This window comes from Liolophura sinensis, chromosome 6 (genome assembly GCF_032854445.1).
Source record: "Liolophura sinensis isolate JHLJ2023 chromosome 6, CUHK_Ljap_v2, whole genome shotgun sequence".
In the NCBI taxonomy this organism is placed as follows: domain Eukaryota; kingdom Metazoa; phylum Mollusca; class Polyplacophora; order Chitonida; family Chitonidae; genus Liolophura; species Liolophura sinensis.
The window spans coordinates 11,332,432-11,609,179 of record NC_088300.1 but is presented as its reverse complement, the minus strand read 5'-3'; the positions used below and the strand labels follow the sequence as shown (position 1 = coordinate 11,609,179).

At 40.6% G+C, this 276,748-nt stretch overlaps 12 protein-coding genes, 2 long non-coding RNA genes and 1 pseudogene across 27 annotated transcripts; 6 read left to right on the top strand and 9 right to left on the bottom strand.

Moving 5' to 3' along the window:
- The first annotated feature begins 16,361 nt into the window (after positions 1–16,361).
- On the top strand, positions 16,362–26,664 carry LOC135468135 (paired box protein Pax-1-like). 3 transcript variants are annotated; one of them, XM_064746217.1, is made up of 3 exons: positions 16,362–16,608; positions 19,291–20,627; positions 25,947–26,664. In XM_064746217.1, the coding sequence occupies exons 1-2, from the start codon at positions 16,605–16,607 to the stop codon at positions 20,082–20,084; spliced, it is 798 nt and encodes a 265-aa protein (XP_064602287.1). In that variant the 5' UTR covers positions 16,362–16,604; the 3' UTR covers positions 20,085–20,627; positions 25,947–26,664. The 3 variants fall into 3 exon arrangements, with proteins under 3 accessions (XP_064602287.1, XP_064602286.1, XP_064602285.1); XM_064746216.1 differs by having other exon boundaries at positions 19,264–20,586; XM_064746215.1 differs by having other exon boundaries at positions 19,264–20,627.
- A 20,178-nt stretch (positions 26,665–46,842) lies between these two features.
- LOC135469097 (uncharacterized) lies at positions 46,843–49,650 on the top strand. Its single transcript, XR_010444284.1, has 3 exons — positions 46,843–47,051; positions 48,748–48,845; positions 49,352–49,650. It is a non-coding gene; the product is annotated as an uncharacterized LOC135469097 (long non-coding RNA).
- Positions 49,651–52,763: 3,113 nt separating this feature from the next.
- Positions 52,764–73,649, bottom strand: LOC135466432 (uncharacterized). Its single transcript, XR_010444115.1, has 3 exons — positions 73,589–73,649; positions 55,691–55,817; positions 52,764–52,840 (listed from the first exon to the last, which is right to left on the bottom strand). It is a non-coding gene; the product is annotated as an uncharacterized LOC135466432 (long non-coding RNA).
- A 3,425-nt stretch (positions 73,650–77,074) lies between these two features.
- Positions 77,075–98,794, top strand: LOC135467875 (serine palmitoyltransferase 2-like). 4 transcript variants are annotated; one of them, XM_064745778.1, is made up of 13 exons: positions 77,075–77,094; positions 77,348–77,701; positions 82,068–82,238; positions 84,505–84,659; positions 85,076–85,221; positions 88,782–88,906; positions 89,603–89,696; positions 91,776–91,881; positions 93,290–93,509; positions 95,124–95,250; positions 95,743–95,878; positions 96,334–96,463; positions 97,319–98,794. In XM_064745778.1, exons 2-13 carry the CDS (start codon positions 77,627–77,629, stop codon positions 97,409–97,411), a joined length of 1,578 nt encoding a protein of 525 aa, XP_064601848.1. In that variant the 5' UTR covers positions 77,075–77,094; positions 77,348–77,626; the 3' UTR covers positions 97,412–98,794. The 4 variants fall into 4 exon arrangements, with proteins under 4 accessions (XP_064601848.1, XP_064601850.1, XP_064601849.1 ...); XM_064745779.1 differs by lacking the exon at positions 77,075–77,094 and adding an exon at positions 77,166–77,181; XM_064745781.1 differs by lacking the exon at positions 77,075–77,094 and adding an exon at positions 78,666–78,731 and having other exon boundaries at positions 77,664–77,701.
- A 5,905-nt stretch (positions 98,795–104,699) lies between these two features.
- Positions 104,700–130,798, bottom strand: LOC135468898 (endoribonuclease Dicer-like). 2 transcript variants are annotated; one of them, XM_064747362.1, is made up of 14 exons: positions 130,656–130,798; positions 129,432–129,533; positions 128,231–128,382; positions 126,507–126,648; positions 125,898–125,973; positions 125,021–125,160; positions 119,093–119,272; positions 116,864–117,080; positions 113,104–116,387; positions 111,459–111,667; positions 110,828–111,083; positions 109,775–109,931; positions 108,120–108,195; positions 104,700–107,985 (listed from the first exon to the last, which is right to left on the bottom strand). In XM_064747362.1, the coding sequence occupies exons 1-14, from the start codon at positions 130,776–130,778 to the stop codon at positions 107,823–107,825; spliced, it is 5,277 nt and encodes a 1,758-aa protein (XP_064603432.1). In that variant the 5' UTR covers positions 130,779–130,798; the 3' UTR covers positions 104,700–107,822. The 2 variants fall into 2 exon arrangements, with proteins under 2 accessions (XP_064603432.1, XP_064603433.1); XM_064747363.1 differs by lacking the exon at positions 130,656–130,798 and adding an exon at positions 130,414–130,505.
- Positions 130,799–131,017: 219 nt separating this feature from the next.
- LOC135466895 (endoribonuclease Dicer-like) lies at positions 131,018–132,000 on the bottom strand (annotated as a pseudogene).
- LOC135468901 (endoribonuclease Dicer-like) lies at positions 131,936–137,591 on the bottom strand. Its single transcript, XM_064747367.1, has 4 exons — positions 137,454–137,591; positions 133,250–133,348; positions 132,899–133,061; positions 131,936–132,063 (listed from the first exon to the last, which is right to left on the bottom strand). The coding sequence occupies exons 2-4, from the start codon at positions 133,346–133,348 to the stop codon at positions 132,008–132,010; spliced, it is 318 nt and encodes a 105-aa protein (XP_064603437.1). The 5' UTR covers positions 137,454–137,591; the 3' UTR covers positions 131,936–132,007.
- Positions 137,592–137,730: 139 nt separating this feature from the next.
- Positions 137,731–144,515, top strand: LOC135468900 (E3 ubiquitin-protein ligase RNF34-like). Of its 2 annotated transcripts, XM_064747365.1 has the most exons (3): positions 137,731–138,240; positions 139,842–139,958; positions 143,375–144,515. In XM_064747365.1, the coding sequence occupies exons 1-2, from the start codon at positions 138,006–138,008 to the stop codon at positions 139,931–139,933; spliced, it is 327 nt and encodes a 108-aa protein (XP_064603435.1). In that variant the 5' UTR covers positions 137,731–138,005; the 3' UTR covers positions 139,934–139,958; positions 143,375–144,515. The 2 variants fall into 2 exon arrangements, with proteins under 2 accessions (XP_064603435.1, XP_064603434.1); XM_064747364.1 differs by lacking the exon at positions 143,375–144,515 and having other exon boundaries at positions 139,842–140,377.
- A 161-nt stretch (positions 144,516–144,676) lies between these two features.
- LOC135468897 (solute carrier organic anion transporter family member 4A1-like) lies at positions 144,677–164,889 on the top strand. Its single transcript, XM_064747361.1, has 12 exons — positions 144,677–144,756; positions 147,480–147,802; positions 148,808–149,053; positions 150,140–150,242; positions 151,316–151,440; positions 152,668–152,825; positions 154,319–154,457; positions 155,386–155,584; positions 157,140–157,296; positions 160,283–160,470; positions 161,483–161,547; positions 163,142–164,889. The coding sequence occupies exons 1-12, from the start codon at positions 144,677–144,679 to the stop codon at positions 163,534–163,536; spliced, it is 2,178 nt and encodes a 725-aa protein (XP_064603431.1). The 3' UTR covers positions 163,537–164,889.
- Positions 164,890–164,998: 109 nt separating this feature from the next.
- Positions 164,999–183,489, bottom strand: LOC135466894 (solute carrier organic anion transporter family member 4A1-like). The gene is made up of 12 exons (XM_064744648.1): positions 183,433–183,489; positions 179,295–179,614; positions 176,229–176,429; positions 175,861–175,963; positions 173,074–173,198; positions 172,331–172,434; positions 170,116–170,254; positions 169,465–169,663; positions 168,772–168,910; positions 167,352–167,536; positions 166,929–166,993; positions 164,999–166,120 (listed from the first exon to the last, which is right to left on the bottom strand). Exons 1-12 carry the CDS (start codon positions 183,456–183,458, stop codon positions 165,891–165,893), a joined length of 1,836 nt encoding a protein of 611 aa, XP_064600718.1. The 5' UTR covers positions 183,459–183,489; the 3' UTR covers positions 164,999–165,890.
- A 9,224-nt stretch (positions 183,490–192,713) lies between these two features.
- LOC135469231 (echinoderm microtubule-associated protein-like 2) lies at positions 192,714–225,021 on the bottom strand. Of its 4 annotated transcripts, none has more exons than XM_064747821.1 (20): positions 224,697–225,021; positions 217,110–217,135; positions 214,028–214,154; positions 211,845–211,994; positions 210,577–210,649; positions 209,623–209,670; positions 208,741–208,797; positions 206,829–206,930; positions 206,125–206,226; positions 205,499–205,633; positions 204,722–204,821; positions 204,150–204,307; positions 202,881–203,006; positions 202,503–202,634; positions 200,121–200,277; positions 198,591–198,688; positions 196,671–196,758; positions 196,093–196,188; positions 195,343–195,473; positions 192,714–194,777 (listed from the first exon to the last, which is right to left on the bottom strand). In XM_064747821.1, the coding sequence occupies exons 1-20, from the start codon at positions 224,735–224,737 to the stop codon at positions 194,652–194,654; spliced, it is 2,073 nt and encodes a 690-aa protein (XP_064603891.1). In that variant the 5' UTR covers positions 224,738–225,021; the 3' UTR covers positions 192,714–194,651. The 4 variants fall into 4 exon arrangements, with proteins under 4 accessions (XP_064603891.1, XP_064603890.1, XP_064603893.1 ...); XM_064747820.1 differs by lacking the exon at positions 224,697–225,021 and adding an exon at positions 220,388–220,582; XM_064747823.1 differs by lacking the exons at positions 208,741–208,797; positions 224,697–225,021 and adding an exon at positions 220,388–220,581.
- A 2,562-nt stretch (positions 225,022–227,583) lies between these two features.
- LOC135466893 (uncharacterized) lies at positions 227,584–228,237 on the bottom strand. Its single transcript, XM_064744647.1, has one exon. It carries the CDS (start codon positions 228,235–228,237, stop codon positions 227,584–227,586), a length of 654 nt encoding a protein of 217 aa, XP_064600717.1.
- A 116-nt stretch (positions 228,238–228,353) lies between these two features.
- Positions 228,354–228,959, bottom strand: LOC135466892 (uncharacterized). The gene has a single exon (XM_064744646.1). The coding sequence runs from the start codon at positions 228,957–228,959 to the stop codon at positions 228,354–228,356; it is 606 nt and encodes a 201-aa protein (XP_064600716.1).
- A 43-nt stretch (positions 228,960–229,002) lies between these two features.
- LOC135466891 (uncharacterized) lies at positions 229,003–235,394 on the bottom strand. Its single transcript, XM_064744645.1, has 4 exons — positions 235,261–235,394; positions 232,440–232,589; positions 231,285–231,522; positions 229,003–229,216 (listed from the first exon to the last, which is right to left on the bottom strand). The coding sequence occupies exons 1-4, from the start codon at positions 235,325–235,327 to the stop codon at positions 229,003–229,005; spliced, it is 669 nt and encodes a 222-aa protein (XP_064600715.1). The 5' UTR covers positions 235,328–235,394.
- A 9,797-nt stretch (positions 235,395–245,191) lies between these two features.
- Positions 245,192–265,769, top strand: LOC135468350 (uncharacterized). Of its 4 annotated transcripts, XM_064746551.1 has the most exons (15): positions 245,245–245,259; positions 245,433–245,534; positions 245,939–246,279; positions 247,915–248,099; positions 248,676–248,760; positions 250,921–251,053; positions 251,532–251,653; positions 252,234–252,504; positions 253,871–253,944; positions 256,080–256,232; positions 258,099–258,258; positions 259,443–259,575; positions 259,810–259,911; positions 263,724–263,813; positions 264,373–265,769. In XM_064746551.1, the coding sequence occupies exons 3-15, from the start codon at positions 245,968–245,970 to the stop codon at positions 264,815–264,817; spliced, it is 2,265 nt and encodes a 754-aa protein (XP_064602621.1). In that variant the 5' UTR covers positions 245,245–245,259; positions 245,433–245,534; positions 245,939–245,967; the 3' UTR covers positions 264,818–265,769. The 4 variants fall into 4 exon arrangements, with proteins under 4 accessions (XP_064602623.1, XP_064602620.1, XP_064602621.1 ...); XM_064746553.1 differs by lacking the exon at positions 245,433–245,534 and having other exon boundaries at positions 245,192–245,259; positions 259,813–259,911; XM_064746550.1 differs by lacking the exon at positions 245,433–245,534 and having other exon boundaries at positions 245,192–245,259.
- The last annotated feature ends 10,979 nt before the right edge of the window (positions 265,770–276,748 follow it).

Genomic DNA, 276,748 nt, shown 5'->3' with positions numbered 1-276,748 from the left:
GAGGGCATTAGCACCACTTCTCAAATGACGTAAACATACATGCATAAATCAGGCTGGTTTATACCCCAAGACTTGAGTAACGTTCGCACAGTTACGTGGTAATGCCTCAATTTCTTTATTATTAACTTACCAACAGTACGCTGAGAGAAAGTTTGGGTCATCTGACTAAAAAATCAGTACACAATTGAGCTAATTCAACTGTGAAAATCTATCTTACACAACTGAGCTAATTTAACTCATCATATGACTCAGTTTTCCGAGATAAATTAGCTCTGTTGTATAACTCAGATTTCTGAGTCAGTTGAACCAAACTCTTCTCTCAGTGCATGTTCTTCACCGTGCTGACTTATAAGTGAAAATCTGTCAAACTTTCAAAGACTGTATACCTAAAGTATTGCAAACCATTAAAGTCAAGTCTTTAACCAGGACAACCGGAAGAATAACTTGTCAAGGTCGTTTTTTTCTTAATGTCTTTGTATGAATGAAATAATCCTGATTACGGCATCAAACTCAAATCACATTAACGAACAAATAGAGATGTGAATAAACGAAACACTGAGTCAAATATATGATGGAAATGCGCACTATTTGTCCAATCATGTGCGGCTGAGTTCCATTTGTCACATATAGACACCAGACAGGTTTAACTGACTTTTTTCTCTCTCCCAGCTATGTGTCCATTCAGAAATGAACTATACCTCGTGGTTTAATGACATACCCAAATATTTGGTTAAAACTTACTTTCCTTTAGCCTTCATTCTTATTTTGTTTTTCAGTCGCATTCAAAATTACAACCATTGACAGTGAAACTGTATCCGTACACCAACAACAGCCTATTAATCATAAAAGCGAGTCAATGCTAATAAATAAAAGGGTTCCACAAATAAACTGTATACTAAAACATAATTATACCGAAGTTCTGTGTTTTTTGTTAAAGGGATGCTGAGAACGGAGGTCACGAGATTGTCATGGTGATAATTACAGCAGCCAATCATATCTCATCAGAAGTGGATGATTTCGCTAGATATGGGCGGCATTTTTACGGTTCATATGAGTTTCAATAACTGGCGCTGCTTGAATTTTACAAAATCTTCCGCGTTTATTTTGTTTCTTTACGGAGCATGCCGAGTTCAAACAAACTGCCGTGAAACAGCAAGTCGCTCCGCTCTCCACTTTGGTTTCCCTGATGGATTTTCCAGCCTCATCGTCTGCGAGATTGGGAATCTTGGAAGCCTCCTCGTCCCTTTGCCACCAATCTTTTCTTCACGTTTCACGATTACACTTTTCCGAGGTCCACTGAAATGATGTGTTTTGATATGGATTTGATTCTAACATCCTTTGATCTTGGCTCTTTTTTCTCCGCTGCCGCCTGAATGTGCTTCAGCAAAGAAATTATATGATATTACCTTTTCATGGGGATATGTAGTTTTAATAGCTTCTGCGTCTACTAATTTTTATTTAATGTTTCGCTGATACCTATATGGGTACTTTATTTCAGACAGGAGGTCGAGTTCTACAACAGCTGTTATAGTCTGTCCGGCAAGTTTTGGATCCTACTCATATGCCAGAATAATAATATTCCATCGACTGAGGGTAGGGTATGCTTCTTAAAGAGGACCACGCCCTCCCCCCCCCCTCCCCCGTCGCTCATATGCAACAGATACATGTTAGTGTTTAAAATTCTGCAGTACATTGATGTGGAGATCAAATAAGACTTCTTAAGTTGAGGATCAACATAGTGTTTTCAATTTTTGTCAGAATTTTTTGCGAATGAATTTGATGGCGAAAAACATGTGTGTTTGCAACTTGATGACTTGATTGGTCTACATAAAGATTGTTGAACCTGTCGTGAAATTTATACATCACTAATATATTGATCTTATTTACTTATCATATCGTATATATATCGATATACGGCCGTAAACACCAACGCAACAAAATAGCCAAACCATAAGTACCAAAAACGTCTTATGTTAGCTTATTAAAAAGTATCGATTTGGAAGAATTTTCTTTGTGACCTCTGTAAATTGTTGGAAATCATCCACACAGCTGAGGAGCTTTCTACAATCTAATTCCGTAAAATATATGTTATTTGCAAACGACTTACAATTCTGCATGTATTCAAAACATGTTTCAGGATTTGACCATTTTTTACTATCTTCTGCATGGCCTCGGGTATTCTTCCATAATTGTTTATTAACGTATTACAGAATAATCTAAAAGAAACACTTATCCGGTAATTTCGTTCATGCTGGACTTAATTGTACACTTAACAGCTACGTATACATAGGTTTAGCAGTTCTGCTGAGAAAAATATGTCTTTTTTTAGCCTGTACATTACGAATTCGCAACCGTTATAAACTAGATGCAGCTGATCGTAAAATTCATTCTAAAACCCAATTTAATGATTGTCAGTAAGTTTGTTCATTGTCTTTTTCGATGTATCTACTAAATGTCATATACAAAAGGAGTTGGACAAACAACGCTCCTGCCATTCTTGATCATCTCAACCTCAGAGACAGTTGCTTGTTCGCTGCTTTCAACAATATTTCACGGTGGTGTGTTCATGTAGAAGGCCGGTCCTAATGCAAAACAACAACAGGTAGGTCTGCGTCTCTCATTATGTTTATAAATGTTATTTTATACTTCGTGAAAATGTGATGAACTTTTTAATTAGCGGTGAACGAAAAACAAGTACACTGCGTGAATCCAACTCGACATGGTCGACGCCTCATGAAAAACACGAAAAGAAACTGGCTCCTCAAGACAAAATAATAGTCCATCAGTTTTATTTTCTTTACAAGTAGGAGTATTTAAAAACATTCCAAAATCTTAAATTTAGCCTAAACAGAATTCAATGTCTTGAAGAAAAGTCTTGGCAGAAATGTATATCTCAGTCAGGGAACAGTTCAAGATGATTTTGTTCGACACAACTAAGTTTTGTCTTAAGAAAGAAAAACATTTAGACCTACATAAAAAAACATTATCCTACAAAATAAGGTTTTGTCTTACAAAAGAAAGCAATAGACTTTTTAACAACAAAAGAAAAAGTTTTGTCCTAGGAAAGACATACAAATTTTATCCTACAATTAAAAGAAATACAAATTTTGTCATAAACACAACTTTACCATACATACAATAATTGTAAATAAAAGTTCTGTAAATTACTTCCCTCGCCTTAACCAACACTCACCATTTTAATCTCCAGTAGATAACATCATTGTACGAAATTATAGCTCAAATTGGCCATATTTACAGAGAATATCTCCTTATACGGGTCTTTATGAAGACAACACATGGTTGCAAGGCCTACTTTTTGTTTATATTCATATATTATCACCTTCGTCAGATTGTTGAAAGACAAAATAAAATCTTTAGTTCGAAAAAGGTTTGTTAGCACATGCAGTGTGTACGATTACTCTTTTTAGATGAAACTTCCTCTTTATACAAATATATAGTCTATTCCAGGTGTGTAGATGCACCCATAAACAGGCTTACCTTTCGCGACAACGCCAATTATCATAAAACTCAATTTCTTTTGTTTGTATGGTTTGTTTCGCTTGTATGACAAGAATATTGCACTCAAATGAAGAAGTGGTGATAATGGATTAAGAACACCACCACACATTGCAGGTAGAGCATAAACTCCTGAACGGTATTAGTAATGTCGTCAAATTTGAACTCTTGGGGTAAAATTACATCATTTATTACAGTCGCCCTCCAGACAATACCACGATATAGCACCGAGTGTTAAATGCAAAATGTCACGGAGTACTAGTTTACGAGTTCAATATTTGATTCGGATATCTTGTCTATTGAAAATCGAATATGTCTTGCCTGCGTCATTGAAAACTGATGTCTGCTTTTGTGTTACACATTACCAGTTTCACTTCCGAATTATATAATTATTTCTTACACATTCCTTTGTGAACTTGCGTTTTAGTTTGTTTTAGAAATGGATCTTGTGGTTATCGAACACCATTTCGTGCATGGTGTATGTGCGCCTTGATTCTGAAGCTAACCCGTTTTATACACAATTTTCCTGTTAAAACTGTTCAAAAAGGTGAGGTGAAGCAAACTGATTTTATACATTCTGAAATAAGAATTTCAGTAAACATAGTTTAATAATGTAGATTCAAATACTGATAGAGCTATATATCCGTCATTTTTTCGTTCCTTTCAGAAATCTGAGAACATAACAACTAGAAATAAACGACTTGCAAAGATGCCCGAATCTGATTTTTATGTTGGGTAATTCAGTGCAAAAAATTACTTGTTTCTGATATGAAAGTACGATCAAGGCACTAAGAGCATGCTACTTGCATGTGAGGCATTTAGCATTATTAAATGATGAGGCAGAAAATCAGTAGGTGGACCATGTAACAGCCAAGCGTATCCCCATCTGTCAGCTTGCCATCCTGCAGGTCGTCTTGACTGAAAAGCCAATGATTCTGCTACATACTGTTTGTACTTAGGAGATGGAAAATGATTTTAGTCCTCACCAACGTTCTTTGCCGCAGAAAAAATGTCTACGAAGTCAGCCAGAGCCCTTTTCTTCACAAAGAAAACTTGTGGAGTCATCCTGTGACATATATTGCCGTTTACATGTCAGATCGATGTAGCTAACCGATGCGTTGGACAAAAAACCCTGCTATACATACGTTTAATCAGTCAGTGATATTCGACACAAAATGCTGCAAAAACAATACAATGTATTTGAGAAGATTGTTTAATTGAGCTACGTATTCGTGTAGTAATGCTTACATAAAGTATATTAAAAAAAACAAAAAAACAAAAACAAAAAAGAAACACGTTACACAAGTCGAAAATTACGATCTAAGACACAGATGTCGTTATTTATAATGCATGGCCTCGAAAAATTTCAAGAGTTCCATATTTAACTGACATTGCCCTATATTGTTCTTCATAAATTTTCTGCCAAACTTTTGGTCTAGATTTTGACACAAACAATATTCTTGCAACATATTGCAAAGTACATTTAATAAATCTACAATTACGTTGCACAAAAATGTTGCACAAAATGGTGCGAAAGAAAAGCGTCAGCATAACACAAAATGCGATGTACCATGGCAACTGTACGTCTCTAACACATTTGCTTTGTGAAAGAATCGCCGGATCGATAAAAATTGTCCTTAGTCTTGGGCTACTGGCCACAGCATAGGACCACAAATTTTTGTATGATTGTTTGAATGTCAATGTTAATATTGTTAACTGCATAAAACTGACTGCTATCGTATCAGTGAAAAATTCTTCAGCATTTCTTAATTGCGTACTTATCCTTGCGGAATAAAAGTGAAATACATGTAGTGCTACGAGCGTGAAATCTGCATGAAAACATGTCACAGATAAACAACGTCTTAGTGATTTTTGCCCGTGAAATGTTTTATCAAGTACAAAGAAGTGTTCTTTAAGATCCCAGAAGTTGTCAAGAAATGCCATAACTTGTCGACCAAAAGGCGACAGAGAACCCTTGTGTTGGAACACACTGTGCATCTGTGGAGAGTATGGCGTCGAAGCGATTTATGTTTGGTCATATTCCTTTAGACAGTAAAGTGGGCAGAACTGAAAACATGTAGATTTTCGGCCAACACGCCACCACTTTTAACATTTCAACCTTAAACAAGTAGCGCAAACAAAGCTCCACTCCAGGACATAGGTGTACATTGTCTGTGCGGTCTGTCGAGGAGGTAAACATACTTACTGGCGTAGTAGGCACACGGTGCTTCGTGACAGCCGCTGACATAGATAGCTTTTGATCTAGGCGGATTTAGCGGACTTACCTGGAGGAGACCTGTCCAGCCCCGATGACTAACTCGATCAGGAACTCACTAACCCACGACATTGGGGACAGGAGAACAAAGGAGGGTAGACATGGCGTGCAGCTGCTTTTTAGAAAAACACAGACATATTAACGGAACTACGGATTTTGTCCGTTATGTGTCGAAAAGCTTGAAATATTCAAAGGGAGTCAACATTTTGATTATGTAATTTTAAAACGTTAATAAGATTATGTAATCTATAGCTTTTTGATATCATATGGTTTAACATTTGGCTTCTAATAAAAGAATGTTTTCCTTTATAAGACACATTCTGACCATCATGGTTTGATTCACGAAGAAGAACTATGTGTAAACTGGTCATTTCAGATTTGGTATCTAAGTAAAAACCAAGTGTATGTTTGATGCCGGACCTATGTATATGGTTGCAGAAAGATACATAAGAAAGACAGTTATTGTCTTGAAAAATGGTATCAAAGAGTTGTTTGCTTTCTTCTTTATGTGGCTGTTAATATTGCTTCGATTATTCCGTTACGCTGATGTCCAATACCTCAATAGCGTTATGTCCATGCTACCTACTGGAAGGAAGGTCTAGTTTGTAATGGTACTTACTGGAGGGTCTAGTTTGTAATGCTACTTACTGGAAGGTCTAGTTTGTAATGCTATTATCACACTGTCATCGCAGCACTGCCTTTACTCTTCATTCTGTATACTCTAGAGTGCTAAAGACACACGACACGACACCAGTGTGCTGACGGCGGACTGGCCACTCTGCGTCTCAAAGAGGAACCTAACTTGCTAATTTAAATCTGTGAATAAACTCACAAGTAATTTTTCACTTCAAATGGTCTATGATAACAAGAGATAGCTTCTTCAAATGTATATATACTTTGCAGAAAGCTAATTCAAAAGTACTTTGTCCATATAGGTGAAAATAAATCAGAAAAGGTGGTCACTTCTCGTTACACGATCGATATGGCGCATGGCGTCCACCATAGTTGGCTACAATAAATTGTGTGACAAAATACTTTCTAACGAAATGAGGATATCTTTAGATAACGTTTTCAGGTGGTTTGCCTAGTGAAGCTTACTTCTGAGATAAAGAATATTTCAGCACAGGCCTTGCTGGAATTTCGCATTTAATTTTTACAAAGCTTAAAGTTCAATTTTATAGGCTATAATACGCAGTAATGTTGAATGTACACGTCTTTCTGCTTCATGTGATTATCTGTCAATTATCACACTATGGCCATTACTCTGGTTTTTCTTTAAGGATATTTTCCTACATGAATCGGGATTCTGCTGAGAACAAGCACCCTTTTGAAATATGTGAGTTTAGCATAAATTTTATCAGAATAAACGTACGAAATAGGTCTTTATTTCTGCATAAACCAGGATTTTCCTGGTGGACTAAACATGCGGTTGGCCTGCTCCATTTTCATTGTTTTCATATATGAATGTTAAATATGAAGACACTACAGTATTTTGAGTAATTCTACACCAGTGACGTCTAATGGATTCCAATTAACATTGGTGCCATTTCTCTTTACATATTTATGTTTAAGTCAAGGTGATAGTTGGCGTGTAAATAGCTTCTGTTTATGCATTATTTATAAACAGTAAGAATTCAACTATAATTGTGGTATACTGGCAAGTGGCCGGAATTCACTTGTGACCAATTGCCAACTACCACAGTATCTGGTTTTATTTATTATATTGTAGTCTTTTATATAGTTTTAGATCCAATTGCAATGACTTTCATGAGAGAGTGGGATCATTATTATAATATTTAGTACTTGTTTTTACATAATTTAGTCATGTGTGACTTTAGTTAACGAATCGGGTCATACCAAAGACTTTAACAATGTTACTTGTTGCTACCTAGCTTGGCGCTCAGCACTGAGAGGTAAAAGCAAGGAAAAAGAACTGGTTGGCCAGGTTTCAGTATAATGTGACTTGGTGACGTGTCATGTCTGGTATCTTCGGCATGATACTCCAATGGTGCCAGCACCTTGATGGCATGGACACATTATATGTGCACACACCTAATAACTCCTCGTCGCCATATGACTGAAAAATTAAGTACCAGATAAAACCCCAAGCACACCTGCACACACGCATACATACGTAGATACATACATACATACAAACATGTAGACACATTCTAGTTGACGGCATAAATTGTGATTTGAAGTTTTCGAAATGACATACTCAAGATACCAACACTCCTTTATGCAGTTAACAATTGCTACTGTCTAGATCAGGTCTAACATAACACCATGCTTGACCAGTAGTCATGTCGTATACATCACGGTAGGTTCATAGTTTGACACCAGAAGATGAATCATTAATTGTTGATAGCTCTTATTCTTCAGCGTGATTAATTAAGACGTACACTCACTTGAGGGATTCTTATCGTAACACCTGTACCCGCCATGTCGATTTCCCCTCACCTAAGAGCGCCTCTGATAAGGTGGGTTAATCAGGTGAGATGACTGACACGTCCCTGGTTTACCCGGTGTGGTGATGTCAATTCACCTCAGGTGTTCTCGCCGTAATGGCAAGGTTGCTTAGGTGTTATCACATCCAGCCGGCACAACTGTTGACATAGCCATGTCGCGTGCGACTTTTAACGCGTTTTCAAAAATAAAGATCTATAGAAATGTGAGATTTCGCCGTCAAATCTGTCGATAATTTCCCCTCCTTGAACTAAGAATTTAAATGGCTTGTTTGACACGAGACAAGATTTTCCAATTTCACTCTCGAGTTGTGAGAACAGGCTAAGGTTGAGTGTGTATACTGACGGTTTTGTGGCTGCACTTGTGGGCAGTGAAATAGACAGCGTGGATGAAGTCTTGTTTGCTGTTGATTAAAACCTTGGTCGGCCCGCCCCACAAATTATTCCCCGTTTGGAACATTCCGTGCGCCGGTGGGCACATCCTTGCCCTTCAGACAGCCTTGCAAAAACTTTTGTAAGTCAATGATTTTATTATTAGTAACGAATGAACTTACACAACTTTTATAAAATAAAATACACAAAAGTGATTGAAGGGCTCGTAGTCAGAAAAACACCATTTAGATACAGGAAGCTGTTTGTACATCAATGCAGGTTATTCTGTTATTATATAGGCTTAAATGGTAAGATATTAACGCAATCCAGACATCGTACAAAACTTCACTGTGGGATTCGATCTTTGGTTCTTCCTGTAGCAACCCGGGATTGGAACACTTTCCATAATTTTCTAGTAAAAACTGTGCGAGTGTGTCAGAATGATAAACTTTTCTTTCCATTTTGCTCGCATGGACCACCACTTCATTTCCCACTTTTTTGCACACCCAACTATTGTTCTTGCATCCCATTTGTTGCAGGTCACTAAATTATAGGGAATAACTCTAATATATGTAGTTCGTAATGTACAGTATTTTTCTTCTCAATATAATTTTATTGAGTCAGATACACCAATAACTGGTTAATTATGTGCTTACCCAAAACACCGGTTAAATATTTTTGTTTTTAAATTTTAGCTACGTGAAATGATTCAGGGTTTGCCAAGATCAATGAAGCTCATATCAATACATGAGGCAGACCATAAAAAATGATTTCTAGAAAATACTCTTACTCACGAAGCAGTGGACAGTATTGGATAATGCATGACTATCATAGCTATTTTTTGAAGTGAAAATATTTTCAATAAATGCATTGTATACTACCCATTTTAACAAGAGAAATATTTACGGTTTTTAAACATCCATGTCAAATGTTTTATTTATTATTCATTTTAAACAGACATTATCAATGATCGATGATTTTGTCGTCTCAGTGTAAACTAAAGCGTAGATTAAATCCTGATATTATGACAAAACGTATTTCATACTATTTTGTACAATATGACAAAATGTTCCGGGTGAAGGCGACTTATGAAATAAAGCCTGTCTAATTACCCATAGTCTGCATAATCAGTGTATACTAAAATCCTACGCTGTGAAAGTATTTTAACAAAGATGCTGGATTATAAATTATACTTTCTACGGTTTCTATTTATATGTATTTTTTTTAAAATTTTGAATATACAATGAATATACAGTCTATGTATGGTATCTATAACTTTGCTTACCCAAAATACAAAGCTGAGATTCTGTATGTCCTTGTGATTAAAACATTTACAGACACCTAGCCTAACACCGCTTCGAGGATGTGTCAATTTTAATGATTCAACGTGTCAGTAAAATGAGAACAAAACAGACATTTTATTAAGCATATTTACCTTTGACCATAAATATTAAGCGGAATATAATATGCAATTCCTTAATAACCTAAGAACCACTTTGATGTTGAATCTACTTTTTAGCAGTCGTCGATAAAATTTTAAGACATTCTAGGCAAGAAATTATTAAAGGAGTCCATATTTATTCACTAGATATTAGTGATTTAAAGAGCACTGAGCACAATGTAACACAGTATTTGTATATCCGCTTTATTTTTTATGGAATTTTCCTAAAAAATATTTCGTTTATACAGATGATCAGTATCAGGAGGAAAACTACACAAATCCAGGAGAGAAACCGACGCACAGCTTGCCAGGTATAAAAAAACAAAACTTAAGCAATGATGAAGAAATAGCTGTCATAGATTTTGTTTCAAAGTTCCTCGGTTGATGTAAGCCTTCATCTCTGGCGTGAATTTCAGAATCTAGATGACACAATGCTTCTCTGTTTCTAGACGTTTTTCATTTTATTTCTGTTTTAAAATGAATTGTTGTCAGAATTGTGAACTGTGAAGACGCTGTCTAAACATCACCGATCCAGATCACAAATATCCCCCAACCACGACTATTTGTCTTTGTGCGTTCCTTGCAACGTCTTTGTTTCATATTTGTCACTGTCGTATTTACGAAGCTGTTTGGGGCATTGCTACAGACAACTGTTACGTTATATAATTACCAGATAACTAGGCAGTATTATACTTTTGCACACCAGTCTAATGGCTATCGCACCATGTTTCCTGACAGCTGAATGACGGAGTTTCTGTTCACCAAAATCTTTTCCCTGCTCGGACCACACCTCATCACGCCAAGGCGCCATATGCAATGAGAATTATGAGTCAGAATAATGGTAAAGACAACAAAATCCGAATATGACCGATTCATCATAAGCCGTGAAGTGAATACAGAAACAGGCTCACATATATTGTAGACGGTTTTGTAGGGTTGCACATGTAGTTTGAGAGGACTTGGTGCGCCGACCAGATAAGACCAATCTTTTCATGGATTTCATTTTGGCGGGTGTGAGAAGCCAAGCATGTCAACTGGCTTCATTATTCCGCCATAACTTTGGTATACATCATCTTTTAGTATCGATGAGACATTTATCGTCTTTGACAAAAGCTGATTCGACAAATATTAAATGCTGGCAATTGAAGAGCGTTACACTTTGGTCATATCGTAACAATGTTGAAGGGAATGTTACGTTATTAAATTCAATAAAGAGATTGTTAAGAAAACCTAAACACATAGGCTTTGAACTCAATGAAAGATCAAAACCTGTTTATTCGAACTATTGATGTAAAACATAGTTTTCATTAGTTTAGTGTGATGGTGTATTAAGTGTGAGGACAACAGAGTAATTGTAGATTAATGACGTCTAATGAATTGCTACTATCACCGCATTTTTTAACCTAATTATGCTTTAGCCATGGTACGGGTGTGGGGTGGGGGTGGGGGTTGGGTTTGGGGGTGCTTATACGTTGTAATAGTTGAAGCATATACACATCGGCATAAAACTTCGACAAAGGTAAATTGACAGGAGGCACATTTCACCGTTTACGTGTAACCATTTGTCAACTACCACAGTGTCATCACTGCTCTGGTTTTACTCTCTATGCTGTGATGAATCTTATTTCATGTACTATAAACTGTTCTGTACAAGCAAACAAAACGATGCTTCACATATCTTGTATGAACTTCTCAATACCAGTCAATGGCGATGACAGGTGTGTCCTTCATATTGTTGTTGAATGAATTGTTATTGTTAATATACAAAATTGGCTGACGTGTACCTTAACAAAGAAAAATTCAACTTTGGTAACAACACACGGCGATGACGATGCTGAAATATTGACGTGTGTACGACAACTCTAAAGTGACTGACCTGCAACACAGCTATACACGAGGACCTATTATAACATGATTCCCAATATGACCTTACTTGTCCTGCAATTTAAATAAAGCAGTTGAAAGAATTAATGAGAGAGAGAATCGTGAATGCCAGAATATGTTAAGTGGCGGTATAGGTTGAAACAGATCTGGTACAAGAGAACATATGGATAACTGTCGACAACTGCATACATGTGGTCATTGATAGGTGTTGGCTGCTTTCCTTTACATCCCTCCGTGATAATTTCTAACGTTAAATCCTTCCTCAGTCCTTCGGAGGTTTATGCTGATCTCTGTTTAGAATACAGGCTTGTCGATTATTGACCTTAAACGTCCATTTTGGTTGACGACTCGTATACGAATCTTTGTTACAACCTACCTAGCTTTATTCAGAATAATTCATCAGGTTCAATAATAAAACGTGAGGTGGAAACATCTTTTCATATTTCTAAGGCCGTTTGGAATAATCTTTTTTGACCTTGAAAGTGCAATTTCTAAAAAAGAAACTAGTAATATATTAAAACCACCTCGTAACTGACCTTAAGTAACCCATGTACATATAAACTGTCTTCACTGACTGACATCTAATGAATCTTAGATGAAGGGCGCGAATTAAAGCGCTGCTCACATTGAAATAATGAACAACGCTAAAATTCCCAGCCCAGTGTACTACAAATATTATTTCTTATAACAAAGTAATAAGTACTGCAGTGACCAGTTGGTTGTTAATCCAAAAATTTACACGCATTAAATATGTAGAATTGTGGATATAGGTATAAAAATGGATCTTGCAGATATTCGACTAAATGGCGGTTTTATGGCAAGTCTGATGCTTTCAATATTTGTTAACTTTATAATCAATATTGCACTTACTATGTCTCTTCTTTCAAATCTTTCGAGACTTTTCGGAAAACTTCTAAAATTTATAAGTTATTAAATCGGAATTTAGTTTTGTGATGTTAATGTTAAAGTAAGCGATGGTTAATTATTTCGCGTCTTCAATCACATTGATATTTCTTGGTTTGAAACAAAGTATTTTGTATTATATTAATAATTATTGTCTATATAATAAATATTAAGGCAGGTACAAAAGTGGACAAAATAGAAAAAAACTTTTTTATTCAGAATTCATGTAACTTGTTAAATATGTTTTATATCTGTTATCAGTTATTCTGAGTACCACTCGAAGACGACTAAAAGTGTGTTCTTCATATTGTTGCTGTTATGTGAATTATTATTATTATTGTTTAAGATTATCTGATGTATACAAATACTATATATATATATATATGTATATATATATATATATATATTGGGCAAATATATATATATATATATATATATATATATATATATATATATATATATATATATATATATATATATATATATATATATATTGGGCAAATATATATATATATATATATATATATATATATATATACAATTCAACTTTGTTAAACACATAATGATGATCATCTTGGAATATTGACCGATCTACTCACAGCTATATTCGAGCACCCAGAATAATAACATTACTTCATTCAGGCTATTCTGAGGAAGCAAACTTTGGAGTGAAACATGTCTCACACCATGTACGTTGGGCGGATGCCAGTGTCGGCAACGTAAACAGGGGTTGTATAAATTTATTACGTCATCTGTGTAAAAGAGACCCATAGATTTGTTCACATTTGTGATACTCTCAGCTTTTCTCAATAATGGCCCCTTGAGAGGGGTGCAAATGTGCAGTGCACCATGGTTAATTTTATACATCCAATGGATATACAAATTAAGACGAGTGCTCTTAGAAATAATACAAATACATGGAATTTTCTGACAAAAGTATAAAAGTTTGCTAGAATAAAAGTAATACCTCAAGTATGTGGTAATGTAAGGCTGATACCAACTGATGTGCTTTGTACTAACATTAATCTATTTGGAGTATATATGCCTACATAGCCGTCAGTATTTAGAAGAACTTATAACATGACAAATTGAATGTATAATTTTGTAAAAGATTTTTTAAGGATCTGGTTTGTGAGTCCTGTGTTTATAACTACTTATGGAGGGTGTGAAGGGCATATGTTATAAGGCGCTAATACATCACAGAACCCATACTCTACACGTGTGGTATGTCGCTTTCGATACGGTACTTTGGATTTGCATGATGATGAAATATAGCGCCTAAATGTGTGTTGTGCTCTTTTTATACATTACTTTGGGAAAAAGTTCTTCCAGAGAGTTATAACCGTCTGGAGATCACTTGATTATTGTGAGATGAATGTATCCCCCGATTCTAGAAGACTATATGTATGCTTATATCTTCACCGAAGTGCACAAGGCCGAAGTTGGAGTTATACATGTATGTATAAATACATTTAAATAGTATCTGCTGTTGATTTCAACTTTTTTGAAAATGTCATTTTTTCCAGAAACTAAAAACATGTCAAAAAAAACTCCAAACTAATGGTGTTTATTAATTATAAGTATTCGAAATATGGCAATAAAAGCGTTGCTACATCCTTAATGTGTATCCCTCTCATAACTACCTGTGTAATGTTGTTGAATGTAATACATAATAATTCGATATAAATATAGTCATACATTTATTTCATCTGAGGCTTGCCATCAAAAAGCTATATGGTCGTTGGTTTCCCCCGGGTTTCCTCCCACCATAATGCAAGCCGCCGTCGTATAAGTGAAATATTCTTGAGTACGATATAAAATACCAATCTAAACCAATAAAAAAAATATTGATTAGCTATATTATTTTGTTACTTTTATATAGATAACCTTACCTTTCCAGGTTATACTGCCATAAAAGATTGTGGAGCGGCATATTAAGATATCTATTTTTGTTCGAGAAAGTCAGATAGGGTGATAATGATGTATTTATATGGCAAACAATAGTAGCAGTAATTGTAATAACATGTTTTGATTGGAGTTTTACACCAAAAATAATAATAAAAAGAACGGTTTTATTTTCAGAGGATTACATTTCACATGCACAAACATGGTGATTTTTAAATGGTCCTCTGATGGGATCCATATTTACAGATTGGTGAGGCGTATTGAACAGACCCTTGCATATGTAGACTGACTCGCCCAACAGTAAAACCAGAATCTTTGGAATTAAAGTGACACATATGACAGGCAACCTATAAATACGTATATTTACATATTCCCGATTCCTCCAGCTGAAAAAGTCCAGTCACTGCCTGTAGGATTTTACCTCGGGCTTTCTCTAGAGCACGGTGCCCATGAGCGCAGATTGGGGTTACGCACGTTCCTGCAATCTCTCTCCGGGTTTTAGTCTCCAACTTAATTACACTTTATTACAAACTGATACATAGGTGTGTCTCCTTGGCAGTAATCACAAAATCTTACATCACGCAGATTAATTCTGTGCAGACGTGCAGTTAAAGGCACATCCCAGAAAGATTCCTAAAAAGCACCGCGAAAGCTTAACATTTACACAACTGCATAAAATGAGGCTTCATCATTTGAGTATCCTGTGGAAATCGAAGGGCAGATAGGAAACCGATAATTGCGAAGAAATGTAAAAATAATTATACTACCGGAATCATAAATGGGTTTTCCACATTCTTACTAGAATACTGAAATAATTGACACTATTAGTTTATTATTTTCCCCTAATATGACAACGTTTGGTCTTCCATGCATTTGCTGAAGAGTGGATGTTATATAATGTAGTGATTGGGATTTTACAAGACATGGGCTCAGATCAGGTTTTATATGCACACTTACGGTTATTCAACGGAATTATCGAATACAGAAAGTTTACAGGAGAGCGAGAGGGTTCGGTTATAGGTATTAAAAATCAGGGCATTAAGACCCATGAAGGGAAAATTTGAAAATCAGAACACAGAAAACGACCAAAATATGTCACCTAAAATCCAGCAGTTCGCGAGCGATTTATGAACTAGGTATATGGCTTTGCTATATTTTCCTGAACACAAATTGTATTTGTGTATATTATATCATGGAAGATTTACGTAAAGTCTCAACTTGTTTCTTATCATGTTCCCTGTTGTGGATAATGGCGCTTGGAAGGCGGTTCCTGGTGTTAGCCCAGTCTGCATCCTTATCCAATAGGATGTCCGTAATGGCAGCCTTTCTTAGGTACCGTGAATCAGTAGAACCTGCAAAACGGTTGGAAGTTGGCAAAGGAACTGCTGTGTTTACTGACGATATTCTGCTCATTTGCATTTTCTCTGACTTGCAACGAGCTGCTACGAACTGTGGCTTGCTAAGCACTCACCTACCCCTGGAGTTTAGGGGTGCCAGCCAATGGGCTGTCGGTGAGGTCTATCAGTGGTTCTCCCTGTCCCGGGCCATGTCACCTAACGTTGGGGGTACATGGGCAGAGTCACCGCGGATCGTAGTAGAAGCTCAGAGCGAGGCCCCGGCTTACACGTGGTGCGGAAAAGGGAGCAATAGTGGGCAATTCTCTACCCCGGGGGCGAACCAACTACCCACGTTTGTTTATCAATGGGCGGTCAATAGAGTGCTTAGTCATCGGTAGTATCACACTTCAATTAACTTCCAATACCTGAACCTGGAAGACCATAAGTTCGCATCTAATCTCCCAGAAAAGTAAACAGAGCGTTATCAACCAAGACAAAACGCTGATATGGGTAAGTGATATAAAGATACATATTTCTACCAGGAAGGCTATCGCCTTAGTAATAGGATGTGTCAATATAATTTTCTTAAATTTAATAACTTTATTTAAACTGTGAAAATATTTTAGTACATATATCTTTCTAGACCACCGTAAGCGTAGACATATCAGGTGTTAGGCTTTGAAAGAATAATCGGTCTTTGTTGGCAGAATTTCATAGCCGACTTTGAAGTCAATGAGTGTTGAAATGACATGAGGACCTTCCTCCAATCGGTCATCCATAAAGCAAACAAAGCTCTGACAAATGAGAAGCCGTCATTTGCAAACCTTCCTACACGCTTTCGCGGAAGAAGAAAACTTAAAGCTTTGAGAGCTTAAGGTACTAAGGTGGTATACTGTGAAGCAATGGCGGTTTAGAAAAGCGGAATCGTCCAAAACAAATGTTTACACAGAACACCGTGTACGCTAGGCTACACTTTACAAGGATAAAGATATGTACATGTACAAACGAATAAGTCAAAGAGTGGTAAAACCCTTTCATTGTTATATGAGAACATTAATACTGAATTAAATCACAGAATAATAAACTGAATCATAGGAATACAGTTTCATACAGTTAACATAAGTATTGAAACCTTTACATCTCCAGGAAAAGCGTCTGATGTAATTCGATTTTATCCTTCATCGGAACAACATCAAGTAAATATTACTGGGTCATTGTTTAGAAAGTCTGGATATTAAGCTTGTATATAAATAAATATATATATCTTTTATTTTATTTAATCATTGGTGATCTGTGTATTCAAGAATATTTTACTTCTTTTTTGGCGGTAAGGCATATTGTTTTGTTTTTTTTTTTAACTTTGAGGAAAAAATACATATAAATATATTTGTTCATTCTTAAAAGAATCTATTGAAAAGAAATAAAACATACACCCGCATTTTCTGGGACGTTACGTCCCTAGGAATGGTTTTAAATGTCTTAAATTTGGCTCAAGTTAAATGTATAACCGTAGAACGTAATCCAAAAGCAGTAAAACTCTGTTAACCATATGCGATAAAATTTTATTGTCCGTTTTTTCTCCTCACAAGGAAAAAATTCCCATGATGCAAAATTTGATCATACTGAATCTCAATAATATACGTAGCAACACTGTCCGATCTCAGAATGCATCGCTGACTACCCATGCTCTACCTTTATGTATACACCTGTACACAATAGTGCTGGAGTTTTAACAGCCTTAGAACGTTTTAATTAGTTAATACAAAGATTAATCGGAGTGGCCAAGGCAGCGTGATCTATCCAGCTTAGGTGACCCTATTGGGACTGTCACTCAGCGAAGGGTCAAAATAATCTGGATAGAATTACACTTGTCGATTTACATTATAGCAATGCTTCGTTTGTCCACTCAGATCGACATACCATTATACTTATAGAGGCAGCTATGTAAAACAAACAATTGGACAGACTATGAGTGGCGTTTTAAATACCTGAAATATGCTCAAAAACTTACATTTATACTTAATCGCAAAACACATGACAAGAAGAATACATCGTTTGTATTAACGTATAGGACAAAGATTTTGTTTTTGTTTGATGTTTTTGTTGGGCTGTTTTTAATGTAGGGATTTTGACATCTTAGTGATGATTCGTAAATGTGAAGTAAACATATAGTGTTGGATTAGAAAACTTTCCTCACTTTATCGTCTATGTTAAAAATGTCAGGAAATATTAAGAAATCTCAGTATAAACACGTTTACACAGTGACAAAACTATCATGATAGTCTTGAATACTCCAGCTTTATATGTTGGGCTCAAACACAAGACCAGCCTGTTCTGACCATGTGCTCTAGCCCGTCCCTAACGGCATGTCAGTCCGTTGTTTACCCAGCTTACACAGCGACCCGCGATTAACGAATAACTATACATGCAAGTGTACGTGGGACCTGATATCAGCTGGGTTAACCAGTTTAATGTATTAGGTTACCCAGTATGGGAAGAGATAAGCGAATGAAAGCGACACCTGTCCCGAGAGCTCCATACCTGGGTACCGATGTTTAGTCCGGGTTATTTGTGCATGGGCCGCTATACACACCCCGGGAACATTTATCTACACTCGCTCAGCTGCGGATAAGGGTAGGGTAGGAATAATTGACTGAGCAAAATTGATCTTCCCAAAGATACCCCCCAAATTGGTTCAATTTGAATAGGTGGAATCAGTATGGTTATTAACGTGTAACCTAGCTTGAAGAATTAATTAGCAAATGTTTATTTAAAATTATATTTTTTGTACAATTTCTTTGGTGTAAATATGGCTGCATATTATCACATGACAACTGCAAAGCTGGCACTGTTAATAGTGTAAAACGTAAACACATTTACTCGTAAGTTAAACTCTTTTCACGAAAAGAAAGCTATGATAATGCCTGTACAATCTGATCATTTCTAATATAAGTATGCATTGCCTTATTATTAACAATAATATGTTCACATGCAAATTTTACTATGAGCATGTAAAGCATATAAATTAAACGTTATATGTTGACTTTAGTATTGTTAAATTTAATGTATTGTATTTCGGACTTCGTTACATACAACTGGACTTTCCAGTACGGACTTCCCATACAACTGTTTAACCATGTTTTTTGTTTTTTCCATTCTTTTAAGATTTTTGCAACGTTTTCCCTGTTCCAGAGCAAACTTTTGGAGAAGTGAATCAGTTAGGTGGTGTATTTGTGAATGGACGGCCTTTACCTAACCCCATACGTCTGAAGATAGTGGAACTAGCTCAGTTAGGGGTGCGTCCATGTGACATCAGTAGGCAGTTACGGGTCTCCCATGGATGTGTCAGTAAGATACTGGCCCGTTACAAGGAGACGGGATCGATCCTTCCTGGGGCAATTGGCGGAAGTAAACCCAGGGTGACCACGCCAAATGTCGTGAAGCACATTAAACTGTACAAAGAAAAAGATCCCGGGATTTTCGCCTGGGAGATTCGAGAGAAACTTCTAGCCGATGGCGTCTGTGACAAATACAATGTCCCTTCTGTCAGTTCCATCAGCAGGATTCTCAGGAATAAAATCGGGAGCGCACCTTTGGGACATTGCCTAGCTAGTCCGCCATACCATGACGCTAAAGGCAATGCCGTATCGGCCGCTGCCGCTGTCGCTGCCGCTTCAGCCCCAATGTTTAACTCTATCTATCCGTATTCCTGTGCCGCTCAATTTCCCGCTGTTCCGACCCCACATCAGATGCAGTCCGCCCAGACCGGGGCACTTCCCCTGGGAGCCAAACCACCCATGTCCTCCATGTCCCCGTGCATGATGAGGGCCTGGTCTTCCCCTCATACCATGAACAATATTCTGACTTTCCACCAAAACTTACAGCAAAACTCCGGAGTTGGACCGGACGTCATGACAAGCGTGGCTCAAAACTATGGTCATTGTAACTACGGTGTTCAACCGCCCATGTTGTATTTACAGAGCTGAGACTCACTTTACAATGTATCACACGGAATAATATATGTGAAGAATTATAGAAAACATGTGCTGAGTTTGACTTTCAATTCAAAAGTATGAACGACAACCAACAAAGGATAGTTTTGTTGGACATAAACCCTGTGTGTAACGTCAAGGACGGGCAGAAGTCCAGAAATATTTCAAAAACACAAAAAGAAACACATTTCTTCGTCGTGAACAAATAAGGTACCAAGGTTTCGAAATGGTGCTGTTATCGGGGAATATTATACATCACATTCCTGGAAACAAACGTTTTAGTGCTTATTTCCGCGACCGCCGTCCTTCCCTGCCAAAACAGTGCCACAAGGATTCTGTTCAGTGTGGATATGTTTCAGACTTCACCACCAGCTTTGTTGCTAGAAGCGGAAATGTTGAAGATTCAAGTGGCATATACTTCACAGCTTGCTGAGATGACAACAAGCATAAGATGATGGAAACATTGATAATAATTGCTCCTGCGTGTAACAGCACGGTAACTTGGTATTTTTAAGGAAAAGACCTCTAAATATCGAAGTAGGTATCACTAAATTCACAACTTAAAACTATGCATATACCAATATACTTTCACTTAATGTTTAAAATGTGAATGAAAAGACTTAAAGACATTTGAATTCTAAGATGGACTTATGGACCATACTATCAGAGTTTTGGAACTCTGACGTCACATGAAGTTTTTTCAACTCCAATCACGACACTGAATGTTGGAATAACTCTTTTTACCCATGAATAAAAGATTGCTGATACATCAGGAAAAAAAGGTGATGTGACGTCAGTGTTCCTAGATACCGTCAGTATGGATCATAAAGCCCACCATAGTATTCAAATGTTTGAAGGCCTTTCAACACTCTTAAACAATCTGAAAAAATAAATGAAAGTATTTTTACGCATAGCTTTCACTTATCCTTGTGATGAACCTTACTTCACATTTTAGCTTTCTTTTACTTTAATATTTGTTATGATATTGGATATAAAAGTGATTTTTAAAATAGTAAGAGAGAAGAACAAAAATGTTATTTAGATATAATTAAAGACGCACAGCATAGAGAGTAAAATCAGAGCAGCAACGACAGTGTGAGAGCTGGCACATGGTCACACATAACCGGTGAAATACGGTCTCTTGTCAGGGTACTTCAGTCAGGGTTTTATTCTAACTGTTCATGTAAATGTATAAATAGTAGCAAATTTCACGCCATGCAATTTATTGAACGTCACTGGTCTAGAATTACTCAAAATGCTGCGTTGTCATCGCATTTAATACATACAATAAACTTAAAATAATATTAGTAATATATTATACTTAAATATTAGACTACCTTAAGTATGAATCTGCATGTTCATGCATATATATTTTAGTAAATAACAAAGCCTATTTCAGAACGTTATCACATATAGGCCACCTGAGGACTCGGAGACTAGTAACTTGAGACAAATTATGAAAAATAAATTTGTTTTTAAAGTTGTCTACCAGCAAATGATTTAAATAAATAAGTAATTTTTTAATTGCTACTTTTACGGGGGACATTTGGTGTCTAGCTTAAGAACATTGGGATTTGTACTTTTGCAAGCATATAAACATCCTGGGAAACGGCACTAAATGTTTAATGCCTGTATACGGCTAAGAAAATATGTTAGACTTCGGCAAACTGTAACAATATGAGACACTGGGGTCCAAAACCACACAGCCGGTAAGTTAGTCAAAGTATGTGGATAGATGTCCACACAGGCAAACATACAGTGGCCACTTATACCAATGTTGACTGCTTCAGTTTCACCTAAACCATATCTGTCGCCGGCTAGATGAATAAAACAGAAGCTTGAAGCTCGATCGTATATCTCACTAGATGCTCCAGCATCGTTTACCCACCAGACCGCCGTACAGAGACCGGATAATTCTATTAGGTTCAAATATTCCAGCCCCAGTCGTTCACTAAATCCAAGCCACTTGACATGGATATTCTATAGGCCTGTTTTATCACCGTGGGTGTCTCTTATAGTTATAAAACCTATACAGATTAAGATAAATATACAGGACAAAGCAGACACCCCTGCCACACTCCCTATCCTGCCACACTCCCCATCGCGTAAATTGAGACTATATCTATAATACAGTAAAATAAGGGATTAGAATAGAGAAGTCTTAGGGCCTTGCAAGATAGTACTAGTGTGTCAGAGCTAGTCTATCAAACGTATTCACTAAAAGTTTCTTAAATTTTACAATCAGCTTAATTTTCTTGTAAATTGTATGTGTGGAGTGTCTAGAATCACCGGTCAATTAACTCCCTTCTTCCTAACTGTGTCCATAATTCCGATCTACCCAGGGCTACGTTCCGTATATGCATATTGTTGAATAAGATTGCCCATTCGGATATACGAACAGTTGCGATCAAATCCCATTTGCAAATGAGATATATAATATTTATGTGTTTTTGACAACACCTTACATACTTGCATGACTACCAGTAGCCATACTTGGATACAAGATACTCATGAAATTTACAAGCTTAGTATATTCCTTTCGTCTTTTAATCACCACTGCTGCGGATGATCGTGGTTTTGTGCTGGCCTCCCTCCTCTCCACCCCATCATAACGTTGGCCATCGTGTAAGCGAAATATTCTTAAGTACGGTATAAAATACCACTGAAATAAATATACAACTCAGTCAAATATACAAATACGGTACTAAATTAGGAAGGAATCATTCAAAGAGAAGCATTCAACAGTTTTGTTGGAAAGACGTAAGGAATGTTTTACGGTAATGAATGAAATCAGCAACCAGATCGTGTACCATGCTAACTTGAGTTGTCGACAATCCAAATATGTATTTCTGTTGCGCTTTTATTTCAACTATTTTTGTATCCAACGTGGCGATCTAATTCAACACGATGAAAAGATTGCCCCTAACCCGAGTTGAGCGAAACTGGACACAATTATGAAGCAGAGTGTTTTCGTATGCTCAAGTTAAAACACATATTGACAACACTTTACCTGTAAACTCCTAGTTTTACTAGTTTACTCAGTTGACTATTTTATGGTAGAGTGTGGAATATCACCAAAACAGTTTGACAAAAGAAATAGTGCTGTGGCATACACATAACACAGGACGAAAATCAGGAATTTCGATACAGGCGATAAGAAATTCTACACCAAAGCAAGAACAGATATTACTGAGGTATAGATGAATGTTTTTGAGAGGTATACGCACAAATTTGACCAAGTACATGTATATAGACATACCATGTGGAGTACGATGTATATCAGTGAGTTCTTCTCTGAGAATTTTTCAGTTTTGATATCAGTGACAAGTAACGTGAAGTGTTCGATTTTATCCACATCATCTCTATAATAGTGAGAGAAAAGTTTGGGTCAACCGACTCAAAAATCTGAGTTATACAATAGAGTAAATTCAACTCAGAAAACTGAGTCATATGACCAGATCAGCTGTCATAAAACTTGTCATGAAACCCATCTGGCTATACTGTTGACTAGCTTGATTAGTCGGAGAACTCACTGGAGTCTGTCATGACTGGTCATATGACTGAGTTTTCTGAGTTGAACTAGCTAATATGTATATTTTTGAGTCAGTTGATCCAAACTTTTCTCTCAGTGTACATGTTCTCATACACGATTTGGATACTGATTAAATTCATTGGCCTAGATAAGTCCTTTCGTCTTTCCATCATCACTAAAACTGTTGACTTCTCTTTGCATGACTAATTTCATACTTTATATTCTATCTTTGCCTTTGGTGGTGGTGGTGGGGGGGGGCTTTGTTGAACGTTGTTTTGGGAATTGGGTTTGCGGTTATTGACAGTTATTGACAATTGATATATCAGCTGTAATACGCAAACGATAATGAGCCATTATATCGACGATGTTATGTAAACAGTGATAAACAATTGTGTAGGTCATCCATTAAATCAGTGGGACTATGTTAATGATAATGAAGCATCATACTGACGAAATTAAGCAAACGGGTATGTGAACCATGGATATATCGGTTGTAATAAGTACACAATAAAGAACCATCATATCGACAATACTAAGTAAACAGTGGTGAACAGTTACATGTATTTGTATAGGCGCTGATAAGTAGGCATAAACGGTGATGAACAGTTACATGTATTTGTATAGGCGCTGATAAGTAGGCCTAAACGGTGATGAACAGTTACATGTATTTGTATAGGCGCTGATAAGTAGGCCTAAACGGTGATGAACAGTTACATGTATTTGTATAGGCGCTGATAAGTAGGCCTAAACGGTGATGATCAGTTACATGTATTTGTATATTTGATGAGAAGTTGGCCTAAAAGGTGGTGAATCGTTAGATCGATTATATTTATGCAAACAAAGCATTGAACATTGAAGTTATTAAGTAAAGAGCGCGAATGAATTGAGCACGGCATAATTTTATCAGTGTATGCTTTTTCTTAATAATGTGCCTATATAGGTGAAGGACCTGAATAACTATACATCATCAGTGGAGCAATATGTTATAAATGAACAAAACTCACACACAAATATCCAGTGCATTATATAATAATTGTCTGGGGTAAACATGTGCCTATTAGTTTGTGTCAACAGGATTCACAAAAATCAATGTATTGTTTATAATCTGATTAACAACTACTCATAACAAATATGTCTGCCAGACATTGTGTCAGATATGTTAATGTTATTTTGATGTGACAGGTATAAAAGGCGAATATAAACATTTTCGTTGCTGCATTCGGCTATAAGTTTGGTTGAGATATATTTAGATCCGCAGAATGTTTTAGTCACATACCTTTTCATATCCCAAAGCGACGTATAGCACAAACCACCAAGGAATTAAGAAAGTATATAATGTACTAAAATAGGACGGAATCATGCAAAGATAAGCAGTCAACAGTTTTCGTTGATGTTGGAAAGGCGCAAGCTATGTTCTAGGCGACTGAGTGAAATCAGTATTCAATCGTGAACGATCCTAGAATCAGTTGTCGATAAAAAAAGATGTATCTCAGCTGCGCTTTGATTGCAACTGTTCATGTGTCCAACGTGGCCATCTAATTCACCACTATGAATATACTGCCCCTAACTCCTGGGTTAAGCGGAATTAGACACAATCATGAAACGAAGAACGAAGATACCTTTCAATGTAGACACCTCTCAGTGAAGACACCTTTCAATGTAAACAACATCAAATATAAATGTGTATGTTTTAAAATTCACACAGTTCAACAATCAGGCGTCTCGAATGCGTTGTTCTTGTGCCTGACGGCCTTTTCAAGTGAAAAGTACTGCATGTCTCATCCATAATGCTGACATTTTCATGAAATGTGTGTAATATCCATTAAATGATATGTTTTAAATATTCAGTTTAAAATATTCCGTTTAGCCCTTTTGAATATTGCGAATTTAAGAAAATCAGTTTTTCCTTACCCATCCAATATAACAACTTAGCTAAATTTTGCGCCATGCCAAGTGAATGTATCTAAGATATTGACTAATATATATGGAGTCCAAGTAACTCCAACTACAGTGGGGTTAAAAAAAAGGTTGACAGTTCATATATATATATATACCTACGAACAAGTTCACTGGCATACCTTATCAAACATGTATAGCTAATGATATAATAAAATGTTCCTAACATGTATGAGTAAGGCATATACATATTAAACACTAGGAACAGAGCTTCCATTCCAAAAGCAGAGCAGATTTTTGTAGGGTATTTCAATCCATGGGCCGTTTCACTTCATTGCAGCCTCCAAATAAACACATTTCATCAATCTAAATAGTAAACACTAAATGGTATGTCTGTCATATAGCTTATGCTTTTCCCTCTTTTACAGTTATCGGAATGCACGGGACAGACGGGCATCGGATCTTGGCCTGAAGCATTGCAAATATAAGCTTTGATGAAATCTGCTATTCCCACACAAAGACGGACATTGTTTTGCGGAAGGCTTACTAAATGTGTACGAACTCAACACTCGTCTGCCATGAGGTTCCTACAGGGAATGTGTTTAACTTGTTTCTTGCGCAGCCCATGGTATGCCCAAGCTGACGTAACAGAAACTACAGTGTTCACAAATACAACCATCGGGGAATAACGTCATGACCATGGCCATGTTCCCGTATAGCATTACAATCATGGAAGGACTTGAGCATAAACACTAATTGCGTTTATACAAAATTGGTGTTTTCTGAGTGATTCAAATACAAAGTCAGTGAAACATCGTGCAGAATGACAAGTTTCGTTTCACATCTATAAATATAAATGGAAAGTTTCCGTCCTTGTAAAATAGTGGGCTTACATAAAATGCATAATGTGTCCAGCATTTACAAAATCATCAAAGATCAATTTATATACACTTAATTTTTAATATGTTAAATATACTGCTAATTGTTGAATAAAATTTGTCATAGAATTCGCGGGAAAGTCATTGGGACGTGCACCTTAGTACCACCATGGACCCATGTGTTTCGGCGAAGTGATCGGTGCAATGCGGTCTGCTCTGCTCTGTCCACTTTCATGATTTGATTGTATAATAGATATTTATAAAACTGACCCATGTATGAAAACTTGTTCTTGTCTGTGAATGTTTCCTGCAGAAATCAGAGAAATGGTTTCTTTAGGGCAAACCGGCTGTTTAACCGTGTATGGAGAATGCAAACGAAGTAGCTTTGATCTACAATTCTATAAAAGGTGTTATCTCTAAAAATTCTAACAAATTTGTAGGTTCTTTGCGGAATCGCACATGTGGCCATCTGAGAAAGCCTGGATATTCGGCTTGTGAAATAGTTTTCTTGACGAAACAGGAAATGGTCCCTCGCCATCTCAAGGCTGTGGTATACTTCAGCCAATGTATGTCAGTTTTACTCCAAAACGTGTGCTTATAAAATAAATTATTATTATTATTATAAAACACAAATTAACGTCGATCCATCTGGGATATATTTCGCCTATATAATTCAACACCATCATTAAAAAAACAATTATATAAGATCAACACGTTTAAAAACTGGACAATCCTTGCCATTTCTAAAATATATGGGGTTCCACCCTCTGTTCTTGCATGTCCCCTACACTTTCATTTGATCGGATATCATAAAGGTTATACTGTTGTCACTAAAGAAAATTATGATGCTGTTTTCGTCACATTTCTTAGGTTTCTCCTAAAATGGAACATCCGTTATGCCATAGAAGAAATTTTAGATAACCGTAAAATAACAGGATGCAGTAATACATCACAAAAATATTTAATTCTTAATTTAATCCCAACAAATTTAAATACAAATCATTTGAAGCAAAAGAGAACAAGTGGAAAAGTGTTAAGGAAAAATTCATTCAAAACGTTCAAATTCATAAATTTACACAATTTATTTAGAACAGCCGAATTATTTAAATTCATTTATAATTTCTTTAATACCTAATACCCAAATATACCTTTTGAAATATTGCAGAAACATATGTTACAACAAATTATATAATCCGATTCTTCTTGTCTGTGTAAAGTCGTTCAGGTTACACGGTTAGAATCACTGCCGCTCAAGTGAAAATTTTTTGGGAATGTAATATTTCGCACTGTTCTACACACTACTGAACAAAACACAACAGTTATGACTATATATAAAAAATGGATGAAACATCAAAGTCTAGGTTATTGGGGAGTTGCCACATTGTTCTTAAACCATCTTAATATAAAACTGATACGTTTTGAAATTCAGTTTTTTTTAGATAGTTTTTACATCAAAGGAGTAACAATAACTCTAGACTAGAGCTTAATCAAATCGAAGTCTTTTTGAAGGTCACTATAGCTTTAAAGAAAAGAGAAAGATCATAACTAAACGTTGATTAACTATATAGCTACATGTATAGGATGTAAAGCGGAAGATATTCGTGACGATCTCTGAACGATTGCACGCTCCTTCTTGGTGGATAAAATTTGTTACTCGTGACAGAAGAATTGCTTTATTAACTGGACTGCCTTAAACGGATTTGTTTTCCGATGCTTTTGCACTAGTAAGTTCTGAGAAACAAAATGACTTCTAAATAATGTATGTATGGGTTTTTAAAAAATTCAATGGATGCATGGCTTTATCCTTTCGGAAAATCATCTCTTCTGTATGGTGTATGTGGTTTGGCTTTACAACAATAACTGATTTGGTCTTTAGTTACGTCAATGTTTGTAGATATATTGTGACATTTTAAGCTCAAAATGCCATCTGTGATTATATATTTTTATATTTCGGTTGAGACATACGACATTTTTGTTCAGTGCCTTTGGACGGAATGTTTAACATCGCTTATTCATCGAAATCATTTATAAGAATTATATTAGTTGATTTTGTTAGCGTGCCAGGGGAGCATGCCCCACCCGAGCAGATGTGGAGGGTCCTGTGCCAGGGTATGGTAGATGGTTTCTGCCCGAGAGACAGGCTGTAGCCATAGCTCAGGACGGCTCTGATTACAGACACCTTCACGCAGGCTGCCTCCAAATGACGCATAGTAATAACTGACATTGGCTTTTCGCGCCTTTCAGCAATCAAAAAGACCATGACAGATTCTAGATCATCTGAGGAATCCCTTTATGTGTAGCAAATCCGTAAAGCTTTAAACCCTCTCGTTTTAACATAATGTATCGCAGAGTGAGTTTTGACTATTATAATATATTCGGGCCTACTCCTATATGTTAAAGTGCTGTTCTCAATCACAGTTAATCGCACTCTGACCAGGACGTCAGAGACTCGAATCCAGCTCTCGCTTGTTCTGCTACGGCCTGAAATCAAGGGGTTGTCAAGTGCATGGCGAAGGACTGACGTTTACGCCGGTATCCTGGTTTCTTTGAAATAAATACATGTATACATAGTATAAAGGACAATATTGTGGCAGGAGAGGTGTTAGTACTTGCAGAATGAGGCGGATGATATAGACCTACGAGAAACACGGGAAATGATATCTTAAGATCGATTTATTTACTTATTTATTTGATTGGTGCTTTACGCCATACTCAAGAATATTTCACTTATACGATGGCGGCCAGTTGTATGGTGGGAGGAAACCACGGAGGGCGCGGAGGAAACCGACGACCATCCGGAAGTTGCTGTGAGACCTTCCCACGTACGACAGGAAAGGGAACCAGCTTAAGCTGGACTTGAACTCACGGCGACCATCTTAAGATCGAAGATCGTGCTTTATTCCCATGACAATGTTATAGCTCTACATTTTTACTGCTGTTAACATATACTTCATATGTAGAATTCTAAAGTGTTCATAATGATTTTTGTTCATTCATTTTTATTGGGGTTTTACGCCGTACTCAAGAACATTTCACTTATAGTACGGCTGTCAATCTTGTGTTGGAAGGAAATAGGACGCAACCCAGGGGTAACCCACGACCACACTCAGGCTTCCGCAGAACGTCCCAAGCACCACCAGAGAGGAAGCTAACATCAGCTGAACTTGAACTCACGGCGGTCGCATTGGTGAGAGGTTTCTAGGTCTTTTTGCCGTGCTAGCTGTTCATAATGATTGTGGAATAAATTAATGTACACGTATGTCAATTTGTCAATATGTCAAGTTTATTTGACGATTTGAATGGTGTAGAACATAAAGGTACATCAGGCAAGACATCCCAATTCTATAATTGCCTGAGCTACTGACGTCAAGAAGACAAGTACCACATTAGAGATTTGCAAGTCCCAATCAGCCACCCATACACTGACGGGAAACTGAAGTCAAGCTAGCTTCTCATTTTCCTTCATGTCTTGAATAATTCGGAGTTGAGCGGCATCACATTCAGCGACTTTCTCGACTTTGGACACGTTCCCAGTCTTCTCCGGATCAACTATCCTTGTTGCCAGTTGCTGAGGAGGTCATTATCTCGTGGGATGGATACATCTGAGCCTTTGTTTACCAGAACTGTTAAGACTGTTTGTTTACTCTTGTTTCGGAGACCCTTGAATCAGCTGACCCGGCGATGATTGCCGAAAAGATTCCGACGCCACGAGCCGTGGATGTTCGTGTCAGGATCACTGTATACTGTCATTGGATATCTCTACGCTGTTTGTTTGCATCGTAAAGAGAAATGGTAGAGAAACGTCTGCTAAGTCATATGTTACAAGAGAAACAAGCAAAGTAATTAAGCCAATAAGTATATTCCAGTATCGCGCTCAGATATTCACAAGTTCGGAAAGATCTGGCAAAGAGATCTCTCTATGCTTGACAGCAACGGGAGTTTCTTTCTCACTTAACATCTTGACTTAAGTATTTCTTTTATGCCAGGCTTAAAGATTCGTATGTATTTTATGTTGAGCATTACTTGTTATATATTCTTATAAAGACTTGGTGGTGTTTTATTTCATCAGTGCAGCAGTTTATAGCGAGTGAGCGAAACAGCAATAGACCCTTGTATTTAACTCGTGTTCAACTTGTATATCATTCTTGATACTTCGTCTAATTATTTTGCATTGATCTTTACAAGTTTGACAGCATTGAAAGAAAAGGCAAAAAAAAAGTGAATCCTCACTGGGAATGCCACTACACGAGTAAGCAATACAACAGCCAAAGGCTAAACTATAAAAGTGGTAAAAACCATAGTCACATTACTGACACCCGACACTGTCGATACTGTTGAATGGTCCTTACACTCACTATGGAATTCAAGGATTTGAATGCATTTCATTTCAATGAAAAAAATTGTCAGAGATATAAAGTTAGTTTCAGATGTATTATTAATTTACTTTTTTATTTTGTGTTTTACTTTGATTCACAGCATATCTCAGATGTACTAATTATAGACACGTGTATCCTTCTGTCTCTGTAAGAGTAGATCTTCACAGTGTATATCTTTGAGATTTTTGATAAATTTCATTTATTGGATCATGTCGTTAGCTATACTTTTTTGTCAGTAAATATCGGTCTGTTTGACAACGGTATATGTGATATCTTCCGCATTAAATTATTTTTATTCTATTGTTTGTTTCAAATGTTTGTTGAGTCAGCAGGTTTTACCATATGTAACATCTACCTTGTAATAAATAGTAACAATGGTATGTTTTAGGTAAAATCTGATAAAAACCTACTTTAAACAAGGCTGTTGTGCATGGAAATATGTATGTTGGAGAATTCATTTATTTGATTGGTATTTTACGCCAAAATCAGGAATATTTCACTACGACGGCAGCCAGCATTATACTGGGAGGAAACCGGTATGGTGGAGAATATACGAAGAAAGCGAAAAGGTAAAAAAACTGTCACCCAGTTACAAGTCTCGCATATTCACGGAATGCATCGAGACTAAGCAAATTACAGGTTATATATGGTGATGCTGACAGAAGACTTAACCGTCGGGAACGAAATTGGACTTGGCAAGAAAAAAGTGTAAAAGAACTTTTTGCGCCTACTTCACGAGAGTTGAAGGATAGGATTGTTAGACGAGAAATTGTGATGTGGGCGATGGACAAGTGAGTGAATTCTCCACGATGTGTTGTTAGTAGGGTGACAGGTGTGGAAAGCTCACTTCGTGTTCCTTTCCAGCCCCGCGTCAAAAGCTGCCACCAGATATTATAAGAAAACCGAGTAATTATTCCTTTGCTTTGATTTAAACGTTTGAAGTGTCCTGTGGCAAACTCATTACAGGGCTCTGCTTCACATGTGGGTCTACATGACGAGAGATACAGAATAAACTCTACGAGGCAGAGACCGATAAAGTTACCACAACAACCCTATGTGTGCTGTGGCGAGTCAGGCCCAAGCGGTACCTTGCTGTAATATGTGATAGATCTCACATATTTGGCACACATTTTTATCTTCCAGGCGATAAACTTCAGTAAAATTATTGTTAATAGACCGAACAAATCCATTACCCTTGCACACGTTTGCCACTTCTGTAAAGGTATACGAAAATGCCATGACACACCAGATGGGTAAATAACAGCGTGAAATAAATTCTTTCAGGCATCTTTTGTCCCTTTAAACTGTAAACTTATTTTTTGTGTACAAGAATCACCACAAAAGCAACGTGTACATAAACAACCTGGTTCAGAATGCATACTTTTTGATGAATGGTTATGTATTGGTGTTTATATTTAACATGCATATCTGAGAGGCATACGAACATAAAATTTATGCATTTGTAGGTCATCGAATTATGCTACCCCATCGTTATTGGCTAGATGGACAATAAATCACAACAAGCATACAAACAATATGGCAAGGAAGTTTAATGAGAAACTTTTTGAGACTGGCAAACTAGACAATAACAAGGAAATATATTATAAAGGTGGTTATCTTTTGGCATATAATCTCAGTTCTGAATAATATGTATTTTGCTATCAATTGTCGAAATAGTCTCGGCTGTATGAAAGTGTTTTAGCAAGTGCAGACGTTTGTGTCTGGACAACTTGGCGCACAAGGAAATAAATGAAAATTCGCCTGTAAATTGATAATGTATGAAATCTTAATGACTGACGTTCATGTAAATTAAAGCCTAATGTTATATAACATTTTTCGTCAGTCAAAAGGCAATTTTGAAATATTCTATTAGCTTACGATAGTATTGAGACATTTATTAACTCGCACAGCAGTGTCAAAATATACTTATTTGATTGTTAAACGCTATACTCAAGAATATGTCACTCATTCTACCATTATGGTGGGAGGAAAACGAGTCAGAGTAATTCGGGACTAAGTTTTGTAGTCTGTAGTCCTTTCCTGCCTTATCTGATGACGATTTATGAGCAACTAGTGAAGAATTATATACCGCAGGAGAACAATGGTGAACAGAGCTTGGACCGAGCGGCCTGTCTTTTTTGCTATCCACACAGCATTTTGAATAATTCTAGACCAGTGGACGTCTAATAAATTGCATTTAACATTACTGCATTTCCCCCCATAATTCTACTTAAGCCCATGGTGCTAGAGGGCGCGTAGCTTGCTACTGTTTATGCATTTACATGAACAGTTGGAAGTAAACCCTGACTAAGGTAAATTGACAAGAGCCATATTTCACCGGTTACGTGTGACTAGCTATCACACAGTCGCAGCTGCTCTGGTTTTACTCCATATGCTGTACCTCTTTAATGATATCGTATCGTTTCTTGAAATTTATAAATGCCAAGTGCTTGTTAATAAATGACCATTAAATTATACAGAGAAAGTGACTGGCAAAGGGAGAGGTGCTATGTGTTCAAACTCATTTTCGGACAGTCATTTTCCAGTTTTGTTTTACTTCCAATTTTTGCACGGTGTGGTGGCGTGGTAAGAAGCAGTCGTCGTCCCTCTATTGTGTGATCCTATAAGAGATGCTGGAGACGAATATGACGTGGAAAAGTCTGTCATTAATCTTCCCAAGGTTCACAATGTGTTAGTAGTAGGTTGTTGGTCACACTACAGAAAGATAATATAGTTACTTGACAGTTTTATCTTAGTCGGTGTAAGGATTTAACATTTAATGTTAAAATGTATTTTTTGAACGTGTGACATAAAAGGCTTGTGTAAGAGTGAGGAAGCGGTCCCACGAACGCGTTGTTACCAACGTGCAATGTAGGCGGAGAAAGATATACAATTCTTTGAACTCATGTGGAATCGAACAGTCTAAGGAAGTGGGGCACAAAAGCAATACCATTAGACTCTGAGACGTTAAGCAATTTGAACAATCCTATATAATTACGGAAAGTGTCCATGTACCGTGGAGGAGACTGTGTCGGAGAGTGGTGAGGTTGTACCGCCGTCCACACTTGAGTTAATCAGATACTGTATTAGACTGGGCTAAAAGCAGCCCTTGTACAACTTGGCCTAACCACTTCTCCATGGCACGGACCGACCTCAAATTTATTACATTGCACCAAAACTTCAAAGGGTCTATAAACTTATAAAACAATGTTCCATCAATTCGGCTAATTAGAAAAGGTTTGGGGTGAAATTGAGGGTGACCCCTTCGTCATAAATCTCTATTTCTGAACACCAGGAACCCTGGGAGTAAATGGCTCTATGTATGCTTGCCTTATTTTCTCAAGTGTTTAACTGTCAGCCGGAAGTACCACGGTTTCAGGTAAATCGCTTTATACACTGTAAAAACACGTGTGTTTAAACGAATGGTGCCCTCATGGAAGATAAGTTTATCCAAGCACTGCGTACCTGGAATACATTCCGGGCTATTGCTTTTCGGTGTGTAGATCGGAATCTTTAAGGACGGTCACCCATAATGGCGAGGGGGTATTAAACAATAGATGATACTGTCACTTTTAAAGTGGACATTTGTTCGAACATAGCTTTTCTATTGTATTCTATTTGTTTGACATGCTTGTTTTTTTTTCAGCTTTCGACAATATATAACTCCTATAACGACAGTCTATCCATTGAGGTATTCCAGCATACCAATGCCGAAAAATGTTCGTCACTTGAACGTCATGCTGAATGCATCATGCAGACACATAACACTTCATTCATTCATTCATTTTCAAGACACTGCTCTGACACTGGATCAATAAGCACTGTCCCCGTATAATGAGCGCATATCGAACACGCACAAAGATTGCCAATTATAAAATTTCGCCACAGTCCAACCCGGACTGAAATCATTGTTTTCTTTGCAAGAGGGAGGTTTAAACACAGTAGTGGGAAAGGCCGTGGCCGAGTGATTACGATGTTAGTTTTTCCTTAGTTCGGTCACACGAGACAATTTTCGATACCCTACTGCCTCCATTGTTCTCGTATCGGTGTTGTCTTGTGAAGCCTTGCAAACAGTTCTTTGAAGATCAATTGTTTCCATCAATGCGTCATCTAGGAGAGTTCACTAGTTACTGGCCAAAGGTTGAGGGTTCATTTCAGGAACTCCGGTTTCCTCTACTGACTTCGTGTAAAAATACGTACGACGTTACAGAACACTCAAACAGTTCCGCTCTGAGGAAATCAGCTCCATACTGTTCAGTAATTGTGTTTTCATTACTACGTCACATGATTGATTCATTTATTTGCCATTTTATTTTACTTGTTTGTTTGTTTATGTCCCTTAGTACCATTGTCAAATAATATTCAAGAATGATTCCGGAAAACAATGCGGTGATGTTAACTGCATTGTATTTCTGTACCCTGACAAACTGAATGCAGTTTCTATTTTGGCACATCCTATCTCATACTTTACTTTTATCTGTGTGTTTTCTATAGAAATAATATTATTTACTTGTACCATCTTTAGTTGATACCTATACAAAGGAAAGAAGCATATTACAGTTTAGTTATGTGGTATAACATTTTGGTGACGAAAGCGGTTCATCAAGACTGATCATTTTACATTTGTTCGTGAGATAGGGTAAACATGTGTGCAGGGAAAGACAACTTGTTATGGACAGCTCTGAAAGTTCTCGTACTGGCTTCTTTTCTCTCGTGTCCAGGTTTCGACAACTCAGTTTTATCCGCCTGGCTCCTATGCTCCCCACATGCTGTACAGGTTCGAAAACTGCAATTTTCTAAAACTCTTCCATACTCCGCACAGTCACGCATTTCACATTACAAGCCAGTGTCCTTTTTGTGGACATACCTTCTAGTGGCTTGCTTTTTCTTTCCTCCTCTATTTTTTCTGAACAGGTTCAGATAGAAAATTTTCGAACAAACTTTCTTTCTCCTTACAGTAGGAGCACAAAATACACTCTCTGAGACTATCACTTATTTTTCTTGTCAAGGATTCAACAAATATTCGTCCACTCCTCCACATCCCCATACTCCTCTCAGTGCAGGCACCATTATCGTTGTGATGTACTGTTCTCCCAGACGGCACAGACGAATCAACGACGGCGTGGTTAAATGATTGAAAGGGTATGGCTTTATGCCACGTCAGCAATATCATCCAAATCATGGCGAAGTAAGGTGTGAAACAGTAGGAGAGTAAACGTGGAGCAGGGGATTCGTGAAACCAGGCCTCTTGTCACTCTACCTCTGTTTAAATAATAGTGTCGGACTTTCCATCCATCTTTGGGCAGCATATTTTTCTGACTCTCCCTGCTGAGTGCTCATAAAGCCTTAGTGAAGAATATCTGGCGACAGTGATGGTAAGCAGGCTATGTTTGAATCTGTAGTTTAAGAATGTTGTCACGGTAAGTATTGTGGAATCACATCACAAAGTCAAATATCTAGGATGAGGATCAATAAATGATCATTATAAAACACCCAAAGCGGGAATTACAGTGTGATGGCTAGCAAATGGTAACTACTAACCGCTGTAAATTTTGTCAGTATACCTCAGTAATGGTTTAATTCTAAGTGTTCATGTAAATGCTTAAATAATAGCAGCGTTACACCCATTACTAATATGGCTTAGGCAGAATTAGGGAAAAAAGATAAATAAATAAAATACAAGGATTTACAATTTATTAGACGTCTTGCACGGATCTAAAATTACTCAAAATGCTGTTTTGTCATCACATTAACAACATAATCAATCACATAGATGCAAATAATGCAAATCTATGCGTGGAAACAGACATTCGTATACAAGCCGTCAACCAATAAGGACGTTACGGGTCTATAATCCCAAGGTTAATTCACAAAAACAACGTATAACCACCAAAGAACTAAGAAAATATGTAAAGTACGAAAATAGGACGCAATCATGCAAAGAGAAGCAGTCAGCAGTTTTCAATGATGTTAGAAAGACGCAGGACATGTAATCGCTCACCATGCTAGAATATAAGTTGTCGATAACAAAATATGTATCTCAGTTGCGCCTCGATTGCGGCTGTTCATCCAACGTGGCCATCTAATTCAACACGATGAATATACAGTCTCCAGCCCGGAATAAGCGGAATTAGACACAATCATGAAGCCGAGCGCCACAGATTCATGACGCTTTGCACATAATGACATGAGTATTATACTCATTGTAAAACTGAAGAAATTTAGAGTGAAGACGTTTGATGGAACAACCTTGACACACTAGTTTTTGCGGTAATAAATCGTGACGTTGGTTGAAATCGTCACACAACTCGCAGGATCTGACAAATGTTGCAAGGCGAGATATGTACGCACCATGAAGGACCTTTCGGTATATTATTGTCCAAGTAAAGATAATTTACAACAACAAAATTGAAACTATCCCTATTGTCATAAAGTCTGTGGTGTTTGTGCAAATATAGGTCCAGATAAGTTTACCTTCGGGAGAGTCTGTGGTTTCCTTTAAAGCGAAGGTGGCTAAAGGCACAAGGCATCAGGGATTGCATTTAGTTGAAAAGTTAGTGGAGTTAACACTAGATTAACAGGCAAGGCATTCAAAATATAGAAATTTTACGTGGCGAGCGCGGAAATTTTCATGCAACCAAATAATTATGAAAATTCATTTCAATCTTGAAATGTGTGATAACAGAAGAAATTAAATATTTTGTGAACAGAAAGGATAAGTTGGAGTCATCTGTCAACAAATCCTTTGCATGAAAATACGTAAAAGACTAAATTACATTTAATTGTTAAAAGTTGGGGCAAGTTATACTTTTTTAATCAACATCAAAATACCTCATAGAACTATCAAATTTGAGTCTATACCTTTTTTATTTTATTTTTCAATCTTCTCACAATATTAATTGGTGCATTATTTTTGGCTTAATGTGAAAAAAAAACTTTACAGGCGAGTGTATGGCGAATGTCGGTGGTTTACTCCGGACACTGTGGTTTACTCCGGACATTGTGGTTTACGCTGGACACTGTGGTTTACTCGGGACACTGTGGTTTACATTGGACACTGTGGTTTACTCCAGACACTGTGGTTTACTCCGGACACTATGGCTAATCATCATGTATATAAGCATTTTGAAAATTACAAAAATCTCATTATCTATTTATTTTTTAATATACAGCATGTTCTTTTGTTTTGTTGTAATAAAAAAATATGGAATTCGATGCAGTTTGTTGGTCAGTTTGCTGTTTATAGTTTCAAAGCAGATTCCATTCCTTGGAGCAGTCAATCCACTGCAGTGTGTATTTGACAATAATTAACCTCATTTCTATATGTTTTCTTAAATTGGGTGTACCATTTTTTAAAATTAGCGGTGTGGAAGTAAGTGATAATATAAAGCTTTGTGTAAACAGGTTTGTGATGTCCCGGATTATATAGCATCAATAAAGCATTCAGTGTTCCATATTTCTTGCTGAAAAGCCAGTTTTGTTCTGAAAGCTCAACTAATAAATTTATTATCGGGGCATTCCAAGCTGTTCGAAACTACCGTTATAAACTGCTGCCTGGCTTGGCACAGGCCGTTATATTTTGTCCCCATAAATATAGCAGAGAAAGAGCTCAATTTGTCGAGGGCCTTGGGTGGTCGGTAACCTGAACTGGACTTCCGCGCTCATATCTAAAATTAATTTCTTTCCAGAGTTTTTTCCCTTGGAAATATGAACGTGCTAAACTACTTATAAAATGGCGCAAACGTCAAGAAGTACAATCCAATGCAAAACATATGTGGCTGATATGTATCACAAAGCCAGCATTCTCCTGCGTTTCGCATACACGAGAGGTAGTGAAGGCTCTCGGCGGCTCCATTTCGCTTTTCAGAATTTCACGGGTCTATGATTTTTAATTTCTTTGCTTGAATTGATATTGCTGATTTAAAACTTAAAAGAATTTTTCAAAATGATGAATGGAGAGGGTGAAGACCTCGGGTGGGATTATAATCTAACCAGTAAGCTAATTGACATATCTTTTACAGAGCATTTTATTAGACAGTAACAGAATATGTAGACGTATATTAATAGAGTCAGTGGTTTCATTGTTTTCGTCATTTGCATAGAAGTACTGATTGGTTTTAAATGATATCACAATAAATGGCATAAACAATTTATATTTCTTTCTTAATTTGGTGTATGTTTCAACAGGCCTTATTCAATGATTTAAAGGGATGAGTGGTTAACAAGATATAGTTTATAAGGTAATTGATCGGAGCCTTATCATGCGTGATATAGAGGAAGAACGTCAATTAGAGCACAAATAACCCAATACACTATTGTAAATAAGACATCTATTCGTTTTAACAAAATATTCTCGACTTTATCATTTCCTCCAGAGTAACACACTGGACAGACGTTGTATAACCATACATACCTGAGATCTGTTCCATTCTCCCCAGATTTCGCTTTCAGAAATACAGATCTGTACACTTCTCTTCACTACAACCTGGCACTCGGTCATTCTGTATGCGCTGTCCTGGATGTCAAAGCCCTACCCACCAAAACGTGTTTCTTTTAATCCTACATTAATTCTGACTTCATACAAACAAGTTATTTGTGAATTATAAAAACCATAATGTTGCTATTTACACAAAATGTATCTGTTGTATCGAAAACAAGCCAAACTTCGTTAAACACCATTTTCGACTACGAGTTGGCCGCACGCGGCAACGGCCGCAAGAAGATAAACTTCTGACACGTTTGGATTGAAGCTAAGAAGATCACATTATTAAAAAGGCGATTTCCAACTTGTTCGTGGGTTGTGACATTAATTCTGCTTTAATAAAGTACAGAAAAGAACAGCAAGTGACTATTGAGAAGAAGGAACATAATTGTAATTTTGGGAAGAGCGTATCAGTCCATCCTATAGTAACGGGAATACCTGATTCGATGATGGCGGTTTACGAAGTTCCGATGGTGTCCGAGAAGACCTGTGGGTTATATTTGAGTTTATCGCCTTTACTATTCTCACTTAAAGAGATAATATGAAATCAGAAGTACTTCAATTTCCGTCGAGTACAGCTCTGACATTTTCGGGACAACGTAGGCGACAGGACCGAGTTACATACAGAATAGTGAATGTAACCATTCGCAACAGTTAATGTGGAAGCAAAGCTAGGATCATGGCTAACCCATCCCGTAGCTAAACAATATATTGCTTAATTTACGAGGCACCATTTAAACTGAAAAACGGTAAACATGTAACTAATGCGAACTTTTTTCTGTCCACAGCGATGTGCCAGGACTTTGAATAGTGTAACTTGCATGGGTCATGGAAAACCAAGACAACAGAATGGGCACCTTTTCGAAGTTTGTATAGTGATCGGTAGCAATGAAGAAATTCCGACATCTACACATCTAACACATACAAGAGAAATTAGCAGATAAGTATAAGGTGTTTTCTCCTTGAAAAATAAAACATGAATAAGCTTACATTTACTTAGCTTTCAAACGAAATACAATCTATATGGCACAGTGCAATAAATGAGTAACTAATGTGCGATATGTTGTGAGAACAGACTGAAAAGACTTGAAAAGACATTGACAGCCAAATAGATTCACGTAACCGAATCACAGCCCCAAAATCGAATAAAGGTAAAGGAATCGGTTTTGTTACAGCTTCGAACCAAATCTGGATCCGGTAAATGAGGCGGGGAGCTATATCTCGTCCAGGTAGATGAGGCGGGGAGCCACATCTCGTCCAGGTAAATGAGGCGGGGAGCCACATCTCGTCCGGGTAAATGATTGGGAATATTAAACACAGCCTGAAGTAGCGTTAGTCCTAATTGTAGGCAATGTCTTGGTTATGGCATGCAGAAATGAACATATAAACTTGTATATCTCTAACATCAAGGTCCCGGTTTACAAAACCGTCGCAGCGCTACGCCAATAACATTTACCATGGTGATGTATTTCTACACTATAATTTGCCATGAAAAATACGCCAGGCGCAATTTGCGACTGCTTCGTAAAACGGACTGCAAAAGTGCATTACCAGAAGTATGCAACTTCCCTATAGCTAGTCTCCACTGCACACATGTTACGTCATCTGTAGAAGCTCGCGCCGCCTGGTGGAGAAATATGCCAACCTCTTGGAGGGAAATTGTGAACTTAATCATGGGAAATCTTATTGTGAACGGCTGCTACAAGAACGGGCCACACCCTGGAACCGAAATTCCGTACTTAAAAACTACGAGTCGGTGATCATTGTTGCTATGCAGTTAAGAACCCATTTTCATATTTATATATTTCATCATTATTTTCATATTTCCAACCAACTATAAAACAATTACTATCAAAGACATTTTTGTTCTTTTATCAAACATTCCGTTGACGTAATTTTAAGTCTATTTCAACACAAGCGTTTCTCAAACGTTTGTTGCGCAATAGAGAGAAAGAAAAAAACATGGCTGCGCAGATACCTCACATAATGTGTTAGAGATCGAAGAAAAGTGTTCTGCCGTGGAGACTAGCTATAGTGAAGTTACATATTTCTAGGTAATGGACTTCTGGTAACATTTATATACCAGATTGTTTAAACTGTTCCTCAGCTAGAATCACGTGCATTTGAATAACAGCCTGGTGATATTTCTTGCCGGAACTCTCTCACATTTATACAGCCGCATTTTCGAGAAATTTGAACATAAAGAGGAATATCCTCTACCTGTTTAATACTATAAATTAATGCCTCAAGTGCATGGATTCATTTCGGGTGATATATCTTTATTTCCATACTTAAATCACTCTCAGTTCGTCAGTAGCTTTGTACACGCTTGTATGGTGCAATAAATTCCTGTGATGTGATAATTATTTTACGATGGGTGGCACTTGCCACCCGAAATGAAAAATTATTTCATTATGGGTAGCGGTTGCTACACTGTTACATATATCGGGGAGCAATTGCTACTTATTGTAATAATTATTACATTAAGGGTAACATTCACCGAGTGCATTATGCCCATTATGTAATATATTACAATACATTATTAAGCCTGACTCAAGCGTGTTTTCAACCTGCAGATAGTCTTCCTCCCACCATAATTCTGGTCCCCGTCATGTAAAGGAAATATTCTTGAGTACGGCGTAAAACATCAATGAAATAAATAAATAAATCAAGCATTGTATCCAGATCCCCATAAGGTAACACATCCGAATTCACACAAAACTTTTTTTTGCTTAATTCCCTTGATTTTATTAGGGTTGGCTCACTGAGAAGTTTTCGAAAAAACATTTGTTACTAACAACTGGCGTTTTTTCTTTCATTAAGCTTTATTTTATTACGTACACCTGAATGAACGTTTATCACATTGAACCAATCTAGACTATACAAATTTACGGTATAGTAGTTTTCAGTTTCAAGATTTTGTGTCAACTGAAACCATGGATAGGTACGGGGGTATCTATAGTCAGATATTTCCTGTCATTCCTGTGCAAATATGTATGGTTGGGGATAAGTTCGCATAGCCTGGGGAAAACCACTGCCCTTCGTAAGGTATCAGACAAACTGATGCAGAGCCGCAGTGGACTCACCCGCAGCTGGGTTCGAGCACAAGACCTCACTCAATCAACAAGATTTTTTGAAGTACATCGACGACTAAATCCTTAAATCGCTGCCGAATCCGGTCTATAGCTAACGTCATTTCATGTCACTCCAGCAGCAAATTATACCTTGCATATTTAAATACGGAATTCTATTGATACACGTATATTTCTGTAATAAATTTTATTATTTAATTAGCACTGAAAGGGTAATTACTACTCATAGTGTTATATAATAGCGTGATTACACTATGGATAACATTTGCTACCCATAATGTAAAAACGTTATAGCATGGGTAACAAGTACTATCTATATTGTGTAATCACGCTATAGCATGGGTAACAAGTACTATCCATGTAGTGTAATCACGCTATAGCATGGGTAACAAGTACTATCCATATAGTGTAATCACGCTATAGCATGGGTATCAAGTAGTACCCATATAGTGTAATCACGCTATAGCATGAGTAGCAGGTAGTATCCATATACTGTAATAACGTTATAGCATGAGTAACAAGCACTATCCATATAGTGTAATCACACTATAGCATGAGTAACAAGTACTATCCATATAGTGTAATCACGCTATAGCATGAGTAACAAGTACTATCCATATAGTGTAATCACGCTATAGCACGGGTATCAAGTAGTACCCATATACTGTAATCACGCTATAGCATGAGTAGCAGGTAGTATCCATATACTGTAATAACGTTATAGCATGAGTAACAAGCACTATCCATATAGTGTAATCACACTATAGCATGAGTAACAAGTACTATCCATATAGTGTAATCACGCTATAGCATGAGTAACAAGTACTATCCATATAGTGTAATCACGCTATAGCACGGGTATCAAGTAGTACCCATATACTGTAATCACGCTCTAGCATGGGTATCAAGTATTACCCATATAGTGTAATCACGCTATAGCATGAGTAGCAGGTAGTATCCATATACTGTAATAACGTTATAGCATGAGTAACAAGCACTATCCATATACTGTAATCACGCTATAGCATGAGTAACAAGTACTATCCATATAGTGTAATCACGCTATAGCACGGGTATCAAGTAGTACCCATATACTTTAATCACGCTCTAGCATGGGTATCAAGTATTACCCATATAGTGTAATCACGCTATAGCATGGGTATCAAGTAGTACCCATAGTGTAATCACGCTATAATCACGCTATACCATGATAACAAGTAGTACCCATATACTGTAATAAGGTTATAACATGATTAACAAGTAGAACCCATATAGTGTAATCACGCTCTAGCATGGGTAGCAAGTAGTACCCATAAAGTGTAATCACGCTCTAGCATGGGTAGCAAGTAGTACCCATAAAATGTAATCACGCTCTAGCATGGGTGGCAAGTAGTACCCATAAAGTGTAATCACGCTATAGCATGGGTAGCAAGTAGTACCCATAGTGTAATAATGACTTCATTACGGGAGTTCATTACTCTACGGTCGTCTACAATGCCAAAAGTCGAGATGAACTTATTTTTGTTACACCTATATTGCAGTACATACTGCCACACAAGATTGTTCTATTTAAGGTTGTTTTTAATTATTTTGTCAGTGAATTGTGGAGGTAACTTAAACCCTCTTCATTCATTCATTCATTCTCGTGGAGACACAGACGTGTACAACCTTAGCCTGTATCACTCAGTGGAAAAAGAACAACATGTTTACATTATAGGACGGTGCCTGTCATCGGTCCATCCTCGTGTGGCTTGTTGCTAGCGTAACCATACACCGTATCAGGGGCAAGGGATGCTGCTTACGTATGTCTGGATACATATACATGCAGCCTTCCCTCCCTGAAGGCGTGTGTTAAGGCCATTTAGTCCGGGGCGATTTGATTCGATAAAGGATAAGCCTTCTTTGAACATGCGCATCGAGAAGGTTGTAAGGCAAAAAAGAAAGAACGCATGACCCTTTGATACCGGCAAATCTGGGATTTCCGTTAATATTTGACGTCGTATCAAATGGTTTACTCCTTATTATGCTATGCTGCATACGACTTCAGTGGGTCAATGCGATTTCACGTTATATAGGTTGAGGACAAATTGGATGCCGGTCCACCCTCCAGTTGGCGAGAGGTTTTATCACCGTCATCAGATTGAGCTATCAGCATCGTTTCCACATTTGAAAATATACGGCAGCTCGGTTTGGCAAGGTTTCCTTACAAAATTATCATCCAGTTGCGATCTCGCATGGTCGTCAGCCGATGAAAATCATTTCAACTTATCACCTCAGTATATCACAATTTTCTTAGTCACCTGTTTCTTTTTATCAGCCATAAGCTCCCTGGCGGCCGCTGAGTTCAAAGCACCTGTCTCCCTGATGGGATCTGTTAAAAGTATAACTAAAGCAACAGTGTGGAAGACATATCATTTCCACAGAAATGTACAATATTTGGATTGGAAACAACTTTCTTCTGTAAAAATCGTGGTGTAAAATGTACATTTGTTTCAAGAATAAAATGCTAAAAATGCTTTCCTAAAAATTGCAATATGTCTTCCAAAGAGTTCTGCTCAGATTTGTTCATACTGAATAGACAGTTTACATTTACTTAGTTTATGACAATCATTTTCGGTAAAGCACTTATTTATCAGCAAAGAAATATGTCCGCTAATTTGACTAAATCTAATCCTATTAGCAGTACGCTCATAAAAAATGTAAGAAAGATATTTTGGATATTATCCAATGTCAAGATATAATAGCACATTTGTCCATGTTAAGCTATCATTCTGGTTTTAATTGTTGTTTTGGAGAATACAGAATATATTGTCTTGTGTGCAAGAAAGTGTGTATGTGTTCGCCATCATTTATTAACATGTTGCATGGCTGTCTACACAGGGTTAATTACTGAAGTTCAAATACAGTGTAAAACAGTTTACAAGTACTAAGAAAGCATGACACAAAATGTAATCATTATTTTTTTTATAGTCATCAATATCTGAATCAACCAAAGCTCACTATACGCCTTCGTGTGTAGGTGGAGTCTCAGAAGTTAAAACTATGTTGTTGATGCTGTTGAAAATACTTCCCTGAGACAATAAATCAAAAGTCTGTACGGCAGTGCGGATAATGGGACGTTCTGGATAGCACAGTTAACTGGATACATGTACATATGAGTTACATTTAGACCTGAGGGCATATTAAACGTTAATCAATCCTTGTCCCATCCTCTCCATCTATGTGTTGAATTTGTCCCTTTGTGTGTAGCAAATTCTTTTGCCATTACGAGTGTTTTCAGTGATAGTACATAATTCAATAAATTGTCTTAAAATGTACTGCCTTCATGTTTCTGTGTACACAATGCATTTTACTGAACTTAAAAACTGAATCTTTAGGTACCTAGTGTAAGTTATTTCACGCAATATGATTATCCTTAGAAAATAGGAAAGTTACCTCCCTTGGCTTGCCCGTTATTATTACTTTGTCCAATTAACACACGTGGTCATGAGACTACATCTACGTTCTCTTAAGAGAGCATATACAAATATGTGAAGGACAGAGAAAGTGTGTGTAAATCTCTGCAGGACTATCTTAACACCAGACGACTATATGGGGAGAGTGAACGGTAAAAAAAAAAAAAAGACTCGTCCGTTGACAAGGTCTCAATAGATTTGTAGTCTCTCGCTGGGGCTTGGAAAGTAATCGACGAAATCCTGTAAATTAGTTTCCTTTGCCGGGTCCATTTTTGACAGGTTTTTCACGGTGTAAATTTGTAAGAGGGCGATAGTTCTATCTGGATACTACATTTGGCTAATTAGAAAATAGCTCCACTTTTTTTTCGCCTACTTCTCGCGCCAGCTGTGCGTCCCTTCCGATTGAGTGACGTTTTCTCACATTGGTACGACCCTACAAGTTCTGCAACAAGGTTAAATAGTTAGAAGTTTTCGAAGGTTTTGCGAAATCAAGATTTATCTATTGAAACCTTCCACATAAATAATTTACTATTTTTTACTCAAAAGGTCGTTTGAATCTTTTTTCTTATATCCCAAGTCTAATGATTTTCCTGAGGACGATAGATTTGGAAACATAAGCTTTCTTTTTGAGATCTAAGAGATTTTCGAAATTCCGTTTGCGTTTCGCCCCCCATTCGTCATGAAAATCAGACAGCAAAAAAATTAGCTTTTTTTCTGTCCAGTTCAGTCGCCTTTTTTACTTTGTGTTTTGTTTCGTATAGGCCCGAATGCAAAGTCCCTTGTACTGGAAGTGTGGCTGGAATAGTCATTAACTCGTGAAGACCACCGCCTCGCTTCATCGCCTATTTACCTAACATCAGTGCTGGCGCCGGAAGTAATCCCTCTTACAAAGTATATGGACACAGACCCCCATTACAACTTCCGTTTTTCGGTAGGGACGATTGTAGTTCTGTGTATTTTAGGGTGTAAAGTCTTTTTTTGCTGCCAGCCTGCCGTTTTTGGTGTACAGGTGCATGCTTGGTATCAAAATGATGGAAATTGTCTAAGCTTTGGGCAGGTATGAGTTTTAATGGTGAAAGTTTGAAATTCTGAGCGAGAGGACACAAGGAGACAGGTGGTGATGAGGCTGCGAGTGACGTCCCCTTGGCGTTGCTAGGCACCCCTCCCAGCTGCCGGCATGGAAAGGTCCAGATTTTGACGGTCAACCTATGTCAAGATTTTTACAGCTTCTTTCTCACAGGCTGGGCCAGGTATGCACCAAAGCTTATTGGCCTCGGAATGTTTGGGACTGAGCTACAGCGCTAAACGTTAACATTGTCGCTTATGGAAAACTAATGGGGGTCTGTGGCCTGATCTGTCCACTTGTGCCAAAACATGTAATATGTCACTGTGTGCTCAGATTTCGCAGCAGCCTGATAATATTTGGTGGGTACATCTGCGATGTGGTTTGCATTGACATGGAACTTGATTGAGCAGTTTTAAAGCTTTTTAATTCTATATTTTCCCCACATATCCATTTTGTCTAAAAATCGGCTAAAACGCTCTGTGGTCAAGGGTAGTACAGGAGTATAAACAGACTGGAACAAACACAGACAACGTTTCATTGTTCCTGGTTTTTAAAATGTCTCTTTTGGGGCTGACATTTGATAAATAATGCAAAATTTGAGTGCTGCGAGTGAAATTGGAGTATGTGGCTGATAGATAGGGTGGTGTGATTAAGGATGGTCAATAAGGCCTTGCATCACATATAAGGGCCCAGCCTCACACAGGTGGATAAAAACACATCAGCAGATTAATTTACTTGGCTAGAGTAGTAGAGAGGGCCAGTGTGCATTTAATTTACAAACCAAGTCAGGTTCCTCCCATGTGTGCCACCACACACTAGGTAAATGTGCTTCAAATCATCCTGCAGGTCACAAAACATTAAAAACAGGCATCTCTGCTGCAACACTGTCTGCTGTTTTGGGCATAGATTTGAAGTGGACAGGGTAAATTTTCCTCTTTAAACTTAAAAATAAACCACTGTATGCATGTAGTTTTCATTGCATGTGTATATTCATTCCTCTGACAAGTTACATGTGCACTCACACAGTATGTATGGCGTTGGAACAAAAATGATCAATTTCAAGTTTCTAGCATACATGTAAGTGTGATCTGTTGGAATATTGCCCTTGTGAAAATGAGTCTCTGCCCCACCAGGTGTCTGTTTCTCCACCAGGACATAGTACGCTGTTCCTGCGACATCTCAAGGAGTTTTTGTTTTAGTATCTGGCCCAGTGTGGCATCCACCTCCCTGGGCAACTGGGATTTTTTTTATGTTTCCAATGTCCTCACACACAAGTTAGAAATTAGACAGCTACATATGGCTTTCACATCCTAGTTTAATACCTACTGAGCTTTCGTCTTGGTTTCCCTCTTTAGATCTTGTCTCCCAAACATGGCGTCAGTGAACTTTGCCTGGTTTATGCATATATTGAACTGGGATCTACCTAGGTGAGTGGGGTCTGCTAGCCGTTCAGCTTCCTCAAAGGCCTGACCATTCGGATGCAGTCTTCCACTCCCTTGGCCGACCTAGAATCCCCGTCATTGGTCCGGTACTACACCATGACACATACCCCTCCAGCCCCCCAGCCCCCCCCCCCCCCAACCGGGGAAACGTCACAGGTTTCTCATATTTACGGACAGTTTGAATGTCCATTCCTCATGCCCACCCAGGAACACCCAGTGTGGAACCTGATTACGGATGTAATTTCTCACTGATTATTTGAGGATTTCTGTGTTGTTACAGGTTAAAAAGTATAGCTTTTCCCCTCTTCTTGAGTCCCTTCAACATGTCTTGGGAGGGTTGCCTTGCTGACTGTCTGAATGACCAATGTGGATGTACTGTGTGGCTTTATTTTTGTAAGTGGCAAATTCATATTTCTCCCCTCTACTTATCTCTTGTAGATGCCAGTGTCACACTTTGGTGTTTGTTATGTGGAAAGTACTAATTTAGTCTGAGGCAACAACACAGGTGGTGGGATTCTTTTGCACTGTGAGTTGAGGTAAGCCAGCCAACCAATGGCAGCCATGGGGGAGACGGAAAAGGGGGGTAGTGGGGGGTGGGGGGGGGGAGGGGTAGTGGGTGATCTTTTAAAGGGTTTTATCATTTGAATCACTATGTGAAAGGGATACTAGTCTTTTCTTTAGCCCTATCCATGGAAACTGTGCCTATGAGCCTTTCTATATCAATTTGGATGCATATGTTTACTTTGATGGTGATCAAAATGTACTTTTCTGGAATTTTGAAACTCCGCTTTGCTACCCACCTGTATCACTTTAAGTCAAATTTTGCACAAAGTTGCTAAAAGGTATGTCCTATATTTTGTAAGTGAATTGTCAGATAAATTACCTGTCTTTTGATATATATTTTGACACTTTTGGCTTTTAAGTATTTTCTTAACACTGCTGTAAACAAGAAAATCTACTTGAAAATCCATAATTTTCTAAATGTTTGTCAGTGGAAAATGTAAAATACTTTGTCATTGGAATTTTTTCATTTTTCTTGCAGATGTACATACCAGCTTTCCAAAACATTTGACCTGGTTGAGATATTTTGAACGGTATGTGCACTACAGAGCTTTGAACTTCGTGCTTGAGGACGGACAAACAGACACATTTCCAAGATAGGGGTACCCCAAGTCAAATCCCTCCTACTCAAAAGTTTTTGCATGTATCAAGCTGTAACTTTATGTGTGAGGTTTAGAGGTAGTAAGCATTATGTGGTGCAAAAATTATTGATTTTGAAAAAAGTTGGCTGGTGTGATAGGACACAGACCCCCATTACAACTTCCGTTTTTCGGTAGGGACGATTGTAGTTCTGTGTATTTTAGGGTGTAAAGTCTTTTTTTGCTGCCAGCCTGCCGTTTTTGGTGTACAGGTGCATGCTTGGTATCAAAATGATGGAAATTGTCTAAGCTTTGGGCAGGTATGAGTTTTAATGGTGAAAGTTTGAAATTCTGAGCGAGAGGACACAAGGAGACAGGTGGTGATGAGGCTGCGAGTGACGTCCCCTTGGCGTTGCTAGGCACCCCTCCCAGCTGCCGGCATGGAAAGGTCCAGATTTTGACGGTCAACCTATGTCAAGATTTTTACAGCTTCTTTCTCACAGGCTGGGCCAGGTATGCACCAAAGCTTATTGGCCTCGGAATGTTTGGGACTGAGCTACAGCGCTAAACGTTAACATTGTCGCTTATGGAAAACTAATGGGGGTCTGTGGCCATATATATGTGGGGGGAAAGATTCCAACTGAAAACTCACTTTTTTATACCTTCATGCTAAATAAAACGAATGTTTTCCGCGATGCAAACTGTTCCAACCCCAGCAGTATCAATATCCAAGACGGTGATTTCTAGCGTATGCGAAGCTGACTTAGCACTCGTTTTCTGCTCAGTCTAACACCGTCACAGGCAATCTTTAACCGTATCAACCATGGCCGCGGGTGAAGATTGTAAATAAACATTGGAGGACTTCTGTAAAACCTCCGTCTTACGTTGTACACATGCGGTGACTGGGCATTCCACGTTGTTGTTGTCAATGTAGGGACACGGAAAATCACGGACAACTGCAAGATATAAAAGAAAAAATATACAGTCGTTTTTGCATTGCCTTTGTTAATAAGAATTTTTTATCTAAGTCGTAATATGTTACACCGTTCACACAAAACAGAACAATTCAGTAAAAAGGGGCAAATGTGCATATGAGAAGAAAGGTTATATAGGAGTTTGACACCATGCACTCCTCCAAGCGCTTGGAAAACGTTTTTAGATGAAACAACATTAACTTGTCGATAGTAAATTCAGTTCGAGAGTTACAATATCAAAATTCATAAGATTTAACATTGCATACTTTTTGTTTTAGTTTGCGCAGGTAGCAAGTTAAAAATGTAAAACTGTGTTGTACATCCATATGATCCACAATCCATGCTCTAGTATATAGATATACCTTAAAGGTTATACCATATAAGAACGTTTGAAAACGTTGGGTACTTTTTTGTAGATTGCGTTTCTAACATGTGCCAACTATGCATGTGTATACAGACCAACTTACAGATCGCAATTTTATTGATTATGGGAGACAAAATTTCGTCTATTAAACTGAATTACGTCACATTTGGTGGTAAATCTGTATAAAATGTGTCTTCGTGGTTTACTTAAAACTGCATATTTTTTATATTGGCAGTTTTGAAAGTTGAAAGTTTTTAAAAAATTTCCAAATCATCATGTATCTATATCAGCTCGTGTAGCGGACAAGATATCAAGGTATACTTATTTGTTCAATGCTTTAACATCAAATCCAACTTCCAACCCCTCACTGGTTTATTGGGTTTATGTGTGTTTCTCTCCACAGCCTATTAACCTCTGATTCCAACGCACAGAATCAAATCAACCGTTCGCTGGTTTGGCTGTGGTTTTATATCAGGAAGTGAGCTAGGTTTACTCCCGGCGAGCAGTCGGCTTTCCTCCATTTACTGATCTGACGGCGAACTATAAGCGAGTGTGGCGTTAATACCTGCTGAAAAAGTGATCAAATTATGCCTCGGTTTTAACTCTCAGTCAGCTATAGGACACCTGTGTACTGTGGCGTGTACTATAGGGTGATGTCTGATGCTTTGTGAATATGTCGGCATTTCCCCGGTTTACTACAAGGAGATAGCTTCATGATCTTGAAGTCACAATTAAATCCCTCCGCAAAGTAAGAAGTAAATGGCCGGATTATGGCATTTTCATTATTTCACTTCATTTTCATAAGATTTGTGTTTGTCTTTCAAAAGATTTTTTGGGGGATTTGTTGAAGATGTGTAGCACAACTCAACATTTTAGCTGCACATACATAAATATTTATCATTTGCTCAAAAATCAAATCACCTGTGAATCACAAGATTCCACAGTACGCGTGATAAATAGGAAGTGGATAGGAAAGCTTTGCAACATTTCATATCACTGTATATATAGATGCTTGCCACCGATCAGCACATTCCAAAACATTCGACGTCGTGATTATATCATGGTAGCTTTAACGGGCAAAAAATCACCTCATTTTGAAAATGAAACATTAAAATGAATTCACTTGCATAATTTACGTACTATACATGAAGGTAAGTGACATACAATAAGAGATTAAGCGAACGGATAGAGACAATTATATAATGCCGTAAGCATTATTGAGCACTTGAATCAGATAACTGGCAAATACTTTTGTTACTTACATTCGATTATATGCCGTAAAAATGAAATACCACGAAAAGATCGTGCTGAGGGATTAGTCGCACATGCAGTACTAATAGCGTGTCCGTATTAGATATCTTGCAGCGACAACCATTTCAGAATTTTCATTTTTCATTCTATTTAATTTTTTGTATAGTATCAAAAAGATAATATCGAAAGATCCTATATAAATGTGACAAAATCTGTCCACATTTACAGCTCCTCTATGATACAACGTTTCACAAACTAAAACATTCGATTTCTTACTCATGAAGATAACATTTGGTACATTTGCATATTGAATGTTTTTGTGGGACGGATTTAATACATTTCAATACATACAAATATATTCATATTCGTGACAGCGTTTTTTCTTACTGTATAATTATTAATTTCCTCGTCTTAACTGCTATTCCTAATCCCCGTGATGAACCTATACAAAAACTGAAAACTGAGCAGTCAGTATTCCATGAACAGTTGGTGGTTTGTTGTGGATTCTCAGACTCCCGACCTCTTTAAGCCTGAAATGAGCTGCGCCGAGTTGCAACGACACCGAACAAGCTGTAGGCCCTAACCAAACCGTACATCGCTTTCGGAGATAGGCGTGGTATATGTCTAGGAGGCGGGGTTTGCCCATATATGGCATGGCAGTGGAGACCTCTGCTAACATGAACTTACGTAACAGTGACCTCTAAAGAGGATGCGCTTATGAAGCTTCCTGTGTCACACATCATGCTGATAACTTCTCTACCCCTGCTCGCCAGTCATAAAACGAAGAAGACGCTCGATTAGATCTGTAAAGAATGATGAAGTTTTTCGTAATTAGAGCATGAGAATAATCAAGTATACGAATAAATTGCCCAAAATTTTCAGAGCTACGAAATATGATTTAAATCGATAGAAGTCTAATAATGTTCTAAAATCTATGATATAAATGAAGCAACTCCAAGTTTCAGTGAACGGAGGGAATATATTGTTCTCCTGACAAAAATAGCGATGATCAATATCCAAAACAGGGTGAAGACTGTAATAGATACCTTTTGACGTCTAAGTACCCTGAGATTGTCAAGTCTGGGTATAATTCTAGACAGATCTCACAACAGTCTGAGCTATACACCGAGAGACACCAATCCATGCGCTGAAAATTCGATATAGAATTTACTGACATGTACATAGACGCGGTCCTGAAAGAGAGTCCATCCAAAATGTGGAAACCCTTTCAAATAAGCAAAATAAACAAAATCAAGGCATTGCAAGACATGTCACTGGTCTCATAATTTGCTTTGAACAATGTCTAGAGATATCTGGAGATGTTGGTGACTGAAGACATGCTATCTAGATAACATAAGATGTGTGGTGGCAGTGAATCTTTTTGAAAGTTACTTGACAGTAAAACTTTTTGAAAGCTACTTCACAGTAAAACCTTTTGAAAGCTCCTTGACAGTAAATTTTAAAAGTAAATCTGTTTGAATGCTACATGAAAGCAAATCTTTCCGAAAGTTGCTTAAAAGTAAATCTTTAGAAAACCTGCTTGAAAATAAATCTTTTTGAAAGCCGCTTGAAAGTATAAGTTATCAACGTACTGAGATAAAACTGAAAAAAAAATGGCATCCTTTTTCCTGGCTTCGCTATCGGATGATATGGCCGTCTTTGTAACTTTGTAAACAAGTGAAGTTAGCTGTCAATGTCAAGTCAATAAATTTTAGTATTCAACACCCGGTATATAAGAACGTTGAAAATATAACGATACACACCAGGGCACATTCGTAGATGTACGAATGCATCTAAAGAGATGTACAGACCCTGCTTACTGCTACAAGTACCTTGTAGTCCTTAATGAAGAACCTTTGCCCCCTAAAGTGACAAGGGCCTAAACTGAGCAGTGTATTGTTCATTCATGATTTGTGATGAACACATGTAGACAAACCTCTACTACAAGTATTGTACAAGAACAATAGTCAGTCCAGCTCGGGCTTGTGTCGCAGGTGAACAGGAAAAAGTTATCTCATTTACTAAAATAAAGTCATGCCTTCTTTGCTTGCTTAAGGTATATCGTATCCCCGACAAGTGAAACACTAAATTCTCCACTAAAATTATATAAATGTTCGTGATGTTTTATCCATTTCAATTCTGAAGTTTCTGAGAAGTAAAAGACAACTTCTCCACACTCAGTATTCCCGTTCTTGCAGCTGATAAGATTAACTTTTTCAAATTCGCAGGTGTGGAACCTAAAAGGAAACAGCATATCATAATTTAAAAACGCGCCAATGTACATCAATTGTTTTCTATTAAATCAGAACAAAGGATCGATGTTGTGGATTGATTTTATTCAACCTAAAAGCTGACAAGGCAAAATAATCTGTAATATGTTAATACACCGGCCCCGATATCTCAATCGGTAGAGCGTCCCGCTTCGGTGTGGTAGATCCAAGTTCAATTCTGAGTCGGGACACACCTAAGAGGAAGTGGTAACTGCCTCGCTTGGCGTTCAGCATTAAGGGCATAGTGCAACGACTGGTTCACCCGTATCAGTATAATGGTTTTGGCGGGGCAGCTTACTTGCATTCGGTGAGTCGCCTCAGTAAAGCAGCACTAGATAAAAGAGCGGTGGAAATCCGTCCTGCAACAAGGATGTACACTATATTCACTCTAAAGACTATTTCGTCGTCATATGACTGAAAAATTGTTAAGTATGACGTTAAACCCCCAACTCATTCACTCACTCACTAATATGTTAATACATATATTTTACACGTACATTAAACAAAGGCTTTCGTATGTTGTCCTTGAAGTTTAATGACCAGACAATATCGAGAAAACTTTTTTTTCGTTACGACTACCAAGAAAACATCAGCCGGACTGGAAATCTTTGGCGACATCTGGTTTTCAGTTTTCGTTGGACAGATAATATCCCATATACTATTAGATGATGTATTTGTGATCAAAAACCTTCAAATGTAAGGAAATGGGATTATAAAACTTTATTATGTTACCAGCATGTGCGGATAGATTTATTGATTTATTTGATTGGTGTTCTATGCCGTGTATTCTGGATAGAAGACAAACGGTAAAAAGTGTTTAAGTTGACAAGCCAACAGAATATTCCCATTCTATAAATACCCATCATATACATAACTATTGTTTCGGGTTTTCTGTCTGTAGGTGTCAGCTAATTAAAATATGAGGACCATTATTTGCACATCCTCACATTGTCATGCAATGATAACGTACAAAACAGGTCTTCATATATTCTAGAACAATTTTATTATTTCGATCTAATTTAATAAAATCGTCATATTATTTCTTTTACCGCGTGAAAGCTAGTTTCCAGAGAATTGAAACCTAAATGTAGGGTAAAGACATTATTTTGTCAGTAATTATTATTAGACGCAGTGGTCTGATTTTTTTTGGTTATGTTATTCTATCGATTTATGAAAGCTACTCGGGGGCAGGTATTTTGTCAGTGGTGTTCTATGGCATAAACTCTCTTCCACTTTATGTATTGTGCTGAGCTTTTCAGTTCTATAGGTAGGCACCGCAAAGTCTGAATGTTAAAACATTGCATTACACGGTATCAGGGATATGGATCAAGGATATGGTACACCACATAAATGTTTTGGTTAAGCAACAAAACAAAAAATCACCTTGGAGTTTTCTTGAAACCGTGGCCAGGTGTTTGCTAAAGAGACATGCTCATCCTTCTCTTCATACAGTGGGTCGATCAGATCTGCTCGCAGTAGAACACTCTAACCCAAGAAAAACCGCCATAATCTAAAAATGTGGTAAAGAAAAATAATAAAGGAATAGTTTTTAAAGGTAAATCTGGTCATGACGATAGCGATATAAGAGAGTATGTGCTAACAGTGCATGTTCTTCATTACTTATTCTTTGAGATATAATGCCCATAAGATACGAATCTGTGCGTTGAGGCATTTGTAAACCAACCAACACAAACCTTCAAGATCAATAATCACAAGGTTTATTCCCAAAGCAGCGTTTTGCGCTAACCACCAAAAAAATATTAAAAGAAAGTATATAAAGAACGAAATTAAGACGGTATCATGCAAAGAGAAGCAGTCAACAGTATACAATGATGTTGGAAAGACACAAGCAATGCTTTAGGCGAATGAGTGAAATCAGTATTCAAACCATGTACCATGCTAGTATATAAGTTGTCGATAATGAAATATGAATCTCAGTTGCGCTTTGATTGCAACTGTTCTTATATCCAACGTGGTGATCTAATTCAGCACGAATACCGACGGACAAAAAACGGACAGACGCAAATCGACATGCCCCACTGCCGTCACAAAGAGGGCATACACCCTGGATAATTGGCGTGTCATATATGGAAATTTAGGTATATGCACATTGTTACCTTTGTGGTTGAAAATTGGCTGATAAGCCCACACTGGTCCATTGATTAATAGAAAGGACTTAACTTGACTGATTATCTAATGAGTTTCGAACGTTTTTAATATACACAAACAATAAAAAAAACCCACATGCGTCATGGCAAGATTCACGTGACAAATTCAATTCCATCTATAAGTGCAGTACATGTGGGATGGATAGTTTTACGCAGCCGTGTTATACCTACATTGTAATAGGCAAAAGTTTTATAGCAGTACGACGATAAGCTAGTTACAGAATAAAGACGAACACAGGTTTCTAGTGAATTTTCACACTGGACTGAGCTGGCACCCGAAGAAATACACCCGTGTTATGCTTCATTTTATTTTGAATGCTTACGACAAGTTTTTTTCACAGTATGTCGAGCCTTTCTTAAAGCTTTTATTTTTTTCTGCTAGTATTAAAGTTTCTGGCAGGCTCTCGCGTTGCTAACTGAGGTCTTCTGCTTTTTTTAAAAATAGTATAAGCAAAAAATCCAATTATAGAGTTACAAAGTTGGGATATAAGGGGAGATAATCGGATGAAAAGTAAAGGTTTTAACAGATTCCACTCGTTGAGTTATCTCCCCGATATTATGTGTTTTACAGTATTATGATCGGCTTTGGAATATGTGTTGTACGTCTACATTTCCCTTGAAGCCATTCATGCAGATAAGCGTGTAAGGATGCCCTGTCTTCATAAGCTGGCGTAAATACTCGGAATAATTAAAGAAACTAGATAAATATCTAATCTAAATAATGACAGAAAATCAAAGAATACTGAATAATAAAACATACATTTCAGTAAATTTTGTTCTTTATCACTTGTCGCTCTGTTGGAACTTAAGTTATTGACGAAATAACCTGGGGTTAACATTGTGTCTTTATCCTCGCATATTAGTCCCAGAAATAACACACTGATCCCCCAATGTTCAGGCTTTAACGTCATATTCATAATTCCTTTTATTGCCCTTGGGTGTAATACCGCAGTACAGTGAGGGATGATGAATAAGATATATAATCCCATGTCTCATAGTTGCTTAGCCGTTTGTTTACGAATGTGATGTATATGTCTGACATTCTAGCTGTATTTTAAAGTGTTTTGCTATCAAACTTTCTGTACTGGAGCATACTTTTAAAGAGAATGAAACTGCAAAAGTGAAATAAAGATCAATGGAAAGACGATTGGAAACATTGTCTGAAAGTCCTTATACTTATTGTTTTTAAATATGTGTTTTCATGGAGTAAACTAGAAAATATTTCGACTGTGCGACTAGCTTTATGGGCCATATTCATCATGTATATGTGGTCAATGACGTCACAGCAACTTTTAACATGAAACAAGTATTTAAGATAAGATTTGCTTTTGAAAGCACTGGCACACACTGCGCGAGTCGAGGAATGTTATTCGGAAATGAACATAAAGTGTAAAAAGAAATACATTACGCTCCATAGAGTCCACCATATAATCAAAACATTTGACTGTATTTAAGGTAAAATGATCTATTTTCAGGCACAGTCCAGTAGTCTTTCTACTGTTGCTCATTTCGTTTTTACAGTTCTTCCTCATTTAAAACACCTAAACGTTTTAGCCAATGGTATTTATGTTGTATATGTCATATTTCTGAAGGTCTGCGTTCGAGACAAGACTTACCCAATCCACTTCTTCCTCATTCAGATGTGGACATTATCCACACTAAACAATGGCAGTGATTACTGCAATGATTACTGAGTTCATATCATAGAGATACACTGTTTCTCTACGTCCTTTCTATTTATGAAAATAAGTATGCAAGTAAGACTAATGTTTCCATATCACTATTAATTAATGTAATTAATCGAGGCTTCTAATCTTATGAAACCCTAGAATTTCCTCTAAGATACCAAGTCACAGGTCAAAGATTCTAGAAAATCCTTGCTGATTGATTACTTGATGGTAATCACGCTCATAAAACTGAAATTCTGTATATACAGATTAATACTTTTAAATTAATATTTATTTTTAGTGTTATTGAAGTTGACATCTAATAATCTTACTGTCAGATTAACACTTTTAAGAATTATGTTCCAGACACTTCACATCATAAATGTTAAGGCATCTTCTAATCTAGCAATATTTTACAACTTGCAAAAAATCACTAAGCAAAGTAAAATTTTAAGATGATGGGATCACATTGTACAGTATTTTAAATATTACATTATTTCAATACATTAAAAAACCTGCGGATGGTCGGGGGTTTCCCCCGGCCTCTACCCGGTTTCCACTCATCATAATGCTGGCCGCCGTCGTATAAGTGAAATATTCTTGAGTACGGCGTAAAACAGCAATCAAATAAATAAATCAATACATTAAAAATGATTAACATATGCCTCTTAACATCTCGATTCGCATGGGAAAAGCCGCCATTACTGGAATACAAAATAGTTCGACTGAACTGTCAAATGAAGAGACAATTCTCTCATTGTACAGTATTTTAAATATTACATTATTTCAATACATTAAAAAACCTGCGGATGGTCGGGGGTTTCCCCCGGCCTCTACCCGGTTTCCACTCATCATAATGCTGGCCGCCGTCGTATAAGTGAAATATTCTTGAGTACGGCGTAAAACAGCAATCAAATAAATAAATCAATACATTAAAAATGATTAACATATGCCTCTTAACATCTCGATTCGCATGGGAAAAGCCGCCATTACTGGAATACAAAATAGTTCGACTGAACTGTCAAATGAAGAGACAATTCTCTCATTTACAAATTTAAAAAAAAAAAACAAAACAGAATAAATCCCATATACAGGTCTCTGAGTCAATGGTTCCGCACAGAAGTTCTAGTCGAGCTGATTTTCCCAGTCACACGTCATTTCATAATAACTGTAGTCTGTTGTGACAGATGAAATGTAATCAGTGAAAAAGGTGTGTTAGACAAACTACAATTGACTCTACATTTATCTGTCTCGATAATATCTGAAAGTTCCTCGAAAGAATCGCTATGGTTCAAATAAACTGAACTGAATTTTGAACTGAGTTTGGCAATGCTGGAAACGTGCAAATCAGCAGTCCGGGGCTGGCTAACATTCAGGGCAAGATGATAAAAGGCCAAACGCTGTTCGGGTCGGTGGCAGTGCTCTAGTGTCATGTCTAGTGTCTTTAAGATGGGGTTAGATGTAGTGATACCAAAGTATAGCAAATCTGCCTTGACACAGGCCTGTTAGAAACCTGTGATACAACGATGCAAATTTCTACCCATTCTGCATTCTCCACTACAAGGATACCTTACACTACATGGACATTCTACCTTATACAGGTATTCTGCACAATAAGGACATCTGCACAACATGGAGATTCTACCCTATTCTCGCTTGCTGCACAATAAGGACATCCTACACTACATGGACATTCTACCCTGTTCTGGCATGCTGCACTGTAAGGACATCTTACACAACATGGACATTCTACCCCATTCTGGCATTCTTCACTACCAGGGCATTCTACACTACATGGACATTTTACCCTGTTCTGGCATGCTGCACTGTAAGGACATCCGACACAACATGGACATTCTACCCTATTCTGGCATTCCTCACTACTATGGACATTCTACCCTGTTCTGGCATGCTGCACTGTAAGGACATCCGACACTACATGGACATTCTACCTTATACAGGCATTCTGCACAGTAAGGACATCTGCACAACATGGACATTCTACCCCATTCTCTCTTGCTGCACTGTAAGGACATCCTACACAACATGGACATTCTACCCCATTCTGGCATTCCTCACTACCAGGGCATTCTACACTACATGGACATTCTACCCTGTTCTGGCATGCTGCACTGTAAGGACATCCGACACAACATGGAGATTCTACCCTATTCTGGCATTCCTCACTACCAGGGCATTCTACACTACATGGGCATTCTACCCTGTTCTGGCATGCTGCACTGTAAGGACATCCGACACTACATGGACATTCTACCTTATACAGGCATTCTGCACAATAAGGACATCTGCACAACATGGACATTCTACCCTATTCTGGCATTCCTCACTACCAGGGCATTCTACACTACATGGACATTCTACCCTGTTCTGGCATGCTGCACTGTAAGGACATCCTACACAACATGGACATTCTACCCTATTCTGGCATTCCTCACTACTATGGGCATTCTACCCTGTTCTGGCATGCTGCACTGTAAGGACATCCGACACTACATGGACATTCTACCCTATTCTGGCATTCCTCACTACTATGGGCATTCTACACTACATGGACATTCTACCCTGTTCTGGCATTCTGCACAATAAGGACATCTGCACAACATGGACATTCTACCCTGTTCTGGCATCCTGCACAATAAGGACATCTGCACAACATGGACATTCTACCCCATTCTGGCATTCCTCACTACTATGGGCATTCTACCCTGTTCTGGCATCCTGCACAATAAGGACATCTGCACAACATGGACATTCTACCCCATTCTGGCATTCCTCACTACTATGGGCATTCTACCCTGTTCTGGCATCCTGCACAATAAGGACATCTACACTACATGGACATTCTACCCTATTCTGGCATTCCTCACTACTATGGGCATTCTACCCTGTTCTGGCATTCTGCACAATAAGGACATCTGCACAACATGGACATTCTACCCTATTCTCGCTTGCTGCACAATAAGGACATTCTACACTACATTGACATTCTACCCTGTTCTGGCATTCTGCACAATAAGGACATCTGCACAACATGGACATTCTACCCTATTCTCGCTTGCTGCACAATAAGGACATTCTACACTACATGGACATTCTACCCTGTTCTGGCATGCTCCACTGTAAGGACATCTTACACAACATGGACATTCTACCCCATTCTGGCATTCTTCACTACCAGGGCATTCTACACTACATGGATATTCTACCCTGTTCTGGCATGCTGCACTGTAAGGACATCCCACACAACATGGACATTCTACCCCATTCTGGCATTTTTCACTACAATGACATCATACACTACATGACCATTTTGTCCTATTCTGGTATTTTTCACTACAAGAACATCCTTCACTACATGGACATTCTACCCTATTCTTGCATTCTGTACTATAGAGACATCCCGCACAACATGGACATTCTACCCTGTTCTGGCATGCTGCATCGTAAGGACATCCTACACTACATGGACATTCTACCCTATTCTGGCATTCCTCACTACCAGGGCATTCTACACTAAATGGACATTCTACCCTATTCTGGCATTCTGCACCACAAGGACATCCTTCACTACATGGACATTCTATCCTATTCTAGCATGCTGCACCATAAGGACATCCTACAATATGTGGACATTCTACCCTATTCTGGCATCCTGCACAACAAGAACATCATGCACAACACGGACATTCTACCCTATTCTTGCATCCTGCACAACACGGACGCTCTACCCTATTCTGACATTCTTCACTAGAAGGACATCCTGCACAACATGGACATTCCACCCTATTCTGAAATTCTTTAACATAAGGACATCATACACAACATGGACATTCTACATATTATGACATTCTTCACTAGAAGGACATCCTACAATATATTGACATTCTACCCTATGGAAAGATCGAGGCCTGCCATTTGGCATAAAAGTATCCCATTTTGTGTTTTTAGGCGATAGTACGTTGTTAATTTTCCGTATTAACGTGGTTATATGGGTTTGAGGACATTAACTAGTTCAGAATATCTCACCTACAAATTACAAGCTTTGCTTTGAATAGCTAATTGAACCCTTTATAACCCATCATAATCTCATTAGTTATGACTGTGAAACAACGGCGTAATAACCGCGCATCGCTCGCGAGTTGAAATGATGGGGTTGTAGTATGACAAAATCACTTTTATCAATGAAGTAAATCCTTCACCATTTTGTTTATGATAAATAAATTAATCGCAGTGGCTGGGTGAATTTAATGGGGTTTTGAATTGGCGGTCGCACAAGCAGTCGTGGATAATTGCGGATGGATCATCATGATTGGTCGTGCAACTGGCGTAGGCCTACCACTGGATGATTTCAGGTGCCATCTGTTGGAAGATTCCACGATCGATCGAGTGCCTTCGCAATGATCGATCCTACACGCGGGCGCCTTTGCAGCGATCGATCGTACAAGCTGACATCTTCGCAACGATCGATCGTACAAGCGGACGCCTTCGCAATGATCGATCGTACAAGCGGACGCCTTCGCAACGATCGATCGTAGATCGCCATCATTGGAGAAAATGGTACTTTCGAGTGATTTTGCCATCCGTCTCCTTCAGCATGTAGAACGTGTAGAATGTCTCCGTATTTTAGAACTTTCTTTTTGACAATCTCAAGCCAATCGTTAAGTACCGAAGAATCCTTTTTCTCACGTTTTGACCATTTTTAACATACTCCTCAAGGGCCGGGATGATATTTTTTTTTTTGATCGAATGTTGACATTACTCTTTTCTCTATACTTAGGACCCCTCACAAAGAGATTCCTTAGATCATGATTCTTAATAATATTAAGGTCACCAGTCATGACATGTTTATATTTGTCGTAGGTAAAAACTGAGGACTCAATCACAGTTATAGCCACCAGAAGTATACGTCGCCAAATCGAACTCCTTGATGGCCTGGGAATAATTGAAATTTTGGAAGCGATAGGCTTTGTATACTCATAGGATATGCAAGGTGGCTCTTGGATATTAAAATAATTAGGCACAGCACTACGAACATCAGGTTCATTAAAGATGCGTGGTAGGCTAATTAAATCAAGGCCACTGTCTAAATACTTTATCTTCAGAAAGAGTCGATCGTGTTGAGTTTCAATTGTAGTTACAGGGCGATACAATCGAAAATACGATATGTCTTGACACAGACGTACAAGGTGAGGTGGAACATTAAAATTGTGTATGTTATTGGATACGTCTTGAACGACCTGTTTTAGCACGTTCAATGGCAGTGCATACAATACTGTGCGTAGAGCATGCATGCTATTGGTGTCATACGACAATCCTACTAAATAGCTAACTGTAACGTGTTTGTGAATCATGTTTCTGTTGAACTTTCTCTTACCATGACTGCGAGGTCTAAGTTTATGGTATTTGAATAAATTTGTTACGATGGAGTCATATGGTTGGCTAGATGTTACATTGCCGATTCCCATAACGTTATCGTTCAACCCATATGGGGAGACTGAACCAATCTCTACCATCCAGAAAAGCTCACGGTTACGGATTTTACGTTCAAATTCGACATCAGTCTCATTTGTTGATGGATAAACCGATTCTATTATTTGAATGCTGAAATGGTCCCAGTCATGGTCGGAGGCAGAGAAATGCTTGCCTATTAGCAAGTGTTTCTTGCGCACGGACTTACGGTGCCCGTTCACCCGTAAGTATAGTTTCTGGGTGGTCTTCCCAACATACTGCTGACCACACTTCTTGCATGTTACCAAGTAAATACAGTTGGACGCAATACGACTTAAGTTAACGTAGGAATTAACAGAATAACATTTACCAGTCAGTGAGGAAATAAAAGTGGCGGATGTATCAAATGATGGACATGTAAGACAATTGGTATGTCCGCATTTGGAAATAGTTAAATGTTTGCTTTGGGAATTCAATGTCAAACAATCGTTCAGTTGGATAGAACACGGTTTGGTGGGAATACCATGTTTAATTCTCTCAAATATATCCGGTATTTGGATAGAAATGGGTCTTAGTGCAAACGATTCATTTATTGACTCGCCCTGGGAACATGCACCACTATTCCCAGCGTTAGTCCTATGCATGTTTTTGTAGTTCATAGCTATTGGTATAATTGTGCAGAGGCCTCGCCTCGGGGTCAAAAACCACCAGCAGAATCGGGGCATGCACAGGTTATAAATATAAGCGTCAAATCCGACATTCCTATACCATTCGCAGTCCTTATTTTAAAGTTGTCTTTCCAATTAATAAGAAAGATTTATGTAAAGTACACAGATAGGACCGAATCATTAACATAGAAGCAGTCAACAGATTTCAGTGATGTTGGAAACAAGCAACGTATACTCTAGTGGAATGAGTGAAGTCAGTATTCAAACTGTTGTCGATAATAATATATGTGTATCCCAGTTGCGCTTCGACTGCAGCTATTTGTGTATGGCGAGCTAATTCAACACGCGGATGAATATACAGCCCTATAGCCCCGGATTAAACACCATCATGAAGAGATACAGAGATACTGGACGCTTTGTCAATATTTACCTGCGAGAGATTTATTCTCATTGTAAAGTTAACTTAGAGTGAAAGTGTTTGATGAAAATCCTGGACGCACTATTTTTGGGGTAATCACTTGTGACGTTGATTGAAATCCTCAGAATGCCACAAATTAGACCCATCAGTTCACCTTAATACAAAGTTTGTGTTTGCTGTTCATATTTGTGCCTAAGGGAATTGATGACGCCACTCTGCTTTTTCTCACACTGGCAACATTTGGTGCATTTGAAATGAAGGCGAATAACGAAACTGTTAGAAAATAAATTTCACATTGATCAGAAACAAATAGTACATTGATCAGAAACAAATAGACCCTTCAAATATAACATTCTTATGATCGGGTGGGGGCCTCCGTGGCTCAGTTGGTTAGCGCGCTAGCACAGCGTAATGACCCAGGAGTCTCTCACCAATACGGTCGTTCAAGTCAAGCTCATGCTGGCTTCCTCTCCGGCCGTACGTGGAAAGGTCTGGCAGCAACCTGCGGATGGTCGTGGGTTTCCCCTCGGCTCTGCCAGGTTTCCACCCACCGTAATGCTGACCGCCGTCGTATAAGTGAATTGGTACGGTGTAAAACACCAATCAAATAAATAAATGAATAAATCTTATGATCAGGTAGACAAAGGATTGACGTCACAACAAATGTTTACAAATCCCATCATCCACAAGTGGCAAGAGTGGATTCTTGAGAAATAATGAACTGCGCAGACAACAGAGCAAACGTCAGAGCAAACGTTTAAGTGGACAGATATTACGGAGGTACTAAATCTAAGTGAAGTACCAAATCCTACATCAAAAAGCGCACTAAACGTGTCCACTGTGTGTAGGAATTCGTGATTCTAAAAGAAGAAAATCATATTTGCAGTCTTTCCTGCAACTTATTTAAGTTTCTAAGAATTCGACAATGTGAAACCTGTATTTTTAAACATCACCTAATCAAAATAAACTATATTCCTGCAAATATTTAAACATATCGACACCTAACCAACTTACAGGACAAGGCAGACTTAGTTTTTAGAAAGTTTTATATCATTTTTGTCATATATATTATGACTTTCTCGTGGTGCGATACTTACATGAACGTTACTCGGACGTTCCCAGTGAAACACTAGTGCGTTATTTATAAACGTGGGTGTGTGTAGTTCCACAATATACAAGTAACGCGTTTATTGAAAACATGCCTGTGTTCAAGTAAAAACAGTAAGACATTTGCATATTAATGTGTGTGTTTTTATAAATACATTTCAGGCGTCGTTAATATTTGCAGTGTAGGAAATGCATGGGACTCTCGTATGTTGATATAATTCGGCACAGCACTGTGATCTTCTGGATCATTTAAATTCCGTGGTATATTGATTAAATCAAGATACCGCTCAAGATGCTTTAATTTTAGGAACAGTCCTGACATACACGGATCACATGGGGTGGTACAAAGTGTAGAAGTGGACGGTACATCTGTAACCACAAACCTTACAGTTAGCTGACAGTTTTGTCGCTGTGAATCGGCACCTCATTAAACGTATCAAACCGTGGCTATGTTGACTTCTTTGATGGCATTTGAGCAGTTGTGTTGTGTTAGAATGGTGTGGTTGACAGAATGTTACGTTGCAAATCCCCAAAACATTGTAATTTAAGCCGTAAGGAAACACTGAACCAAGCTCCAGCATTCAAAATAGTTCCCAATTCACGTTAGACACTGAAAAATATACCACTTTTTTAAGTCCATGTTTCTGTCAGGATAATAACATTGTTCCCTTATAGAAAGTCGCATACTTCATTTTGAAATCATTAGACAGTTCTTGAACATCCCAGGCAATAGTATTTAGGTTATTTCCATCTACGCCATCCTGTTCAGTTTACGTTTCCTGAAATGTTCACCCCACCGCCGTTTACGCTTCCTGAAATCTTCACCTCACCGCCGTTTACCCTTCCCGAAATCTTCACCCCACAGCCTTCTCCTCGATGTTGTTTACCAACTCAGGGTCTGCAGGGGGGCATCTTCAATCTCACGCCTATACCATCTTGGTAAAGGTTTTCTCCGCGCCAGTAAACTGGCTTCACATGTACGTAGGCCGCACATAGTGACCAGTCAGTTTTCTCCCAGAAAGATTAACATTTCAAGGAAGTTAATCAATTACCTCAAATCCAGTATCCTTCAGTTTAAATTCCGCAGGGCGGACGTTTCAACCAATTTAATGTTGCACTTGCATTAAGTATATCCAATTTATTCTGAATAAATTTGAGGTTCTGAATTTTCTTCGGTAGATTTCGGAAAGCCAAAAAAAAAAAAAGACAATCTTAACTTCTACTGATCGCATTAACCATCGATATCAGCATTACGTTCTCAGTTTTATAGATGAATCATTCACAATAGTCAAATTATGGCATATTTCACTCGATAGCAGGACATTCTTCACGCGGTCTTTCGTCAAAAGTTTTTGGAAAATAACTCTGACATTGTGAGCATTCGATTCAGCCCCTCTACTATTCAGTTTTCGGTGTAACAAAATCGAAACAGTTTGTGCCGGACCAACTCTGCCGCCTGGTGTGCTTATGGTAGAAAAATCCCTAGAAGTGGAGTGGAATCCTTATTATGGTATTGTAACTGACATATGGTTGGGGTGGTGGGAAGGGGCGGAGGGAAATTGTGACAATCCGCGAGAGGTAAATCATCTGAAGGTCATATTAAATATTTCTGGGAAACCTACGTTTGCATTTGCAACACTTGCTATGCAGCACACATTATTCAGAGATCCAGAAAAATTACTTATGCCTAATCTGAGTGAGCCAGGCGACGGAAACATATCATAAACCATAATCAAGTTTCCGCTCGTCCGGAAACCATTTAACACTATGAATTGAGACATGATGTATGCAGAGTTGAAGACTTAATTGGACTCATCCATATAAGACAAAAAAAATGCTTGTTTACTATTTTTGTTACTAGCCCTTCAAAATCTTTGGCAATACCAAAAACAAGCTATTTCTACTAAAAATCTGACTTTTCTGTACATCGACTAATTTACATCGTCCTTGAACAGAGAATATGCAGATCCCGAGTCCTTAAATGTGATGACATAACACGAAAAATATGTCAAATAATAAGAGAAGTACCGTAGTCGAATCATAATTTAGGCCGTCAATCGGTGAAACAAAATCCAAAATCAACAGATTCCTCAATCAAATTATCCATTTGTATACTATATGGAGATCTTTCTGGGATATTGCTATCCATAAATGGACAGATAACAATATCGAAATTAGTCATGTTCCTTGTCATACAATCGAGAGGAGGCCCTGGTGGTTTTTATGAATGTAAAAATCCAGATAAGATGTGCCATCTTGTGATTCACTTGACTCCTTTAATTCTGACCTGGGAATGCTCCGCATGTACTGGGAATTTGTACCGCCAAAAGATCGTCTTTATTGTATAATTCTCTTCTAAGTAAATGTGTACTAAGTGTCCAGAAGCTCAAGCGCTTAGCTTCATAATTGTGGCGAATTCCGCCCAGTGCTAGGGGTCGTATCTTCATCGTGATGAATAAGATCGCCACATTGGGTATGCATGAACAGTTGCAATCAAAGTGCAACAGAGAAACCTATTCTATTATCGGCAATTTATTTGAGTACTGATTCACTCATTCATCTAGAGCATACGTCGCGTCTTTCAATCGTTATGATCGTTATTTTGTAGTTTATATACTTTCTTATAGTTTTTGATGGTTTGTGTTAGACGTCATTTTGGGAATTGGACTGGTATTAACCTGGGACGTCCATTATGATTGACGAATTGGTATAACGAATGCCTGTTTTCAATGGAAAGTACTAATAAGCAAGCGTATTCGTTGTAGGGTTGGTGTTTTAACAGGAGGCCATTCCATGTATGATGTTTTCTACACACATGTACCTTCTAAATGGATACAGATTACTCTATGCCTATGTTCCATCTTCAGATCATCGAAACTTTCTCCGGGAGCGACGTGGAGTTTGTGTCCGCCTATGGCGCCATTGCATGGAACTTCTCTCACTGTCTAGGAGAGATGCCATCATACATACAGTTACAACGACCTGGCACCTGCACACTTTTAACAATAATGCTTAACCCACGGCAACGGAATGCATGTTTTCTGCCACCACCCCCCTCCCCCATGACACCGTATGATTTTGATATAAACCAACTGCGGACGTGGACAACTGCTAGGTTATCTGAATTGAACAGGATCCCCTTGTTTACAAACAAATTTGCCAATAAGATCTGGGTTACGACCAAGGGAAAGAATTCCAGGAATGTGATGGAACAGCCAATTGGTAAGCATTTATCAGAATAACTTCGTCTTTAAAACTGAATCTCACCTGATCAAAATCCTGCGGGTCTACAGGAAATAATCGTAATGCCGACTATATACATCAACTTCATCCAACAATGTACCCCGTTTAAAGTTTGAACCTTTTCAACTGATCTGTCAAATTTTGTATATGTGACAGAGCAAAGCCATGGTTCAGTATGGTCAATAACTAAGGTCCTTGGTGGGCGAGACAGGTGATGTATCAGATGATACTCAACTGTGGTTTCCTTTGGCACTAAACCTGATTTAGTGATATTCTTAGAGAAGACAAGGGGCCTTATTTGAAATGCCCAATCATTCGCCCTAATCCTGAGCTGTATATTGTTTACTTTTGACCTCCTCGGTGTTATGTTTTGCGGATATAAAATTTTGTGAGGTAGTTACCAGTTCTACAGCTACATTTCAAATAGGGTAATAGACAAAGCCTAAGACCAAACGTAGTGTAATAGGCCTACTTGTGTATACATGGTATATCAGGCAAACAAATAACTGGGCTGAGGTGGGTAGCACGCTAGCGCGGTGCAATGGCGCAGAAGCCTCTCACCAATGCGGTCGCTGTGAGATCAAGTCGAGCCCATGATGGCTATTCGTCGGTTGCATGTACGTGGGAAGATCTGCAAACAACCTGCGGATGGTCGTTGGTTTCCCCCGGGTTTTGCCCGGTTACCTCCCACTGCAATGCTAGCTGCCGTCATACAAGAGAAATATTCTTGAGTACGGCGTAAAACACCAATCAAATAAATAAATCCAATAACTGGAATATAGCCTACATTTATGCCCTATATATCGTAGCTGAAACAGTTAAAAAAGAATTTGTTATACCGGTACATATATTTGTGTTGTTGTATGTGGTGTATCTCTCCAGTGTTTATACGTACCATAATTTAAACGATGTACGGCGGGAAAGAGTCCTGCTCAGTTTATTTATTAAGTCTAAGCTAGTAAGGGTGGCACGCGAGGTTATTAACCTATAAGGAATAAGATGGCAGATAAAAAAAGATGATACATCTGGACAATCAACAAAAGTATGGGGACATTCCTACAATAAATTTTCCTACATTGCTTTTTCCCCCTCTTGTCCAAAGGTGTTATGGGATAAAACGTAATCTTAGTTGTTTTAACTGTGGGTATTCCACTAAGAAATGGTACTCATCGCCAGCACTGCCACTATCACGCTTTGTACATGAACGGTCATGTCTGCTTCATTTTGCCAACGACCCGTCTCTACGGGAAGTCTATGAGTACTTGTCGGAAATTTAGTAAGAGGTTTACAAAACTTTTCATTTAACACTGACAGATACTGTTAGTATGAAAAGTCTGATTTAAAGAGAAAGAGCTCTCAAAATCTAGATTATTTTGATGAGAGTTAAAGACAATAAAAAGCTGAAATTCCCTGGTGGACTTTATGTACTATACTATCAGAGTTTAGGTTATGTGACGTCACAGGAAGTTTTTCAACTGTAAACATGACATTGAATGTTGGGATAGCTCCGTTAACCCATGAGTTAAAGATTACTGAAATAATATTTTCAAATATTTCTTTCCCCTAGTGAACGTAAGGGAAAATCTGGTGACGCCAGTTCCTACGCACCGTCAGTATGGCCAAGAAAGCCAACCATAGAATTCACATCTGAATACTTTTAACACTCTGTAAAATAATCTAAATGAAGATAAATGAAAGTATATGCATAATTTTCAGTTGTCGATCTGATGAACCATACTCCATATTTATTATCTTTCTTTTACTTTAAACAATTTGTAAATTACGCCTTTAGATGACCTTGAAATATCTGCATGCCAAGTCTGTAAAGACTCTGTTTGCGTCTTTGGTCAAGTCACTTGATAAATCTGGCAGTGTTGTTCTCATATCGCTTTTCCCATATGTTACCAAATTCAGATTCATATAACACTTTTTCGACAAATGATAACCATGCAAAATGACACACACTGCACGAAGAGTACATGAGTTGATACTTTAAATGTGATGTCTTACTTTCTTTTCCTTCAACAATTCGTAACAAAAAGCTACCATGAGCTTGTATACCTGGTTATACAAGGGGAAGACACACAGTTCTCCATAAACAGCATAGTTTTGAGTTGAAGATTTTACATTGAGAGCGTATTTACAGAACTTTAAGAAAACTGGGAGTAAAGATTCCGAATAATTCGTAATTCGCAGCCGTATAAAGCGATTGGCTGAATAGCGTACTTAAATAAGGCGATTTGTATATCAATATGGATCGATAAAGAGGTTATTTTTCTGGTAAGAGCAAACAGAGTCTTTGATGCCCCGGTAATTAGCTATTTCCCGCCATTAATGTATGATCCAGGTTACTTAAATACAATGCCAAGACATACGTATCCACAATAGCTAGAATCTGGCCATTGTAACAGAAGACAGGAATATTATTATTAGATATACATACATATCAAGTTTATTTATGATTCAAGTTATTCAAGTTTATTCATAGTTAAAGACTACAAGCCATTCGCACCACTGGTAATCATAAAAACTTTCAGATCATTCGGATGTAAAGAAAACAACAGCGGTGACAAATTCTCACCTTGTCGTGCACCGACTTGGCAAATAAAAATAATCACTTTTGTTTCTCCCGTTCGACATGCAAGGCTTAATTGAGCAGTGAAACAGATATTTTATATCTGCATAGTTTATACCACAATCCATCCCTCCAGACTTTATCAAACGCTTTCAAAAAATCTATATATGTACAGTAAAAACTTTTTTGTTATGAGAAAATAATTTATTATAGTCACATTATGTATAGTCTAAAACAAATGTATAGTCTAAAGTAGAACATTGTTTCCTAAATCCACCCTGTGACTCCGAAAATATCGACAATTGCTTAAAAATATAGACAGAATCTGTCATTAATTATTGCAGTAAACGTTTTCAGTTGACCATTCAATTTAAAATCGTGACAGGGTGATAATATTTTTGGATAAGCTATGTTCCCCATGTTTTGTAACTCGGCCTGACAATTCCAATTAATCAACTGTCAGGTATAACTCCTGTATCAAATATGTAATTAAATAATTTATCATATGTTGTCTACATCAGGACTTGACTACCTTCAATATATTTATTTATTACCATATCAATGCACGCTTTGACTGATAGTCCCAGGCCCTCCTACAACAGGGACTGTTAACCTGGGGCAGACAGGGACAAAATAACAATAAGGATAATAATTAACGAACATTGGGATGTGGTGTTAGATTTCCACTACATGTGTGACATAAATTAGATAAAACCAGTGAAAACGTAAACCCTATACTTCGAAATTACAATTCGTTTCAGGCTGTGGCCCCTGACAGTAACATACAATGTTAAATTACCAAATGTTTGGTTCTTTGGCTTTTCTCTGTAAAAAAAAACATATGACATTGTAAATTCACCTGAATTTGTGAAAACATTACCCAGATCTGTAAATCGGTTGTCGGCCACTAAATTTCTAGCAGTCAAAGCAATATTTTGCATATTTATCAAGATCAAAGGTCGGTATCTGACTCCTGCCCTCCTGTCCTTCCCACAAGAAGGAGCCATTTCCACATTCTTTTGGTATTTTCTGTCCATTTTTGTGGAAACTGTGGTATGAAATCGACCCTAAACGCAGGTTACTACATGTAGCTCACCTAAACTTTAACATTTTTCAAGTTACACATTTTCCTTGATTCTGTCTCATTTATCCACCTCGTAGGGTCACTGAAGAAGTTTGATAAGATCTAATTACTTACCAGGAAAGCTTAAGTATTTGGCGCCAAAATATCTTTTTAAACATTTATGTGCTTCTGAAACACATTTCTACATACCAAACTTAAATGAAATAGGGCCGACAGTAGGCATAAATTCCATCTTGCACAAGAATTTTACACGAGCTCTTCCCAGAATGGAAGCCTAAAGGATTGTAAACTATGTAGGGTTAAGGCCTACTTCGGTTACACATACAGAGAAGTAAATGGAACCGATGAAATAAATTCAAAGCAATGTCATTTTCAATCTTAATATCTTATGTTATTAACAAGTAACAATAAAATATTACTTGGTTTTTTACTTCGAACTCAACCAGTTTCTTACCAGCTAGATTACCTCGTGCCGTGTACTGCACGTCATACCATGGTGATCTCGTAACCGTACTGTAGAATAACTACTGTAAAGACACCCTCTGTACAGTTATTATGCACTGATTATAAGCATACCACAAGGGCAGATGATATAATATATACATTTTGCAAGCCTTTCTTTAGCGATCACAGAGAAAAGCCAAACAAAACCTGACGATCATCGAGAAAAGCCAAACAAAACCTGACGATCATCGAGAAAAGCCAAACAAAACCTGACGATCACAGAGAAAAGCCAAACAAAACCTGACGATCACAGAGAAAAGCCAAACAAAACCTGACGATCACAGAGAAAAGCCAAACAAAACCTGACGAACGTTGGTTTTACTGGGCTTTGTCACTCAAAAATATGTTTTTTAGGCTGGAGCATCGTTCAGCACTTACTGGCAGATTGTTATGTGGTCGATTTGGTCATGTTTCCAGCTTAGCTTCCGCATTAATTTCTGAAAGTTAAGCCAAGAAGAATGAAGTAAATCTCAGATCTCATAAGCAGATAGTATTTACTGTGGGACTGTTTATGCTGGTCAAGAAATCGGCCCTGGGCCAGTATCTCTCGCGGCCTTCAATCCTGAGCAGATTCAGATGACTCTGAAGACACCTTCAGAGTCGATATCAACAGCATAAGATAATAATCTGTGACTGTGTCATCGTAAATACATCCATTACAAGAAACATCCTGTAAAAGGAGGAGGAGACGGACATCGTGGTATTACTTGGTTTTGTGAGAAAGCAGAAGTTTGACCCGTGTCCTCTAACTGATCCAAATTACAGTACTGGTAGATTATTTTTACGAGACCTAATTTACCAGTTGTTACGGTATTGAAAACAGCAACAGAAAACAGACTCAGTGACTCAATATTACAATGTAAACAATGCTTTATATGTAAAATGAGACGTACAGTTTTACAGACAGTTCAACAACAACAACATAAAAAAACATACACATTAGTATTACCGGTCTTTAAAAGTTTCCAGTTCACCTTTGCATCCCAGGGAATGTATTCCAGGAGATCCAACGTAAAGACCATGGGATAAACACAAAATTCACACAAGTCACAAATTGTCCCAATCAGGTACTTCGCTAGGTTAGCGAACGCAGTACACAGGTTACACAGAACTGGAACAGTCAAGCCTTTGAATGACGTCACACCCGCAGAGCACAACACAGGGTAAAATACAGGCATGGAGGTATAAATCCACTTTAGAAACAGTCACAGCTCCCCGCAGAGAGCCGCTCAGAGACGTAGAGTAATGTCCTTGTGGCAGAAGGTGAGGTCAGCGTGTTAAACAAATTACACAGTCAACACTGTATAATCATAATAAAGATCCGGACACCAATAAACGTGACTTCCGCAGAAATTCACATAAACCAGACATCAGTACTACTGTGGTACACAAACGGTGCCGGCATAAAAATCTGTCCTCCCAAATGAAACTGGCATCACCAGCTCATATCAAAATAATGGACTCGATACGAGAGCGTCGCACACTCTCCTGGCTCCCAGTGGATGCAGCAAAAATACCTCCACTCTGCACAGAAAACACGGCTTATATACGGTCCAGGTGGATCCAACTATTCTTAGACACAGAATTAACAGCCAATGAACAGCCAGTGAAATAAACAAAGCCTTGAACAAGGTGCTTTCCATCAGGTCCGCGCTGTACATATAAAACCGGGCCTGTTATGCTTTCACAAAGGTCCGCAGACTAACAGTACATGAAAACGTTTAAATAGTCATACATAACACAGTGCAGATCAGGGCGAAACATGTTATGCATAGAACGTTTAATTTACCTTGCGTAAATTACAGTTACTGTACATTTGTATAAAAGTAAGATTTTTCTGATATGGAGAGATGATAGAATAAAACAAATGAGCCTTCTCAATTTTCTACATCTTTATATTCCCATTGCAGTTGCCAGCGTGTTGGTTCTTATCACGGAGTGGAATATTACAGCTCACGGAGTAAATGATCACCTTCACAACTAATTCCAAGTAAGGTGAACACCTACGGGGAGACAGAAACCACAGAAAGAATAACAATGTTGATCCTGAGAAGATTAAGGCAGAGTCAAACACAGTTTACTACGTCCATTAAAAATAATATCCATAAGTAATGTATAACAATGACTGGCTAATTACTACACAAGTGTGCTCAGACTTATTGTAAGTGAGGGGTAGCGGGGGGGGGGGGGGGTACTATCATAACAGGGCGAACCCAGATTCCCGTAGATGAGATCTATGCCATTTTGGGACATTGAGATATGAGAACTGAAAGGACATAGTGAAAGAAATTTAAATATTTTAAGATATTAGCGGGAGAGCTATACTATATTGGTCCTAGGACTAATATAACAGAGGTACAGGCTGCACGTGTCCATGGCTGCCTCGCAATTATCATATAAATGAGACTTTCGCGCCGCATGTAATATGCCCTCGCGCATGCGTCAGACAGGGTGATATTTCGCTAGCAACGAATGTAGGCCGTAGCTTTCACAACCAGTGTCATAAACATGTGCGAATTATCTAATTTAAAATGTCCAGCCAATCAACCCGAAAGACAGTCCACTTAATACTTAATAAATTGCGAAGAGCTGGAAAGAATTTCCGAGTCCATCAGTATCTATCCTATCTGTTATATTAGTCCCAGATTGGTCGGGGCTCCGAGTTTCAAAGTCTATCACAGCACATTAGGGCTGCTTCGGCTCCGGAAGCTCAACGACCCTAGATTGTCGTAGAACTGTAGAAGAGTTTCCGGTCATTCAAAATTAATTTGTGCTCCGAGACGTGCCGTCAAGGTAATCTGAAGCCGTGCAAGTGAAAAAAAATGGAAAGATTAAAAGTCAGTGCCTAGAGTTTGGGGGACTTTTAACGGGAACTGCAGATGAGCGTCTTTGGAGAAATGTTTTTAAAAGAAATTAAGACAACAGTGATTCTCCAGAAAATATATTCTGGAGAATCTGGAATCCGCTGTAATAATTTAACACTGACACCTTTTAACATGTGGATGTATGCTCACATCTGGGTTTATTTAATTTATTTACAAGTAAATTACACTGATTTTCTGAAAAAATGAGTTCTCATTGCTTCAGGTTTAGGTCGTTTAGTGTTGATAATTATAGATTTGTAAATGATATTAGGCCTATCAAGGGTAATGCATTCATGTTGGGGTTGTAAGAGGATTAAAAATGGATAATGTTTTGATATCATGGGGGTGAGAAGAAGGTTATCTTATCGGGACATCTATTAATCCCTCTAGAATAATAATTGATTTCTGCAGAGTAAGGTAGTCTTTAATTCCATAATCGCTACCTTCCAATAGCTTGACTCTAGACAGTTTTGTACAGACTCGTCTTCCTGAGAAATAAAGGATGTTTCCTCGTGTGTGCCTGGGGTGACTGGAGATAAAATAAAGACATTTATGATATTGTGACAGTGTGAGCTTTGTCAATATTGTCGCCATGATCGTTTTTAGGTAACATTGTACATATACGTGCTAAGGCGTTTGTAACAGATAGGTCCTGTGGTGGAACGGCCTTCTAGCTAGTCTTCTGACACCTACTGGAATAGCTGAAAAGGCAGTCTTGTATACCAGTACTAAACTACTGGTCCGGAATAAACCGTATACCAACCATAGCAACTGCTTTTTGTTCCTTGACCGTGCATGTGGGGATATAATGTACTGACCGTAGCTCAACTTGTAAACGTCTGCGGATAACATACGTGGTCAGTGTAAGGTCTTGTCGGATGGCTGGTGGTGTCGCCATGGCAACCAATAACACACCAGTATACACACGCCGCCTGTGTACAGCATATTGCTTACGCTGTTTGTCAGATCCGGATCAGATTGGGGCAGGTTTCAATCCGCCTGGGAGAGCACCATACAGAGGTTTATTCTTTCTATTGTCTACTTACCGGCCCCCCCTGAATTCTTACATATACAGTAATTCCTTTGCTTTTAACAGGTTGTGCTAAGGTGATTCCCAGCGTCATGATCAATTTGTTACGACATGTTTACCTGTCGGGGCTCGTTGTGAGGTTATTGTATACTGGACTTTATATTCCTCTGACCCACAAATTCAGCGTAGCAGAACTAGACTAGAGCCTATCTTACATAGTGGACTGTTTTTATTTACCTGCAGAGTGACGGAAACGTAATAAACACGCCTGGTTGGCAAGGTGCTTAGAATCCACGGGTGAATGAACGACAGCGTCGTCCGTGTCAGTGTTTCGCCAACGGTCTCGGCGGGTATACGGGCGGAGCGAGACACATCACATCAGACTGGTTTGTTAGGGCCACACCTACTCCCGACCCAACGTTAAACTACTTCCTTCTCCAGCCATATCACCACCTTACTATCATACTTCGTTCATCATACCGGCCACTTCCAGTGTAGCAGACAGCGGACCTGGGCGAGAACATGGGAGCAATGAACAAACTGTGCCGTGTAGCATCTACCGCACCTGGAGAGAGGGATGTCAACCAGAATGAAGAGGTGAGAGTAAAAGTACTCCTAACAGGAAAATATCTTCTCAGATATTCGATTGTTTTTTAATTTCAGAGAAAAAAATGAAATAAAAAGGTTGCTTATTCCTGGTGAATTAAGCGGCCGGCACTGGTTGCTAAGGACGTTGTTAGGTGGTGACGCAGGTTTCTTTTCGAAGGTAGTTGGGAAAGGGATATGTGTTAACACTATTTTGACACCACATACACGTTAGATCCGCTGGATATTTTGGTTACCATTGAGCCATATCTATATCGTTGCATGCATTTACATTGAACCTCCAACATTTATAGTAAACCCTCCATATTTGCAGTTGACTCCCAGTACTAACAGTAAACCCCCTGAATTTACCGAATAAATCCCAAGAATTTACAGTAAATCCCCAACATTTACAGTACCCCCCCCCCCCCCCTCGGATGGTTGATGGCTTAACTGTGTCCTCCACATGCCTGAAAGCCTTCTTTTCAGTTTTGAACTCTAGACTATTAGGGAGACACACGTTAAATGTGTTTATTGACGTCCGTGGAGTGCTATTTTAAAATGTCAGTGCTATTAAGTTAACATATAGTGTAGGGTAATAAAGGATGTTTAAATCACCATTATTAAAGCCTAAGCCTTCAAAGTCGGAATAGCCAAGCGTAACCAATAAAATGCGGGTTGTAGTCAATTTAACTTTCTTAGGATTTTTATGGTAAAAGTTCAGGTAAATGCTTAAACAGTAGTAGCTTAACGCCTATCGACACAAGGTCACATTTAGCTTTTCGCTGGATAGATAATGTAAACAGAAAGAAAATCCCTTTGTTGTTCCTTGTGTCAGAAACTTTTGTTTGTGATGAATCAACACTATATGAAAACTGTATTTCCAGTAACCTCTGCATTTATATTAAAACATTATATAAGTTGTGCTTATGGAATATTTATATGTAGTACAGTCATAATATTCTGTGTTAAGCAGACAACCGCAAGCGGACTAACCGGAACAGTCGAGTCACTGATGACTGTACCGTGAAGAAGGTCAACTGTGAGTAACATACTCGCTCGTACCGGTCTACGATTGCTACTTTGCCAATATTTGTGTTCACGCAGTTGTGGCTATGCGAACATCAAGTTATAAATATAACCGGGAAGAACTGTAAAGTGCTCACTGTATATTTCTGAACTACACAAACCCAAATTTTAGAGATATCGGGGCGAATATTATTTGAGAAAATTTTGCGTGAGGGTGGTGAATTGCTTGTAAGCTGAGAATTTAGGCAAAATGTCGTCTGTGGACAGTGTTATCACGACTGCCCTACATGTCCTTCCGCTCACAATGTCGTCAACCATGGCCATACCCCCGCCCCTCGTCTCCACCCCTTGCTTAGTTTAAGGCATTTTTGCCGGGCAATGTGTGGGACAACAACATACGTCAGAGGGGCACAATGCAATAGTACAATCAAAATTCTCCACTACACACCCTAATGTGACACATACAGCGCGTCTTCGATACATTTAACAAGATCAGGCATATTAAAGTCAGTGAAGCTTGACTTAATCAGAGATTTTGCCTGTAACAGGATTTATTTGTGCCCTCCAGCTGAGATGAACTAAATATGAGAGTGTTACGTCTGTACTATAATACATGAACCTAATCTATAGCATTTCACAATGGACTGAATACCTGTATTCATTTGTTTGATCAGTCTATTTTTGTTGTAGTGTAAAGGCTGTATTTTCATGCAACATACGTTAGAACCGGAAATATGACTTCTTACTTTAGGCACTGTTTTTAGTGAACCGGATTACAAATGCACCAACTAACTGGTGAAAAACCCACCATTTTATGTCAATAGACCTATCTGCATTATTAGGCCAGACTATATCTACAACATGGCCCTAACTGATAAGCAAGAAACTTGTAATGCATTACAACAAAAAGTCCTCATCGTAAGATTAACTTTTCTTGTGTGACATGTTTCAATTGAGGGCAACGTCTAAGTTCTGAAATTAAGCTATGGAGGTTAATTATAGATAACAATCTCATCTCAGGCTGATACAGGCCTGTGCAGTCAATGTAGATATTCATTCCGTATTAAATCCATGGGCCTTTTATTGTTTTCAATGAAATCATGCTAATTGTCATAGCACTGATTTGTTTTTGATTATAAAATCCGCAAGGTGAGCTACTGTCTTCAAAAGGTAGCTCTTAGACGACCTCAAATATCAACATGCGCAGGCGAGGTCAAATCTCACGCTTGAGCGGACATTCCACGTGTGTCATTGCCCTGGGTTTTTGCCTTGGGAAATATTTATACAATATATACATATATATATATATCGGTCAGACTCAGAAATGCATGAGTTACGTCGGCCTCATTTCTCAAACTTTTTTATTAAAAATAAAGTTTTTTATGAACTTGTACTTCGATGCAGGAGGGTAATTGTCAGAGAAAATGATCGTATTAATTAATGCAATATCAAGCACATGTGCTGTGATGACAATTGCAATGCAGTTTTACAGTGAGCAAGGTGTAAAGTGAGACAGGACTGAGACAATTACCCGGCTGTTATACAGTGAGCAAGGTGCATAGTGAGACAGGACTGTGGCAATTGCCCGGCTGTTATACAGGGAGCAAGGTGCAAAGTGATACAGGACTGTGACAATTGTCTTGCTGTTATACAGGGAGCAAGGTGCAAAGTGAGAGATGACTGAGACAATTTCCCGCCTGTTATACAGAGAGCAAGGTGCAAAGTGAGACATGCCTGTGAAAATTGTCAGGCTGTTATACAGAGAGCAAGGTGCTAAGTGAGAAATGACTGTGACAATTGTCTGGCTGTTATACAGGGAGCAAGGTGCATAGTGAGACAGGACTGAGACAATTACCCGGCTGTTATACAGTGAGCAAGGTGCATAGTGAGACAGGACTGTGACAATTGCCCGGCTGTTATACAGGGAGCAAGGTGCAAAGTGATACAGGACTGTGACAATTGTCTTGCTGTTATACAGGGAGCAAGGTGCAAAGTGAGAGATGACTGAGACAATTTCCCGCCTGTTATACAGAGAGCAAGGTGCAAAGTGAGACATGCCTGTGAAAATTGTCAGGCTGTTATACAGAGAGCAAGGTGCAAAGTGAGAAATGACTGTGACAATTGTCAGGCTGTTATACAGTGAGCAAGGTGCATAGTGAGACAGGACTGTGACAATTGCCCGGCTGTTATACAGGGAGCAAGGTGCAAAGTGATACAGGACTGTGACAATTGTCTTGCTGTTATACAGGGAGCAAGGTGCAAAGTGAGAGATGACTGAGACAATTTCCCGCCTGTTATACAGAGAGCAAGGTGCAAAGTGAGACATGCCTGTGAAAATTGTCAGGCTGTTATACAGAGAGCAAGGTGCAAGTGAGAAATGACTGTGACAATTGTCTGGCTGTTATACAGGGAGCAAGGTGCAAAGTGAGACAGGACTGTGACAATTGTCCTGCTGTTATGCAGGGAGTAGGGTGCGAAGTGTGAGAGGACTGTGACAATTATCCTGCTGTTATGCAGGGAGTAGGGTGCGAAGTGTGAGAGGACTGTGACAATTGTCCTGCTGTTATACAGGGGGTAGGGTGCGAAGTGTGAGAGGACTGTGGCAATTGTCCTGCTGTTGTACAGAGAATAGTGTGTGAAATATAAGAGAGGAATAAAGCAATTTACGGAGAACATGCTGTAAAGTATAAGAGACAAACGAAGCAGTTATCAAGGAAGCAGAGTGTGAAGTGAGAGAATTGCGCTATTGTCCTACTGTTACACAGATAGCAAGGTGTATTGCGGTTATAGCGATGGAAAATTTGGTGCTAGAATTAAGTGCAGGAAATATTTTGCCTAAATGTTGAAAAAGTAATGAGGTGGAAAAACTGGGGAGAAACGATAGTATTGCTACATATCTATAATTGAATGTGCCTAATTGTAACTGACAAAATTGTCTCTCGAAAATGAGAAGAGGAGTACCTTTCATTAGATACAATGAGGAGTAGAAATCCCTGTCAGTATTCACAATATACATGAGTCGGTTTGTTCAATAAAAATAACATTGGTTGTAAATAGGTATAACAACGGACTAAGTGACTCGTATTGCCAAGATCTCGGTTTTTAGAAGTGTCGGTAAGTTTCACTGTATAATAAATTTTGTAAATGTATAACTTCTTTACAATTTAACATTAGATGAGGAGGTCATAGTTAGTTGAGTAACACATAAAGATGTAACAGTGATTGGGATTTTTCGGTGACGACGCGACGTCGTTCTTTCTTCTTGTGCAGATGATGTCTGGCTGTAAAGCTGACAAAGTATCACACTATCGATGAAGGCTTTTAATAACTGACATATTTATTCTTACAGAAGACACCTCCTCAGAAAGTTCTGCACGAAACGTTTGAAGAGACGCCGCTGACAGTAGCTTTGCTGACCTACATGAGCTATTTGATCCTGGTGATTGTGGGCCATATTCACGATTTCTTGAGAAAGTACGGACTGGAGAGAGATCGTTCATGTCACGAGCAGCACTTGAAGGTAACCCCCCCCCCCCCACTCACTCATCAGACTACCCCTTCTCTCCTCTCCCTCTCCCGCATAGAGAAGTCTTAAACTTACACCTCCAAATATCTACTACTGCGTGAGGTGTTTAAACTGTGTTTATGATAGGATGACACATTTAAACACTGGACAGTCTGCGTTGTAAAATAAACATATCTGTGTTTTTATCCACTTTCCTATTGTCAATCAGACATGTATATTATACTGCAAGCACGCTTTTGTCCTATGTGACTATTCAAATGGAACATTGACAATAATTTCTGCAATACTTGACTCTGATAATTACTGACTCATCATCAAACAAAGGCCATGCGATCACAGTCAAACCTTATAGGGCATACTGATGCAGTCATGTCTACATGTTGAAAACAGCAAGAACAAAAATTTGCTAGATTGAGAAAATACAGGGGAAACAGCAAAAAAGTACAATTCTGTCAAAACAACTAGAATGTAGAATTGACTGGAAATAGCGACGACATAGAGTTGGCTGAAAACAGTGAGAGAATAGAATTTATAGGGATTTATAACATTGAGAACATAGCAGAAACAGCGAGAACATAGAGTTGGCTGTAAAACAGCAAGCATGTAGAGTTCTTAGTAAAACAGCGAAAACATAGAGTTGGTAGAAACATCGAGAACCTATGGTTGATAGGAAACTGCGACAACATAGAGTTGGCTGAAAACAGCCAAAAGCATAGATTGATAGGAGACAGCGAGAACACAGAGTTTGCTGAAAACAGCGAAAACAAAGATCTGAAACTTTGTGTGCTGCTATTGTATATTTACCATAAGAAACACAAGGTAAAAGAGTGATCATCTTCGTGCAGTCCAGTTTAACTTTTCATGATTTTTTGAGTCCTGTTCTGTACGGCTTTGCATAAGGTGAACATGGATATAAGGTTTATTCATGGACTGCAAGACATTCTCATTTTCTGGGATTCTGATCAATTAATGGCCGTCAAATTACAAGTTAAAATTAAACCTGAGGTTTCCTAAAGTTACATGAACTCGATGGCTTTATAGCAAACCTGTGAGGTTCAGCTATGTCATTTCTTTTTAAATAGAAACTCTCAATGTGCAGACGAAGATACACGTGTTCTGAATGTAACTTATATGTTACTGATTTTATACACAAAAATAATGATTTGCTCCTCTACAGACTAATCAACATGTTTCCAGCCATTTGATTTATGCCATATCGTTATTGCGTATTAGTAATTTCCTTTCAAATATTTTCCTTGGGTAGTTTGCTTCAGATTAATGAAAGTTTTATTCATCACATCTGGGAAGTCATTGTCATCTATGACTTTATTGCATTCCGTCCATACATGGCGTATTGTCTAGGCAGTTTACCCTGAACCGATCTTGCATAATATCAGTATTCAAAGGCATACACACCACTACATGTTTGACAGAAGAGCCACGCACCATCAGGATCATGAGGTGAACTCAACGTAGACTGGTACAAACGTCAGCCATATCGAACCCAACTTCAGTCAAATAGTACATGTACACAGTAACAGATATATTATGGGCTTCGGTAGGTTATTTGACTTTTGTTTTGTATTGTGGTAAACAATACTCCCATGACGGTGCTAATCGATGGTGTTTTTGGTGCAACTTTTGCTATTCTTAGATCTACAATGTCAAATGAAACTGTATTGATTTTGAGATTTAGAGCGAAGGTAGCCCTATGAAAAGATTGATTACTTTCCGTCCTCGTCGCCACTTGAGTAGTCTGGAAATGACGCTTCCCTTCGTCCGCCTCACACTAGGTATACATTTTATACAATCAGCTCATCCTACAGTCACTGAGAAAAGTTCCTCACACTCACATACTTCATAGTAACCCATTCACGATGTGGTTGTCTACAGGGTAACTGTATATCAGCTGGAGCTCTGGTGGTCAGATCCCTGAGTTGTCGTTGTCCACGGTGTAACTGTATGTTAACTGGAACCATAACAGTAGAGCAATACGGTTGGAATATTCTACAAAAGCATTGACAGTAGAGCAAGGGTTTGAGAGTTCTACCAAAACCATGACAAAAGAATAGGACTGGAGTATTTGATAAAGACCACAAGGTAGAGCATTAGGATTTAAATATATAGCACTGCCAGGGTTTACTAGATAACAACACTGCTCTTAGTAATAATACAAAATGCTGTGAGTGTAACTTGTACCTAAACAAGTTTTCTTCTCAGTTATCACTTGCTTACAAAAAATGTTGTTCTCTTTCCTCAGGACTTTGTGCCGCTTTACCAGAGTTGGGAAAGTTTTTATACACGCAATCTTTACCACCGAGTTTGTGATTGTTGGAATCGTCCAATCACAAGTGCTGCTGGGGTTCACATAAAAGTGGTAGATAGAAAAATGGAAGATAATGGCTGGACATTGAAGTGAGTAAACTAAAAGAAATGCATTAGCACTTAAATGTCTTATATTTTTACTTTTTTTCTTAATACGATTTCAATACATAGCCATGTAGTGTCTGTACTCTACTTAAGTGTCGCCTGGTCAGTGCGAACTATAACCTCATGCACAAATACAAATAATGTGTGTTTTACAAAGGAGTGACACGCCTTTTGACCTCACGTCCTTGATTAACACTCCAGTGGATACATTCCAATATAAATAAGTGTGGTAACAAGATGGCTCCCATTGGTGATGAGCAGTTGCCATTTTGTTATTCTCCAAATAAAGAGGTATCGGATAACTGAAGTATTACGTTAGGCCACAGATCATCAATCGCCTACTGTCCAACAGTCTCTGTCTGAATCATCATCTCAGATAGCTGCCTTTCACATCATTGCAGACACACCAATAAACAAATTGATGCCATTAACTTTGGTTCCTACAACTACCTTGGTTTTGCTGAGAATCATGGTCCATGTTCTACTGCTGTAGAACGAAGCCTCCCAGAGTTTGGGGTGTCGAACGGTGCTAGCAGACAGGAAATGGGTAAGTAGAACACTTAGTAGTAATGCTAACGGAAAGAAGACGGGTCAAAATAACAATTAGTACAAATACAATAACACTCTTTGACACTGGAGTGCCCAGCATTGCACTTGATCAGTGAGATAATGTGCCGAATTTAGTCCGTGTTGGTTTAGCTGTGGCTTAGACAGTGGCCTTGATTTAATTAACCACGCATCTTTAATGAACCTGATGTTCGTAGTGCTGTGCCTAATTATTTTAATATCCAAGAGCCACCTTGCATATCCTATGAGTATACAAAGCCTATCGCTTCCAAAATTTTCAATTATTCCCAGGCCATCAAGGAGTTCGATTTGGCGACGTATACTTCTGGCGGCTATAACTGTGACTGTGAATCCTCAGTTTTTACCTACGACAAATGTAAACATGTCCTGACTGGTGACCTTAATATTATTAAGGATCATGATCTAAGGAATCGCTTTGTGAGGGGTCCTCAGTATAGAGAAAAGAGTAATGTCAACATTCGATCAAACAAAAAAAATATCATCTCGGCGCTTGAGGAGTATGTTTAAAAATGGTCAAAACGGGAGAAAGTGGATTCTTCTGTACTTAACGATTGGCTTGAGATTGTCAAAAAGAAAGTTAGTTTAACTATACACCGTCTAGACATTGATGCTCTACCTAAAGTTAAACAGGTTCTGAAGGATGCCACTGTGCAGGAAACACTCGCTGACCTTCATAGTAAATTTGTCATCACTGTAGCAGACAAGGCTCCTAATAATGTGATCTTTATTTGCAAGAATTATTATTATCAAATTCTTGTTCAAGAGCCATGTGCGTCTACAACGACATCCACGTATTCTGCTACTACATATGCTCTGGAGGAACTATTTAACAAACACAAAACCTTTCTTAAAGAAAGGCGCATAAATATACCTACCCGTCACACAGAAATACCACAACTTTACTGGATTTCTAAAATGCATAAATCCCCATACAAGGCTCGATTTATTGCAGGTTCAAGAAGCTGTTCCACCAAACTCTTGTCAACCCTACTTACGAGAGCGTTACAAGAAGTAAAGTCATTTTGGAATAATTATTGTTGTGCCATAACAAAAAATTCAGGTGTCAACTGCATGTGGATTCTTAACAACTCCAAACGTCTTACAGAAGAACTCGATGCTCATATGCATATACCGTACAAAGACGTATCCACATGGGATTTCTCTACTCTCTATACTACGATTCCTCACAAAGATTTTATTGAAAGAATATCGTCGTTAATTGTCTCGGTATTTACTAAAACAGGTCACCGTTACATTAACGTCAGAAGCAATAAGGCTTTCTTTTGTTCTACTCTTTATAAAGGTTACCACTCATGGGATGTTACATTATTTATTGAATTACTTGAATTTCTCATTAATAACATCTATGTGAAATTCGGAGATACCATTTACCAACAGTGCATAGGTATTCCAATGGGTACCAGTTGTGCGCCTCTTTTGGCAGACCTATACCTGTTTTCATATGAATACGACTATATGCAGAAATTACTTAAAAGTAATATCTTTAAAACTCGATCCTTTTCATTTACCAAGCGGTATATTGATGATCTACTGGCGTTAAATAATACCTTATTGGTGAAGGAAATCTATCCGCCTTCATTGGATTTAAAGGAGACAACAGATAGCCCTGATGGTACATCTTATTTGGATCTATATCTGTACAAAGACGAACAAGGTCTCCTTTCACGCTGACCGGTAGATCCAGGATCAATCCTTGGTCGAGTCACACCTAAGACTTTAAAAGAGGAAGTTGTAACTTCCTCGCTTGGCGTTCAGCATGAAGGGGATAGTGCAGCGACTGGTTGACCCGTATCAGTATAATGGCTCGGGCGGGGCGGCTTACTTGCCTTCGGTAAGTCGTCTCAGTGATGCAGCACTAAATAAAAGAGCGGTGGAAATCCGTCCTGCAACAAGGAGGCACAATTACACGTGCATGCACCCTAATGATTCCTTCGTCGTCATATGACTGAAAAATTGTTGAGTACGACGTTAAACCCCAAGCACTCACTCACTCACTCACTCCTTTCACGCCGCCTTTACGACAAAAGGGATAATTTCAATTTTGATATTGTAAATTATCCTTATTTAGATATCAATATACCAAAGGGTCCTGCATATGGCGTATACATATCTCACCTTGTAGCATTTGTCAGATCTTGCGTTGATTGTGATGACTTTAATCTGCGTCACAAGTTACTAGTTCAAAAACTAGCTTGTCAAGGATACTCCATCAAACGCCTTCATTCTAAGTTTATCAAATTTTACAATGAGTATAACACTCTCCTTGGCAGGTATGGACAGAGCGTTCAGAATCTCTGGCGATCTGCATTGTGATCAACCACATAGACGGCGCTGTTATCCCTATGTACATATCTATCACGTACATGGCATTTAACAACATAGATGGCGCTGGTTGCCCAGTGTAACCGTCTATCTTGTATGTCATGTGTAACATCATAGATTGCGCCTCTTGTAGCATGAGATCTTTACATATTAACGGGAAAGACGTAATCGTCCGTTACTTTTGAATCACAATCTGATCGGTTAGGGTCTGTAACGCCCGTCATTTTCAAACTGTATCTAATACGGCTTAACCTGGGGCTAGGGGCCGTAAAGGTCGCCATGCTAATTACATCAGCATGATGCCTTTATGAACAGTTGCAATTAAAGCGCGACTGAGATACTTATTTAATTGTTATTTGACATGGAACTCATTCACAGACTAAGAATTTGAACTTTAATATAGAATTCATGCCTGAAATGTTCATTGTCTGCCCGGCATCAATGAAAACTGATGACCGCTTCACTCTTGTGTGTTACCGGCTTTATTTCTTATTTGTATAATTTCTTACATACCTTTGTCTTTGGGAGTTAGTGTTAAACGTTGTTTTGGAAATGGATCTTGCGATTATCGACGTGGAACGCCCTTTACGGACTACGAATGGTATAGGAATGTCGGACTTCACGCTTATATTTATCATGTTCGTTCCCTCTTGACCAGTGATGGAATCTGTTTATTTATTTATTTGATTGGTGTTCACGCATACTCAAGAATATTTCACTTATACGTCAGCGGCCAGCATTATGGTGGGAGGAAACCAGGCAGAGCCCGGGGAAACCCACGACCATCCGCCAGTTGCTGACAGACGTGCTGCCGGAGAGGAAGCCAGCATGAGCTGGACTTGAACTCACAGCGACTGCATTGGTGAGAGGCTCCAACTGAACCAACAGAGCCACGAAAGCTCCGTGATGTAATGTGAAGAATTTAGTCCACGTTGGTTTAACTGTGGATTGTCATGTTTGTCTTCCCTTGACCAGTGAGGTAATATGAAGAAATTTGGTCCTTGTTGGTTTAGCTTTGGCTTGTCAATCTTGATACTGGGTTGTTTGCCGCACCCTTTATCTGTCTACCCTCATATGTTAGCGAAATATGGTGTAGCCTATATTACTTGTACATGAAGCTGTGGCAGGTGTTCTGTAGTGTTACGTGATGGTTGATGGTGTTGTTATTGTCTGCAGGTTATCAGAAGATTCACCGCGAGCTGGACAACTTGACGGCGCGATTTCTGGGCGTGGAGGCTGCTATCACCTTCCCTATGGGATTCGCCACTAACTCCATGAACATCCCTTGTCTAGTACAGAAGGTAAGAGGTCAGCTCAATATATGACAGTAACGGATTTACACAGCAATAGTACTGTACGCTGTGGAAACGACGAGGGTAAGGGGTGTACACAGAAATAGTACTGTACGCTGTGGGAGTGAGGGGAAGGGGTGTCTACAGCAAAAATACTGTACGCTGTGGGAGTGAGGGGAAGGGATGTACACAGCAATAAGACTGTACGCTGTGGGAGTGAGGGGAAGGGGTGTACGCAGAAATAGTACTGTACGCTGTGGGGGGAGGGGAAGGGGTGTCTACAGCAATAAGACTGTACACTGTGGGAGTGAGGGGAAGGGATGTACACAGCAATAAGACTGTACGCTGTGGGAGTGAGGGGAAGGGATGTACACAGCAATAAGACTGTACGCTGTGGGAGTGAGGGGAAGGGGTGTACACAGCAATATTACAGTACGCTGTGGGAGTGAGGGGAAGGGGTGTACACATCAATATTACTGTACGCTGTGGGAGTGAGGGGAAAGGATGTACACAGCAATATGACTGTACGCTGTGGGAGCGAGGGGAGGGGTGTAGACAGCAATATTACTGTACGCTGTGGGAGTGAGGGGAAGGGATGTACACAACAGTATGACTGTACGCTGTGGGTGCGAGGGGAACAAAAAATGGTGTGGTATGTACAAATATAATGTGGTTAGTGACGAATAATCTTTGTTATTTTTGCAGGGTTGCTTGATTGTAAGTGATGAACTAAATCATTCCTCTTTGGTTTTGGGTGCCAGATTATCAGGGGCATCAATAAGAGTATTCAAACATAATGGTGAGTGCAATGATTGATTGCTTTAATAAGTGGCTTTACCCTGTGACACGCAGATGTTATGTTTTCAAATGTTAAACTCTATTGCCTTCATGTAAATTAAGTTCGATCTAACACCTATCATTAAAGCCCCAGTAAAGAACCTGTCCACGTTGGTCTCTTGCAACTGTGGTGAACAGGCTCAAACATCATCTGACCTATTATAAATGCCCTAGTAATAACATCTGTCCACATTGATCTCTTGCAACTGTGGTGAACAGGCTCAAACATCATCTGACCTATTATGAATGCCCTAGTAATAACATCTGTCCACATTGATCTCTTGCAACTGTGGTGAACAGGCTCAAACATCATCTGACCTATTATAAATGCCCTAGTAATAACATCTGTCCACATTGATCTCTTGCAACTGTGGTGAACAGGCTCAAACATCATCTGACCTATTATAAATGCCCTAGTAATAACATCTGTCCACATTGATCTCTGGCAACTGTGGTGAACAGGCTCAAACATCATCTGACCTATTATGAATGCCCTAGTAATAACATCTGTCCACATTGATCTCTTGCAACTGTGGTGAACAGGCTCAAACATCATCTGACCTATTATGAATGCCCTAGTAATAACATCTGTCCACATTGATCTCTTGCAACTGTGGTGAACAGGCTCAAACATCATCTGACCTATTATAAATGCCCTAGTAATAACATCTGTCCACATTGATCTCTGGCAACTGTGGTGAACAGGCTCAAACATCATCTGACCTATTATAAATGCCCTAGTAATAACATCTGTCCACATTGATCTCTTGCAACTGTGGTGAACAGGCTCAAACATCATCTGACCTATTATAAATGCCCTAGTAATAACATCTGTCCACATTGATCTCTTGCAACTGTGGTGAACAGGCTCAAACATCATCTGACCTATTATAAATGCCCTAGTAATAACATCTGTCCACATTGATCTCTGGCAACTGTGGTGAACAGGCTCAAACATCATCTGACCTATTATAAATGCCCTAGTAATAACATCTGTCCACATTGATCTCTGGCAACTGTGGTGAACAGGCTCAAACATCATCTGACCTATTATGAATGCCCTAGTAATAACATCTGTCCACATTGGTCTCTTGCAACTGTGGTGAACAGGCTCAAACATCATCTGACCTATTATAAATGCCCTAGTAATAACATCTGTCCACATTGATCTCTTGCAACTGTGGTGAACAGGCTCAAACATCATCTGACCTATTATGAATGCCCTAGTAATAACATCTGCCCTCTGTGGTCACGTCGAACTGTGAAGACAAAGATTAGAATAGATCTGCCCAGTGTAGTCACTTGGAGTTGTAGAGAAGAGGTGTAAAATGAGTCTGCCCACTGTAGTCACTTGGAACATGCATATTAAAGACTGAGAATAGAAAATGAAACCAGAGAAGCTACGACAGTGTGATAGTTTACAAATGGCCAGATATGACCGGAGATGTACGGCTTCTTCTCATTTTTCTTCGGTTATTTATTATCAGCCCTGTCTTCAATAAATCTGCCCACTGTGTTCACTTGGAAGTGTTTAGAACAGAGATAAAATAAATCTGCCCACTGTGTTCACTTGGAAGTGTTTAGAACAGAGATAAAATAAATCTGCCCACTGTGTTCAGTTGGAACTGTGGTGAACAGGGGGGAAATAAATCTGCCCATTGTGTTCACTTGGAAGTGTTTAGAATAGAGATAAAATAAATCTGCCCACTGTGTTCACTTGGAAGTGTTTAGAATAGAGATAAAATAAATCTGCCCATTGTGTTCACTTGGAAGTGTTTAGAACAGGGATAAAATAAATCTGCCCACAGTGTTCACTTGGAACTGTGGTGAACAGGGGGAAAATAAATCTGCCCACTGTGTTCACTTGGAACTGTGGATAACAGTAGGAAAATAAATCTGCCCACTCTGTCCTTTTGGAGCTGCTGAGAGAAGAAGTAAAAAATCCTTAAGCGTTAAATTACCCATGAACACTCGAGCTACTGGCAGCTGCTGCAAGTCAGTGACAGGAAGCCAAGTCTAACCTTGATAATTTTAATTACAGACATGACTGATCTGGAGAACGTTTTGAAAACATCCATCTCACAAGGTCAACCCAGATCGTATCGCCCATGGAAGAAAATCTTGATTGTTGTTGAAGGCGTTTACAGGTAAGTGTTATCGGCATCATGCTCAGAATGGAAACGACATATCGTTGTAAACTTGGGATCAGCTGGGTGAATTTATTGTGACAGTAACCTCCATCAAATCACTGCAAATCAGCAATGATGGTAAATACTAGAACTGTATTCACGGGAGCATATCGGCACAATCTTCTGCCAATACCGATGGCTTTGGCCAGGACTGTTCGCACATACCTATTATAGGTAGCTGCAGCTATGCAAAACTGTGCTTTGTGGCCTCGTAAGGTTCAACGTAAGCACTGGTATCCGTCGTAGAACATGAAAGGCTGTCTTTTGAGATTTGTTGACGAGTGTGGTGCTCAACACCATTGATTGGTAATACCTGGAGAGCACAACTGTGAATTGCCACTGACGTATTGATTGGCTGAAGGGTCATTGTCACAAACCAGTCTTCATAGCTCACGCATTCCTCTTTGTGTCAGTAGCTGCTGGGGTCTGGCCGAGATGACAGACATTATATGGTCCTCTTTATATCAGGTCCTCTTTACTTCTTAAGGAGGTTGTGACACTGAATCCTCTCAAGTAGATTGTAACACTCAATCCACTAGTACAGGTTGTAACACTGAATCCTCTCAAGCAGGTTGTGAGACTGAATCCCCCTCAAGCAGCTTTAAAGACTTAATCCCCTCAAACAGGTTGTAATACTGAATCCCCTCAAGCAGGTTGTAACACTGAATCCCATCAAGCAGGTTGTAATACTGAATCCTCTCAAACAGGTTGCGAGACTGAATCCCCCTCAAGCAGCTTTTAAGGCTGAATCCCCTCAAGCAGGTTGTAATACTGAATCCTCTCAAACAGGTTGCGAGACTGAATCCCCCTCAAGCAGCTTTTAAGACTGAATCCCCTCAAGCAGGTTGTAATACTGAATCCTCTCAAGCAGGTTGTAACACTGAGTTCTCTCAAGCAGGTTGTAAGACCGAATCCCCTGAAGCAGGCTGCAACATTGAATCCTCTCAAGCATGCTGTAACACAAAATCCTTCTAATGTAGGTTGTAACAATGAACCTTCCCATGCAGGTGGTAGCAATGAACTTTTTATGCAGGTTGTAACAATAAACCTTCTCTCATGCAGGTGCAACACGAAATGAGTTTATGCAGTTTGCAACATTTTCCAATGGGGAAAAGACTTTAAGTTTTAAGAAAATCATAGACTGATGCAATCTGGATTGCTTTTCTAAATTATAGATAATTTAAAAGGTATCACGGTCAGGTTTGCAGGTTTAACAGATCGGACCGAGACAAATTCCGCCATTTCTACTTTGGCTTAATGTTAAGACAGAATCACTTAAAGATGGTTGTGGGAATGTTAGGACACCAGGCATTTGCATGTGCCAGGCACGATATGTTAATGTGACGGTATCTCGGCCTATCCACAGCATGGAGGGCTCTGTTGTGCGTCTGGATGAAGTGATTCGGCTGAAGACCAAGTACAAGGCTTACCTCTATCTAGATGAGGCACACAGTGTTGGAGCCATGGGACCCCGAGGACGTGGTGTGGTCGATTACTTCGGGGCTGACCCTAATGATGTGGATATCCTGATGGGGACATTCACAAAAAGTTTTGGAGCTGCAGGGGGCTATATTGCCGGGTCAAAGGTGAGCATCCTAATAATCGCCTGTTTGTTTTTTAAGATCAACTGGAGAAGAAACAAATTTAACTGGCATCAATTCAACATCATTTCGCTTCATATACTTTATGTATACCATGGGATTCAAAACTAAACCCATACATGCTCGAGTTTATGATGAGGGGCCCCCATTCCATGTTTGCTTGGAATCATAGAATGTGTCATAGCATTATACTCATGACGTATTACAGGATGCTTTGCCTTTGAATATCATTTCCTTTGCCTGCGTGGATATGCTCTTGAATTACTTCTAAACCAGTGCTTAATTATTAGACGCCTCCATCCAACCATTAATTACCATTTATAATTGCAGCTTGGAAGGTCCATGGCGCTGTGCTTTGAAAGTGTGATCTGATTTTGCTTAACCTGGGGCTAGGCATGCTAGGGGCTGTATAAACAGCGCAGATTTAAAACCACCGCTATGCCTATATGAATAGTTGCAGAGAAGCTTAACTGAGATACCTTTTTACATTTTCTTGCTTCACAGCATTAAATTTTGTCCAACACAAATATGGCCTTTTCACTCTTTTAAACATAAATTGTTTTGGGCTACGCACTGGATTTAGCGCATAGGTTTTAACCACACTTCATCTGGTTCCTTTGCGGATGTAGATTTAAACATCACTTGATTTGACTCCTTTGTGGATGTAGATTTGCACCACACTTGGTCTAGCTCCTCTGTGGATGTACATTTGAATCACATTGATCTGGCTCCTTTGTAGATGTACATTTGAACCACACTCGGTCTAGCTCCTCTTTGGATGTAAATTTGAATCACATTGATCTGGCTCCTCTGTGGATGCCGATTTAATCCACCTTTGAAGTGGCTTCTCTGTGGATGTAGATTTGAACCACACTTGATCTAGCTCCTCTGTGGATGTAGATTTGAGCCACAGTTAATCTGGCTCAATTATGTGTATAGACTTGAACCGCACAGTTGATCTGGCTCCTGTGTGGATGTAGATTTGAACTACACTTGATTTGATCCATGTGTAAATGTAAATTTGAACCACAGTTGATCTGGCTTCTGTGTGAATGTAAATTTAAACCACCGTTGATCTGGCTCGTGTGTGGATGCAGATTTGAACCACTGTTGATCTGATTCGTGTGTGAATGTAAATTTGAACCACAGTTGATCTGGCTCGTGTGTGGATGTGGTTTGGAACCACAGTTGATCTGGCTCGTGTGTGGATGTACATTTGAACGGCGGTTGATCTGGCTCCTGTGTGTATGTAGATTTGAACCACACTTGATATGGCTCCTCTGTGGATGTAGTGTTATCAGCAGCTCGAGAAATGTTAAAATTCAGGGGTTTTGGCTGCGCGCGTATGAACCAGAGGATGACCAATTTCCTGTCCGATTAGTTCATCAATGTGCGAGAAGAATAAGTTTCATCACAGGATATTATATCATCACAGCATAGAACAAGACGGGTGAGATTGTCACAAATCTGATTTCTCCATTTGTCATCGGGTTTTGGAACATAGATTTTCGTCGTCATGGCAACTTTTATGCCGCGCAGGTGGGCTGCCAGGCAATGCCAGTCAGAGGTATTGATTACCAGTGGGATTTTCTTTTGCAGGGTCTAATTGATTACCTGAGACTTCACTCGCACAATGTGATCTACTCGCCGGTAATGGCGGCACCTATCGCTCAGCAAATCATCAGCTCCATGAGTATCATTATGGGAGAAGACGGCACACAAGAAGGTAAAATGCATGGCATGAATTATTTCACATTTTCCGGAACGGCTGACTTTACACACCCATATCCTGCTCGTAATAATTGTTAAAGCTAATCAGAAATAATAATAAATGTAATAGGCCTTTTTTGTGTATGGAGAGTGCATATACATGTAATTTTAGTAAGCTGCAAATCTTCCACGACGACTAAACTGCAGATCTTCTACGACGACTAAACTGCAAATCTTCCACGACGACTAACCTGCAAAGCTTTCACGACGATTAAACTGTAGACCTTCAAACTGCAAATCGTCCACAACGACTTTCAAACTGCAAATCGTCCACAACGACCTTCAAACTGCAAATCTTCCACTATAACCAAACTGCTAATCTTCTACGACGACCAAACTGCAAATCTTCCATGACGACCTTCAAACTGCAAATCTTCCAATCTTGAACGGTTACAGAATGCACCCGTAAGCAATAATACAAATACTGTTCAACCGTGGATAATTTTAGGTGAACGGCGTATCGCTCGGCTAAAGTGGAACACCAGCTACTTCCGGAATCGGCTCAGAGAGATGGGATTTATCATCTACGGCAACGAAGACTCCCCAGTGGTGCCTCTCATGCTCTTCATGCCTAGCAAAATTGCGTAGGTATACTTTTTTTACGAAAGCAAACCGATAATTCTGAAACGTTTCACGTCATAAAGTGGCGCCATAAAACTTCGGCGGGCAAAACCTGGGCCTATATGGTCAGTTGGTGTGCCTTTCAAAAGCGACTCGGTATAGACTCGATCAGCAAAACAGTAAGCTTTAACATTTCCAAAACAAGCCAGTATCAATTTAAATATTTCATAACTGTTGTCGTGAGAAAATTTATTCTAACGTAACAATAATTTTACATGTTCAGTGATATATAATCTGTGCGCATAGCCTTTTTTAAAGTGTGAGTTAAATGATTTGACCAGTCAGTATAAAATCACTTATATGCCTTCTAGGATTGAAAAGCCTGTCAGCACAGCGCCATATCACAAGAAGATCTGGGTATTGAATGAGGCTGACAGATCTGTAATGTGTGATTATGATGTTCCTCTCTGTTCTACAGGGCATTTGGCCGTTGTACTTTAGAACGTGGCTTAGCAGCTGTGGTTGTGGGATTCCCCGCTACTCCTATCATCGAATCGCGTGCTCGATTCTGTCTGTCAGCATCTCACAACAAGGAGACTCTGGATAAGGTTCGTAGTTTAAGCAACAATAGACACTGTCTCTATCGCCACATTACCATCTTATATTTATTTGTAGAATCATTAGCACCATTTATCAGGGCGTTTTACGGCGCACGCGCCAAGAATTAAAAGTATGGATTAAACAAACGGATTACACGATGTGGTATCTCGGTTCTGCATATAACGTAATGTTCGCTAAACATCATCTAACGTATAAATTGAGCATGACATTTCTGTAAACAGCTCCAGGACATTATTAAACTTGGAGTTGGGCCAAGTAAGCTATATATGGTTAACATCTGCACTACCATGAAGAGATAAACGCGTGTACCTATATTGTATATCAGAAAGCACAGTCTAAGAAGAGCTGTTTCTTAGTAGGATCATCATTAACTCGCTCTTTAGATTTAACAGTAGTTTGTGTTACTTATACGGTATAACGCTTTTCACTAAAGCTTTTCAGAGTCTCTCCTTTATAATGAGTAAATAGTTGGACTCGTCCAGGAAAGAACAGAGCTGCTCATGACAATTACCATCTAATAAGAACGAGCTCTTGACACCGTGCCAACCAGTTCTGTAGGAATAGGTATAATACGGCCAGGAAACATTGCCCAACCGCTAAAACTTTTTAACATTACTCTGTAAGAAAACCTTTTTAAAGACTATTTAACTATTTGAATTAATGAACCTCTCACCGATGCGGTCGCTGTGAGTTCAAGTCCAGCTTATACTGCCTTTCTTTCCTGTCGTACGTGGGAGTGAAATATTCTTGAGTACGGCGTAAAACACCAATCAAATAAACAAATGCGATAAGATCTGATCTGTCTCTTAATGAATTTATCTTCTATTATCTTTATCTTTCAGGCCCTGCACATCATTGATGAAGTTGGGGATCTGCTTCAACTCAAATACTCCAGATATTGTTTGAAAGACTCCCCCAAACTCACCTTTACATAGACCCTCGAGTGTTGATGTGGCCATTGTTAAGATGAGAAACATCCAAATAACTATGATATTCACGTGATGTACGAGATATTCACCTGATGTACGCGATATTCACCTGATGTACGCGATATTCACCTGATGTACGCGATATTCACCTGATGTACGCGATATTCACCTGATGTACGCGATATTCAGTATAGTCTTTAGATCTGACACAAGATAATCTCTGAATTTCTTTGGCCGCTACATCAGTGGATGCCGACTGCTGAAAGCGAATCAAAGCTATCACATTGTTTAAAAAACTGTCATTTTTTCTTATTACCTTGAAGTATTTTCTGATAGACATTTGTCGGACCGCTTATTAATGAACCGAATGTGCATATGAAAAGTATTATGTCATGTATTATCAAAGCATTCCACAGCTCATACGTGTGTTTATGAATTAACACATCATGGTGTATACTTTCTCGTGTGAAGCATTCTGTCAGCTTTTGTTGCAAAAATCAGACAGAAAATGTTTTATCTTGTCGTTCTCATGTATTATCCATTACTGAGAATATTGATTTCCTTAAGTGTTACATGCATAAGCTTGATTTCCTTAAGTATTGCATGCATAAGCTAATGTTGCAGCACTCTGAATCTTGTTTTATGTGACGTGATCTTGTTTTGTTAAAAGTAACAGCTTTGCGTTTTCACGATGTGCTATTTTTTGAAAACGATACAAGGTTTATTGTTTTACTTTCTTTTATGCTTTGCACTTTAGCCAGTTTATAGGCAGCCTTTACTTCATTGTATTTATTGACTGTCTGGAGATTACAGCTGGGATAGTGAAAATAATTTTTAATATATTGTGATTAAATAGTTATGCATAGGGGCACGTGGCACAGAAGGTTTGTAGGTCTCGTGATGTGGATTAGCTTGGGTGATCTATGATATCCTGCAGTACCTCTATAGTTTGCGATTGTCTATTTGCTGTAGAGTTATCAGTACTGCCAGGATGGAGACACTTAATCCCGTTCTAATACTGCTCATTCCATGGGTATTTACCGGCTTTTGGCTAGGCTAATGAATTGTCCAGTTATATACCCACAGTTTGTGGTTTTCAAAACTGTGATGGTTTACGGTAAGGAGGCCCCTGTCGAAGTCGTTCTCGTGCCACGTTTATTTTACCAGTACTTCCAGGCTATTTTCTCAAGAACTACCTATCTGGTATCTGGTAAGCTGTCAATAGCCTGTCCTTTTTCATAATCTTTACCAGTATGCAACTTTCTGGTACGTTTACTCACTGTTCAATGCAAAATGCCTTTTATTATCAATTTTGTTGAGAAGACAAGTAATACAAATTTTATCATTTCTTGCTCCCTTTTATCTACAATAAATTTTACTTTTACAGGACTATAGTTTCCTTATTTTTGTACATACATGTTATTAATTAATGTATTTGATTACTGTTTCGATGGTTTAAGAATTTTTTAACTTTAACGACAGCGCTCAATGTTATGACTAAAATACCGCTGTTCACCGGGTTTCTTGCAGTTAAGCGAACATTTCGACGTGTGACGTCATACAGGTACAGGGCACGAAGTCTCCGACAAACTATGAAAACTCATACTGTAGACGGCTTACTGTCTCCAAGGTCCCACGAACGACGGAAACAAAGGAATCTTGAAAAGCCCTACGATTGTGCCCTAGCCATTAAAACGTGATAGCTTCATTCACTCTTCGACGCCCCTGTCCTCTGTAATTAGGGAGCTGTAGACAATAGGCCTGCTCTGAATTACCTGCCTTATTACCCGACAGTGACTATGACCTAACTCGAGACTAGTTTTTCAGGCGTGAGGCTACAAAGAAGTAGGACATCCCCTGTTAAAGCATGCAGTAAATAGGTTATGTCACGACAGAGCCAAAAGGTTCTAGGCACGAAAATGTAAAAAAAAAAAAAAAAAAAAAAAAAAAAATTGAGAGCCGAAGATGTCGAGAACTAAATGAGGTTGGCGAAGCTGTCTGTTGTACTTAGTTAGGCCCAGGATTTTAAGCTTACTTCCAAATTGTTTCAAAAAGTACATAACGTTTTCCTGGGCTTTCCAACTAAGTATATACAATTCAAATCTGTCTAATAGCTAGGTCTTCACCTAGTTTATGCCGCTTTAACTCCAAAAATTGTCATTAGCCATAATACTGAGATCCCACCTAACCCAACTTTACTCCTAAAAACACACCTTTTAAACGGTAGGAGGTAATTCGGCGCGGTCCTTTTCTCTACAAACTCCACACCGATCAATACATCGTTCTACTTTCTATCTGTTTCACAAAATATGCGCACTGTTACCTGTAGTGGTTAGGAGGGTTGAACTGAAAATTGCCCAGATTGCCCTGACTTTAATTGTCTACCAAAAGTTATGAGTCAACACTTCGGTGTACACATATTGAGCTACACACTGCCACATCCCTACACATAACACCTATCTGCACACTGCCACACAACTAAACATAGCACATCTCTACACACTGCTACACCCCTACACATAAACACGTCTCTACCACACTCCCAGACCCCTACACATAATACATCTCTGCACACTGCCACACAACTAAACATAGCACATCTCTACACACTGCTACACCCCTACACATAACACGTCTCTACACACTCCCAGACCCTACACATAACACATCTCTGCACACTGCCACACAACTAAACATAGCACATTTCTACACACTGCCACACCCCTACACATAACACATCTCTACACACTGCTACACCCCTAAACATAACACATTTCTACACACTGCCACACAAATAAACATAGCACATCTCTGTACACTGCCACACAACCAAAACATAGCACATCTCTACACACTGTTTCACCCCTACACATAAACACGTCTCTACACACTCCCAGACCCCTACACATAATACGTCTCTGCACACTGCCACACAACTAACATAGCACATTTCTACACACTGCTACACCCCTACACATAACACGTCTCTACACACTCCCAGACCCCTACACATAATACATCTCTGCACACTGCCACACAACTAAACATAGCACATCTCTACACACTGCTACACCCCTACACATAACACGTCTCTACACACTCCCAGACCCCTACACATAACACATCTCTGCACACTGCCACACAACTAACCATAGCACATTTCTACACACTGCCACACCCCTACACATAACACATCTCTACACACTGCCACATCCCTACACATAACACATCTCTGCACACTGCCACACAACTAAGCATAGCACAGTTCTACACTGCCACATCCCTACACATAACACATCTCTACACACTGCTACACCCCTACACATAACACATCTCTACACACTCCCAGACCCCTACACATAACACATCTCTGTACACTGCCACAACTAAACACAGCACATTTCTACACACTGCCACATCCCTACACATAACACATCTCTACACACTGCTTACACCCCTACACATAACACATCTCTACACACTCCCAGACCCCTACACATAACACATCTCTGCACACTGCCACACAACTAAACATAGCACATTTCTACACACTGCCACACCCCTACACATAACACATCTCTACACCCCTACACTTAACACATTTCTACACACTGCCACACAACTAAACATAGCACATCTCTACACACTGCCACACAACCAAACATAGCACATCTCTACACACTGCTACACCCCTACACATAACACGTCTCTACACACTCCCAGACCCCTACACATAATACATCTCTACACACTGCAACACAACTAAACATAACACATCCCTACACACTGCCACACCCCTACACACCGCCACACCCCTACACATAGAACATTTCTACACACTGCTACACCCCTACACATAACACATTTCTACACACTGCTACACCCTACACATAACACATCTCTACACACTGCCACACCCCTACACATAACACATTTCTACTCACTGCCACACCCCTACACATAACACATCTCAACACACCGCCACACAACTAAACATAGCTCATCTCTACACACCGCCATACCCCTACACATAGCACATTTCTACTCACTGCCACACCCCTACACATATCACATCTCTACACACTGCCACACCCCTACACATAGCACATCTCTGCACACTACCACACAACTGAACATAGCATATCTCTACCTACTGCCACACCGCCACACCCCTACACATAACACATATATACACACTGCTACACCCCTACACATAACACATCTCTACACACTACTAAGTCCCTACACAAAACACATCTCTACATACTGTCACACCCCTACACATAACACATTTCTACACACTGTCACAATATTACACATAACACATCTCTGCACACTGCCACACCCCTTCACACAAATACACATTGCTACAGCCCTACACATAACACATCTCTACGTGTAACACATCTTTCACCGTTCCACACTCCTACGCATAATAAATCTCTACATTGTCCCCACACCTTGTATGGTTCTTGTGAACCCACACAGCTACACGTCACTCATCTCTACACACCACCACATCCTTGCATGTAACTCATCCTTACGCACTACCACAACCATCCATGTAGCACATCTCTACACACTGCCGCACAACTACATATAGTATATCTCTTCATAGTGCCACACCCCTACATATATCACATCTCTACACACTGTTGAATATGTTCATTTTGAACAAGGTGGCCAACGTGATACCGGTGATAATACGGTTGTTGGGTTCAAACAGTCAAGCAAAATATCAGCGGTTATACTTTTTCATACTTTATTCATGCTAACCGCTGATAAATATGGACATATTCTCCGTTACAGGCATGAATATTTAGAAGCTGCGTCAACCAATACAACGCGGCTACACACCCGCTATTGGCCATAACGTTTAGAAGACACTGGCAGTGACATCCATGACAAAATTCCCCATCACAGATTACAAAATTGATGTTTTATCGACCACATTCTACAATCGCGTTTCTTTTGCTGCGCAGTATACGTTGTTCTCAGGAGTAACGCAACCAGGCCTACAATATCAATGACACAAAGAAACACGTTTGCATTCTCACCTTCATTTATATTCAACATCCATTTAAGCTTGTTTATAGCTGGGCAGGTTCCGGTACATCCTTCCCAAGAAATCCTCTCACAAAAGCTTTGTACAGTTTAACACATTTATCAAGATTACACAGCCATTAAAAAGTGCAAATGCAAGTCAAATTTACATTACACGCAGGTTAAGGAGATAACCGCCAGTGTCAACTTCAAAAAACAAGAAGCTATGTTCCACGGAGCTGATAGTTCAGTATACAAGAGACAATTACCACATCAGAAAAAATCAATATTAGCACAAAACTCAGCGGTCTGTTAAACTGCAACTCTCAAAACTGAGGTAAAGTAAGTTTTGCAATCTTGTTAGCTCTCCTCGTAACCGAGGAGAGCTGTAGTTCAATTTTGATCTGTTTTAAAGTAAGTACCGGTATATGTCCTAACACAGATAATCGTATCCACAACGTGCTTACTTATAGAAAAACATGGAATATGTAACTTTTACACCCGTAACAAGTTGCCAAAAGCTGAAAGAGATAAAATTGGCATCTGCATATAGGCCTAAGCTTGAAATGAAACATCACATTGTAGTGTATATGTAGTAGGTGTATCATGTTACTTCCGCAGTTATGAGGTAACGTGTAAATCCACTGTTTATTAATGACGTCAGATCTTATACATCTGTTCAAACCCATCACACAGGTAAAGAGCAGCCTGCTTTTAGAAATCATGAATCTACTTCCACATCATGTCATATACTAGTAGTACCTACAGTGTATGGAAGAAAAGTAATGTGGCTACAAGATTATTTAATAAAATCACTATTTTCTAAACACATGTTTACGTAAAGTATATAACGTTTCTCCATCGCAGAATAGAATAACTGACCTTGTTCTACACACACCTGAGGTCAATATATGCCAAAATGTGCGATCATTAAGTGTATCTCTTTACTGTATTTAGAGAACAAACTCTGACACCAAAAAATAATATGGTACGACTAGATGACAACACTTCACTACAGCACAGAAATAATTTACAACAGTATCACAAATAAACTAACACAATTCACATAAAATTGGTATTCCATTTGGACAAGGGTGTATTGCAGTCATTAGTGATTGCCTTTGTTCCCTAAACATCGATTTACACTGACTCACACCTGCTTAAAGCTGCATATACCTAACCTCGTCATGATCACACAACAATAAAAGAATTACAGCATATGTCACAGCCGATTACGTCTAGAGGAGAACATCTAGAGAATAGAGCCCATAAAACAGAACAGCAATGAGACCATTACCAGTAAGACATATGTCCATCTCGCACACAGAGCTGACAGCTCAGCTATGAGTCTATTACAGCAAATCTCACAGTTGATTATCAATCTCCCATGTCCACATGAGAACATCTACAAACCTGTGTCGAGCATTACAGCAAATCTCACAGCTGATTATCAATCTCCCATGTCCACATGAGAACATCTACAAACCTGTGTCGAGCATTACAGCAAATCTCACAGTTGATTATCAATCTCCCATATCCAGATGAGAACATCTACAAACCTGTGTCGAGCATTACAGCAAATCCCACAGTTGATTATCAATCTCCTATGTCCAGATGAGAACATCTACAAACCTGTGTCGAGCATTACAGCAAATCTCACAGTTGATTATCAATCTCTCATGTCCAGATGACAGCACCTACAAAACTGTGTCCAACAGAATAGTAATGTCGGCATAAGCTTTGGCTGAATATGATGTATACACAAGTGACATTTATAGCCTGTAGACAGTATCCTTGTGATAACAAAAGGAACATAGGCCTGTATGCAGTATCCCTGTCCCACACAAATCAGAGACACTGGCCTTTGAGCAGTATCCCTGTACCACACAAATCAAAGTGACATTAGCCTGTATGTTCTTGCATTTTGCTACATAAATCAGAGTGACAGTGCAACACCAATGGTGGACATGAGTGTTTATCATCCACAGTGAACACACCCGAGAACTCTGCATGTGCAGTCAGCAACATCTACCAGTTTAAATCACATATAAAGTTTCTTTCCAGCACATGTACAGATATGGGCATACATGTTTACCACCAATCTGATAAAACATAAGTTAGCCCCCTTTTCATAATAATTAAGCAGTTATATTATATCTCAAGGATACCCTGTTGTCAAATAAACAACATATTAGAAACACAGAAGATACAAATGTAATGTAGCAAATGAATTTATTAATTAAATACAGGCACAACTGTTACAAAATTTTATTTGAAAATATTGACATACATATAGTGTTCAAAACATTGACAACAGCTTCATACCAATACATACATGTAATACAGATATATGGAAAGCCAAAACATACCTACTATTTGTAAATTATAAATTATAACAATTAATTGTGTTGACCAAAGATATCACACTTGCATATAGTAAATGTATCATCATATGAGATGCTTGAAAATGGTCAACGGTTCTGGAGTCTGTATTATGTCCTAACCATTACTGTGGGAATGGTCATGGGATGTTGGAGTCTGTATTGAATCCTAACCATTAATATGGGAATGGTCATGGGATGTTGAAGTCTGTATTGAATCCTAACCATTACTGTGGGAATTACTGTACTAATATTCACTGTGAGAATGGCCAAGGGATTGGATATTGGAGTCTGTAACCAACCTTTGTAAAACAGTCCAAAATCAACTATAAGCTCTGATTTTATTTGCATTCTATGCCATCTTGTCTTCTGGTTTCTTTTGCATATTTACTTCTTGAGTACCACCTCTTGCACTTTGGTATCAAATATACATTAAGCTTAAATGGACTGAATTGAATCACCAGGCTGAAATGCTCACGTAGCTTGTATAACCTGGTGTAACTTTCATCAGCTACCTACACAATCAAACCTCACCATATAACGAGATTCACAATTCAGAGGGAGATGCTGAACACCTGTTGGGATACTGTACACTCTAGAACAGAAGTGCAATTTTGCTTCCCGTCTGCTAAATTAAATGCATTTCTTGTCTTAATTTACTATTTATGTATTTGATTGGAGCTTTATACCATGTTTAACTTCACTTTTAATATGCGACGTGGGAAGAAACCAGACAGAGCTTGAGGTTAACCCACGACCATCCGCAGGCTTCTGGCAGGCTGTCCCACATAAGATTGTTTATTGTACCCAAGTGTACACATTTGAACAAAAGAACTTGGAAATGTACTCCTTTAAGAACAAAAATGGAAGTGGGTACATGTATGACTGTGAACACAAAATACCATGGTACTCCTTTTCCCTTTAACTGTAGGAGAAATGTATACATGTTACATATATAAACTTTTTAATGTCACATCTTTGAGAAGTAGATGGAGTACACTTTATACTGCTGGAATTTTGCTGACCTATGCAAAGCTGCCACAGGAAGCCTCAGATTAGACCAGCTCCCAACTTCACAGCCCCACAGGAAGCCTCATATCAGACCTGCTACCAATTCCACATCAATATGTAATGCTTCAGTTTAGCCCTGCTCTCAACCTCACAGCCTCATGTGAAGCCTCAGCTTAGACCAGCTACCTATGACACAGGCTGATGTAATGCCTCAGTTTAGACCTCCTCCCAAGGTCACATGCCCACCTAAAGTCTCCGTTTTCATCTGCTCCCAACCACATAGCCCTGTGTAAAGTCTCAGCTCAGAACTGCTTCCAACCTCACCAGTCCCACCCGAAGCCTCAGTTTAGACCTGCTACCAATGGCACATCCCTATGTAATGCCTTGGTTTAGACTGCTACCAATACAGCGTACAGCACTGTGTAATGACTCAATTCATACCGGCCACCAATGGTACCACTCTGCATAATGGTTCAGTTTGGATACATTACCAAGAGTAAAGTACTAGGTACTGCCTCCATCCACAACAGCATCCAGCATTACAGCACTGCCTGATGACTGAGTCTAGGCCCGCAACTGATGAAACGGCATAGTAATGACCATATCACAGCACTAGTCACGTCTGGGTTTACAGCGCCACAGTAAGTAATGCCACAGTTCATGCCCCCAATGAATGACAGAGATCTGTGTAATGCCCCTTTTTAGGCTCCCTACAAACGACACAGCATTCAGGAATGCCATAATTCAAACCCTGAACAGCTCTATGTAATGGATCAAATTAGACCAGCTACTATTCGCTTTGATTTGATTTTGATTGGTGTTTTACGCGGTACTCAAGAATATTTCACTTATACAACGGCGGCCAGCATTATGGTGGGTGGAAACCGGGCAGAGCCCGGGGGAAACCCACGGCCATCCGCAGGTTGCTGGCAGACCTTCTCAAGTACGGCAGGAGAGGAAGTCAGCATGAGCTGGACTTGAACTCACAGCAACTGCATTGGTGAGAGACTCTTGGGTCATTACGCTGCGCTAGCGCTTTAACCGACTGAGCCACGGAGGCCCCGCTACTATTCGCAAAGAATTATGTGGCTCAGTTTAGAACAGTTACATGGCACAGCACTATGTAATGACCAGCTACAGATGACACTCCAATATGTAATGGCCCAGCTTGGACATGTTACCCATGGCACAGCACTGTATAATGGCTCAGTCTAGACCAGATGCTTGGCCAGCGGAATGTCTCCATGTCTTTGAGACGCTCTCCAAGTATTCTGATAAAATTAACATGAGAGAGATAGGACTGGAAATGAAATACCCTGATTTCAATTTCTGGCTAAATCTATGGCTACCGATGATACAGTACTATTAATGGCCTATTTTACACCAGCTACATTTACAGTGTACACAAGGTAAGGCTATGCTTTCTGGCCCATTTTCCAATGGCACATCACTATGTAATGGCTCAGTTTAGACCAGCTACCAATTGCACAGCCCTACATAGTAGGTCTGTTTAGAGCAGCAATTAATGACACAGCACTACGTAATGGCTTAATTTAGACGAGCTATCAATGACGCAGCCCTATGTAGTAGTTCTGTCTAGACCAGTTACCAATGACACAGCACTACGTAATGGCTCAGTTTAGACCAGTTACCAAGGGCACAGCGCTATGTAATGGCTCAGTTTAGACCAACTATCAATGACACAGCCCTATGTAGTAGTTCTGTTTAGATCAGCTACCAATGACACAGCACTACGTAATGGCTCAGTTTAGACCAGGTACCAATGGCACAGCACTATGTAATGGCTCAGTTTAGATTAGCCACAAATGACAGACACAGCACTATGTAATGGCTCAGTTTAGACCAGCCACCAATGGCACAGCACTATGTAATGGCTCCGTTCAGACCAGCTACCGATGGCATAGCACTATGTAATTGCTCAGTTTAGACAAGCTACCAATGGCACAAGAATACGCAATGGCTCAGATCAGTCCCTGTGCTTGCATAGTTTTGATGTTCTTCAGCGCTTTCTTTGCTGCAGCACTCTTTGCTATACGGTAATTCCTCCCCACTCCTGTAAACACGCCTTTGCCAACAACATTCACCGTCACTCGGATCTTACCCTCCATGGTTCGCTCGGGCTTTCTACAACAAGTAGACAAAAAAGACATATGACACAAAAGCTATAAAAAAAAAATGCAAAGAATTAGTTTTGAACATGTATACATGTACATGGGACATCCTGAAATTATTAAAGTTTAAACTTGTAGAGAACTTACTCAAACTTGGCAGTTTCTGGTTCCATCTCTAACAATTCCCGCACTGGAGACTTGGGGATTCTCTCAAGGTACTGATCTGTAACAGAACAGAGACATTCCTTGACTAGAGCACATGACATTCGAGTATAAGGATGGACTTTGACACATACAATCCCCTCAAGTTTAACAAATTTGTATGCACACAACTCCAGGACTTGTTCATGCCATGTATGTCATGTACTTCACCAAAATATGATCATCAACACCAAATTTGGGATTCCTGTGTGAAATAGTTCTATTGTGTTCACACCAATTCAAACTTGCCGTTTATAATTTGATCTTAAAACACTCAGTCAAAATAAGAACCTCCATCACCCCAATATAAACATATGTACAAATATGGAACTCCTGTGTGAACTAGAATAACTACTACTGTGTTCACCAATGTGTTCGCTGTGAGTTCAAGTCCAGCTCTTGACGGCTTCCTCTCCAGCCTTAAGTGGGAAGGTCTGCCAGCAACCTGCGAATGGTTATGGGTTTTCCCCAGGTCCTGCCCTGTTTCCTCCCACCATAATAGCTGGCCACCATCTTTTAACTGAAATATTGTTGAGTATGGCGTAAAACATCATACAAATAAATAAATTTTGGTGACGAAGAACTCTCTTTTATTTAGGCCATCGGACAAGCATTTACACGCCCACCTAAAGGAGTCTAACATGAGACTTTGGAAAGATAGTCTTTGGTCGTCTTCTTTTAATGTAATACCAAAATGGTCAAAGGGGTTACAGAAATATATTCTGGATCCAAGTCGTGGATTTTGTAATACTGTGATTATATAAATATCCACCCAGCAAATCAACAATGTAACATCCCCTTCTAGTTATTGTGTTCTACATGTGTGTAAAACTTGAGCTCAATACATGCAGTACTTTTTAATATATCACCCATATTAAACATTTTCTTTAACTTTGTTCTCTCTGTTACTGGACACCGACACCCTGGGTATGACATAAGCTATGCTATGACATAATTCTATTGTACCTCCCTGGTATAACCATATATTTTGTTTCACACGACAATGCTAAAATGTTGATGTGCACCTTAAGTCTTCAGAGAAGGGAGCGCTTGATTATATGCAAGTAAACTGCGCCATACAACTTATAAGAACATATAAATACTTTTAAAAATTTAATAAATTCCTTGTCACCCTAACAGTATAAATACTTTTAAAAATTTAATAAATTCCTTGTCACCCTAACAGTATAATTTCATCAAGATGGTAGAATGAATGAACGAATGAATACTTGGGGTTTAACATCAAACTTAACAATTTTTCAGTCATATGACGATGAGTCATTATGTGTATGTACATATACTGTGTCTTCATGTGGCAGCGTGTGTCCATGCCGCCAATGTAGTATCATCAAACATGAAGCAAACCAGACATGACACATGATAATGCCCAATCAGTCTTGTTTCATTGTTCTAATCTCTTGGGCTGAGTGTCAAATGAGGCAGTAAAAACAAGTCCTATTTGTAAAATCTTTGGTATCCCAGGTCTCTTCATTTCCAGGCAGATGCTTAACCATTAGGCCACTGAAGCCATCTGAAGATGGTAGAGATTCAAAGTATCAAGAAAAGAGAAGACAAGTGCATGGAGGTTACATGTAGCTTACCAATCTGTGGTTTCATCATGCGGTAATAGACCCTCCAGACTGTGTCCAGAGACATGGCACTGTCCAGGTAGATGGCACCTGCAACTGACTCAAAGATGTCCCCCAGAGCCTTGGGGATTTCCATCTCCACCTTCTCCATGTCATCAGAATCATCCTCCTGTCACCAACAGAACACAGATTTCAGGAACATGGGTACACACAACACAGGTGTCAGGAACATGGGTACACACAACACAGGTGTCAGGAAATATGGGTACAAACAACACAGGTGTCAGGAACATGGATACAAACAACACAGGTGTCAGGAACATGGGTGCAAACAACAAAGGTGTCAGGAACATGGGTACAAACAACACAGGTGTCAGGAACATGGATACAAACAACACAGGTGTCAGGAACATGGGTGCAAACAACAAAGGTGTCAGGAACATGGGTGCAAACAACAAAGGTGTCAGGAACATGGGTACAAACAACACAGGTGTCAGGAACATGGATACAAACAACACAGGTGTCAGGAACATGGGTACGAACAACATAGGTGTCAGGAATATGGGTACAAACAACACAGGTGTCAGGGACATGGCTACAAACAACTGTGTGAAACAGGTGTACAGAGGACACAGGCATCAGGGACACAACTGTGTGAAACAGGTGTTGGCAACATGCTGATGGGCACAAGGACATCAGGTGTCCGGGACATAACTGCATAAAACAGATAATAGGAGCATGGGTACAAGGAACACTGTCGTCAGGAACAGAACTGTATAAAACAGGTGCTAGCATCATGGGTACAAGGGACATGGGTGTCAGGAACATAGCTGTGTTAAACAGGTGCTAGCAACATGGGTATAAAGGACATGGGTGTCAGGAACATAACTGTGTAAAACAGGTGCTAGCATCATGGGTACGAGGGATATGGGTGTAAGGAGCATGTCATCCTGAAAGTGATGAACTCATCTATACATTTACAACTTAGCCCAACTGTACGCCACATCAAAGCATTACCAAATGGGAGGCTCAGCATGTGGGAAAAGAGGGAAGAGTGAGTCTTACATCATCATCCAACTCGATCACGTCTTCATTGTCCTTCTGACGAGACACAAATCTCTCGATCACATAAAAAAGGGCTGGTGACACAGCTTTGAAGTACTTATGGAAATCCCACTTGACGGCAAGAGCTGCGAAGATGTTGTTGTTGACGAGAGCTGATCGTAAATCTGTGAGCACACCTGGAGAGTACCGCCTAGAGTCTTCAAACAGGTGGCGCGTTATGACGTAATCCAGGATTGCATCCCCTAGAAACTCTAGCCTGCAACACAGCACCAGCACTTTAATACCTACAAACTTTCAGGTACAAATCATCCAGTCCATTTGTGTTTATTTTCAACACTATTATACATCATAACCATTAACATCTTTAAGAGGCATTTAGAAGTTGAGTTAGACAACGTAACGAGATACATGGATAACAACTTCTGTTTATATAGAAGCAACGTTTCGGTATTGATACTACTACCGTTTTCAAGCATTCACTATTACCACTGCTTGAAAACGGTATTAGTATCTTTACCGAAACGTCGCTCCCAAATAAACAGAAGTTGTTATCCATGTATCTCATTATGTTATTTTAACCATTGTCAGTTTTGCAAACAGTACCATGGGATTAGCGGCTACCTGGCCTCACCTCTGATAGCAGTCCGTGACAGTGTTGTAGTGGTAAGAGGCATGAGTAAATGCTTGCAGCAAGTAGGACCGATCTTTAAACTTGTAACTAATCTTCTCCTCAAAAGCATCATAGCCATCCAGAAGTCGGTTAACGACAGTGTCACCATTACATACGTGTCCCAGCTGTGGGGAACGAGGCACCTGCAACTCCTCGAACTCATTGTTCACCTTGAAATATCAAAAGCTTGAAGTAGCACAAATATGTAGTACATTTCTGATATACAGACCACTGTACATGTATACTGCACATGTGCATGTATCCGTTATAAAAGTACAGATTTAATTTCGTCCACAAAAGTGCATTTTTAGAGGAAAAATATTATTTTTGTTGCTGACACAATTTTCCAGTAGAATATCATGATTTTCATCTCATGTTCCGAGCAAACCTCAAAACATCATTCCAAAATCAACAGACCTCACAGAATGAGGAAAAATGGGCAAGTTAGTCAAAGACAAAAATGGGCAAGTTAGTCAGGGACGAAATTTCGAGTCATTCAGGGTAGTCAGGATGAACCAGAATTATTGAAGGCAAAGCACAGGACAAAGCCTCTTGGATACATATATTAATGACGACGCCATGGAAATTTCATTTGTCAAGGTAGATTGCTCAAACACACTGTCACTGTCTAACAAGGAATACTTCACTTTTCACTTATATCAGAAAACCTGCGGTCTTTTGACAGAACACAGAATCAATGGATTCAAATGATCTGTTGTGGAGACAGGGAATGAAACAGATTTGTTCTGTAGTAGACACTAAAAACTGTGTGTACAGACCACTTGGAAGCCCTACAATTGCTTGCAGTTCTAGTCAATTTACGTTTTATTGGTTCAAGTGCCAGTTAGCTAATTAGATCCTACTAAATCCTTACCCTAATCCATAACCAAATACCTCCAGACTACATACCACATGACCTCTGTAAAAACAATCGGCCGAATCCTGACCCATATTACGGTATTTTAATATACCTACTTGTATGCCTATGGTGACATCTAATTTAGATAAAGTATAAAGAATTTCAGGATTTTGGGGGCCTCCGTGGCTCAGTCGGTTAGCGCGCTAGCGCAGCGTAATGACCCAGGAGCCTCTCACCAATGCGGTCGCTGTGAGTTCAAGTCCAGTTCATGCTGGCTTCCTCTCCGGCCGTAAGTGGGAAGGTCTTCCAGCAACCTGCGGATGGTCGTGGGTTTCCCCCGGGCTGGGCCCGGTTTCCTCCCACCATAATGCTGGCTGTCGTCGTATAAGTGAACTATTCTTGAGTACGGCATAAAACACCAATCAAATAAATAAAATTTCAGTAATTCTTACAATAGCCCATTACTCAGATGGTAAAGGCGCTAATTCGATGTGACCATTAGGGCCTTGCTGAATGAGGTCATGTGCTCTAATCCAGTTCTCGCTGTTTTGGCTTTTGTCAAGAGGTTTGTCAAGTACCTGGCGAATGTCAGCGTTCTTTACCGGGTACTCTGGTTTTCTCCAGCCATGAAACTACCAGCCATCACACGTATGAAAACCTACTAAGCATGGCTTTAAATACAAATCAAATAAATAGTCTATCTATTTTATCCACAGAAACCTATTTATCCATGTTAAGCAGACTCACCTCTTCTGGGACTGAATCAGGGTATCCATCCTTCTTTGGGAAAACTCGTAATCCTAGCCACGACATGAAAAGCAGTGCCCCACGCTTTCCACAGGATGTGAGGTAACAGCCAATGAGAGCTTCCACAGTGTCCGCCACACTCTTGTCAGGAATGATCTGTTGGGTGCGCAGGTTGTATGGGAGTAGTTGTTTGGCGGTGTCCAGCTGGTCAGCACGGTTCTCCACCTCCTGACACCGACTCACTTCTTCCAGCTCCTGTTTGAACTTGAGTTGCTGCATGTTGGCCATGCGTGATGACCTGCTTAGGTTACCGTTGGAGCGGTGATTACAGCTGATGCGAATGCTACCGGAGTCTCCACTCCCACTGTCCTCTGAGGAGCGTTCCTCTACCCTAATGGGGGCTGTTGCCGCTGTAGACTTGTCTCTCACTGCACATGAACTGATCAGCACTTTGGGGACAGGTCCTCGCCGTTTACCCTCATTGATGACATAACCAGACGGAAGCCAGTTATCGTTCGGCTCAAACTTGGCCGACACCATGCTCTCTGGGAGACCCTTCTTCTTCCCCAGGCGGTAGAGGTTGTAATTGCTGACCTGCTTACTGCGCAGGTAGCTGAGCTTGCCCTCGTGGATGCCTGGGTATGTACAGTACAGGTAAATCGTAATGGCATATTTTAGGAATGAGTCTCCTATTGTCTCTAAACGCTCTAAACTGAAAAAGTCATTGGCATTAGACATGGTTAGAGCCTGGAGAATTGTGCATGGACTGGGGCCTAAGAAAGTGCTTAGATTCACATCTTTGTCCAAACTTACAACCCTCTCTGTGTTGGTGACACTAGAATTTGTGGGCATCACTGATTGGACATTCTCACCCCAGACGCCAATGCCCACAGGATCTTCTCTGGGGGGTGCCTCTTTAGGGGCTGTCAAACTGACTTCCACAGATTTTACTGGGTTTACTATACTGCTTATCAGACAAGTCTTATCCTTGTTCATATCAACTTTATCAAGTTGAGAACCCCTCAGCTGTGCACACTGAGCAGGTGTGGGGCTGATCATGCTGAGACTGAAACCCACCTGGCCATGTTGAACATCGGGACTTTCACTACCATTGATACCCCCTTGGCCAAATTGAGCACAGGGGCTTTCATTACCATTTACACCCACCTGCCCATGTTGTGTACTGGGGCTGGCATTACCCTTGACACCCACCTGGCTATGTTGAGCACTGGGAGTGGCACTACCCTTGCCACCCACCTGGTCATGTTGAGCACTGGAACTGTCAATACCTTTGATGTGTTGAGCAGAGTTTACCACATGATTGGCCTCATTCTGAGAGTGACTTGTCCAATCAACAATACATGCAGAATGTACAGGTGATGTGGCACAGTTTGAGGTATCAATGCTGTCTTCTTCCTCCCTACAAACTGCCTCAGAATGAATACTGAATGTGTATTTGGGACTACTCTTTAATGATGTATCAGGTTTAATTTTTTCTACCTTCGTGTTGTCTGCACTCGCATATTTATCAGGAGATGTGGCAGCAGGGGTCTCATTTGTGAGTTGTCTGGAGTTGGGACATATCATACCAACCACACCATCCGATATCTGAAGTACTTCAGGCCCCAGAAGGCTCATCACTCGTTCTGCCTCGCCGTCAGTGCCCATGTCTTCCCAACCAGCAGCACCTCCTTCCACCCCATTATTAGCACATAGGTTGATGTCTTTGGCAAGATCTGTGTTGACAAACTCTATCCTAATATCAGACTGCTTTATTTTGTCCATACAAATGGATTCTTGTCCTCTGATATCAGACTGTTTCATGTCGTCCCTGTAGTTGGAATCCTGCTCACTGATATCAGACTGTTTCATGTCATCCATATAGTTGGAATCCTGCTCACTGATATCAGACTGATTTTTGTTGTCATTGTAACCGCATTCTTGTTCACTGATACCAGCCTGTTTCATGTTGTCCCTATAACTCGATTTATTTCCACTACTATCAGGCTGTTTTATTTTGATCATAAAGCTTGATTCCTGCCCACTGATGTCAGATTTGTGAACACCACTGGGCTCTGTGAGTTTGCATTTCACCTCTGCTGTGGGTGTCACAGATCCATCATCCTTCAACTCCACAATCTTCAGTTTCTGAAAGTGGTTTTCTAAGGGCATTACAGCCGTGTCAATAACAATGACCGAGTTGTCCAGAATGCCTATGTGTTGATCCACCAGAGTATGGTCGCTAATGTTCGGACCCGCAAGATCTTCGTCACTGTCCATGTCTGTGTCGCCCTCCTGTGCTGTGTTGTACACGCTGTCTGAATCAGTGCTTACCGAGTTGAATGTATCAGCCCCAGGATCAGAGTCCAGGTCCTCGGGAGTGGATCCGCTGAAAGCACTATCCCCTCCTTCCTGAACCCCTCCAACCTCCAGCTGAAGATCAACAAATGGGATCTCTCTATTATTTGACTGGTTAAAATTATTTTCTACCAAGATGGTGGTGACAGAACTTTGGTGAACTTGTGGTTGAGGGTTCTCTTCAGAGATGGATGTAGCACTGACTGTCCCTTCCTTCATATCTCCATTTGTACCGTTCTCCCACACAGATTCAATCTTTATTTTTTCTGGGTTTGTGTCAAACCCAAAGTCAAGTTTAGGAAAGCAGAAATCTGAGGGGATTTTTTCCCGCCCTATTTTCGTCTCCCTTGCGATGCGTGCTCTGAGATCCTCAGCAATAAGCAGATGGTTGGTCCTATACAGGATGGCAGGCAGACAAACGGCTTTGCGCCAGAGTGAGGCCGGGAAGACATGAACGTCACAGAGCTCTGGGATAAGGATCTGCTTCTGCTGTAGATTTTCACGGCGAGCCCGCTTTGTGTCCGCGCTGCTTGTCGGCAGAGCCACTCCTTTCTGGTTCATGTAGCGTGGTGTGAGCAAATTTAGCCTGGCAGACGTGTGGTCCACATCAAGGAGGGGCTGCTCCGTATTCGTGATGACTAATCCATACTTCACTGCGTAGTAATCCTTAAATGTCTTGTATAGGTCTGGAGAAGGGAATGGGCTGACAGGGGTGAGGTCATGGCGAATCTCTGCTACATAGAAATACTGAGGCTGGTCAATGTTACGGTATGACGGCATTACTACGGCATCCTGAAACTGTTCTGTTTGAAACAAAAATTTTTCTCGCTTTGCATCATAAATTTTTGCTTGCTCTACTGGGGAAGATCGTTTTCCTAGATGTTCCACAAAGTCCCAGTCAATACACAAGCCACCCGGATTCTCTGCTGAAAAAGTTTGAAATATAGGAATAGGACTTAGATGTACTGTATACCAAGGATGCATTTGGGAATCTCATACATATACATTTGCCAATAAACTATTGACATGTTCATAATATTTCACAAGATTCCATAATTTTGTATTTTGAAATGTGTATACCCTCATTCCTCAACTTTTTCGCACATGAAAGAGCAACTTTTAGTGCAATTTATGTATATTTATAACAAGGGCTTCACAATCTTTTTTTTTCAGTTTGCACAGAATAATACCTTCTGAACAAGCTTGAATAAACACCTTACAAACAGGAGAAAATGTTGAACAATTACTGTACATGAAATTGAAAACTGAATGAACAAATGTGTCATTTTTTCCTTTTGAAGTTTAATTCCATTTTTAGACTTAATGTACCAATGTTAGTAACAATATACACAATAGATTTAAAATGTGATCAGTATTACTGTGAGAATTAAGACAAGTGTACCTAAACAGTTGAGAGGGACCACAACGTAGCTGGTATTCATTGGGTCAGCAGAGAATTCCATTGGGTCTTTCTCCAGTCTGAGAACATTGGAGAAGACGAAGGTGTGGAAGACAAGCAGCTGGTCCAACTGTTCCTGTGTCACGACAATATCGGTGCTGACCAGCTCAATACTCACAGTTACCTCCCCTGATCGTGTGTACACCGGGAATAATGGCACCTGTCCACAAACAACCAAACACAACTTGAAGAGAAAGATAAAGAATTTCTACTTCATGTCTTTTGGTCATTTCAAATGTCAGCAGTTGTACAATGTATATTTAAGAAAAAAAACATGAGGGAAACAGTAAGAACTATTCATTCAGAGAAAAAAGTAGAATGATTGACACGTTCTGTCATACACAGATATTATCCTCTAATTTATATAGTGCCAAGATGTTGCCATTAAATCAACAAAGACCAAACTTATTGTACTGTCAGAACTAAGACTGTTTATTGTACACATAATGGCTGCAGAGCAGTTGTAAATCATTGTGGCCGTAACAGACAGTTGGGAGATAGTGCACAGCTTTACCACAGAGGTCTGATATGATATGCAAATCGCGAACTGCATTTGGCAATCCATGTAGTATGGAAGGCAACTGGAACTCTGTGAACAGCTGAGCAAAACGCTGAGCTATGATGTAAAAGCCTTCCTTTGTCTTTGATATGCACATCGCTACAGATGATTGGCTATTTTGGTACTATGGGTGGCCAAAAACTTTAACCAAATTGGACACTGACACTGTGACCGGGAGTATCTGATCCCTCCCTCACAATGCCTCTCCTTTGTAAGGCGAGCTAAAAACTGTTTCATGTCAGCTTAAAAGAGTGACAAACAACAACTGACAATGCTTATTGCTTGCCTTGTGAAAATGCTAGGCATAATATAGGTACAAATATTTAGTGTAGTGACCAAGGGAGAAAATAACGGGAAGCAGATTTAAGGTTAATTGTAATTAAAAATTTTAATGAATTGCTTAGATTTAGCTTAGACGTCATTTTGCATCAAAGCCTGACAATGTGGAATTTTACAGGGGCTTCCATTTTGACATGCACCGTGACCAAAAAAATCATCTGTCCAGTGAGGTAAACAGAAGTGTTATCTCACTGCTTGTAGTTTACTGGGGTTGTAATGTGAAATGGTCCGACAGGTCTCACGCTACAACATGCACCATTTACGTGGTGGTGAGATGGTATGGTACTTTCCCTCACAAATATAAACAAATGCTTGGTAGCCTGGGTGGACTTTTCCCTTAATGGAGTAGACAAATGTACAGTACCCTTAGTGGACTGTTCCCTTAAGAAAATAGACATGTGCACAGTACCATTAGTGGACTATTCCTTTATGAGCGTAGACATGTACAAAGTACCCTGGGTGGACTGTTCCCTTAAGGATATAGACATGTGCACAGTACCCTGGGTGGACTGTTCCCTTAAGGGTGTAGACAAATGTACACTTAAGGATATAGATGTGCACAATACCCTTGGCGGACAGGGTAGACAAATGTACAGTACCCTGTGTGGACTATTCCTTCATGAGTGTAGACATGTGCACAGTACCCTGTGTGGACTATTCCTTCATGAGTGTAGACATGTGCACAGTACCCTGGGTGGACTATTCCCTTATGAGTGTAGACAAATGTACAGTACCCTGTGTGGACTATTCCTTTATGAGTGTAGACAAATGTACAGTACCCTGGGTGGACTATTCCTTTACGAGTGTAGACATGTGCACAGTACCCTGGGTGGACTATTCCTTTATGAGTGTAGGCAAATGTACAGTACCCTGTGTGGACTATTCCTTCATGAGTGTAGACATGTGCACAGAACCCTGGGTGGACTATTCCTTCATGAGTGTAGACATGTGCACAGTACCCTGGGTGGACTATTCCTTTATGAGTGTGGACAAATGTACAGTACCCTGGGTGGACTATTCCTTTACGAGTGTAGACATGTGCACAGTACCCTGGGTGGACTATTCCTTTATGAGTATAGACAAATGTACAGTACCCTGGGTGGACTATTCCTTTATGAGTGTAGACATGTGCACAGTACCCTGGGTGGACTATTCCTTTATGAGTGTAGACAAATGCACAGTACCCTGTGTGGACTATTCCTTTATGAGTATAGACAAATGTACAGTACCCTGTGTGGACTATTCCTTTATGAGTGTAGACATGTGCACAGTACCCTGGGTATTTGTCTAGCCAGCAGAATCCCGAATGTCCGGGATGTTTCCTCAGGTGCGTGCAGTTTGCGTCCACGTGTGTTCTGCTCATCAGTGATTGGACCTGTCAGTTTCATATTTAACTCGTACAGCACACACTCCGTCTCAGGTTTAGGGCAGCAGTCTTGTAAGTCTTGAGCAGCCTGAAATATAAAATAATAACAACAACGTTACCAAAGATCTCAGGAGGGACAGAAATGGAAAATTTTACTTTGTGTGAATGTGCTTTGCATACATGCAAAATTCCCAATACATGCATGTGGCACTAAGCCATAATCATTTATTCATTCAATACAATACATGCTATGCTTCTTAACAAACCACCCTCAACATTTACTGTTTATTAATTCTACGCACAAGACATGAGTGATGTAAGGGTGCTCAAGAGTCCACTGAACCTGGTTAGGGAGCACTGCCATCCAGTGTTTTCTCTTCCGCAGTTTTTTTTTTCATGTAGAGAACATGGTAACGGCAACACCCACCGATTTTCCAAAATTGCAAGTGTTCTATAAACGCTAAATGGATACTCAGGTCAAGTGCCATCACAATCAACTTCACCGTCCTCGACGAGACAGTGAAATCAACAGAGAGTGTCACTCAGCGCAGTAATAGGTACAGCTAACTTTCGTATATGTAACCGCTGAATCACGCTGATCTGCAACATGAGTCAGTATACACGGCACTGCCGACTTTTATCGTGTATGGTGATTTTACAACTGTCAAATGAAATAATTATAGAACAATTACTGAGTGAACAAGTTGTGTTTAGCTAGAATGTTGTCTGGTGTTTTTATATTACAGGTCATCAACAACGAAGGTAAAATGACATCCAGGAGTGCAAGATCTATACACATCACTGTCCAAAAACATTCACAGATATAATCCAAAATAAACTTGCCTGGGAACTTGAGGAACTGAGTTCAGCTAAACAAAAACTTATGTATTTCATCAAATGACGAAGAAGTATTTAGGGCTCCTTTTACAAACCGTCTTCGATGCAGACCTAGGGAAAATCCCCTCAATTTTGTGATGGAATTGCATTCCAAAATTTACATGTAGCGTTGAGCAGTTGACTTCGATCGCCAATGGCTGCATCTGTGACAAGTGTGTGTTGGTTGTACTTAAATCAAAATTAGGCTTTAAACATATATGAACTATGGACATAAGGCTTAGTGGGTATAAAACAAAGTGGGCGTTTATTCGTCTTTAGCTTGATGAATCTTCCGTATAACAGTGAAGTGAAATAAAAGTAGATTCCAACACGTGTTGGCTTCCAATGAATGTTGCTTTGATACACGTTATCCTATTGGCTATGTGTCTCCTGTGGACCAATGAGTGAGCTACTAACAAATTGTGATCTGTTCAACGTGGGCAATGTTAGGAGTTTCTAACTGGCTGCAGAGGACGATTAAACCCGACAACAAACAATTAATCGCGTTGCTTGACTGCCTTAATCAAGCATGAATGACTGGCTCCGATGATAGAGAATTTATGTCACTTTACCAGTTGATTAAGAGCACTCACTCGACACTCAAAGGCAGGTGTGAAAACAAGTGACACCTCTTTGAACACTACTGAAATTAGGTGCAAAATCATCTTCTTGCATAGTCACAATCCATTTCCCATTGTTTTAATCTTTGACCCAGATTATGAGGATTAGCCACACCGTAGGACACAAAGAGGACCGTTCATAATACCTGTTTGAGTAATTGGGCCATATTTTAACTCCGTATTTTCCATTGATTAAATTAATATGTGGACATTAATTCCCTTGAATAATAAATACTTTACAGTATATGGCTCTGACTTTATTTTTCGTACATGTACATGTTTCTTTTTTATGTAATATTTGTTAATACCTGTCCTTCCTTTATTATAACCAACTGAACATGTATCACTGTGCTTCATAACTGTTTTATTCTACAATGCATATCTCTAATCAAGATAATTTACTTGTAAAAGTGTATGTATGTATGAACAATAAAATCATGATCAGAACTGAACCTCAAATTAAATTAAACTTTCTCTCTCTCATACATATATATCACATGCTTTCATGTTCATAACAGGTTTAAAATTGTTGCTACGTGAAGCTGGTAATGGACATAAATTTCTGCACATGCAAATACAATATTAAGTTTATGATCTCCGTTTTAAGAAAAATAGATTTACAACTGTCTGGAGACTTTTCTCGTCTGCCTCTATGGGAAAAGAGAGGGATGTCAAATATACCTTTTAGCTGTAAAGCACTTTGTGAAAAAGCCATACCAGGAAAAATTATAACACAGAAAATTCTTAGCATACTTTAGTCACACTGCCACTAAACTAACTTTCTGGGTAAATATGAGGTAATCTAATAGTTGGCCAATCCATGTCGTAATTTTGCAAACAGAAATACTCCATCAGTGGTGAGTTCCTTCAGATGAAAACTTCCATGCAGTTGTGTCAGGATACATGCCACTTACAATGCGCACCATTTCCATCCAGTCTCAGCATACATTATAAATACACGTTGCGAACAGCCTTGTTTTAAAATTGGACTCATATAGGTTTCTCTTCCTCAAATGCGCAAAACAGCGGACAAAAGTAGTCTTTCAATGCAATTTTACTGTACAAACGTGTTGCTCAGCTGTCAAACCAATGCGAGAACACATGGTACATGTAATTATATTTTGACAAATCTTGACTGAAGTAGGCCTAATAATCATCGTTGCTGTTGTGCAGGGATAAACAGAAGCAGATGTCAAACTCTATTGTAAATGCTGCTGTTTATGGATTCTGTTAATCTCTCACTATCCCTGGGTCTTTGGATTATGTGGTTCAAAGATTGAACAATGCCTTATAAGGTACTGTTGGACTATTGGGCCCTCGTTTTGTTAAAGCCCCTGTCAGTATTCCTCTGATCCCTCAAGACTGGGATATATATTTATTAAAAACTTCAGGCAAACTGCAAGTGATGCAAAATAAACAAACTAGCAAGTTTCAAACCTCCTGGCGAATCTGTCAACAAGAAGGTAGATTAATAGCAGTATACATTGTTGCAGTAGGCCTAATTGGCCTTTATGGCCACTTCGTTCGTGGACATGGTGGCTGCTCATATCAGCATTGTAATATTTTTTCTCAAATTTTTTTTTTTGGACACAATGTGTATTGTTTATCTACATAGGTACAAATGTTTTATATTCAGCTCATACCTGTTTATACATGAATTAACTTTTATACGCATGCACATGTACGGTACGGTACTGAGGTTTACAGACGTCTGGACGAGCTGGTATTCGGTCTGTCGACTGAATAAAAAACTCAATAACTGGTTATATTTACTCAATTTGAGTTTGTTTTTTTTAAGAAAATATTCAAAATGTTACATAAACTCAGTTTGAACATATCCAAATTTTAGCGAAGCAACCTGTTTGCAATACACATGTAGACAAAAAAAGACTTCATTGTGACTCAATATTTCGGCATTGTATTTAGCCATCCTTAGGAGAATGAACCTGTTCACGTTTGGAGTTATCTCTCTTTTACGGAAATATTCATGATCGTCTCCACTGATCAGATTTAAGAAGGCAATTTTTGGCTGCGGAGTGGGTTATGAAATCAAACATGAGACATAGCATACTCCTTTGGTCTCTGCCACATTGGTCCTAACGAATAACTGGACCTACTTTGGCTTCCGATCGTTCTGTTTTTGACATTAGCCTTCAAGACGCGAGCGCAAGTGGTCTGACTGGTTTCCTCCCCCTGATGTCAGGTGGCGCTAATATCTTGGCGCAGCGAAATTAAAACCTTCTTTGACAGATGTGAACACTTACCAGCGACATTGATTTGCTACAAAAGCGTGTTTTTTGCTCAAAGACTGAACTAGGAGATGCCTGGATGATAGGACTTCAGGCTGTTGTCGGCTGAGATCCAGCGCGCATTCGTCGTGGAAAAAGTGACAATGCATTGATACATAACGCAGCAGTGTATTTTATCTTTCTGCATATGTAGCCTCTCTATTTGAAGATCATTATGGTTAATACTCCATGGGGTGAATCACTGTTTCTGGGTATCTTGATTTTCTCATTACCGGTGGCTGGCTTTTGTGGTAAATTTCATGTGATTAGTACCCAGTCAATAATTCAAATCAGACTTCGTTTTGAACTGCTTTTGTTGATTGAAATCTTCGTTTTTATGTCAAGTAAGGATAATACTTCAAGAAAATTTAGATAATGCACACAGCTTTCATCTGGATGAACTATTCAGATTTATAATTATACATGTAAAGTGTTGCATGATTTCCGATTTTTTCAAAGTTTTTTTTTTTTGTTTAGATCATTTTTGACAATTCCTTTTCCAGACTAAGACTAAGAGTGACAACCAAATATTCTGTCAGCAATTAATGCATGACCATTCTGTCATGATTCATGACTACTAAATATCTTTTAAAAGTGATGTCAAGAACAATTGCTCATGTTGTGAGTTCAATCAATCTAGACTGATGCTCTAAGCCTTCTGGGCAGTCTTCACACTTCATTGGACTGGTATCCTGAAATACATGTAACAGTATTAAACTGCAATGTGTGCTGATTATCACTTTGCTGTATCAACTAGCCAGGAGGCCAGCTTGAGTTCATATGTAGTGATAATTACTTTAATTAGTGAAGTTTAGTAACATACCCCCGGTACAAAAATATTCAATTTTAGTATGTAAAATGGGTTGGTAGAAAGAAAGAAAAACTCAATTTCAGGTGAAAAAAAAAAAATCACTTTCTCTCAGAATGTGGTGATCGGTACGTGGAAAAATGACTCCTATGAACTCCTAGGTACAGGTGGTGTATTAAAAGTGGACACGTTGATAATAGCAGTCCGGGACTACTTCCAAAGTCGACTACATTTAGCCGGTCATGGCGCTCCGCACTGAGCAGCCCGCTTTCACAACAGGTCGCTGACCACAGCTAGAGGATGGTAGATCTGAGACTATGTTCTAAAAGACGCTGGGTTTCAACACCCGCCGTTTTTAAGTTGTTTTTTGCAACAAGAAAACTGATCCCTTGTGATCCCTTAAATGGTGGCACACTGAGACTACAGACAGTAAATCAATTTGAAACGCAATTGTTCAGTATATCTTTGTTTTCCGTATTGAATGATGTATGGGGGCCTTATAACCTCTGAAAATCCCCAGTAATCTAGCTATGATTGAGTGAGTCTGAGGAGTGGATTTAGAGTGCATTCCATGGTAGTTTATTGTGGAAGAATGAAGTTGGAAAACTGGGAATAAGCAACTGACATCACCCAGGTACCTCAGGGTAGACTTTGCTTGGGACAAGTGAGTGTCATACAGATCCAGGGCATTAATCTCAAAGTTACCTCCCCTCATCCAACAAACATATCTTATAATCACGTCAAGTTAATAACATGTGTTTTAGAGTGATGAGAAAGTATATTTAAACAGAATGACAATCTGGAGTCTTTTCCCATCATTACATATGCAAAGGCAAAATTAAAGTAATGCTGGCCGGCAGAACTCATAAAGAGGTCTAAAAACTTTTATCAGATTCACATATGTGACATCAGAAGTTCCAGTACATAAACAGAGAGACGTGTGCCATACTTTACATGTATATGATTCCTCATCTAGGTTTTCCCACTCCACATTCATCATGATCATTAATGCATACAGTCAAAGCAGTACAAATAGCTAATCCGGCGTTTCTATTCATAGACGAATGCTTCACCATGCATTCTGCTAAAGATGACAGTATTTACTGATTGTGACATGCACACAACCACAAATTAGCATAATGTCAACCCAAGATATATCTAATTTTACATTTTTGATGTTATGTTGCTCCTGTTAGAAGTATTTAAGCTCAATTTAAATGTTACATTATTGCACATGAAATTACCTTTTTAATGTAGTATTGCTTGCGTTTGGTGGTTCCCGGCCTGGCCTGACCCTCCTCTACCTCATCCTCCCACTCATTGTCCTCGTCCTCATACCGGAATACCTCTTTGCCAACTGGTAATAAGTTGTCATCCAGCTCACCTGAAACAAACGCCATGCTTACAATCCCCTCAGTGTAAAATGTAACAGTAACACAAGGAATCAGTTTATGTATCTACTATTCCCCCTCGGAGCACCATAACAACTCTGGGGCTGATCATTGTTGTGCCCTGACCATGAACCAATTTTCCCCCGTAAGAGCACATGTTTACACTACTTATAATGTACTAACATCTCCTAAGCAGTGAGTTGGAAATGTCCACATTCTTGCCTCTGTCCAGACTAAGAGGTAAATGTTACTACATTGAAACGCTGCACTCATCATCGACTCAAAGAAGACTGTGATCAACATGAACTGGTGGAAAACTGTACTCCTGATCAACTCATGGCAATTTGAGCTTCTCATGGACTCATGAAAATCTTAGTTATCAATTCTTGGAGAACTAAGCTCTCATTAACTTATGGAGATCTAAGTTGATGAAAATAGAAGCTTATCTACTGAAAATCTGCGCTTGTCATTAACTTAAAAATTGAGCGTGAACGCAAGGAAAACTGAGCTCCTAATTCATGCAAATATGAATTCTTCATCAAATGGAAATCTGAGCTCCTCAACAACTCGTGAAAATTTGAGCTCCTCATCAACTCCTGGAAATCTGAGCTCCTCATCAACTCCTGGAAATCTGAGCTCCTCATCAACCAGTGGATATCTGAACCTTTCATCGAATGGTAATCTAAGCTGTGCATCAATTCATGGATATCTAAGCTTTGTATCAACTCACCTTCTTTGTGAAGAATTTCACAGGTCTTCAGTGCCACTGCCATCTGAGCTAGCTTCCTGCTTGTCATGATTTCTCCCTACATCATACATATCACACATTATCATACTATACATGTACACATTTAAGACTACTGACCACATCCAATCAGAAAGCTCATGCATTTGAAATTAATAAAATGAAGACAGCAAATAAAAAACATTTATGACAATCTGTAAATGGTCTGGACACTACGTCTATCTGATCATGTGTATCTAAGCACCACAACAATCTGATCACGATTACCTGAGCGGTATGGCCATATGATCATGTCTACATGAGCACTTCGTCCATCTGATAAAATCTACCTCAGCACCATCTATCTTGTACTGCCCACCCCATTCAGTCATGTCACAGTTCAATTCCAGCTTTTGGCTCATTAGCCTTCTAATATTTCTTCTGTATTTTCCCCCCACTCTTCTGTGGAATAAATGACACAGTACTGCAAGGTACTGACACTTGAAATTCTTCCTTGAACTGCTGTCATCGTTGTCAGCCCTGACAACTACATTGTTAAGTTTTTATAGGTATCTGCATTTTGGTGATCAAGCTTAACTTATATATTATACTTACCTTTACTTCCTCCTTGACAGGTGAATTGATGGGAAGCCTTAGTGTAGCATAGTACTGAGGTGAGGAGGAATCTCCCAGGGCAACCAGAGCACAGTAAGGAGTCAGGTGGGTGAAAGCATCACTAGGCAGCTTGGCACAATACCTGGGCACATGTAAGGATTTGCTCAATTAGCACCACAAATCTTCCACCTATGAATTTCTTCATAGAATACATGTCAACCACTGTAAACTGCAAAATTACATGCTCCTTTGATGGTAAGACAGCAGTCTAGCCTGGCACAGAGACCCAACACAGTCAGACAGCAGTCCAGCCTAACACATAGAACCCCAACACAGTCAGACAGCAGTCTAGCCTGACACAGAACCCCAACACAGTCAGATAGCAGTCTAGCCTTGCACAGAAGCCCAAAACAGTCTGACAGCTGTCTAGCCTGGCACAGAACCCCAACACAGTCAGACAGCAGTCTGGCCTGGCATAGAAGCCCAACACAGTCAGACAGCAGTTTAGCCTGGCACAGAACCCCAACACAGTCAGACAGCAGTCTAGCCTGGCACAGAACCCCAACACAGTCAGACGGCAGTCTAGCCTGACACAGAGACCCAACACGGTCAGACAGCAGTCTAGCCTGGCACAGAACCCCAACACAGCCAGTTAGTACAGCGCCTCTTTGTGACAGGGCAGTCCAGCCAGAACAGCAGCTTAGCCTTGCACAGTGCCCAAACACAGACAGACAGCAGTCTAGCATGACACAGCACACCAACACAGCCAGACAGCAGTCTAGACTTACACAGAGCCCAAACATAGACAGACAGCAGTCTAACCTGACACAGAGCCCAAACACAGACAGACAGCAGTCTAGCCTGACACAGAACCCCAACACAGCCAGACAGCAGTCTAGCCTGATACAGCACCCCAACACAGTCAGACAGCAGTCTAGCCTTGAACAGAACCCCAACACAGCCAGTTAGTACAGTGCCTCTTTGTGACAGGGCAGTCCAGCCAGAACACCAGTTTAGCCTTGCACAGAGCCCAAACACAGTCAGACAGCTGTCTAGCCTGACACAGCACCCCAACACAGCCAGACAGCAGTCTAGACTTACACAGCACCCCAACACAGCCAGACAGCAGTCTAGCCTGACACAGAGCCCAAACACAGACAGACAGCAGTCTAGCCTGACACAGCACCCCAACACAGTCTAGACTGATACAGCACCCGAACACAGCCAGACAGCAGTCCAGCCTGACACAGAGCCCAAACACAGCCAGACACAGTCTAGACTTACACAGAGCCCCAACACAGACAGACAGCAGTCTAGCCTGACACAGCACCCCCACACAGGTGGACAGCAGTATAGCCTGACACAGAGCTGTACAGGTGCCCATAGGTGGACAGCAGTCTTGACTGGCAGAGAGCACCAACAGGTGCTCACAGGTGGACGGCAGCTTACAGGATGTAAACTACTCTTACCGTCAACAAGTAACAAATTGGTTGGGTGAAGAAAATCGTACATCTATATGTAAATACGTGTACACGTGGGTAAATACTTTTGTAAATATATATGCAATTTATTTCACCATGATTATGCATACACTGTCATGACTGTGCACCATCTGCCAATCAGGTATGACCCACACGAACAAACCGCCAACAAAACTTTAAAACAGTAAAAATGTACACAAATGTACAAAAAAAAAACAAATACTAATTAAATTGAGCAGTAACCTGTTAATAAGGCTGATGGCTGAAGTCATGGTTACCCTGGCTGCTCCCTCTTGTTTGAGTGGCCAATAAGCTGGCAAGAGCCCCTCAGCCTGTTCAGGAGAAGGATCCTCTTCTGTGACAATGTCACGATTCTGACACTTCTCCAGTAACACCTGCAAGCAATGAATGGAACAACTCTAGCTTAGATTTCTGATACTTTACCAGTAATATCTGCAAATAAAGAGGCACTGTTTGTGACAGGGAAGTACTGTCAGTAGTGCTTCTTTCTGGCAGGACATCTTTGTGACAAGGCAGTCCTGTCAGTACAGTGCCTTATGTGACAGGGCAGTCCTGTCAGTACAGTGCCTCTTTGTGACAGGGCAGTCCATCACCATAGTGCCTATTCTAATAGGGTAGTTCTGTTACTACAGTATCCATTTCTGACAGGGCAGTCCTGTCATTACAGCGTCTCTTTCCGATGGCAGTCCTGTCACTACAGTGCCTCTTCGTGAGATGGTCGCCCTGTCACTACAGTGCCTCTCTGTGACAGAACAGCCCTGTCACTACAGTGCCTCTTTGTGAGACGGTCGCCCTGTCACTACTGTGCCTCTTTGTGACAGGGCAGTCTTGTCAGTACAGCATCTTTCTGCTACAGGGCAGTCCAGTCACTACAGTGTCTCTTTGTGACAGGGCAGTCCCTTCATGTCCTGTCATTACAGTGCCTATTTATGACAAAGATGTCCTGTCAGTGCAGTGCTTATTTGTGACAAAGCTGTCCCATCCTGTCCTGTAAGTACAGTGCCTATTTGTGACAGGGCTGTACTGTCAGTGCAGTGCCTCCCTGTGCCTGAATATAAATTTATGAAGCAATGTTCTACATCCAATCACTGAAGCCAGTAAGTAAGTAATTACATGCACATGACTTGCCTACATCTGATTCTTTTCAGGTTTCGTAATGATTTCAGTCAACATAGATGGAGAGACCATCTTGCCAACACCCTACCTCCATGCACATATTTGTTTGTAAACACCATATGTATATGACAAATTCATGTACCCTGTTTCCTCAACCTTTTTGCATGTGGAAGGCCAACTTTCAGCGCAATTTATGCATCAGTCAACACAGAACATAGTTGAATAAACACCTTGCAAACATGCAGAAAGGTTGAAGAATTACAGTAATAATGTACACTGTACATGTATGAAGTCAAATGAACCACACCCTTTCAATTCCTTTATATTCTTCAAGTTCTTCATTGAATTTTGCCGTGCTGCTTTCATCTACAAGGAGGATGTACTGAGCATTTCTTGCACAGGCACGACTCTGCAAAACAAAACAAAAATATGAATATACATGTACACAAAAGATGATAAACATGGACAATGGAAGAGAAACAAAGGATAAGCAAACACGTTTTTCATGTTTCTTTTCTCAGAAGCTCTCCTGTGGACACTATGTGTGTTTTGCTTACCTTGGACTACATGTAAGTGTAAAATCTGTAGTCTCTGGGCTGGCTGGAGTGCACCACGAGGTCACACTTGTGGATGTCAACACCTTTCTCCAGCACACTTGTGATCACTACATGTGCTTTCCTAAACCTTGGATTGGGTGCAGGAGTGAGTGAGTGCTTGGGGTTTAACGTCGTACTTAACAATTTTTCAGTCATATGACAATGATGAATCCTTAGAGTACATGTAATGTGCCTCCTTTTGCAGGACGGATTTCCACAGCTCTTTTATCTAGTGCTGCTTCACTGAGATGCCTTTCCGAAGGCAAGTAAGATGCCCTGCCCGAGCCATTATACTGATACAGGTTAACCAGTTGTTGCACTATTCCTTCAGGATGCTAATCAAGGAAGTTACAACTTCCTCTTTTAAGGTCTTAGGTGTGACTTGACCTAGGATTGACCCTGAATCTACCGCCCCTAAAGCTGACACTCTATCGTGCTATCAGGGCCGATTATTTATTGGGTGTAGGACCTGTAGTCTCTGGGCTGGCTGAAGCACACCTCCAGGCTAAACTTAGGAATGTCCACACCTTCCTCCAGCACACTTGCGTACACTACATGTGTTATGCTTACCTTGGACTGGTGTGTGAGACCTGTAATCTCTGGGCTAGCTGAGGTGGCACCACCAGGTTAACACTTGGGGATGTCCACACCTTCCTCCAGCACACCTGTGGACACTACATGTGCTTTGCTTACCTTGGACTGGGTGTAGGACCTGTGATCTCTGGGCTGGCTGAAGTGCACCACAGGTTACACTTGGGGATGTCCACACCTTCCTCCAGCACACTTGTGTACACTACATGTGTTTTGCTTACCTTGGACTGGGTGTAGGACCTGTGATCTCTGGGGCTAGCTGAAGTGCACCACCAGGTTACACTTGGGGATGGTCCACACCTTTCTCCTGCACACCTGTGGACACTACATTGTGATTTGCTTACCTTGGACTGGGTGTAGGACCTGTAATCTCTGGGCTGGCTGAAGCGCACCACCAGGTTACACTTGGGGATGTCCACACCTTCCTCCAGCACACTTGTGGACACAAGGAGGTTCACTTCCTGCATGCGGAATTTCCTCAAATCTCCTCCTGCTTTTTGAACATGAGCGCCTCTCGCTTGCCACCTTTCTTCATTCCATCTCCTAAAATATGGTGACTTTTTAGAAAGTACAGGTCTGTATCCCAGGCACACATTTCATCTATCAGCTTATTGAGAACATAAGCAACATGGCGCCTCTCCACAAAGACAATACCACAGAGACGTTTTTCATCATCTGTGTCTGCCAGCGGATTGTCCGCAGCCTGTCAGCCTGTGAGCTCGCCCGCTTGATGGCGATGTGGATAGGCTTTGGATTGTCTGGAGTGTGAGCTGCTGTTGTCGTCGTCATCAGACAGATCCATGGAGTCATCTGACATGTCTGAATCATCCAGCAGACTGTCATCCTCAGCAATGATCATGAAGTCATCGCTAGGTTTGTATTCTCGGAAATGGATATGAGCTTGACTACTTTGGGCGTGACATAGTTAAGGAATTCTCAACCTGCCATACACTGGCGAAATGCTGCTCAAACAGAGCATTCACCAGGCGTAGCTGAGTGGCTGCAAACTTGAGGAAGCGTTTGGAAAGTTCTGCCTCCTCGTGGCATCAATCTTGTCCAGCTGTTTGATAAGTGTAGGTGGCAATGGTCCCACAGCACCACGGGCCAAGTTCATGCAGAATGTGGAGGCACTCGGTGAGTGCAGTGCTGGGGACAGCCCTGGGGTCTGTGACATCCTCGCAGTCACTGTTCGGGACATTGCAGTCATACAGGAAGGCCAAAGCAGAATCCAAGATGGCGTCCAACTGAGGAGTAAGGCCGGTGGGGTCTTCCCTGCTTTCACATTCGAACACCAGCTGTTCAGGACAAGGACCATGACGTTCTGCAGTTACCAAGTTAGATGTTTCTGCTGTTGACAACAATGTATCTTCCAAGTTTTTTTATCATAATCCGCTAGTTGCTGAGGCCTTTTTACAGTGTCCCTCTGAGAAGCGAGGAAGTCAGCCCGAGTAGACGAGGTTGTTCCGCTGCAGACAGCTGTTTGTAATACTGCATAACATGAGCATATGGATGAGATTCCAATGCCAGGTGACAATCCTCCATGATAAGAATGTTAACAGATGACAGAGGTAAATGTTTGTGGAGGATTGTCTCATAGAATAAATGAGCAGTGGTAATGATGACTTGGTGGTTGTTGAGTTCATCCCTCCATTTATCTTCTGACCAGGCTCCTAACTCCTCACCTGCACATACTCCATTACCTCAGATCTGTGTGCTGACGGATACACTGAGCCTGTGGTGAGACCAAACTCCCTGAAACACAAACACAATAGTCTTGGACATTGGAAATCAACACAACATCACCTTTGGCCACCCCTGGCATTTTCAAATTAAGATTTGGCACACTGCAAAGCCAAATCTTCAGCTCAATCCATAAAATACTGAAGTTGTAAACTTTGTAACTTACAGTAATCTTTAAGACACCTCACAATCTCAAGTAGGGCTGCCACAGAGGGCTGACACCTCAACCTACATGTAGAATCTCAGCCTGACTTTCGAAAATGAATATAAACAAACATGTATCTCCAAGGCAAGAGCAAAATATCACTGGCACTGTTTTTTTTCTGGTTTTCAGGATTTACTGAATTTCGCTCATTTTTCCTGTAGCTATGTTAAGTTTAACTAATGAACAGAAACAGAAGACCCACACATGTGTGCCCCTACCCCACCAGACACCCATGAAATTAATAAGATGTCTATGACTACATTTACATATCTTTCTCCATGTTAATCACAATGCTTTAACTATTCTAATTATTTGCCACAATATTCTTTCATGTGCACCTAACCAAAATTATTTGTTTATCATCAATCTTTATCACTGTGAATACTGCATTTTGCACTCCGTGTTTGTAAAGAGAGACTGTGTCTTACATGTAAATGTATGACTGACAGAGAAACATATTTATTTATTTAATTTTATTTGATTCGTGTTTTACGTCGTACTCAAAAATGTTTCACTTATACAACGGCGACCACCATTATGGTGGGAGGAAACTAGGCAGAGCCTTGGGGAAAAAACGCATCTAACTGTTTATTAACATTGTTACCTGCTGAAAATAAAGACATAAGCTACCCTGAAACTCACCTGAACTGACAAGGTAAACACTTCGTTTGCCCCCACTCTTCAGACATTGTCGGGCTAAGGGAGATAACTCCTTCATCAACATTACAGCCAGAAAAGTCTTGCCAAAGTCTGAGCCTAAGCAGACTATGGTATTCTTCTTGATGGCTACATCCAGCAGTTCTACCTGTAAACAAATAAGAGCTAGTCTCAGCCACATTCCCAATCACCACTCCTAGTAAGTAGGGACAGCATTCTGCAAAAGCTGTAATAACTGACTATAACACAACTTATCTGTTAAATGACATTCCCCAATACACACATTACAACCTGTGAGCTCTTGTTTGTCTAGAATGTCATATGCACTGCAAATACCTGATATGTCCTCGGAGTGAAAATATGGGATGGTATTTCTTCATTGCGCAAATGCCGCGGCAGTTTCCTGGCTGTATCCAGACTTGTTCTGAACACCATCTATAAAACAATGGTAAAGAATGAATGACTATGGCTTAACACCACATTGGCAATATTTCGGCCATATCGTAGCAACAATGGTAATGAGAAAAACACTATACATGTATTTACCTCCATGTAAGTCTTCTCTCTCACACTGTGGAATTTTTCTTCTCTTTCACACTACAGGAGCTTCTTGTCTCTCACACTACAGTACATGAGTCTTCTCTCTCACACTACAGTACATGAGTCTTCTTCTCTCTCACACTACAGTACATGAGTCTTTTTCTCTCTCACATTACAAGATTCTTCTTCTCTCTCACATTACAGAATTCATTTTCTCCATCACACTATGGAATTCTTCTCTCTCACACTACAGAACTCTTCTTATCTCTCACACTACAGGATTCTTCTTCTCTCTCACACTACAGGATTCTTCTTCTCCATCACACAACAGGATTCTTCTTCTCTCTCACACAACAGGATTCTTCTTCTCTCTCACACAACAGGATTCTTCTTCTCTCTCACACTACAGGATTCTTCTTCTCTCTCACACTACAGGATTCTTCTTCTCCATCACACTACAGGATTTTTCTTCTCTCTCACACTACAGGATTCTTCTTCTCTCTCACACTACAGGATTCTTCTTCTCTCTCACACTACAGGATTCTTCTTCTCCATCACACTACAGGATTTTTCTTCTCTCTCACACTACTGGAGTCTTCTTATCTCTCACACTACAGGATTCTTCTTCTCCATCACACTACAGGATTTTTCTTCTCTCTCACACTACAGGATTCTTCTTCTCTCTCACACTACTGGAGTCTTCTTCTCTCTCACACTACAGGATTCTTCTTCTCTCTCACACTACAGGATTCTTCTTCTCCATCACACTACAGGATTCTTCTTCTCTCTCACACTACAGGATTTTTCTTCTCTCTCACACTACTGGAGTCTTCTTCTCTCTCACACTACAGGATTCTTCTTCTCTCTCACACTACAGGATTCTTCTTCTCTCTCACACTACAGGATTCTTCTTCTCTCTCACACTACAGGATTCTTCTTCTCCATCACACTACAGGATTTTTCTTTTCTCTCACACTACAGGATTCTTCTTCTCCATCACACAACAGGATTCTTCTTCTCTCTCACACAACAGGATTCTTCTTCTCTCTCACACAACAGGATTCTTCTTCTCTCTCACACTACAGGATTCTTCTTCTCTCTCACACTACAGGATTCTTCTTCTCCATCACACTACAGGATTTTTCTTCTCTCTCACACTACAGGATTCTTCTTCTCTCTCACACTACAGGATTCTTCTTCTCTCTCACACTACAGGATTCTTCTTCTCCATCACACTACAGGATTTTTCTTCTCTCTCACACTACTGGAGTCTTCTTATCTCTCACACAACAGGATTCTTCTTCTCCATCACACTACAGGATTTTTCTTCTCTCTCACACTACAGGATTCTTCTTCTCTCTCACACTACTGGAGTCTTCTTCTCTCTCACACTACAGGATTCTTCTTCTCTCTCACACTACAGGATTCTTCTTCTCCATCACACTACAGGATTCTTCTTCTCTCTCACACTACAGGATTTTTCTTCTCTCTCACACTACTGGAGTCTTCTTCTCTCTCACACTACAGGATTCTTCTTCTCTCTCACACTACAGGATTCTTCTTCTCTCTCACACTACAGGATTCTTCTTCTCTCTCACACTACAGGATTCTTCTTCTCCATCACACTACAGGATTTTTCTTTTCTCTCACACTACAGGATTCTTCTTCTCCATCACACTACAGGATTTTTCTTCTCTATCACACTACAGGATTCTTCTTCTCTCTCACACTACAGGATTCTTCTTCTCTCTCACACTACAGGATTTTTCTTCTCTCTCACACTACTGGAGTCTTCTTCTCTCTCACACTACAGGATTCTTCTTCTCTCTCACACTACAGGATTCTTCTTCTCTCTCACACTACAGGATTCTTCTTCTCTCTCACACTACAGGATTCTTCTTCTCTCTCACACTACAGGATTCTTCTTCTCTCTCACACTACAGGAGTCTTCTTCTCTCTCACACTACAGGATTTTTCTTCTCTCTCACACTACAGGATTCTTCTTCTCTCTCACACTACAGGATTTTTCTTCTCTCTCACACTACAGGATTCTTCTTCTCCATCACACTACAGGATTTTTCTTCTCTCTCACACTACAGGATTCTTCTTCTCTCTCACACTACTGGAGTCTTCTTCTCTCTCACACTACCGGAGTTTTCTTCTCCATCACTCTATGGAATTCTTCTTCTCTGTCACACTACATGAGTCTTTGTCTCTCTCACACTACAGGGTTCTTCTTCTCTCTCACACTACGGGATTCTTCCTCTCTCTCACACTACAGAATTCTTCTTTTCTCTTTCACAATACAAAAATTCTTATGATTATTAGGGGTCCATGTAGGTTAACCTGTCGGATAAGTACATGTGCTGAAAATTGTTATGAATTTTGATGAACCTGCTACAGCCTTGACTTTTTGATCGATTGACTTGAAATTTTGTAGCAAAAGTCCCGTACACTTGGACTTGTGCATTCCATTTTTACTACATCATGTGAGTTTGCATCCATATTGCATTTTATAGCAAAAAGTTTATGCGTCTTTTCTGAAGGAAAAATTTAATGCGCAGGACCAATTGAGTGAGTGAGTGAGTGCTTGGGGTTTAACGTCGTACTCAACAATTTTTCAGTCATATGACGACGAAGGAATCATTAGGGTGCATGCACGTGTAATGTGCCTCTTTGTTGCAGGACGGATTTCCACCGCTCTTTCATTTAGTGCTGCTTCACTGAGACGACTTACCGAAGGCAAGTAAGCCGCCCCGTCCGAGCCATTATACTGATACGGGTCAACCAGTCGTTGCACTATCCCCTTCATGCTGAACGCCAAGCGAGGAAGTTACAACTTGCTCTTTTAAAGTCTTAGGTGTGACTCGATCCAGTCTTGATCCTGGATCTACCGGCCCCGAAGGGGACCAGGACCAATTGAACCAGACTATAAGGCCAATATAATACACCAAGCTTCCATGCCTACATAATAAACCCAACAAGCTGTCATTAAAAAACTTATCCTATACCATATAACTCATTTGCTTGATATGTTGTTTTCTAGTTCCCAGAATATAACCTCACCACCATCAATTTGAGGCAGTGGTAAAACTCGTCAGCCAGTTCTACTGTCAAAGATACATGTATGGATCCCTCGTCAGCCAGATCTACCATCAACAAGGTTAAAGATAATATGGGCATCATTGGAAGGTAAAGGAAAAAGGACAATAATGAAAAATATACTGAAAAATATTGTTGATAACGGTATGAAATTAAGGTACATGTTAGAAAACAGAACAATCTGTAAAGCTTGTGTACATGTACACATAAGTTGTGGTTGTCAACAAGTTTTCGATATGTGTTGACCTTGACATATGTTCACACTTTATATACACGTTTGAACTTCAAGGTTATTTACACAATATTTTCACCTGCATGTAGGCACAAATAAATGTTCTCAACGCACTTGAACTTTACAAAGATTGAGCTTGCTGAAATATGGATGGATATTTAACTTTGGGATGATCGACAGCTTGAGATTTTAACAGTCAGGCGCCCAGGGATGTTAAGCATTGTAAAGGAGTAACTGTACCGGCAGGGGAGTTTAATTAGTTATCAACTGTTTTCCGAAATTTTATGATGGTTACTTTACAGCTGAATGGGAGCAATGCATGACCATCCGAGCCCCTATAAAGTGTAGTCATCCAGGGCTTAGCCATGTTGGACTAGACTACATGTATGGACACAAAACAATAGCCTATTCTCCTCATTGCTCCTCATTCCTGTCCTTATTCCAGTTCCACTTAAACACCCGAATTAAGGCAGTGTAATTCGAGCCTTGCTTATCTCTTCTTACAATCATCTACTGACATGGTATTGTCGTCTTACTGCAAAGTCATGATCACACTTTGGTCGAAAAAGCATGCTGTCCCTCAGCCATGTCAGTCGGTATCATTCACTCATTTCCAATGCATGGTTAATATCAACTGCTGCCGCTACGAAAGCTCATTTATCTTACCCTTAAATATCACCTCTAGTTGCTCAAAAGGCTGGCAAGCAAGCACCACTATTTCTCCCCGATAAATCACTGCATTATGAAGAAAATAATGACTTAAAATATGATGAAGAAACATAAACACAGCAGAATGTCTGCTCGCCTTTCGCAGTCATGTACCCGCTGGCTACGATTAAGTCACGATCATTTTGATTGGTCAATTCTGCAAAGAACATTGAACACAACCCAATCAGAGCACTCGTTGCATCTTTTCATACGATGCGCGCAACATCAAGGCCGGATGTTGTTTTACCATGATCAACGAAGCTGCAGGGTAAATCGTTTCACTTTCTCTTTTAAAATGTGAAACGATACCAGCCAGCAACGGACTTTGATGTGCGTTTGGCAGAATATGGAACTGTTAGACTTAATAGGAAGAATACATAGGAAATATTCACACTGTGGAAATACCCGATAAAGGAAGCTTAGAAACAGTTAACAACATTGCAACAACAACAACAGCCCTGTACCTCCAGGCTTCAACACTGTACAAGTCGGTGATCAAACATTTTCAAAATGGATACATGCAGTGTGAATCTAACAATCTATTTAAAGAACGGCGATACAAAACTCTTTACAAAGCCCGTTCGGACAGTCAATAAAAGTGAAGAGCCATCACATATTCACCTGAACAGCTTGCATGGAAATATTCTTCAGCTGCAGAAAGAATCCAATATATTTTTGACGACAGTTGTGGAAAACGAGAAAGCTGAGATGCAAGAAGATCAGAGTAAAAAAAGAACGAACAAAGGTATGGCCACAGGTCCAACACACATCTTGTGTGTTAAATAAATATCACATATTACAGTGAATTTAATGTGATTTTTTGTTGTTCCAGTAACTAGTAAACCAACATGTATATATCTTGTACATCAATTAAAACATGTATGTTTTTTTGCTTAGTGCGGGTTGGACAACATTTTCAGTATACTTTATCAAGAATGCCTTTCTTGACCCATTGGCCTACAAACTACATTTGTGGAGTGGTTTAACTTTTGTCGAACAACACAATTGCAAGGATAACTGAGAGAAAGAGAGGCAAATGTGTTAGATTTGTGGATTTACTGCTCTACAAGGGGATTAAATCTTTCCTAACATAAATTGATGTCAACCGCATGCTCCTACAAATTAACTAACCTAATCGGAGCTAGGTTGATCTAACCAAAAGTAGTCAATGGCAATAACACAAATTGACAAAAAAGGACAATGTCAGGATCTGGTGTACTGCTCTTTGCCCTCACCAAAGTCAGTTGAATCACGTTCGCCAACGGCTTTGTGATCTTCTACTCAATTTTTATCTCATTCCATGGCATATACAGGTAGTTATTTTTGTGATATCTCACTTTTGTGCCCTACTGACAACAGTCAAGATAACAACACTTTAAATGTGAAGCCATTGTTTTCTCGCTATGCATGTGCATCCCTGTTTGACTTTTGTGTCATGATGCATCAGCTAGCTGTTGAAGGCATCAATTTCTTGTCATTATGAAAGTATCTGGGACTTCATACTTAAATATTAAGCTTTCAAAACATCAATAAGTTTGTGACATATTTTTAGATGATGTAATGATTTATGATTGAAGTACCAAGAGGCCAGTTGGGTAAACATGGTGTCATGAGGCAAGTAGTTTAAAACAGACCATTACCTTATTTAAAGATTTGCTGAGATTTCCTGAAGAATGAAGGTCAAAAACGAATGATTGCAAAAGGTGCGCAAATGTCTCAGCCTACGGACAGATGATGTATTTAATAGGATATAGATATTGTGCATCAGGTATGTAGCGAGCTTTGCAGACAGGGTGCCTAAACACTTATACCTTGGGATAATGGAGTGTCCAAGTCATCTGGGGCTATGAATGCCAGTGGTCTTCAGGTTTTATTAACTATAAGCAATGTCTACATGTGGAATTGATTTTCTCAAACTACAGACAAGCATATTCAACTATCACAGCACAACACAGACTTTAATAGTCTGATAACACTGACAGTAGAAATGCACATTATACGACCAAGCCACCTGGCGACTTGTCTTGTTCTGGTTTTGAAACAATGGTTCTGATAATTACAGTTACTACTGTTAAACAATTAAACAATTACTTCTAGGAACCACACCTCAGTATTGGGAAGGGCTAGAAGTCCTGCCTTTAGTAAAACTGGTCCAAAAGGATAACATTGTGTACATGATGATGCTCTCTTGTGTTCTGTTTTTCTTTATATTCAGAGCTAATCACTAGGCAAATCATCGTATGCCCAATTTGTCCAATCACATTATCTTTTCAAATGGTGATCATAATGACTTTAAATAGATTTGTTGTACCATGTTAACATTCTCCAATTTTTTTATGTTCTCAGACAACGATGACGACGCTGACGATGATGATGATGATGATGAAGAGGATGAGGCCTCTAATGCTGAACCTGAATCCAAAAAGAAAAAAACATGACAAAAACCCTGAACTGAATTTACATGTACTCACAACATTTGGTTTTCATCTGACATCTTAATGATAAATGTATACCCAAGAAACTAAAGACTTCCATATTTGTATTTATTTGTTAGTGTTCCAAGTTATTTATATGTATATATTTTTTCCATTGTTGTTGAACACCATACCTTTTTATTTCTTGTTTGTATATCTATGACAATTTGACAATCAGTTGGGACCTAACTACTCCCACTATACAGCTGACAGTTAACTGTTCCCACTAGACAGCCGACAGTTAACTGTTCCCTCTTGACAGCTGGCAGTTAACTGTTCCCACTAGACAGCTGGCAGTTAACCGTCCCCACTAGACAGCTGACAGTTAACTGCTTTACTAGACAGCTGACAGTTAACCGTCCCCACTAGACAGCTGACAGATAACTGTCCCCACTAGACAGCTAACAGTTAATAGTTAACTGCTCCCACTAGACAGCTGGCAGTTAACCGTCCCCACTAGACAGCTGACAGTTGACTGTCCCCACTAGACAGCTGACAGTTAACTGTTTTAATATACAGCTGGAAGTTAACTGTCCCCGCTAGACAGCTGACAGTTACCTGTTCCCACTAGACAGCTGACAGTTAACTGTCCCCACTAGACAGTTAACAGTTAACTGCTCTCACTAGACAGCTGACAGTTAACTGCTCCCACTTGACAGCTGACTGAACTGCATGCACTAGACAGCAGACAGTTAACGGCTGGCACTAGACAGCTGATAGTTAACTGCTGGCACTAGACAACTGACAGTTAACTGTCCTCACCAAACAGCTGACAGTTAACTGTCCCCACTAGACAGCTGACAGTTAACTGCTTTACTAGACAACTGACAACTGTCCCCACTAGACAGCCAACAGTTAACTGTTTTACTAGACAGCTGGAAATTAACTGTCCCCACTAGACAGCTGGCAGTTAACTGTTCCCACTAGACGGCTGGGAGTTAACTGTTCCCACTAGACAGCTGACAGTTAACCATCCCCACCAGACAGCTGATAGTTAACTGCTGGTAATAGACAGCTGACAGTTAACTATCCCCACCAAACAGCTGACAGTTAACTGTCCCCACTAGACAGCTGATAGTTTACCGTCCCTGCTAGACACCTGGCAGTTAACTGTCCCCACTAGACAGCTGACAGTTACCTATCCCCACTAGACAGCTGACGGTTAACTGTCCCCACTAGACAGCTGACAATTAACTGCACCTACTTGACAGATGACAATCAGTTACTCCTACTTGACAGCTGATAGTCAACTACTCCCACTGCAGAGCCGAGAAGGTAACTACTATTAGTTGTAGCTCTATATTATCTCATGAACCAGAGCGTTTCCAGTTTTCCAGCACACAATGGTTGCACAATATTAATACATGAGCTTAGCGTTTCCAGTTTCCGTAGCAATGCTTCAAGTATGTTATTACAGGAACCCCACTAGACATCTGACAGTTAACTGCTTTACTAGACAGCTGACAACTTTCCCCACTAGAGAGCGGACAGTTAACTGCTCCCACTAGACAGCTGTCAGTTAACTGTCCCAACTGGACAGCTGGCAGTTAACTGTTCCCTCTAGACAGCTGGCAGTTAACTGCTGGCACTAGACAACTGACAGTTAACTGTCCTCACCAAACAGCTGACAGGTAACTGTCCCCACTAGACAGCTGACAGTTAATTGTCCCCACTAGACAGCTGACAGTTAACTGTCCCCACTAGACAGCTGACGACTGTCCCCACTAGACAGCTGACAGTTAACTGTTTCCACTAGACAGCTGATAGTTAACTGCTGGCACTAGACAACTGACAGTTAACTGTCCTCACCAAACAACTGACAGTTAACTGTCTCCACTAGACAGCTGACAGTTAATTGTCCCCACTAGACAGCTGACAGTTAACTGTCCCCACTAGACAGCTGACAGTTAACTGTCCCCACTAGACAGCTGGCAGTTAACTGTTCCCACTAGATGGCTGGGAGTTAACTGTTTCCCACTAGACAGCTGACAGTTAACTGTCCCTACTAGACAGCTGACAACTGTCCCCACTAGACAGCTGACAGTTAACTGTTCCCACTAGACAGCTGACAGTTAACTGTCCCTACTAGACAGCTGACAACTGTCCCCACTAGACAGCTGACAGTTAACTGTTCCCACTAGACAGCTGGAAGTTAACTGCTCTCACTGACAGCTGGGAGTTAGCTGTCCCCACTAGACAGAGGACAGTTAACTGCTCCCACTAGACAGCTGGCAGATAACTGTCCCAGCTAGACAGCTGACAGTTAACTGTTCTCACTATACAGTTGGCATTTAACTGTTCCCACTACACAGCTGACAGTTAACTGCTCTCACTAGACAGCTGACAGTTAACCGCTCCCACTTGACAGCTGACTGAACTGCACGCACTAGACAGCTGACAGTTAACTGCTGGCACTAGACAGCTGATAGTTAACTGCTGGCACTAGACAACTGACAGTTAACTGTCCTCACCAAACAGCTGACAGTTAACTGTCCCCACTAGACAGCTGACAGTTAACTGCTTTACTAGACAGCTGACAACTGTCCCCACTAGACAGCTGACAGTTATCTGTCCCCACTAGTCAGCTAACAGTTAACTGCTTTCACTGACAGCTGGGAGTTAACTGTCCCCAATATACAGCGGACAGTTAACTGCTCACAACTAGACAGCTAGCAGTTAACTGTCCCCACAAGACAGCTGAGAGTTACCTATCCCCACTAGACAGCTGACGGTTAACTGTCCCCACTAGACAATTAACTGCACCTACTTCTGCGCGACAGCTGACAATCAGTTACTCCTACTTGACAGCTGATAGTCAACTACTCCCACTACAGAGCTGAGAAGGTAACTACTATTAGTTGTAGCTCTATATTATCTCATGAACCAGAGCGTTTCCAGTTTTCCAGCACACAATGGCTGTACAATATTAATACATGAGCTTAGCGTTTCCAGTTCCATAGCACACAATGCTTCAAGTATGTTATTACAGGAACCGGAACGTTTCCAGTTTCCAGCGCACTATTTTTTCTAGTATATACTTTTATGAGCCAGAACGTTTCCAGTATCTACAGCGCAATATACATTCTACAGTATTATTTCACGAACAAGGGAGTTTCCAGTTTTCGTAGCACACGTTAGTCGTACTATATTTTTACATGAACCAGAGCGTTTTCAGTTTGTATAGGGCACTATGGTTCAACTATATTATGTCATGAACCAGAGCGATTCCAGTTCCTATAGCCCATAATAGTTTTACGTTATTACATGAACCATAGCGTTTTCAGTTTCCGTAGCACACTTGGTATGAATGCTTGGGGTTCAACGTGGTACATAGCAATTTTCAGTCATTTAACAACGAGGAGTTATTAGTTATGTTCACATATATGCGGTGTGTTCTTGTTGCAGGTCGACTGAATGCCGCCAATGTGACAAGTACCATTTTTTGAAGTCTTTAGTACGATCCTACCCAAATTTGATCCCGAGCCTCCTGACTTCGAGGACGCTCTAATCATTAAGCCACCGAAGCGGTGTTTCCAGTTCCCACAGTGCACTTTGGTTCCGATATATTATTTCACGACCCAGAATCTTTCCAGTTTCTGTAGCGCATAATAGCTCTACTATGTTGTTACATGATCCAGATCGTTTCCAATTTCTGTTGGGCACAATGGGTCTATTATAGTATTTTATGAACCAGGGTGATTCAAGTTTCCATAGCGTAGAATAGTTTTACTGTATCATTTCTTTTCTTTCTGTAGTGCACTTTAGCTCTGCTGTTTTATTTTGTGAACCAGGGCGTTTCCAGTTTCCGTAGCGCACAATTGTTCTACTGTGTTATCACTTAAATCAGTGTTTCCAGTTTCCATAGCGCACAGTAGTAGATAGATCTATTGTATTATTTTATGAACCACAGCCTTACCATTTTCCATCGAGCATTATGGTTTATTTAAGTTATTACATGAACCATATATTTTCCAGGTGCGATAGCGCACCATGTTTCCGCTATGTTAGCACGTGAACCAGAGCCTTTCCATTTTCCGTAGCACAGTATGGTTCTGCCTTATTATTTCAAACATATATTTTCCAGTTTCCATATTGCAGTATGGTTTTACAATATATATTTTACGAACCAAAGCGTTTCCAGTTTGAGTAGCGCTCCATAGTTTTATTAATAATATAGAAGCTTAGTAGCTGGTATATTATTTTATGAACCACATATTTTTCACTTTCCATACCGCATTATGGTTTTTACGATATAAGTAAAAGTAAGTGTAAGTATATCTGAACCGAATAACACATAGACATGCCATGTACAGAGCCGATTATAAATAGCAAAAATATTACCGGACGGAACAATAGTACAAAGCGTCAATAAAACATTCAAACCATATCTTAATCCATAAATACTTGACTGTGTATGTATTTATGAGTGTACTGTTCATCTTTAGAGACTGTCATTTTTAAAATGTGACCTAGTTGAGACACCTAAATCATCTACAATTAAGAGTTATTGCTCAGTAATTTGCAATCACTAGTGAAAGGCATGGTATGTTGAAGCCTTACCTAACCGCTGACCGTTATCCGTTTTTAATGATAAGTTTATGGTTAATGCACAGAGTAATCACACTCCTGCAGAAGATACATGTAGGCTACATAAACCTGTGAACGACGCGTTTGGTACCCGAACATTTCTCGACTCCAAACAGGACAATGGAATCTACAAAGGATGAAAAACCAGTATCTGCAAAAGTGGAGAAGAAGAGATTTGGTTGGGGACCGTTCGCTCCAAAGTAAGTGTGGAGTGTGCTAACATATGGACACAGCGGTGAGTTTTAATCTTGCTGTGGTCTAGACTGGCCCTGCCCTTCCAAGGGTGGCGAAAAAAAATTATTCCTACCTACATAAAAGAAATAGGAATATAACATCAAAACATTTTGCTACAAAAAATATTAAAATAAATAAAATGAAACTTATAGTATTACAGTTGTACGCAATTTTTATTCGTAACAATATACATGAAAGGCCCCCGATGTACTTTCAGAGAGTTTTCACAGTAAACGAGATTCATGTAATGCACAACTTTGAACGCGGTATAGCATCAAACTGTAGTATATGTATTTGTATCTGCATAAAACAGCCTGCCTGTCTGTGTAGACTATGTTTTGAACATAATGCGGGAAAATGTGGTATCAAAATTCCCTTCCTCTACTGTATTTATATAGCCCGTGGCACCTTTAGCACAGTTTGTGTCTTGCGATCCTCTAGAAAGCTTTGACATCTGAAGAAAACATGGTTATTGTCGACGTTTTACGTAGCGGTACAGCTTAATCCGTGTGTGAGTTTTAATTTAGGTGCGACATACAAATGGTTTCATAAAAATGATTGTTCCTTATTCAAAGAGATGAAGTGTCTACATGATTGATTCTGATTTATCTATAAATGCGGTCTGGCCAAATTCATAACTTAGTATAGCCCTACATTTTTTAAATTAGATCATGTTTTCTTTTCATAAAAAACGTGAAATGAGAAAATATTCAAAATTTTATCGATAATTTTGAAATTCTTTATTATCTTCTGATCAGATAAGGTTCTTTTACGAAGCCTTTAACATAGTGAATAAATTTGACCAAAGATGTAGGAATACATCTGTGGCTACCATGTAAAACTCGGGGTCCGGACTCCTAACTTGGCGCATAGACTTTTAGTCTGTTGAAGTTTTGGTTAGTTTTCGGCCCCGAACTCTTTTATACCCTACATTTCGAGGCGCCACTTAAATTTGAATGGCTGAATACTCGAACATACAGCAATCTAGGGTCGTGGAACTTCCGAGGCCTACGTTGCCCGTGGAGCCTCACCTAGTGTGTTCGATTGGGCTCTTAAACTACTACCCACCCACCCCCACCCGGTTGCCCACTATTACTCTTTCTACGGTTTTGTACTCTTTAAATGGATACAGAATCAACGCAGATTGGCTGACAGTTGAGGTAGAATTCCCTGGGTTAAATCTTGCAGCCTTGGTCACGGTTGAATAAATGTACCATATCTAAAATTCAGCTTAGGCAAGGCAAAGTCTGGGCACAAGACAGATTGTCAGCGACAGGTCCGTGGTCCTTGGTTTTCCTCTGGCATCAGGTGCCCGCAATCTATGCAAATAACCTCCGTCGTTCAACTGAAATGTTTCGCATCCAGTCCGTTTATTTGATGTTTTTTTCACAATATATTGGTATTTATATAAAGTCAGGCAGGGTTACGACGGTATAGAGCTCCGGTAAGATTGCATGAAAATACAGTAGTACATGCTCTATATACTAGTACCGTCTTTATATAAATGTCATTATAATGTGTAAAAAACAAATCAAAAGCAAATAAGCTGGTAGAGAAAGATGGAGGTTCCAGCATAAGGATACGTTACCCTCGCCTACTGTGCACGCGTTCACTCTGCACTAGATCCTCCCTGGGTCCAGTGGTTCGTGTTTGTCAGTCATCCCTACTGTATTTTCCCAGTTGCGTGCAGTTTTTCAACAAGGTCGAGTAATTCGTGTTTGTCAGTCATCTCTACCGTATTTTCCCAGTTGCGTGCAGTTTTTCAACAAGGTCGAGTAATTCGTGTTTGTCAGTCAGCTCTACCGTATTTTCCCAGTTGCGTGCAGTTTTTTAACAGGGTCGAGTAATTCGTGTTTGACTAACTGATTGTGTCAGTCTTCTGTACTGTATTTTCCCGGTTGCCTGCAGTTCTTCAACAAGGTCCAGCAATAGGTGTTTATCAGTCATCTGTACTGTATTTTCCCATTTGCCTGCCATTTTTCAGCAAGGTCCAATATTTCGTGTTTGTCAGTCATCTGTACTATACAGGGTGTCCCAGAAGTCGTGCACCATCCTGATTTTCATATTTTTTGTGTGTTTCAGATTTAATACTGATTTAAATTTTTATCTCTCTTTCAGAGTTAATCATGGCTAATAAACTAACAGTACAAGAAAGAGTTGAATTGGTTTTTATGTTTGGAAGAGATGGGGCAACAAACCGCTGTGTAGCTCAAGCATTCAACCTCAACCTGGAAGGTGCGCGACTTCTGGGACTTTTATTTTTTTTACTATATTTTCCCAGTGGCCTGCCGTTTTTCAGCAAGGTCCAGTAACTGGTGTTTGTCAGTCATCTCTACCGTATTTTCCCAGTTGTGTGCAGTTTTTCAACAAGGTCCAGTAATTGGTGTTTGTCAGCCATATCTACTGTATTTTCCCAGTTGCGTGCAGTTTTTCAACAAGGTCCAATAATTCGTGTTTGTCAGTCATTTCTACTTTATCTTCCCAGTTGCCTGCCGTTTTTCAACAAGGTCCAGTATTTCGTGTTTGTCAGTCATCTGTACCATATTTTCCCATTTGCCTGCCGTTTTTCAACAAGGTCCAGTAATTGGTGTTTGTCAGTCATCTGTACTATATTTTGCCAGTTGCGTGCAGTTTTTCAACAAGGTCCAGTGGTTCGTGTTTGTCAGTCATCTCTACTGTATTTTCCCAGTTGCGTGCAGTTTTTCAACAAGGTCCAGTGGTTCGTGGTATGGATGTCCATGTTTTACCTGCTGGAGGAGCTATCCCACAGCCTTGTCAACATCGCTATCACCACCCTGGAGAGGCGCTACGGTCTGACCAGCTCCCAGACGGGTTTCATGGTCACCGCTCACCACATCGGGGGCCTCGTCGTCGTCGTCCCGGTGAGCTATCTTGGGGCCAACGGCCATAAACCCCACTACCTGGCTCTAGGCACATTTGTGGTCGGGATTGGCTCTTTCCTGTTCCTCCTACCCCAACTTATCTCGGATGTATTTGATTACACGGACACGGGTGAGACCTGATAGAGCGTAATTTGTAAAAGTAACGTAACAATTTGTGATAGAGGAGTAAATATGGCGTAGTCTCGACTGTATTGCTAATATACTTGACTAACAAGACGTGTAGGCCTATGGCCGTGATTAATTATGAGCAGAAAACACGATTTGCATAAAGCGATGATCCTGTGTGGAGTCTTATAAACCACTATACTACTAGTATTTGAACAGGTTTCTCTGTAATAGGGCTTGGGACAACAAACCGTATTGTCTTAAAGTCATTTGGACAGATTACAACATACTAAAATGCCCACTTCAGATGAAACGGAGGACTATATCCCAAACCACAACACGTGGACATACGATTATTACATGTGGACATAACGATTTATTACATGTAGTCATAACGATTATTACGTGTGGACTAAACAATTATCACTTGTGGACATAGAGATTATTCCATATGGACATAAAGATTATTACATGTGGATAAACCATTGTTACCTGTGGATATTACCTTTAATACACTGTGGGACAATGTCCACCACACATGGACCGACAGATCATGTCCTGACAATAACTTCGTGAGGAAAGACCGTTAGTTACTGTGTGGTACAATACCGGAACACACTGCACCACACGCTATGTTACTGACCACAGATTATGTCATTGACCATGGAGCCAATGGTGTATCCAAAACAATGTCATTTTGACAGGACATTAATTACAGAACATTGATGTATACCTAGTAGCCTACAATTTCCGCCAGAGACGGCATGGCTGATCACACCCCTAAGTCCCCTACACCACGTGGGCAGGTTACCTTGTATTACAATAAGAAATCGGAAAATAAGTAATCTATCTTCCAAAATAAGCTTATCGTTCGTGAAAATAAGTGAGAAAGATTATTAACTGGATAGTGTGTAAGACTGAACTGTTATTCTTTGTGCTGACCAGAGCCGGGGCGTGCATGTAGAATATGTTGTGGGGTACCTTTATTGTCCACGTCCTTTCATTGCAGGATCGACAAACGCCACGTCAGGTTACATATGTGATCCGAACCGAGATAAGACCGCCAATCTGGGGAGCAGGACATCTAATGATGATACTCAGGAAGTGACGTCAGACAGCGCCACAACATTGTACTTTGCCATTTTTGTGTTAGCCGAGTTTATTCTAGGAGTTGGTGACACCCCAGCTACAACTTTAGCCGCACCCTACATTGATGAGAATGTATCTAACCCCAGTCAAACATCGTTGTATTTAGGTGTGTAACTTTAAAAATATTTTTTGGGAAAGTAGACCTATTGATATCACAGAAAACATTGGAGAATGAAGCCGCCCTGAAATCAGTTATACTTTAACATTTGCACGAGGAATGACACTACACGACCAGTTAGAGACAATAAGCACTTTGGCAGTTCGAATAACAGATTCTAGCGTAGCCTATTGTACAACTGGGCATTGAAATTGGGATTCCTCCAAAGGTATAGATCTGAGTGGGGGTATTCACCAATGATATATATGTGAGTGGGACCACCCACTTGGGAACCTTGTTAAATGGAGCAATAGTATTGTGTTCCCTTCAAAGTAGTATGTTGAAGAGCATTGGATGCGAGTGTGTCTGGTTTTACGGAATTATAGTGAACAACCATAGATGTAAGTGGGAGTCTGGAATGTGAGTGTACCTTCTTTGAGTAAGCATATACACGTGAGTGGGAGTCTGGAATGGAAGTCTACCTTTTTTGAGTAAGCATGTGCGTAAGTGGGAGTCTGGAATGTGAGTGTACCTTTTCTGAGTAAGCATAGATGTAAGTGGGAGTCTGGAATGTGAGTGTACCTTCTTTGAGTTAGCAAGGCTGTAAGTGGGAGTCTCGAATGTTGGTGTACCTCCTAGCTGATTAAGCATGTATGTAGGTGGGAGTTTTCAGTGTAAATGAATGAATGAATGATTATGGTTTAACACCACATCCGCAATTTTCCAGCCATATTGTGGTGAGAACAAGGTCAAAACAGGAGCCAGTTGAATGTAAATGTACCTTGTTTCATCATGCATGTAAATGTGAGTATTGAATGTGAATGTATCATGTTTCAGTAAGCATATGTGTAAGTGTGGGTTTTGAATTTGAATTGAATATTGAACTTTGGTTGAGTAAGCATATATGTATGTGGGAGTGTCGAATGTAAATGTACCTTGGTTGAGTAAGCGTAAGCTAGTGGGAGTATTGGATATCAACGTGCCTTTTTCCTTGGACGAATCACTTACCCCACAAATATGTATGTCACAGGAATTCTTTAATTTACGCCTTTGTATAATGCTGTATGAGATGTCTCTGTTGTGTTCCTATTACAGGTATATATTTTGCGGTGGGCGCCATCGGTGCGGCTATCGGCTATGTTAGTGGGGGCCAGTCGCTCACCCTCTACGTGGACTTCACCCGAGTGGACATGACGGAGTCAGTACTATGGTGTTACTTACTTGAAATCATGTGTTTTGAAAATCAATTACATCTCCACTATTAATCAAGTGTTTATTAATCATTAATTGGTATTTTGGTCATTCTCCAGTGACGTAAAGGAAACGCTTGCTTATTTCTTTATACGGAGCATTAGGTGCGCTAAGCTGGTCAGATGTTTCCAATAAGTTCATCATTGACGTCATTTTCGAAACTTTCCTACCATTGGCAGATAATATGCATAAAATAGAGGGGTTATTAAGAATCTTTTCGATTTGTGTCTCAAGAGAATGGTGACCGGGCGGGGGCCTGGTGGATCTGTTTCCTTAATGACTGACTGGGTGGTGTCTGATGGATCAGAATCCTTAATGTATTACTGGGTGTGGGCCTGGTGGATCAGTATCCTTAATGTATTACTGGGTGTGGGCCTAGTGGATCAGTATCCTTAATGTATTATTGGGTGTGGGCCTGGTGGATCAGTATCCTTAATGTATTACTGGGTGTGGGCCTAGTGGATCAGTATCCTTAATGTATTATTGGGTGTGGGCCTGGTGGATCAGTATCCTTAATGTATTACTGGGTGTGGGCCTGGTGGATCAGTATCCTTAATGACTGACTGGGTGTGGGCCTGGTGGATCAGTATCCTTAATGTATTACTGGGTGTGGGCCTGGTGGATTAGTTTCCTTAATGACTGACTGGGTGTGGGCCTGGTGGATCAGTATCCTTAATGTATTATTGGGTGTGGGCCTGGTGGATCAGTATCCTTAATGTATTACTGGGTGTGGGCCTGGTGGATAAGTTTCCTTAATGACTGACTGGGTGTGGGCCTGGTGGATCAGTATCCTTAATGTATTATTGGGTGTGGGCCTGGTGGATCATTATCCTTAATGTATTACTGGGTGTGGGCCTGGTGGATCAGTATCCTTAATGTATTATTGGGTGTGGGCCTGGTGGATCAGTATCCTTAATGTATTACTGGGTGTGGGCCTGGTGGATTAGTTTCCTTAATGTCTGACTGGACAGGATCATGTTCCTTAACGAGTTACTTGTTAAACACTCTTTTTTCCCTCAGAGTGACGGTATCTGAGGGGGATGCATACTGGGTGGGGGCCTGGTGGATCGGTTTTGTGGCCTTGACCATAGCTTTTCCTCTGATCGCCTTCATGATTGCAGGATACCCCAAGAAACTACCCACAGGTAAAGACCAGAGTCCCACCCCAACAACGATAAAACTGGTAAGATCTCCACGGCAATGCTTTGTGGCCGGTTGTAAATGTATAGCAATATCTCCAGAATACGATTGCCAACCGTTCTTACAATGTACACTGCCACTGAAGATTTAATTCAACAATTTTCAAGACATGCGCTGCATTTTTCCCAAATGAAAATAAGTTGTTTGGCCAGAGCTTATATTGGGTAGCTTTTTGTTATTTATAATACGAGTTATTGTTGTTTTAGTTCTTATGTTTAGTTTTCCAGCCTGGGTCGTACTTGTGTGGGAGTACAATGATTTTGATTCTAACGTTGAGAAGTATTCTCTTGTAAATGTATGTTTTCCATGCTGCTGTAAATGTGTGTTCCTTACGCTGCTGTAAATGTTTGCTCCGCATGCTGCTGTAAATGTTCATTCCGCATGCTGCTGCAAATATTTGTTCTGTATGGTGCTTTAAATGTTTGGTCCGTATACGTCTGTAAATGGGTGTTCCGTGTTCTTCCATAAATGTCTTCCGCCTGCTGCCGAAGTGTTTGTTCTGTTTGCCGCATGGTTATGACACATGCTGCTTTAAATGATTGTTGACAATGGTAGTTGTAACTGTTTGTTACGTTTGCTGCTGTGAATGTGTCTTCCTATCATGCTGTAAATATATGTTTCCGTAAATTAATTCTGCATTCTGTTGTATATGTTTGTTTCTGTGTCATTGTAAATGTTTGTTACGCCTGGTGCTTTAATTGTTTGTCCCCTATGCAGCTGTTAATCTCTCTGCCATGCTGCTGTAAATATTCGTTCTGTATGGTGCTTGAAATATTTGCTGCGTAAGCTGCTGTAAATGATCCTTCCGTGGGCTGCTGTATATATGTTACGTATGCTGCTATAGATATTTTTTCTGCATACTGCTGTAAATGTTTGTTTCGTATGCTTCTATAAAGGTGTGAAACGTGTATACAAATCTCTGTTTGTATGCTTCTGTAAGTCTGTGTCCAGTGTACTGTGTAAACCCTTATGCTACTGTAAACGTTTGTTCTGTATGATTCTGTAAGTGTATTTTGAATGCAGTTGTAAATGTTTGATCTGTATACTACTGTAAATATTTATTCTGATTTGAATGCTGCTGTAAACGTTTGTTTTGTATTCTGCTGAAAACGTTTGTTCCATATGCTGCTTCCAGTGTGCATTTACACACAGAATTGTTTAACTGTGCACAGCTCCACCACCAAAAGTGCAACCGGATATCCCGATCAAACATCTGAGTGAGAAACAAAATGGCCACGTCACAAATGATGATCCAGACAGGAAATCCATCAGCGTTCTCAAGAAACTAACGAATAGACTTGGTGATATGTTCAGCTCTGTGGTCGTCTTGGTAAGTACTATACTAATGTCTAATTTCCGAATAAATGAGAAAGGTTTGTGTTACGCTCCTTCTATATTAATTAACATAGGCATATTACAGCAAATATATGGTCATGTTGTGACGGCCTCGTGGATGTATTACCACGGTCCCAGGCTGTATTATAGAGTAAAGTTTAGTCGTGTTGCGACGGTCTTGTGAGACGTATTACCACGATCCCAGGCTGTATTAAAGAATACAGTTTAGTCGTGTTGTGACGGTCTCGTGGATGTATTATCACGGTCCCAGCCTTATTATAGAGTACAGTCTAGTCGTGTTGTGACGGTCTTGTGAGACGTATTGCCACGATCCCAGGCTGTATTAGAGAATACAGTTTAGTCGTGTTGTGACGGTCTCGTGGATGTATTATCACGGTCCCAGTCTGTATTATAGAGTACAGTCTAGTCGTGTTGTGACGGTCTTGTGAGACGTATTACCACGATCCCAGGCTGTATTAAAGAATACAGTTTAGTCGTGATGTGACGGTCTCGTGGATGTATTAACACGGTCCCAGTCTGTATTATAGAGTACAGTCTAGTCGTGTTGTGACGGTCTCGTGGATGTATTATCACGGTCCCAGGCTGTATTAGAGGGTACAGTATTAGTCGTGTTGCGACCCCCCCCCCCCTTGGATGTATTACCACGATCCCAGGCTGTATTATAGAGTACAGTCTAGTCGTGTTGTGACGGTCTCGTGGATGTATTATCACGGTCCCAGGCTGTATTAGAGGGTACAGTATTAGTCGTGTTGCGACCCCCCCCCCCCCCCCTTGGATGTATTACCACGATCCCAGGCTGTATTATAGAGCACGGTTTAGTTGTGTTGCGACGGTCTCGTGGATGTATTACCACGATCCCGGGTTGTATTATAGAGTACAGTTTAGTCGTGTTGCGGCCTTCTCGTGGATGTATTACCACGATCCCAAGTTGTAATACAGAGTACAGTTTAGTTGTGTTGCGACAGTCTCGTGGATGTATTACCACGATCCCAGGTTGTAATATAGAGTACAGTTTAGTCGTGTTGCGACAGTCTCGTGGATGTATTACCACGATCTCAAGTTGTGTTATAGAGTACAGTTTAATCGTGTTGCAACAGTCCCGTGGGTGTATTACTACGATGCAAGGTTGTATTATAAAATACAGTTTAGTCATGTTGTGACGCTCTAGTGTGATGTATCACTATAGCCCCAGCCCAAAGTATTCAGGGCGCTTCCTTATTGCAGATGTTTTGCGTGCAGGATATTTTGTCATTCATTGACAAACTGGGCTCCGTTGTATCGGCTGTATTATCCTCGTTTTCTAATAATGTTTATTATTTAAACGTAAATGAGAAAACAACAAGAAATAATGACTACTAGTTCTGTAAGACAATTATGTTTGCGGAACACTTGATGGATTTATGATGGATTTAGTTAATACAGACTGTTTTTTAATGTGCGATGATTATATGATTGTTTTTATTTCAGTTTAAGAATCCCACGTATGTATTATTGGTCCTTGGAGGCTGTGCACAGGCGCTAATAGCCATCGGGATGCTTCCGTTTCAAGCCAAAATTCTCCAAGAAAAGTTCAATATATCCCCGACCGAAGCCGGCGTTATTCTCAGTAAGAAATCATTCCTTTAGGCCGGTTCGGCTTTAAAATAGGTACCCCTCCCCTACCGGTTGTGCAGTTGTCATACCTGTCTCACCTGTGGTAGGTAAGATGATGTTTGCAATTGTTATACCTGTCTCACCTGGGGTAGATGAATTGATGTTCGCAACATTATACCTGCCTTACCTGTGACTGATGAGTTAAAGTGTGCAGTTGTTATACCTGTGTCACCTGTGACAAATGAGTTGATGTATGTTGTTGTTACACCTGTCTTACCTGTGGCTGATGAGTTGAAGTATGTTTTTGTTTTACCTGTGGCTGATGAGTTGATGTGTGTAGATGTTACACCTGTCTTACCTGTGGCTGATGAGTTGATGTGTGTAGTTGCTACGCCTGTATTACCTGTAACAGATGAATTGATGTGTTTTTGTTATACCTGTCTTGTTGTACCTGTCTTACCTGTGACAGATGAGTTGAAGTGTTTTGTTGTTATACCTGTTTTACCTGTGGTAGATGAGTTGATGTGTGTAGATGCTACGCCTGTATTACGTGTAACAGATGAATTGATGTGTTTTTGTTATACCTGTCTTGTTGTACATGTCTTACCTATGACAGATGAGTTGAAGTGTGTTGTTGTTATACCTGTTTTACCTGTGGCTGATGAATTGATGTGTGTAGATGCTACGCCTGTATTACCTGTAACAGATGAATTGATGTGTTTTTGTTATACCTGTCTTGTTGTACCTGTCTTACCTGTGACAGATGAGTTGAAGTGTGTTGTTGTTATACCTGTTTTACCTGTGGTAGATGAGTTGATGTGTGTAGATGTTACACCTGTCTTACCTGTGGCTGATGAGTTGATGTGTGTAGTTGCTACGCCTGTATTACGTGTAACAGATGAATTGATGTGTATTTGTTATACCTATCTTTTCTGTGGCAGGTGTAATCAGCGTGGTAGGCCAGGGCGGTGGAGAGATCCTGGGTGGGGTAATTATGAGACTGTCACACTTCGGCCCTCGGGGTATGCTCCGCTTTATGGCCATCTTCGCTGGCGTCGCCGCTGCATTCAGTGCTTGTTTCTTCATCACCTGTCCGGATATCCGGATAGCCGGCGTGAACTCCAAATACGGCAGTGCATCGTGAGTGCGTTTTCCATTCATAAATAATATAAGATAATAATATTAATAATAATACAGATCCACGGAAGGAAATTTTTCTTCTTTCTATTAACCAGAGAAAAAAGGCAAAGCTATCCCGCTAACGCGGATAAAATTTCCCCCGACTTCCCTAAAGTCAGATTACACTTGCCTGCTGCCACATCCATCACCAGAGTTGCTGTTTTTTCGTGTCTGTTTACACCTGTTTCTCTCTATACATTACTATTGTCTGCTGTTATAATCATCACCAGGTTTGCTGTTTTACCGTACTCTATTTTACATATCTATTTTACCGCCTGCTTCTCTCTCTCTCAGTATTCCTGTCTGCTGTCAGAACTATCACCAAGGTTGCTGTTTTCTAGAATCTGTTTTGCCGCCTACTTCTCTCTGTACAGTGCTCCTGTCTGATGTCACAACCGTCACCCGGGTTTGCTGTTTTCCCATGTCATTTTTGCCGCCTGCTTCGCTCTGTACAGTACCCCTGTCTGCTGTCACAACTATCACGGTTGTTGTTGTTTTTCCGTATCTGATTACCCTTCTGCTTCTCTCTGTAGAGTAGTCTGTCTGCTGTCACAACTATCACAAGGGTTGCTGTTTTTCCCCGTGTCTGTTTACCGCCTGCTTCTCTCCATTGCAATATTCCTGCCTTCTGTCACAACTATCACCAGGGTTGCCGTTTTCCCGTGTCTGTTTTGCCGCCTGTTTCTCTCTGTACATTACTCCTGCCTGCTGTCACAACTATCACCAGGGTTGCTGTTTTCCCTTATCTGCTTTACGCCTGCTTCTCTCTGGTACAGTACTTCCTGCCTGCTGTCACAATTATCACCAGGGTTGCTGTTTTCCCGTGTCTGTTTGGCGCCTGCTTCTCTCTGTATAGTACTCCTGCTGCTGTCACAACTTTCACCAGGGTTGCCGTTTTCCCGTGTCTGTTTTACCGCCTGCTTCTCTCTGTACAGTACTCCTGCCTGCTGTCACAACTATCACCAGGGCTGCTGTTTTCCTTTCCTGTTTTACCGCCTGCTTCTCCCTGTACAGTACTCCTGTCTGCTGTCACAACTATAACGGCTGTTGCTGTTTTCCCCATATCTCATTACCGTCTGCTTCTCCATGAACAGTACTCCTGCCTGCTGTCACAACTATCACGGTTGTTGTCGTTTTCCCGTATCTCATTACCATCTGCTTCTCTCTGTATAGTACTCCTGCCTGCTGTCACAACTTTCACCAGGGTTGCCGTTTTCCCGTGCCTGTTTTACCGCCTGCTTCTCTCTGTACAGTAGCCTACTCCTGCCTGCTGTCACAACTATCACGGTTGTTGCCGTTTTCCCGTATCTGATTACCATCTGGTTCTCTCTGTAGATTACCCCTGCCTGCTGTCACAGCTATCACGATTGTTGTTGTTTTCTAGTATTTGTTCCGTTGCCTGTTATACCTACCGGTACATATTTTCGAGGATTCTGTCAGAACGCGGCTGGTGTTTTCCCTTCCCCACAGTATGCAAAATATGTTTGCCTCTTGGTGATTTTTGTTTTCTCTGTAGATTCCTGCCGCCTGCTGAAGGTTTGTTTGACGCTTGTCATAGTGATTGCGCCTGCGATGACAGTTTCTACCAGCCTGTTTGCGGCACGGATGACGTCATGTACATTACTCCCTGCCACGCCGGATGTGCTGTGGAAGTGCAGGTTGAGGGAGATTTGGTAAGGGTCTGTAGTCTGTTTCGTTTAGCCACTCGCCTATTTTTAAGGGTGTGTAAAATCAGTCAAACCCTCTACCAAAATTACCTTTCGTTAGCGCCATGTACTACACACTGATATGTTATACTCGATATTATTATAAGAAGATGGCTCATAGCCTCGGGTGAGGTCATAGTTATTCAAACGAAATGGCGTGCTGGACAATACGCGTTGAGAGTAATTGTTTGGAACAGCTGCACCAACATGCAGTTATATCAAACTGCACGCAGAAATACAGCCTACACAACTGCCTCGGGAATACACTGTATTGTTTTTTGTTCACAACAGAATTTTCTAGCATCCAGCTCTAAAATCAGACTGACTTGAGATCATATACTACAACGGATAAAATAAAAGTCATTATGAGGGTTATATTATAATAAAACACCAAACAAGGCTAAATATGTCAATGTCAGAAACACGGTTTAGATAATAGTCGAAAGCGGTTTAGATAAGTTTATTTATTTATTTATTTATTTTTTTTTATTTATTTGATTGGTGTTTTACGCCGTACTCAAGAATATTTCACTTATACAACGGCGGCCAGCATTATGGTGGGTGGAAACCGGGCACAGCCCGGAGAAAACCCATGATCATCCGCAGGTTGCTGACAGACTTAAGCACTTACGGCCGGAGAGAATGCCAGCATGAGCTGGACTTGAACTCATTACAACCGCATTGGTGAGAGGCTTCTGGGTCATTACGCTGTGCTAGCGCGCTATCCAACTTTAGGTAAGTGGTGTCACCCTTCGTCAAAACATATTGAACTCTGCCCAGTATCCAGCATGCCATTGGTTTTTTAATAATTATGACGTCACCCGATGAGTTCTCGCCGTCGAAACCTAGCTTATTCAATATAGCATTATGAGTTACAAAAATTGTTCTAGTTTCATTTTCTGTGCAAAATATGGACTTCCAGCATATCCATGTGTAAAGCTTGTGCTGTTACGCGTCATTGACTGAAGGCAATTTTGGTAGCGAGTATGAATGGTTTTACAAACACCTGAATATATGCAACTGGCTAAAAGAAATAGACTATAATATCGAGTTGCCCATTATTAGTGTCATGGCATGTTCTTGTATGCGGTTTTTTGGAGTATTTGTGGCAGTTGTTTTTCCAATTAGGAAAGGTCATTAAAATAGTTTTATATCATCAGTTACTTTATACAACTATGCGCATTGAATAAATTGAACGAAGGAGTGCAGAAACCTGCCCTGAACGATTCCTTCGCATACAGGGTCCAGCGAGGTAAGATATTTAGTTTATGTTTCAATTACTGCAATTACAAATTCTAGTCGTTCTCCTGTGTCATGTGAGAATCAGTAGTGACAAGCCCTTCATTTGTGCAAACCTAATATGTGCTCTCTACACGAGACTACGTGCTATAAACACTACACAAATAATAAAACACACTTCAGACATAAGGAGACAGTTCTATGGCAGTACATCATCAGGCTGTAAAGATTAAGGAAAAAGAAAATATTGCAGCGTTTATCAATGCAATAAAACCATTACGCACAATCTGTACTAAATGTCAGTGACTGCGTCTTAATTCCCAAGTGTTCCCGGTTGTTAGTACTTGTGGAGTCTTCCACGGGTCCACGGGGGACAGCTCTTAGTCTATCCATCGTTGTTACTGTGGGTAACTGTGGGTAACTTGTGGGACTGCTAATCAGTCCTCCACGGGTCCATGGGAGACATTCCTTAGTCAATTAGAGCGTCGTTACCGTAGCTAGTCCTCCACGGGTCTACGGGGGATAGTCCTCGGTAAATCCGTGTGTGGCTACTATTGCAGTACTCAGTGGGCCCACGCCAAAGCGGGCCATTTTTAGCCCACCCGCAGGAATAGCCCCCAACGGTTTTACGAATATCTGAGTTAAGGTTATTATGCCCGTAGTGCTTGTCAGCCCATGAAACTGACTGCCATCGTGTGGATGGAAATATTTTGTGTATGGCATTAAATATTTAGTCTGATGAAACAGATAAATAAATATCAGGAGAAGGAAAGAGTGGACAAGTTGAAGATATTTGTTTATTCCTGCAGTGACGGCCTTCATACCAGTCTGGTGTTGCGGCAGTAGATTTAACATAAGTATTTGAGAATAAAGTACCTTGTTACAGAGGTCAATAGTAAAAGACATAATTCTTCAAACTCTCTTGTGTTGCTTTAGTACATTATTATGACGACAGATGTGATACTTTAGTACATTATTATAACGACAGATATGATACTCTAGTACATCATTATGACGACAGATATGATACTCTAGTACATCATTATGACGACAGATATACTTTCGTACATCATTATAACGACAGATATGATACTTTAGTACATCATAATGATAACACATATTATACTTTAGTGCATCAATATAATGACGTCTTGCAGAAACTTGCGGATGGTCGTTGGTTTCCGCCGGGCTCTGCCCTGTTTCCACCCACCATAACGCTGGCCGCCGTCGTATAAGTGAAATATTCTTGAGTACGGCGTAAAACATCAATCAAATAAATAAATAAATCAATATAATGACAGATATGATACTTTACTACATCAGTACCCTGACACATATTATGGTTTTGTATATTATTCCGTTGACAGATATGATGCTTTAATAAGCTGCATAATTATGGTGACAGATGTGGTACTTTCGTACATTAATACATTGACATATATTATGGTTTAGTACGTCAGTATGGTGGCAGATATAATACTTTTGTACATCAATATAATGACACCTTATGCATCATAATGACAGATATGACACTTTCGTACATTATTATGATGACTGATGTGATACATCCGTACATCATTATGGTGACTTTTATATATATTATGATCTTAATAGTATAAGTGAATGAATAAACTTGAAGTGAAAGGATCACCAACAGCGATAGTACATTTAAATACATCAGGTATCCACTTTCTTGTCTCTCTTGTTCTGTCAGAGTTACGCGAACTGCGAGTGTGTCCGTCAGACACTGCTGAATGGAAACTTGGAAAAGAACGCCACAGCCACAGATGGCCGTTGTCTGCAGAGCTGTGATAGTGCTCTCATATCCTTCTCTGCTCTCCTTCTCCTCCAGTTCATGACGCTGTTTGCTACCGTGCCCGCGGCGTCCGTCCTTCCATTACGGTGAGACATCATTCTAGCCTTGACGCAACTAAATTTACCATTGTCATCATGTCAGCCCGTAGCACAACTAATCTCGCCATTGTGTCGTCATATTAGCCTAAGGTGCAAGTTATCTCACAAATGCCCCATCGTATTAGCTTGTGGCGCAGGATCTCTCTATTATCTCATCATATCAGCCTGTGATATAATGTAACTCACCATTATCTCATCATATCAGCCTCTGACATAAACTGTATGTATTTATTTATTTATTGGTGATTAGTGATTGGTGTTTTACGCCGTACACAAGAATATTTCACTTATACGACAGCGGCCAGCATTATGGTGGGAGGAAACCGGACAGAGCCCGGGGGAAACCCACGACCATCGGCAGGTTATCTCAACATGTTTCTCAACATTTTCTCATCATATCACCTTTCGGCATAACCTGTCTCACCATTGTCCCATCATATCAGCCTTTGGCATAACCTATCTCACCATTGTCCCATCATATCAGCCTTTGGCATAACCTGTCTCACCATTGTCCCATCATATCAGCCTTTGGCATAACCTATTTCACCATTGTCCCATCATATCAGCTTTTGGCATAACCTATCTCACCATTGTCCCATCATATCAGCCTTTGACATAACCTATTTCACCATTGTCTTATCATATCAGCCTGTAACATAATCTATTTCACCATTGTCTCATCATATCAGCCCGTAAAATAACCTATTTCACCATTGTCTTATCATATCAGCCTGTGACATAACCTATTTCACCATTGTCTCATCATATCAGCCTGTGATATGACTTACATGTATTTATTTATTTATTTACTAGTGACTGGTGATTGGTGTTTTACGTCGTGCTCAAGAATATTTCACTTATACGAAGGTAGCCAGCATTATGGCGAGAGAAAACCGGACAGAACCTGGGGAAAAACCCACGACCATCGGCAGGTTACCTGCATTTTCTCATCATATAAGCCAGTGATATAACCTATCTCACCATTGTCTCATCCTTGTAGCTGTGTTAGAGAGGAGCATGGCGCTCTGGCAGTAGGGGTACAGTGGACCTTCCTCCGGCTTTTAGGTAATATGTGAAACGTGTTGACTTATTAGGTAGCGTAACCTTAATCTCTCAGTAGTTGTGCTGGATCCTCCTTGTGTTTACACGGTGACTTTTCTGTATATGTGCTGTACCCTCTCTATATTTGTGTTGTATCCTCTATGTTTTTGTCCTGTACTCTTGTACTCTTGTTCTATACCCTATCTGTAGTTGTGCTATACCATGTCTGTATGTGTGCTGAACCCTACTTGTATTTACACTGTGCCTTTTTTGTGTATGTGCTGTACCCTCTCTGTAGTTGTGCTGCACCCTCTCTGTTGTTGTGCTCTATCCTCTCTGTATTTGTGCTGTGCCCTCTCTGTAATTGTGCTACACCCTCTCTGTTTTTGTGTTGTACCGTCTGTACAGTTGTGCTGTACCCTTTCAGTAGTTGCCCTATACCCTATCTGTAGTTGTGCTGTACCCTATCTATAGTGGTGTTGTACCTTCTCTGTATTTGTGTTATACCCCCTCTGTGTTTGTGCGGCACCCTTTCTGTAGTTGTGTTGTACCCTGTCTGTATGTGTTGCTAGCAACACTGTGCCTTTTCTGTTTATGCTCTGTACCCTCTCTGTATTTGCGTTGTACCCTCTCTATATTTGTGCTATACCCTCTCTGTTTTTGTGCTGTACCCTCTCTGTTTTTGTGTTGCATCGTCTCTATAGTTGCACTGTACCCTCTCTGTATTTGTGCTGTACCCTCTCTGTAGTTATGCTGTTTGTGCTGTACCAAGAGAGGGTACAGCACAACTTAAGAGACGGTACAGCACAAATACAGAAAGGGAACAGCACAAATACAGAAAGGGTATATGTACTGTACCCTCTCTGTGTTTGTGCTGTACCCTTTGTACTTTTGCTGTACCCTCTCTGTATTTGTGCTGTGCCCTCTCTGTATTTGTGCTACATCCTCTCTATTTTTGTGCTGTATCCTCTCTGTATATGCCATGTACCCTCTCTGTAGCTGTACCTCTTCTATATTTCTGCAGTACCCTCTCTGTATATGTGCTATACCCTCTCTGTACTTGAGCTGTACCGTTTCTATACTTGCGCTGTACCCTCTCTGTGTTTGTAGCCTACTGTACTCTCTCTTTACATGTGCTGTGCCTTCTCTATATTTGTGGTGTGCCCTAACTGTAGTTGTGCTCTACCCTCTTTGTATTTGTGCTCTACCCTCTCTGTATTTGTGCTGTACTTTGTCTGTAGTTGTGCTCTACCCTCTCTGTATTTGTACTTTTTCTGTATTTTTGCAGTAGCCTCTCTGCATTTACATTGTCCTGTGTATATTTGCATTGGATCCTCCCTGATTTCCAGTTAGTCTGTACCTTCACAACAGTTAGTCTGCACCTTCACTTCAATTGGTCTCTAGTTTACCCTCATGACAGTTAGTCTGTAACATCACTAGTTAGCCTGTACCTTCACTAAAATTAGTCTGTACCTTCATGACAATTAGTTTGTACCTTCACTACCATTAGTCTGTACCTTCACTATAATTAGTCTGTGTCTTCACTACAATTAGGTCGTGCTCTGTGTATTTCCTGTGTTTGATGTGTACAGCATCTGTATTTTATCTGCGCCTGCAGGTGTTCTCCCGGGACCCGTTATGGCCGGGGTGGTGATCGACAGCGCCTGTGATTTCTGGGGAACAGAGGGGTCGTGTTTGCTTTACGATAAAGCTGCCCTCAGCTGGCGGATCTTTCTCTGCTGGGTGATATTCCAGGCCTTTGTGGTGGCCGTTTGGGCGTTGGCCGCACAGTTGTATCGCCCAAAGTGGGCGGGGCAAACTGAGCCTGATATGGAGCTTGACGTGTTGCCAGAGCCGCCAAGCACCACAGACAATGTGACAAACATTCCATGCCCTCAGCGTAACCAATCAGACGCGGACTCCATCACGGAAGCCACCACGAACACCACCACTGACACCGATATGCCGCCGAGTAGTGAGACATCTGCACATGGCCAGACTCTTGTCTGGTAAGAGATGAACTGCTGTAAACCAAGTCGATTGTTTCTGGTGACCACGATTACATATAATACCCTGGACTTATTAATTACTTTCCAACAGTCGCAGTTGTCTGTTATGTTTACTGCACCCTGCAGCGATTAGAACTAAAGAGAATCAAACGAAATCAATCAACCATGAATTGAATTACTCCGTTCGCTGTACCCTCTTATCAATTACAGAGTTTTCAGAAAAAAACTTCCACTGATTTAGCTTAACTACAGTGTTAAACTACGACTGAGTAGATTGATTTATTTATTCATTTGATTGCTTTTTAACGCCGTACTAAAAGAGATTGTAAGTTGAAAACATTGTTATCCTATAGAGGAAAGAAGAGTACAATATTCTGTCTACTTGAATGAAGATGTGTTAATTATAAGATTGTATTGTAACCACGAGTGAGTTTTAATAATAAGAAGTCTGTACTGTAACGCTGTAGGTGTCATTTATAACGCTGTACTGTAAACTACCCCGTAGGTATAATTTATAAGGCTAAACTGTAACTTCTCTGTGAAAGCTTGTGGATAAGTAATGATGTCGTCAGAAGTGTGTTTTGTCGGGTTATTTATCACTAGTGTACTATAACTGCTCTGTAGGTGTTAATAAACTGTACTGTAACTACTCTGCGGGTGTTAATTGCTAGCCAAGGATCGGACAGTACCGTAACTACTCTGTAGGAGTTGATAATAAGAACATTATACTGTAACAACTCTGTAGGAATTGATAAACTGTACTGTAACTACTCTGTAGGAATTGATAAACTGCACTGTAACTACTCTGTAGGTGTTGATAAACTGTAGGCTACTGTTTTACGCCGTACTCAAGAATATTACACGGCCAGTATTACGGTGGGAAGAAACCGTGCAGAGCCCAGGGGAATCTACGACCATCTGCAGGTTGCTTAAAGACCTTCGCCCGTAAGGCGGAAAAGGAAGCCAGCATGAGCTGGACTTGAACTCACAGCGAGCGCATTGGTAGGAGGCTCCTGAGTTATTGCGCTGTGCAGTTAACACCCACGAAGGCGCCCTGGATCTTAATAAGTTGTGCTGTTACTGCTCAGCAGATGTTAATGCTCGGGAGCCTAATTAGATGTTAATAAGCTGTACTGTAACTACTCTGTAGGTGTTAATAAGCTGTACTGTAACTACTCTGTAGGTATTAATAAGCTGTACTGTAACTACTCTGTATGTGTTAATAAGCTGCACTATAACTATTCTGTAGGAATTTTCCTCCAAACCTGATCGACAATAAATTTCTGATAATGTCCAGGCTGTCAGCTTATGAAGGGCATTTATGCTTTCAACTTAGAGGGGCTTTTTATATTTTAATCACCGCATCAAATGTCTCATTATTTGGAAATAATAAAGACTTCGACAAATCTGGGATTGGTAAAGAGTCACATACTTTTATTAACTGAATTCTTCTTGTGACTGCTTTCAGGCTTTACACGGATATTAATATGGTGTTGTAAAATTATCAGAACAGTGTCAATTATTTTATAGCCGAACAGACTGTGTTTGAATTCGAGGAATATTATTATATGAAAATTATATACACGTTTGCTCCAGAGAATCATTTCGATGTTGGTAATTTGTGGCTTTGTGTTGTCTGAGCTCAATCGTTTGTGACTTTGTGTTGTCTGAAATTCAGTCATTTGTCACTCCGTGTTCTCTGCACTCAGTGATTTGTCACTCCGTGTTCTCTGGACTCGGTCGTTTGTTAATTTGTGTTCTCTGGACTACGTAATTGGGCACTTTGTGTTGCCTGGACTAAGTCGTTGGTCACTTTGTGTTGTCTCGACTGTCGTTTGTCACTTTGTGTTCTTTGCACTACGTCATTTGTCATTTTGTGTTGTGTGGAATAAGTCATTTGTCACTGTGTGTTGTCTGGTCTAAGTCATTTGTGGCTCTGTGTTCACTGGATGCAGTCGTTTGTGGCTCTGTTTTATTCACGAGTTGCATAAACGCTTGCTTCAGAGTATCATTTGGACATTGGTAGTTTTTGACTTTGTGTTATCTGGGCTCAGTCGTTTGTCACTTTGTATTATCTGGGCTCAGTCGTTTGTCACTTTGTATTATCTGAATTCAGTCGTTTGTCACTTTGTGTTCTCTGAATTCAGTCGTTTGTCACTTTGTGTTCTCTGGGCTCAGCCGTTTGTCACTTTGTGTTGTCTGGGCTTAGTCGTTTGTCACTTTGTGTTGTTTGGACTCAGTCGTTTGTCACTTTGTGTTGTCTGGATTCAGTCGTTTCTGAGTGTGCTCTCTTCATTTAGTTGTTTGTGATTCTGTGTTCTCTGCATTCAGTCGTCTGTTACACTGTGTTCTTTGGATTTAGTCCTTTGTGACTCTGTGTTCTCTGGATGCTCTTCGTTCCGTTATCCTACAAGCAGTCACGAAGAAGAGGAAGGCCACGATTGTCATAACAATCCACCATAAAGCCACATACAGGGCCATGCTTCCTTTGTGGTACAGCAGACACACGCCTTGGTCGTCGGCAGCCGACCACAGCGCGCATGACTGATCGATGACAAAGCCGAGGAACACTGGGCCCGGGATAAAGCCTGTCAACACAGAATACACTCAACGGGTACCGTAACTAAGAAAACTGTCAACTCACAAAGACACTTACACTTAACTAAGAAATCTGTCAACTCACAAATAAACTTACACGTAACTAAGAAATCTGTCAACTCACAAATAACCTTGCACGTAACTAAAAAGTCTGTCAACACACAATGCACTTACACGTAAGTAAGAAATCTGTCAAAACATTATACACTTAGACGTTACGTTAGAAACCTATCCACGCAATACTCTTGTACGTAAGAAATCTGTCAGCACACAATGTACTTACACGTAACCAAGAAACCTCTCCACACAATACTCTTCCACGTAACCAAGAAATCTCTCTACCCATAACACACTTACAAATAACGAAGATATTTGTCATATAGATCTGGTAAAAATGTTTCAGTCGTGACATATTCCAGTAATGGAATCTGCCACTGCAGTCTGCTGGTTGTGAGTTGTAGGATGGATTAACTCTATGTACATATATTTATTTAGGGTGTTAGAGAATTCGAAGTGCCCGGGATAAATACCCGTTTTCTCTCGGCAACAAGGCAAATCTTTTGAGGGAAGGGACGCTTTAATTCACCGAGATCTTGAATTTAACTTTCATATACTTTTTATGAAAGCTTTTATGTACTTTCTTATGAAAACTTCCATGTACATTTTGAATGAAATGGCTCTTCGGAAATGTCACCTGGGTACACTTGGGCCCAGGGTTATCTTTTCTGGACAAAAGCAGATGGTCTTGCAGAACCAGATCCGGATCTATTTGATGAAAGCAGACAAAGGGGAACTCACCTAGAAGCCTCATAACCGTCCACTGCACGCCAAGGGCGAATGGTCGAAGGTCGTCCTGTACACACCTAAAATCATAGCAGAATTCTTCAAATAAGTCTCTACTTCCTTGAATTCCTAAACATTAGGAATGGTTAACCCATGTGACGTCAAGAAATACATACTATTAACTCGAATCTTGAATTACAACAGTCGGCTCTCTCAAACATGCACACATTTATCCAAGAAAATTATGGCACTTTGCAAGTCAGGCAGTTGGCGAGAAGCCGTGGGTTTCCCCAGGAATCAGCCTGGTGTCAGGCCTGACGAAGCAGGGGAATCTGTTGGTATTGCATCTGCGCATATATTGTCACTGAACTCCGTCCAGCTCCTCCATATTTGTAGCTTCAGGCACAATTCTAGCCACATGACATATTTTGTTCTCACCTCAGCGTTGCCATGGAAACCGGTGTCGTAATAGTAAACACGGATAGGAACATGAGTAGCAAGAATGGTATTAAGACATAGATCATCTGACAGCCATCCGGACAGCGTCCAACCTTCACCTCTCCACCAGGAGCCATTCCAGCAGCAGCCTCCATCACGGCAGCACACGTGCAGTTCGTATACTCCTGTCATGATCAGCAAAACAAATCAGCAAAATTACCACTGTCTTCTTTAGCACATATTAAACCCTAACCTATCTCATTCAATTCCGAGCAATGTGTTGTTTCAATTGCCTTCACTTTTAGCCATGAGTTACTCCCTTAAAAGAAAGATTAACAAAAAATATAAATAAAGTTATTTCAGAAGAGGGGCCCATACAGACCTAAATAGGCATAGGAATTTTTTTATTACATGCTTGGTAACTCTATAAATCACCTTTTAATCTGGAATTCTCACGAGGCTATGGAATACGCCCTATTTGGAGGAACCGACAACACGATGTCCCGTCATCCGTACCCTACGCTCGTCAGCATTAGAGGACAGATAATCCTTTGTAATGCGAAGTACGGTTCCCCTTATTATTACAAATGAAAGCCATGCATTGTGGCCTCCTGTTGCAGATCTTGGCGAATAACACCAGGTGTATTCCATAACCGCTTTCTCGTTGAAAATGGCTTTAAAGTATATCAGAAATGTCTAGTAATCAGAAGGAAAACAGACGATTTATCACTACCTCTACATGGCAAAATGGTGAACTAGGAATGGGTGACGTCACAGTGGAGCAGATACCTTTTCGGGTGGTAAATAAATAAATAAATCATTTAACTATCATGCTATTAGATCATCTGGTCGTTAAGCCATCGTGACAACGTGCTGTTAAGCCGTACCCATTCCTTGACATCGTGTCTTTAAACTGTCATGTCATTATTTATTTATTTATTTACTAGATTGTTAGCTAACACTGCCGTATGTCCCTACATTAATTAGTTTCATGGATGGAAGAAAGTGGTGTACCCCGGATAGCCGCAAATCGGTTGCAAGTAAGTGATGGACTTCCAACGAGTAACCTACATATACGCACAGTATATATCCTGGTGAAAGACGAGTTGACTTCAACGAATGTTAGACCGCGTAAACGGTCGCATCGGCCGCTTGTTATCATCCGGGCTCCACGAACGGTCACAATGCATCAATCTGCAATTACATGTACGATGTCCAAGGCCGGGCTTGAGCCTGTTCCTCGTATATCTTAGCGATTTAAAAGCATGGACACATTTGTCATATCATTAACTCATCATCTCACTGAAGCATCGTGCCATTAAGCCATCATATCATCACGCCATCGTGTCATTATGAAATCTCATTTAACATATCTACAAAACCAGGAGATTAGCCAAAAACAAAGTGTTTCAAGCCTCACCAGCGGAGAGAAAGCGTGAGAGCAGCCGGCGTGACATGGGGAGAAGAAGACAGTAGAGTTGGATCCACAGACCGGGGAGAAGCGCATTGCATCACATGCACAGTTCACGTTACAGCTCGCAACGAAGTTTTCTTCAGAACTGAAACGGAAACAGAAAAGTAAGTGAACGAGAAAGTGAGCAGCATAGGCAAATGGGTACAAACCAGACCGATGGGGAAACTTTTACATAGAGCAAGTCAAAAACGAACACAAAATTTAAGCCATAAAAAGCCACAGACTTTGTGACAAAAATGTTACAAACCTGAAAAACAGCAGAAGACGATCCTACAGATGTATTTAACAAACAAACTAAAGGGTATTCCTGGAAATCATCACAGTTGACATGAAAGTTTACTGTGGAACTGTGTAAAAAAACAATATTTCTGACACCGCATGACTTAACCAACATTCAATAGAACTGATGAAAGCAGTGAATGAGCATTCATGTTTGTGAATGTCGTATTCTCCAAACTCAGATGATAGGCTCACGTTACGGTACGGTGCTTTGTCTAGAAATCCACGGTATTTTACCTTTTATAATGATTAAACGGGATTATAATTGCATGTATTTTTTTCATGATCAATCTATTTTTCTTTTTAAATAATGCAAGGTTTGGTTTGCCATAGTAGATACTGTTTTAAAAGACCACCCACCTGTCGTTGGCGTACTGTGAGTTGAGACCCACGAGGTTCACATCCGGGCACCTCGCCAATAGGGCGATGCCACTCAAGGAACCAACCAGAACGCAAATCAGACACAATCTGACTATCCCGCGTATCTCGAGTTTCATCACACGGACGAGGGCGCCTCCTAAAACCATTCCTCCGCCGGATCCAAGCACAATCAGGCCACCTGAAGTCACCAATCAGTATGTACCGCAGTTCAGTCTACATCTCATGTAAAAACAGGTACATATGTTAGAAACGATACAGGCGGACAGGGAGGTTTTGATTGATTTCATCCGAATTACAAACCATATAAGATTAACATGTATCAGCTGTACTATTACAAAAAAGCCAATATACATCTTCTGAAGGAACAGACAAATTTACAGATTGCAAATTTACACAGATTAGCGTGTTGGTAACAAATTTACCACTAGTTTTTTGTGTATGCCTGGACCATCGTTTTGGGGAGTGTGTGTTAAGTGAGCCAGTGACAAAGAAAGTAACAGGCCAATTTGATGTTTTGGCCGATCCTGCTCCAAGGTTAAGACTGGCTTCGTAACACGTGACAGGGGTTGTAGTGTCAGATAGGCTCGGCTTCATGCTGAACTAAGCAATCAAAATTCTCATGATATTTACCCAGAATATAGCCTATGACATCAAAGCGAATTCCGAACTGCTCGTAGAGATACTTTGCAGAAAACGAACTGATTCCATTGATTATCATCCCTACACAAGACGCAGCCAGAGTAAGGAGGACAAACACCGGGTTACGAAACTGAAACAGAGAATAAATAACACAGATATAACAGATTGTCGAAGAGAGGAGGGAAAGCACCGGCTTACAAATCTGTAACAGTGAATACATAACACGGGTATAGCAGGTTGTCAAAGAGAGAAGGGAAAACATCAAGTTACAGTTAAAGCAGGTTGTCAAAGAGAGAAGGGAAAACATCGGGTTACGGAACTGTAACAGTGGACAAAACAACCGGCATAAAGCAGATTGTCAAAGAGAGGAAGGGGGAGAGGAAATGAGGGCAAACAATGAGTTATGGAATTGTAACAGTGTTCATATTAACAGAAATAAAGCAGGCTGGCAAAGAGAGGAGGGAAAACATCGACTTACGAAACACTGGATAGATAACACGAACAAAGCAGGTTGTTAAAGAAAGCTTGTCTATGAAACTATCAAAGATGGCAAATAAGACCAATAAAGCTGTCTGTCACAAAGAGCAGGGGAAATAACAGCTCATTAAACTCTTATAGAGAAGAAATAACACCAATAAAGCGGACTGTCACAAAGAGGAGCCAAAGCAACGGCTTATGAAAGTGTCAAAGAGGAGAAATAACACCAAGAAAGCTGGCTGTTACGAAGAGGAGGCAAAACAACGGCTCATGGAAGTGTTAAAGAGGATAAATAACACCAATGAAGCGGGCTATGGCAAAGAGGAGGCAAAGCAGCGGCTTACGAAAGTGTCAAAGAGGAAAAATAACACCACTGAAGCTAGCTGTCACGAAGAGGAGGCAAAGCAACGGCTTATGGAAGTGTCAAAGAGGAAAAATAACACCACTGAAGCTAGCTGTCACGAAGAGGAGGCAAAGCAATGGCTCATGGAAGTGTTAAAGAGGATAAATAACATCTATAAAGCGGGCTGTCACAAAGAGGAGGCAAAGCAACGGCTTATGAAAGTGTCAAAGAGGAGAAATAACACCAGTAAAGAGGGCTGTCACAGACAGGATGCAAAGCAACGGCTTATGGAAGTGTCAAAGAGGAGAAATAACATCTATAAAGCGAACTGCCACAAAGAGAAGGCAAAGCAACGGCTTATGAAAGTGTCAAAGAGGAAAAATAACACCACTGAAGCTGGCTGTCACAAACAGGTAACAACAGGGTTATGAAACTGTAAAGAGGACAAATAACAAGGGATTATGGAACTGTAACAGAAGATAAATAGCACTGGGTTACAAACTTGTAACAGAAGACAAATAACACTGGGTTACAGAACTGTAACAGAGGACAAATAACACTGTGTACCAAACGGTGGCAGAGGACAAATAGCACCGAGTTGCGAAACCACAACAGAGAACAAATATTCTACCCCGTTATTAGTTGCTGTTCGTGTGCAATTACACACATTCAAACAATTACTATGTCAGGCAACATATCTGCTGGTACGTTTAGCTCTCCCAATAATACACTGTTTTGTGTTTTTTTCTCCAAATAAAAGGATTTGAACTTGTTTTCCTTTAGTGAGAAAGGTGCTATTTTACATTATTTGCCATTTTTGTAACTACAAGACTTTTACATATACGTCGCGCAACGACTTCAGGCATGTGCAGCTTTGAAATATTTACGTCAAACTGTTCAGCTTGCCGTTGATTGGTCTAAAATTCATGAGTTGTGGAGGAGGGGGTGGGGTAGAGAAAGACAGCATGAAATATACCAATTGTTTCACCTTTTGGGGTAGATATGTTCTGCAACTTTGGTAGACTGAATGACCTCAATATCGCCAGGCCGGTGGACTGATTGATCTCAATCTTGCTAGTCTGGTGGGCTGACAGACCTCAATATGGCTAGACTAGTTGACTGACTGGCCTCAATATTGCTAGTCTCAAGGACTGACAAACCTCAATATTATTATTCTGATGGACTGATTGGTCTCAATGTTGCTAGCCTGGTGGATTAATTGACTTCAATATTGCTTGTCTGACCTCAGTATTGCTCGTCTGATGGACTGACTGACCTGAATATTGCTAGTACTGTGGACTGATTGACCTAAATATTGCTAGTACTGTGGACTGATTGACCTGAATATAGACCTACTAGCTGCACATGGTAAATAGTTTAACTTACCAGACGTACGAAGGCCATGGCAAAACTGAGGCAGGTTTTCCGCACTATTCTCTTATCTAACCCAACTCCGTCTCTCGGCTTGTCCGTTCCGCTGTCTTTGTATCCTATTTACAAATACAGGAGATTTGTAGCATCTCAGCCTCGCCCCTAATTTCCAGCCAAAGGTTACAGCAGAAATACGGTCTCTATCCATTCTCTGGATGATTGAGAATATGTCCAGATGGATGTGAGGTGCTGTTAGAGCCTTAACAAAACCTCTGAAAGAGCCGTCCAATAATTTATTTATTTTATTTAGTTTATTTATTTATTTGATTGGTGTTTTACGCCGTAACATTTCACGTATACGACGACGATCAGCATTATGATGGGAGAAAACCGAGCAGAGCACAGTGGAAACTCAAGACCACCTGCTGGTTGTCGACAGACCTTTTCACGTACGGCCTGCAGCCGTTCAATAATTATTAATATCAAAAAAGTTTTCCCAAGATCCAGTAGGCCCTTATATCAGTACTGTCGGAACCAGGAATATTTATCTAGTTTCACCAGTATACACGCCACGTGAAAAAGAATAATAACCTGGCACCATTTACGGAAAACTTTCTCGAAGTGTCATAAAACTTGCTCATAGATGGTGAAAAATTAAAAACTGCTTGCATTATACCTTTCCTTAACCATCGCTTGTAGGCCTATTCGACTCGTTGACAAAATAATTATGCAACCTTCGTCTGTCATTGTCTACTTACCTTTCATGTGTTTCGGGTAGCCGAACAGCGGCAGAGCAAACAAGACAAAGCCCGCGGTAGACACGATGTAACCCAGCCACCAGGCACCCACCCAGAAGCCCTGATCATTCGGGGTCAGGTTGATGCTGAACAGTCCAAACATATACGGGATTACAAGGAACAAAGAAACAAATTCTAGTCTAAAATACACAGGACATCAGCACTGATCTACATGCCAAAATCACCTTGCTAAATTTGAGAGGACACGAGTCATCTAGCAATGCACTTCTCATGATGACTATGAGGGGAAACGCGCCATTCACCAGGTTTTCTTCTTGCTAAGTTTCAGGCAAATGCGCCATCACGCAGTACTTTCCTCAAGCTAAGTATCAGGGGAAACACACCAACATGTAAGGCTCTCCTCAAGCTAAGTATAAGAGGAAAGACGCCATCACACAAGGCCTTCCACAACCAAAGTATCAGGGGAAACACACCATCACACAAGGATTTCCTCAACCAAAGTATCAGGGGAAACGCACCATCACACAAGGATTTCCTCAACCTAAGTATCAGGGGAAACACGCCATCACTCAAGGCTTTCCTGAAGCTAAGTAACAGGGGAAACACGCCATCACACAAGGCTTTCCTCAACCTAAGTATCAGGGGATACACACCATCACACAAGGATTTCCTCAACCAAAGTATCAGGGGATACACACCATCACACAAGGATTTCCTCAACCAAAGTATCAGGGGAAACACGCCATCTCTTAAGGCTTTCCTCAAGCAAAGTATCAGGGAAAACATGCCATCACTCAAGGCTTTCCACAACCAAAGTATAAAAGGAACGCGCCATCACTTTCCTCAAGCTAAGTATAAGGGGAAACACACCATCATGCAAAGTTTTACTCACCCAAAGTACAAGGGGAAACACGCCATCACACAAGGCTTTCCACATCCAACGTATATGGGAAAACACGCCGTCACACAAGGATTTCCTCAACCAAAGTATCAGGGGAAACACACCATCACACAAGGATTTCCTCAACCAAAGTATCAGGGGAAACACGTCATCACACAAGGCTTTCCTCAACCAAAGTATCAGGGGAAACACACCATCACACAAGGATTTCCTCAACCAAAGTATCAGGGGAAACACACCATCACACAAGGATTTCCTCAAGCTAAATATCAGGTGAAACATGCCATCACTTAAGGCTTTCCTCAAGCTAAGTATAAGGGGAAAAGCGCCATCAATCAAGGCTTTCCTCAAGCTAAGTATAAGGGGAAACACGCCATCACACAAGGCTTTCCTCAACCTAAGTATAAGGGGAAACACGCCATCACACAAGGCTTTCCTCAACCTAAGTATCAGGGGAAATACGCCATCACTCAAGGCTTTCCTCAAGTTAAGTAACAGGGGAAACACGTCATCACACAAGGCTTTCCTCAAGCTAAGCATCAGGGAAAACATGCTATCACTTAAGGCTTTCCTCAACAAAAGTATAAAAGGAAACGCGGCATCACTTTCCTCAAGCTAAGTATAAGGGGAAACACGCCATCATGCAAAGTTTTCCTCAAGCAAAGTATAAGGGAAAACATGCCATCACACATGGCTTTCCTCAACCAAAGTATAAGGGGAAACACGCCATCACTCAAGGATTTCTTCAACCAAAGTATAAAAGGAAACGCGCCATTATTTCCCTCCATCTAAGTACAAGGAGAAACACGCCATCACTCAAGGCTTTTCCTCAAGCTAAGTAGCAGGGGAAACACGCCATCACACAAGGATTTTCTCACCCAAAGTACATGCCATCACTCTTGGCATTTTTCCCGCGCTAAATATGACAGGTAACTAGTTTTCGCCCAAGGCCTTTCGTCCAAAATGATAGAAAACGTGTCATTTTAGAAGGCTTATCCCTTGTTAAGTATGATAAGAAACTCATCATCTTACATGGATTCTCATGCTAGGTATGTTTGGAAATGCACCATCATACAACGTTTTTCTCATGCCAAGCATAAATGAAAACGTGCCACCTTACAAAGGTTTCTGTTGTTACGTATGATAGGAAACAGACCATCGTACAAAGCTTTTCTCATGCTGAGTATGATAGGAAACGCACCGTCTAACAAAGTTTATCCCATACCAAGAATGACAGGAAACACACCATCTTATAAAGCTTTTCTCATCTTGAGTATGATAGGAAGCGCACCCATCTTACAAGACATTCCCGTCGATAAGTAAGAGCGGAAACGCGCCATCTAGCAAGACTTACCTCATGTAAAGTATGATAGGAAGCGCACCCATCTTACAAGACATTCCCCGCGCTAAGTATGAGCAGAAACGCGCCATCTAACAAGATTTTTCTCATGTAAAGTATGAAAGGAAACGGACTCATCTTACAGAACATTCCCCGCGCTGAGTATGAGCGGAAACACGACATCTAACAAGACTACCACATGCTTCATATGATGCCGGTGGATTTTGAGCAGCATACATGCACTGGTCGAACATCGATAACGCTCAGAATGAATGGTGATTTCTTCCCTATCTCGCACTGGGTGTTACTATATGGTATTGTGATAAAAAAAAATCGCCACGCGACATGCATCATGTGACGGTCATGGAACGCAAATATGGCCTATTTTCTAGGATTTATTTATTTATTTGTTTGGTTTCTTACGCCGTTCTAAAGATTATTTGACTTATGCAACGGCCGCCATAATATAATGGGAGGACACATTCATAGTAAATTAAGGGAGTAAACAAAACATTTCTGGCCACTTATGATATCGCTGAATTAATACCTGTCCATGTCGACGCGATCAAAATCCACGTAGAACTGTAGGAATTGACCTCCTGACAAGAACCCTGTCGCCACACCGACAGCTGCCGACGCATAAAATAGTCCTACAACATAACTGAACCTATCACACAGTGATCGCTCGTTAATTTCATCTGTATCGCTGATTAAAATTACACCATGTTCCACGTATTGAGGTGCATTATTAGGTATGAAAAATATAGAGTTTATTTTATATAGTTTCTAGACAACCACACAGTGGTATTGTTAACGGTAAAAGCGTTTATAGTTTTGGTCGTTAATTCTGACACAATTGTATAGGTTGGCTAATTAAACATATGACGTCGTTTAGGTTATGATAACGAAACGTACCGACATGAAATCCAGCCAGCTGGAAGTTTTCGTTCTCCTCGATGTAAGCTATAGCCAGGGTGTAGAGTGGAGTGTATCCCGCTCCGTGGAGAGCGTTCGCCAACATCAACACCCATAGGTATGGGGACTCACCCCCAGGCGGCGCTGCAGGGCTAGAAATATTTCTGTTCTTGTCACATAGGACATCAGAATTTGTCTTTCCTGAAACAGAAAGACCTTAACGTCCTGATATTCATCGGATGACAACCAATAGCTGGATGTGACTTATGCGGAAATCTCCCGTTATCGACAGCATATCAGACTATTCCGTGCCCAAACATTTTACTTGTTGATAGAGAAAAAGACAAAGTAATTTCTTAACATATTAAAACGAATATTTGTACGCATATGAAGCAGTTTGCAGCTGATTGGCATTGAGGCCTACGAATGTATGAATATTTACCACAAATCACGCGGAAAGAAACGCACATGTGCCAAACTAAAATCTCGCAAACTAACGGTGTAGGTATCACTAATTTGACAGATCCTATTTAAGAGCAGCACTAATTTTTAAATAACTCACCATTTTCCGCATACAAGTTTTCAAAGCTTATTACAACTGTCTTTTCATGGCTTACGGTAACTTAAAACCTTACAAAAGCCTGATCTGGGATATCAAGTCGTTATGAGATATCACGTCGTCTAACGGCGTGGTCTAAGATATCACGTCGTCTTACGGCGTGGTCTGAGATATCAAATTGTCTTACTGCGACATTTCATGGAGGAATAAATATTTATATCTTCCTGCTGCTCTAGCATCACAACGCAATAAATGATATCTAAGTCGCACGCTGAAAGGCAATCCACTCGATTTTAGCGTAATTTGATCTGTAGAATCTTGAATACAGTGCCTTCAATAAGGAAGTTGACCCCATATTCGTTTTTAGTTGTTTGGATGACGAATATCGTGCTAGCACCAGATTCGATATTCCAGTCTCAAATGACCTGCTGGACATACCGAATTTTGCACCGTGTTCAGCATTTGAAGTCAAATCTCCGATAAGGCGATGTCTCGAATATGTTGCTAGCACGTTATTCAGATGTGGAATAAGAAGTTTACTCGAATTTTTGCCACGACGTTTCTCGTTATTCGCTTCTTCAGTAAAATGCTAGCTCGAATATGGTGCTAGTAAGTTATTCGAATCTCAATTTTAATATGCTGGCAAGATGGAAGTTAGCACCATATTGTTTTTTGGTTTTTCGAATAACGAATATCGCGCTGGCACTATTTTCGAGCTGGCACGTTATTAATTGAAGACCCAAATAACGCAAATCGTGCTGACACCATATTTCAGCCTGCACGTTACTGAAAATCTGAATAATGAAAAAGGTGTTAGCACCATATTCGAACCAATATGTTACTAAGGCGCTGAAAAAGCCGCTAACACCACATTCGGGAAAACTTCCTATTTTAGATCCCATTAACGAAACATATGCTTGCACCATATGCGCGCAAAGATTTTATTTGAGATGCGAATAACGAAAATCGTACCACAGGCACCATATTCGAGCCAACGTGTTACTGTACAGTTGACCAACGAAAAACTCGCGAACACCATATTTGTTTAAACTTCCTACTTTCGAAAACTGACAAGCGTCGAGGCACAAACTTCAAGTAAGTTTCTTGCTTCACCTATGTATATCGTGTTAGCGCCATACCGTAGTCAGCACGCTGCTGGAGGTATATAACGTGTTAGCACCATACCGTAGTCAGCACGCTGCTGGAGGTACATAACGTGATAGCACCAAACCGTAGTCAGCAAGCTGCTGGAAGTATATAACGTGTTAGCACCATACCGTAGTCAGCACGCTGCTGGCGGTATATAACGTGATAGCACCATACCGTAGTCAGCACGCTGCTGGAAGTATATAACGTGTTAGCACCATACCGTAGTCAGCATGCCGCTGGAGGTACATAATGTGATAGCACCAAACCGTAGTCAGCACGCTGCTGGAGGTATATAACGTGATAGCACCATACCGTAGTCAGCACGCTGCTGGAGGTATATAACGTGATAGCACCATACCGTAGTCAGCATGCCGCTGGAGGTACATAATGTGATAGCACCAAACCGTAGTCAGCACGCTGCTGGAGGTATATAGCGTGTTAGCACCATACCGTAGTCAGCACGCTGCTGGAGGTACATAACGTGATAGCACCATACCGTAGTCAGCATGCTGCTGGAGGTACATAATGTGATAGCACCATACCGTAGTCAGCACGCTGCTGGAGGTACATAATGTGATAGCACCAAACCGTAGTCAGCATGCCGCTGGAGGTACATAACGTGTTAGCACCATACCGTAGTCAGCACGCTGCTGGAGGTACATAACGTGATAGCACCATACCGTAGTCAGCACGCTGCTGGAGGTACATAATGTGATAGCACCATACCGTAGTCAGCATGCCGCTGGAGGTACATAACGTGTTAGCACCATACCGTAGTCAGCATGCCGCTGGAGGTACATAACGTGATAGCACCATACCGTAGTCAGCACGCTGCTGGAGGTACATAATGTGATAGCACCATACCGTAGTCAGCACGCTGCTGGATGTATGAATACAAGATGCCAGTGAAGGCGAACCCGATGCTAAATTCTGTACGATCAGCACGTCATTTAAGATCTAAGTATTCAATATCGTGCTTGGACGATATTCATTATTCCATCACAAAAAACAAGTTTGGTGCAAAATTCTGTACTACTAGCACATTATTCAATATCTGGATAATGAATGTTATTCAAATAACGAAAGGGCTTCCAGCATCCTGCAGATGGTCTTAGGTTTTTTCCGGCACCATCAGGTTTCCTCCCAACATAATCGTATAAGTGAAATGTTTTTGAGTACGGCGTAAAACACCAATCAAATAAATTTAAAAAATTGAATAACGACAACCGACTGTCTTCTTAACATCTATATTGCCATCGTGTTATTCGAGATTCGAATAACTAATGTAGTGCTAGTACAATATTCGATATTCGAATAAAAACAAAATCTGGTGCTAACTTATGTCCACTAAATCATACCTGAGAACTGGTAGTTGCCTCCTGCCCAGTGAGGTACGATGAAGAGCAATGATCCAATAGCCATGACCATGGCGCCTGCCCCCGTCCATATGGGCTTATGTCTACTTGTCCCAAGGAAACTGACAGCCAGGACACAGGTGAGGGCTCCGATGTTGGTGGCGCTGGCAATCAGACCTGACCGCGTGCTCGTCAGCTGGAACTGAACCTCCAGCGCCGTTAGGTTGATGCTCGTGATCCCGTTCACCGCATAGCCTTCCAAGAAGTTGAGCACACAACAGAAGAAGACAAACCAAGGGATGGAGTTGATGCGGTTGCAACACCTAGACAAAAAGTACGTATCTTGTGTATACAAATCAAATAGTCTGGAGTGAGATAAGTCTAACCAAGTAAATCCTGATCAACCTAATGTATGAGATTATAAATGGATTGAAGGCTGACAAGGATAAAAAGAATGAGTGTATACATCGCTGAACAGTTTAGTGCTAGATTAGCGAGGTGTGGATATTGCGCTGAACAATTTAGTACTTTATGTAGACTGACCTGGTGTGGATATATTGCTGAACAATTTTGTACTCGACTATCAAGGTGTGGATACTTCGCTGAACAGCTTAGTTTTAGATTAGCGATGTGTGGATATAGCGCTGAATAATTTAGTGCTACAAGTAAACTAGCAGGACGTGGATATATCGCCGAACTATTTATTGTTAGACTGGTAACTACGGATATATAGTGTATAAGAGAGCGTGAACACAAAATGTTTAGTATTAGGTTGGCAATAATAAAGAAAGTTTGGATATATCGCTGAACAATTTAGTGTTAGGCGGACAAGGATGACCGTATTTTCCACAGTACTCTTGTAAACACAGTTACTATGGTAAGCAAAGTACAAACTCACAAAGAGAAATAGGTAAAACTCCAATTTCCTTTAATTTAACAAAAATTCATCAGATAGTTTGATAAACACACTAACAACAGGCTTACGTCCGCGAAGATCAAATAAATACACAGTTCCATGCTAACAATATGACAGAGATGGTTCAAGAGGCATATGGTTGCATACCAACAATATGGATATATAGTGTATAAGAGCGTGAACACATCTATGAACTGTATTCGGCTGGCAACAATATAGAAAGTTTGAACATATCGCTGAACAACAATGGTTCCATACCAAAAATATGTAAGAGATACTAAAAGTCTATTTCTGTTAGAGAGTCGCCTCTCAGTAAAATCGGTCATACTCGCTACCAAAATTGCCTTCACTCAGTGTCACGTAACAACCCAAGCTCTAGACATTGATATCTTGGGCGCCCATATTACTACAAAGAAATCGCAGTTAGAAAACTTTTTTCTAATTCATAATGTTTAAGTCCATATTCTCCAAGAATACTGATGACAAGAACCAACTGCCTCTGGTGACGCCATAATTAAAAAAACTAGTGTCATGCTGGATATTGAGCGGACTTCAATATGTCTTGAAGGAGGGTACCAGTTACCCGAACTGCTGTTGACCTTATTGTAAATCCTGTTTCTGACATTGCCATACTTGAAATTGTTTACACGTTTCAGTATAATATAACGTTAATAAGTGAATTTTATTTTATCTCTTGTAGTATATTATCTCACAGCTGAATGTTTTTTGAGATGGATATTAGGAAATTAAAGCGATCTAGCTATTAGCGAAGACCGTATTGTTGGCTTTGTTATCGCATGGAGTTTCTTCTACCCGCTTGTTGGTGCAGCCATAGTAAAACAAATCACTCCCGACACCCATTGCCTAGTATAATTGAATAATTCTTAAAGTCGAAACTAAGCTTATGGAGTTTAACATCACGAATTAGAAAAAGTATTCTAACTGCAATTTCACTGTAATAATATGGACGTCCAACGTATCATTGTGTAGAGCTCGGGTTGTTGCGTGACACAAAATAAAGGCAATTTTGGTAACGAGTATGACTGATTTTACAGAGAGCTGAATATAGGCGGCCCTCTAGAAGAAGCAAAGTATAACGATATATCAGAGAGTGATACATAAACACATGGTACTACACCAACAATATGTCCAAGATGGATACATAAACACATGGCTCCACACCAACAATATGTCCAAGATGGATACATAAACACATGGCTCCACACCAACAATGTGTCCAAGATGGATACATAAACACATGGCTCCACACCAACAATATATCCAAGATGGATACTTAAACACATGGCTCCATATCAACAATATGTCCAAGATGGATACATAAACACATGGCTCCACACCAACAATATATCCAAGATGGATACATAAACACATGGCTCCACACCAACAACATATCCAAGATGGATACATAAACACATGGCTCCACACCAACAATATGTCCAAGATGGATACGTAAACACATGGCTCCACACCAACAACATGTCTGAGATGGGTACATAGACACATGGTTTCACACTACCGCTATGTCCGAGAGGGATAGATAAACACTTGATTCTACACTAACAATCTGTCCGGGAGGGATAGATAAACCAATGGTTCCACACCAACAGTATATAAGAGCTGGATTAGGGTGTCCGAGAGGGATAGATAAACAGTTTCAAAGGCTGCAATTGCCTCCATTGCAATCTCTAATATCAGTTTCAATAGTTGAAATGTCAGCCCGTGCTATGTTCCATACCAGTTTCAATGGTTGAAATGTCAGCGCGTGCTATGTCCATACCAATTTCATTGGTTGAAATGTCAGCGCGTGCTGTGTTCCAAAGCAGTCTCAATGGTTGAAATGTCAGCGTGTGCTATGTTCCATGCCATTTTCAATGGTTGAAATACCAGCGTGTGCTATGTTCCATACCAGTTTCAATGGTTGAAATGTGAGCATGTACTATCTCCATACCAGTTTCAATGGTTGAAATGTCAGCGTGTGCTATGTTTCATACCAGTTTCAATGGTTTAAATGTCAGAGTGTGCTATGTTTCATACCAACTTCAATGGATGCAATGTCAGCGCGTACTATGTTCCAAAGCAGTTTCAATGGTCGAAATGTCAGCGTGTGCGATGTTCCATACCAGTTTCAAAGGTTGCAATGTCAGCCCGTGCTATGTTCCATACCAGTTTCAATGGTTGAAATGTCAGCGTGTGCTATCTCCATACCACTTTCAATGGTTGAAATACCAGCGTGTGCTATGTTCCATACCAGCTTCAATAGTTGCAATGTCAGCACGTGCTATGTTCCAAAGCAGTTTCAATGGTTGAAATGTCAGCGTGTGCGATGTTCCATACCAGTTTCAGTGGTTGCAATGTCAGCTCGTGCTATGTTCCAAAGCAGTTTCAATGGTCGAAATGTCAGCGCGTGCTATATCCATACCAATTTCAATGGTTGCATTGTCTGCCCGTGCATTAGTCCATACCAGTTTCAAAAGTTGCAATGTCAGCGCGTGCTAAGTTCCATACCAGTTTCAATGGTTGAAATGTCAGCGTATGCTATATCCTTACCTGTTTCAATGGTTGGAATGTTAGAGTTGCTAATTCCATACCAGTTACAAATGTTGCCATGCCAGTACGTGCTATCACTATACCAGTTCCAAAGCTTGTCTTGCAAACACATGCTATCTCCATGCCGGTTCCAAAGCTTGTCATGCCAACACATACTACCTCCATACCAGTTCCAAAGCTTGTCATGCCAACACATACTACCTCCATGCCAGTTCCAAAGCTTGTCATGTCAACACATACTACCTCCATGCCAATTCCAAAGCTTGTCATGCCAACACATACTACCGCCATGCCAGTTCCAAGGCTTGTCATGCCAACACATACTACCTCCATGCCAGTTCCAAAGCTTGTCATTCCAGCACATACTACCTCCATACCAGTTCCAAAGCTTGTCATGCCAACACATACTACCTCCATGAAAGTTCCTAAGCTTGTCATTCCAACACATACTACCTCCATACCAGTTCCAAAGACACACACTAGCTGTCTTCACACCAGTTCCAGGTTGCCATTTCTACTCTTAGCAGATAAGGACAAATAGTTAATAAAATAAAGGATTGCCCCTAATATTAACAAAAAAGTTTGAAAAGTGCCCCTCGATTATGCCGTGTCCATTTGTACATGACATCGTCCTTCTGGTTCTTGCACACCACTTACCTATGATACATGCGTCTTTCGTCCATGCTAACGGGGGGTAATAATCTGTGCTCCCAGTTCCGCGATGCGGATGAGGCGTGTGACATATCTTCAGAGTTCAACAAGTACAAAGGAGCAATGCTGATAGAGCTTAATAACAACCATCTGTAGCATCCGGTTGGTGTCAGTGAAAGGGTGTCTTAGAGAACTGTACCACACAGGTATACAATGAAATCTGCTAGGTAAGTAGGTTAAGAGCATATGCAACGTAATAAATTAGCCATTAATAATGGTTCTGTCCACCATAACTGCCACACCTCCTGGTGGATGGAAATACCAATCTTAGCGTGTTGTGCTGTCACTCAGCTGATGTTGTACTGTCACTCAGCTCGTGTTGTACTGTCACTCAGCTCGTGTTGTACTGTCGCTCAGTTTAGGTTGCACTGTCAATCAGCTTGTTATTTTTTACCGCCACTGAGCTTGTTTTTGTACTGTCACTCAACTTGGGTTGTACTGTCATTCAGCTTGGGTTGTACGATCACCCATCTTGTGACGTACTGTCACTCAGCTTGTGTTGTACTGTCATTCAGCTTGTGTTGTACTGTCACTTAGCCTGTGTTGTACGATCACTCAGCCTGTGTTGTACGGTCACTCAGTTTGTGTTGTACGATCACTCAGGTTGGGTTGTACTGTCACTCAGCTTGGGTTGTCCTGTCACTCAGCTTGGGTTGTACTGTCACTCAGCTTAGGTTGTGCTGTCACTCAGCTTGGGTTTTTGCTGTCACTCAGCTTGGTTTGAACTGTTATTCAGCCTGTCTTGTACTGTCACTCAGCTTGGGTTGTGCTGTAACTCAGCTTGGGTTGAACTGTTACTCAGTCTGTGTTGTACTGTCACTCAGCCTGTGTTGTACTGTTACACAGCCTGTTTTATACTGTTACTCAGCATGTGTCTTACCGTCACTCAGCCTGTGTTGTGCTGTCACTCAGAGTGTGTTATACTGTTACTCAGCCTGTGTTGTGCTGTCACTCAGCCTGTGTTGTACTGTCACTCAGATTGTGTAATATAGTCACTCAGCCTGTGTTGTACTGTCACTCAGCTTGGGTTGTACTGTCACTCAGCTTGGGTTGTGCTGTCACTCAGCTTGGGTTTTGCTGTCACTCAGCTTGGTTTGAACTGTTATTCAGCCTGTGTTGTACTGTTACTCAGTCTGTGTTGTACGGTCACTCAGCCTGTGTTGTACTGTCATTCAGCCTGTGTTGCACTGTCACTCAGCCTGTGTTGTACTGTCACTCAGCCTGTGTTGTACTGTCACTCAGCCTGTGTTGTACTGTTACTCAGCCTGTGTTGTGCTGTCACTCAGCCTGTGTTGTACTGTCACTCAGCCTGTGTTGTACTATTACTTAGTCTGTGTTGTACTGTTACTCAGCGTCTGTCTTACCGTCACTCAGCCTGTGTTGTATTGTTACTAGTCTGTGTTGTACTGTCACTCAGTCTGTGTTGTACTGTCATTCAGCCTGTGTTGTACTGTCACTCAGCCTGTGTTGTACTGTCATTCAGCCTGTGTTGTACTGTCACTCAGCCTGTGTTGTACTGTCACTCAGCCTCTGTTGCACTGTCACTCAGCCCCTGTTGCACTGTCACTCAGCCTATGTTGTACTGTTATTCAGCCGGTGTTGCATTGTTACTCAGTCTGTGTTGCACTGTCAATCAGCCTGTGTTGTACTGTCATTCAGCCTGTGTATTACTGTCACTCAGCCTTAAATATCTCCGATATTAAATTGGTTCGAAAGAAGAGGCCTATAAACGTCGCATACTGAATTAAGAGATGCCATATATATAACACACACTACGTGTGGGTTCAAGAACAAGCATGCAGCAGTGATCATAAAAACCAAGTACATGTAATTCTATTATATGTACCAAATGATATACAAAACCATATGAAATGTAATGTGTAGCATATGTACCACATTCGGCGTAAAACCACGTGAGATGTAACGTGCAGCATATTACACGTGCCACATTGGGTACACAACCACGAGAGAGGTAAGGTTATTATACGTGCCACATTGAGTACAAAACCATAAGACATGTAAGGTTTAGTATACATACATTTGAGATGTAAAATGCAGCATATGTACCACACAGGGTACAAAACCACGAGAAATTTAACGTGTACAATAGGTGCCGCCATGGGTACAAAACCACGAGAACTGTAACCTGAACTATACGTGCCACACTAGGTACAAAACCCCGAGAAATTTAACGTGTACTGTACGTCGCGCATTGGGTACAAAACCATAAGAGATGTACGGTGTACTGTGTGTACCACATTGTATATGTACAACCCCATAAGATATGTAGTGTAGCATATGTACCACATTCGATAAAAATGCTGGCAAATGTAGCGTCGAGAAATACATTCCTACACCGACTATCAACCAAAATAGACGTGCCGTTTTATAAAACGCAAGGTAAATTTCCAAAACAACGTTCAACACAAATCACAAAGAGCTAAGAAAGTATATAAAATAATAAAGCACTCAAGTCAATCAAATAATTCTGCACAAAGATTGTGGCGATGTACTGGGTGGCTGATCATGTGTACAGGTACCGGGGAATATTGCAGGGTGATTTACATGCAAAATTTTCCTTGTCTGGATATGTGCCCCACTGTGACAATGGTAATGACCTCACCCACTGGGCAACCACTGTGACATCAGATATGACCTCACTCATTCTTCAACCTCTATGACATCACACATGACCTCACTCATTGTGCAGCCTCTGTGACATCAGGCATAACATCACTCTGTGCGCAAAACGTGTGACTTCGGGTCTGACTTCACTCATTCCGCAACCTCTATGACATCAAACATGACCTCACTTATTTCGCCACTTGTGACATCAGACATGACTTCTCTTATCGTGCCACTTCTGACATCAGATATGAAAACACTCAGGCACCCCTATGACATCAGACATGACTTCATTTATATCTCCACATCTGTGACATCAGACATGATCTCGCTTATTGCTCCACATCTATGACATCAGGCATGGCCTCATTTATTGCGTCACCTTTGACATCAGACATGACCTCAGTTAGTGCACAACCTGTGACATCAGACATGACCTCAGTCAATGCTGGAGTATGGCGATACTCCACTCACACACACCTGTGGGATAAGACATGACCTCACTTATTGCACCACCTGTGACATCAGACATGACCTCGTACATCGCAGCAACCCTGGGACATCACACGTGACCTCACTCATTCCAGCACTATTGTGACATCACAAAAGAAACCACAAATAGAGACACCTCTGTGACACCACACACTACCTCAGTGAGTGCACCCCATCTATGACACCAGACATGACCTCACTCATTCCAGCACACCTGTGACATCACAGAAGAAACGAAAAATAGAGACGCCTCTGTGACACCACACACTACTTCAGTCAGTGCACCTCTCTATGATACCACGCATGACCTCAGTCAGTGCACCCCCTCTATGACACCACATTACGGGATTTCAGTGACATCATATACGAAACGACTCATGCAGACACTTCAGTGACCTCACACGTTGCGCAATCCTGTGACATAAGTCACTTCGCCACCTCTATGACATCAGACATCACGTTAATCATTGTGGCACTCCTGTGACATCAGACACACTTCTGTGTTATCAGACATGGCATCATTAACTGCGCCATCTGTAATATCAGACATGGCCTAACTCATTGTGTGACTTCTGTGACATCAGACATGACCTCATTAACTGCGCCATCTGTAATATCAGACATGGCCTAACTCATTGTGTGACTTCTGTGACATCAGACATGACCTCATTAACTGCGCCATCTGTAATATCAGTCATGGCCTAACTCATTGTGTGACTTCTGTGACATCAGACATGACCTCATTAACTGCGCCATCTGTAATATCAGTCATGGCCTAACTCATTGTGTGACTTCTGTGACATCAGACATGATTTCATTAACAGCGCGACTTGTAATATCAGACATGGCCTAACACATTGTGTGACTTCTGTGTTATCAGACATCACCTCATTAACTGCGCCACCTGTAATATCAGTCATGGCCTAACTCATTGTGTGATTTCTGTGTTATCAGACATGACCTCATTAACTGCGCCATCTGTAATATCAGTCATGGCCTAACTCATTGTGTGACTTCTGTGACATCAGACATGATTTCATTAACAGCGCGACTTGTAATATCAGACATGGCCTAACACATTGTGTGACTTCTGTGTTATCAGACATCACCTCATTAACTGCGCCACCTGTAATATCAGTCATGGCCTAACTCATTGTGTGATTTCTGTGTTATCAGACATGACCTCATTAACTGCGCCATCTGTAATATCAGACATGGCCTGACTCATTGTGTGACCTCTGTGACATCAGACATGACCTCATTAACTGCGCCATCTGTAATATCAGACATGGCCTAACTCATTGTGTGACTTCTGTGACATCAGACATGACCTCATTAACTGCGCCATCTGTAATATCAGACATGGCCTAACTCATTGTGTGACTTCTGTGACATCAGACATGACCTCATTAACTGCGCCATCTGTAATATCAATCATGGCCTAACTTATTGTGTGACTTCTGTGACATCAGACATGACCTCATTAACTGCGCCACCTGTAATATCAGACATGGCCTAACTCATTGTGTGACTTCTGTGTTATCAGACATGACCTCATTAACTGCGCCATCTGTAATATCAGACATGGCCTGACTCATTGTGTGACCTCTGTGACATCAGACATGACCTCATTAACTGCGCCATCTGTAATATCAGACATGGTCTAACTCATTGTGTGACTTCTGTGACATCAGACATGACCTCATTAACTGCGCCATCTATAATATCAGACATGGCCTAACTCATTGTGTGACTTCTGTGACATCAGACATGACCTCATTAACTGCGCCATCTGTAATATCAGTCATGGCCTAACTCATTGTGTGACTTCTGTGACATCAGACATGACCTCATTAACTGCGCCACCTGTAATATCAGACATGGCCTAACTCATTGTGTGACTTCTGTGTTATCAGACATGACCTCATTAACTGCGCCACCTGTAATATCAGACATGGCCTAACTCATTGTGTGACTTCTGTGTTATCAGACATGACCTCATTAACTGCGCCACCTGTAATATCAGACATGGCCTAACTCATTGTGTGACTTCTGTGTTATCAGACATGACCTCATTAACTGCGCCACCTGTAATATCAGACATGACCTAACTCATTCTGTGACATCAGACATGACTTTACTGATCGCGACAGCGCCAGTGGCAGGATCGCACAACACTATATAACATTAAGACCAATAAGAATATCTAGAATAGACCAACATACGTGGCTGGCTGCACTCGGACCGGATCGCGGCCCTCACTGACAGCCACGGTACTGGGAGTTTCGGTCTGAAAAAAAAACCAGGTTAAATCGACCAGAAGTGAATATAGAAGTGGATAGTTTGGCATACCAAAAGCTCACGTGCCATAATCTATACCATAGCTCTCCAGATACTTGGATGTGTTCATTGATCTTCATTACCGTATCATGTGTAGGCCTAAACCTTTAGTTGGTTTCTACTATTAGAGAATGAGCTTCGATGAGATAAATCATCTTCAGGTATGTACACCTGAACTCACCTGCTCCGCCTCAGCACCCATCATAGGGACCGTCCTTACGTTGCTTCGAATTCGATTTAAACGAATGAAACGAACGTGCGCTCAAACGAAAGGTGTCAAGTCCGTCCGTACAACCGATTTCTAGAAACGGGGGTTCAGGGAGCAGGTCTGACGGAAGTAATCTCGCTAGCACAGTAGAGTGTGGATTACAACAACTACACGCTTCACATGGCTGACGGGAGATAAGAGTGCCCAAAGACAATACAGACTGCCATTTACTGGTCACGTGTCTACCTTGGCGGGAGAATGATATCAATCTGACAGTTCATCCTCAACAATGGGAAAGTGTGAAGAGGCATCGTGAGGGCATCAAGTTGCCAAAAATCATTTAACTTTAAAAAGTTTTCTGGCGTTTCACGAGTGGAACCAATGTTGTTTCTTCAGATTTGTTTCTGCTGTAGACTCGCTCTGGTAGCCTCTTACCGATCGCCGGTTTACATAAAGATGTAACCATATCTGTGACACATCTGTGTCTGTGACCCACATTTCTACCCGCTATTTTCAGCCAGAGACCCTAAAAGATGTAACGCTCTGATAGCGGCACAATTTTCACACGTGGACAAAATCCAATGTATTATAGTCTATTTCTTTAGAGAGTCGCCTATATTTAGTTCTCTGTAAACCCAGTCATTCTCGCTACCAAAATTGCCTTTAGTCAGTGACACGTAACAACACAAGCTCTACACATGGATTTGTTGCAAGTCCATATTCTTGCAAAGAAGATCAAATTACAACACTTACACACTATAATTTATAACGTTAAACTGCATAAGCTCAGTTTCAACGCCAAGAGCGCATTGCTTCGGGGGACGTAATATTAAAGAAACACATACATGCTGGGGAATGGGCGTGGAGAGTAAGTTGTTTTACAATAGGTACACCAGTGTGCGGTTAGAACTAACTCCAGACGGTAACAGCCTACACTACACTCGGCGAATTGGCTACATTGTGTTTTATAACAAAATGTCCTAACATCCAGCTTTAAAACCATACAGCCGTGAATTCATATACTGCAAGAGATAAAATAAAATTCACCTAAATAAGGTTATATTATACTAAGCATGTTAACAATATCAAACATGACAGAAGTGTTAGAAGCAGGGTTTACAGTAAAACCGATTGCAGTTTCGGTAACTGGTGTCGATCTCCATCAAAATATGTTGAACCCAGCTCATTGGGCCCTGTCAAGCATGCCACTGGGTTTTTAATAATTATGACGTCACCCGAGGCAATGGGCTTTTGCCGTCGAAACCGAGCTTATTTGATTTATTTGTTTGATGTTTGGTGTTATACGCCGTGCCCGAGCTTATGGACTTCAACATTATGAATTAGAAAAAGTGTTTTAACTTCATTTTCCTTGCAGTGATATGGACGTTCAGCATACCAAAGCGTAGAGCTTATGGTGTTGTGTGACTCTGACTAAAGGCAATTTTGGTAACGAGTATGACTGATTTTACAGACAGCTGAATGTAGGCGACTCTAAAAGAAATAGACTATTGTCTGAGTCAGTCAGCGTCTTAATGCGCAGTCATACCCACACGTACAATGAGTTCAGACAACCTGCCATCCACGGCCAGTTGCCGTAAATTTTAGACTGTTTGTGCCACATAAGTTATGTGAATCCTGATGAATCTGAAGATAGCGTTAGCAATCGCAAGGCGGTTTGGGTGGTCGCTGGTGGTTTTTGTGTATGCACTAACATTTCTGTCACATGCCTGCCGCATCGGTCAATTTCGGTGCACCAATTATATTTCGGGTAAACTGGCCGTGATTCACCCCGATTAAAAGATCGTAACGAATCGTTGAGGTCGGTAGTCGCAACTGGCGTAAGAGCTGGAAACACGATCATAAGACAGCCACCAGGAATGACAGACGTGAAGTCTCCTCATGCTATAAAGGGGGCGTGGGATATGGTCCTATATAGCGCTGTGAGCCCAGAGCGCGCTCTTAAGCCAGATCGTCGTGTCGACCAGATCGCAGCATGAACCTATATCGAGCGGCGGACATAGATCGCAGGATGGACCTTGACCGAGTGGCGGACCTATATCGTCGTGTGAACCTAGAATGCGAGGTAGAACTAGATGGCAAGGCGAACCTAAAACGTGAGGTGAGTCCTCGATCGCGCGAGGTAATTAGATCACATGGCAGATCAAACGGCTGACCTAGATCGGGCTTTGGATCTATAGATCGCACGGTGGACCTACATAGATCACACGGTGGACCTAGATCGGGCGGCTGACCTAGATCGCGCTTTGGATCAAGTGGATCAGTGGATCAAGATCACTGTTACCCAAAGACACTTTTGGCATTCCTTTAAACCCGGTCATATGTTTCAACAATGGGTAAAAATTCAAAGCGTTAAGCAAATACAGCCAGCAGTTAACATACTATATCATCTGACTCCCAATCCCCGGCTCGAAGTTTATATATGCATGGCCTCATGACTTGGTATAACGTTAACAATCTTGTGCCAGTACCCTTCATTACTGTATGTAACTGGACTGATAAGCGAGATGCTCTGAAGGACATATCTCATATTCTTAATTTGATCCCGAACCGGGGGCAATATTTGCTAGGGTATCGGTCTGATTGAGCACTATTCCAAACCACACTCTCTTTCTCACGTGGCTTACTCTATTTAAACCCAGGTCACATTTGTTGTAAATCTCCAGCTCTAACTTAAAATCGAAATTCGCCACAGAATATATAAAAACAATTTCAAGTGCCAGTTTAATTCCATTCGTTGGGAACTATTCTGGGGCCCCAAACGACATGATGAGGTCACTGAGATATCCCCCTAAAACAGGGCTTCATTTCAAAACATATCAATCCAGGCAAAATCCGAGGTGGATCTACAATTCATCATATCAGTTACGTCTCGTATCGATCTCAATCTGCAGCTTGGTAGTTTGTAAATCCAAGTGGAGCAAAGCACCAAAGACACAAATGTAAATCATGAAAGAGCAAAGAAAAGTCACAAAATCAACATCCTGAATCAACTAGAATCCTCGAAGCACAAAGGTTATGCGCAGAGTAACACAGTGCAAAGTAAATACCAGTTGTTTTTGACTGGCGATTGATTGGGATATCTCTAGGTAATATTCTCCCTGCGTCAAATGCATTTATTTATTTGATTGGTGTTTTACGCGGTACTCAAGAATATCTCACCCATATGACGGCAGCCAGCATTCTGGTGGGAGGAAACCGGACGAAGCCCACGATCATCCGCAGGTTGCTGAAAACCCACTCCAACGTACGATTGCGGAGGAAGCCAGTATGAGCTGGTGTCATATGTAGGTTAGGTTGGGTTAAGTATGGTCGATCAGAGCACCCAGTTTGTGCTAGGATCTGGTAGAATACGACAGAGAGGATGTGTGCCGGCGCATTATCTTGTAGAATACGACTGTAATGACGTGTGGGTCCGTGATCTGGGAGAATACTGACACTGGGCCATCGACTCGTGATTCCTGACTTTAACCTCTAATTATTCAAAACCGTCTGATACAAGTCAAAGAAAAAACGAAATAAAAACAAAACACGTTTCTGTGGACGAAAAGCTGCACAAACCTTTAATCAAGACATGTTTTGAGTATTGGTAAAACATGTACGGCAAATGTGTTTCGGGTGAATTGAAGAAATCGTCTCATCTGACAATAACAATAAAAACATAGTCAAGTGAACAAATCCTGACTGATATATACAGGAAATACAAGTTACAAGCTTCATCGCCACACAACATTGAGAAATACAATAAATAGAACGCTAATTAGCAAAAACGCAAAATTGGAAGAAATTTGAAAAATTCATCAGAAATACTGTGGCAACACATAATACCATTAGAAAATAAACAAAATAAGATCTTGGTGATAATATACGTTCTTACACAGAACAAAGCATTCTGAAACTAGTGGGCCATTATAAATGTAAACTTAAGACATGTACAAAAAGAATTAAAAGGACGGGTAGAAGTGTAATTGAGGGAAGTATAATGCTTATTGAAATCGCACAAGAAAGACAGCGCAAGGCTGTATGGTCATTAACATAGTTATCACATAATGATAAGTCTGCAGCTACTATGGGAGGAGCTTTGTAAAAGGACAAAGTCAGTAGCTTTTGTGGGAGGAGCTTTGTTTCCTGTCTCTGTATGTAACTTCTACAGGGTAAAGAGGACATGCACTGACACAGCCTTCCTATCCACAATGCCTATGCTGTACCCATGTCTCTACATGTATATGTCACTCCTGTTCTATAGGGTGTAGAGGACACATACTGACACAGCCTTCCTCCCACAATGTCTATCCTGTCTCTATGTGAAACTTCTGTTCTATAGGGTGAAGAGGACACATACTGACACAGCCTTCCTCCCACAATGCCTATCCTGTCTCTATGTTTAACTTCTGTCCTATAGGGTGTAGGGGACACATACTGACACAGCCTTCCTCCCACAATGTCTATCCTGTCACTATGTGAAACTTCTGTCCTATAGGGTGAAGAGGACATGCACTGACACAGCCTTCCTCCCACAATGTCTATCCTGTCCACATCTCTCTATGTGAAACTTCTGTCCTATAGGGTGTAGGGGACACATACTGACACAGCCTTCCTCCCACAATGTCTATCCTGTCTCCATGTCTCTATGTGTGACTGTTCTATAGGGTGAAGAGGACACACACTGACACAGCCTTGCTCACAGTAATTTCTATGCTGTCTCTATACCTCTGAGGTAAGCAATTAAGTCCGGTATGTCTAAAATGCCAAGCTGAACAAAAACTTTGTAACAATGAGAAAGATGTACAGATACAGAAAAATATACCAATCTAAAAACAAAATATTTTTGAGTTCCTCTAGAACAGGTCACATCATCAAAACAATACAAATAGTTAAACACAAGGCAAAAATACAGTCAATTTTTAGTCCGAAAAAAAAAAACAAAAAAAAAACATAGGTACAAGTATCATAAGCTGCAGCTAAACATTCACCAGGAGTTCATCAAGACATTTAAAGAAAAAAAAACTGTCCCAAATGGTTTCTCAAACACACCCAATATTCTCCGTAACAAACCAATGATTTCAAACACAGGTCAAAGAAAATTAATACAAAACAAACTTCATCCATAAACATTCAAATGCAGTTGTATATGAAGGAATATTCACATTTGTTTGGTGGTCACTTGTTCTGAAGAGCTCTGGACTGACCAGCATTATAAAACCTCAAGCTGCTCCACACAGCTGACAGGGAGTCACCACTGTCAGAGTGAACTTAACCAATGACTTAAAACACCCCTTATTAATCTTATTTTACACATCTGTTTAAATACATATGTTCAAAGCCACCATCAAGGTTAAAACATGATCATCACCTGTTTTGAAGAATTAAAGCTTAACTTGTGCAAATACAATTTGTAAGTGCACCAATCATATTGCAAGAAATTCAATGTTGTTCTCTGTGTGCCATGTAACATGATTAACATAACTGTTAGCCGTGAAAATCAGACTACTTCCCACTGCAGCACAGAGGTGTCCTTCCCTCCCGTAGAAATCAGCCTTGTATCATCTTTCAGGAACGCAACGTTGGTCACATGACTGCTGTGACCTGGGTAGGTGTGTCCAGATGACTGAAACAAATGTAATGTCGCCGAATAAAAACTGTAGTCTAATGGATTAAGCAATGTACTTCTTAATTCTGTATAACAGTCTTTTATACAAGAAATGAGAGTGACATACCTGATCCTAAAAGTATGACAAGTTTACTTTTTGTCGAAAACAAGCAGGAAATTATTTTATTTGTAGGAAGTTTGTGTGGATGAGCGTAAAATTATTTTTAAAAATTTTTTTTTGTGAATGCGATTATGCTTTCCCCTAGCAAACATCGTAACAAATACTTGTTTATAAGGTGGTCAGTTTGCAGCTTGAATATGTATTTGGAGTTTTACTTTATTTCAGACTAAGGCACATCTAGTACATACACTCTACCACAACATATTAATATATGCATACCAGTTATGAAAATCCCAATAAGTGTTTTTGGACTGCACGTCATGCTGATGGGATCACCTTGTCCGTAATATAGAGATGACCAACAACATTAAAAATATCGGCTATTATTTCTAATTTGAAGTGTTAACCCATACAGAAACATAAACTTTGCATTACATACAAACTGTACACAGTGGACATTACCTTAGGCTGAAAACAAGGGTACTTGTACAAGTTGACCTTGCCATAGTCATCAGCACTAGCCACCAGATGGCGCTTGTGTGAAGCAGCACAGCCATTGATGTCCGTACCATCAGCCCCTTCTGGCCAAATGCCTGTAGAGGATAATTAGCAGTGGGTGAATGACTAAAAAACATAATCAAGCCCCTATAGTTAATGAGAAGTCAGGAACACAGCCCTGGCACATGAACGCACACAAAATTCATTTTAAATGATGCTTCTAAATTTTGGTGATAATACACCCTCCATTTAATCGTTTATTTATTCCATTGGTGTTTTGCGTCATACTCAGTAAGCTACTTATACAAAGGCAGCCAGCATTATGGTGGAAGAAACTGGGCAGAGCCCGTGGGGAAACCCACGACCATCTGCATGTTGCTGACAGATCTTCCCATGTACGGCCAGAGACACTTGAACCCACAGCGACCGTATTGATGAGAGGCCCCTGGGTCATTACGTTGCACTAGCACGCTAACCAACTACTGAGCCATGGAGGTCACCTCAGAAAATCAAGCAGTTCAGAAATTATTTTGAAAGGTGAATAGGTACTCTAACATAAATAGTATGGTTTTAAGAGAAATGAAGCAAGCTTTGCACAAAGGGGAAAAAATGAAATGAGTTACATTTTACATCTCTTTAACATGACAAAATGACAAAAATGACAACCATGATCATGCCTGTCAGACCAGCTTGTGTTCATCACCGGTCTCTTACCTGCCACATTGAACCCTAAAGTACAGGACTGGCTGGCCCAAACCTCATCTCTAACGGAAGACGGGTTTAACACCTGTTTACAGTCACTTGAGGTCCCTAGAGGCACAAACAAATAAGGATAGTCACAATAATTCAGGAGGATAAGTCTAACAACCATGTTGCAGTCCATGCTGGTCCCCAGAGACACCATCAAATAATGTATTGACAGTCACAGTAATTCAGGAGGATAAGTGTAACAACCATGTTACAGTCCATGCTGGTCCCCAGAGACACCATCAAATAATGTATGGACAGTCACAATAATTCAGGAGGATAAGTGTACCAACCATGTTACAGTCCATGTTGGTCCCCAGAGACACCGTCAAATAATGTATGGACAGTCACAGTAATTCAGGAGGATAAGTGTAACAACCATGTTGCAGTTCATGTCGGTCCATGGAGACAGCAGCCAATGGGTGTATCATCAATGTTTCACTAATAATCATGGTAAGATTATTAAGGAACCAAAAAGTAGCTCTCAAACAGTGACATTATAATCTTGACCATGTGACCAGACTGGTCAGGCAGAGTGTACATACAGAACAGGATCTCGTAATCTCCGGAGTTTGTCATCAGATATGTCCCATTCTCTGACCAGTCCAGGTGGGTGACAAAGCTGGAATGACCCTGTGAAGTTAAACAGACAGGGTAAGGGTGATTCAAGGTTGAGAGAAGGCACACTATGTGTTCTGTGACAACTGACATCACAAGTAAATCTATTTACACAAGGAAACAATTCCAGCACTTGCAGAATGAGGGCAATGTATGACGTATGTAACCAATAGACGTTGTTTGATCATGAAGATAAGAATTCCTTGAAAAAGAGTTTAATGCAAATTAATGCACATATTGACAAGATCCAATATACACAGAAATTATTATCTATTTTTAACATGATCATATGCCTCTGGATTGATATATAATGTACTGATGATATGTTGATTACATGTACACATGAACATATACACATAAAAATATACACACAAACATGTGCACACAGACATGTACACAAGAACATGTGCACAAAAACATGTGCACACAAACATGTGCACACAAACATGTACACAAGAACACGTGCACACAAACATGTGCACACAGACATGTACACAAGAACACGTGCACATGAACATGTACACACAAACATGGACACACAAACTTGTACATACAAACATGTATACACGAACATGTGCACACAAACATGTGGACGCATGAAGGAATGGTGGGAGGAACTTATACAGATGACATCGCAAAGGGAGACACATACTGATGCCATTGCAAAAGGACGCACATGCAATGTATGGATAACATTGCAAAGAGACATGCATACAGATGGCATTGCAAAGGGATATGCATACAGATGGCATTGCAAAGGGATACATGTACAAATGACATTGCTATGGGACACACATAATGATGGCATTGCAAAGAGACACACATACAGATGACATTGCAAAGGAAAATACATACAGATGGCATTGCAAAGGGACACACATACAGATGGCATTGTAAAGGGACATGTGTACAGATGGCATTGCAAAGGGACACACGTACAGATGGCATTGCAAAGGGATACATGTACAAATGACATTGCTAAGGGACACACATAATGATGGCACTACAAAGAGACACACCTACAGATGACATTGCAAAGGAAAATACATACAGATGGCATTGCAAAGGGACACACATACAGATGGCATTGTAAAGGGACATGTGTACAGATGGCATTGCAAAGGGACACACGTACAGATGCCATTGCAAAGGGATACATGTAAAGGTGACATTGCAAAGGGGTACATATACAGATGACATTGCTAAGGGACACACGTAATGATGGCATTGCAAAGGGACACACATACACATGACATTGCAAAGGGGCACACATACAGACGACATTGCAAAGGGACACGCGTGCAGATGCCATTGCAAAGGGATACGTGTACAGGTGACATTGCAAAGGGTTACATGTAAAGATGACATTGCAAAGGGACACACGTACAAATGCCATTGCAAAGGGACACACATACAGATGACATTGCAAAGGGACACGCGTGCAGATGGCATTGCAAAGGGACACACGTACAGGTGGCATTGCAAAGGGATACGTGTACAGGTGACACTGCAAAGGGTTACATGTACAGATGACATTGCAAAGGGACACACGTACAAATGCCATTGCAAAGGGACACGCATACAGATGACATTGCAAAGAGACACATGTACAGATGGCATTGCAAAGGGACACATGTACAGATGACATTGCAATGGGACACACATACAGATGACATTGCAAAGGGATACATGTACAGATGACATTGCAAAGGGGTACATATACAGATGACATTGCTAAGGGACACACGTAATGATGGCATTGCAAAGGGACACACATCCAGATGACATTACAAAGGGGCACGTGTACTCATGACATTGCAAAGGGACACAAGACTGTTATGACTCACTGAGCAGCGCCCTCTCTTGACATACTTCAGTCCATCCTCGCTCACTTCATATATATATATCATGTTATCACGGGATCCAAGAGCCAACAACTGACCATCTGGAAAATACAGACACGCACACATAAATTCACCAGTTACATGTACACGTACGCTGACACCTGTCATTGCATGTTACTTTTGGACACACTACCTGTGGATGTTACCTGGGGAGTACTGGACATCCTATCTGTGGACATTAACTGGGAATTAATGAAAACACTAACTGTAACATTACCTAGGGAGTTCTGGACACACTATCTGAGGATGTTACCTCAGGAGTTCTGGACACACTATCTGTGGATGTTAAATGGGAGGTAATGGACGCACTAACTGTGACATTACCTGAGGAGTTCTGGACACACTAACTGCAGACATTACCTGGGGAGTTCTGGACATACTATCTGTGGACGTTATCTTAGGAGTACTGGACACACTATCTGTGGACATTAACTGGGAAGTAATGAAAACACTAGCTGTGACATTACCTGGGGAGTTCTGGACACACTATCTGTGGACGTTACCTTAGGAGTACTGGACACCATATCTGTGGACATTAACTGGGAAGTAATGAAAACACTAGCTGTGACATTACCTGGGGAGTTCTGGACGCACTATCTGTGGACGTTAACTGGGAAGTATTGGACACCATATCTGTGGATATTAACTGGGAAGTAATGAAAACACTAGCTGTGACATTACCTGGGGAGTTCTGGACACACTATCTGTGGATGTTACCTTAGGAGTACTGAACACAATATCTGTGGACATTAAATGGGAGGTAATGGACACACTACCTGTGACATTACCTGGGGAGTTCTGGACACACTATCTGTGGATGTTACCTTAGGAGTACTGAACACAATATCTGTGGACATTAAATGGGAGGTAATGGACACACTAGCTGTGACATTACCTGGGGAGTTCTGGACACACTAACTGCAGACATTACCTGGGGAGTTCTGGACACACTATTTGTGGACGTTATCTTAGAAGTACTGGACACCATATCTGTGGACATTAACTGGGAAGTAATGAAAACAATAGCTGTGACATTACCTGGGGAGTTCTGGACACACTATTTGTGGATGTTACCTTAGGAGTACTGGACACCATATCTGTGGACATTAACTGGGAAGTAATGGACACACTAACTACAGATATGACCTGGGCAGTAATGGACACATTATCTGTGAACATTGCCTGGGAAGTACTGGACACACTATCTGTGGGCCTTAAGTGGGGAGTGCTGGACACACAGTCTGTGAATGTTACCTGGGGAGTACTGGGCACACTATCTGTGGACATTACCTACGCAGTACAGGACAAGTTACCTGTGGAGTACTGGACACACTATTACTTGTGGAGCGCTGGACAAGTTACCTGTGGAATACTGGACAAGTTACCTGAGGAGAACTGGACGTGTTAGCTGTGGAGTACTCTACATGTTACATGTACCTGTGGAGCACTAGACACATTGTCTATAGACATTACCTGGGGAGTACTGGACACACTCTATCTGCTCTGTTCCATCACTATGAGCTGCAACTATGTCTCTGGAGGTCAGGTCAATCACCTTCCACTTGCCAGACTGGGAGCCCACAACAGCCAGGTTCCCGTTAGGGTGGAAACAGCAGCAGTGAGCCGGCTCCTACAACACCAGCCATAAAGTTATACATGCTATACCAGTTATACAAGTCATGAATAAAGTTATACATGCATAAGAATCTCTTCCCTGTAATCAATACTCTACCACACAAAGTCAGTTGGCTGTATTGTCACTGTGCCACAGGAAGTCAGTTGGCTGTGTTGTCACTGTGCAACAGGATTTATTTATTTATTTGATTGGTGTTTTACGCCGTTCTCAAGAATATTTCACTTATAAGACGGCGGCCAGCATTACGGTGGGTGGAAACCGGGCACAGCCCGGGGGAAACCCACGAACATCCGCAGGTTGCTGGCAGACCTTCTCACTTACAGCCGGAGAGGAAGCCAGCATGAGCTGGACTTGAACTCACAGCGACCGCATTTGGTGAGAGGCTCCTGGGTCATTACCGTGCGCCAGCGCGCTAACCGACTGAGCCACGGAGGCCCCTCTGTGCCGCAGGAAGTCAGTTGGCTCTGTTGTCACTGTGCCACAGGAAGTCAGTTGGCTATGTTCACTGTGTCACAGGAAGCCAGTTGGCTATGTTGTCACTGTGCCACAGGAAGTCAGTTGGCTCTGTTGTCACTGTGCCACAGGAAGTCAGTTGGCTACGTTGTCACTGTGCCACAAGAAGTCAGTTGGCTATGTTGTCACTGTGCCACACAAAGTCAGCTGGCTGTGTTGTAACTGTGCCACACAAAATCAGTTGGCTGTGTTGTCACTGTGCCATACAAAATCAGTTGGCTGTGTTGTCACTGTGCCACACAAAATCAGTTGGCTGTGTTGTCACTGTGCCACACAAAATCAGTTGGCTGTGTTGTCACTGTGCCACACAAAGTCAGTTGGCTGTGCTGTCACTGTGCCACAGGAAGTCAGTTGGCTATGTTGTCACTGTGCCACAGGAAGTCAGTTGGCTGTGTTGTCCAGATTAACCCCAAATAGAGAGATTTGAGGATTCTGACCACTGGTAATAATTCACCATCAAAACAGCCTCTTTATCAACTTTTTACCTCTGGAGTTTGATCACACTTATTATCACAGCTTTGACATGCATTTGATTCATCTCTGAATAACCATCTGTGTTTTATACAGGAAAAAAGACAAAAGTACAGCCATTTTAGAGTATCCTTCTTCATAAATCAGGGTAACCAGAGATTTAAAGACAAACCGAGCTTCAGGGTTAACCAAAGCTTTAATGATAACCAGAGCTTTCAGAGTAACCAAAGCTTTAATGATAACCAGAGCTCTCAAAGTAACCAAACATAACCAGGGTTTCAAGGATAACCAGATCTTTCAGGCTAACCTGGAGTTGTAACCATAAGCAGAGATTTAAGGATGAGCAGAGCTTTAAGGACAACCAGATCTTTAAGGGTAACCAGAGCTTTAAGGATAACTAGAGTTGTAAGTCCATTTATTAAGTCTGGTAAGCCTTCTATACCTGAACATGTATCCTACAAAAGCCTGGCCAGTCTTCTATACCTGTAAATCTGTCCTACAAAGGTAAGTCATCTACACCTGTACATTTGCCCTACAAAATCCTGGCAAGTCTTATATACCTGTACATCTGTCCTCCAAAAGACTGGCATGTCTTCTATACCTGTAAATCTGTCCTACAAAAGCCTGGCAAGTCTTATATACCTGTACATCTGTCCTCCAAAAGACTGGCATGTCTTCTATACCTGTAAATCTGTCCTACAAAATCCTGGCAAGTCTTATATACCTGTACATCTGTCCTCCAAAAGACTGGCATGTCTTCTATACCTGTAAATCTGTCATACAAAAGCCTGGCAAGTCTTATATACCTGTACATTTGTCCTCCCAAAAGACTGGCATGTCTTCTATACCTGTACATCTGTCCTACAAAACCCTGGCAAGTCTTATATACCTGTACATCTGTCCTCCAAAAGACTGGCATGTCTTCTATACCTGTAAATCTGTCCTACAAAATCCTGGCAAGTCTTATATACCTGTACATCTGTCCTCCAAAAGACTGGCATGTCTTCTATACCTGTAAATCTGTCATACAAAAGCCTGGCAAGTCTTATATACCTGTACATTTGTCCTCCCAAAAGACTGGCATGTCTTCTATACCTGTAAATCTGTCCTACAAAACCCTGGCAAGTCTTATATACCTGTACATCTGTCCTACAAAAGCCTGGCAAGTCTTATATACCTTAACATCTGTCCTACAAAAGACTGGCATGTCTTCTACACCTATAAATCAGGCTCACCTCCATGGCTTTGCTCCAGATGATGGTATGAGAGAGGGCATCCCACAAGTAGAGGTGTTTGTCATAGGCACAGGTGAGAAACTGCTGCTGGCTGGGGTGGCTGGCCAGACCCCATAATTCCTCTGTATGGCCCTGGCAAAAAGGGAGGGGACAAAGATCAGGGAAATGTGGCCTCAATATGCAACCAAAGTATGTCTATATCTGGGCATCAACAGTTATTTCCTTAGGAGATCTCTCTCTGATCTGTCTCCACATCTGGACCCCGGCTCCCTTATGAGATCTTAACTTGTTTGTATCTACAACTGGACCCCCGCACCCTTATGAGATCTCACCTCGTCCCTATCTACATCTGGACCCCATTGCCTTTCGAGATCTCACCTGGACTATTGGCTGAAGTTCCAGTTCCAGAGTGCCCTGTAGTATACAGTTGCGAGTTGTTCCCACCAATATCAGATTGCCATGACCCTGACTGATCGTACGCACCGGTCCAAATTGCTCGGGGATCTGAAAGACAAACAAACAGAACAATATAACTAAAAACAATTGAGTACAATCAGACAAAACAATTACGGAGCACAATCAGACAAAACAATGTCACCAACAACAGTAACTGGGTAAAGCTGAGGACAATCAAATAGTCTGTGAAAAGGTTGCATAAAACTTTCTTGCAAAACTTGTTGAACGCAGAACACATTATGAAATTCTTCTAAATATGCACACACCACATGTCGATATGTACAACAAATCAAATGATTTTGGCATGAGCTGTCTTCACTCGGTTGGGTTGATTAATATTAGCTGCCATGTGACCAGGGAATTCTGACGCCATAAGCTTTGTGCAAATGCACAGACACATTTCATGCGACAGCAAATTGATTATAGCACGGAATTGAGTCAAAATTGTCAGAATTAGACATAAAAGCGCTCTCATCAAAAAGCATGGATTTACTCTATCAGTTGACGCGGTAACACAAACTGAGGACACATGTTCCTGCTGATAATGATTACATGTATCTGTTCACCAAGGCGTCAATCTACATATACCAGGTCAGGGTAATAATTAAGGTTTCATGATGGTGAAATACATGTAAGGTGTAACTGTGACATCAGCCTGAATCACACCAGGCATAAATAAAGCAGATTGTGAATCAAATTGTCTCCGTCACTGAAATGCCAGGTTAATTTTGGTTAATTCTTGATGTTATCACTTTCCCATGAAAATCCATTCTGTTTCAATAATTCAGTTCTAGTCACGATATCCCTGAAATATTGCTGATGAGACGTTAAGTCATTTTCATTCACACCTTAACTGGCATACCCTAAATTTCGTCCATGACTAACTTGTTTATTTTTCTGCATTCTAGGAGTTCTATTGATTTTAGAAAGGTGTTTTGAGGTTTGCTTGGAACAAGGGTTGATATTCTACTGGAAAATTGTAAATTTCAGCACCAAAAATAATATTTTGTGACATTTATTTGCCTCTAAACACGCACTTTTCTTGGCGAAATTTTAGGTAATTTAGGATATGTATAGTGTGACTTGTTCTCTCCCGGTCTCTCCTCACAGCAGATCAGTGTACAGAAACTTAAAATTTGAAAAAAAAAAATATTCCAAAAGATGTGTATTGAATATCAAGCCCAGACAAACCTCTGTTTCCACTCCGGCACGTTTGTAATTAGAATCCCATTGGACAATTTTTCTGTCCTTTCCACCTCCAGAGAGGAGAGTTCCATCTTTCATCATACAAAGGGAGAAAACTCCTCCTTCATGTGCTCCATTTATTGCCTGAGTGATGCGGTTTCCACCTAGTGAATAGGAAACAGAAGGCAAATAATATTTAATATAAAAGAGAAGAGATAACATTTAATACAAAATGAAAAGCAGATAATATCAAATATAAAACAGAGGGTAGAGAATATCAAAATCAAATATCAAATATCAACCACAGGACGAGGATTTCACTGAAAATGACTTCACAGTTAAGCACCAGCACATCCAAATTTTCCCATTCTATAAAAGAATTTAAAAGAACAAAAAGTATTTAAAAATATCACAGAAGCACAAGAAATATAACAGTTTACAACAACATTTTATTTATTAAAGGATAATCACAGCAATTATCTGTATTTGGACATGCAGAATTCATAAAGAAGTACCTTGTATTTAGTGGTCAAACATCCAGAATGATCACTACACATCCGTCTTGAGTGACATCTTACCTTTGCCCCAAATGAAGATGTTGCCATTCGAGTCTCCTGTGATTGTGTCACCATTATCTGTGAATGCCAGTGACAAGACGTACTTGGGTTTTTCATGTTTCTGTAGGGACAGACATAAACGTTAGACAAGTGAAGTTCAGCAGGTCAATAAAACTGTCAAATCTGTACAAAACACCTCAAAAGCTTGGATACATATAATCCGGAACCAAAATATGGTATATAACAGTACTGTTTTGTTAACGTATCCAATTATCTAATGCCACTCAATTTTTTGATATTGTATGGAATAATACTATGATATCAATGTCTGAAAATGTATATGAAGAGATTATTGATTATAGAAAAAGGTAGCTTGCTCATTGGAGTTGATAAATGATTCAATTATCTCCTACACACAGAAGTTTAGCCAGTGATTTGAGAGGTTGATGAAATCAACTGTATAACCAAGGCAGGCCTGCATGGCTGACAAATTTCAAAACCCATTCAATCCAGCTAGTGTCATTAAGATTACCCAGGTTATTTACATTTGAGCTCTGTGTGGCACTTTGTCAGGCTATTTATTTGCAGGCCTGCAAGGTCTCAAGTTAAATTTACCATTGAATGCACACTACAATAAATGCAACCATACACATCTGCATAAACTGTGTATGTATAGTCTGGACAATTCCCTTGTACCATAGAAATACCTTGCCTTACTATGTAAATAAAATGGCTGTCAAACAAAATGTCACACTGACGATAATGTTATAACATTGTAAAATCAGCCTATACACTTACATCAAAAATGCCCAATTTCTTTGTCAGTGTGCCGCCATCGATGGTCCAGAAGGAAATCTGGCCTTTGCCACATGTGACTACACTGGTCTTTTCGGACGGGTGGAACTCCGCCGCTAGCACAGGCTCAGTGGAACTCTGCATCAAAACACACAAAAACATTGGAGATACATGTAATGTCAGATGGGAACCTGGAGCGTAGGAGTGAATGGAAGCAGCTTTGTCTGACAAAGTCTTGTGGCACAACCTGCTCTCTGTATACAAGGAAGATACGTGTAATAGATGTATGTCAGCTGGGAAGCTAGAGCAGTACCAGATGGCTTCAACCCTCGATGTACTTTAAACACATCTTCAGACGTAAATAAGTTCTCCAAATAAAACTGAGCCTACATTTGTATACAAAACAAAAATAAAATCAAAAGAGGCCCATTGTTTTTTTTTTGTGTTAGATCCATATTTAGGAAGCATTTTAGTTGACATGCAGAACTGCATTACTACAGCGAAATAAAAATTCAGTCCATCTCTATTACACGTGTCTCTATCATAACCAAGCTAGTAAACAGTCTGTTTGTCTGAAAGCTTGTCAACTCATTCCACACCGATTTTATAAGTTATATGTAATTTCTTACCTTCGTCTCGGTAACTTTGTGGGCTTTATCGCGCGAGATGTCCCAAATGGAAATGACATGTTCATTTGCCTCATCCACTGCTACTAACTGATGACCTCCATCCTGGCAAAAAACAAATATACAAGTTACTATTGCTGATGCCTGTCATGGCAAAATACGTATATTATATACAGGTGACCTCATCCCTAGCAAAATACACATACATGTATATACAAGTTAGTACTCATGACCTCCACTTGATAAGGTGAAAAACATTACCACCAAATACACTGACTTTCAATTTTTCTTTCAAAGAGAGTGTCTAGACATAGGTCAGAAACCATTCATGAATTAGAGCATATTCCTCATTACCAGTTCAACTGACATTAAAACATGCTACAACATCACCATAAATGTTAATAACTGCCATGTCTCTCGTCAGATATGTTTGTTACTGATACTTTTCCAGGTCCCCTTGTGCACGTTTACCTACACAGTATATATACATAGTACAGCTGTAGCATGTTTCACGATCGAGGCAAATTCCTCCTGAGGATGACTTAACTGTGAGATCAACTTTGCTTACATATACGAACAGAACACCAATACATGTTTTTATTTTAATCACAGTTTTATCTTTATAACTTAAAAACAAGGTATCTGTATATTTTGATGTCAAAATACACCTGCTTCAAAAAATGACATTGAAATAGTTGTTGGCTCACCACTTTGGAGAAGGAAACACAACATACGGCCCGGTCAAACTCCCCGATCCCCACAACCTGGAGAGTGTTGAGACTAACAGAGTCCCAAATCCGTACATGTGGCTGTAATGATTACATAGACAATTACACCGAGTGCCAGATCTGGACATGTGACTGTAATGATTCTACTGTCAGTTACACAAAGTTCCAAACCTGAACATGTGGCTTATAATGATTACATAGACAATTACACCGAGTGCCAGACCTGGACATGTGACTGTAATGATTCTACTGTCAGTTACACAAAGTTCCAAACCTGTACATGTGGCTTATAATGATTACATAGACAATTACACCGAGTGCCAGATCTGGACATGTGACTGTAATGATTCTACTGTCAGTTACACAAAGTTCCAAACCTGTACATGTGGCTTATAATGATTACATAGACAATTACACCGAGTGCCAGATCTGGACATGTGACTGTAATGATTCTACAGTCAGTTACACAAAGTCCCAAACCTGTACATGTGGCTTATAATGATTACATAGACAATTACACCGAGTGCCAGATCTGGACATGTGACTGTAATGATTCTACAGTCAGTTACACAAAGTTCCAAACCTGAACATGTGGCTGTAATGATTACATAGACAATTACACCGAGTGCCAGATCTGGACATGTGACTGTAATGATTCTACAGTCAGTTACACAAAGTCTCAAACCTGTACATGTGGCTTATAATGATTACATAGACAATTACACCGAATGCCAGATCTGGACATGTGACTGTAATGATTCTACAGTCAGTTACACAAAGTCTCAAACCTGTACATGTGGCTTATAATGATTACATAGACAATTACACCGAATGCCAGATCTGGACATGCGACTGTAATATTTTTACATGTAGATGTATTCTATATTGTACCTCATAAGATTTATTTATTTATTTCATTGCTGTTTTATGCCTTACTCAAGAATATTCCACTTATAAGATGGCGGCCAGCATCATGGTGGGGGCAAACCAGGCAAAGCCCTGGGGGACCTCACGATCATCTGCAGGTTGCTGCAAGACCTTCCCACATACGGCCGATGAGTAAGCCAACATGAGCTTGGCTTGAACTCACAGCGACCCCAATCATGAGAGGATCCTATGTCATTGTGCCATGCTGGCATGCCAGCCCCCTCGGACATGGAGGCCCAATGCATTTCCTAAGAGCGAGCAGCTTATAGTGCGATTCATATATAAAAAGTCATCAGAGTAAGCTTTATTGAACACATTGCAAACATGCCAAAAAGGCTGAAGAATTGCAGCAGTGGCACATGGCACAGTTCTGGTGATATGATACTGGTTGTAGGCATGCACAGGTACAAATACCAGCCCAGATCTCTTAGCTCAAACACATAAACAGTGTATATGATACTCTTGTAATACTTGAGCACCAGATTACCATATATCGCTGAGTACTTTGAATAACGTTAAATTCAACACAAAGTTCAAAAATACCTCTTCCATTGGGATTTACCCTAACCCTGATTATCTCTAAAGGCAAGATGCAAACTACATGTGTAAGTACAGGTGTACCCATGGATTTACAGATCCACAGCCCAGGTCAAATAAGTAACACGTCAAACAATTAAAGAATTAAAAAACAGTTGTCTAATGTTTTCTTCTTTTGACAGAGACAATTTACAATCTCAGTTTCAGTATGGTAGAACAATCATTACAATTTAATAAACAGTTTCTCTAATCCACAAAACAAATGTTATACAGGACAATGAATACTGTCAATCTTCAATTGCTGACTGGGCGGTTGAAGAATAGAATGGAATACGTCAACTAAAAAGTCAATGATTCATAACCCTCAAGCATTTTACATTTTCATTCAGCATTTTAACAGTTGGGACTATTACCTTATTTGACTTACCCACAAGAAATGTTCTTCAGCATATTTTGAATCTTTGAACTGTTCTTTGAGAAACTTCTAGACAACAGCAGGTCAATAACAACAGCCAACAGGAAGCAAACCAAACCACAAACCAACAAATTAGAATAACAGTCAATAATAAACATGCAAGTTAAAAAATAAATAAACACCACATAAATTAACACCTAATACTTTGATCAGTTCCTCCATTATAACTGTGAGTTTGGTGTGTAATGTTCTTATCACTACAGACCGATGGTTACCGCTACTGCAAAACTGTGATAACCATTGCTACAAACTCATGAACTGACCATGCTAACTGGTATATCTGTTGTTACAAACTGGTGATAACTCTTATTACAAACTGGTGTCTTTAGACTACAGTCATTTTTTCTTTTCTCATTATTTTGTTTCTTTGAGCTCTAACATGAGGTATCCGTAGTGACGCCATGAGCTCATCATACAAGTGCTTTCTGACACATGCCATTGGTTATAAAAGCATGGTATCTATCACACTGGTCCCCTAAAGATGATCCATATTCATTCTTTACTGATGTGTTACATTTAAAGCTCCTGGGATATTTGGTCAGGGTTTTGTATGGTTTGTTATACATTTGTGAATATTTCTTGGTTCATGTGTGGTGGAGGTAGAGTTCCCATCATGCAACAGCCATGACAGAAGATATAGTGATCTTGTCAACAAAGAGTGTAAGACAAATTTCACATTCTTAGAACAGTATAAATAGTGACTACAACACATACAACAGATTTCATGCAGATGCTCTGGGCAGGTTGTGGTGTGAATTAGAATGGGTAATGACAATCACAAACAAACTGACAAAATAAAAACATACTAGTGTGGAGTTAATTTGTTCAGCCTACCATTAAATTGCTTGGAAGCCGTTTGGACTTGCCACCTGGAATTCCCCTCTGTGAGGTTCAACAGTGTGGAAAAACAATATCCATAATCATCAAGACTTTAGGCCAAAAAGTTCATATCTTGGGCCAAAAAATTCACATCTTACTAGGAAACTAATCCGTAAATAAATTACCAATTGTTATACAAAAACTATGTATATTAAAACTTTCTCTCCAGACAGTGAAAGACATAACTTTTAGGAATAACATTTAGGTTGGCTTTCAATATATAATAGAAACTGTGTGTAAACTTTAGTAAATTTAGATTTATTATAGTACCAGTTTAATCAAGACTTTTGAAATTGTAATTAGACATGGGATAACAACTCTCTGCTAAGTGTAACAGTAAAATCATTAAGGTTTAACTGAGAAGCTACCGTCTAATGGTTCAGGAATGTTGGAAAGGGACATATTGTTATGTGAATTTGACACAACTGGAATTTAAGAACCATAATGGTGACAATAACAATTAACATGATTTAAGATTGGGGGAATTGCATGTGTATAGGCTATAAAGACAATTAGCAGGTGTGGTCCATGCCAACATTAAGCCACACTGAAGCGCTTTTAACAAGCACAAACTGGTCAACAATCTTTTGTCCTTGATTGTTTTACAATCTGAGCGGCTTTGAGGCTGTACAAAGCAGTCAACAGTGTTGACTTTCACTTTGTTTTTCTTTCAGTCTGAACTGTTTTTAACAAAGTACCACAAAGGAATAGTGTATGCTAATAATTTTACTTAATGCTAATAATTTTAACATACGGAATACTTCAGGTTATGATTGGGAAAATTTCAAATTTTGGGAGACAAAGACAAGAAACTTTGGGTGCTGGGTGCTGGGTGCCATATTTCCGAAGGAAAGGGGCCTTCTCCTCTTGACAGCAGTAGTTACAGGCCTCTCAGGCAGAATCACTTACCTTCCCCTCCCTTCTGTCATGTCCTGCCACCTGGCCTGTGGCAATGCGAATCTTGTCGGGATGAATAGCAAGGCTGTACAAACAAAACACATTTTTTTAAAACTCTGAACATGTTCAAAACACCTAACATCTATATAATGTATCGCCCATGGACAAAACAAGTACTTCATATGTATACATACACTGTATTTACCACAAACGCAGTTAACTGATATCACTGGGTCTTCCGAGCCATGTGAATTTCACTGGGTCTTCCAAGCCATGTGAATTTCACTGGGTCCTCCAGCCATGCAAAATCTTTAGTCTTTCTTCATGTGCCATTCATTCAACACAGAAAACCAGAGTACCCAGCAGAAGACCACTGTGCTCATGAGAAGAACACTGTACTCATGAGAAGACCACTGTACCCGGCAGAAGACCACTGTGCTCCACAGAAGATCACAGTACTCAGCAGAAGACCACAGTACTCAGCAGAAGACCACAGTACTCAGCAGAAGACCACTGTGCTCCACAGAAGACCACGGTGCTCCACAGAAGACCTTGGTACTCAGCAGAAGACCACAGTACTCAGCAGAAGACCACTGTGCTCCACAGAAGACCACGGTGCTCCACAGAAGACCTTGGTACTCAGCAGAAGACCACTGTGCTCCACAGAAGACCTTGGTACTCAGCAGAAGACCACTGTGCTCCACAGAAGACCTTGGTACTCAGCAGAAGACCACAGTGCTCAGAAGAAGACTGTTGAACTCAGCTGAAAATCACTGAACTCAGCTGAAGACCACTGTGCTTGGAAGATGGGGACTGTACTAAGCAGAAGACCACGGAACTCAGCTGAAAACTACTGTGCTCTGCAGAATACGGCTGTGCTTAGCAGAAGACCACTGAATCCAGCAGAAGACCACTGAATCCAGCAGAAGACCACTGAATCCAGCAGAGGACCACTGAGTCCAGCAGAAGACCACTGTGCCCAGCAGAAGACCACTGTTCTCAGCAGAAAACCACTGAATCCAGCAGAAAACCACTGAATCCAGCAGAAGACCACTGTGGTCAGCAGAAGACCACTGTGCTCAGCAGAAGACCACTGAACCGAGCAGAATACCACTGAATCCAGCAGAAGACCACTGAATCCAGCAAAAGATCACTGAATCAATCAGAAGACCACTATGCTCAGCAGCAGACCACTGTGCTCAGCAGAATACCACTGAATCCAGCAGAAGACCACTGTGCTCAACAGAAGACCACTGAATCCAGAAGACCACTGTGCTCACCACTTCACATCGTCTGTGTGCCCAGTGTAATGCCTTTGCATCTGCTCCTCCACATTGTATAACACTACCACAGCGGCCGTGAAGTACACGATCTCACCAGTGGGCAGGTAATAGAGATTACATCTGCAGTCTCGCCCACGATAGCCATATCTGAAGTGCCCATCAAGGAGAAATATTGCAGTGCTCGAGAAGACAACCCCAATAGTACACAACATAATTCAACATTTATGGGCCTGGCAAAGGGGATTGGCAGGTACATGTAAAGGTGGATCTATAGCTGAGAATATTTCACTTATATGACGGCGGCCAGAATTATAGTGCGAGGAAACCAGGCAGAGTCTGGGGGAAAACCCACGACCATCTGCAGGTTGCTAGCAGACCTTCTCAAGTATGGCCGGAGAGGAAGCCAGCATGAGCTGGACTTGAACTCACAGCGACCGCATTGATGAGAGACTCCTGGGTCATTACGCTTCCCTAGCGTGTGGAGTAGTCAGGTGAGGTTGTGGAGACTGGTAAAGGAGACTAGCACAGGGGTGGGGTACTATGGAGTAGTAGAGGACACTAGCAGGGGTTTGGGGTACTGAGGCCTGGTTGAGGAGACTAGCAGGGGACTGGGATAGTGGGGCTTAGTAGAGGATATTGGCAGAGTGGGCCTGATAGAGGAGAATAGCAAGGTAGTAGGGCATGGTAGAGGAGACTAGCAAGAGGTTTGAGTACTAGGTCTGGTGGAGGAGACCAGCAGGGGGCTGGAATACTGGTGACTGCCAAAAGAGACTAGCAGGGGGGTTAGATAGTGAGTGTGACAGAGGAGACTAGAAGGGGGTTTGTGTACTGGGCCTGATAGAGGGGGCTAGCAGGGGGCTGTGATACTGGGGCATAGCAGAGGAGACGAGAAGGGTAGTGGGATAGCTGGGACCGGTAGACAGGTGGGACAGTGAGGAGGTTGGGTAGGGCAGTCTGGTAGAGGAGACCAACATGGGGGTGGTGGGACTGGGGACTGGCAAAGGAATGGGTAAGAAGGGACTGGCAGATGGACTGGGTTGAGGGGACTGTCAAACCAGGTAGAGGGGACATGCAAGGGGATTGTTTAGAGGAGCCTGGGAGAGGGGTGGAGTAGTGGGACTTAGCAGAGGACAATAGCAGGGGGGTGGGATGGTGCGAGCTTAGCATACAAGACTAGCAGGGGGTAGGGTTGTGTGAGATAGTAGAGGAGACAAGCAAAGATAGACGTGCCTGGACGACTGGCTGAGGGGCTGGGTAGAGAGGGCTGGCAGAGAGGTTGGGTAGAGAGGGCTGGCAGAGAGGTTGGGTAAGGGTAGAGGGGACTGACAGAGGGACTGTGTAGAGTTGACTGACAGAGAAATTGGGTGGATGAGACTAACAGAGGGATTGGGTAGGGGTAGAGGGGACTGACTGAGAAATTGGGTGGATGAGACTGTGCTCAGCAGAAGACAAATGTATCCAGCAGACGATCACCATGCCCAGCAGGAGACTAGCATGCTCAGGAGAAAATAGAGGGATTGGGTAGATAAGACTGACAGAGGGATTGGACAGATGAGACTGAGGGATTGGGTAGATGAGACTGCCAGAGGGATTGGGTAGATGAGAATGACAGAGGGATTGGGTAGATGAGACTGCCAGAGGGATTGGGTAGATGAGACTGACAGAGGGATTGGGAAGATGAGACTGACAGAGGGATTGGGTAGATGAGACTGCCAGAGGGATTGGGTAGATGAGACAGAGGGATTGGGTAGATGAGACTGACAGAGGGATTAGGTAAATAAGACTGAAAGAGGGATTGGATAGATGAGACTGACAGAGGGATTGGCTAGATGAGACTGACAGAGGGATAGGGTATATAATGTGTCAGAGGGATTGGGTAGAGGGGGATGACAGAGGGATTAAGTTGATGAGATTAGTTGAGGGCAGTGACAGGGATTGGGTAGAGACTGGTGGAGATTTGGGTAGAGAGCAGTCGCAGAGGGGATTGGCAGATGGGGCTGGTAGATGAGTTGGGAAGAGAGGACTGAAAGAGGGTTTGGGTAGAGGGATTGGGCAGAAGGGCTGGGATTGGGTAAAGAGGAGGGAGCTCTTGGCCATTTCCTTTCATTTCTCAATGAACCTCTACTACATGTACCTGAAACTATGAACATGATAAATATTCTGTTCACGGGAAAGGATACACCCATTCTAGTTGAAGTTTCTCACTAGGGGGTGGGGCTTGCTTTTCCACCTGGACATCTTTGTACGATGATGGGGCGTAGAATGGAACAGCTCTTCCCTTCAGGTAGATCTTCAGGTATCTCTCATCTAAATGTACAAAAGTCAAGAGAAATTATATCTCTCATTTAAAAGTACAATACTCAAGAGAAATTAGATCTCTCATATACATATAACAGTCACATAAAATTCTTACAGAGCTCTTTCCTTCATTTTTCTCTCATCTAAATGGCCAGCACTAACATTGGAATCTTAATAGAAGCACCAAAGATGTAAAACAGATCGTTTCTGAAAAAATGGCAGGACAATTTTTAAGGTTGTGTACTTATAACGTGAGGGAACATTTGTAACGTGAGGAGACACTGGTAATGTGAGGGAACAGTTGTCATGTGAGGAGACACTGGTAATGCGAGGGAACAGTTGTACTTATTTGATTTATTTGATTGGTGTTTTACGCAATACTCAAGAATATTTCACTTTTATACGACAGCAGCCAGCAAACATCCGCAAGCTGCTGTCAGGCCTTCCTACTTACGGGGACAGTTGTAATGTGAGGAGACACTGGTAATGTGAGGGAACAGTTGTAATGTGAGGAGACACTGGTAATGTGAGGGAACAGTTGTAATGTGAGGAAGCAGTTGTAATGTAAGGAGACACTAGTAATGTAAGGAGACACTAGTAATGTGATGAGACACTTGTAATGTGAGGAGACACTTGTAATGTGAGGAGACACTTGTAGTGTGAGGGGAAACCTGTAATGTGAGGGGACACCTGTAATGTGATGGGACACTTGTAATGTGAAGTGAAACTTGTAATGTGAGGGGATGCGTATAATCTGAAGGGACACTTTTTGCAATCTGAGGGGATATTTGTAATCTGAGAGGACACTTAAAATCTGAGGGGAATTTGTAATCTGAGGGAACAATTAAAATCTGAGGGGACACTTCTAATCTGAGCAGACATTTGGAACCAACAACCAGAGCCTTTGGAAGATTTTTCCTTCCATACTTTTACTATGGTATAAATGTATGTACAAACTGTACAAAAAGGGCATTTTCAGTTGTTTAACCACAGAAAACTAATGTGCGAATCTCACAGAAGTCCAGAAAGAAATCCAAGACATGTGCATGAGGTGTACACACCATAAGACACAGCTTTGGACAGTCCAGTTGTAGGGGGAGAGCCCATGAACACAGTTTGAAGTATGGGGACAGCCAATGAAACATAGCTTTGGCCAGTCAGGTGGTATTAAAGTCAACAACCAATGAAACACAGCTTTGGACAGTCAGGTGGTAAGTCAATAGCCAATGAAACACAGCTTAGGACAGTCAGGTGGTAAGTCAACAACCAATGAAACACAGCTTTGGAAAGGTGGAAAGGGGAGAGCCAATGAAACACTCTTAAACAAAGAAGTGCATGCAAGTACATGTATACAAGTGTTCACACTAGAAACTGAAGTGCGAAAGTAAAAAAAAAACATGAAAACAACTTTAGGCTTGTGAAATTCTAGTTCTGAGAGACAACACACATAATACCAATGGTAATTTGCAAAAAAGCCATGCAGACGGCAAATTCTGCAGACACTCAGCTTATTTTTATATTTAAAATGCACATTTGAAAAAATGCCACCAAAATTTTACACACACAAACGTCACTCCAATTAAACCAAGGTTAAAATCACCCTGAGCCTCCTTCATGTCACCAGAAGCCAGTCAGAATAATCCAATTCTGATTCGGTTATAATTAAACAGTGACAAATCACCCAGCCACACAATAAAACAACGAGCTTTAGAGACACAGAAGAGACTTACCCCGCTTAGCTTTACACGATCAGAAACAAAACAAGTCATGCATAAATACAATGGCTACAACCACGACAACATTTCAATCACAAAAATCTGTGCAATGTCATACCTACTTCACGTCACTGTGAACTCCAACTTACGTGAAACGTCACAGTCACACCTACTTCACGTCACTGTGAACTCCAACTTACGTGAAACGTCACAGTCACACCTACATCATGTCACAGTCACAACTATATCATGTCACTGTGAACTCACACTTATATGAAACGTCACACTTACATCATGTCACAGTCAAACCTTCTTCACATCACTGTGAACTCCAACTTACATGAAATGTCACAGTCATACCTACATCATGTCACAGTCAGAGCTACATCTTGTCACTGTGAACTCCAACTTATACGAAATGTCACAGTCGCACCTACATCATGTCACAGTCACACCTATATCATGTCACTGTGAACTCCCACTTATATGAAACATCACAGCCACACTTACATTATGTCAGTCATACCTACATCATGTCACAGTCACACCTACATCATGTTACTGTGAACTCCAACTTACTTATTACATCACAGTCAAACCAACATTATGTCACAATTATGTCAACATCATGTCACAGTCACACCTACATCATGTCAATGTGAACTCCAACTTACTTATTACATCACAGTCAAACCAACATTATGTCACAATTATGTCAACATCATGTCACAGTCACACTTACACTCCTAAGAACAGCAAAGCTAAAAGAAATTCACTGTCCTACAGAATGAAACAAAATTTCCCCAAATTTTTATACATGTACGCTAGTAGTGACTTAATAAAGCTCGTCATTCAGTTTTACAATACAGTAACCTCTGCATTCATTCATGTTTGACTGTAAAAAAATAAATGTGCTTCTAGCAATACAACAAAGTCCATGAATCCTGCAAAACATAAGTGCTTTAGAGTTTACTCATTCTCTTTGAAAGGAAACTCAAAATATATCAATCTTTACCAGACTCCATAGCTGAAGTCGCTACAGAGGATTGGTTATCTGCACAAAACAGTTGTGCTGAAATAATCTGTACGCTTTTCCTGAAGTTCTGAAGTCTTTAAGATGTGTAGTGAGTAGGGATAATACTAGCACAGCCGATACCTGCACATTCATGACAATACCGTCATTATGTGCCTTTATGGCAGTTTTTATTTGTTGGAGATACATGTACGAAGTAGCAAGGCTTGAACTCACCTGGGTTCCATGTTGGGGCTTTACCACTGTCAACAAACAAAACACACAGTTAATACCAGTCAGCTGAAGCCAAGACTTGCATGCACAGTGTAAAACCACTGTCAAAATATTTTTGTCATATCTATATTTGTGTACTTTATATATCAGATAAAGTAACAATTTGTATGGTTATACAACTGTACTCATTGTCATGTAACAATTTGTATGGTTATACAACTGTACTCATTATCATGTAGCAGTCAATATGACTGCTACATGCAAGATAAGGTAACAATTTGTATGGTTATACAACTGTACTCATTATCATGTAGCTGTCATTATGATTGCTACCTGCAAGATAAGGTAACAATTTGTATGGTTATACAACTGTACTCATTATCATATAGCTGTCATTATGATTGCTACCTGCAAGATAAGGTAACAATTTGTATGGTTATACAACTTTACCCATCACACAGTGGTCAGAGTGATTGACACCAATAACAGTTGCTCATTGCTTTTACAGCTACATGTATTTGTCTATACACTTGTATATAACTATACTTATACACATCTGCTCACATAGTGTACAAGAACCATCTGGATGATTATGATTTACATGTACTCACCGCTAATACCTTTTACTGATTAATCACTGCTGATATCTGTCACTGATTTCTCACTGATGATAACTTTTACCGATTACTTACCGCTCATACCCGTCACTGATTACTCACCGCTAATACCTTTTACTGATTAATCACTGCTGATATCTGTCACTGATTTCTCACTGATGATAACTTTTACCAATTACTTACCGCTCATACCCGTCACTGATTACTCACTCCTAATACCTTTTACTGATTAATCACTGCTGATATTTGTCACTGATCTCTCACTGCTGACAACTTTTACTAATTACTCGCTGCTGATAACCATTACTGATTACTCACTGCTCATAGCCGTCACTGATTACTCACTCCTAATACCTTTTACTGATTAATCACTGCTGATATCTGTCACTAATTTCTCACTGTTGACAATTTTTACTAATTACTTGCTGCTGATAGCGATTATTGATTACTCACCGCTCATAACGTCACTGATTACTCACCGCTCATAGCTTTTACTGATTAATCACTGCTGATATCTGTCACTGACTTCTCATTGTTGACAACTTTTACTAATTACTCGCTGCTGATAACCATTACTGATTACTGACCGCTAATACCCGTCATTGATTACTCACAGCTGATACCTTTTACTGATTAATCGTAGCTGACATTTGTTACTGATTACTCATTGCTGATAAGTTTTACTCATTACTCACTACTCAGAACTGTTTCTGATTATTCACTGCTCAAAATTGTTACGGATTACTCACTGGTGATAACCGATACTGATTACTCCCTGCTGATAAATGTCACTGATTACTCACTCACTACTGCCAAATGTTACTGATTACTCACCCACTACTGACAACTGTTAGTGATTACTCACTACTGACAACTGTTAGTGATTACTCACTACTGACAACTGTTACTGATTAGTCACCACTGATAACTGTTAGTGATTACTCACTACTGACAACTGTTACTGATTAGTCACCACTGATAACTGTTAGTGATTACTCACTACTGACAACTGTTAGTGATTACTCACTGCTGACAACTGTTACTGATTAGTCACCACTGATAACTGTTAGTGATTACTCACTACTGACAACTGTTACTGATTAGTCACCACTGACAACTGTTAGTGATTACTCACTACTGACAACTGTTAGTGATTACTCACTACTGACAACTGTTACTGATTAGTCACCACTGATAACTGTTAGTGATTACTCACTACTGACAACTGTTACTGATTAGTCACCACTGATAACTGTTAGTGATTACTCACTAAAGCTAACTTTTAATGATTACTCAGTACTGATAACCATTAATGATTATTAACCCTGCTTTCATCATAAACTATGTAAATTGTCTGTGAATCCATCTACACAATGCACCACAGAAAATAAAACAATAACCCCATATCAATAATCATGGCAGTGGAGATTTTCTACAGCAGGTATAGAAACACCAAAACCTAAAACATGGGATGAGCCAATGATGTATTATACAATTCAATAGAGATTTGTTACACCATGTGCTACAACAGATACGAGGTGTCAATGAGCATTGACGGAGGAGAATTGCTAACAGCTTATGCTACAATGTTTATGATAAGCAATGTTTTCTACAGCATGCGCTGCAATATGAGATAAGAGATGTCAGCAAATGTTTCTACTGAACAGTGGAGACTTCCTACAGAATATGCTACAACAAGAGCTAAGAGATGTCAGCAATGTTTAGAATGTGCAGAGGAGATGAGCTACAGCATGTGCTATTATAATAAGAGTGAAGGCAAGCAAACCCCTTTTTTGCGAACTTTAATTATTGAAGAGAAATTAAAGTACAATCACGCTGTGTACACATGCTGCCTAAAAGCTTTAAGTATATGTACTTCTGTTATTTGTTAAGCATATGTATGTACTTCTGTTATTGGTAAGCACATATATGTACTTTGGTTGTAAGCACATGTACATGTATACACTTCTGTAATTTGTAAAACAGATGTATACACTTCCGTAATTTGTAAAGCAAATGTATGTACTTCTGTTATTTGTAAAGCAAATTTATGTACTTTTGTTGTATAAGCACATGTATACACTTCTGTAATTTGTAAAGCAGATGTATACACTTCTGTAATTTGAAATGCAGATGTATACACTTTTGTAGTTTGTAAAGCAGATGTATACACTTTTGTAGTTTGTAAAGCAGATGTATACACTACTGTAATTTGTAAAGCAGATGTATACACTTCTGTAGTTTGTAAAGCAGGTGTATACACTTCTTTAGTTTGTAAAGCAGATGTATACACTTCTGTTATTTGTAAAGCAGATGTATGTACTTCTGTTATTTGTAAAGCAGACGTATGTACAGGTGTTAGTTATAAGCACATATACATGTAGGGCCAACATCCATGTACATGCATATCTGTTACTTGTAATGCAGTATTTACACATTTATGAGAGCACCTAATATTGTACCATAAAAATATAGTACATTTATATGAAACTAAAGGCAATGCTATGAAGCAAAATGTAGATGTAATAGGCCAAGCAGAGTGAAATTAAATGAAAGCAAGCTGCATGGAAAGCATAAAAAAAAAAACATCCACAACAACACATGCTACTCTACAATCCCTGGGTTAGTCCAAGCCCGGCACTACTGTGTGCCTATTACCAGTACCCTTTTGGATGCAAGGCTCGAGTGTACAGACTATATTGCGAACCAGAGCGTCTACAAGAAAGAATGGCATGTGACAACATTAACACACAGGGCGATTACATGCAACTGCAACAGTTACCAAATACGAGCAACAATCAGGAAAGAATCACGCAACTTGAGGGCAATTCAAAAATACAAGCAACTATTACAAATTATGAACAACAATCAAAAAATACCAGCGATGGTTAAAGTGCAGTAAATGCAAACACACTGTGTACATACAAAAAAATCTGAGAGCTAGGGTCTGGGTGAAATGATTAACCATCCACTCCCACCCACTCCTCCTCCTCCTCATCTGACAAGCCAAGAAATACTCAAAATGTTGGTACCTGACATTTTTGAAAACACCTGTTTGAAGAAAGTGGTATTAAGACACATACTGTCCATTTTACATAATACTAGACCGAAGATAGTGGTCAAGTAATGCTTGGTCCAATATGCACGTAACATCTACCTCAATCAAGGTTTCATTAGACCTGGTCAAGAATAATCTTCTCCAGAGTTCAATCTGAAACCAGCCTGGGAATATCTTCATGAAACCCAAATGGGTTATCCTTCTCCTGCGAGTAATAAATTTCAAACACTACATACATGTATATAATGAGAAATATCAGACATGAAATTTCTGATACATGTAAGGTTTCTTGACATATTTATTCACCATTTATCACTCAGGGTCGTGAAGTTTCATGAATTTTATAACACTATGCTGTCCATAAAGTTGTTAATTTGTATCCACATTACTATATGTACTGTATACTCAATGTTCAGATTAACGATAACTGAAGTGTGAGGTCAACACAGCATTACCAACACCCAGCGATAGCTCCACTATGATATTTGGTCATTCTAGATTTGTCACATCCTATTCCATGGCTACAGTGCTTGGATCATGTTGTTGTTGTTACCATGGTAGCCCAACATATAAGTCAATACAACCACAGTGTTTACCAAACGAAAGACTAAACAAAACTACTGGTGAAAATGTCGCGTAACATATGGCAATTAGTTGTGAAAAGCTTTCAAAATGGAATTTGTTCTGAATTTAATGGGAACAGCACACCATATTTTTTCAGAGACGATAGTGTGTTGTTCACATGTATAATGCATGTAACCTGTGTGAATGCCTTGTAAGCTGTCTATACAGGTTACAGTCTGCACAGACCCATCAGGCTCGTAGATACATGGTACAGCTGGCCAGCTCAAAGATGCATGGTACAGCCTGGACAGGCTCAAAAATACAAGGTACAGCCTGGTCAGGTTCAAAGATACATGGTACAGCTTGGTCAGGTTCAAAGATACAGGGTACAGCCTGGTCAGGTTCAAAGATACATGATACAGCCTGGCCATGCCCAAAGATACATGGTACAGCCTGGTCATGCCCAAAGATATATGGTACAGTCTGGTCAGGTTCAAAGATATATGGTACAGTCTGGTCAGGTTCAAAGATAAATGGAACAGCCTGGTCATGCCCAAAGATACATGATACAGCCTGGTTATGCCCAAAGATACATGGTACAGACAGGTCAGGTTCAAAGATACATGATACAGCCTGTACATTTACCACTGAGGTTTTCTGTAAGTAAACAGTGCAGCAAAAGTAAGGTGCCCTCTGCCCGAATGATGTTAGACATGTCCCAGATAACTAAAGTAAGGTCCCCTCTGCCCAAATGATGTTTAATGTGTCACAGACAACTAAAGTAAGGTCCCCTCTGCCCGAATGATGTTTGATGTGTCACAGACAGTTCCAGTTTGCACATCCTCATTAGAACACATTGCTCTCTGCAGGGTAACTGGGATATTGTATGCCCGACCAATGTTATCGGGTAAAATGACATGGAATATGAATCAAATAAGGTTTAGGTGGAAACTTGCTCTTGTTGCACTGTGCATGTATACACTGACGGAAAGCTAAATAATTCATGATGGGTGCTTCTACTGATTTATTATTTATTTCTTTGCTGTTTTGTGTTATACACCGATGTATACTGATGAGATTATTTATTTATTTATTTGATTGGTGTTTTATGCCGTACTCAAGAATATTTCACTTATACGATGGCGGCCAGCATTATGGTGGGAGGAAACCGGGCAGAGCCCGGGGGAAACCCACGACCATCTGCAGGTTGCTGCAGACCTTCCCACTTACGGCCAGAGAGGAAGCCAGCATAAGCTGGCCTTGAACTCACTGCGACCGCATTGGTGAGAGACTCCTGGGTCATTACGCTGTGCAAGCGTGATATCCAACTGAGCCACGGAGGCCCCTACTGATTAGTACACAGATGAAGCAGATTCTGAGACTGAATCCATGGATACGATGTTTCACCTGATCTAATGCAGCAGTTCATCTTAGATTTTCATGCACAGCTTGGTGCATGATCAAGTTGCATTCAGTAAAGTGAGGTCAGGTGTAGTTTGTGTTCAATGATCTGTCCCCAAATACCAATCAATGCCAGTATAATCAGACATGATCAAAGGCACAACAGTTTGTGTACATCACACATGGTGATGTGACGCCTCCATGTGTACTATCAGCTGACCCCTAATACCCATCAATGTCAGTATAAATCAGACATGATCTATGGCACAACACTTTTTGTGCATCAAGTATAACTGTGTTGAGCCTTTGTGTATACAAAAATGGTGTTCATCACACAAAAATACAATACTGATCGGTGTGACATACACACAGAATGGTGTTCAGCACACAAAAATACAATACTCATCGCTGATCAGTGTGAAACACACAGAATGGTGTTCAGCACACAAAACACTCAATGCCGATCAGTGTGAGATACACACAGAATGGTGTTCAGCACACAAAACACCCAGTGCTGATTGGTGTGAGATACACACAGAATGGTGTTCAGCACACAAAAATACAGTACTGATCGCTGTGAGTTGCACACAGAATGGTGTTCATCACACAAAAAACTCAATGTTGATCGGTGTAAAATACACACAAAATGGTGTTCAGCACACAAAACACCCAGTGCTGATCGGTGTGAAATACACACATAACGGTGTTCAGCACACAAAACACCCAGTGCTGATTGGTGTGAGATACACACAGAATGGTGTTCACCACACAAAACACCCAGTGCTGATCGGTGTGAAATACACACATAATGGTGTTCAGCACACAAAACACCCAGTGCTGATTGGTGTGAGATACACCCAGAATGGTGTTCACCACACAAAACACCCAGTGCTGATCGGTGTGAAATACACACATAATGGTGTTCAGCACACAAAACACCCAGTGCTGATCGGCGTGAAATACACACATAATGGTGTTCAGCACACAAAACACTCAATGCCGATCAGTGTGAGATACACACAGAATGGTGTTCACCACACAAAACACAGTGCTGATTGGTGTGAGATACACACAGAGTAGTGTTCAGCATGCAAAACACCCAATGCTGATGGGTGTGAGATACACACAGAATGGTGTTCAGCACACATACAGATATGCACACAAGCACCACTTGTTGAATACAACATAACTGTCCTTGATACATGGTCTATGCAGATTAGAATCACAAAGTACAATAGGTGAATACTACATACAGATGCTGTGCCAGTCAGAGGCGTACGGCCTGTACTTCTGGCTGAACATTCATATATCAGCCCATTTCTACTGCATGGACATTGTATATACATGTACATATTGATCTCTCTAATGACATATCTCCTAACTGGCTGATATCACACTACAGATATTTCTATTACATGGACACGGCCTGTACTTCTGGCTGAACATTCATATATCAGCCCATTTCTACTGCATGGACATTGTATATACATGTATATATATTGATCTCTCTAATGACATAACTCCTAACCGGCTGATACCACACTACAGGTAGCTGAGGCTGGATATGTGTACAGTTTGTTCACATCCTCCCGCCCCATCTACTCACAACCACACCATATACAAACTTAAAGTGCACAAAAACTTGTCACCACGATAGGATTACAATATACCTAATATGGCAATAAGCCATAGTCATTCATTCACAAAAAGTCCACAGTCTCAAAATCATACATCTTATATGTATGTCGCCACATTACAGTCAGATCATTCATACAGTTTTTCAACAGTCCACACAAACTGAGTATCGCCACTTTTGCATAGTGATGACTTTTAAGGCACTAGTATATGTATTGAAGTGAAATGCAAACATGGAAGTCACAAAACTCGCCCACAAGCAGTACTTGAGGTTGTTTACATGGCTCATATGATGTTAGAAGTGCTGTTACTTACCGTCCTCTTCCTGCTGCAGGACCTCGGGGGCGATGAGCCATGGTATACCCCTAATCTCAAGTGTTAGTTTATACTGTGTGTGTGTAGTCCTGTCTCTCACCAGCACCCAGGCCTCTACCACTGATTAGACACCACTCACAACCACTGCAACTCTCACTAAGACCTATATAAAATATCTGTAGGTCTGCTAACACTACACTGTTAGTTCTTACTCATATATTCTTCTGCAGGATGTGAAGCACACTACTTTAAAATTCAAATTTAAAACAGTGTTTAAATCTGCATGAGTTCACAGCTACATGTAGCTAACAATTTGCAGTTTGTGTAGAGTTTTCCCCAAGCACCTCTGTCCTACACTATGACATACAATGTACCCAATGGGCTGAACTACCACTGCATCCTGTAGATATTAATTTGTCATAGCAACAGAGTCTGGCAGGAGAGTCCACTAAAGTACTGAAGGGGTGGTAACATAACCACTATCCATTAATTCAACCTAAATGGATACTGTTGTTAATTAGTTCATGTTGATGGCTGCCTGTAATGTGCAGTGTTTTGATCAGCCCTGTAGACACTGTGACAAGCTGTCTACCACAGCTAATAGTGAATAGGTATTGTGAGGCCCCTGCTCACTGCACACACATGTAGCTGATGATGTAAACACCATAATTCCTGCCCTTGTTATTCACAACAGTAATAACTACACAGTGTACATGTGTGATTTCCAGACCTGCTATTTAAACAACAAAATATTTCCCACTTGTCTCATCACATCCATGTCTAAATGACATTTACGGATAGCCGACTTTGTACATTACCTTAATGGATCTATTTATCAGCTAGCCTAGATGATGGTGTACATGTGCATGGTGCTGTACATGTGGATGGTGCAGAGTGCATGGAAGTTCAGAAAGATGCAGTATGTGTGAAAGATGCCGTGTGTGAATGTTTCTGGCATGTTATTTATGGTATGAACAAACTGTTTTTGATAGTATGAAAGTCAGTACATAGTTTGGACACAATCATTTTACTAAAAAAGACAATGATACAAAGTTTTTGTTAGTAACTAATAATACATATGACTCCTTGTCTGTTTTTTTTTTTTTTTTTGAAAATGCAAGGTGAAAAAGACCATCGGGTAAACGACAGTTCTGGATATGTCTTGTTGCTCCCGGCAAAGTAGAAAGTATATAATATTTTATTCACAAATGCTTTCTAGTCTGTGTCCAAGCTATATCATTTCGCCTGACCAGGTTGTAGGTATTTGTTTGTTACAGATATCACACTCACACGCACATGTTGCAAGTACTGTTCTTATAATGTAGTATATGTAGGTTTACCTCACAAATAAAACCATTTATAAAATACCTGCTTTCCATTTGGTTTACAATGATGAATCTGGGGTGATTCTCAGGGACATCAGGGGGGCGCTTCTACGGGAGTTCAGCGGGCACTTCTAAGGCGCTTCAGGGGCGTTTCTTAGGAACTTTAGGAGTGCTTCAAAGGGACATTAGTGCTTCACAGGGACTTAAGGGGGGTCTTCAATGGTGATTTTAAGTCACTTCAGTGGGTGCCTCCAAGGGACTTCAGTGGGTGCCTCCAAGGGACTTCAGGGGGCGTTTCTAAGGGACCTCAGGGGGCACTTCTAAGGGACTGCAGGGTTGCTTCTTGAGGACTCCCTTTGCAAAGGTTTCATTTGCATTTTTATACTGACTCCCCAATCATGGTTTAAACTGGTCAGTGGACTTCTCTAGTGCTCTACAACTGGAAGTCCTCTAGAAGTGGGTGCTTCTAAGGGACTTAATTAGTGTTTCACTGAGAGACCTCAGGAGAACTCCTTTGTAGCTGGGTGTACTTGTCCAGCACATAAGACAATGGACAAGCAAACCCCAGAGACATCAGGCCTATCAGGCCTGGGGTGTTTAGCATGTTACTATTACACGTGGTTCTTTACACTACCCACTCCCCCCCCCCCCCCAACAAAACACACATACTACTGTAATGTGTACACTGATTAACCTTGCCTTATCTGCACAATTACTGACGTCCATCATTCAGACATAATGTTGAGCATGCAGATCATAGAAGATTAAATACAATAATTCAGTCGTGATTCAACAATTTATATGATCTACATGTACACGTATTTGAAAAACAGTTCTTATCAGTATGCTTCATTAAATGTATATCTACACTGTGATCATACAGAGCTGCACAGAGTCTCTATTATCAGTGTATAGTCTGAATGCTACACGGACATGCGCTTCACACATCCAATGTGCAATGTATGCTGATAGCAGTCAGCAGTCCACAGGCAGACACACGTTACAGGCAGATCATCCTCATACATGCATGCATGTCACAATGAAACATCACATACGGGCACATTTGTACATGTCAGCTGTAACCACTGTTGTTAATTCATGTGTATAATAACACACTGCTCTTAACAGTACATGAAGGCCAGCCCTACACATATGTACACAGGCCAATGCCCTAGGCTAGATTACACCATTATTCTAACCTAATGCACTGTCACGGTACGGACTGCAGATGAGATCCGCTCTGTTAATTACATATACATCTACACACGCAAATTTGTCGAGAAGCAAACATTCTGGCATGCATGTAACATGCTACCTCTAATGGTCTAACTCTGAAAATGTAAACCGATCACCAAAGCTGCAGCAACAGGCTACCCAGAGTAGCTCCTACATGTATATCAGATTGCATGTAATAATAGGTCTGACAGTTTTTATACAGGGTATAGTCTTCACCAGTCAGTTCCTTAATGAAGGGAGGGGATGGAGGTGGTCATTGGTGAGGGGTATTGTGGGGAGGGGGAGTATCCAGACAATTCCTTAAGGAGGGGAGAGGATGTGGGTGGTCATTGGTGAGGGGTATTGTGGGGAGGGGGAGTATCCAGGCAATTCCTTAAGGAGGGGAGAGGACGTGGGTGGTCATTGGTGAGGGGTATTGTGGAGAGGGGGAGTATCCAGGCAATTCCATAAGGAAGGGAGAGGATGTGGGTGGTCATTGGTGAGGGGTATTGTGGGGAGTGGGAGTATCCAGGCAATTCCTTAAGGAGGGGAGGGATGGTGGTGGTCATTGGTGAGGGGTATTGTGGGGAGAGGGAGTATCCAGGCAATTCCTTACGCAGGGGAGGGATGGTGGTGGTCATTGGTGAGGGGTATTGTGGGGAGGGGGAGTATCCAGACAATTCCTTAAGGAGGGGAGGGATGGGGGTGGTCATTGGTGAGGGGTATTGTGGAGAGGGGGAGTATCCAGGCAATTCCTTCAGGAGGGGAGGGATGGGGGTGGTCATTGGTGAGGGGTATTGTGGAGAGGGGGAGTATCCAGGCAATTCTTTCAGGAGGGGAGGGGTGGGGGTGGTCACTGGTGAGGGGTATTGTGGGGAGGGGGAGTATCCAGGCAATTCCTTAAGGAGGGGAGGGATGTGGGTGGTCATTGGTGAGGGGTATTGTGGAGAGGGGGAGTATCCAGGCAATTCCTTAAGGAGGGGAGGGATGGGGGTGGGCATTGGTGAGGGGTATTGTGGGGAGGGGGAGTATCCAGGCAATTCCTTAAGAAGGGGAGAGGATGGGGGTGGTCATTGGTGAGGGGTATTGTGGGGAGGGGGAGTATCCAGGCAATTCCTTAAGGAGGGGAGGGATGTGGGTGGTCATTGGTGAGGGGTATTGTGGAGAGGGGGAGTATCCAGGCAATTCCATAAGGAAGGGAGAGGATGTGGGTGGTCATTGGTGAGGGGTATTGTGGGGAGTGGGAGTATCCAGGCAATTCCTTAAGGAGGGGAGGGATGGTGGTGGTCATTGGTGAGGGGTATTGTGGGGAGAGGGAGTATCCAGGCAATTCCTTACGCAGGGGAGGGATGGTGGTGGTCATTGGTGAGGGGTATTGTGGGGAGGGGGAGTATCCAGACAATTCCTTAAGGAGGGGAGGGATGGGGGTGGTCATTGGTGAGGGGTATTGTGGAGAGGGGGAGTATCCAGGCAATTCCTTCAGGAGGGGAGGGATGGGGGTGGTCATTGGTGAGGGGTATTGTGGAGAGGGGGAGTATCCAGGCAATTCTTTCAGGAGGGGAGGGGTGGGGGTGGTCACTGGTGAGGGGTATTGTGGGGAGGGGGAGTATCCAGGCAATTCCTTAAGGAGGGGAGGGATGTGGGTGGTCATTGGTGAGGGGTATTGTGGAGAGGGGGAGTATCCAGGCAATTCCATAAGGAGGGGAGGGATGGGGGTGGGCATTGGTGAGGGGTATTGTGGGGAGGGGGAGTATCCAGGCAATTCCTTAAGAAGGGGAGAGGATGGGGGTGGTCATTGGTGAGGGGTATTGTGGGGAGGGGGAGTATCCAGGCAATTCCTTAAGGAGGGGAGGGATGTGGGTGGTCATTGGTGAGGGGTATTGTGGAGAGGGGGAGTATCCAGGCAATTCCATAAGGAGGGGAGGGATGGTGGTGGTCATTGGTGAGGGGTATTGTGGAGGGGGAGTATCCAGACAATTCCTTCAGGAGGGGAGGGATGGGGGTGGTCATTGGTGAGGGGTATTGTGGAGAGGGGAGTATCCAGGCAATTCTTTCAGGAGGGGAGGGGTGGGGGTGGTCATTGGTGAGGGGTATTGTGGGGAGGGGGAGTATCCAGGCAATTCCTTAAGGAGGGGAGGGATGTGGGTGGTCATTGGTGAGGGGTATTGTGGAGAGGGGGAGTATCCAGGCAATTCCATAAGGAGGGGAGGGATGGGGGTGGGCATTGGTGAGGGGTATTGTGGGGAGGGGGAGTATCCAGGCAATTCCTTAAGATGGGGAGAGGATGGGGGTGGTCATTGGTGAGGGGTATTGTGTGTGTGTGTGGGGGGGGGGGGGGGGGGTATACAGGCAATATACATATACTTTTCTCTTTCAATATGAGATATTTAGGCATCTGTAATTTTTCTATATCAACAGGCTTTACGCAGACACGACAGTGAAAATATTGTCTAAATAACATTAAGGGTGTAACTACAAAAAACTCACAGCCCTATAAGTCCAAAACCAGGACTTCCTAAAGATCACAATTTATATATATGCTGTGCATATTTTTCTGTTGTCTAACATACTATAATTTCTGGTTATTATCAGCACAGTTCTCAGAATACCATCCAAAAATGTTCATTTTCCTATACTTTTCCATGTTATCTTTCACCTCTTTGTGTGCTAGTTGCTGCATTATTAGAGGGAAGAGCTCACACATGCACGGTCTTAATGTCTAGAAGAGTATTGTCCCTTTGATCACAGCAGCTAACCCAGCATGGAAGCAATGAGAAGAAAACAAAACAAAACAATAAAGCAAAAAGGAGGGCGACGGATACATGAACAAAGTCAGTTCCTTACTTGCTTTTACTTACTCTACTTTGCCCAAATGAATGAATGAGGAGTCTCCCAGTTCACTTCATTATATTCTATGACAAAACTTCAAAACTATAGATTTCTCAAACAATGGAATCAGCCATGTTCCAAGATGCCTTGGTAATTAGACGATACTCCTCCAGTCTGAATCACAGCACAAAAGCAAGCAAGGAACTGGCTTTGTTCATGTAGCCCTCTACCTCCTTTTCACCTTAATGTTTCCTTTGTATTCTTTTCTTTTCATTGTTTCACTGCCGGTTTAGCTGCTGTGGACTCTCTTAGCTTGTTCAATTGAATGTTGTCTGAATTATATGCCCTGTATTTCCTGACGATGGCACAAATGTAAGTCAAAAAATAAATCTACCACAATAAATGCCTTGATGTTCTCCGCAGTTATCTTTATTCTCCATTACCTGAAATTAATCAGTAGATCCAACAGATTTTTTTGAGATACCACCTTCAACAGATACCTTAACATTGTTTTATAATAATAATACACAATATGCTTTGTTGTGAATTTTTAAATTTATGGTTATTAATTTGCAAAAAGGGCATCAAAGATGGAACAACGCTTTCATATATATCACATCAGCTAAAGATGAGTTTACAAATGCATAGCATATACACATAAAGACCATTCTGAGCTTACCCTTACAGAAATCTTTCACATGGTGGTTAGCGTGCTAGTGCAACACAATGACACTGGGGTCCTTTCACTAATGCCCGTGAAATCAAGCCCAGCTCATCAGGCTGGCTTCCTCTCCAGTCGTAGGTGAGAAGGTATGTCAGCAACCTGTAGATGGTCGTGGCCACCTCCCACCATTGTATACATGTAAGTCAAATATTCTTGAATATGGTGTAAAACACCAATCAAATAAATCAAGAAATGCCTTGCATCATTTAAAAAAAAATGCAAAACAGTAATTTGACTAAAATATTGCAGTTGCAGAGCTAATGAATGCTTGTCCAGTAAGAAGAGAGGGGAGAGGGGGATTCTGATGACAGAAGTATCCCAGACATATATCACCATTCAACAACACAACTAACAACAACTAAAATATCCAATAATAACTTGCTTGAGGGGAACTCTTTACACGACATGAAAAAATAGTCTGAGATGAGGAGGAGGATTTTCTCTATCCAGGTTGAACACACAAACAACAGGAGTATGGCGATGACGATATCTTACTTGACGGAGTGGACACTGGCGTTGTTGAGTTCTGTGGAGTTAGACAGGGAGGACCACTTCTTCATCGACTGTGGCCCGCATGGCGAGAGGGGGACCCTCGGCCGTTGCCCGTTTCTGACTGGAGTCAAACTGGCATTGTCTAATGCACTCAGGTGACGTCTGGACTCCATCGCAGGTGACTTCTTGGCTGAGGTGGCTTTGAAGATTGGTTTGGACGGCAACACATTGTTTTTAATAGCTGAGAAAAAAACAAGTATGTAATGGAGCACATGAAGAAATCATGGAAACACGCTGAGTAGCTACAAATACAAAGTGAACAAATACATACTGAGTGAATACAAAGCTAAATAGTATATCTGATGAAACACTTCATATTCATATAATGGATAGACCATGGACATATGAACAGAAGTTACGATTTTACATCACAGAGTGACAGAAAACAATCCCAGCCCTTGTCTCAACAATGACAAGGCATTATGATCAATCTTCCACACATTGATGTTCACAAATACATGTACTGTGAAACATACTAACTACCCGCTGACCATAGGCACAGTCATTCAATGACAGAGGTTAATGCTGTACTCCAAAACAAAAAAAAAAACAAACCGCCCATTGGTTCCTGGCAAACCTTCTGATATACAACCAGAGAGGAAGACAGAATGAGCTGGACTTGAACTCACAGAGCGTATAGCAAAGATCAATCACAACCTTTGTTTCAACAAAGACAAGGCACTTCTGACTTCAATATATCGTTATCACAGCTTGAATGAAGCATTATCCAAGGTTTATGTGTCAAAATAGCATGATATTTCAGTCATATCATGGTGCAAGCTCTTCAGAACCAGGAAATTTTATTTATTTGAGTGGTGTTTTTACACCGTACTCAACAGAAATTTTAAAATATACAGATAAATTAAATGTCAACTGTCTGTAAGCACACTATTAGGGGCATAGCTCTCATCAAGGATTAAGTACTGCATGAATAAAACAATACTTACTTAAGAGCTCTGGGTTAGTCCGTCTTTTGAGGACTGACTGGGATATTCTTTTCACTCTGGAGACCCCAGGGGGATCATTGCTGCTTGAACTGTATGTTGTCATGAACAGATTACATGCATGCATGATACACTTACAACACACAGTGCTCACCTTTGTCTGCCTCCAGGTGACTGAGACGCCGAATTACATCAGACAGGGCACTTTTCAAGCACACAACCTCATCCGCCTGCTGCTGAACCTTTTTTTCCAGGGAGATAACTCTTTCACTCAAGTCTTCCTGTTCTTGGCTCAGTAGACCATCTGCAGCATAAAGACAATGGTATCTGGTAAGTATCGTGGCAGGGTAGACAAGTCAAGGCAAGTCTGAAATACCAGCATTCCAGCAAGTCCTGGAAGCCCATACTGACATCTACATGGTACAATGGAGATTTTAAACACAAACTGGCGTAAGACTAAAACGGACCTAACCATAAAACACAAATTAACCAAATACATAAAAAACACTAAGTGAAACTGACCTAACACTAACCCACAAAGTGGCCAAACAGTATCACACAAATGGGCCTAACAGTAACACACAAACTGACCTTACACTGAAACACAGGCTGACCTAACACTAAAACACAGGCTGACGTAACACTAAAACACAGGCTGACCTCGCACTGAAACACAGGCTGACCTAACACTGAAACACAGGCTGACCTAGCACTAAAACACAGGCTGACCTAACACTAAAACACAGGCTGACCTAACACTGAAACACAGGCCAACCTAGCACTAAAACACAGGCTGACCTAGCACTAAAACACAGGCTGACCTAACACTAAAACACAGGCTGACCTAACACTAAAACACAGGCTGACCTAACACTGAAACACAGGCCAACCTAGCACTAAAACACAGACGGATCTAGCACTAAAACACAGGTTGATCTAACACTAAAACACAGGCTGACCTAACAGTGAAACACCGGCTGACCTAACACTGAAACACCAGCTGACCTAGCACTAAAACACAGACAGATCTAGCACTAAAACACAGGTTGATCTAACACTAAAACACAGGCTGACCTAACAGTGAAACACCAGCTGACCTAACAGTGAAACACCAGCTGCCCTAACAGTGAAACACAGGCTGACCTAACACTAAAACACAGGCTGACCCAAAACTAAAACACAGATCTGACAGTTTCAAACACAAATAGACCTGACGCTGAAACACAGACAGACCTAACACAAACTGGTAACACAAAAATAGAAACTGGTCCAACACTAAAACACTAAATTTTTGCTTGTATGTATGTATGCTTTGGGTTTTAAGTCATACTGAACAATTTTTCAGTCATATGACAACAAGGAGTCATTCAGTGTGTGTACATATACAGTCTTCTTCTTGTGGCACTACGAGTCAATGCTGCCTTAACTGAATCATCACTAACTGTGATCTACTCAGTGATGACAAACTGCGATGACCAACTGTGATGATCTATTCAGTGAAGACAAAATGTGATGATCTGAGTGATGACCAAATGTGATGATCTACTCAGTGAAGACTGATTGTGATGATCTGAGTGATGACCAAATGTGATCTACTGTGTAATGACCAACTGTGATGATCTACTCAGTGAAGACCAACTGTGATGATCTGAGTGATGACCAAATGTGATGATCTACTGTGTAATGACCAACTGTGACGATCTACTCAGTGAAGACCAACTGTGATGATCTGAGTGATGACCAAATGTGATGATCTACTGTGTAATGACCAACTGTGATGATCTACTCAGTGAAGACCAACTGTGATGATCTGAGTGATGACCAAATGTGATGACCTACTGTGTAATGACCAACTGTGATGATCTACTGAGAGATGACCAACTGTGATGATCTGAGTGATGACCAAATGTGATGACCTACTGTGTAATGACCAACTGTGATGATCTACTCAGTGAAGACCAACTGTGATGATCTGAGTGATGACCAAATGTGATGATCTACTGTGTAATGACCAACTGTGATGATCTACTCAGTGAAGACAAACTGTGATGATCTGAGTGGTGACCAAATGTGATGATCTACTGTGTAATGACCAACTGCGATGATCTACTCAGTGAAGACCAACTGTCATGATCTGGGTGATGACCAAATGTGATGATCTACTGTGTAATGACCAACTGTGATGATCTACTCAGTGAAGACCAACTGTGATGATCTGAGTGGTGACCAAATGTGATGATCTACTGTGTAATGACCAACTGTGATTGATGCTTTTGTAGTCAATGAACTAGCCCCATCACCCAAGTTAGGTGTTCTTTATGAAAGTGAACTTATGTTACTTTACCACGATGCATATGACAGCAACCCTGAGTTTAAAATCTACCAGACCAGAGTGCCCCGGACATACCACTGACACTTGGCAAGTTTCTATTTATTTATCTATTTATTTATCTATTTATTTGATCGGTGTTTTACACCATACTCAAGAATATTTCACTTATACAGTGGTAGCCAGCATCATGGTGGGAGGAAACCAGGCATAGCGCATCAAGTTTGTAAGAAATATTCCCACAATTTTGCTGTACAGATATGCACAGCCTATATTTGTGTAGGACAGGTGGTTTTCAACAAACATTAGACAGTGTAACTGGCCACATATCCTCTACCTTTTGTCACTAAGACTCTACAAAGGTTGAGAGCAGAACAATCTACAATGAGCAAGGGAAGGCCCTTTGAAAAACAATTTCCTCCAGAAACAGAGTACATGTATGCAGAAAATGACCACAATCATAATATACAGGAACTTGGCGTACATTCATTCTTCATTCCTGAAGTACTATGGTGTCAATGATCTACCATTTCACACACTGCTGGCATTTTCCTGCCATTCCTGTCAGAACCTGTCTGAGATAAGTGAGCAAACTAGCCACACAAATGGTGTTAGACAAATGATGACTGGGTGTCTATACTGCTACCTTTCTCGGTGTTTATCTGAGCTCCACTTTCACTGGTGCCATTCTCCAAGCTGTCCTCTAGCTCCATAACTACAAGTGGATGTGAGCAGTGTTAGATGTCAGCCTAAGGCACCTGCACAACATGGACAGTTAGGTGTCCCCCCCACAGTGAGGCCCATGTGAGCAGGTTGATGCCTGACAGCAGGGGGGGGGGGAGTAGGGAAGGGGGCTGGGGTTTGGGGGAGAGGGGACTTGGCTTACTCTGCCAGCTCAGGGGACCTGGCACCAGGCCATAAATCCTACATAGCCACAACCTTGCATTGTAAGTACCCAATGCAGATTCAATGCCTGTACCTGATCATAGTTTACCCCTGACAATCCAGTGTTACAGCATGCCACCATAGTGCACTGCTCACTGACCGCACATTTGTGTCACAGAGGGGTCAGAAGTCACCCACATGCAGCGTAACCTTCACCTCTGGCCTACGTTTCACATGAAAGCACCCAGCACAGGAATGTATGCACTTGCTCCTTGTACAATGTAGGTCAGGTAGCACCTTGTAAACTACCCAGGTACCTCAATAATCCACTCCACCTGACTCAACAGCCTAAAAATTCACACTGGTTATAATCCCCATTTATAACATCCTGAAGGTGTATTGCAACAACAACAACAACACTTATACAACACTTATACCAAACAACAAAGGAATATTTATGCCTGAAAAATAACAGTAACATAGATTTCAAGAAGTCCAATTTCTTCTACTTCAAAACTAGTCAAAACACCTGTTTCAAAAGCTTCGAAATAAATCTTAGCAGGTCAAATTATTGGCAGGTTTATTTTGAGGGTTCTTACTCTTATTAGGTCCCCTTAACCTGCATGCTACACGTTCTATCACACAGATAGTATATACTGCAGGGTGAAGTGTGGGACAGAGGGGCAAAGACTGACCTAAGAGAGAGTATTCATCATGCAGGTTTTACTGACCAGTATGGCTGTGGAACAGAGGAAGAGGGAGTATTCTAAGCAGGGTGTGGGGACAACCACAGCCCCTGGGTGAGAGGGTGAGCACTGGTCAGGACAGCTATGCCATCACCAAGGGACAGGGAACCAAACAGCCATGTGAGGTAACATCCAGCTGTTGAGTAAGAGATACTACATCTTTGTTAGGTAACATCCAGCTGTTGAGGAAGAGCTATTAGGGCTGTGTGAAGTAACATCCAGCTGGTGAGAAAGAGATACTACAACTTTGTTAGGTAACATCCAGCTGGTGAGTTAGAGTTGTTACAGCTGTGTGAAGTAACACCCAGCTGGTGAGTAAGAGATCTTACAGCTGTGTGTGAAGTAGCATAAAGCTGGTGAATAAAAGTTGTTACAGCTGTGTGAAGTAGCATCTAGCTGGTGAGTAAGAGATGCTACAGCTGTGTGAAGTAACATATAGCTGGTGAGTAAGAGATGCTACAGCTGTGTGAAGTAACATATAGCTGGTGAGTAAGAGATGCTACAGCTGTGTGAAATAACATCCAGCTGGTGAGTAACTTCACACAGTGAGCAGAGAGATGCTACATCTGTGTGCAGTAATGTCCAGTTGATGAGTAACTTCACACAGTGAGCAAAAATGCTACAGCTGTGTGAAGTAACACTCAGTTGGTGAACAGACTGATGTTATAGCTGTATGAAGTAACGTCCACTTGGTGAGTAACTTCACATGTCTAGTGGTTCAAGTTCAGGGTTTTCTTAAATGGTCTAGCACTGTTTTAATGATATTTTCAGTGATACTTGTCGAGAGCTGACAATTCCTCATACCCCATCTCCAGCAAGCATGGTATGTTCTATTGTTCCAAAAAAACAGGGTGCTTGTTCACCTGGTGCCTTGAATTGCTGAATTTGTACGCTGATAGCTGAGCTAGATATCATCCAGTTATTTACATTACAAACAAGCAAATATCGCAGCTTTTTTTTTCTTTTCGGTCAAACACTTTTTACGCCATGGTGGTAGAAGGCATGTAATTTGTTAATACTATCAAGGTATTTACATTGTACATAAGCAGTTACGATGAAACATGAACTGAAGTAAACTGACCAGAGACTGTGCATTTCTCTGGTTACATGTGGCCATTTGCCAGTTTTCACATTGTGGCCATTTGCCAGTTATCACACTGTGGTTTCTGCTCTGGTTTTAGTTTCTATGCTGTAAGTCTTATATTTAGATGTTATACTGGAGCGCGCACATTTTTCCTATGGACATTTCTCCCTATGGACAAGTACTGCTAATACATGTAACTAACCAAAGAAAACCATATTTTCTTTTCTTGTGTGATGTTGTTTAATACAGTTAACACTGTATACCATTCACAACATTTTTGCGCAAAAACATCAGGGCAGTTTGGAAAGACAACTGTATACATAACACTGTAAATGTACAAAATGTTTCCATCTAATGCAGTGGCCAGCATCATGCCGTGTAAACATTTATATGGTAAAGACCTGTAGTTTGTCTGTTAGTCTGGGTGGGTGAGAGGGCTACTGACCTGTAGTTTGTCTGTTATTCTGGGTGGGTGAGAGAGCTACTGACCTGTGGTTTGTCTGTTAGTCTGGGTGGGTGAGAGAACTATTGACCTGTATTTCGTCTGTTAGTTTGGATGGGTGAGAGAGCTATTGACTTGTTGTTTGTCTGTTAGTCTGTGAGGGTGAGAAAACTATTGACCTGTATTTTGTCTGTTAGTCTGGATGGGTGAGAGAACTATTGACCTGTATTTCGTCTGTTAGTCTGGATGGGTGAGAGAGCTATTGACTTGTTGTTTGTCTGTTAGTCTGTGTGGGTGAGAGAACTATTGACCTGTATTTTGTCTGTTAGTCTGGGTGGGTGAGAGAGCTATTGACTTGTACAAGGATGCTTATTACTGCTGTCAAGGGTTTGAGGGTCTGGGTGGGGATAGGGTTTCTCATTCATGAAAGGATGCTTGTAATTACAAGGGCGCTTGTACCTGCTGCCAGAGGTTTGGGTGGGGGGAGAGAGGTAACTTACAATGACAAGGACACTTGTAACTGCTGTCAAGGGTTGAGGATCTGGGTGAGGGAGAGAGCTACTACCTAGCTATCCTTGCACCTCTATCTATCAGCTACATTATGGTGACTCGATGACATGCAGGTATAATAATCACAGCCATACCTCATCCACGTTCTACAGTCATCATACATAACTCATACAAACCTAAGACACCCGCATAACAGTCCATGCTCAAGTTAAACATGTAGCAAGAATCTATAAAAGTCAGATGAAGAAAACTGATGTAGCATATGTCAATTATCACTGGTGTTAAATTTGGCAAAAATTATTATTTTAAGTACAGGGTTACTGAACACAGACATCTACATGTTCATGCCCACAGTTATTGTCCCCAGAGTATCAATGATGAATGCATCAGACATGTCAGGTAGTCATTTAAAGCAACAACTTCCACAGAAAGACTTACAGTACCAGGGTGTGTGACTGTGACCACCCACACTACCATGGTGTTTGACTGTGCCAGGGAGTGGGACAGTGACCACCCACACTACCATGGTGTGAGACTGTGCCAGGCAGCGGGACTGTGAACACCCACACTACCAGGGTATGTGGCTGTGCCAGGGTGGGTGACTGTGCCCACCCACAGTACCAGGGAGTGTGAATGTGACCATCACAGTGCCAGGACATGTGACTGTGTCCACCCATAGTACCACAGTATGTCATTTTGTCCACCCACAGTACCAGGGTATTTGTGACTGCGTCCACCCACAGTACCAGGGCATGTGACTGTGTCCACCCACAGTACCAGGGAGTGTGACTGTCCACCCACAGAACCAGGGTGTGTGTGACTGTGTCCACCCACAGTAGCAGGGTGTGTGACTGTGTACACCCACAGTACCAGGGAGTGTGACTGTGTCCACCCACAGTACCACAGCATGTCATTTTGTTCACCCACAGTACCAGGGCGTGTGACTGTGTCCACCCACAGTACCAGGGAGTGTGACTGTGTCCACCCACAGTACCAGGGAGTTTGACTGTATCCACCCACAGTACCAGGGTATTTGCGATTGTGTCCACCCACAGTAGCAGGGTATTTGTGACAGTGTCCATCCACAGTACCAGAGTATTTGTGACTGTGACCATCCACAGTATCAGGCTATTTGTGACTGTGTCCATCCACAGTATCAGGCTATTTGTGACTGTGTCCATCCACAGTACCAGGGTATTTGTGACTGTGTTCACCCACAGAACCAGGGTGTGTGACTGTGTCCACCCACAGCACCATGATGTGTGACTGATGAGACAAGACAACAGATACAAATGTGTAACAGATGTAGGCATATGTACACACCTAAGGCGTCTGACAGATCTGTATGATTATCCATGTCCTCCATTGCAGTGGATGTCATGCAGGTAGAGCATCGAAACATGGACGACAGGGCGGGGATAGCCTTCTGCTTAGGGGTCACACACGGTAATCGGGTACATCAGACTGGTTAACAAACATAAACATGCCAATTGTTAATGAAGGATGCAGATAACACAACTACATATCTACAAACATGTTAAACACGGCATCTACCAAGACTAAAGACTAACAAACTGACTCCTTTTTTCAAGGCTTTTGTATATGAACAGGAAACAATAGAGATAATATCAGGCTTTTCTCAGGCAAACTCACCTGAGCATTACCATATTTCAGGCAAAAATGACATAGAGCAATTAAAACATGTCAGAACCTCAAGGCTACAATACAACTGATGTTGGTTTAACGTGTAACTATCCATTTGTTGTATGCAGTCGTCCATTAAGATTTACTGGTCATACGTATAAATGTATGCTAACACAGGACAGTACCCGAATTCTTCAACCTTTTCAATCGTCTCTGCGGCCAATATTTTAAAATATTCAGGGAGTACTATGGGGATTAGAGAACTAATTTTCACATTTTTATGAAGCCTGCATCTTAAGTGACACGAACAAATTTTAGCATCATTTTCATAATGACTGTATGCATAAATTTGACAGAAAAAAAATGACTCATCGGAAAAATAATTCCCTCCTATAATTTCTGTACCAGTTTTACAAGAAGTACTTTAACTTACAAGCAGCTATATGTATTAATATAGAGCTATACTGACATGATTGCAGACAAACTGGCTAAGGCTTTGAGTGTAATTGTCATAATTGAAAGGGAAAATAAACTGAACACACATCAGTGCTTCCTTACCTGAAAATAATACAAAAATTACATACATACAATCTATATTAACTACACAGACTAACTGACAAATATAGCATGCAATACATGTGTATCATATCCACCAACATGTATATAGGGTAAATGACCTAAAATTTGGCTAATGTAATATACATGTATCTGATTCTGATATTTCCGCTGATCTCAGAAAGGTGTTTCACAGTTTGTTTCTAATATATTTACCAATTAAAAGATATGTTTTATGACATTTATGTGCTTCTGTCTGTACTGGACAGAGTCCAGATTTTACACTCTATTTGCCTCAAGGTCATAAAGCAAGGTTAAGGCAATTGTTAAGCATGTCAAAAAGGGTTAAATGTACTCAAGCTTTGCATATAACATGTACATGTAAAGCACAATACTACAAGGGGGATGTTCCATCATCAATGCCCTGTGTGCACAATAACTATAACTACCACAAATTACTAAATCCATGACTCACTGTGTATAGGAATCAACCCTAATGGTTAAATGTTAAGGGTGATATCTCAAAAAAGTATCTTCGCCATAATGCATCTGCAATATTGCAGAAGTGGCATTAAACCATAATCATTCACTGATATTTAACTGAACTTGTATTCATGCCACATGTCTTCTATATGCTAGCTAGTCGGTAGCCTTGTGACCAAATCTATTTTTAGGCTTGAAACTTGGCAACATCAGTACAATGTATCTTCTGACAATAAGATCTATGACATAACATAGGACGAGCAGTCACTCAATAGACTGATCTACGGTATACATGTAAGGAAATACTGAGACTGGATATTTGTCACACCTGGTGTCTTTGGCATGGTACTTAAGTGATGCAGCACTATTCATATGTTGGCTCTGAGGTGCACCAGCCACAAGAATGAATGACTGATTATGGCTTAACGCCACATAGGCAATTTTCCAGCCATATTGTGGTGATCAGCTCAAAAAAAAAACAGTGTCACAATCCTGAAATATTGTACTGATGACAAAGTACATGTATCACAATTTCACAGAAAGTCCAATTTTATTTTTTTTAAATGCTGCGGGAAAACATCTCCAATCACAAAGCAAGGCAAGCATGTGCAAAACCTGATAAAACATGACTTCCACAACCTAATAAATCTGGGAAAAACTTAATGAAACAAGACAAAACTTGATTATAACTGACATACAAAACCTGATAAAACAAGACATAAAAACCTAGTACAACAAAATCAAAAAGGCCAGATAAAACAAAACAAAACCTCATAAAAAATGAATTAATGGTACCAAACTTATGAAAAAAGGCCTACAATACCTGATAAAACATTACATATAAAACTTGATAAATGAAGGCAAAACTTGATAAAGCAAATCCCACAAAACATGATGTATGAGATGCACACTGTAATGAAAATCACAGACGGGCAGTTATGCTGCCTCGAAGGAAATTAATTCACAAACATTTTCACAAATGTTGCAAGTGAACCTCAGTATTTATATACTTTGGGTGAAATGTGTTAATTCACTGGGCTAACCCAGACCAATGTGTACACCAGGGCTAACAAATGTAAAGTTTCAATGGCTTGAGACTGTTGCAGACTGGCACAAGTTTATTCAGTAAATATTGATATTAAGATGTGAATATCTTGCCCTGCCCTGGCTTAAAGCTGGCATTTCATACGTGCGCTTGAACTTTAAGCTGACATTGTTCGAAATCATCTCCAAACACAGCATCCTTTAATAAATGTTCCCATTACACAGCTGTTTTTGTACTGCTATACAACCCACGGCAAAGTTCCCTGCTAAACTACATGTATGCTACAGTAAGTTTGCTGTACTCCATGTATACTACAGTATGTGTGTTGAAGTACATGTACGCTACAGAATATGTGCTATACTACATGTACATGTGCATGTATGCTACAGTATGTGTGCTGAACTACATGTATGCTACAGAATGTGTGCTATACTGCATGTACATGGATGCTACAGTATGTGTGCTATACTACATGTATGCTACAGTATGTGTGCTGAACTGCATATGTGCTACAGTGTGTGTGCCATACTCCATGTATGCTACAGTATGTGTGCTGAACTACATGTATGCCACGGTATGTGTGGTATGCTACAGCATGTGTATACTACATGTATGCTACAATATGTGCACTACACTACGAGCATGCTACATACAGTACACAGTGCAGTCTGCACATCTAACAGCCTGATGTATCAGCAAGACACTTGGCTGCATCACACATGTAAACGCACACATAAAGTAACATGTCTGTCTAGATGGAGAACTGGTATACATGTACTTAACACTTTAAAGAAAATTGTAAGTTAACCATTCCATTCATCCCTGTTAAATATGCTTTTTAATGAATAATGTCTAACGCTAAATTCTGGTTTATACACATTGTGCCCTGCACAAGAATCCACATCTGTTAAGCGTCAGGCAGCACAGACCAGTGAGTCAGAATGCACGCCGGATTATGTACAGGATTGCAGATAAATTTCTTTCTGGCAGCCTTTTTATTTGAAAAATTCTCGAATCTTGGAGAAAATACACATACAAGTAAGTATTATAGATACATCGAACGAAATCTTAATTCAGTATAAACATAGTTTTATATTTTAGTTTAATAAGAATAAATGTTAAAACAAGTTTATATTTCTGTATGCAAAGCAACTCAGTCATCATTAAACTGAGATTTATAACTCACAAGGATGAAATATTATGGTTTTTTTGTTAATACATAACTTGGGCATGCACCATAGTGCTCTTAGCCAGCTTCCTAACCCTCTATCCATACCCCCACACATCCCTCCACCCATATAAATGGATGAGTACAATAGGACATTAGTGCTACATGTTGTACGATAAATTGATCCCCTGTTTTCAGCACAATCGAGAGAAAGGAAAACATGAAATCTGGATACTCAACTCTAGCCACATGTTCAGGGTTTGACTGCACTATAATTTAGACATATCCTCTATTTCGCCTTTCGGTAACATACACGGGCTGTTTTGACACCTTCTCTGACATGCATACGCAAAATACATAAATACAGTAAAAAGTAAACAGGTTGTGTATGTTAAATACTGTTAGGGTTAATCTGATATTTGAAATGGCCTTTACGTTCAACAACCAAGGGGGAGATAACTCTTGCTCTTTTCCATACTGTCATTACTGTAGCTCACAGCAAGCAAACTGGTGCTTCCTTTTATCTTGTTGCTTGAGAAAGATTCACGAATCAAATTGGCACTGAGACAATCCATCTTTTGTCAAATCTTTCAGTAAACTAGATGTACCCACATTAGGTGAATTTACCCAAGTGAAAGGGGGAGTAAATTGAAAGACATACCTGTGCATACATGTATATATAGACCTACATGTACAGAGATGTAGTAATAATGTAATAATGCAGGGTGTGCTGCATTATTATTTCTATGGTAACCTGCCCAATACTTCATTAGTTTACCAAAACATGTGTTGCTAATATTTAGATGCCATGTTTCAGACATCAAATCAGCCTATGATGGGATTTTCATCACCTAGCATAACAGGTTTATACTTAGATGAATTTTGTTATTCCTAATGTGGTCATTTCCTACTGAAGTCTAGCATACTTAACTTTATTCCCTAACAACAATTCCAACTGACGTGCTTTGGAAACTTTCAAGACGACTTTTGTCAACTCAAAAACATATATTCTAAAAAAAAGTATTTTACTGATCTTTAACTGAAGCTAGATTATGTTAAGACCTGTAAGCTGAGAATAAATAATATGAAAGTGTCATCCCATATCACAATATTATCAACGATTGTACACGTGTTGAAACTAGCTGTGAATGGTTTGAATGGGGTGTGGTATGTAAGATGACAGATTTAGTGCCAGCTTATTAGAAATCATACATGAAAAGTGACATGAAAAATACATAGTACCATCTTAGGCTTGATCTTAACACATCGGTCATCACTCTCAAACAAAATTTACAGCGGAAGGGTTATATCCTGCGCACATTCAATGAAGAAGTTTATCTTCTTGGATCCGATCACTATATGTCACAAGTAGCAATTTACAGTTGGAATCTACAGAATGACACTGCACAATATCTATAAATCACCTGCGGACTCAATTAAACTGACGGCGAGTGACGCCGTTGTTGTTGAAATGCAACGACTGGAGTTGCCAGACGAAGACTTGCGTTTTAAGTGTTGATGCAAAGTTCAATCTTCTTGTCTCAGCGTATAGTTGTCAGTGTCAGAGTGACATCTCCGAAGCTACTGCTAGCAAAGTATAATGACCTTCTTCGTCTAAACTTACCGACACCATCCGCCTGCGGACCAGTATTTGTGTTCTCCATCTTTCTGTGCCCGACAGCTGTGCCACACACTGGCGGGTGGCCACAATCACAATCGATTTTTTATTTTGACTCTCTGTTGATGTCAGGCAGAGCGGGGAATCCACCACGAGGATTCACCGCCAAATATGATGACGTCATCAAAATTTGCGTATATCCTGCAAAAAAAATCGCACAGCTGAGTCGCGGACAATCTAACTCCAGTCAAATTTAAGCATCTGTTTTTGCACTAGATATCGATACTCTCATTGCTTTATGTGTCGATTTGACACTAAGCGCTAACAGTTAAAATTCTGATAGAAAACATTATTGATCATCCACAGTGAGACAATGTCACGAGCGCGGGAAACATGAATTGTGGGAAAGCGTGCGTGACGGCCATGTTGCAGTGATTCTTAAATGTGAAGAATTTTAAGTTATCGGTGTGTTAAAAAGTAACTCTTTGTCTTTATAGTATGGTTGTTGACCATAAACTGTAAAATGTATGCATACATGTAGTGATTTCAAGATGCTAAAATGTCTTATTTTTGTTTTCTAGTACGTGCATGGTTATAACTTTTATGGTACTTTTTAAAAGCCTATATAGTTCTTGCAGTTCTCATGGTGCTGTCAGTTCAAAAATAAGTTTATTTCGATACCATATGGCGAAAGGACAGAAGAGACATGCAGTTTGCCAAAATATCAGGTTGTTTTGAACGTAAGTGAGATTTCTGAAAGTGTAAGGACCATGTGCCGCCGACAGCACTTCCTAAACTTTTATTTTTTTAAATTTAGCTTTACTTCTTTAGACTGAGTATCCTACCTTAATTCAATGTTCCACGCTAAACAGAATGAAAGTTCAGTTTTGGAGAAACTGTTACCTGTCAGAAAAATATCATAAAATCCAAATGATGTTATGAATAGCATGAAGCGGTATTCATTATCATTTTGGCAAGTTCCACACAGATGTTCTTGTGTGTAAGATACTTGATGAATTATTTCCCCAAACAAAACTTGTTATGACAATAACAGGAGGAACTTGTTGACAACAAGTTTTGTGAAAATTTAAAGCACTGAGGTTCACCCTTCAGCCCTTGAGACTTTGAAAATTTGTTCTTTCAGGGCAGTGAGATGTGGTGAACTGTTAGAGCATGGAGACAGTGGAAGCCGGCATGGTTCCTCCATGTGTGCTGGAGGAAGAACACAGCATGAGTGGACTGTCAGATTGTCTGGTGGAGCTGGAAGTCGAGGAGGGGGAGCGAGAGATTCCATTCAGGTCTTATCTAGATGAGAATGCTGTCATGTGTGATGATGTGCAAGACTGTAGTCACAGCCTGTCAGACACCCCCAACCACACTCCCTGCTCTTCGCACACTGTGTCAAACCCATTATTGTCCCCTGGTACTAGTTTTCACAAACACTTCATTCCACATGGACACATACAGCGCTGCATGGGTGGCAAGGTGAATATGTTGGTGTATTTGCTGATTATTGTCTGTTACCAGTAGAAATTAGTGAATTGTTGTCTGATAACATGTGCAGCAGGATGTTCTGATGCATACCACCTGATGTTCATGGTTAGGACTATTACAAATTTGTGCCATATTTAATCTACTTAAATGTTGTTATGTATTATGTGGGTTTTTGTTCTTGCAAATCATGATGTGCATGTACCTTGTACATCATTCGTGGAGTGGGGCTTGGTTTAGTGGTTAGAGCCAAAGTGGCACTTGCATGCCTTTCAGTCACCAGCTCACATGATGTGCGGGTTCAAACCCAGACTTGGAGAGGAAATTTGTACTCTCTTCTGGTCCCGCATCCAGCGTGGTCTTGGCGACAATAAGTGGTCAGCTATGCTTGTGTGGCCATTTGTTGAAGACTTCCACCAATATGGTGTATATACCTGTTCATCTATGCGAGAAAGTTTGTCATGAAAATGAAAGTATAGTCTGCAACTATATTTGAATGAATTCCCAGATTAGTTTTTCCAGAGGTGTGATATAAATATTTAACAAATTCACCAACTTCGTCTCTTATTAACAGAAAATAACAAATGATCGCCACAACCTATCCTCTCATTTGATGACAACATTTTTCCATGTTCTAACTATCTACTGTGACTTTACAAAAGTTAGCTCTGCTATGAATCAGCAGGGTTCAGAATTACCATTGACTTGTCGGACATGTTCGAGAAAAAAATGTTCTTGTCCATCAAAATTTATGTCCAGCACGGACAAGTGCCCGGTTGCATATTTGGTGATGAAAATTTGCACATACATGAAATTTTACCACTTTGATCAGTTTCCCAAACGGGCGCCTTTTATCCCTAAGAAAACTTCGAATTACTTCAAAACATTGTTTCTTCTGTAAATCTCCTTTCCATAAAACATACTAGATGTCTTGTATAAGATTTTTGTTATTACGAAACCTGTACATTACCCTGTTCCCGTGGCTTTTCATTGAGCAAGGAGAAGCAAGGCGCTTGCGACGTGAAGTTCACGGGGACAGGAGTGTGACTGAGAAGGTTCTAGGAATATGGTAGTTGTTGGCAGCAAAACGAAAAATATCAATCGGTCAAGAGACGACCGGTCTACTTTTGGGTTTGCGAAGCTATCGACTAAACAGTTAATTACCGACCCCAGCGATGAAGCTATAATCCAACAACAACAACGTCAGCTACACAACGATATTTCAAAGCAGATTAAAAGCGATGTATTGCACCACGTATGGAAATTACAGTGACCAAAAATACCCCCCTGGTCAGCTGTTAAAACAGTTACATGTCAAAACTAGTGCATTTAATCATGTATCGGCCAACAATTTAGTGCACAGAAATTTTGTCCTGTGAGGTGAAGAAATGTCTGGTAACTTTTAGGTGTCAGCAGGGCAATTGTCCGTCATTGTCCAGCTGATTTTACTTCTAATTTCTACCCCTGATCGGTATTAAACATTGTGACAAAGATTGTAAAAAATACAAATAAAAACACCACATTTATTTTATTTTATTAGACTGTTGAACCTTCTGATGAATGTTAATCAAATGTGGAGACTGGGTGCATAATAACCTAAGCTTTCTTTGTTGTTATCCTTATTGTCAGGATGAGGACAGCCATGCTGTAGGCAAGAACCAGCAACCTCTAGGGAATTACCCTGAGGTGCAGAGATCCATAATGTCCCCTGAAAACCGAACCCCTACACGGACATCCTTCCTTTCCTCGGGACGGAACTCCCGCACTCCCAACACGCTGATGCGCCTTCAGGAAAAACACAGACAGAACGAAAGGTTAGCAAACAGGCCCCTCTTCCCCACATCGCCAACTACCACCACCAAACCCCACCATCCAACAGATGTCACAGTTGCTAAGGTAGATCCACCTGGCCTACAATATTCTGCAAATTCACAGAATACCAGAGGTGTCATAATTAATTATCAGTTAAGTGGCATTAGTAACATAGTTTGTTGTGACTGAGGGTTGTAAAACAGACAGAGCATGTTTCCTAAATCTAGTTCTGAAGATCCATAATTGCTCTAATGCTCTAGCCGTGGTTCTATTACAGTTGTGTGCTGCATGTATTTTTGTACATGAAAATATTTCTCAAGGTTATATCAGTGGGCCGAGGTGGCCTCTCTCCATTGGTGTGGTTGTGAACTCAAGTCGAGCTCGTACTGGCTTCTTCTAAAGCTGTACGTGGGTTAAGATTTGCCAGAAACCTCCGGATGGTCATGAGTTTCTCCTTGGCTCGGCTTGGTTTCCTGCCATTATAATGCTGGCCTTCATTGTATAAGTGAAATATTCTTAATTATGGCATAAAACACCAATCAAAGAAATAAATAAATATATGAGTGGATTATTTCCAGAGTTCGCCATCACACTCTGATCAAGAACATGAAGGCTGTGTGTAGTCGAGTACCTGGCTATGATGAGAAGGCCAAGGAAACCAAGGTGACATAACGACAGGACATACACACACACACACACACCAAAAATCGACACACCCATATACATGTACTAGCCACTGCACCATAATTTCTTTAATTGGGAGCGTGACGCACCTCCATAAACACTGCAGGCATAGTCTAGCTTAGAATGAATCAATGCTCGAAAGAAGGATTTCATGATCCCCTCTCCATTGAGCACTAGAGACAACCTTCAAAATATCAAGCGCTTTTAGGCATGTGGCCCTAAGATAATGTGAGATTTAAATGTAAGGTACTTATCGAAGATCACCCCGAGGAGTTTTGCCTCCGGCACAACCTTGATGGGGGACCCATCTAAAAATACCTTGGGGTCTTCATGGGGGAAGTTCTTCCGACCAAAATGTACACAGTTAGTCTTCGACTTGGTGGCCAGGCATGGGTTTTATTAAGGCAAAGCTGCAGCTGTCTCTCGACAGTGTGCATACCTTTGCCTCGACAAGAGATACCAAGATCGTCCACAAAAATGAACCCTTTCATACTAGGAGATAAAACTCTGGCAAGGCTATTAATCTTAATGCTAAAGAGAGTAACTGATAAAGTGCTGCCTTGAGGAACCCCCTGATCTTGTTCAAAGTAGTCGGATAGGGTAGCCCCAACCCGAACTTGGAAGTGTCGATGGTCTAAGAATTTACGAATAAAGTCAGGAAACCGACCTCTAAGGCCAAATCCATGCATATCTTTCATAATATCATATTTCCAAGTAGTGTCATATGCCTTTTCCGGATCAAAAAAGACAGATACAACATGGTCACGATTAACGATACCGTTCTTAATAAAGGATTCTAGACGAACAAGATGATCAGCAGCAATGCTATTCTTTCAAAATCCACATTGAATGTCGCTTATCAACTCGTTAGTCTCCAAAAACCAGACTAAGCGATCGTTAATCATCCTCTCCATAGTGTTGCATACACAGCTGGTTAAGGAAATAGGACGATAGTTATTTGGATCGGTAGAATCCTTTCCGGGCTTTGAGATGGGGACAATAATGGTGTTTTGCCATGAGGCAGGAAAATTCCCGGAAATCCAAATGGTATTAAAAATTCCAAGAAGCACCCTCAAGGAAGATTCTGGAAGGTGTCGTAAAAGCTAATAGTGGATATCAACTGGCCCTGGAGTTGAGTCATGGGCCCTGCTCAGGGATGCGGATAGTTCATGTAGAGAAAATGTAGCATTGTAGGATTCTTTATTTGAGGATGTAAAATCAAGAGGACTTGCCTCGGCCACCACACCATGGAAGCACCCACATACTAGCCACCACACCATAAACACACCCACACCCTGGCCACCACACCATAGACACACCCACATATTAGCCACCACTCCATAGATACCCACAAACTAGCTACTCCACCATGGAAACACCCATTTACTAGCCACCACACCATAGAAACACCCACATACTAGCTACCACACCATAGAAACACCCACATACTAGCCACCACACCATAGACACACCCACACACTAGCCAACATATTGCAGGCACACCCACATACCAAGCACATCACAAACGCATCTACATACATTGTCCTAGCAACCACATCACGGACACATCCACATATATGCCTCTCCATCATGGACCGGCCGTAAGTGGGAAGGTCTGCCAGCAACCTTTGGATGGTCGTGGGTTTCCCCCTCGCTGTGCCCGGTTTCCACCCACCATAATGCTGGCCGCCGTCGTATAAGTGAAATATTCTTGAGTACGGCGTAAAACACAAATCAAATAAATAAATTTCCATCATGGACACACCCACAGTCATGACGTTATAGACACACACTTACAAACTACCACATCATGGCTCCAACAAAGTTGGAATTTTGCATGAAAATTTAAGCATATACTTATAAGAAAAACAAGCTTTTCTTAAAATGCATATCTATGAATTATTGCACTAGCAATATAAGGAAATGAAATCAGTGGGTGGTTAAATTGACTTTTCTACAGGTTCAAAAAGCGTGCTCACCAGTTAGCATGGTTACTAAACTTGCATTGCATGTACTGCTCCCCATGTTCCTGTGAAAGAGCTGAAAGTTAGTAGTATTGTGGACAATCTATTTCCAAAAATGTGTCCTTTGATTTTTAATTGTTAATTACACACCTAACTTCTGACTGTGTATATAAAGGTGGTGATGCTGCAGAGAGTGGTGGACTACATCTGTCACATAGAGCAACACATCCAGGGGCTGAGTGACGAACTGGGCATCAAGCTTGACCTGTCCAACACATTCCTTACAACCAAAATCAGGAAAACCTCAGGTAAATACTGCAACAGACAACTGCCTCTAGCTAAGAAGTGATGGCTATGTTTGTATTTCTCTTATTACCTATCATTGAGATAGTGTTGGAAGTTAATAGCCCTAAGGACTATAATTGCTGCTTATTTACAGCAAGCTTTCACATGAACATGATTGCTTTAAGGAGACGTATCGCCTACGGTGAATAAAATTGTGTTATTCTTTTAGATGTCATATACATAAAGTAAAGACTTATAGATGTCTATTGACATGTGACTTTGAGTGAAGAACTGAATGGTCAGTTTTATCCAGAGTTTCCCTTCCACCATCAACACAGAGTCAAATATTGGCAGGCCAGGTTGTCATTTGTGATAATCTGGCCATGTATTTTGTCCAGAAGGCTAACATACTTAGCCTATAGATGAATTCATTGAAATTATAATTGAATTGTTACAGTTGAAGAAATATTTCTGCATTTACTTATTTTATATGAATGGCAGATGAGCGAAACAAGCAGATGTGTTCTGCTAGGAGTTGTTACAGGAAGACAGCAGACCCCTTCCTGGCCACTTATATCCCTGAGTCAGTCGAGATGATGGAGAGTGAGCAGCCCTTTGCCATGGTAATCACAACTTGACAAAAGTAGACAGTGTGCAGCTGAAGACATACTGTACTGTATCTTTTTGTGCTGTCATATCTGCTTTGATTTATTATCATCCAAGGAATAAACAATGCGCAAGGAAGAAAAGGAACACTGACTCGAGTAGAGTATGAAGAAAGTAAGGTGACCCTGTAGTGGCTTGGGATGTAGTGAAGAGGAAAATGTACCTGATAGCACAGTGATTTTCAACTGCCTGAGATCATGTTGATAAAAGTACATCAACACTATACATACTGATAAGGGACAATCATTGATTGCCTGAAAATCTCCCAGTAGTCTAGAAGTATGCGTGACACAATGCCATTGGCTATTGAAGGAGTAGTTTTCTGTGCACTTTCATATGTACAGTCAAGCAAGGTAGATTTTGAAGCTGGCAGCAAGATGATGTAAGCCAGAGAAAGTGAAGTGCCAGTTGCCATTACCTGTGATTAGCATGAATTTACCAATGCTTATTATGTTTATCTGGACAATGGAGTACTGAATGATCTAAAGTGAAAACCATACATTAGTTTCAGATGCTCCTTTAAATTTTTATTTGCAGTCAACCCCTCAAACTTCCTGTGGCATATCAGATGACATGGATCGCAAGTTACAGCTGCGGAGACAAAAGATTTCCTCCCCGACAGTGGGCTCTAGCTCAGATGCAACAGTGCCATTACTGAGTGAGGCCGTGGGCAGCCAGTCATCTCTGTCCTCTGAAGACTCGCACAAACCTGCACCCAGCAACATCCCATTTGTGGACGAGATGACTCTGTCTCCATCCAACACATGGATCTCCGAGTCTGATGATGTGCTCAGTTTACACCCCAAAGGTAAGGCCAGAAGCGTCAGCAGTCTCACCCCAAAGGTAAGGCCAGAAGCATCAGCGGTCTCACCACAAAGGTAAATATAAGCGTCAAGTCCGACATTCCTATACCATTCGTAGTCTGTAAAGGGCGTTCCAAGTCGATAATCACAAGATCCATTTCCAAAACAACGTTTAACACTAACTCCCAAAGCCAGAAGCGTCAGCAGTCTAACCCCAACGGTAAGGCCAGAAGCATCAGCAGTCTCACCACAAAGGTAAAGCCAGAAGCATCAGCAGTCTCACCCCAAAGGTAAGGCCAGAAGCGTCAGCGGTCTCACAACAAAGGTAAGGCCAGAAGCGTCAGCAGTCTCACCCCAAGGTAAGGCCAGAAGCGTCAGCGGTCTCACCCCAAAGGTAAGGCCAGAAGTGTCAGCGGTCTCACCCCAAAGGTAAGGCCAGAAGCGTCAGCAGTCTCACCCCAAAGGTAAGTTCAGAAGCATCAGCGGTCTCACCACAAAGGTAAAGCCAGAAGCGCCAGCAGTCTCACCCCATGGGTAAGGCCAGAAGCGCCAGCAGTCTCACCACAAAGGTAAAGCCAGAAGCGCCAGCAGTCTCACCCCAAAGGTAAGGCCAGAAGCGTCAGCAGTCTCACCACAAAGGTAAAGCCAGAAGCGTCAGCAGTCTCACCCCAAAGGTAAGGCCAGAAGTGTCAGCGGTCTCACCCCAAAGGTAAAGCCAGAAGTGTCAGCAGTCTCACCCCAAAGGTAAGGCCAGAAGCATCAGCGGTCTCACCCCAAAGGACAAATGAATGTAGTCTGATTCTCCCCAGAAATTATTTCCCTGTCCTCCATAAAAACCTGCATAATTTTCATCAGACAGGCATATAAACTCAAATTATAATTTGGGACTATATTCTAGGCACAATAAATAAATAAATACGCTTTTCATGTATTCAATAGTAAGTCTAACCACACTTCAAATACTCTGGGGGGCCTCCGTGGCTCAGTCGGTTAGCGCACTAGCGCAGCGTAGTGACCCAGAAGCCTCTCACCAATGCGGTCGCGGTGAGTTCAAGACCAGCTCATGCTGGCTTCCTCTCCGGCCGTACGTGGGAAGGTCTGCCAGCAACCTGCGGATGGTCGTGGGTTTCCGCCGGGCTCTGCCCGGTTTCCACCCACCATAATGCTGGCCGCCGTCGTATAAGTGAAATATTCTTGAGTACGGCGTAAAACACCAATCAAAAAAAAAAAAAAAAAAAATCAAATACTCTGTGGTGTATTCTTCATGCCATGTTAGGAAAAAAGAGGGTAATGTGTTGCGTTGGAAACACAAAGAATGAATTCCAGATGTGTCAAAGCAGAAAGTTTTGAATTGTTAATACTTTATTGCAGATGACTACCTGAATCCAGAGGAAAGTCTTGGCTTTGAGCAGCCGGATGATTTTGGGATGTCGTCTTCCTTCCCAGTAGGATTTACTTCTTATCTTTCTTCTCTGCTTTATCTTGAGTACCGATACTACATTGAACACCAGTCAGATAGTAAATCATTACCTTATTAATTAGGTGCCCACACTAGTATCCTAGCGGGACAAATCTTGAAATTGTTCATATTATTATTATTATTCTTAGTCAACTGCAATACCTCAAAAAACTGATAAAGGTAGAAAAACCAAACTTTGGAGTCTTTATAAGGAATATATGAAGTAGCCTTTGATGTTTTGTGCTGTTTTACCAGTCATGCCATTTAGCGGCCATTTTGAACTGTATTGATAAGCTAAAAAAAATCTTCTTCTCCAAAACTATTATATCTATCGAAATAAACTTTTCATTTACTGTCTTTAGGTGGATTGCCCTATCCATATTGTAAAAAACTTTAGTTTGGTATGCAAATAACCGGGTCCGCACAGATAAGGGGAAATCCGGAATATCAGAAAAAACTGAACTGCCTGTTCCAGATGGAATTTAAGATTTTAATGGTTTTGTCCTGGAATATCAGGTAATCTGAAATCAAGTCTGCTGTGGCAATTTTCAAAAGTCAAAATTCTCTAAATTCCGTGATGTTTGCTGTTATAAAATCCAAATGTACCGGTGAAATTTCCGTGTTTTTAATGAAGTGGTTTCGGAACGCCAATGTATAACTCATGCGGTTAATGGCATAGGTTTGCATAGGCTTTCTGCAAAGTAACCTAAGGCGGATAACTCCTCAATATACTTCCATACCATCATCGCCATGTGGTTTGTATCCATCAGTCGATCAGCATCAAACCGCCCAATTGTTCCAACTGGCAGAAGCTCAGAACATTGACCCAGTCTTTCAGAAATGATAGGAAGGAAAACTGAGCTTATGGTACCAAACTGCCTGTCAGTACTGACAGTTGACCTTGTACAGTCGTAGAGAGCAGAGATAACAACAGCAGTCAGTGTACATCTAGCAATGAAACATTAGAGGCAGAGCATTGGTGGTGTCTGAACTCAATCCAGTCCCACTGGCCCTACGACTCTGCTGCTGATACAGGTACTTATTCATAATTCCAGTGTGGGAAGGGAAAGTCTGCATACACGACTACATTTGGTGACCCACAACATTTCAAGAAACATATAGCACACCACATAAACGATGATGAAAGTGGTTTTGTTTGAAGAAAGCGAAAGTATGGAGACACAAAACAGATAGATGGACGTTCATATTCGGTTGTGGGAAGGTGACATTGTCACGGCTAGATACTTCCTCCGAATTCATGGGATGTGCCACAGCAGAAGATATTCTGGAGGCCTTATACACACTTAAATGCTTGTAACTTATTTTTTCCTCTTCCCTGTTTGTACCTGGGATGGATCACCGTGGATTCTCCTCTGGTCAACTGTGTGATAAGAGTATTAAACAAGTATTTATAAATCATGGTATATTGTTATTATTATTGCCATCGTGTGGCCTTAGTTACAGTAAGGCTAAGTAGTTTATGATGTTTGTGTGGCCACTTACACAGAATTTTGTTTATTAGGGTCACTTGTCTTCATGCAATTTGGCTATCAGCAGAAATTCAAAGCTGCCTATTCTCTATGCTCGTCTTCAGTACTTGGCCAGTAGTAAATGATGCCTGACAGTCAAGGGTTCCAATCCAGTTCATTCCTTTGCATTTAATTTTTTTTTTTTTTATGTTCTTTTCCATAATCATGAACTTCATAGACATCAGGCTACCAGAAGTGTAAAAGTCTATTACTGTGGACCCTGACAATGCTGTTGATAACAGCTTTAATTTACTTTATTATTTGTTGTGAACTGTAGTTGTACACCAATATGAACACTATCCATTTTTTGTTCAGGGACAGTAGACGGATGTAGCATTGATGTAAACTTATGCATGTAGGCATATGTCTAATGCCGCTAGTTATTTCCTTGCTTCAATTACAGATTACACGTAATAGATGAGGGAGAGATGAAATAAATAAGACGATTGAATAACTTTATCCTTAAGAACTTATCACCTGTTGAGGTATATCCTTACCGGTATGCATTCATCCAGGCATCAGCATTGTAAGTTGCTGCATGCATTTACCTTGCATATGGGGTATTTCAATGAACGTGTGTTGTTGTTGGCAGCTTGGCAGTCCTTTGAGATCAAACAGTGTGCTGGACTTCGGGGCAGGTAATGGTCACTTGTCTGATGACCATCTGGAGGCTGTGAGTCCAGACCGAGTGTTACAAATCAAGTCAGGCCCACTGCTCAAGGAAAAACTCCTCCAGCTCATTGAGGTACTGCTATGCCATAATAATTTGTGTGATAGTATCTGACAAGTATATCCTAACAATATTCTGGTTATTTAGGATGTAGACCTCTGAGTTTAGCACAGTCTAGTGCTGATTAGCTGGTACCACCTCAGTGTTTAGAAACAGCTACCTCTGCAACCAGTCAGCAACTGATCACCAGCAAGACGTGTCAACCGTCCAGCTATCCAACAAAATAAGGAGTACAGCTAGTTCACCATATTTTACAGCAAACATTCATTACCCTTTTCATGATCAGAAATGACACACCTCCAATGTATATGGATTCCTTTAGAAAGTGATTTAAGTAAAAGCATTATTATTTGAGACTTACTTTATGGGTGGTTCTGATAAATACGTAATTGCCTGAATCTGAGTTTGCTGGTTAAAAATCCTGAGTTGTACCAGCTATTTTTTTGTACTTGAACCTGTTCTGTACCCAAAGACTGTGTATTCCAAATCCCAAGCTCAAACAACATTTAATGATTTAATGATTGCTTGACGTTGATGTTGCGTTAGCCCTATTCCCCACACATTCACCTGTGCATTCAGCGCTTATTCACCTGTATTCCATTCAGTGCACATTCACCTGTGTGACAGTAGCTGTGTAGATTGTGTTTGAATACATGTACTTGACACCTGTTTGCAAGTCTACATTATTAGTTATATGACAATCTTCCGGAAGTATTTGGGTAGATATTTGGCTGAGGTCACTAATATTTAGCCATATATCTACCATATGCCCACTGGAAGATTGTCATTTAACAAATTTATCACCATAAAGAGCATTTTTGAGACGTGAAACTGAGGAAAGTTGGTGTTAACTAGGTCAGGCCCACTGCTTACTGCTTTTTTTTGTGGGCAATAAAATAAAATCTTTATAGTACAGTCTGTGTCGGTAGCCTTCAGAGCCTTCCGACATCGAAAGAAGGTTGTCATTCATGTAATTTTCTATTAATATTATTGCTCACTGTTGGGAGCTGTCATATGCTTTTGTCTTTGGCGGGGGTGCTACGTCATCATAGTCACTAATGAGCTGATTTAGGTCAGTCAAGGTCAGTATTAGGACGAATGCTAATCAAATGAAACGTGCGAAGAAGATGAGGCGACAGAATACTGTGATGGATGGGATTGTGGCAGTTTTGATTTTGGAAGAGAATATGTCAATTTGGATAACAATTTGAAATCTCAGCACTCAATCTCAGTCTTTACCAATGTCAAATTTCTCTCATTCACGACCAACATGGCGATGTTGTGATCAACAGGCAGAGACGAAACTGATTGATTTGTGTTGGGACACAGGAACTAATTACTTCTGGAAGGTGATTTAACTACAACTAGGAATGATGAAGAAGGATAAAGGGTTATGTGGGCTAGTCCCATCCTGTTTTCAGGCCTTAAACCAAGGCAAAAGTATCCTAGGACTTATCTTTCTGGAGAAAACTCTTCAAAATATTTTAGATGTTCTGTTCATCAATGTTAAGGAACAAAAAGTATTGCAGCATGCTCATTAGTTTTTTTTCATCTCCAGAATAACACTCACCCATTTTGCCACATTTTTTTTATTAGTGCGAGACAAAAAAACGTTTCCTTTTTTTCCGACAATGCCCATGATCAAAGCAGAAAACAAAAAGTTATTTTTGGTCAAACAAAGTTGTCTCCCTTTTTGTTTACATTTTGCATCTGCACGCCTTGACTCTGGGGATATATCCCCGCATGAGGCCTTCATTCCAGGGGTATATGAAAACTGATGTAGACCTGTCATATTCAGTCTTATATCTTTGGCATTTCAACCAATCAAATCAGTAGCATTTTCTCAGAATGTACACAAATTTGCGAGTCATCTGTTAACAGAGAAAGAAGGAGAGTTACCTGGACCGTCCCCCGCTTACCCCCATCACCAACATGATGAGGAAAGACGTCAAGGAGAGGAGCCTGAGCCAACAGGAGGAGCTCTCTCAAGCCCTCACCCCCATCGTCGACAAAAACCTGCGCTCAGATATAGGACGCAAAGGTCAGTGAGTAACTATCTGATTCTGCTCCACCTGAGCATGGTTGTGCCTCATTATAACTACATGTAGGTCAGCAAAGGTGTTGAGATATAATGGGACCCTTACACTCCCAAACAGTTCAAGTACTGGCTGCGACAATTATACCTTGGACCATTGAGGTTACAATTTTGCATCCAGTTCTCACTTTTGCAAAAGGGACTTTAAGTCAAGAGATTTGTAAGGTATCTGGCATTTAAGGTTAGTGGTTTACTCCAGGCATTCTGTTTTCCTCACCCCATAAACCTGACCGCTGATGTTAAGGGTAAACATAGAAGCAAAAATTAAACAGTTTGACGCACAACATTAAACACCAATCAAAGAAATAAATAAGGGGATATAATGGTTTTGATCTGTATATATTTATGTTTCTGCACAAAATCTCACCTTTAGCAGCCAGCTGAACTGATATTGGTGAAATGGGCGATGTATGGTACATTGTATGTGTATAGATATAATAACTAGGTTGAATTGATGTGAACTGAATTGATGTGAGCTGAATTGATGTGTTACAAGTAATGACGGCTTTGTGTCTTGCGGCATGCGTTATTTGTGTTACGGATGACGACTACTTTCTGTCTTGCGGCATGTGTTACAGATGACGACAACTTTGTGTCTTACAGCATGTGTTCTGTGTGTTACAGATGACTACTACTTTGTGTCTTATGGCATGTATTCTGTGTGTTACAGATGACTACTACTTTGTGTCTTACAGCATGTGTTCTATGTGTTACAGATGACGACTACTTTGTGTCTTATGGCATGTGTTCTGTGTGTTACAGATGACGACTACTTTTTGCCTTTTGGTATGTGTTCTGTGTGGTACAGATGACGACTGCTTTGTGTCTTATGGCATGTGTTCTGTGTGTTACAGATGACGACTGCTTTGTGTTTTATGGCAAGTGTTCTGTGTGTTACAGATGACGACTGTTTTGTGTCTTATGGCATGTGTTCTGTGTGTTACAGATGACGACTACTTTGTGTCTTACGGCATGTGTTCTGCGTGTTACAGATGACTTCTACTTTGTGTCTTACGGCATGTATTCTATGTGTTACAGATGACTGCTACTTTGTGTCTTAGGGCATGTGTTCGGTGTGTTACAGATGATGACTACTTTGTGTCTTACGGCATGTGTTCTGTGTGTTACAGATGACAACTATTTTGTGTCTTACGTGCCATATATGTGGAAGTTTCATGACATGGCTATGACCCGCAGGCAGAAGGCCGCAGCTGCCCGGACACAGACAGAGAAGGAGAACGGAGAAGCTGTCGTTCCCATGAAGTTAATACACTTGGCAATCTAAAAGATATCACATCTTAAAATTTGTGTTAATATTTCGCAATTCCAAATACACAAGAAACAATGCCAGTTAAGAAAAGTCAAGATGCAAATTTCATGTAGGTGAAGATTTTAAAACAGTAGGCATTTCAACAATCAAGACTTTTTACCATGTAGATCAGGACACCTATCTAAAGGTAGTGCTGCAGGTCAATAACATTTCTGTTTTCATTCCAGAAGGGACGACAGTTGTAAGCCTGTCAAAGTTGACCTAAGAAAAACTTCGTGGATGAATGGATTTATGATGTTTAGCCGCATCAACAGACGGACCTTCATTGAGTAAGTTGTTAGTCGAATCAGTAGACGAACCTTCATTGAGTGAGCTGTGACCATATATGGTGAATATGAGAGTCTGCCATATCACTGTGAAAATGGCCTGGACATGAAAATGATCACAATCATTTAATTCTCCTAGTCTATTTAGTTTATTTGTGACAAACTAACTGAAATTGATACCTGTCTAACACTTTTGTGCTGTTGTACTTTATATACTGCTGTGGTGATGTACTAACACACTGCTGTGGTGGTGTGCACTTAGACACTTCTGTGGTGGCGTGCTTTCACACTTGTGGTGGTGTGCTTACACACTGTTGTGGTGGCGTGCTTTCACACTTGTGGTGGTGTGCTTACACATTGCTTTTGTGGTGGTGTGCTTACACATTGCTGTGCTGTTGTACTTTATACATTGCTGTGGTGTGCTTACACACTGCTGTGGTGCCGTGCTTACACACTGTTGTGGTGCTGTGCTTACAAACTGCTGTGGTGGTGTGCTTACACACTGTTGTGGTGATATGCTTACACACTGCTGTGGTGCTGTGCTTACACGGCTGTGGTGGTGTGATTACACACTGTTGTGGTAGTATGCTTACACACTGTTGTGGCGATGTGCTTACACACTTACATTGCTGAGGTGGTGTGCTTACACACTGTTGTGGTGATGTGCTTACAAACTGCTGTGGGGTGTGCACTTAAACACTTCTGTGGTAGTGTGCACTTAAACACTGTTGTGGTGGTGTGCTTACAAACTGCTGTGGTGGTGTGCACTTACACGCTGCTGTGGTGGCGTGCTTACACACTGTTGTGGTGATGTGCTTACAAACTGCTATGGTGGTGTGTACTTACACACTGCTGTGGTGGCGTGCTTACACACTGCTGTGATTATGTGCACTTTCACACTGTTGTGGTGGTGTGCTTCCACACTGCTGTGCTGTACTTCACACACTGTTGTGGTGGTATGCTTACACACTGTTGTGGTGTTGTGCTTACACACTGCTGTGGTGGTGTGCTTTCACACTGCTGTGCTGTTGTTTTTTATACACTGTTGTTGTATGCTTACACACTGCTGTGGTGGTGTGCTTTCACACTGCTGTGCTGTTGTTTTTTATACACTGTTGTTGTATGCTTACACACTGCTGTGGTGGTGCGCTTTCACATTGCTGTGCTGTTGTACTTTACACACTGTTGTCATTGTATGCATACACACTGCTGTGGTTGTGTACACTTACACACTACTGGGGTGGTGGGCTTTATAAACTGTTGTCAGTGTATGCTTACACACTGCTTTGGTAGTGTACACTTACACACTGCTGTGCTGTTGTACTTTATACGCTGTTGTGGTGGTATGCTTACACACTGCTGTGGTTGTGTGCTTACCAGCAAGTATTTATGTGTTGTTGGTTTGAGAAAACCGGGCAGTGTCTGGCAGAAACCCACGACCATCCGCAGGCTTGGTCCAGAGAGGAAATTAGTTACAAAATCAATCTTCCTTGAGTCTCTCATGCATACACACATTCACACAAAAGGTTATTTACAAGGCCTATACAGTATATATAAATTACAGATGAACTTGATATAAGATGATCAAAGGTTATATACAATGTAATGAATCATAGGCAGTTTCATACTTGATCAGCAGAGCCGTATTTTGACAAGATAAAGATTTCCATTTTGTTTTGTTTTTAAAACACTGACATTCTGTGATTATTTAACATGTATAGGTAGTCGGTTCCACAATATCACCCCGGAATATCTAGAATATCTAAGAGAATTTTAATGGCGTTGGTTCTAGGTTTTGGGGGGATGAGATTCATTGAGGCTGTAGATTCAAGGTTAGTTTGATAGACAGTTGCTGTGTAGGTAAACTGGCTGAAAAGATAGCTTGGAGTCGATCTGTTTAGGCATTTAAACAGTAGTACAGCATTATGCAGCATGATTTTTTCATATATTGTCATTCATTTTAAGATTTTGAACAGTTCTTGACTTGGTATGGTATATCGTGCATTGAAAATAATCTGTGCTGCACACTTCTGGAGGCATCTGGAGACATATATTCAAGTCACTCTGTAGAGCCCATTATTGTGCAACAATCCGTTATAATCCAACAGTGATTGCACATAAGAATTATAAAACAAGATTTTGGCATGGTTTGGTAAATATTTTTCGATCTTTTGTAACAATGTGAGTTTGGATGATATAAGTTTACAATGATTCTCAATTTGTTTTTCCCCGGACAACATGTCATCAATTGTTACACCTAGAAGCTTTGGATGCTCAACATTTTTAATTTCTTTTCCGTCAGTTTCTAAGTGTAGTTTTCTCTCCATCTTAGCTGAACCAACTGTCATGCATTTTGTCTTATCAAGGTTGTTGTTTTGTCAAGTCATCCCTACATTTAATTGACATATTGTCTCCTACATAAACAAGTAAACCTCCTCCGATACTCTACATAAATGATACGAAAAGTGAAAAAATAAACACAATATTTACAGGGTGATGTACACAGTGCACTATAACAGTAACAGGTATCCGCAGAGGTGGCAGAATGTGAACTTACATATGCATTAGACCCATACAAATTTCCCACATTCCTTGTGCCATCATTTAAGTTTAGTTGAGCACTACTATGTCTATTTTTTCCCTGTCACACACATTACATGCTCTCATATAAATTAATGGACTCAAGGTTGACACCGAGTTGGAGCGAGAAGCATAACTTGAAGATAACCACTGAAAATCGCAGTTTGGACAGATATTGTCAAGTATTTTATGTCTGTTTTTGGTATAGTAATCACTGAGTTGAGGAAAGTGCAGTGCATATGTGGACAAGGAGGTGGATAGTCCTGTGTGTTTCACGGCATTCGCTGCCTTGCCACTGTCCTAGTAGAAGAATTTCGTCTTATGTCCATAGCACTGACAAGTCCAGCACAGCACTGGTTGCTCATGGCTGCATTTGATCTCCGAGTAACTTGACTCTCCTCAAAATTTGCAATAGTTGACTCCAGATTTGTCGCAGAAGGTTGGGTAGTGGGGCTCCATGACTTTATATTATATGTATATTATGGATAGTGGTGATGTCTCTGAGAAGTTGACTTGTTCCCTTTGCACTTAAATGAAGCCCGTCACCGCTTAACATATCTCTGTTGACATGACCAGTCTGAAGATAGAGGGTGCTATGCTCAACAAATCTGCAGTTTTTTCTTCTTGCCAGATCCTTAAGATCCTTAAAGGTGGAGAAAACATGAAAATGACATAAAGTTCAGATGAAAGAGTGTGAAAAGTTATTCCTAAATGTGGTCTTCAGTTTTTTTTCCGATTTTTCCTCGGAGAAAAAGACACTTGAAAATAATTTTTGTATTGTGGGTATTTGGGACCAAATTTTAGTAATTATAGTCTTTGTTTAATAATGTCATAATGGAGGATGTAACACAGGTTTAATAAATATTTTTGCACTAGAATTTATTCTTTTCATCTAACAAATGTATTAAACCTAAATTTGATCTCTGGTGCTGATTGTATCGATCAGGTTTGCATAATCCTTTATACCTGACATGGCCGACTAACATCATTAGTTCCAAACTGCAGAATGATTGTGTCTGTGGTTTGAAGCACATCTGGTCTATTACTTAGCAGGTTGGTGTCCTGTATGTTTGCTCCACTGCATGTGTTCACTCTTGTCTGTTTGTTAAATCCTCTGGGTTTTATGCCTTGAAGAATTGAGGAACCTACTTTCAGTGTTGACTTGTTATATCCATCTTCATTAGATGAAAATCCTCCAATTATAGTTGGTATTATACATTATTGTTGTGTTGCAGAGCTAATCCTGGCGTGCACACCTCTCATATCAGTAAGATGATGGGTCACACATGGAGAAACATGCTGGAGGAGGAACAAAGGCCATACAAGTAAGTATAGGGTATTAACTGACAGAAGGTAGGGCTGGGGTGGGTGAAGATAAGAGAGTATAGGCGAGTACAGGAGATTGACTGAGACGGGCAGGGCTGAGCTGGATGGGGATAACAGGGTATAGATAAGTACAGGGGATTTACAGGAGAGGGGTGGGGTGTGTGGGGATAAGACAATATGGATGAGTGCATGGGATTGACTGAAATGAGGGAGGGCTAGGGGTGTGTGTAGGGGATAAGAGAGTATAGATGAGTACAGGGGATTGACTGGGGGAAAGAGAGGATGTCTGGGGGTGGTTGGGGATAATGGAATATAAATGAGTAAATGGGATTGACTGCGTGAGAGAGGGGAGGGCTTGGGTTGGGTGGCGATAACGGTATAGATGAGTACAGGGAATCGAATGACAGAGGGCATAGGTGAATAGATGGAACAGAGTATAGATGAGTACTGGGGTCAGAGGAGGTACTTCAATTGCTTACTGTTGTACTCTTGTTGTACTGACATGAATGGCTGTCATAACATAAAGTCAAGCGACTGGTCAACTGTTGTTGTTCTCAGAGAAAAAGCCAAGAAGTACATGGAGTACATGCAGAGGTCGTTTGAGGAGCCATTGTCTGAGAGTGAGACAAGGCTTGACGCCTATGAAGCTGACGGAGACATCTCAAAGGCTCCCTTCACCCCAAGGGACGAGCTAAAACCTAAGGAGACCATCGCACAGGTAGTCCCTGACTCCATGGCAATTCATGATCCAGTGCCCAGGTCTAAGCTGCGTAAGTACAAGAAGAGAGGCAGTCAGAGGCTGAGAGGTGGACGGGGACGTAGAGCTGGAACAACCAGGACCAGTTCCCTCAAGTCATGTTACCCAGGTGTGAGCCTCTTGAGGAAATCTGAGATCAAACAAGAGCCCAGCGAAGAGATTGAGGAGCCAGGCACAGGCATCCCACTGGTGAGAGTCAAGACAGAAGGGGAGATAACTCCCATAAAACAGGAATCACTAAATTAGCAATACAGATCCCTCCCTAATAACTACACTAAGTTTCATGCTCAAATTTTAGCATCGTAACTATTTTCAGACATCACTTTATCGTGACCTCTAATATTGTTTATTGTTATAATGGTCAGGGACATTTAAGAACTTGTAGAATTAACAGTGGCTGTTTTCGTCTCTCTCAAGGTTTGTTTTCAGTTGTCAGAAGGTATGATTTATTTTGTTTCAAATTATGTAGCCTGTTATAAGCCAAATAGTTGAGGTTACCAACTACTTCTTAAATGTTTAAAAATTAGTCAAAGTATTTCCTTGCTGCTTCATGTTTGGAATGAGGATATCCTTCAGTGCAGAATGTTAATGTTACAAAATTGTGAACTGAACAAGAATCGGGGGTATCCAGTAGTTACTGAGGTTTGAATCTCCTTTGGTGAGCTAAAGACGTTTAGAAAGACAAACAGTTCATTCCACTGAATATGTTTATGTTGAATCATGACAGAGAAGTTCGTTCAAAATACCTAGAGTTGAAGACACACAAGAATGGAGGTATGTTTTTTTTTTGTTCCTCTGTTTTTTTCTACTTTCATGATATCCCTTGGACCCTAAATCTCCCATCATGTACTCTTGGTAGTTGTTCCATTGAAGCAGTTTTTTAAATATTGGCCTCTTAGCTTAAGAGGAAGTATTCTAGTTATATGTGCCATGGAAATTGCACAGTGACAGACAGTATTGCAGGGCAAAATCTTGTTACAGCATTTTGTTCATTTACCTGCATCATTAAATAATTCATTTTATTCAATCAGCATTATGTACTTGTTGATACAAATGTGACTAGCATTAATTTAAAAATAATTCTGTTTACCTCATGGTTGAGTTTTACACTAGTTAAGTGTTTTTTGTTTGTGTATATACATAAACCTGATGAAGAAAAGATTAAAATTTACAACAATGTAATAAAATTCTGTATACCAGTAACATCACAGGCCTTTTTCGCAATTGGTGTACGGTGTTATGTGCGTGTAACTGCAAGTCTTGTTTGTATCATGTCACCGTGGTGCAGTGCCGTGCACCTGTAGCTACAAGTCTTGGTGGCACCACATCACCATGGTACAGTGCTGTGTGCATGTAACTACAAGCCTTGATATTATATCACCATGGTACAGTGCTGTGTGCCTGTAACTACGAGTTGTTGGTATAACGTCACCATGGTACAGTTGTGTGCATGTAACTATGAGTCTTGGTTGTGTCATGTCACTGTGGTACAGTGCCGTGCACCTGTAGCTACAAGTCTTGGTGGCACCACATCACCATGGTGCAGTGCTGTGCGCCTGTAGCTATGAATCTTGGTGTCACCACAGCACCATGGTACAGTGGCGTGTGCATGTAACTACGAGTCTTGGTATCATATCACCATGCTACAGTGCTGTGTGCATGTAACTACGAATCTTGGTGGCACTACATCACCGTGGTGAAGTGCTGTGCGCCTGTAGCTACGAATCTTGGTGGCACCACATCACCATGTTACAGTGTTGTGTGCATGTAGCTACGAGTCTTGTTGGTATTACATCACATGAAATCACATAAAAAGTAGCCATTTCTCTGAAATGGCTGCTTTTTATAAATGGGATGATCTTACTGGAATTCCTTTGTACCAGTACCTTTCACCATAATGCTGAAGTGACCCTGAAAAGTTTCTTCCAGGAATTAACATGCTGCCTGGGAGGTCAGTTTCATATTATTCTGGTAACTGTGTACTGCCAAAATTTAACAAAAACAGTCATCCACTAACATCCAATGTTTGTTAGAGTTCTGAAGATTAAAAAAGTCTTGTTAAACTGTGGGCAGCCTTTCTGCAAGACCTATGTGTAGATTATCCCTCTACCTCAATGTTAACAGATTTTGAAGTCACCTACCATTTTGTACAAGATATTCAGCTCTTAGCACATGCTCCCCATCAAGACGTTTTTACCTTATGGGAGAAACCAGAGTGTCTGGGGTAAATCACAGACATTTGGCAAGTTATTGAGAAGGTTACCCACATGACCTGCTGATGCAAGACAAGTAATCTTCAACGAGCGTTAAACTGCATTTGCAACTACACATTTGCTGTTGACCACATATTGTTACAAAGACCCCACCAGCAGTGAGAGCAGGCGAATCTACAAATTCCCTGCCCAGGGTCAGGTTTAAACCTGCACCCTGTGTATTCTAGTAATTCAAACGTAAGTGCCTCTATTTCCATTATGTCCTGCTTCCCGTGTTTTATACACATGAATAAACTCACGACCAAAAGAAACTTCACAAATAGTTCAAATCAATTTATTTTGCCAAAGCAAAAAAGAGGACGACAAGTTTAATATATTGAAAAGACCAAGGACTTTAGATTTTGAAAGTCTTGAGTAAGAACGGATAAAGCAGCCCTCAAATCATTTTACAAGTGAACAAACAGAGCAGGGATAGAAAAATAGCCATCCATCTTGGTTAACAATGGACAGCGTATACAAAAAATTGATTATTTTTAAAATCAGTCAATATCAAAACCAATCAATATCGCGTGTGGCTACCCTTGCTTCAATGCATGCAAAAACTCTCCGACTCATAGAAAAAGTCAGTCGTCTGATGAGATGACGTGGGATTCGTTGCCATTCATCTTGGAGAGCGAACGCCAGTTCTTGTCGGTTGGCTGCAAGATGTGGCGGCTGTCTTACTCAACGACCCATAGTATACCAAGGGTGTTCTTTGGGGGACATATCTGGGGAACGTGCAGGCCACGGCAAGGCGTTGACGTCGTTGGCATCCAGGAAGTTTTGCACAACTCGAACTGTATGGGGCCCCGCGTGGTCATACTGGTACAGGACACCTCGTGGCTGCTGTTGAAGGAGTGGAAGGACAACAGGACGTAGAATTTCATCCACGTAGCGTTGAGCTGTTAGGTTCCCGTAGATGATGACCAGTGGTGTCCGTTCATCTCCACAAATCCCACCCCACACTATCACGCTGACGCCAACAAACCGTACCACCTCCTGGACGTATGATTCAGGCGTTCGTTCGCCTCTTCGACGGTTAACTCACTGTCTGTCATCGGCTCGGAACAGGCAGAAGCGGCTTTCATCCGTGAAAACAACGCGTTGCCAAGCACGTCGCTGCCAATGGTGCACAATTCGAGCCCATCGCAACCTCTGGCTACGATGTTCGGCTATCAACAACTGCCCTCTGAATGGTCGATATGCCCAAATTCAGTGAGCCATGAGCTTCCTGGACACGGTCTGCCGACTGACCCAGTGACCTAAGGCATTGATTGACGATGACGTTACTGTCAGGAAGCGGTTCCTCAGGTGTAAGGTGCTCAGGTACCCGTCTCCTCTGGGCGTAGTTACCCTAGGCCTGCCTCTTTTTGGCCTGTCCGATGTCTACCCTGTGTGTCTGTAACTTTGCATCAAGTTTGACATAGTTACACGAGAGCAGCAGAAGGTCCTTGCAATGTGGGCCTGGGTGGCTCCCATGGATACCATACCCAGGGCTCTCTTGCGTTGTTCTGGAGTCAATCGAGGTATTACTTTGGTGGTTTTTAGTCAGTGTGTAAGTCCAGCACACTGTGTGTAACGTGTTTATACACTTATTACATGTGCTGTTGCGGCCATCCATGGGTCACGTAATTTTTCAACTTTCTTGGTTGTCTCAAAACAAATTCGTGTGGGCATATATGACGTTTGTCGCACATGGGAATGTGCTTCGTATAATGTTTTCCTGCAATAATTTGGAATTAACTTACTGAAAAGGCTGGTTACATTTAACTCACGGAGTCGTAAAGTTTCTTTTGGCCGTCAGTTTATGTGAAACAGTCCAGCATTATGGTGAGAGGAAACTGGGCACAGCCCAGGGGAAACTTACGACCATCTGCAGGTTGCTGCTAGACCTTCCCACATACGGACGGAGAGGAAACCACCATGATCTGGCCTTGAATCACAGCGATTGCATTGGTGAGAGGTTCTTGGGTCATTATGCCGAACTGGCCCACAGACCTACCCTGTGATGTGAGAAGGGATTTTGTAGAACACAGGCATTAACTTTAATAGTTTAAAACAGTCAAATGCTCACAATCAATGTATTGGAATACTTCATACGCAAAACTTGCCATCCATACTGTTTTTGCACCACAAATCACTCTGATTTCAAAACAATCCTGTTATAAGACACTCCCAAACAATAAAGCGTTTCCAGAATTTCCTGTTTAAGTTGGTATCAAGGCTTAGTGGCAAAAATGTAATCTTTTGTTGCTTTAAGAAGATTTTCCTGAAACTTGGCACGTGTCTTGTATGGTATGTATATGCAGATGTAGATGTCCATGCATGTGATTTTTACTATCCCATTCATCGTCATTTGAAGATGAAATCTGGATTTTAATCAGCTGAGATGGTATGGGGTCGGGGAGAGGGTTATTTACTGGCAACTTATGTTTGTTAACCAACTATCAGTTTCAGCAAACTCTAATCAGTGAGCTACCGGTAAACATTGTTTTTTTTTTTCTTTTGGTTTTTATCTCGGTCCTCTCCTTTGTGGCCTATAGTGGGACTCAATCAAACATGCATAATTCCATTGGTAATGTGCCTGAACAATTAGGTACGGATGCGCAGCCAACACTTCTAGGCCTATCTTAATAAGCGTTCTGTGAAGATATCCCGTACTGTCCACACCAGACAAGGGCTGTATCTTCACCTTGACAATGTGAACACGGTCACGGGCCTATGTCCTACTGTCCACACCGGACAAGGAGTGTATCTTAAGTGAACATGGTCACATGCGTATGTCCTACGGTCTAGAGCACAGAACAGACAAGTGATAGCTTTCATACCAGCTGTCAGCAGGGTAATTTCGATAAATTATATCAGCTGGTTGACATTTTCGTGTTTAAATCTGTCCACTTCTTTATGAACTACACAGGCAACATGAGTACCAATTTGGTGTGAGCAAAATACAAATGTTTGCTGATCAGATTATTTTAATTATGAATTTTGACACATGCCCTCTAGGCAAGCTTGTCGTAAATGGCGATTAACCCAGAGCTATCCCGTGTGGGCCCGGTGAATGTAATAGGCTCACATCTTCTTGGTTGCGTGACAGACAACCGGGGAGCGACCTGTTGGCCGTGGGTTGCGACCCGTAATGAGGAGGACGGGGTCCTGGTGGCTTAGGGCGTGTTGGTCTTGCGAGACCCTCACGCCCAACAAACCACTTTGACCCTTACTTCTCCTAGATGGGAAGTCGGACAAGCCCGGTCCAGTCAAGCCCTACACTTGATCCCGTTTGCCATTTTTTCACTTACTGTGATGTCAAGTTGTTTTTTCTTCAGATGCTCTTGCTTGGGGACAGTGTAGAAGGCGGTGGCTAATGGGTCAATCGAGTAGATTGAATTTAACCATTGGTATAACTCAATCTGTTCGTGTATACCGTGCGTGGATTCCCTGTTTCTATTCTCTGCTGGTCATCCGCTTAGGTAGATTCGCCCTTGTCGGCACTCCGTGTTGGGAGGGGGAGACGTAAGGTGAAATTAATCAAAATACATTTTGGCCTCCTCACAAATTTAAACAGTCGTTCTTTAAAAAAAGGAGAAATGAACTGCCGCTCGATATTGAAACAGGAAACAATTATTTTCCTATACTCTTAGCAATATCTAATAAAAATGAAAATCAAGCACTAAAAAACCAGAAAGCTATGCTAGAACTTTAAAACCAGTCAATAAAATGAAATCTGGTAACAATTTGATGGAATGTTCCATAAAACGACAATATATAAATTTGCTGAAAATTCAAAAAATAGGAAAGCAGCATGTTTCTATTTCTCCTCATAATACTGCTTAAACTGCTGTCATGGCATAACCCGTGACAGAGGCCAAGACCTTGCCGAAATGACCGAACAAAAAATAAATGAATAATTTAAATACCAAGGGAAAATAAATGTAAAACGCTCCCTAATTAAAAGAGATAGAAATCTTATTAAGACGAACGCATATCTGCTAACACTTAATAAACTATCCCTTCCGTCATCTATCTATATCGGGCCGTATAGTATAAGGGTGGAGTTGTTTATACCTAACCCCACCCGGTGTTTCTCCTGCCACGTTGATAGCAGGAGTCAATGTCGCAATAAACTGGTCTACTTTAGATGTGTGGAAGCAGGTCATGAGGGCGTCGACTGCACAAAACCCAGTAAAATGTTTGAATTGCAGCACAATTGAGACCACACGGCCTTTTCCAAGGACTGTCCCTTGTTCAAAAAAGAAAAAGAAGTCATAATCCTAAAATGTATAAAAATAGGCCTATATCAGGAAGGGAAGCGTCTGGTCTCTGTCACGGAGGACCTGATTAAATCTACATATGCCAAGGTTGTAAGGAAACCTCCTGTTTCTGTGGGGGTCCAAATATCTTTTACTCGACCCACTAGTAAAGAACAGCCACAAAAACTGGTCATGAAACTCTTGGGTTACACGGCCAATTCATCAACACAAACCGATTTAAATCTTTAAAAAACCTACTACATTGCCTGATTCTCCTGCAGTTTCTTTATCTGACCACATACCGAAGTCCTATAAACCCGTTGACAGAACGCAACGGGTGACCAATATAAATCTGGTAAAAATCATAAAAGGATAAACCTTGGAGCGTCCGTCTAAGGCCACAAGGAACGATGTTCAAACTTTTAGTAAGTTGGATCGTTGATCCTCCAACATCGGGTGCAGACGTGACGGATTCATCATCAGCTCCTGCCTGATCTATTAAATCTCCCCAAAAGGGTCGTCCCCGGTCCAAGCATAAATCACAAATGCGCCTCCGTCCATAATGTCATAATGACAAAAGTATGCAGTGGAATTGTCGAGGTCTTAAGATAAATTTTATTGAAATAACACAGCTAGTTCAGCCTTTAAATACAGTAGCCCTTTGTCTTCAGCAAACTCACCTGAAGACATTTGACAAAGATAAAATAACTCTTACAATTAACACACTTTACAACACTTATTCTAATGAGGAAGAGCGGGCTTGTGGCGGCTCCTCTATCTTTGTGAATCATAATATTATCCAGTCCTGTTGTCCTCGATTCGGAGGCTCAGGCTGTTCGTGTTTATCTATCGGAAAAAATCACTTTATGTTCGGTTTATGTTCCTCCTCATTCTTCGTCGTCACTTTCGCAGTTGGTAAATTTAAGGGAACAGCTGTCAACCCCATTTATAATTATGTGGGATTTTAATGCCCATAATCCCCTTTGGGGTAGTAATAATATAAATGATTAGGGCAAAATAGTAGAAGATTTTTTTATCTAAAGACGACTGTGTTATTTCAATGATGGTTCTAATACCTATTTACATCCAGGTAATGGTTCATATTCTGTTATCGATCTCACTATCACGGATCCATCACTTCTCCCGGATATTTCTCGGAAGGTACATGACGATTTCTGTGGTAGTGATCATTTTCCGTGCGTCCTATAGAGCATCTCACTTCGATAAAGCAGATTGGATGGCATTTGCGATGTTCTGTGAGGCTGACATCACTCCGTGGAAACTCAATGCTGCAGATGATCCTTTGTTAAAATTTAATGAAAATATTAACAGCAGCTGATAGAACTATCCCTAAGGCCTCGACAAAATCCAAAAGCAAACCCTGGTGCGATAATGACTGTCGCAAAGCCATCATGGACTGTAAAAAGGCGGAGCGCAGGTTTAATCATTGTCCTGATAATAATTTAAACCAGGTTCATTTATTTAGAGGAAGGGTTCCTCGATTAATTATGTCCAAAAGACGATTCTTTTGGCGGAACTTTGTTTCAGGCACTCCGAAAAAAGACCCATGCGCAAGGTCTTAAACGTGGTTCAGAAACTTAAGGATAAAAACAGTAGGGCAAAAGTTTAACATTTAAAAGATGGTGATAATATTCTAACGTCTCGTGATAGCTCAAATAAACTGGCTGAAACAGTATCTCAGAAGTCATCTTCTGAGAATTATTATTCTGAATTTCAGCACATTAAAGACCAGAAAGGGAAAATTAAATTGCTCTTTATTTCTAAGAATTTAGAAGACTATAATAGCCCTTTTTTGATCGAAAAGCCTAAAACTTCATTTAAAAAGGCACATGATAAAAGTATATTATAAGCTTTTGAACCATTTACCACCTGAGCCATTTGAGACTCTCTTGGACTTACTTAATGATGTTTGGAAAACTGGTGATTTTCCCCCTTCATGGCGGGAGGCGATCCCGGTCCCCAAACCGCGTAAGGATTATACTGATCCAAATATTACCATCCCGTTGCTCTTACAAGCTTTGGAACACATATTATGACTTATTTGGTTTATTGAAACCAGCAAGCTTTTATCTAATATTCAGTGTGGTTTTCGGCAAGGTCAATCTACTTTAGATCACCTTGTACGATTTGAAACCTTCCTTCGTAATAGTTTTGTTCATAATGAACATGTGACGTCAACATTTTTTGATCTTGGAAAAGGTCTACGACACCACATGGAAATATGGTATTTAGAAAGACCTTTCTGATATGGGTTTAAAAGCTCCCTTACCTGTATTTATATACTACCGGGCAAAAGAAACGTATAACTTTTAAATGCAGTTTTTTCTATGGAAAAATAAGTTGAATAAGTTTGAACGTTGTGTGAATACGTTTGAACATAAGCACCCTGTGTACACGTCACTTTTTAACGAGATTCATTGAAATTGGTGTAAGACATCATGAAAAATCGGAAAAACAGAGTTTCGGGCCCTGTTGAAAATTCTCGATAATGACCGCCGTATAAATACCGATGTAGCACATGGTAAGGGTGCAATACCATAAAAAAACATCTAAGAGATGCCGAGACTCACACAAGCAGAACGTGATAGAGCCACTGGTATGGCCGACATGGGGGCCAGCCAACACCACATTGCCAGAACATTCAATTGCAGTCAAGCCACCATCAGCAGACTGTTGGGTCGTTACCGCCTAACAGGCAGGACACAAGATCGTCCAAGATCGGGCAGGCCAAGTGTTACAACGCCTGGCGAAGACCGGTACATCCGCACAATCCACCTGATTTGTTACGGCGACGTCAACGGCGGAAACGGCACTGGGACACCCCATCAGCAGACGCACAGTCTTACGACGGCTCCGCGTGAGTGGTATCAGAGCCTATCGCCCCTTCCGTGGAATGGCATTGACTCCTCTACACCGTCAAAACAGGCTGCGTTGGGCAAGAGTTGTACGTCGATGGCAGCGACGAGACTGGAAAAGGGTGAAAGCCGATATGACCTCTTCAGAAATGATGGTCGAATTCGTGTGTATCGACGCAGGGGAGAGCGATTGGCACAAAACTGCATTCAGAATGTCCACCCTTTTGGTGCTGGTGGGGTGCTTGTGTGAGGCGGAATTTGTGGACAGGTGAGAACGAGACTGGTCATCATCCAGGGAAATCTGACTGGCCAAAGATACCGAGATGAAATATTGGAACCTGTTGTGGTGCCATTCGTGCATCAACAGCAAAGGGGTATCCTTTTGCAGCAGGACAATGCACGACCTCATACCGCCAGAGTTGTACTAAATTATCTGGACACCGTTGATGTCAACGTACTGCCTTGGCCAGCACGATCGCCAGACATGAATCCCATAGAGCATCTGTGGGATCATCTTGATCGAGGTCTGAGACAACGCGTCCCTCCCCCACAAAACAGGTAACAGCTCGAACAGGCTTTATTTGAGGAGTGGGACAGAATTCCTGATGACGTCATCCAGCGGCTGACGGCTTCCATGAGGAGACGTATTTTGGCTTTAATTGATGCAATGGGTGCTCACACACCCTACTAACGATCTGTCTTATAACATGATAGGACATTAGGTACACGTTTTTAAGGGAGTCCCTTTCCTTGCATTTGTGTAATTTTTCAGATTTACCCCATGCCTTCTTTACTCGGCCTGACAGCAAGTGTAATATCCACATGGCTTTGAATTTTTGAACAGAACTTGGAAAATGGTTTATTGCAATATAATGCTTATCAAGTTGATACTGTCTGTCTTTCTTTCTCTTTCTTGTGGTGCTGAACAAGGTTATACGTTTCTTTTGCCCGGTAGTATATTAGAATTTTTATCTGATCGTAATTTAAGGTACGGGTGGTGTCCACTCTTTCTGACTCTCACGAGCAGGAGTAGGCTACGGGTGTGTCCACTCTTTCTGACTCTCACGAGCAGGAGATGGGTATACCTCGGGGCCTACCCCGTTTAGCATCAAAATAAATAGTCTGGCCAAAACTCTTAAATTTGGTACGGAGGTTTCTTTGTATGTTGACGATTTCCTTACATGCTCCCGCACTAAAAATTTGAATAACATCGAGCGGCAGCTACCGCTTTGTCTCAGTAAGGTCGAGAAATCGGCAGTTGCGAACGGTGTCAGGATTTTTACGTCTAAAACCGTCGGTATGCATTTTTTAATCAACGGAAACTTCATTTAGATCCGCATTTTGTGAGTAACCAGCTAAAACCGTTAGACCAGGTCCATCACCAAGGCTTAAGGCTCAGCCTTGGTGCTTTTAGAACCTCACCAGTAGAAAGTTTGTACGTGGAGGCTAACCAGCCTTCTTTGTATAACAGACGTGTGAAACTTGGCCTTCAATACACTATAAAGTTTAAAGATCACCCGACAAACCCTGGCTACGACTCTGTTCTCAATCCTTTTTAGGTAGATAAATATAGTAAGTGTCACAACAAGATCCTTTCGTTCGGCATTCGTGTTTGGGACCATATTGTGGAAGCTGGCATCCAGCTAAAGGATATAGCTCCAGTATTATTTCCGGAGTCTCCTCCCTGGCTTCTTCCACAACCTAAATCGATATTTGATGTACGTAAACATAATAAATCCAATACAAACCCTCTTATAATTCAGCAAAGTTTTGTTGAAATTAAGGCTCATTATACGGATTATAAATTTATACACACAGGCGAGTCAACGGATGGGGACAAGGTTGCGGCTGTGCAGTTCACTTCTCTTCGTCTTCCACCTTCATGTTCTATCTTTTCTGCCGAGGTCAGGGCTATACTCCTGACCTTATAAGTTTCAGAGGAAGTGATATGCAGTGACTCTCTCTCCTACCATCTGACAATTGAGAATAATGAATTTAAAAATCCATTAATCCTTGAAATACATAGAAAACTGAATAGAAGAGGTAAAGACATTGTATTCTGTTGGATACCAAGTCATACTAGTATCCATAGAAACACAGTCGTAGACAGGGAAGTGAAAGATGCCCTATATAAGCCTGCATCTCGGGTTAAAATCCCGTATACTGTCATGAAGTTTAACCTTTGAATGGGAATGGTCCATAATAAATAAACTGCACGCTATTCATCTAGTCAATGGCTACAATTCTTATCCTTGTGGAATGTTTCGTAGAGACCAATTAGTTTTAACGAGGTGTCGTATATTGGGCATTTTCGTCTAACACACAACTGCATCCCAGATGGAAGCAATGCTCCCCAGTGTGTTGGATGTGATGCCCAATATGGCATCAAACATATCCTGGTTGACTGTGTAGACTTTGCTCATATTCGGCAAAGATTCTACACAGTCCACTCAACGTCAAACATTAGACAGCGTCCATGGAGACGCTGTTAATTTCCTGAAATATATTGGTTTGTATCAGAAGATAATTTCTACGTCTGTATGTAAATTGTTCTAGATTATACTACTACATATATACATTTCACTAATAATGTGATTTTCGAGTTTTAACTAAGGTTTGGTGTTTCATCTAGTATTAAACACGTTCGTGTACATAATTACTTCTCTTTGTATGTCCTCGCTGTCTCAAAAATCATTCCCAGTTTGAACATGTTCTCGCCACGATATGGCTGAAAAAATTGCCGACGTGGCGTAAAGCCATAAGCATTCATTCATTCATTCAATCAGATGTATAAGCCGA

Bases quoted from the DNA above. Each gene is read 5' to 3' on its own strand.
- LOC135467875 (XM_064745778.1), top strand. From the start codon at position 77,627: ATGGGAGCAATGAACAAACTGTGCCGTGTAGCATCTACCGCACCTGGA. The intron at 89,697-91,775 runs GTGAGTGCAATG...TTTTAATTACAG, and splicing joins AAGAGTATTCAAACATAATG to ACATGACTGATCTGGAGAAC. The intron at 93,510-95,123 runs GTGAGCATCCTA...TTTCTTTTGCAG, and splicing joins GCTATATTGCCGGGTCAAAG to GGTCTAATTGATTACCTGAG.
- LOC135468898 (XM_064747362.1), bottom strand. From the start codon at position 130,778: ATGCAGGAAGTGAACCTCCTTGTGTCCACAAGTGTGCTGGAGGAAGGT. The intron at 109,932-110,827 runs GTAAGACTCACT...TGTTGGTGACAG, and splicing joins TGATCGAGTTGGATGATGAT to GAGGATGATTCTGATGACAT. The intron at 107,986-108,119 runs GTAAGTTCTCTA...TACTTGTTGTAG, and splicing joins CCAGAAACTGCCAAGTTTGA to AAAGCCCGAGCGAACCATGG.
- LOC135466891 (XM_064744645.1), bottom strand. From the start codon at position 235,327: ATGGAGCTAGAGGACAGCTTGGAGAATGGCACCAGTGAAAGTGGAGCT. The intron at 231,523-232,439 runs GTGAGCACTGTG...TTTTTTTCTCAG, and splicing joins TCACCTGGAGGCAGACAAAG to CTATTAAAAACAATGTGTTG. The intron at 229,217-231,284 runs GTAAGATATCGT...CCCCTCCTGAAG, and splicing joins GCCAGTGTCCACTCCGTCAA to GAATTGTCTGGATACTCCCC.
- LOC135468900 (XM_064747365.1), top strand. From the start codon at position 138,006: ATGGATACATGCAGTGTGAATCTAACAATCTATTTAAAGAACGGCGAT. The intron at 138,241-139,841 runs GTATGGCCACAG...TTATGTTCTCAG, and splicing joins TAAAAAAAGAACGAACAAAG to ACAACGATGACGACGCTGAC.
- LOC135466892 (XM_064744646.1), bottom strand. From the start codon at position 228,959: ATGCCCACCCCCATCCCTCCCCTCCTTATGGAATTGCCTGGATACTCC.
- LOC135468901 (XM_064747367.1), bottom strand. From the start codon at position 133,348: ATGGTGTTCAGAACAAGTCTGGATACAGCCAGGAAACTGCCGCGGCAT. The intron at 133,062-133,249 runs GTATTTGCAGTG...ATTTGTTTACAG, and splicing joins TCACTCCGAGGACATATCAG to GTAGAACTGCTGGATGTAGC. The intron at 132,064-132,898 runs GTGAGTTTCAGG...TTTGTGTTTCAG, and splicing joins TGTTTACCTTGTCAGTTCAG to GGAGTTTGGTCTCACCACAG.
- LOC135466893 (XM_064744647.1), bottom strand. From the start codon at position 228,237: ATGCCCACCCCCATCCCTCCCCTCCTTAAGGAATTGCCTGGATACTCC.
- LOC135466894 (XM_064744648.1), bottom strand. From the start codon at position 183,458: ATGGACGAAAGACGCATGTATCATAG. The intron at 179,615-183,432 runs GTAAGTGGTGTG...CTTTTTGTCTAG, and splicing joins GAAAGACGCATGTATCATAG to GTGTTGCAACCGCATCAACT. The intron at 169,664-170,115 runs GTAAATATCATG...TGGTGACTTCAG, and splicing joins TGTCATAGGCTATATTCTGG to GTGGCCTGATTGTGCTTGGA.
- LOC135468897 (XM_064747361.1), top strand. From the start codon at position 144,677: ATGGAATCTACAAAGGATGAAAAACCAGTATCTGCAAAAGTGGAGAAG. The intron at 144,757-147,479 runs GTAAGTGTGGAG...GTATTTTCCCAG, and splicing joins TGGGGACCGTTCGCTCCAAA to TTGCGTGCAGTTTTTCAACA. The intron at 150,243-151,315 runs GTCAGTACTATG...TTTTTCCCTCAG, and splicing joins ACCCGAGTGGACATGACGGA to AGTGACGGTATCTGAGGGGG.
- LOC135468350 (XM_064746550.1), top strand. From the start codon at position 245,968: ATGGAGACAGTGGAAGCCGGCATGGTTCCTCCATGTGTGCTGGAGGAA. The intron at 246,280-247,914 runs GTGAATATGTTG...CCTTATTGTCAG, and splicing joins AGCGCTGCATGGGTGGCAAG to GATGAGGACAGCCATGCTGT. The intron at 256,233-258,098 runs GTACTGCTATGC...ATCTGTTAACAG, and splicing joins AACTCCTCCAGCTCATTGAG to AGAAAGAAGGAGAGTTACCT.
- LOC135469231 (XM_064747820.1), bottom strand. From the start codon at position 220,467: ATGTTGTCACATGCCATTCTTTCTTGTAGACGCTCTGGTTCGCAATAT. The intron at 206,931-208,740 runs GTAAGTCAAATA...TAATCATTACAG, and splicing joins CTGAAGAACATTTCTTGTGG to CCACATGTACGGATTTGGGA. The intron at 203,007-204,149 runs GTTTGTCTGGGC...TTTGTCTTTCAG, and splicing joins GTGCCGGAGTGGAAACAGAG to ATCCCCGAGCAATTTGGACC.